The 272,443-nt window shown below is 57.4% G+C and overlaps 9 protein-coding genes across 9 annotated transcripts; 5 read left to right on the forward strand and 4 right to left on the reverse strand.

Annotated features, from left to right (window-relative positions):
* Positions 1-10,897: 10,897 nt before the first annotated feature.
* On the forward strand, positions 10,898-96,812 carry CAMKK1 (calcium/calmodulin dependent protein kinase kinase 1). The gene is made up of 17 exons (XM_054166967.1): positions 10,898-10,942; positions 48,308-48,832; positions 57,688-57,735; positions 59,713-59,766; positions 69,983-70,034; positions 70,510-70,643; positions 71,534-71,570; positions 73,293-73,314; positions 75,703-75,791; positions 79,439-79,638; positions 81,443-81,496; positions 84,147-84,220; positions 89,920-90,007; positions 90,581-90,709; positions 91,970-92,073; positions 94,957-95,004; positions 96,610-96,812. The coding sequence occupies exons 1-17, from the start codon at positions 10,898-10,900 to the stop codon at positions 96,680-96,682; spliced, it is 1,776 nt and encodes a 591-aa protein (XP_054022942.1). The 3' UTR covers positions 96,683-96,812.
* A 13,208-nt stretch (positions 96,813-110,020) lies between these two features.
* MIS12 (MIS12 kinetochore complex component) lies at positions 110,021-110,676 on the reverse strand. The gene has a single exon (XM_009896618.2). It carries the CDS (start codon positions 110,651-110,653, stop codon positions 110,021-110,023), a length of 633 nt encoding a protein of 210 aa, XP_009894920.1. The 5' UTR covers positions 110,654-110,676.
* Positions 110,677-111,028: 352 nt separating this feature from the next.
* Positions 111,029-118,806, forward strand: DERL2 (derlin 2). Its single transcript, XM_054166927.1, has 7 exons — positions 111,029-111,147; positions 111,692-111,757; positions 112,019-112,092; positions 112,505-112,598; positions 114,128-114,323; positions 114,826-114,916; positions 117,916-118,806. The coding sequence occupies exons 1-7, from the start codon at positions 111,055-111,057 to the stop codon at positions 118,019-118,021; spliced, it is 720 nt and encodes a 239-aa protein (XP_054022902.1). The 5' UTR covers positions 111,029-111,054; the 3' UTR covers positions 118,022-118,806.
* Positions 118,807-120,311: 1,505 nt separating this feature from the next.
* Positions 120,312-135,074, forward strand: DHX33 (DEAH-box helicase 33). Its single transcript, XM_054166421.1, has 12 exons — positions 120,312-120,456; positions 121,708-121,868; positions 123,126-123,353; positions 124,461-124,631; positions 126,248-126,433; positions 128,175-128,286; positions 129,207-129,366; positions 130,307-130,395; positions 130,940-131,067; positions 132,435-132,638; positions 133,216-133,302; positions 134,584-135,074. The coding sequence occupies exons 1-12, from the start codon at positions 120,327-120,329 to the stop codon at positions 134,890-134,892; spliced, it is 1,965 nt and encodes a 654-aa protein (XP_054022396.1). The 5' UTR covers positions 120,312-120,326; the 3' UTR covers positions 134,893-135,074.
* An 11,823-nt stretch (positions 135,075-146,897) lies between these two features.
* C1QBP (complement C1q binding protein) lies at positions 146,898-151,524 on the forward strand. Its single transcript, XM_054166420.1, has 6 exons — positions 146,898-147,144; positions 147,303-147,453; positions 148,153-148,240; positions 148,861-148,956; positions 150,079-150,201; positions 151,122-151,524. Exons 1-6 carry the CDS (start codon positions 146,898-146,900, stop codon positions 151,269-151,271), a joined length of 855 nt encoding a protein of 284 aa, XP_054022395.1. The 3' UTR covers positions 151,272-151,524.
* A 507-nt stretch (positions 151,525-152,031) lies between these two features.
* On the reverse strand, positions 152,032-155,572 carry RPAIN (RPA interacting protein). Its single transcript, XM_054166578.1, has 7 exons — positions 155,463-155,572; positions 155,030-155,218; positions 154,071-154,134; positions 153,496-153,610; positions 153,222-153,285; positions 153,007-153,138; positions 152,032-152,223 (listed from the first exon to the last, which is right to left on the reverse strand). The coding sequence occupies exons 1-7, from the start codon at positions 155,538-155,540 to the stop codon at positions 152,194-152,196; spliced, it is 672 nt and encodes a 223-aa protein (XP_054022553.1). The 5' UTR covers positions 155,541-155,572; the 3' UTR covers positions 152,032-152,193.
* Positions 155,573-155,719: 147 nt separating this feature from the next.
* Positions 155,720-169,272, forward strand: NUP88 (nucleoporin 88). The gene is made up of 17 exons (XM_009896621.2): positions 155,720-155,968; positions 156,932-157,101; positions 157,527-157,652; positions 157,836-157,922; positions 158,730-158,906; positions 160,704-160,887; positions 161,834-161,984; positions 162,531-162,629; positions 162,758-162,848; positions 164,352-164,453; positions 165,105-165,263; positions 165,821-165,946; positions 166,858-166,923; positions 167,069-167,149; positions 168,184-168,310; positions 168,661-168,779; positions 169,064-169,272. The coding sequence occupies exons 1-17, from the start codon at positions 155,729-155,731 to the stop codon at positions 169,125-169,127; spliced, it is 2,169 nt and encodes a 722-aa protein (XP_009894923.2). The 5' UTR covers positions 155,720-155,728; the 3' UTR covers positions 169,128-169,272.
* A 2,067-nt stretch (positions 169,273-171,339) lies between these two features.
* On the reverse strand, positions 171,340-233,042 carry RABEP1 (rabaptin, RAB GTPase binding effector protein 1). The gene is made up of 18 exons (XM_054167109.1): positions 232,840-233,042; positions 206,514-206,642; positions 204,927-205,130; positions 203,302-203,462; positions 195,781-195,900; positions 193,361-193,496; positions 191,567-191,745; positions 189,981-190,106; positions 187,127-187,594; positions 181,922-182,026; positions 180,495-180,611; positions 179,280-179,378; positions 177,397-177,537; positions 176,767-176,956; positions 176,369-176,424; positions 175,544-175,642; positions 174,714-174,830; positions 171,340-173,167 (listed from the first exon to the last, which is right to left on the reverse strand). Exons 1-18 carry the CDS (start codon positions 232,871-232,873, stop codon positions 173,066-173,068), a joined length of 2,583 nt encoding a protein of 860 aa, XP_054023084.1. The 5' UTR covers positions 232,874-233,042; the 3' UTR covers positions 171,340-173,065.
* Positions 233,043-256,016: 22,974 nt separating this feature from the next.
* On the reverse strand, positions 256,017-259,611 carry IFT22 (intraflagellar transport 22). The gene is made up of 5 exons (XM_054167111.1): positions 259,549-259,611; positions 259,166-259,245; positions 258,909-258,998; positions 258,130-258,332; positions 256,017-256,316 (listed from the first exon to the last, which is right to left on the reverse strand). Exons 1-5 carry the CDS (start codon positions 259,585-259,587, stop codon positions 256,168-256,170), a joined length of 561 nt encoding a protein of 186 aa, XP_054023086.1. The 5' UTR covers positions 259,588-259,611; the 3' UTR covers positions 256,017-256,167.
* Between the last annotated feature and the right edge of the window lie 12,832 nt (positions 259,612-272,443).

Raw genomic sequence — 272,443 nt, forward strand, 5'->3', positions numbered from 1 at the left:
GCTTGTCCTTCCCCAGGGGCCCCCCTGGACAGCTCCGAATCGAGGAGAGGGGGAGGGAAGGAGGGCTGGCAAGAGCCTTGCCCAGTCCCTCAGCAGGGGAGGAAAGGTTGTTCTGTAAGGATGTATTTTATTACAAAAATAAACCTTTAGTTTTTCTACGCCAGCCCCGGCGGTGCTGTGCCTGCCCCGGGGCGCAGGGCAGGCTGGTTGGCACCCAGGGGTTTGTGTGTGCAAAGGATTCCTGCAAACCAGGCTGCAGCTCAAGGCAGGCTCCCCTGGGCTCTGTCTTCCCATGCAGGGCCCCTGGGCCTCTGGCCACGAGCAGGGTTTCTTATCAGGGTTGTCACTTGGGCTTCCTCCCGGGGCGGGCCGGCTGGCGCAGGGCGCTGGCGCGCTGCCGCCCGGCAGGAAGGGCTGCCACGGGCCAGCTCTGCCTCCAGCTCTCCTCTCTGGCCAGTGTTTGCTGGCCAGGACTGACCCTCTGGGCCACAGCCTCACACACCAGCTGTGTGCACCCAGGAACAAAACCTCACATCCCTGCCTGTGCTGCTGGACGTCACGAGTGACACCCAGGCCCCAGGTCACTGCAGGCAGCCCCTGCGGGGTTCAGCTCTGCAGGACAGGGCAGCAGAGGCTTCCTGCAGAGCTGCTCTCTCTGAGCATCATTTTGCACCTCTCTGAGGAGATTGTGCCTGGGTCTCCTCAAAGCTGGATCTCAGCTGTCATGGGGGAATAAGTAAAGAAGCTGCTGGTGATGGGAGGGAGCAGGAACCAGAAGCCTGCAGCGTGGCCACCATGCTGGGCTTGATAAGACAGAGGGGCACAGGCCACAAAGAGCTGCAGGTGACAGGGCGTCACAAGCTCAGCTAGGATCTCAAACCATACAGTCCTGGGGGCCATGATTTGCTCTCAGAAGGATGCCTCAGATTTCACAGGATTTGTAGGGGCTTTTGGGGAGCTGGAGAACCTTCCCTTTGTGGACAGGCTGGGAGAGCTGGGGCTGTTCAGCCTGGAGAAGGCTCCAGGGAGACCTCAGAGCAGCCTTCCAGTACCTGAAGGGCTCCAGGAGAGCTGGGGAGGGACTTTGGACAAGGGCTGGGAGTGCCAGGACAAGGGACAACGGCTTTGAGCTGAGAGGGGAGAGATGGAGACTGGAGATGAGGAAGAAATTCTTGAGGGTGAGGCTGGGGAGACTCTGCCACAGGTTGCCCAGGGAGGCTGTGGCTGCCTCCTGCCTGGAGGTGTTCAAGGCCAGCCTTTAGCAGCCTGTGCTGGTGGGAGGTGTTCCCTGCCCATGGCAGGGGCTTGAAACTGGATGAGCTTCCAACCCAACCCATGCTGTGACTCTGTGACTTTTAACATTATCCATTTGTCTTAACTTTTTTGCCCCTTCTCATAGAGTTGTAGAATGGTTTGGGTGGGAAGGGACCTTCCAAGCTCATCCAGCCCAACCCCCTGCAGCCAGCAGGGACATCCCCAACCACAGCAGGTTGCTCACAGCCCCAAACAACCTGAGCTGCACTGCTGCCAGCCATGGGGCAGCTCTCTGGGCAGCCTGGGCCAGGCTCTCCCCAGCCTCAGGGTCAACCATTTCTCCTTCTCTCCACTCTCAATCTCCCTCTCTCAGTTCAAACCATCCCCCCCTGGCCTGGCACCACAGGCCCTGAGAAAAACTCTGTCCCCAGCTTTCTGATCTCCCCTTGAGGCACTGCAAGGCCACCAGAAGCTCTCCCTGGAGCCGCCTTCTCTCCAGGCTGCCCAAGGCCAACTCTCTCAGCCTGGCCTCACAGCAGAGGGCTTCCAGCACTGCTGTGGCCTCCTCCCCACTGGCCCTGCTCCCCCAGGTCCCTGTCTGTGCTGAGGGCTCCAGAGCTGCCCCAGCACTGCAGGGAGGTCTCAGCAGGCACAGCAGAGGGGCAGGATCCCCTCCCTGCCCCTGCTGCCCATGCTGCTGGGGATCAGCCCAGGCCAGGCTGGGGGTGGGCTGGCAGCACTTGGTGCTGGCTCCTGTCCAGCTTTGCACCCCCAGCACCCCCAAGCCCTTCTCCTCAGGGCTGCTCTCTAGCCCTTCATCCTCTGCCTGGATGGATACCAGGGCTTGCCTCCACCCAGGTACAGGACCTGGCACACAGTTGCTGTCCTGCCTAGGAGAGGTGCCAGGTGCGTCTATTGAAGGTCCATGGAGGAGAGTAGGAAAAAGCTCCCTGGTCTCTGGAGGAGATTGTCCCTTTGCTACAGGAGCTGAGACACAGGCTGGGTGGCCTACCTGTGCAGCATGTGCCCTCCTCCAGCCCTCATCATCCAGTGCAAGGCAGCAGCTCTGCAGCAAGCTGCAACCAGCAGAGGGGACTGGAAGACCATTTCACACGGCATTTCCCCATGACTGGAGGCAGTGAAGCTGAGCATCCAGGTAACCTTTTGCACCCACTTATACCCGGCCAAGCTACAGTCACAACTTAAAATAACCAGGGGGATGCTGCAGGGGGAGCAGGAGCTTGGTGCTGCCTGCTGAAGTGTTCAAGCTGATGGGCATGCAAAGCTCCTGCTCTGGTCTGTGAAGCATTAGAAGGCAGCACAGGCAAGCAGGAAATAAGCTGTTTGCAAATGAGCCCCCGGGAGCTGCTGTGCCAAGCCTCAGAGCTGGGATCCCCAGAACTCCCAAGACTGCTTTCACAATCCTGGGTTGTTGTCACTCCCTTGCTTGTTAGGGTTGGGGTTTTGTTGTTTTGGGGCTTTTCATGTGCAGACCTTGGTGATCCTTTGCTTCGCTTCTCATCCAGCAGCTGCTTCTGCAAGCAGCAGAATGAGACTCTGCCATTCCTTCACCAAACAAGCTCAGGCCCCCAGCCAGGGCCCCTGGCTTTCAGGGGGTGCCATGCAGAGTACAGATGTGGGAGGGAAAATGCAGCAAGGGTCAGAGCCCCTCTGTGGCATTAAAGGCTGGGAAAGCTCCTGGGGCTGCTGCCTCCTTTTGCCAGAGGGGCTGGAGCTGGTGCTCAGAGACCACAGAGTCACAGAATGGGTTGGGTTGGAAGGGACACAAAGCTCATCCAGCCCCTGCCATGGGCAGGGACACCTCCCACCAGCACAGTCTGCTCAGGGCCTCATCCAGCCTGGCCTGGAGCACCTCCAGGCAGGAGGCAGCCACAGCCTCCCTGGGCAACCTGTGCCAGAGTCTTCCCAGCCTCACCCTCAAGAATCTCTTCCTCATCTCCAGTCCCAGTCTCCTCTCTCCCAGCTCAAAGCCATTGCTCAAAGCAGAACACAAGCTCTCTTTGCTTGTTTGAGACAAGCACTGTCAGAGGAGAAAGTACCTTCACTGGGAAAATTGCTCAGCCATTTCTGAGTGCTGTTTATGCAAAGGACCTGATCCTGAGCTGATATACAGAGGGAGCAGGACCAAACTTGGAACATTTCTGCCTCCCTTACTGAGCATCTCTGTAGTGCATTGTCACAGCAGAATATCCAGCGTGAAACATACCTTGGGTACAAAGGCATGATGTGCATCTCCTTGTGCAGAATACAGCATCTTTCTAGCTCTGCAGAGAGCCAGAGAGGTGGAAAATCTGGGACTCCTAGTGACAGGTTGGACTTGATCTTTGAGGTCTTTTCCAACCTTATTGATTCTATGATTCTATGATTCCTCATCCTGGCACTCCCAGCCCTTGTCACAAGTTCCTCCCCAGCTCTCCTGGAGCCCCTTCAGGTACTGGAGGGCTGCTCTGAGGTCTCCCTGGAGCCTTCTCTTCTCCAGGCTGAACAGCCCCAACTCTCTCAGCCTATCCCCATAGGGGAGGTTCTCCAGCCCTCTGATCATCTTGGTGGCCTCCTCTGGACCCACTCCAGCAGCTCCACATCCTTGTGCTGAGCCTGCAAAGCTGGACACAGTACCCCAGGGGAGGTCTCCCAAGAGTGGAGTAGTGAGGGGGAATCCCCTGCCTTGCTGGGCTGCTTTGTGCTTCTTTTGATGCAGCTCAAGACTTGGTTCACTTTCTGAACATGGAAGCAAATGTGGGGAGCAGATTCTGCCCCTGACCAGTTCCTGTTATCTCTGAAGGTTACCAGGCTGGGCCTGGTACAAATGTATCTTCCCAGCCCCCAGCTGTGGGTACTCAGAAATCCTTTGGCACAGATATTCTGGAAGAGCAATTGAAGAGATGTATTTGGCAGCAGTGCTGCTGGTAAGCAGTGCTGCAGGGCTGAGGGATTCTGGACCAGCCTCTGCAGGGCTGGCAACATTTCATCATCCTGCCCAGCACACTGCCCAGCACAGGGAGGCCCCAGTCTGCACCCAGCACTGCCAGACACTCCCAGCATGCAAACTGGCAATGAATAACACCAAAGGTAGAGGCAGCTCCTTCCCTCTGCCATCTCTATCTGGGAGCTCTCTCATTCTCTCTCTGCCACAGCAGACTCCCTTTTAGTTCTAACCCAACTGTCCACTCCCCAAATCTTTGGATTTTTCCCTAAGAAAGCAGCTGGCTGCCTGCACTGATTCTGCTTCCTGTGGAGCGTGTTTGCAGCTGGATGCATCCTCTGGCTGCCACAGAGTGAAGGACTGCCAGGAATTTTTGTGTCCTTCCAGCTGCAAAGGCAGTGATGCCTTCTGTCCTGCGCAGCCAAAGGACCCTCTGCCACCCAAGCACAGGGCACCTGCAGTGAAGCCTGCAGTGCAGCTCTGGTGACAGGTTGGTGCAGCACCTCTGCACCGCTGCCCAGGGTGGTGGCAGCTCCTCTGCATCACTGCCCAGGGTGGTGCAGCTCCTCTGCATCACTGCCCAGGGTGGTACAGCTCCTCTGCATCTCTGCCCAGGGTGGTGCAGCTCCTCTGCACCGCTGCCCATGGTGGTGCAGCTCCTCTGCATTGCTGCCCAGGGTGGTGCAGCTCCTCTGCATTGCTGCCCAGGGTGGTGCAGCTCCTCTGCACTGCTGCCCAGGGTGGTGCAGCTCCACTGCATTGCGGCCCAGGGTGGTGCAGCTCCTCTACACTGCTGCCCAGGGTGGTGCAGCTCCTCTGCACTGCTGCCCAGGGTGGTGCAGCTCCTCTGCACTGCTGCCCAGGGTGGTGCAGCTCCTCTGCATTGCTGCCCAGTGTAGTGCAGCTCCTCTGCACTGCTGCCCAGGGTGGTGCAGCTCCTCTGCATTGCTGCCCAGTGTAGTGCAGCTCCTCTGCATTGCTGCCCAGGTTGGTATAGCTCCTCTGCATTGCTGCCCAGGGTGGTGCAGCTCCTCTGCACTGCTGCCCAGGGTGGTGCAGCTCCTCTGCATTGCTGCCAGCTCAGAATGCTGTCCACAGGCAGCTGGACAGGCTGCAGAGATGTCCTGACCCACCCTCATGAAGTTCATCAAGGCTAAGTTCAAAGTCCTACAGCTTGGTCTGGGCAATCCCAAGCACAAATCCAGGCTGGATGAGAGAGTAGAATTGAATAGCACAGAATAGCATAGAATAGCATAGCATAGCATAGGATGGAATAGAATGGAATAGAATAGGATAGGATAGAATAGAATAGAATAGAATAGGAATTAACCAGGTTAGAAGAGATCGTTGAGATCACCAAGTCCAACCTCTCACCCAACACCGTCTGATCAACTAAACCATGGCACCAAGTGCCTCATCCAGGCTCTTCCTAAACACCTCCAGTGATGTTACTCTACCACCTCCCTGGGCAGCACATCCCAGTGGCCAATCTCTCTTGCTGGGATGAACTTCTTCCTAAAATCCAGTTTAAACCTCCCTGGCACAGCTTGAGACTCTTGTTCTGGTGCTGGGTGCCTGGGAGAAGAGACCAACCCCCACCTGGCTACAACCTCCCTTCAGGGAGTTGTGGACAGCAAGAAGGTCTCCCCTGAGCCTCCTCTTCTCCAGGCTAAGCAACCCCAGCTCCCTCAGCCTCTCCTTACAGGGCTGTGCTCCAGACCTCTCCCCAGCTTTGTTGCCCTTCTCTGACACCTTCCAGCAAGTGACTGGAGAGCAGCCTGCAGGAGAAGGCCTTGGGGGTGTCAGTTGGTGACAAACTCCCTGGGAGCCAGCAATGGTCCCCTGGCAGCCCATAGGCAGCTGAGTGCTGGGCTGCATCCAAAGCAGGGAGAGCAGCAGCACAGAGAGGGGATTCTGCCCCTCTGCTCTGTTATAGATTCATCTTGGTTGGAAGAGACCTTGAAGACCTTGAACCCCCTCTGTTCACTTTGCACTGCCCAGTCACCACTAAACCTCAGCACCAGATCTCCATGGTTTTCAGTCCCTCCAGGGATGGGGGCCCCACCCGTGCCCTGGGCAGCCTGGGCCAGGACTTGACAGCTTTTGGGGGTAAGAAATTTTTCCTCATGTCCAACCTAACCCTCCCCTGGTGAAGCCTGAGGCCATTTCCTCTTCTCCTGTTGCTTGTTCCTAGGGAGCAGAGCCCAACCCCCCCCCCAGCTCCAGCCTCCTCTCAGGGAGCTGCTGAGAGCAAGGAGGTCTCCCTCAGCCTCCTCTTCTCCAGGCTCACCACCCCCAGCTCCCTCAGCTGCTCCTCCCCAGCCCTGTTCTCCAGACCCTTCCCCAGCTCTGTTGCCCTTCTCTGGATAACCAAAGGAACCAGGGAACTTCTAGAGAAAGAGCAGCCAAATCCCTGCTCATAAGTGTCCTGGGGTCTAGACAAATGAAGCTTCACTGCCTTGACCATGGGCTGGAAGGGAGAGGTCCCAGGAAACCTGGGCAATGTGAGATGCTGGAAAGCTTTCAGGTGCTGCAATGACAACCCAGCATTTTTTTGCTGTCAGCTTTCTGTCAGAAAGGTTTCTGCATGGAAAGAGAAATGAGAAGGTGTTTCCAGCTGCTGGTGGAGAAATGCTGTCCCAGCTGTCCTCCTTCAGATACCAGGGGCCCTGGGTGCATCATTTCCATTTCTGTTCTGGTTTCTTTGCTCTGGCTGCTGCAGGAAGGAATTGTGTACCTGAGGGGTAAAACTGGACCAAATACCAGTTAAAGACAGGAAACCATGGAAACACTGCCAGGACTATGGGTAAAACATATCCAAGGAGATGACAAACTGCCGGGAGTGAAGACTGGAACATCCTGGTCACCCTCAACTCTGGGAGGCTCTGCCTCCTGCCCCCTGCTTCTCATCACACTGCTGTTGACCAGCTCCAAGAGCTCTCCTCTGCTCCAGTATTTCCTGCTCATGGAGGATCTTCTCTTCTGGACTTCCTCTGTGAAGAGCTGACAGAACAATTCCTTCCAGCTTTCTAACAGGGACCGTTTCACTGAATGCAGCAACAACTAACAGCCAAGTTTAGAGCCATAGAATCACAGAATGGGTTGGGTTGGAAGGGACCTCAAAGCTCATCCAGTTCCAACCCCCTGCCATGGGCAGGGACACCTCCCACCAGCCCAGGCTGCTCAAGGCCTCATCCAGCCTGGCCTGGAACACCTCCAGGCAGGAGGCAGCCACAGCCTCCCTGGGCAGCCTGTGCCAGAGTCTCCCCAGCCTCACCCTCAAGAATTTCTTCCTCATCTCCAGTCTCAATCTCCCCTCTCTGTGGCCTCCTCTGGAACCTCTCCAGCAGTTCCATGGCCTTCTTGTGCTGGGGGCCACAGAATTGGACACGGTGCTGCAGGTGGGCTCTGCTCTGTCCTGCTGCTCTCCCCGCTTTGGATGCAGTCCAGCACTCAGCTGCCTTCTGGGCTGCCAGTGACCACTGCTGGCTCATGGGGAGATTTTCTTCCTTGCAAAATCAGGGGACAGAGGACACTGTGGTTGTGCAACTGGATCCATTAGCAAATATTAACAGTAGGCAAATGAGGTCTCAAAGCATTCAGGCATAAGTCAAACCATTTCAGTTCAAGGTTATTTTTGACTGAAATTTGTCTGGATGGACCAACATTTTAGGTGGAAGTGACAAGGCATTAGCTCTGGATAAACCTGTTCATCTGCAGGGAACTGCTCAGCTGCCTGTGACCAACCAGGGTGACAAAGCACATTTCTGCAGCAACCAGAACTGGCTGCACACAGTGAATTGCAGCAAGGTTTGCCTCTAGGAGAGGTACCAAAGAATGAGTAAGTGTCAGAGCTGGTGGTCCCCACCAGGCTCACAACACAGCTTCACTCTTTGCATCAGTAGTGTCCCTTCATTGCCTTTCAGTACTCCTCTAAACAGTGACAGCCCAAGCAGGCTCTTGGGATGGGAACCAAAGCTGGTAGCAAACCTCAAGTGGCTTTTTTAATCTGGACTTGTTCTGTGCTGTGAAAGCCATGGTAAGAATTCATTTGTTTGCAAAGCAGGGGATTGTTTGGGATCCTCTGGAAGTAGGCAACAAGCATTTCTGCCTGCCTGCCTGCTGTCACAGCGGGAAGGAGCAGCAGCCAGCGCTGGGGTGAGTCAGGAATGTGGATTTAATCCAACTCTTGCTCTCCAGCCACAGCTGAGATCCCCTGGTGGGGATCCTGGCAGCCAGTGGGGTCACAGCAGGGCCCAGCTCGCCTGGCTGCCAGTCACCGGTCACAAACCCAACATCCTCACTGCTCCCACAGCAAACACACTTGACAGCTGGGTGTGGAGCTGCAGTGGGAACCAGGGCATGGGCAACCCTCAGCCAGGTAGGTAAAAGAGAGAGGGTAAAACTGAAAGGCAAAACACAAGTCATGAAACACAGAGGGCATTGGCTTGCAAGAATCCCTTGGCTGATGGCAGTGGAATTAATGTGCAGCATTTCTCCCCAGTGCTGTAAGGCTTCGCAAAATGCTTGAGTGTCAGCAGTCTGGAGGTGGAGCCTGGGTGAGAGGACACTGGCCTCATGCCAGCGAGCAGGCTGGAGAACAAGGAGGTGCTGCCCTGGAGCTGCTGCTCACACCAGTGCTCCCATGGTGCCAGGGAGCTGCAGCTCAGGGAAAACCCCCCACTGACAGCCCAACCACCTATGCCCCAGGGAGCAACCTGAGCCTGTGTCCCCCACACCACATCGTGTCCCTCACACTCCATTCCTCTGCCTGCAACAGTGTCCTGGGCCCAGCAGACCTGCTGCTGCCTGCCCTGGCACCGTCATTGTGCTAGTCTGCATTGACAAAACCCCCCCTGTTTTCACCCAAGAGACTGCCCCCAGCCTGTGTGTTCTTCTGGTTACACAGAAAACCAGTACAGTGGCCTTGGAAGGGACCTCTGGAGCTCCCCCAGTCCAAGCCCCTGCTCAAGCAGGGCACCCACAGCAGCTTGCCCAGGAGCACAATGAGAAGATGTTGAGCTGTCAGGAGGACAGCAGTCAGGGGGGAATCACGGAACCACAGAGCAGTCAGGGTGGGAAGAGACCTCTGGAGATCATCCACTCCAGCCCCCTGCTCCAGCAGCTTGCCCAGGATCAGTGTCCAGGTGGCTTTGGAAGCTCTCTGGGAGACTCCACAACCTCTCTGGGCAGCCTGCTCCAGGCCTCCAGCACCCTCACAACAAACAACTTTCTCCTCCTCTTCACATCCAACTTCCTGGCTTCCACTCTGTGCCCCTTGCTGCCCCTTGGCCTGGCCCTGGGCACCACTGAGCAGAGTCTGGCCCCAGCCTCTTGCCCCCCACAGCTCCTTTAGCTCTTGCTGAGCATTGCTCAGCTGCCCTCTGGGGCTGCTCTTCTGCAGGCTCTCAGCCCCAGGGCTCTCAGCCTTTGCTGCTCCCAGAGCTGCTCCAGGCCCCTCAGCAGCTCTGCAGCCTGCCCTGGACTCTCTCCAGCAGTTCTCTGTCTCTTGAACTGGACCCAGGGCTCCAGATGTGGCCTCCCTAGGGCAGAGTAGTGGTGAAGGAGACCCTCCCCCACCTGCTGGCCACCCTTCTTCACGCCTGAAGCCGCTACCGCCGCACACCCCGGGGCAGCGCGGGCAGCACCGGGCCGGGGCCGCTCCTCCCGTCACGGTCAAGGGCCGGGCGGGGACCAGTGGGCGCCGCGCGGGCCCGGGAGGTGCGGCCGCAGCCAGCCAATGGGAGGCGACGGGGCGGCGGCGGCGCGGGGGCGGAGCGCGCTGATAGGGCGCGGGCCGGGGAGTTTGGCCGGGCGCTGCAAACAGAGGCACGTTGGAGCCGAGCGGTGCCGAGCGCGGCCGACAGCAGCCGAGCGCAGGTGAGCGCGGGGCGGCGGCGCCGTTGCCGCCGCGACGGGGCGCGCGCCCGAGGCGGGCCGCTCGCCCGAGGCGGGCCGCTCGCCGCAGCCGCGGGGCTGCCTCGCGCCGTCGCCTCGCCGCGTCCTGCCCGCGGGGCTGCGTCCCGCGCGCGCCGCCCGCGGGGCCGCCTAGGCCGCGCTGCCCGCGCGGGTCCCCTGGCTGCAGCCGGCTCTGCCCCGGCCTGGGGCAGGTGCGGCGCGGAGCGGCGGCACGCGCACGCGGCTGGGATCCGAGCTGCGGCTCGGCAGCGGCTCGGCAGCGGCTCGGCAGCGGCTCGGCAGCGGGTGCGCTCTCCCAGGCTGCTGCGGGGGGGAAGCTGCTTCTTCCCCCCCCGCCCGGGCTGCGGGAGCCGAGCGCCGCCGCAGCGGGGCTGGGGATGCGCCGTGGGGGCGGCAGCCCCCGCCGCACGGCTTCGGCAAGCGCGGATATTCCTGGCAAAGCAATGATCCTCCTGGAAGCTGGGATCCGGGGCAGCTTGTCCGTCACGGCGGGCATCCCTCGCCCTTTTCCTGAGGGAGAGAGGGGCAGAGCAGACGGTATGAAGCGCGGTGAGCTCCGCGCAGGCTTGTCCCCGCGTCCTTGCGGATCAGCCTGAGCTCCGCCGCTTGGCTTCCCCAGGGTCAGTGCTTTGTGCCGAGCTGCCCTGCCCCGGCCCCGCCTCGCACGCCTCTCGCAGCAGGCTGTGCGGAGGGCTCCGTCCCCCTGCCTGGCTCTGGGGGAGGCTCAGCCGCAGCTCCCGAGGCCTGACGCCGTGAGCAAGAGGTGCTGCTCCTGCGGGGATGCCGCGGCCGCCCCTCCGCGCAGGCTACCCTTACCCGTCTGTGGTAGCTGTGGCTTAATGGCAACGGGAACTGTTGCTTTTCTGTGCGCAGCACCCTGTGGCTCCGAGGGAAGCTCACAAGGCCACTTCCCATCAGGTGTTAATTTCCGCCCTGTGAGGCATCTCTGGCAGCTTCAATTTGTTCTGGTGTTTGACATGGGATGGCTTTTAAGTGTTGCTTTTGAAACTAGATAAGGCAAGAGGAGAGTCCTTATCTCGGCTGCTTGAAGAGAAAAAGCGAAGCAGCACGCTGGAGCCGTGCTCCGGCATGCCCCTGCACAAGGCAGAGTTGCTGTGCTGCATGCAACCCGGGCTGGGGTGTGTGCTGTGAGCAGGACTCCTCTCTAGGCAGAGCAATACTTTGCATTTCCTGAGCTTGCTCCCTTGGCTTTTGCCTGGAGAGGGCCAGATCTTAGCAACCAGGAGCGTAAGCAGCAGCCTCTTACCACCCCAGCGAGGAGTTCAGGCATGTTAGTGCCTCGTACGTTAGGAAGGCTGGGCTTAGGTCCCTGCAGCTGCTGCACCACTGGGTCCTGGTAGTTCCAGACTGAAGCCACTTGATGCCAGTGAATGCAGCCTGCCTTCAAAAACTCTCCAGGTATTTATTCTTGCTGACTGGGACATGTCTTGTGGGTTGGAGTGGACAAGCTTGGGGTGGGACATGTGTGGGTGGTCGTGCTCCCAGGACAGCTCCAGGCCCAGAGAGGGTGGGCAGAGCTGCTTTCATCCAGCTGCTTCTGGAGCTGAGCTGCAAGAGGATCTCACCTCCCAGCACTGCCCCAGAAAGCACTGAGGTGCCCCCGTTGCTGTCTGTGCTTTACTACTGGCACTTTCAAAGCCTGTGCTGCTGGGCATCTGTGCCTCCTAATCGAGGTGTTCATTAAGCCCTAAATGTATTTGCTTCGTATAATTAATTGTCCTTACACTAATCAGACTTTCAAGGCCCAGCTTTCTTTGGCTGGGGAGGCACTGTGGGTGTTTCCTTCCCTTTTGGGCTCTTGTGGGGTGGCTACAGTGGGGCTGTCCCCAGGCTGCAGCAGAGGAGGTGTCTGGTGGGACAGTGCAGCGCTGCTCAGGCAGTGGTCACCACGAGCACCACTGTGCTTTGGACCTCGGCTGGGTTTGAAGAGGTGGCACTGTGCTGAGCGCATCCCCTGTGCTTCAGCCAGGGCTCTGCTTGCCCAGCTCCAGTGTCCCTTAATGCTGGTGTTTGTTCCCTGGAGGTCCTGAGGAGTGCTTCACTGGAACTGGGGAGAGAACAGTGCTGGCTGCAAGCCCCTCTTCTGCTCAGAGCCTTTATGTGGCTGTCACGACCCCGTAAAGTCCCACGGGGCCAGTGCTGCCTGGAAGTGGGGGAAGGGTAAACTCCTTCTGTAAGAGGCTTCAGGGAAAGGCTGGTGGTGCTGGATGCTGCTGTGGACCATTTACAGGGTGGTTTGGGTCTCCAGAAGAGATACCTGGCCGAGGGGCAGAGAGGATACAGATGATGTATCAAAGCATGCCAGGCTAGTGGAGGGCAAGGGCTGGGTGCTGGTGGGAGCTCAGTGTGAGGATGGCTGTGCTGGGGCTGTGGGGGGAGTTTGGCAGCCTCTGAAGTCCCTTTGTGTGGTTCACTGTGCCTTGGGAAGCTGCCTGGAGAGAACATCCCTGTTACTGCCTGGCACTGCAGGTGGGGTGTGGATGGGTCTGTGCAGCACTGGCTGGAGCAAGAGGCAGGCTCTGCTTTTGTGGCCGGGAGGTCCCTGCTGGCTCCCTGGGTGCTGAGCACTCGCTGCTGCCAATGTAAACTGGTGGAAGATGGGAGGGGAAAGTGGTTTGTGTGAGGTCAGCAGCAGAGCCCTGGTCTGGGCAGCATCAGTAGGAGCTCTGTGATGCTGAGGTGTGAAGGAGAGTGGGCAAACAAAAGCTTCTGGGTGGGCTTGTAGCTTAGGATAGGGGGAGACCTTCCTGCACAGCCTCTGACAGATGCTTTCTGCTGCTCAGCCCTGGCACTGCCACTGAGGTTTGGCAGCTGGAGAAGGCAGGACCTGAGCCTGTCCCTCTGCTGAGAGCCAGTGCAGAAGCAAGTTAGAATCATGGAATCCTCAAGGCTGGGAAAGACCTCTAAGATCATCAGGTCCAACCTTCTATCCAAGACCACTAGACCATGTTCTGAAGTGTCCCTAAACTACCCCTTCCTCTTTAGATGAAGGCAAAGCCTGAGCCGGCAGTGTAAGAGCCAAGGGTGGCATCAGAGAAATTGTTACTGGCTTGTGCCTCAAAAGGTAAGGAAGCAGGCCCTGGGGGAGAGCTGGGTGTGCAGTGACCCTCCTAGGGCTTTATCTTCATGGTCTCTTCTCTCTGACCTTCACTCCTTTATTTTGTGGCACAGGATGTCACTTGCCTTGAGAAGCAAGCATCCAGCAGGGAGGGGAGCCAGTCATTAGAAAACCTGTGGCTGAAGAACTGAGTGTGGGGAGCTGGCTTTGAGAGGGGTGGGGATGGCTGAGGTGTACAGGGGCAGCTGCTGGCATGGCACAGTGTGGCAGCTCACAGGATCATGGAATCATAGAAGGGGTTGGGTTGGAAGGGACCACAAAGATCTTCCAGCTCCAAGCCCAGCCATGGGCAGGGACACCTCCCACCAGCCCAGGCTGCTCAGGGCCTCATCCAGCCTGGCCCTGAACACCTCCAGATGGAGGCAGCCACAGCCTTCCTGGGCAACCTGTGCCAGTGTCTCCCCAGCCTCACTCTCAACAATTTCTTCCTCATCTCCAGTCTCAATCTCCTCTCTCCCAGCTCAAAGCCATTGTCTCTCATCCTGGCACTCCCAGCCCTTGTCAGAAGTCCCTCCCCAGCTCTCCTGGAGCCCTTCAGGTACTGGAAGGCTGCTCTGAGGTCTCCCTGGAGCCTTCTCCAGGCTGAACAGCTCCAGCTCTCCCAGCCTGTCCCCATCTGCATGTCAGTGATGTCTGTGATGGGATAAAGCATCAAGGACTGGGTGCAGGATGTGAATGAGTGATAGCAAATTGTGTTGTGTAGTCAGACACCTTGTTTGAATTCTAACAGGGGCTGAGCTTAGCCTGGTTGGGGAAAAATGTTTGACATTTTCTAAAAAGAAGAAATCCTGGGAACTGGAGAGCAGGAGTAAAGCCATGGAGGTGTGGAATGGTTTGGGTGGGAAGGGACCTTCCAAGCTCATCCAGCCCAACCCCCTGCAGCCAGCAGGGACATCCCCAACCACAGCAGGTTGCTCACAGCCCCAAACAACCTGAGCTGCACTGCTGCCAGCCATGGGGCAGCTCTCTGGGCAGCCTGGGCCAGGCTCTCCCCAGCCTCAGGGTCAACCATTTCTCCTCTCCACTCTCATCTCCCTCTCTCAGTTCAAACCATCCCCCCCTGGCCTGGCACCACAGGCCCTGAGAAAAACTCTGTCCCCAGCTTTCTGATCTCCCCTTGAGGCACTGCAAGGCCACCAGAAGCTCTCCCTGGAGCTTTCTCTTCTCCAGGCTGCCCAAGGCCAACTCCCTCAGCCTGGCCTCACAGCAGAGGGCTTCCAGCCCTGCCAGCACTGCTGTGGCCTCCTCCCCCCTGGCCCTGCTCCCCCAGGTCCCTGTCTGTGCTGAGGGCTCCAGAGCTGCCCCAGCACTGCAGGGAGGTCTCAGCAGGCACAGCAGAGGGGCAGAATCCCCTCCCTGCCCCTGCTGCCCATGCTGCTGGGGATCAGCCCAGGCCAGGCTGGGGGTGGGCTGGCAGCACTTGGTGCTGGCTCCTGTCCAGCTTTGCACCCCCAGCACCCCCAAGCCCTTCTCCTCAGGGCTGAAGGATACTGCTCTGACAGATAGTGGTGGGATGAAGCTGCAGTAGTGACTTCATGGCTGTGTGGGAGGGTGGCTGTGGATGGGTGGTGCTGGGTGAGGTGTAAGTGGAGGGGCAGGGCTGCAGCTCTGCAGCAATGGAGATGTCTCCCAGCTTTATTTGTCCACAGGTGTTGGCCCTAGTCACAGCCACACATGTCAGTCAGGGCTCCTTTCTCTGGGGCATGTTGCAGAACTCTCCAGAAGTGGCAGTGCTCAGGCCCTGGGTGGCAGCCCTGCAGCTCTGTGTGGTGTCCCTCAGGCCCACAGCTCCTGCCCTGCACGTGGGGCCCTTGGCCTTGGTCTGGGGGAGCAGTGGCACAGGGCAGAAGGAGTGAGACCAGAGTGAAGCAAGGAGGTCTCCTGTGGGCTCCTGGGGAAGGCTTGTGCCTGCCTTCAGAGGCTGCTGTGAAGTAGCAAGTGCAGCTTTCTATTTGTTTGTTTTTGCTAGAATCAAACATCAGGACTGTCAAAAACATTCCATCTGGAAGCCTGGCTCCAGCTTTCCTGTTTCCCTGGTTTCCAGCTACTGCATTTCTCTCCAGTCTGTTTCCCCTGTACCCTGTAGGTGCAGCCACTTCATCACCAGACATGGGGTGCAGGCTGGCACTGTCCCACTGGCAGTTCTGACTTGCTCAGGAATGTACAGCCTGGATTTGTTGGTCAGCCCTGGGTGAGGACTTCAGGAACACTTTCCTGTTCCATTGCAGCCTTCAGGTTTATTTTTGGCATAAGTGATATGGACAGAACCAGAGGGAGAAGCATAAATATTTGTTCTGAGTGTCAAGTCTCTGACACTGCAGAATCTTCTCTTCTATTCCTTTCCTGGGCTGGTGTCCCTGGATGGGGAGGTTCTCCAGTTTGACAGACTCTTGTCAGTGGTACCCAGGGACAGGATGTGGGGCACAGACTGGAACTCAGGTGCCTCCATCTGACCTGTTTGGTGTGAGGGTGCTGGAGGCCTGGAGCAGGCTGCCCAGAGAGGTTGTGGAGTCTCCTTGTGTGCAGAGCTTCCCTGGATGGAGAGGTCCCTGAGGATGCAGCTTCTCAGGGGGCAGGTTCTCCTGAAAGATGCAAACCTGTGGCTCAGCTTCTCAGGGGGCCAAGGCTGGCAGCTGAAAGGGAAGGTTGTCCTGTGGCAGGTGGCAGCTTCTCAGCTCAGACTCCTGCTGGTGCAGGGAGTCAGCCTGGCTGAACAGGAGCCCTTGGGTCTCATTCCTTGGTGGCTGAGTCATGCCTGGGGGATGAAGGTGTGGTTTGCTGAGGACCTGCTTCTCCGGGGCTGCTGCCCCGGGCAGGCCTTGTTTTAAGGCCAGGACCTCTGACACAGTTGCAGTTCCTTCTGGCCGGAGCCCTGTGGGATCCCTTTCGCCTTGTGGTCTCTGGGGTGGCTTTGGTCCTTTTGCAGCTGATGGCTGCAGTCAGGGCAGGCTGGGAAATGCTGTGCTGAGCTCCTCAGTCCTGTTCAGAGAGTCTGTGGGGAAGCTGTTAGTTCGTTAACGGTCCCAGTGCTAATTATTGTGTGTGAGGGCAAGCAGTGAGGCTGTGATGTGCCAAGATGCAGAGCTCCTTCCCCTTGTCCCTCTCCCACACCGTGCTGTCTGCAGAGCAGCCATGGCTGTGAGGGAAGCTGTGGAAGTCAATTTGCTTTGTGCTGCCACGGAATGGCAGCTGCTCTCCAGGGGCTGCTGGAGCCAAATTCAGTGGGGGAGGGTATTCATTCATTTACTTGGCTACCTATTGCCCTTTCTCCAGTACTCTTCACAAGTATAAGAGAGGAGGGCTGGGCCTTATCTTCTTGGCTGGCATGTGCTTGTCAGTGGTACCCAGGGACAGGACAAGGGGCAATGGGCACAAACTGGAACCCAGGAGGCTCCACCTGACCAGGAGGAGAAACTTTTTTCGGTGTGAGGATGCTGGAGGCCTGGAGCAGGCTGCCCAGAGAGGTTGTGGAGTCTCCTTCTCTTGAGAGCTTCCAAACCCCCCTGGCCACTGTGCTCCTGGGCAAGCTGCTGTGGGTGCCCTGCTGTAGGAGAGGGTTGGACTGGGTGGTCTCTGGAGGTCCCTTCCAACCTGCACCATGCTGGGGTTGTGTAGGGTTTTGGTGGGAGCCCTTGCTGAGAGCAGAGGTGGGGCAGAAGAGTCTGTGTTGAGCCAAGAGGAGCACAGAGCTGTGTGCCAGGGTGGAGGAAGTGGGCAGCTCCCTGTAACCTGCAGTGCCTGCCCAGTGTCCCATCAGTGCTTGGTTTGCTCAGCCAAGTGGCTCCATCACTCTGTGACCTTGTGAGGGCTAAGCAGTGGAGTCGTGTGCTGGCCGGAGGTTAGATGCCAGACCCCGTGGGGGGGTAGTGCCTGTCAAGGTCTGCAGTGCTCTGAGGGAACATCTTCTGCAAAGAACAAGTATTTTTTCCTTCTCTGGTGTTCTCCCTTCCATGGATTCCTGCTGTGGCTGTTGGACACTAGGCATGCTGTGCAGAATTAGTCTTACAGACCCACAAGGCTTTCAGCTGAGAAGATGATTTGGGCTGTAGGATGTTAAATTAACACCAAGAAGACTCATTTAGTTGTTTCCTCTGGCTGCAGATTTCCTTGGAAACCTGGAGCTCCAGGTCACAGCTGGACCCAAACACTGAGTGCTCAGCATGGGTCTTACACCAGGAACAGGCTGGGGGGCTCAGCTGGGGTGGGAGAAGGACTCATAGAATCACAGAATGGTTTGGGTTGGAAGGGACCTCCAGAGGTCATCTGCACCCCCCTGCAGTCAGTGGACATCCTCCCCTAGAGCAGCTTGCCCAGGGCCCCGTGGAGCTGAGTGCCCAGGCTGAACACCTCCTGGGGCTGTGGCAGTGCTGGAAGCTGCTGGTGACCTCAGGGCATGAAGTGGTCACACCAAGGGGGGTGAGATCCTCCTCCCCCAGTGACCAGGCCTTCAGTGCCTCCACTGCACAGCCTGGTCCTGTGCCAGCAGGGTCTGCACTCAGGTGCTGCTGTCCTCCTCCTGATGCCTTGTGTTTCTCAGCTGTCCCTATTCACACTGTTAACTTGTGGTCCTGGGAATGCAGCAAACCTTGGTTTAGCCACCTCACAGGTGGCCTTGGCACACAGACTGTTGTGCTGTTGATCCTTTGCAGTCTCGAGAGACTTTCATAGAATCACAGACCTGTTTGGGTTGGAAAAGCCCTCCAAGATCATCCCATCCAGCCATCTACCAGCACCACTAAACCATGGCCCCAAGTTTCCTGAACACCTCCACCACCTCCTGAGCGGCTTTCTCGGGGGTGCCTTCCTCTGCTCCCCCACCACAGGCAGTAATTTCAGTTCTATTGACAAAGTGAGTCCTAAACCCCCAAGCAGCATGGGCACAGCCTTGTGCTGTTTCCTGTGTTAGATACTGTGAGCAGCAGGGCTGGGGCACCGATTGTCCCTTTGCTCCAGGCTGTCAGCTCAACAGCAGATAAAGCTGAAGGAGTTGGGCAGCAGCAGGAAGGAACCTGTGGCAGCACAGCTTTGTGGCCCTGCCTGAGGTGGGTCTCATTACCAGCTCCCATGTGCTGCACCCAGCTCTGGCAAGGTACTCTCCAGCAGCTCCCTGCCTCTGTGCTTCCTCACACTGCTGCTGTCAGCACTCAGACACCCCTGGAGCTTTCCTCCTCATGTGCTGTAGGTGCAGCTGGTGGTCTTGGTCTGATCTGCTGTATTTGGAGAAAAACTGGGATGCTGCAAGGGTCCCCTGCCAGAGGAGGGTCGGTAGCTGTTGCTGCACACTGGGTGTCTGCTCCAGACCCTCTCTTCACCTCGTCCAGCCTCCCTCAGCACGTGAGGCCCGCTCTGTCTGTGGACAAGGAGCTGGCTGGAGGCGGCTGCCTGGGATGGATGGGATTTGGGGATGAATTGCAGCTCCATGAGGGAAGGAGGCTTCCTCTGCAGGATGTGAGAAGTGATCGATGGGAGTGTCAAAGAAAGAGGGTGGATTTGCCCCTTGGGGGAGCTGAGTGCTGCCTTAGAAAGGTTTGTGCTGCTTCTTCAGAGCCTCCCTCCCTGTCTTTTATGGATGGTTACAGATCGGTCTGCAAAAACTGGGAGTGAAGGAGAGACCTTGGTTTGGATACTGGTGGTAGAGAACATGGTAGCCCCATGCCAAAGAACTCCAGGTCCTTGAAAGGCAGCAGGACCTGCAGTGTTCCTGGTGACAAACTGGAATACACATGTGCAGGACAGCCACTGGCACAAGTCTGAATTTTGGCCCTTCCTGACCCCTCCCTCTGGAGCTGCTGTCTGGGCAGGGCTGCTCTTTGAGAGCATTTGTGCTGGAGCCAGGGGTTTGAACCTGCTTGTGCTAATGCCTTGTGCCTCAGGTGGGAGCCTGAGGACAAAAGATTCCTCCACTGACCTCTTACTGCTGGGGTGCTTTGATGCTGAATTCCAGCTGGCCCTTCTATAGCTGTTGGGTATCTTTGCTGGCAGAGGTCAGTGAGATCTGAGGCTGCCAGCTCTGCAAGGCACTGTACAACAGAGCTGAGGGGAGGGTTTTGGCCTTGCTGTGCCAGCACCTGATGCCCAGGCTGCCCGAGTGCAGTTTGTCAGACAGCCCTCCGTGGAGCAGGGACAGAAAGCTGTGGCTGTGCTCAGGGCTGGGCTGTGGGGCTACTGCCTGGGAAAGGGGTGAGGACAACTTCCCTGTGAGGGTGCTGGAGGCCTGGAGCAGGCTGCCTAGAGAGGCTGTGGAGTCTCCTCCTCCTCCTCTGGGCATTTTCAGGACACCTCTGGATGTGTTCCTGGCTGACCCTGCTCAGGCAGCGGTTTGGACTCGGTGATCTCCAGAGGTCCCTTCCAGCCCCTGCCCCTCTGTGTCCTGTGATCTGTTGGCATGGTGAGAACAAGTCCTCAGAGGGAAGGCTGGGGAAGGTGGAAAGCTTTGCCCCTCTGCCCTCTCATAGTGGTGATGAACTTCACCAGTCTCGGTTGGTGAATCAGGGCAGCTTCCTGCTCTGCATTTCCCTGTAGGAGCCAGCAGGCATCTCTTGCTGCACACTGCTTCCACACTGGGCTGAGGCTGCTGCTCTCTCCTGGCTCCTGCAGTATTGATGTGAGCAGTGCTGGATGTGCCTCGCAGCAGCAGTGCAGAGCAGTTGCTGGGAGCCCCTTCCTTAGTGCCTCTGAGGTGAGGCTGCAGGAGGCAGCTGGCTGCTTTGGGTTCCTTTGTTAATTTGCAGGGCTTGCTGTTTACAAGGAGCCAGTAAGTGGCTGTGCTTCACCTGAAGGCACTATGCCTGTCTGCTGGACAGGATGATTGTCACAGATGCAAAAGGGCAGGGCCAGATTATGCCTCAGTTGTGGGAATTGGTTCTGCTGTGGTACGTCCTCACAGCCACCAAGTGAATGGATGGGCAGAACCAGTCTGCCCTTCCCCATGCTCTTCACACATCTCCCTACTTGCCTCACTGCTTCCCATGTTAAATACTGTGGCCAGAGGACCAGGACAGGGATCATCCCTGAGCTCAGCCCTGGTGAGGCCACATCTCAAATCCTGGGGTCAGTTCTGGGCTCTCAATCCCTGAAGGATACTGAGGAGCTGGAGCAGGTCCAGAGAAGGGCAACAAAGCTGGGGAAGGGTCTGGAGAACAGGGCTGGGGAGGAGCAGCTGAGGGACTTGGGGGTGTTCAGCCTGGAGAAGAGGAGGCTGAGGGAGACCTCATTGCTCTCTGCAGCTCCCTGAGAGGGGGCTGGAGCTAGGTGGGGCTTGGGCTCTGCTCCCTTGTAATAGGTGACAGGATGAGAGGAAATGGCCTCCACAGGGGACATGAGGAAAAGTTTCTTCCCCTTAAGGTTGTCAAGGCTTGGCCCAGGCTGCCCAGGGCACTGGTGGAGTCCTCGTCCCTGGAAGGGTTTCAAAGCTGAGGGCCATGTTTTGGTGGTGCCCTGGCAGTGCTGGGCTGATGGCTGGGCTCAGCCTTGGGTCTCTTCCAACCAAACTGATTCTGTGACTCCAAGAGCACAAACCTGGCAGCAGGGACTGATGTTTGCTGTTTACAGCACCAGGCCCAGGTGATCACTGCCTGGAACACCACGGCAATGGCAAACAAGGCTCCAGCTGAGTCAGGGAAGCACAGACGCAAGGCCCAGGGGCTGTTGCTCAAAGTGCTGTCTCTCCTTTGACTCCAATGTGGTACTGCTCTGCCTTGCTTCAGTGCCTGCCTTGAGCAAGCCCTCTCCCCCCTCCCCTCATTCCCAGAGAGACCTCTGGCCCTCACTGCTCTCGGGGGCTGTTGCCCTGACTGGCTGCTGGCAGGGCCACAATGCCAGGGTGTTTCTGAGATGGAGAACAACACCTGGATTCATGGAGAGTCTGCTGTGGTTACTGCAAAGTGTTCAGAGTCTCATTCCACTGAGATGTTGTGGAAGAAAGGAAACCTTCCAGAGTCAGCAATATTCCACTCTTTAGGTATGAACAAAAGTTTCCTTGGCCTGAAGCACCCTCTGCTGTGAAATCCATCCCGGTCTCTAAGACAATCAGTCTCCTTTCTTTCCTCTCCCCTCCCATGCCACAGCTTTTATTAGCTAGAAATATGCTGACACTTCACCATCAGACTGGTTTCTGGCATGTGAGGAGCTCCACTGAGTCTTCACAAGCTGTCAGTGTAGCTGTGTGCAAGAGAGGAGGAAGATGGCTCAGAGCTGATCACCTCCTGGGGATTTTGCTCCTCCTTGCTGCTTCTTTTCTGCAAGAGTGTTTGAAAGCTCTGTCCATGTGTCTCTGTTCCCCTCTGAAGGAAGGGTGTAGGAGTGGGGAGCCAATGCAGAAAGATTCTTGTGGGGCTGTCCAGCTGGAGAAGAGAAGGCTCCAGGGAGACCTCAGAGCAGCCTTCCAGTACCTGAAGGGCTCCAGGAGAGCTGGGGAGGGACTTGTGACAAGGGCTGGGAGTGCCAGGATGAGGAACAATGGCTTTGAGCTGGGAGAGGGGAGACTGAGACTGGAGATGAGGAAGAAATTCTATGGAGTGAGGGTGGGGAGACTCTGGCACAGGTTGCCCAGGGAGGCTGTGGCTGCCTCCATCTGGAGGTGTTCAAGGCCAGGCTGGATGAGGCCTTGAGCAGCCTGTGCTGGTGGGAGGTGTGCCTGCCCATGGCAGGGGGCTGCAGTAGATATCTTTGTGTTCCCTTCCAACCTAAGCCATGCTGTGATTCTCTGATTCAGCTCAACACATGACAGTGGAGATCAGCTGAGCAGCTCCTGGAGGCAGGCAGGAAGCCAAGAGCTAGAGCACAGATTGCTGAGCAGGAGGGGGCATGGAGGAACCTGTCCCAGTAGGACTCCAAAGATGCTCGGGCATGACTGTTAAGTCTGAGGAGCCACAGCAGCACTCAACCTGAACTGCAAAAGCTGGAGCCTTAAAGGATGTGACAGGGAAGGGAGTGAAACACCTCAGTCATGGTGAAGACCTACATGGTCTTGGGAATCCACATCCCCCCTGCCTTGCCCCTGTGCAAAGCTGGGTCTGGAACCCAGCAGAGCTGCTGCAGTGAGACAGCTGCTGCTGGTCAGTGTGACACAAGCACAATCCCAGAAGCCAAGGAGGCTTCTGCTTGCTGGCTCACTGACTCAGACAGAGCTGGGTGCTCAGCTGGCTTTTCCCTGGGCTGTGGCTGACCAAGTGCTGTTCTTCACCCCAGCCCCATTCCCTATACCAAAGCTGTCACAGGCTCTGCTCCTTGTAGAATCACAGATTGGGCTGGCAGGGACCTCAAAGCTCATCCATTTCCAACTCCTGCCATGGGCAGGGACACCTCCCACCAGCACAGGTTGCTCAAGGCCTCATCCAGCCTGGCCTTGAACACCTCCAGGCTGGAGACAGCCACAGCCTCCCTGGGCAACCTGTGCCAGAGTCTCCCCAGCCTCACTGCAAACAATCTCTTCCTCATCTCCAGTCTCCATCTCCCAGCTCAAAGCCATTCCCCTCATCCTGTGTGGTTGGTTGAAAATTCCCCCTCAGCTTCCTTATCCTGTCTCTCCCAGCCCTTGTCTAAAGCCCCTCCCCAGTTCTCAGGTGCTGGAAGGCTCCTGCAAAGTCTCCCCAGAGCCTTCTCTCCAGGCTGAACAGAGAAGAGAAGGGATGCCCAAAGTGTCTGTGGGCTTTGGGTCCCTTCACTCTGGACTCTGCCAGCTGTAGCAAAAACACCTCCTGGGTGGATGTTGGACACCCTGCAGGGGATGCTGGTGAAAGGATGCTCCTCACATAAGAGCCACATGCCCTGCAGCTGCCTCTTCATCTATGAAGCTGGAAGCTGTTGGGCTTGTCACACTCCTGGCAGATGCTGGGGACCAGCTGCTCCTTCCTCTGGTGCCCAGCAGGTCCTGCCCCCAACAGGACATCCAGGCCCTGTTCCCCCAGCTGTGCTGTGCTGCTAAGGGTGGGCAGAGCCTCTCTCCTGGCCCTTCTCTAGCTTCTCCATCCCCCTCCCAGAGAGCATGGGAACTGTAAGTATTCAGGCATATAATAAGAATGATGTAATTAAAATCCTTAATTTTATTTTGCTTGGTTAGGGTTGGTTCTTTCATTCCTCTTTGATTCCAAGGGTGGTGGAAGCTAATTGGATTCTGGGCCAGCCTTGCCCAGGCAGCTGCAGGGGGAAGGGGACTGCAAATGAGCCCAGCCAGGAAACTGCACATGTAAATATAGCTCCTGGTAGGGTCAGTAGAGCACCCCAGGGACAAATTAGGAAGAAGATTTTTGCTGTAATGTGTTCATTTAGCTGCAGACATCTTTGAGGGAAGGAAAAAAGGAAGCTTGGGAGGGAGGGAAGCAAATGGCAGGGTTGGTGTGCCTCCTGCGGTGCCTGTGTACAGTTGCAGGGCTCTCCCAGGCAGCAGCAGCACAGAATGGCTCAGGTTGGAAGGGACCTCAGAGGTATCTCCTCCAACTTCCCTGCCATCAGCAGGGACAACTCTCAACTGTACTTGGCTGCCCAAGGCCTCATCCAACCTGGCCCTGAAACACCTCCAGGGAGGAGGTAGCCACAGCCTCCCTGGGCAGCCTGTGCCAGAGTCTCCCCAGCCTCCTACTGAAGAACTTCTCAGCTCCAGTCTGACCCTGCTCTGCCTCAGCTTCAAACCATTCCTCTTGGATTGTCCCCTTGGATTCCAAGAAGAAGTCACTGAAGGATTTTTGGTGTTGGGAGGCTTCAGTGGAGGCTGAGAATCCATAGTCCAGGTGCTGCTGTGGGGCTGTGCTAGCAGCTTGGGCACAGCCAGCCAGGCCCTGCTGTTTGCCTGGCTGTAGGGCTGGCACCAGCCACCACCTGTGCACTGCTTGGGCTGACCTGGGACAGCTTTCCCTCTGAGGCAACTTCCTTCTCCCCAGATGGGTGGGATGGGGCTTCCCACTCCCATGGGTGCTGACCAGTTTCCCAGGTGTGCTGGAACATCTCTGATGAGGAGAGACTGAGAGAACTGGGGCTCTTTAGTCTGGGAAAGAGCAGCCTGAGTGGGACCTCTTCAATGCTGATCAATACTTCTAGGGTGGGTGCCAGGAGGATGGGGCCAGGCTTTGATCAGTGGTGCCCAGGGACAGGACACAAATGAACCCAGGAGGTTCCATGTGAAGAGGAGGAGAAAGTTGTTTGTTGTGAGGGTGCTGGAGGCCTGGAGCAGGCTGCCCAGAGAGGCTGTGGAGTTTCCTGTGGAGAGATTCCAAACCCACCTGGATGTGTTCCTGTGTGACCTTCTCTGGGTGAACCTCCCTTAGCAGGGGGCTGGGACCCCGGGGTCCCTTCCAACCCCTACCATTCTGTCACCTCCAGAGGTCCCTTCCAAGCCCCACCCTTGTGTGTGTTGGGACCTCTCAGCAGAGGGACAATATCATTGTCCCAGCTGTGGGCATGAGTGAGGGAAGTAGTCTGTAAAGCAAAGTCTTGGAGCACATCTGGAGTAGCCCCTGGCTCAAAGCCAGCACTACTCTCCAGACCTCTTTGGCCCTGGGTACCTGCACAGCTGGTACAGCAGAGCTGTACAGCAGAGCTCCCCTGCTCCTGAGGGCATCTGGAGGACAGCCTGAGTTCATCCTTAGCAATCTGGGTGTCTCCTTCAGGCTGGGAGGAGGAAATGCTGCTGGTGCTGGGAGATGCAGCAGAGCAGCTTGTTTAGTGTTTCCCAGGCCCTCAGACCCTCAGTGCTCTCCCTTTGGCTCTGGCTGTCTCCCCAGGGAGGCAGAGCTGGGCAGGAGTGAGGCCTGACCCTGCATTCCTCCCCTCGCTGCAGGGCTGCAGAGCTGGCTGCTCAGGCTGCCTGGGGACAGATGTCTCATGAGCTGTGCACCCGTGGAGGGGAGCTGGGCAGCTCCTGACCCCACCTTGCCTGAGCCTTTTCAGAGCTCTCAGTGTCACAGTCACAGAATGGGTTGGGCTGGGAGGGACCTTAAAGCTCATCCAGTTCCAGCCCAGGCTGCTCAGGGCCTCATCCAGCCTGGCCCTGAGCTCCTCCAGGCAGGAGGCAGCCACAGCCTCTCTGGGTGGAGTTTTCTTTGCTGCTGCTCCCAGTGGACTTGTTTGTGCTGGTGCCAGCTGGGGAGCTGACTGTGAAGGGACCCAGCACCCACTCAGCCTAGTCAGCTTGCTTTGATCCCAGGCTCTTGGAGCCCAGCTTGCCCTTGCGTGTGCCTTGAAGTGTGCAGCACAGTGGGGGGGTGAGCTCCATAGCTTGGCAACAGCACCAATTAATGCTGGAAGGTTGTAATAACCTGAGTGCCCTGGGCTCTGTGCCTGGATGGCAGGAAGGGAAGGCTAATTGCAGTGTGAGCCCAGAACAGGCTGGCCTGAAGGAAAGGTCATTAAGGCTCTCAGCAGGCCCTGGGTCAGCCCAAGCCAAATCACAGCTGCAGCAGCCTCTTCTCCTTCAGTTAAATTCCCACCCAGTGGTTCCCTGCAAGTGTAACCCCTGGGATATCAGACTGACCCTGGCTGCTGTCATCTCAGATAACAGGGTCTGGGCTGGGATTGCCCAGGGAGGTGGTGGAAGCCCCATCCTTGGAGATGTTCACGGTCAGGCTTGATGGGGCTGTGAGCAGCCTGCTCTGGTTGGGATGTCCCTGCTGACTGCAGGGGCTGATCTGGATGGCCTTTGAGAGTCCTTTCCAGCACAGTGCATGTTACAGTTCTATGGGGCTGGAGAGTCTGGAGGGAAGAAGGCTGAGAGGAGACCTGATCAATGTCTATCAATATCTGAGGGGTGGGAGTCAGGAGGAAGGGGCCAGGCTGTGTTTGGTGGTGCCCAGGGACAGGACAGGGAACAACAGGGACAGGCTGGAACCCAGGAGGCTCCACCTCAACATGAGGAGAAAGTTCTTTGGTGTGAGGGAGCTGGAGGCTTGGAGCAGGCTGCCCAGAGAGGCTGAGGAGGCTCCTCTGGAGACTTTCAAGATCCACCTGGCTGTGTTCCTGTGTGCCCTGCCCTGGATGACCCTGCTCTGGCAGGAGTTGGACTCAACCTGGAGGTCCCTTCCAACCCCACCACTCTGTGACTGCAGAAGCAAATCCAAGAGGACAGTTTCTTCCCTTGTCCTCCCTTGCTCCGTACCTTTGGCTGGCCCTGTGTTGGGGTCTGCCATGGGACATGTGTGTGGGCTTGGTCCTCTCAGCTCCCATGTGAGGTGGGTGTTGGGGGTGCTGAGCTTCCCTGTGTGGCTGGCAGGTACAAGTGGTGCTGTCTGTGCTTATGCAGAGCTCCACTCCCTCTGGTGTTGTGGAGGCTGAACAAATGAGCAGCTTCAGAGTGGTGCTGGACAAACTGAGATGTTCTCCCAGGGCACCCTGAGTGACTGCTGGAAGCTGGGAGGTGCTGGCAGGACAAACCTTAACCTGCTCTTGGTTATCATTACTGGTTTTAAGCTCTTCACCAGCAGTTCTCCAAGCATCCCTCCTGGGTCCTCTTGGAGTCAGCAGCTGGGGCAGGGTTGATGCATTTCCCAGCATGGCTTCTCCTCTAACCCATCTGCCTTGCTTGCTGGGAGCTTTGGCCTACATCTCAAACCCAGTGCTGATTCAGGGAGGAAGAGCAGTCACAAGTCCAGGATGCACAGGAGTGCAGCCTTCAGTCCTCCCCTGCAGCTTCTCAAGATGAGGGAGGGCTTGGTGTCAGCTGGGGCCTGGGGGTGGGACTGCAGCCATGCAAACCTGAACCTGCTGGACAAAACCCCAACATCATTTAGCCTGGTTTCCTTCTGAGACCCTGTGTGAAAGAGAAGCCAGACATCTGCTGTGTGTCTGTGCCAGTCCTGTCTCCCACCCTGCTGCCCATTAGCTTCTGGAGCCTTTGTCTTCTGGGATGGTGTCTTAGAGAGGTTAAGGCTTCAAAGCTGGGTTACAAGTTTCCATGGAAATTGATGGATAGGTTGGAAGGGACCTTAAAGCTCATCCAGCTCCAATGCCCTGCCATGGGCAGGGACACTTCCCACTAGCCCAGGTTGCTCAAGGCCTCATCCAGCCTGGATGTTATGGTGAGAGGAAGGTGAGGGGCTCCAGCCATTAGTTCTGCTCATACCAGAGCAGTCACTTAGTGCAGCTGCTCTCATCTTCCCTCTCTTGCCATCCATCCTTCCAGGGTCAGTGCTGCCCTTTGCCTGGCCCAGGAGGATGCTTGGCCTGGGACCATTCCTGAGGCTGAGCAGAGAGCTGTGGTTTGGGGCAGTGCTGCTCAAAGCTCAGCTGGGTGTGGAGGAGCAGTGGGGCAAGATGCTGAGAGATATGGAGCCAGAGCCCCAGAGCTGCTGCATGGAGCAGGGAGCTTGGGCAGCTTGGCACGTTGGGGGTGCAGGATGCTTGCATGAGCACAACAGAGTACAGGAACCTCAACCCTAGGCCAACATCTTAGGAGCTCACAGAGCTGCAGCATGGCTGGCTTAGAATCACAGAATGGTTTGGGTTGGAAGAGGCCTTTAAGGTCTTCCAGTCCCACCATGACCCCAGCACAGCTTTGAAACCTCTCCAGGCGTGGGGACTCCACTGCTGCCCTGGGCAGCCTGGGCCAGGGCTGGACAGCCCTTTTGGGGAAGAAGTTGTTCTCCTGTCCAGCCTAAAGCTGCCTGTGGTTCCACACAGTCATGCTGGTGCTGCACCAGGGCAGCTGGTGTTCATTTTCACTCTCTAGAATGGTCCACCTCAGACTGTGCTCTGGAGCCTCCCTGAGACTATGTGGAGCTCATATGGAGAGTAAACACAGAACCATAGAGGCCCCACAGGCCCCTGGTAAGGCAATCAGCACCCAGCACCCTCCTGAGATCAGCCAGGCCAGCCAGCAACCCAGCCCCACGGGACATGGCCACAGGTTTCTTCAACACCTCCAGGGCTGGGGACTCCACCACCTGCCTGGGAAAACATGGAACAGACATCCCTGAAAGAAACTCCTTCATTGCCCAGCTGGATGCAGCTGCCCAGGGTGAAGAGCTGATGCTGCTCCCTGCAACACTTCATCATCCTCTGGCAGCCCCTGGGCAAGGACAGGGAGAGGGAGATGCTGTGTGCTGAGGTTGGGGTGCAGGGATGGTGTCAGGGAGATGCTGTGTGCTGAGGTTGGGGTGCAGGGATGGTGTCAGGGAGATGCTGTGTGCTGAGGTTGGGGTGCAGGGATGGTGTCAGGGAGATGCTGTGTGCTGAGGTTGGGGTGCAGGGATGGTGTCAGGGAGATGCTGTGTGCTGAGATTGGGGTGCAGGGGTGGTGTCAGGGAGATGCTGTGCTGAGGTTGGGGTGCAGAGATGGTGTCAGGGAGATGCTGTGTGCTGAGGTTGGGGTGCAGGGATGGTGTCAGGGAGATGCTGTGTGCTGAGGTTGGGGTGCAGGGATGGTGTCAGGGAGATGCTGTGTGCTGAGATTGGGGTGCAGGGGTGGTGTCAGGGAGATGCTGTGCTGAGGTTGGGGTGCAGGGATGGTGTCAGGGAGATGCTGTGTGCTGAGGTTGGGGTGCAGAGATGGTATCAGGGAGATGCTGTGCTGAGGTTGGGGTGCAGAGATGGTGTCAGGGAGATGCTGTATGCTGAGGTTGGGGTGCAGGGATGGTGTCAGAGAGATGCTGTGTGCTGAGGTTGGGGTGCAGGGATGGTGTCAGATGCTGTGTGCTGAGGTGGGGGTGCAGGGATGGTGTCAGGGAGATGCTGTGCTGAGGTTGGGGTGCAGGGATGGTGTCAGGGAGATGCTGTGTGCTGAGGTTGGGGTGCAGGGATGGTGTCAGGGAGATGCTGTGTGCTGAGGTTGGGGTGCAGGGATGGTGTCAGATGCTGTGTGCTGAGGTTGGGGTGCAGAGATGGTATCAGGGAGATGCTGTGCTGAGGTTGGGGTGCAGGGGTGGTGTCAGGGAGATGCTGTGTGCTGAGGTTGGGGTGCAGGGATGGTGTCAGGGAGATGCTGTGTGCTGAGGTTGGGGTGCAGGGATGGTGTCAGATGCTGTGTGCTGAGGTTGGGGTGCAGAGATGGTATCAGGGAGATGCTGTGCTGAGGTTGGGGTGCAGGGATAGTGTCGGGGAGATTCTGTGTGCTGAGGTTGGGGTGCAGGGATGGTGTCAGGGAGATGCTGTGTGCTGAGGTGGGGGTGCAGGGATGGTGTCAGGGAGATGCTGTGTGCTGAGGTGGGGGTGCAGGGATGGTGTCAGGGAGATGCTGTGCTGAGGTTGGGGTGCAGGGATGGTGTCAGGGAGATGCTGTGTGCTGAGGTTGGGGTGCAGGGATGGTGTCAGGGAGATGCTGTGTGCTGAGGTTGGGGTGCAGGGATGGTGTCAGGGAGATGCTGTGTGCTGAGGTGGGGGTGCAGGGATGGTGTCAGGGAGATGCTGTGCTGAGGCTGGGGTGCAGGGATGGTGTCAGATGCTGTGTGCTGAGGTTGGGGTGCTGGGATGGTGTCAGAGAGATGCTGTGTGCTGAGGTTGGGGTGCAGGGATGGTGTCAGGGAGATGCTGTGTGCTGAGGTTGGGGTGCAGGGATGGTGTCAGGGAGATGCTGTGTGCTGAGGTTGGGGTGCAGGGATGGTGTCAGGGAGATGCTGTGTGCTGAGGTTGGGGTGCAGGGATGGTGTCAGGGAGATGCTGTGTGCTGAGGTTGGGGTGCAGGGATGGTGTCAGATGCTGTGTGCTGAGGTTGGGGTGCAGGGATGGTGTCAGGGAGATGCTGTGCTGAGGTTGGGGTGCAGGGATGGTGTCAGGGAGATGCTGTGCTGAGGTTGGGGTGCAGGGATGGTGTCAGGGAGATGCTGTGTGCTGAGGTTGAGGTGCAGGGATGGTGTCAGGGAGATGCTGTGTGCTGAGGTTGGGGTGCAGGGATAGTGTCAGGGAGATGCTGTGTGCTGAGGTTGGGGTGCAGGGATGGTGTCAGATGCTGTGCTGAGGTTGGGGTGCAGGGATGGTGTCAGATGCTGTGTGCTGAGGTTGGGGTGCAGGGATGGTGTCAGGGAGATGCTGTGTGCTGAGGTTGGGGTGCAGGGATGGTGTCAGAGAGATGCTGTGTGCTGAGGTTGGGGTGCAGGGATGGTGTCAGGGAGATGCTGTGTGCTGAGGCTGGGGTGCAGGGATGGTGTCAGGGAGATGCTGTGTGCTGAGGTTGGGGTGCAGGGATGGTGTCAGAGAGATGCTGTGTGCTGAGGTTGGGTGCAGGGATGGTGTCAGGGAGATGCTGTGTGCTGAGGTTGGGGTGCAGGGATGGTGTCAGATGCTGTGTGCTGAGGTTGGGGTGCAGGGATGGTGTCAGGGAGATGCTGTGCTGAGGTTGGGGTGCAGGGATGGTGTCAGAGAGATGCTGTGTGCTGAGGTTGGGGTGCAGGGATGGTGTTAGGGAGATGCTGTGTGCTGAGGTTGGGGTGCAGGGATGGTGTCAGGGAGATGCTGTGTGCTGAGGTTGGGGTGCAGGGTTGGTGTCAGAGCCAGGCAGGGGTCTCTGCCCCCCCAGCTGTGTAGGAGCTGCTGGGGGGTGTCTGTGTGGTGTGGGTTGGGTTGGGCTCTGGCTGGCAGGGAGTGGAGCGTGGGAAATCAGCTCCTCAGAGGAGGGTTAATAACTGGGGAGAATAATTGTGCAGTACTTGAGGACATTCTCCAATGCTGCATGTGTCTAATTAGTGTAATGAAGCTGGGTGCTTGGGCTCTGCCTTTAATCAAACAGATGGGCACAACATCCTGCACCACAGAAAAAGGGATCTGAATACAATGAACTCAGTTCATGAGCAAGTGGAGAGGGTTTCAACTGCAGAAGTGAGAGCTGCTGCCCTGCTGAGCTCAGGCAGAGCCCTGAGTCCGTGTCCCTGCTGCTGGGCAGCCCTGGAGCCTCACAGTCCTGGTGTGTGATGGGTGGATGGCTGGGGAGGTGGAGGCAGCTTGGGGCAGCAGTGCAGGCCCAGCAGTGCTGCCATGGCACAGGGCAAGCAGAATCACAGATGGCATTGGCCTGGAAGGGACCCTCCAAGGCCACCCTGCCCAAGCCCCCTGCAGTCACAGGGACACCTCCACGCTGATCAGGCTGCCCAGGGCCACATCAGGTCTGACCTTGAATGTCTGCAGGGATGTGGCCTCCACCACCTCCATGGGCAGCCTGCTCCAGTGTCTGCCCAACCTCACTGCAGAGCTTCCTCCTGGTGTCCAACCTAACTCTGCCCTGCTCCAGTTTCAAACCACTGCCTCTTGTCCTGTCCCCACAGCCCCTTGGGAACAGTCCCTGCCCAGCCTGCCTGAGGTCTTCCTGGAGCCTTCTTTTCTCCAGGCTGACCCCAACTCTCCCAGCCTGTCCCCATGGCAGAGGTTCTGCAGCCCTCTGTTCATCTTTGTGGCCTGGCCTGGACCCTCTCTCTCTGGAGAGCTTCCAAGCCCCCCTGGCCATTGTGCTCCTGGGCAAGCTGCCATGGGTGCCCTGCTTTGGCTGGGGGTTGGACTGGATGCTCTCAAAGGTCTTTTCCAGCCTGGTTAATTCTGTGATCTCCAGAGGTCCCTTCTGCCGCACACTCTGCTGGGATTCATTCTGAAGGTGAGCAGAGCTGTGGCCCATCCAGGTGGCAGCTCAACTAACAAGCCTGGCATGGCAGCTGAGATCTGAGCTCCTGAGTTCTCCCTGCTGCTGCTCAGGAGCACTGTGAGTGTGCTGGATCCCCTGTCAACAACTGGAGGGAGAAAAGGGAAGGCTTCCATTTGCAGACTCCTTCTGTGTGCCTCAGGAGGGATCTGTGAGCAGGTGGTGATGGGGTCTGGGTTTGCTTACTGCTGCAGATTATTTGCCAGATAATTTTTCTGACTAATCCTTTGGGCTGCAGACTGAAAGCCTGGGGCCAGGCTGCTGGTGAAACCACTTGTGTCTGCCAGTGGAGCAGTCTACTCCTGTGCCTGCTCACTCATGGCACTGCCAGCAGGAGACCTCTCCCTGGGTGGAAGATGCCCTCTGCTCCACAGGAGAGGGGCAGCTCCTGAAGCAGGACCTTGGTGGGGCAGGAGGGGAAGTGACATCTCCAGGCCTGGCTGGGGGTTTACTTTGTTGTACAGCATGGTAGAGAATCAGAGAATGGCTGGAGCTGGAAGGTACCCTGAAGATCATCCAGCTCCCACCCCCTGCCACGGGCAGGGACACCTCCCACCAGCACAGGCTGCTCAAGGCCTCGTCCAGCCTGGCCTTCAACACCTCCAGGGATGAGGCATCCACAGATTCCCTGGACAGCCCTCCCCACCCTCACAGTTAAGGAGTCACCATCTCTGGGGGTGTTTAGGAAGAGCCTGGATGAGGCACTTGGTGCCATGGTTTAGTTGATTAGATGGTGCTGGGTGAGAGGTTGGACTTGATGATCTCAAAGGCCTTTTCCAATCTGGGCTATGCTATGCTGTGCTATGCTATGCTATTCTATTCTTCCTAAAGCCAGCCTAAATCTGCCCTGCTTTTGTATGGCTACAGAATCAGAACTGACCTTCCACCATCCTGGGCTCACTTGAGGTTCTGTTGCTGTTCCCTGTGGCATGGGAAGAGGCAGTGCCCACCCCGAGGCTGTGGGCTGTGCCTGCCGGTGATGCTGCGTGGCTGGCCCGGTGCAGAGCAGCAGGCAGGTGGTTTGCTCTGTGTAGCTGGGCAGGACAGTGGCAGCAGTGCTGTCAAGGGGACCCTGCAGCCACCTGCACAGCTCTCCCTCCACTGGATCATAGAATGGTGAGGTTGGAAGGGACCTCCAGGGATCACCCAGCCCAACCCCTGCTCCAGCAGGGCACCCACAGCAGCTTGCCCAGGAGCACAACGGCCAGGGCAGGTTGGAAGCTCTCCACACAAGGACACTCCACAACCTCTCTGGGCAGCCTGCTCCAGGCCTCCAGCACCCTCACACCAAACAACTTTCTCCTTGTGTCTAGGTGGAACCTGCTGGGTTCCAGTCTGTGCCCTCTGCCCCTTGTGCTGTCCCTGGGCACCACTGAGCAGAACCTGGCCCCAGCCTCTTGCCCCCCCCCCCCCCCCCCCCGAGGCTGCTGTGATTCTTGTCTCCCCATCTTCTGTCACCCCTCCTTTGGAAACAGCAGTGTTGCCTGGCTGTCTCTGGGGAGCTGTCTCTGCTAACTGCTTGCCTGCTTTATTCTGGTAGTCCAACATTACTGCATTTCCATCCCAGCCAAACAATCTGCTGCAGGAGTTTAATATAAACCCAGCCCTGGTGACTCACATCCACGGCTGCCAGCAGCACCAAGGCAGGCAGCTGGAGGAGTGAGGAGGGGACCCTTGCTGGCTTTCTTTTTGGGACTATCTGTCTGCCTGAAATCTCCCTGACACCTCAGAGCTGAGGGATCTGCCAGGGCCCTGCCATCAGGGGTTTGTTGTGGGACTCTCACAGGGCATGGGTGCTGCCATCACTGCTCTTGGCACGGCTTGGTGGCCTCCTGGTGTGTTAACTGCTGCTGTGTGTGGGGCTGGAGAGGGAAGGTGGCAGTGAGCTGCAGCCTGTGGTGAACTTAATTTTGGATTCAAATATGGTTATTGCATTCAAACTACTCCACAGCTAGTGTTCATAAGGTTAAGTTCACCGAGCGAGTTGTTCGTCATTGGGATGTGCTGCCCAGGGAGGTGGTGGAGTCCCCATCCCTGGAGGTGTTCAGGAGGGGATTGGTGCCATGGTCTAGTCGTGAGGTCTGTGGAGACAGGTTGGACTTGATGATCCTCGAGGTCTCTCCCAACCTTAGTTGTACTGTGATACTGTGATACTGTGATCTGCTGCTTGCTGAAAGCCCCAGAGCCCTGCCTGGTGCCAGAGCTGCCTGGTGCAGGTGAGCAGTGCAGCTCAGCCCAGGGGATGCTGCTGTGTGCCCGAGCACAGCTGAGAGCCCATTCCTGGAGGGCTTTTAAAGGCACAGAGACGTGGTGCTGAGAGCCAAGGTTTAGCAGCAGCCTTGGCAGAGTCAGAGAAGGGTTGGACTCCATGATCCTGAAGGGCTGTCCCAGCCAAAATGATTCTGTGGTCCTCCTGGGATCTGGTGAGCTGTGTGGGGGCCTTTGGGCCAGAAGAAGCCTGAGCCCAGCCAGGGGAGCGCTGGCCCTGTGCAGTCACAGCAAGGCCTCCCTGCCCAGGCTGGCTGAGCAGGGCCTGTCCCTTGGGCACAGCAGCAGGGAGGTCTGTCAGGCCAGCTGACAGCAGGGGGGTCCCGAGGGCTGATGTGGAACCTGCTGCTTCAGGTCCTGGCCTTTTGGGATCCCCACAGCTGTAAGAGTGCAGCAAAGCTCCAGAGCAGCTCTGCCATGGGCAGCCTGGACCTGCCTGCTCGGGAGGCTCTGACTCCTCTGTGGTGGTGGTGAGGCTGCAATGGAGTCAAACAAAATGAGTCTCCGGTTTGACTTGGGACTGGGGGCAGGGCCTTGGGGGCGTCAGGTGGTGACAAACTCCCCAGGAGCCAGCACTGGTCCCTGGCAGCCCAGAGCCAGCTGAGTGCTGAGCTGCATCCAGAGCAGGGAGAGCAGCAGCACAGGGAGGGGATTCTGCCCCTCTGCTCTGCTCAGACCCCACCTGAAGGCTGTGGCTCTCCCCTCCCTGGAGGTGTCCAAGGCCAGGCTGGATGAGACCCTGAGCGACCTGTGCTGGTGGGAGGTGTCCCTGCCCATGGCAGAGGTTGGAACTGGCTGAGCTTTAAGGTCCCTTCCAACCCATTCTGTGCTTCCATGGTTTGTGGTGGTGCTGATGAAGCTCCTGAGCCAGGGACAGCAGGGAGGAGGAGCTGGGTTTGTGCTGCTGTCTGTGGCAGGGGCCCAGCCAGCTCCCTGCTGCAGCTTGCTCCCTTGAGTTCTTGTCTGTAGAGTGCAAAGGAGGTGCTGGCTGCTGAGCCCCAGCACAGCACTCACTTGGGGAGTGCCAAATGCTGGGAAACTGCTCAGCCTTCAGCCTCATTTCTCCTCTCTCCCCTCCCTTTGTGATAGCCAGGGAGGGGCGAGAGCCCAGCACTGTCCTGCTCCTCGGGACCTTCAGGCCTTCTTCCAGCCCTCCTCTCTGATGCTCTTGGTTCAGCTCCTTGGCATTGCTGTTCCAACAGCTTCCTGGGGCCACAGCAGCCGTGTGGACAGGGTGCAGGCAGCGGGCACTTGGCCAGCTGGTGCCAGGAGCCAGCAGAGCCTCCTGTGCTGGAGCAGAGCAGGCAGCGCAGGGCAGGAGTCACTTCCCCGTGGGGGCCCAGGGCTGTGCAAAGCTTTCCAGCCCCACCCCAGCCTGCTGTCTCCATGAGCAAGAGGGAGGATAGGAATTTCCTTCTGCTCTGCAGAAGAGTTTGGGAAGCAGTCCCACACTTCAGTGTTTGTCCTTGGCAGTAATGAAGAGCCCAGGATGGAGCAGGCAGGGAGTGAGGAATCAAACCTCAGAGCCTGAGGGAACAGCAGAGCACAAGATCCAGATTTGAAAAGGTGATTCCTTCCCCTCCCTGGGAAGCTCAGACTGCCCTGAGAGACTGGATGCTCAGCTGGGGCCTGTCTCCTTTGAAACCTTCAGGGTGGCTGCTCCCAGAGCTTCCTTCAGCACTGCCCAGGGCTTGCAGTGCTTACCAGAGTCTGACTCAGCTCTGGGCTGGAGCTGGGAGCAGAGGTCCAGCGGTTGCCCTGTGCAGTTCTCAGCAGCTCTCTGCAGCCCCTGTTTGGCCTTGGCAGCCAGGTGTCCCTGGGGGCAGCTGCTGTGCCCATCAGCAGGCACAGTCATGGATTCACAGAAGGGCTCAGTTTGGAAGGGACCTTAAAGACCACCAAGCCCCTGCTAGGGGCAGGGACCCCTCCCACCAGCACAGGTTGCTCAAGGCCTCATCCAGCCTGGCCCTGAACACCTCCAGGGAGGGCACAATCCACAGCCTCCCTGGGTAAAGACTTGCTGCCAGCCTTTGAGAATCTTCCTGCTCCCTTCTGTGGTCTGGAGCCTGAGCTGCTGGTGGCTTGTGGTGCTCCTCAAGCAGAGCTGCCTGCCCCAGCCACCACCAGCCCCTGCCGGCTGCACCCCGCGCCCCGTGCCTGCTGGAGGTGGCCCCGGAGGGAATCCTGCAGGCAGTGTCTCCCTTCTCAGCCCCTGTGGTGAGATAAAGCCTTTAGTGAACTAAATGTGGCAGCAGTTAATCCCTTGGGAGCAGTCACCTGGGCCCTGCACGGCCAGGGGAGGCTTTGCTGCTCCGACCAGCAGCAGGACATTAAGTCGCTTTGCCCTGGAAATGGAAGTTCCTCTCCAGGAGAGCTTAGGGGACTGGGTCCCAGCTGGAATGCTGAGGTAGGTTCGATGTGCACCTTCCTTTTAAACAGGCAGCTGGAAGCCCTCTTCAGCCCTGGAGGGGTGGGTGTGTGGCTGTGTCCTGTGCCGTGGCAGGGAGGGCACTCGGTGTGGGAGCAGAGGCTGCCGCAGGAGCAGGGTGACCCAGGGACTGTCCCTGGGGGGGCAGCAATGCTGAGCAGCTTCTGGCCACAGAGCCTGTGCTGGGGGGTCCTGCCGGGGGGCAGGGCTCAGTGTTGGAAGTTAACCCCTCCCAGGCTGGCCAGCTCCCAGCTGAAGGGCTGAGGCTCGTTTAAGCCTTGCCAAGAGCCAGCTGACACTGACCCCTTCCAGCCCCACCTTGAGCAAATGCTGCAGGCTGCAGAACCTTCCAGCTGCTGTGACACCTCCACCTTGCTGCCTGGGGGACATCCACACTGGCTCCTTAGCAGTTTTTTAACACACTTGGTTTCAGAAGCCTGAACTAGAAATTCCACCTTAAAGGCAAAGCTCTCCTGCTGCAGCCAGGGCTGCTCTGGGCTGTGGTTTGGGGCCAGGCTGTTACCTTGGTGCTGATTTCCATCAGGCTCTGTGCCCAAGCTCTGCCCTGGCAGGAGGGCAGCCTAACCAGCATGTGATGCTTGCTGATGAAGGCTGTGGAGCAGCAGCCAGGCAGAGATGCAATCAAGTGTATAGAACCACAGAATGGGTTGGGTTGGAAGGGACCTCAAAGCTCATCCAGTTCTGAGCCCCTGCCACCAGCCCAGGTTGCTCAAGGCCTCATCCAGCCTGGATTTGAACACTTCCAGGGGTGAGCTGTCCACAGCCTCCTGGGCAACCTGTGCCAGAGTCTCCCTAGCCTCACTGCCATGAAATTCTTCCTCATCTCCAGTCTCCATCTCTCCCTTCCCAGCTCAAAGCCATTGTCCCTTGGCCTGGCACCCCCAGCCCTTGTCCAAAGTCCCTCCCCAGCTTTCTTGTAGAATTGGTCTACCAAATAATCTAAGATTGAGAAAGGATTAAACCCTTGTACTGAGTATTTAATGTTCAGAGCAGGTTTGAGTGCTCAGATGCTCCCCAGTCCTGTGGCCTTTCAGCTGTCTCTCTCCTGCTGAACTGTGTTCAGGAGCTGGCACAGGGCTGGCTCTGGAGGGGACAGGCACAGCTGGCAGTGCTCAAAGTGCTTTGCTGGGTAGGTGTTTATGGGAGACATGCAGGAAATGAGCAGGCACTTGCAAGTCTATCTATTATTTATTGCTATAGCTGATTAATTGCCACTGAAGCTTTTTGCCTGGTGCTGTGGCTCTGCCTGCTCCTCACCAAGGGATGCTGCAGCCATGCAGGTGCTGGCAGTGGCCACAGCTGCACGCTGCAGGAGGTGGAAGTTCCACAGCTGACCTCTGGAAGCTGGGAGCCTGAGCAGTGGAAGGTGAGAGTGTGGCAGCTGCTGCAGGCACTGGTGGAAGGGAGAGGACTGGTGAGACACAGGGTGAAGGCTCAGCCATGGAATCACAGAGCTGCTTGGAGACCACCAAGTCCAAGCACTCCCCCAGAGCTCACAGTGCCAGCACTGCCATGAGCCACAGCCCTCAGCACCACATCCAGGCAGCTTTTGCACTTCTCCAGGGATGGGGACTCCAGCACCTGCCTGGGCAGCCTGGGCCAGTGCCTGAGAAACCTTTCTGGGAAGGAGTTTTTCCTAACAGCCAACCTGAACCCCCCCTGGCACAGCTTGAGGCCACTGCCTCTCCTGCCACTTGTTGCCAGCCCTCCCAGCATCAGGATGAGGAGCTGCTGGCCCCGTCCTGGGGAGAAGCAGCAGGCTGGGGTTAGTGTCTGACTGTGGTGAAGGGGTGGCAGTCAGCACTGGGATACCAGCAGGGACTTGGCCTTCCTTCCTCCAGGGCTGGGGGTGCTGCTCTGGCTGGCTGGAGAGCAGGGCACAAGAGAGGAGCTGGCTCCTGCCTGTCCCAGCTCTGCAGCTGCTTCTGAATCCGTGGCTCACAGTGCAGGCTGTGCAGCACCTCACTGGCTCCACCTCCTCCCTGGAGCCACGGTTAGGTGTTGCTAGGTGCAAGCCCATGCCCCACCTGCCCAGGAGGAAGAGCTCTGTACCCATGTGAAGCCCTCTGAAGCACTGGGGGGCAAGCAGGGATCCCATCCAGCAGGGCTTCCCTGAGCCACAGGAGCTCTTAAGCATCTGCTGAGCTTTGAGGAGATCCCAGCCAACAAGGTACTGCTGAGGTAGTTGTGTAGCTTTGATCTGCACATCTGGAAGAATGAGAGGATCCAGTCCAGTGGAAGGGGGGGTGGGACTGCCCCAGCTGATGCTCAGCTGCAGTGGGAAGAATGTCCTTCCCTTGCTGTGGGTGGTGGCAATGGAGGTGACTGCTGGGCTCTGGGGAGGCCTCACCTGGGCTGCTTGTCCAGCTCTGAGGCCCCCAGCACAATAAGGACATGAACTTGATGGGGAGAGTCCAGAGGAGGGCCACAGAGGTGCTGGAGCACCTCCATGGGGGCAGGCTGGCAGAGCTGGGGCTGTTCAGCCTGCAGAAGAGAAGGCTCCAGGGAGACCTCAGAGCAGCCTCCCAGTACCTGAATGGGGTCTACAGGAAGGCTGAGGAGGGACTGTTCCCAAGGGGCTGTGGGGATAGGATGAGGGACAGTGGTTTGGAACTGGAGTCCCAACTCCATTAGGAGGAAGCTCTGCACAGGGAGGCTGGGGAGACACTGGAGCAGGCTGTCCAGGGAGGTGGTGGAGGCCCCATCCCTGCAGACATTCGAGGTCAGAGCTGCTGTGGCCCTGGGCAGTTGGAGGTGTCCCTGCTGCCTGCAGGGGGCTGCCAAGCCTGCCCTGCAGGGTCCCTCCCAAGGCAGTGCAGGCTGTGAAGGTGTGGGGAGGCAGCAGCTCAGCACTGCCCAGCGCAGCAGAAGGAGTCTGCAGAGTGCTGCTGCATCAAATGTCTGCTGTGGGGGCTGAGCAGGAGGGGGCCTGGGGAGGAGTGGAGGAGTGATGAGAGAGGTGTAGGAAATGCTTTTTGTGGCAGCTGCCTCAGGGGGGGCAGTGCTGGCTGTGCCTCTGACTCAGGCAGCGTTGGGCACTGCGTGACTGATGCCCACGAGGGGGGCAGGCTGCTGCTGCCTGGCAGCTCTGCTGCCTGCTCTCCTTTTACCTCTCAGCACTCCCATGGAGAATGCTCTCTCTGGATGCCATCAGCCCATGGCAGCCCAAAAAGGCCAGTGGTGTCCTGGGGTGCCAGCAGGTCGTGGAAGGTTCTCCACCCTCTGCTCTGTCCTAGTCAGGTCACATCTGGAGTCCTGGGTCCAGTTCTGGGCTCCCCAGTAAAAGAGAGACACTGATGAAGATGTTGAAGAGGACTGGACCCAGTCCTGACCCCTGGGGCACACCATGAGCTCCAGGCCTCCAGCTGGACCCTGCTCTGCAGACCAGAGCCCTCGGAGCTCTATCCTCCAGCCAGTTCTCAGCCCAGCTCTCTGTCCCCTTGTCTAGCTCATGGGTGCTGAGCTGTTGCTATGGGAGAGTGTCCAAAGCCTTGCTGCAGTCAAGGCAGAGCCCCTGCCATGCTCTCCCCTCCTCCATCCAGCCAGGCACAGCAGCACAGGTGGCTGTCAGGTTGGTCAGGCACGGTTTGCCCTCTCTTAATCCATGCTCACTGCTCCTAATGAGAGATGACCTCCAGAAGGAGCTGCTCCAGCACCCTGCCAGGGATGGAGGTGAGGCAGACCTGGCTGAGGGTCCCTGGCCTTGCTTATGGTTCAGAGTGTGGGGATGGAGATGTTGTCAGACAGGGTCAGAGACAGATCCTGACTCAAAGCTTGGTGTCTAAAGGTCAGGAGAGGAGGGTGTGGAAGCAGACCACCAAAGCTCTCGTGGGCTCTGGCTGCAGAGGACAGCAGCAGCCCTGGGGAGCAAGGTGTTGCAGGTGAAGATGCAGCAGGGTTTAAAGGCTGCATGGCACAAAGAGCTGGAGCCACCAGGGCACACAACATGTGCTGGGAGAAACCTTCCTCTCTGCATTCCTGCTCCCCTTGAGCCTGCTCCCCAGGCTGAGTGCTTGGAGTGAAAATGGCAGTGGGGAGTGTTTGCAGGAGGGAGGGACTGCAGGCAGCTCAGGCTGTGTGGGACCAGGCTGGCAGTGAGGCTGCCTTGGCCACAGCTGGCCCTGCTCCATGCTCTGGTGGCCACACACAGCTCTGTCCCTGGGGAGCTCACTTGTTACTGACTGACTGGTGGGGGGTGGGAAGGAGGCTCCTGAGGGTGAGACATCCATGTGAGCTCTGTCACCCACCTGGTTGTGCTCTGGTGGAGCAGAGGGTGGATGAGGTCTCCAGCTGGAGCAGGGGGACCTCCTCAGCCTGAAAGCAGGGCCTTGGCATGGGAGGGTCTTTGTGAAGTGTTTTCTTCTGGGTGTTTTCCTGCTGCCTCCTTGCTCCCCACAGCCCCCTTGGAATTCAGCTGCCAGGAGGGGAGCTGCACTGCCACGCTGCTGCTTACCCTGGGGCCAGGCCTGCCTTGCTCATGAGGGTGAGACCATCCTCAGGCCTCTGCAGTGGGCTCCCAGAGACAGGGATGCAGGTCAGCAGTCAGCTCCTTGCTGCCTGCCTCTCTCTCCCCAAGGACCAGCTCCTTGTCTGGTGGAAGGATCTGCAGCCACTGGGTTTGCTTTGCACCAGGGCCTGAGCAGTGAGCTCCAAGTGCCATGGGGACAGTGCTCTGTAAGCCTCAGAGCCAGTCCATGCCCTGTGTGTGCCAGCAGAGCTGGAGGGGGGTGGTGAGAGCTTGCTGCCTCATCAGTGCCTGGGAGTGGCTTGGACAGACAGACATGGAGTGGTGGTCCTGGCAGGGAGCAGACAGATCTCATGCTGGGTAATGCAGCAGGAGGGCTGGTGGTGACTACCCTGTCCTGAAGGATGCCTTCAGTGTGGGAGAGCAGCTGTGTTGGCATCAGGGAGAAGTGGATCCATGGTGCACAGCAGCTCCACGCTTTGTGAAGGCTCTTGGGTTGTCCTCCCACCTGCAGATTATATTCATGCATCCAATCCAATCACCATGGGGAGACAGAACTGCTGCTGGTGAGCTGTGCTGCCAGCCCAGAACCAGCCCTGACCTGGGCTGATCCCCAGCAGTGTGGGCAGCAGGGGCAGGGAGGGAATTCTGCTCCTCTGCTGTGCTCTGCTGAGACCTCCCTGCAGTGCTGGGGCAGCTCTGGAGCCCTCAGCACAGACAGGGACCTGGGGGAGCAGGGCCAGAGGAGGCCACAGCAGTGCTGGAAGCCCTCTGCTGTGAGGCCAGGCTGAGAGAGTTGGGGTTGTTCAGCCCTGAGAAGAGAAGGCTCCAGGGAGAGCTTCTGGTGGCCTTGCAGTGCCTCAAGGGGAGATCAGAAAGCTGGGGACAGAGTTTTTCTCAGGGTCTGTGGTGCCAGCCCAGGGGGGGATGGTTTGAACTGAGAGAGGGAGATTGAGAGTGGAGAGAAGGAGAAATGGTTGACCCTGAGACTGGGGAGAGCCTGGCCCAGGCTGCCCAGAGAGCTGCCCCATGGCTGGCAGCAGTGCAGCTCAGGTTGTTTGGGGCTGTGAGCAACCTGCTGTGGTTGGGGATGTCCCTGCTGGCTGCAGGGGGTTGGGCTGGATGGCCTTGGAAGGTCCCTTCCCACCCAGCCCAGGCTGGGATTCCAAAGGCTATCTGCTGGGGTCAGAAGGATTTATGGGAATTCCACCTGCTCCTCACTCTGTTTCCTGCCTCTGGCTCTATCCCAGGGGATGTGTCTGTTGTGGGGTGCCTGTGTTCCTCCACAATGGAGCTGTTGAGCTACCAGAAGTGGTTTCACTTGGTGCTTCAGCAGCTTCCTACAAGAGCTTCTGCTTGAGTAGCAGCAGGAGGCAGCAGGAGTTGGGCTGCAGGCCTGGCACCTGCCCGTGCAGCCCCAGGGGGCACTGCCCAGCCCTGCTGCCAGGGGCTGCTGTGTACTGCAGGGGTGCAGAGCTGCATGAGACTGCTGCCAGCAGCTTGAGCATGCTTGACCTGTAGAATCATAGAACTGTTTGGGCTGGAGGAGCCCTCTGAAATCATCCAGTCTGAACACTGACCCAGCACCACCCCCAGCACCACCCCCAAACCCTGGCCCCAGCTGTCATGGCCACAGGTTTCTTGAACACCTCCAGGCTTGGGGACTCCACCACCTCCCTGGGCAGCCTCTGACAGTCCCTGACCACTCTTGCAGCAAAGAAGTTTTTCCTCATCCCCAACCTAAGCCTCCCCTGGCACCATTTCAGGCCAGTTCCTCTCCTTCTATCACCTGAGCCTAGGGAGCAGAGCCCAGCCCCCACCTGGCTCCAGCCTCCTCTCAGGGAGCTGCAGAGAGCAAGGAGGTCTCCCTCAGCCTCCTCTTCTCCAGGCTGAGCACCCCCAGCTCCCTCAGCTGCTCCTCCCCAGCCCTGTTCTCCAGACCCTTCCCCAGCTCTGTTGCCCTTTTCTGGCCCTGCTTCAGCCCTCAAGTGTCCTTCCTGGAGTGAGGAGCCCAGAACTGAACCCAGGATCTGAGGTATGGCCTCCCCAGTGCTGAGGCCAGGGGGGCAATCCCTTCCTTGCTCCTGTTGCCCTCACCATTGCTGCTCCAGGCCAGGCTGCTGGTGGCCTTCTTGGCCACCTGGGCACCCCCTGGCTCATCTTCAGCTACTGTTGACCCAAATGTCAGCTGCCAGCTCCTTTCTTTCAGCACAGGGCTTCCCAGCAGTGCTCTTTTGCAGCAGGATCAGATCAGCAGCACCTGCCCTGGTGCTGGGAGCCCCTTGCTGCCCTTGGGCTGCTGGTACAGTCACCTCATGGACATACTGTTTGTCCATGAGATGGTTTGGATCTGGTGCTGGCTGGAGTGAGGCTTGCAGAGGCACTGTGCTCACTCATCAGATGAGTCAGGCTTAGTCACCCTGGCAATCAGTGCTGCTCTCCTTGGGTGCTTCCAGCCTGGTAGGGCTGGTGCTGAGCTCAGTATTTCTGCCTCCCCCTTGCATTTAGGTTTTTTTCATTATAGGTTTGGTTTGGGTTTGGTTTTTTCAAGTATCTAAAGCCCAAGAGAAGAGCAAAGCAAGGTCTGTGGAAAGAATGCCTTGGGATCCTCTTCAGACAGAAGAGGGAAGAACTTACCTGGCAGGGATGTGCAGCCCAGGAGCTTAGCCTAAGCTCTACAGCACTGTGAGCTGAATTGCTTAGAGCTTTGTGGTCCCAGAACCCCAGATGTGGTGAGGCTGGAAGGGACCTCTGGAGCTCACCCAGTCCAACCCCTGCTCAGCTCCCCTCTGGGGCTGCTCTTCTGCAGGCTCTCAGCCCCAGGGCTCTCAGCCTTGGCTCCTCCCAGAGCTGCTCCAGGCCCCTCAGCAGCTTTGCAGCCTCCTCTGGACTCTCTCCAGAAGTTCTCTGTCTCTTGAAGTGGGGAGCCCAGAGCTGGACCCAGCAGTGCAGATGTGGCCTCCTTAGGGTCCCAGGATCACTGGGGTACAGCTCAGGTGCCCCAGGGTGACATTTCCCCACTGTGTTTCCAAGTGCAGCTACACCTCAAAGCTTGTCTTACCCCTTCAGTGCTGCCAAGCCTGTGCCATGCTCTGATGCTGAGCTCCTCATCAGCCTGGCACAGTGCTGCAGTGACCCAAGGGCAGAGCCTTCTTCTCCCCAGCAGCCTTTGCCCAGTGGCTCCCCAGATAATCTCCAGTCCTTGACCTTGGAAAGTGCAGCTTGGCTTAGGGAGCTAAAGCTGAAGGCTTCATCAGCCCAGGGCAGGCTGCCAGGCTGGAGAGCTCCAGGCTGCAGTGGGTTGTGTGTGCAGAGCTGGTCTGCCTGGCCCTGACTCCTGCTGCTGACCCCCCTGAGCCTCTTCCCTCTGTACAGAGCCTGCCTGCTGCCTCCTTTGGTGTTGTGCAGGCCAGCCAAGGCTGCTGGAGCTGTGAGGATTATCAGATGGGAGATACCATGTGGAAGCCCTGCAGAGGCTTTCAGTCCTCTTGTCTCTTCATCTTGCATTCACTGCCTCTTGTCTGGCCCTGTGCACTTCTCTGCTTTGCCTCTTGCCCTGGGGTGTGCAGCTTGGCAGAGCTGATGAAGACCTTCAGCCCAGGGACAATTAGGGGTTGGTGCTGGGATCATTTCTCTGCTTCAAATTCTTTGCTTGAGTCCCTGGGAGGAAGGAAGACCTGCTGTGCTCTGTGCCCTCGACTGGACCCCAGCCTCTCACTCCTGGAGCAGCTGGAAATGAAAGGCTTGGAAGTGCTAGGGAGATCTTCAGTGCAGCTGGCTCATAGATCTGAGCAGCTCAAGACAGCCCCTGGAATACCTTCAGAGAGCTCAGAGCCTTTCTGCTTAGTTGAGAGGAAGCTAAACCTCTAAGACTGATGTGTATGGATGGGAGCTGCTGCTGGGGGTCTGTGCTGGATGACCTCAGTGCTGACCTGAGCCTGGCAAAGGTGTCTGAGCTTGGACTGCTTTGCTGTGTCCTGCTCAGAGAGCCAGAGAGTGCTTTGGGTGGGAAGGGACCTCCAAAAGCCATCTAGTCCAACCCCCCTGCAGTCAGCAGGTGTCACTGCTGGGGTCTTGGTTCCCCTTCTCTTACACCTCCTTTTCTTTCTCTCCATGCCACATGAGCTGCTCCTGGCCCTGTCCTGCTCTGCAGCACAGCCACCCAAAGGCGCCGCAGCAATGGCAGTGCTTGGAAGCTGGTTTGATGTGAGGTCTGTTCCCATGGGACTAGAGGGGATTTGGGCATTGGGGAGGGTTAGACCTCACCCTTGCAGGCTGAGAAGCTCTTCATGTCCTCTTGATATCTTCATTTTGGTTTGCTCCTCTCTGCATCATCTCCTGAGGCAGTTTGGAGGTATCAGTGCAGGCTGCAGCAGCAGATGGCTCATCTCAGACTGAAATGGGAACCTGCCACTTGCCTCCCCCTGGTGCAGACATCCAAGGGGTCACTGCTGCAGGGAGCAGCCTAAATGCTACAGATACCTAATCCTGAGGGATTTCTTTTCCTCATGGATCATGAGAGACTTGACAGGAGCCAGCAATGGTCCCTGGCAGCCCAGAGCCAGCTGAGTGCTGAGCTGCAGGCAGAGCAGGGAGAGCAGCAGCACAGGGAGGGGATTCTGCCCCTCTGCTCTGCTCAGATCCCACCTGCAGCACTGCCTCCAGGTCAAACTATTGCCCCTCATCCTGTCACCACTTGATAAAAACTCCCTCCCCAGCTTTCCAGCTCATCCCTGGAAATGTCCAAGGCCAGGCTGGATGAGGCCTTGAGCAGCCTGGGCTGGTGGGAGGTGTCCCTGCCCATGGCAGGGGGCTGGAACTGGATGAGTTTTAAGGTCCCTTCCAAGCCACTCTGGTTCTGGTAAGTCTCTGGCTGCTGCCTTGCTTGTTAACATGTCACAAACACTCTGAACCTTTACACCTTCTGCCCTCTGACCTTCTCAGCTCCCCCTCACAGACTGCCCAAATGTCCCCTGCCCCAAGCTGTGCTCCCTGCCCCCACTGCCTCCTCTCCCAGGGGTCACACTGCCCCTCAGCAAGTGACAGCAGCCATGGCTTTGCTTCCTCTTCCACCACCACCTCCTCCTCAAGCTCAGTCTGTTCCCTGTGCTGCACAGATCCTGCACTGACCCCAGGAGGAGCCTCTGTGAGCTGGTGCTGTGCCAGTTCCAGCTGTACCAGGCTGCAGTGCTGCAGCTGGGGGCCAGGAGCTGCTGGTTCAGCTTCCCCTCAGCATGCTGCAAGCTGCACTTGGCCTTTTCAGAGCATCATTGAACCATCTTGGTTGGAAGAGACCTTTAAGATCATTGAGTCCAGCCATGAACCCAGCACTGCCAGGGCACCACTGGACCATGGCCTCAGCACCACAGCTCCACAGCACTGCAATCCCTGCAGGGCTGAGGACTCCAGCACTGCCCTGGGCAGCCTGGGCCAGGCCTGGACATCCCTCAAGGGGAAGAAAAATTTCCTAATTCCAGATCATCAGATGGAACCTCCTGGGGTCCAGGCTGTGCCCACTGCCCCTTGTGCTGTCCCTGGGCACCACTGAGCAGAGCCTGGCCCCAGCCTCTTGCCCCCCATAGCTCCTTTAGCTCTTGCTGAGCATTGCTCAGCTGCCCTCTGGGGCTGTTCTTCTGCAGGCTCTCAGCCCCAGGGCTCTCAGCCTTTGCTCCTCCCAGAGCTGCTCCAGGCCCCTCAGCAGCTTTCCTCATATTCCCAGCAGGTCCCCCCTCAGCTGTGCTGCTGCAGGAGGTTGTTCCTCCCCAGGGCCAGGACCCTGCCCTTGCCCTTGGTGAGCTCCATGAGGTTCCCTGTGCCCAGCTCTGCAGCCTGGCCAGGCCTGGCTGGATGGCAGCACAGCCTGAGGGCTGTCAGCCACTGCTCCCAGCCTGGGACCATCAGCAGCTGGCTGAGGCTGCACTCCAAGCCTTCACCCTGGTGTTGAACAGGACTGGACTCTGTGCTGTGTGCTTTCCCCACCACAGGCCTGGGTAAAATGTGCCCAGAGCTGCCCCCAGCCAGGTGCTGCTGTGCCAGGCTCCTGGCCCTCCAGCCCTGCCTGGGAGCTCTGCTGCTGTCTCTCTGCCTTGGGAGGATTTTGCACTCCTCAAAGTTTTCTGCTTAGAGGAATTTTCTTAAGCAGGAGCCTTTTCTTCACAGTGATTTTGGGTTGGTTATTGCTTATGTGTGCAGTTAATGTAATTGCCTCTGATTATGCAAATGGCTTTAATTGTGCCATTAGCACATGGAGGGTGGAAGAGGATGGAGCTGGGGAAGCTCCTGTGGGGATTCCTGAGCTCTGTGCACAGGGTCACAGCCTGCTCTGGCTGCAAGGGACCTTCAAAGGTCACCTGGTCCTTCCCTGCCACAGAAAGCTGTGGGCTGGTAGCCTGGAGATGAGTTCAGAGGTATTAGGGGCTGCTAATTGCTCTTAAAATTGCCTGCAAGGCCTTCATGGGGGAAGGGCTGGTACCTGCTTTGTACATGGTGGTACCAGGTACTGCCATGGCCCTGGACTCAGCACTGCTGAGCCACAACTTGAGTCCTAGGGTCAGTTCTGGGCCCCTCACTCCAAGAAGGACACTGAGGAGCTGGAGCAGGTCCAGAGAAGGGCAACAATGCTGGGGAAGGGTCTGGAGAACAGGGCTGGGGAGGAGCAGCTGAGGGAGCTGGGGGTGGTGAGCCTGGAGGAGGCTGGAGCTTGAGCCTAGGGAGCAGAGCCCAGCCCCCACCTGGCTCCAGCCTCCTCTCAGGGAGCTGCAGAGAGCAAGGAGGTCTCCCTCAGCCTCCTCTTCTCCAGGCTCAACACCCCCAGCTCCCTCAGCTGCTCCTCCCCAGCCCTGCTCTCCAGACCCTTCCCCAGATCTGTTGCCCTTCTCTGGCCCTGCTCCAGCTCCTCAGTGTCCTTCTGGGAGTGAGGGCCAATACCCAACCCCAGCAGCGCTGAGTGCAGGGGAGGTGTGCAGGGTCCGTGGCTCTGCTGTGATGTTGAGCGTGGCTGCACAGCAGAAGCTCTTGCACCTCATGAGCAGGAATTCCAGAGGTGGAGGCCTGACTGCAGCCTGGGCTGTGCCTCTCCCTGCTCTGCCAGCTCTGGCTGCCTGCTGGGCTGCTGGGAGGGAAGCTCTCCCTGGCCGTGGCACTTGTTGCTGATCTCTGTCCCCGGCACGCAGCTCCTTTCCTGTCGCAGCGTTTGTGACCCGCTCCCGGCCTGCCGCCGCTGCTCCTTCCCTCTGCTGTGCAGCAGGAAGCCAGAGCTGGGTCTCGTGGTTGTGTTTGTGTTGCCTGAGCCTTCAGCCCAGCTCTGTTTGTGTCTCCTGTAGGTATCTCCCGGAGCGGCTCCCCCGTGCCGTGCGCGCTCTGTGAGCCCTGCCCGCAGCTCTCTGCCGTCCCACCGGAGAGCGGCGCAGCTGGATGTGGCCATGGGGGACTCTGCAGCAGATGGCATGGCCGGAGCCGCAGAGCCCTGCTGCCAGGACACACGGAGGCAGCTGGCAGAGCGGGTGGCAGCCCTGCGGCTGGCCGCCGGCCCGGGCAGGGCCGAGGACAGCGCCGGGAGCGACGCAGCCTCCGGACAGAGCATCGCAGCCGCGCAGCGCAACGGAGCCGGCGGCGCCCGGCCGCCCGCCCGGCCCTCCGGGGAGGCTGCCTGCAGCCCTGCCCCCGGCACACCGCTCTCCAGGCCTGTCCTGTCCAGCAGGAAGCTGTCCCTTCAGGAGAGATCCTCGGGAGGTTCTGCGGCCTCCAGCGGCAGCCCAGGCTGCGGCCCCTACGCCACGGGGCCGTCCCCGCGCGTCCTCCGCAGGCCGACCGTCGAGTCCCACCGCGTCTCCATCTCGGACGCTGAGGTAGGGCTGCTGCTGCTGGGGGGCTCCTGCAGCACGGGGCTGAGAGCCCTGGGGTTGCTAAGGGAAATAGTCCCTGCAGACAAGCTTGGGACGGTTGAACATCCCTGCAGCCGCCCTAGACCGCTGCTGGCTGCAGCCCTGCTCCTCACCTTGGCTCCCTCAGCCCTCGTGTGCCTGCCACAGAGCTGTGTGGGAGCCAGGAGCCTGCTGAGGAGCAGCGGCAGGCAGGGGAAGGGCTGTGACCGAGGGGCTCTGCTCTTGTGTCCCTGCTGGATGTGTCCCTCGGGGGTTTATCAGTCACAGCAGCTCTGCTGATGGTGTTTGGTGGCTTTGAGCTGCTGGAGATGACCTGGCTGCTGTCATCCTGCCCCTGCTGAAGGCATGCTTTCATCTTACAGAGCTTGAGGGCTACTGGTGCCTCCTGCTCCTTTGTGCTCAGAGTGTAACAGCAGTGATGACCTTCCTCTGCTCCAGCTCAAGAGGTTCTCCTTCCACTCTGCTCTGCCCTACTCAGGCCATGTCTGCAGTGCTGGGTCCAGGTCTGGACTCCCCAGTTCAGGAGAGACAGAGAACTGCTGGAGAGAGTCCAGGGGAGGCTGCAAAGGTGCTGAGGGGCCTGGAGCAGCTCTGGGAGCAGCAAAGGCTGAGAGCCCTGGGGCTGAGAGCCTGCAGAAGAGCAGCCCCAGAGGGGAGCTGAGCAATGCTCAGCAAGAGCTCAAGGAGCTGTAGGGGGCAAGAGGCTGGGGCCAGACTCTGCTCAGTGGTGCCCAGGGACAGGACAAAAAGCAAAGGGCACAAACTGGACCCCAGGAGGTTGGATGTGAAGAGGAGGAGAAAGTTGTTTGTTGTGAGGGTGCTGGAGGCCTGGAGCAGGCTGCCCAGGGAGGTTGTGGAGTGTCCTTGTGTGGAGAGCTTCCAACCCACCCTGGGCACTGTGCTCCTGGACATTGTGCTGTGGGTGCCCTGCTGGGGCAGGGGTTGGGCTGGGTGATTCCCAGAGGTCCCTTCCAGCCTCACCCTGCTGGGATTCTGGGGTTCAGAGAGTGTCTCTGGGTGCCTGCATCTGTCCCTGCTGTCTGTTTTGTGGCTGCTCTCCTGGCCTCAGCCCCATCCCAGGCTGTCACACACTGGTGGTGCCCAAGGGTCTTGGTGCAAGTGGCTGCTGGTTGCAGCTCCTCATGTTGTGGCTGCTCCTTGCCCTCCCCCTGGCAGCACAAGAGGGAGGCTGTTCCCTGTCCCCTGCCATGCTCTCAGCAGTGCTCATGAAGAAGGGACCTGCAGCAGGGCTCTCTCTGGGTGCCAGCCAGTGCAGGTGGTGTGAAGTTGGTGTTTCTTGAAGCCAAAAGGAGTTCCCCTGGCTGGGGCAGGGGTTCAGTGTGCAGGGTCAGGAGTGCTGCAAGGGACCACAGTGTGAGCAGTGCTGGCAGCTGCTTTGGGTCTCACTCCTGAGTCATCCCCAGGCCTGGTCCTGTGGTTTTTACCTGCAATTTCTGGAACAGACCCAACTTTCCAGGCCTTGCCTTTGTGCCCAGGCTGAGCTGGGTTCCCATTCCTGTGTAGGAGTGGGGCAGGGCAGAGAGAGGGCTGGGGGCTGCCTGGGGGTGCCACAGCCCCACGGGCTCAGCAGTGCCAGAGCAGAGAGGAGGCAGCGTGCTGGGCAGGGACCTGCTGGGCAGGGACCTGCTGGCCTGGCCCTGCAGGGAGGGCTGCAGCTGTGCCCTGCTGCCACAGGAGGCCAGCTCAGGAGAGGCCTCTGCTTCCTCTTGTGCCTGCTGAGGGATGGGTGCTCTGCAGGGGCTGTCAACCTGCTGTGCCTCTGGAGCTGGCAGTGCTGAGCTGTGAGCTCCCCTCCGTGCTGTGCCTGGCCCCTGTGCCGGGGCAGCCAGGGCTCAGGAGCAGCCCCAGGCTGAGCCTTCCTCCCCTGGGTGGTGCACAGCATGCTGCTGAGTGTGGCTGTGCCAGGTGCTGCCCTTGGCACCCTGCTGCTCCAGACACCCTGGCCCTGCCCTGTACCATACTCACTGCAGCTGACTCTGCCCAGTGTGGAACCAGGGGGCCTGGAGATCAGCACCTGTGAGGCTGGGGGGTGGCCTCCTGAGCAGGGGAGGGAACCCTGGCACCTCTGGGGGGTGGCAGGGGTGGATCTGGCAGGGTGGATCTGGCAGAGTGGGTCTGGCAGGAGTGGGTGGCAGGGTGGATCTGGCATGGGTGGGTCTGGCAGGGGTGGGTGGCAGGGTGGGTGTGGCAGCGTGGATCTGGCAGGGGTGGGTGGCAGGGTGGGTCTGGCAGCGTGGATCTGGCAGGGGTGGGTGGCAGGGTGGGTCTGGCAGCGTGGATCTGGCAGGGGTGGGTCTGGCAGCGTGGATCTGGCAGGGGTGGGTGGCAGGGTGGGTCTGGCAGTGTGGATCTGGCAGGGGTGGGTGGCAGGGTGGGTCTGGCAGGGGTGGGTCTGGCAGGGGTGTGGATCTGGCAGAGGTGGATCTGGCAGGGGGTGAATGGCAGGGGTGGATCTGGCAGGGGTGGATCTGGCAGGGGCAGAGCTGCCATGGTCCTGGGGTCTGGTGGCAGGTCACAGCAGATGTGTGATGGGCTGTGGCCCCCAGCCTGCAGGGCCTCACTTGCAGAGCCTGCAGCTCCTCTGCCAGCAGCCCTGTGCTCTGGGGAGGGAGAAGGGGAGGGAGAGGCCAGCTGGTGGGGGCAGACGTGACTTGGGTGCCAGCAATCCCATCCTGCAGTGCCTTGCCTGTGCCAGGAGTTGGCTGCACTCCTGCCAGAGTGCTGCAGTGTGCCTGACACCTCCCAGCTGCAGGCTCGCAGGCACTGCAGCCTCTCCCACAGCATCTGCACCCTGCCAGCAGCAGACCCTGCTTGGGCTGGGAAATGCTTCTTTGAGCTGCAGAGCCACAGAGTGCCTGGGGATGGAAGCCAGCCCCCTGCAGGCATCAGGGACACCTCCAGCTGGAGCCTCCAGGGACAGGGCCTCCACCACCTCCCTGGGCAGCCTGCTCCAGTGCCTCCCCAGCCTCACTGTGCAGAGCTTCCTCCTGGTCCAACCTAACTCTGCCCTGCTGCAGGTGCAAACCATTGCCTCTCATCCCATCCCCACAGGCCCTGGGCACAGTCCCTGCCCAGCCCCTCCAGGTACTGCAGTGTAGATGCAGCTCCTGCAGCCACTCTTCAGGCAGTCTTTGGTGGTCTCTCTGAGGTCACCTTGGAGCCCTGCTGTGGGGCAGCACAGATGCTGAACAGAGCTGTGCTGGCTGGAAACCATCGGCCATGGGCACTGGGAGTCACTGGGTTGGGAGGGGGAAGAGAGCCCAGATGAGAGCTGTGCTCAGAGGTGCTGCTCTGGGAGCTGTGCTTCATCATCCAAGCTCAGAGAGACAGCAAAGGTATCCTCCAAGGAATACCAAAAGGGACACAGGCTGGAACCCAGGGGGTTCCACTTCAGCATGAGGAGAGGCTTTGGTGTGAGGCTGCTGGAGCCTGGAGCAGGCTGCCCAGAGAGGCTGAGGCTGCTCCTGCTCTGGAGCAGGCTGCCCAGAGAGGCTGAGGCTGCTCCTGCTCTGGAGCAGGCTGCCCAGAGAGGCTGAGGCTGCTCCTGCTCTGGAGCAGGCTGCCCAGAGAGGCTGAGGCTGCTCCTGCTCTGGAGCAGGCTGCCCAGAGAGGCTGAGGCTGCTCCTGCTCTGGAGCAGGCTGCCCAGAGAGGCTGAGGCTGCTCCTGCTCTGGAGCAGGCTGCCCAGAGAGGCTGAGGCTGCTCCTGCTCTGGAGCAGGCTGCCCAGACAGGCTGAGGCTGCTCCTGCTCTGGAGCAGGCTGCCCAGAGAGGCTGAGGCTGCTCCTGCTCTGGAGCAGGCTGCCCAGAGAGGCTGAGGCTGCTCCTGCTCTGGAGCAGGCTGCCCAGAGAGGCTGAGGCTGCTCCTGCTCTGGAGCAGGCTGCCCAGAGAGGCTGAGGCTGCTCCTGCTCTGGAGCAGGCTGCCCAGAGAGGCTGAGGCTGCTCCTGCTCTGGAGCAGGCTGCCCAGAGAGGCTGAGGCTGCTCCTGCTCTGGAGCAGGCTGCCCAGAGAGGCTGAGGCTGCTCCTGCTCTGGAGCAGGCTGCCCAGAGAGGCTGAGGCTGCTCCTGCTCTGGAGCAGGCTGCCCAGAGAGGCTGAGGCTGCTCCTGCTCTGGAGCAGGCTGCCCAGACAGGCTGAGGCTGCTCCTGCTCTGGAGCAGGCTGCCCAGACAGGCTGAGGCTGCTCCTGCTCTGGAGCAGGCTGCCCAGACAGGCTGAGGCTGCTCCTGCTCTGGAGCAGGCTGCCCAGACAGGCTGAGGCTGCTCCTGCTCTGGAGCAGGCTGCCCAGAGAGGCTGAGGCTGCTCCTGCTCTGGAGCAGGCTGCCCAGAGAGGCTGAGGCTGCTCCTGCTCTGGAGCAGGCTGCCCAGAGAGGCTGAGGCTGCTCCTGCTCTGGAGACTTTCCACCCCCCCCCGGCTGGTTCCTGTGTGCCCTGCCCTGATCTGGTGACCCTGCTCTGGCAGGGGGCTCGGGCTCAATGATCTCTGGAGACTTTCCAGCCCCTAGCAGTCTGAGTCTACACTGGCTGAGAGACTGCAGGGAACTCAGATGAGAAGTGGAGAGCAGGCACTGAGTGCTGAGCTGCAGCCAGAGCAGGGAGAGCAGCAGCACAGGGAGGGGATTCTGCCCCTCTGCTCTGCCCAGAGCCCACCTGCAGCACTGCCTCCAGCTCTGGGGCCCCCAGCACAGCAAGGCTGTCTGTGGTCATGTTTGTGCAGACTGCTGGGGCCTTGTCACCATGTTCCAGGGGCCTGTGCCACCTCCAGTGCCCAGGCTTTCACCTGTGATAAGGCAGCAGGCAGCCCAGGGCAGTCCACAGCTTTGAAACCCCTCCAGGGCTGGGTAGAAGTGGTGCTGAGGGCCATGGCTCAGGGATGCCCTGGCTTAAGGGTTGGGCTGGATGACCTCAAAGGTCTCTTCCAGCCAAACTGATTCTGTGGTTCTCTGGGTTTATGGCACAGCAGCCCCCCACAGCAGCCCCCACTCATCTCCTCACCAACCTTCAGGCAGCTGGGCTGGCAGCAGCAGCTCCTCTTCCCTCCCTTTGTCCCCAGGAGCAGACCAGTTGTGTGATTCTGGGGTGAAAGGGCAGAGGTGCTGGGTGCTGGGCAGAGCTGCTGGGTGCTGGGCACTGGCACTGGGAAGGGCATTGCTGGTTTCATTCATTCTGCCACCCCAGGCCAGCCTCCCTAGGTGGCCAAGGGAAGCCTTCCCTGAGGAGGGGCTGGAAGAGCAGAAGTCTCTCTGCAGGCCTGCTCCCCAGGGCTGCCAGCACAGCTCACTGCTTTGTGCCTTCTCTTCTGCAGTCCTTTCTGCCTGAATCTTCCTTTCTCTCTCACACATTCCCTTGCTCTCCCTGCATCCACCCACTCCTGGCCTTCAGGCTCTTCCAGCCCTGCTGGACACCCCTTGGGAACAGCAGGAGGCTGCTGCAGCTCCCCACTGCCTGGGGGTCTGCAGCTGGGTGTGGAGAGGATGAGTCAGGCCAGGGTGCTGCCCCCTCAGTGCTGCTGCTGGCCCCAGCCTGCAGCCGGGGGATGAGCTGCCAAAGGGACTTGCCCTGCCCTTGCTGGCCATGGCTTATCCCAGAGGCACGGAGAATAAAGCACTGCTCTGTCCTTTCCTTCCAGACCTTTGGCTGGGGCTCCTGCTCCTTTGGCCAGCCTGGTGCCAAGAGCAGTGAGAGGCAGTGCTTTGGTGTGGGGCTGATCCAGGTCTCGCTCTCCTCCAGCTGTGGGAGCTGCTCAGTTTCCTTCCTGAGGTCAGAATTTCCTTGTCATGCCCCAGGTAAACCAGGAGCAGGGCAGGGTGGGAACCAAGCTGCTGCACAGCATGGCCTGGAGAGCTTCCCCTTGAGCCTTGAGACCCCCAGACTCACCCTGCCAGAGGTCTGCCTGGGGTGGTCAGACCACAGCTTTCCTGGGAAGATGCTCGGCAGCCACTCTTGAGACAGGAGTTCCCCCAGGCATTGCTAATTACCCTGAGTTAATTAACCTTTAGCCACACTTCCACCCCTCTCAGGGCAAGCTTTGAGAGGAGGCAGCCCAAAGCTGCTGGTGCAGAGAGGCTGGCACGGGGCTGCCTCCAGCCCAGCCCCTTGCACTCTGCCAGCCACTGCCAGGAGGTGCCCAGGCTCCTGCCCTGGGGGGCTGCAGAGGGTGAGGACAGCAAAGCTGAGCCTGTGCTGCCCAGCTCTGGCCAGTGGCTTGGTAGAGCACCCAAGCTCAGCAGGTTTCTCCCAGCAGGCCTCTCTCAGCAGCTGCATCTCTTGCAGCAGGTTCAGGAGGCACCCAGGGACCGGGCTGTGCAGTGAGGCTGCAGCCAGCACTGTGCCTGCTGACCTGGTGCTCCTGCAGCCTGTGTGGTGCTGGGCTGCCATTCTGTCCTGGGCTGTGGATGTTGAGTCAAAGTCTGTCTCTGCCTTGCCTGCAGGAGCTCTGGGCTGCCTGGCTGGCCTCTGCCATGCCTCACAACTTCCTCACTTGCAGCCGTGGCTGCCCCTGAGGCCTCTTCCCTGGCTTTTGCTTTCAGAGTGTCTGGTTTTGGAAGTGCTGCTGCATGAAGCATGAGGTGAAGCCAGCACTCTCTTCACTTCTGGCTTTTAGTTCCCAGTCTTCTCTCCCCTGCTTCTCTTTAAAGGCTGTCTCAGAGCTGCTGAGAGCTGTGGCTGCTCTCAGGCAGGGGAACCTGCTGCTTCCAGAGGACACAATCTCCATTTCAGCCTGGGCCAGGCAGCAGCCTGCTTGCTTCCAGGAATGTCTCCCTGTGGAAACAGCTCTGGCTCCTCATGGAAGTCCTTCAAGCTCATCCAGGCCAACCACTCTCTGACTCTGCCAAGGCTGCTGCTAACCCATGGTCCTCAGCACCACATCTCTGCCTCTTTGAAACACCTCCAGGGCTGGGGACTCCACCACTGCCCTGGGCAGCCTGGGCCAGAGCACAGGGCAGCGGAACAGCTCTGGTCCTTCCACACACAGCCAGGGTGTGGGGGTTTGTCCTCTTCCACTGTTGTTCAACCAGAACCCCCTGGAGATAGAATCTTCTGCTGTTATGCAGCTGATACGTGACAGGGTGTGCCCAGGGGCAGAGACTGCCCCCCTGCCCAGCCCTGCTGAGGCCTCCCCTTGGCTGCTGGGGTCAGTTCTGGGCCCTCGCTCCCAGAAGGACACTGAGGAGCTGGAGCAGGGCAGAAAGGGCAACAGAGCTGGGGAAGGGTCTGGAGAACAGGGCTGGGGAGGAGCAGCTGAGGGAGCTGGGGGTGTTCAGCCTGGAGGAGAGGAGGCTGAGGGAGACCTCCTTGCTCTCTGCAGCTCCCTGAGAGGAGGCTGGAGCCAGGTGGGGGTTGGGCTCTGCTCCCAAGGAACAAGGACCAGCACAAGAGGGAATAGCCTCAGGCTGCCCCAGGGCAGGTTCAGGTTGGACATCAGAAGAAACTTTTGCACTGAGAGGGTTCTCCAAGCCTGGCCCAGGCTGCCCAGGGAGGGGGCTGAGTCCCCAGCCCTGGAGGCAGAGCTGTGGTGCTGAGGGCCATGGTTCAGCACCAGCCTTGGCAGAGCTGGAGTTGGTTGGACTGGAGCTCAAAGAGCTTTTGCCAAGCCAGAGCATCCTGTGGCTCTGTCAGGTGGGGATGTGGCCATGGTGAGAGCAGAGCCCTGGCTGCTCCCAGCCTTCAGCCCTCCCTGCCAACCCCCTCCCCCCCGGGGCCATCCTGCCCCTGCTCACTGCCTCCATCTGGCTGCAGGGGAGGTCAGGAGCTGCTCCTGGAGATGGGGAGGGGTGGGGGAGGGTGGGGGAGGTCCCTTGTAGGCAGGGGTAAGAGGGTGCTGGTGGAGGGTGCTGGTCAGAGGGTGGTGTCTGGACACAGGGCCAGGGCTTAGCCCCTGCTCCTTGCACTCAGGCCAGGGGGCGCCTGGGTGGGCTGTGTCCCTCAGAGAGGCTGCAGGGCTGCCTCAGCAGTGCTGGCCAGGGGCAGCAGCACAGTGCTGCCCACAGGCTGCCTTGGTGCAGTGCAGAGCAGGAGGTTGTGCTGCAGGCAGGGGCTGCCCTCACTGCTGAGGGGAGCTGGAGGCCTGCAGCAGGAGCTGCTCCCTGCAGGGCTGCTGTGAAGGGCAGGCAGAGCTGAGGGGCTTGGAGGCTTCCACAGTGCTGGCTGCTTCTCTGAGCTGCTCTGCAGGGCACTTCCCCATCCTGCCCTGCTGCCCAGGACAAAGCAAGGGCTGGGGAGCTGAGCAGGGGCAAAGCCAGGGCAGGAGGCCTCAGCAGCAGGGCAGGAGGCCTCAGCACCAACCTGTCCCTGCTTCCTTTGTGAAAGTCTCCATGGTGCCAAGCAGAGCCTTGCCCTGGGGAGTGAGTCTGCTCACACAGTCCCAGCAGGGAGGGCTGGAGGGGAGCTTTGGAGCTCACTCAGGCCAAGCCCTGCTCCAGCAGGGCACCCACAGCACAATGCCCAGCAGCACAATGCCCGGGGAGGGTTAGAAGCTCTCCACACAAGGACACTCCACAACCTCTCTGGGCAGCCTGCTCAGGGCTCCAGCAATCAACCCCCTGCCCCATAACCATTCCAGCAGCTGGAATGCTCCTGGGCTGAGCCTGGAGCTGTGCTGGGAGCTGGCTGGAGGGGTGCTTGGTGTTTCACCAGCACAGCCTGTGTCAGCATTCAGCCCAGGGCTGCTTTGTCCTGGGCTGCAGCCTCTGGAGTGGAACACAGGGCACTGGAGCTGAGGTTTGGGCCTTCAGCACTGCCCCTGCTGGGTGCTGATCCCTGGGCAGGGCTCTCATTGTGTTCTCTTTTGATCTGCAGGACTGTGTGCAACTCAACCAGTACAAGCTGCAGAGTGAAATAGGCAAGGTAGGTACTGTCCTGGGCACCAGCAGCCCTCCTGCACAGCCCTGGAGCTGGCTGCAGAGGCTCTGCCAGCCCAGGACCCCTTGCTGGCCAGGACTCCTTGCAGCTTGCCTGGGGGTTTGGAGCTTGGTTGTAGTCTGAGCAGGTTTTGCTCAAGGTCCCAGTGGAGTTCCTTTCTCTGCAGCTTGAGTTTATTCTCCTGCCTGCTGAAGTGGCTGAGCTGGCTGCCTGCCAGATGGAGCACCCAGAGCTTTGGGCACAGCCTAGCAAGGAAAGAAACCCCACAAAGCCCAAGGGGGAGGGCAGAGGTTAGGGCTAAGGTCAGCTGGAGCTTCCCTGCCCGTGGAGGCAATGTCAGAGGCATTCCAGTGGGTGTTGAACAGCTGCAGAAGGATCCAGAGGAGATTCCTCCCCAGCTGTTGCAGCTGTGGGCTGCTGAGCACTGCAGCCTCCTGCCCAGCACCCTGCAGATGCCCAGGGTGCTCTCTGCAAGCTGCCAGAAGGGATTGTCCCTGAACTGCAGAGGCCTTCACCCAACAGCCAAACCTGCACCTTCAGCCCAACCTCCTCTCCCAGGTGAAAGGCCCCAGGCTGTGGCAGGAGCCCTTGCCCTGTGTGCTTGGCTGCTGGCAGGGTGTGAGGCTGGAGGTGCCACTGCTGCTGGCACAGCTGCTGCCACCTGCAGCAGGGCTCTGGGCAGCCTGGGCTGGTCCTTGCTTACTGCAGAGGGGTTGGACTGGGTGACCCTTAGAGATCCCATCCAACCCAAACCACTCTGAGGTTCTTCAGACCCTCTTAAGAGTGCTGCTTAAGGTTGTGGTTTAGTCAGGGAGCTGCCAGTGCTGAGCTGGGGATGACTCTGTGGTCTTTCCCAAGCCTTGGATGGTTGGACTCAATGGCTTTCAAGGCTTTCAAGGACTTTTCCAACCACAGCAGTTCTGTGACTCTAAGGGCTTCTCTCATTGGGGTCAGGAGGGCTGAAGGAGGGTGTGAGGTCCTCTCTCTGCTGGGTTCTCCCCTGCTGCTTTCTTCCCTGCAGGTCAGTGAGCAGACAGGCACCCTGGGGGTGCTGCTGGTCCTGCTGTGTTCCTGGACCAAGGAGGTGGCTTGTTGGGCTCCTCTGAGACCAGGACCTTCATTCTTGCTCCCAGGGAAGTCAAGAGAAACCTTCCGAAGGTTGTCATGGCACTGCCATCTCCCTGGGAGGGGAGGTGCAGTCTGGACACAGGACTGCAGAGCCCCAGGGCTGGGGATGGAGTCTGGCTGCAGGCTGGCACAGGAGCTGTGGGTACAGCAGCAGCCAGGGCTGCAGCTGGGCAGCAGGCAGCTGGTCCTCACCAAAGTCCATTTGCTCTCAAGAGTGGGAGAAGTTGCAGCAGCAGAGGGAAAGGAGTTCCTGCAGAGCTTCCACCCACAAACACCTGTGTGAAGATTGTCCCAAACACACCTTTGGGGTAGGACAGACAAGGCAGGAGGTGCTCCAGGGAGACCTCAGAACAGCCTTCCAGTCCCTGAAGGAGCTCCAGGAGAGCTGGGGAGGGACTTTGGACAAGGGCTGGGAGTGCCAGGATGAGGAACAATGGCTTTGAGCTGTATAAAGCTTGATTTAGATGAGAGCTTCCCCAGGAGGGTGGAACAGGTTGCCCAGAGAAGTTGTGGAGGCTCCAAGGCAGGAGGTGTTCAGGGCCAGGCTGGATGAGGCCCTGAGCAGCCTGTGCTGGTGGGATGGCAGGGGGCTGGAGCTGGCTGAGCTTTGAGGTCCCTTCCAAGCCTTCTGTGATGGCCAACACTCAGCCCCTCCAGGCACTGCTGCCCAGGGCCCCAGCACAGAGCCCCACTGCAGGGTCACTTCACCCAGCACCTCCTGGGGCCTTGAAGGATGCTTTTTGCATTCTGTGAGACCAGAATCTCCCAAGCCTTGAGCAGTGAGGAGAAGCTGTGAAGCTGCTGCCCTGACTGTGCCTTTGTGTTCCCTTCCAGGGCTCCTATGGAGTGGTGAAGTTGGCCTACAACGAGGACGACGACAAATACTACGTGAGTGTGGGCCCTGCCCCTCCCAGGCCTGGGGCAGGGAATCATGGCCTGGGGGGGTGGGAAGGGGCCTCTGGGGGCACACCTCCGAGGATCTGGCACCAAAGGTCAGGGCATTGTCAGGTGGCAAACACAGGCCCCACTCATGGCTATGGGGAGGTGCCAGCCAGCCCTGTGCCATGGCTGAGGGTTTACAGCTAACCAGGCTTCACAGACCCCCAGCATGGGGGGGTGGGGAGGGACCTCTGGAGCTCACCCAGCCCAGCCCCTGCTCCAGCAGGGCACCCACAGCACAATGCCCAGCACCACAATGCCCAGGGCGGGTTGGAAGCTCTCCACAACCTCTCTGGGCAGCCTGCTCCAGGCCTCCAGCACCCTCACAACAAACAACTTTCTCCTCCTCTTCACATGGAACCTGCTGGGGTCCAGGCTGTGCCCCTTGCTGCCCCTTGTGCTGTCCCTGGGCACCACTCAGCAGAGCCTGGCCCCAGCCTCTTGCCCCCCACAGCTCCTTTAGCTCTTGCTGAGCATTGCTCAGCTGCCCTCTGGGGCTGCTCTTCTGCAGGCTCTCAGCCCCAGGGCTCTCAGCCTTTGCTGCTCCCAGAGCTGCTCCAGGCCCCTCAGCAGCTTTGCAGCCTCCCCTGGACTCTCTTCAGCAGTTCTCTGTCTCTCTTGAACTGGGGAGCCCAGACCTGGACCCAGCACTGCAGACATGGCCTGAGTAGGGCAGAGGAGGAGGAGAACCTCCCTCTGCCTCACTGCTTGCAGCAGTTGTGTTTCTGGTTTCAGGAGCTGGCTGTCCCTGCTGGGCACAGAGCTGCTGCCTGTGTGAGGAGCAGGTGGGTGCCTTGTGCAAGAGGCAAGGAGCTGGAGGCAGCTGCAGCAGCCTGGTGCTGATTTGCTCTGGCATTTTGCAGCTCTGAAGAGGGTCACCTGAGCTGGGAGGTGTGTGGGTGGTGGTGTTCAGAGCCTGCTGAGCATTGCAGGCTGGGCCCAGCAGGAGCAGGCCTGTTGGAAGGACACAGGGCGGGTGGCAGGTGCTGGACACTGAGCTCCAGCTGGGCAGTGCCCAGCCCCCCGTGCCCTTCCCCTTTGCAGGATGCCTCCTCATACCCCACACTGCCTGCTCATGAGGTGTGGGGTGCAAGTTTTGGTCTTTCAATCCTTTGCTGAGCTGCAGCCAGAGTAGGAGAGGTTTGAATTCAAAACAGCTGCTTAGAGAATCATGAACTCACAGAATTGTTTGAAGGAGGCCTCTGAGCTCATCCACTCCAACCTCAACCCAGCACCACCATGGCCACCAAACCCTGGCCCCAGGTGCCATGGCCACAGCTTGCTTGAACACCTCCAGGCATGGGGACTCCACTACCTCCCTGGGCAGCCTCTGCCAATCCCTGGCCACTGCTGCAGCAAAGAAATTTCTCCTGATCTCCAACCTAAGCCTCCCCTGGCACAATTTCAGGACATTTCCTCACCTGATGCTAGGGACCCCCACCTGGCTGCAGCCTCCTCTCAGGGAGCTGCAGAGAGCAAGGAGGTCTCCCTCAGCCTCCTCTTCTCCAGGCTCAACACCCCCAGCTCCCTCAGCTGCTCCTCCCCAACAGGTTCTCCAGACCCTTCCCCAGCTTTGCTGCCCTTCTCCAGGCAGGCTCCTCCTCTGTCCCTCCCCTTTCAGGTGAATCCTGACCATCCCAGCTGGGATTCCTGCCTCAGCTGTGCTGATGTCCCTGCTCTTGTCCCCTGGCATGTTTGGCTCAGGCTGAGAGAAGGAGCTGGGCAGCTGGCAGGAGGAAGCTGCCTGGCTGTGTGTGGCTGTGCCTGAGGGCTGGTGGGAAGAGCTCTCAGCAGCTGCTGAGGATGCCAGGGCAGGAACCTGCTGAGCAGAGCTGGGTGGCTGCAGTGCTGCTGAGCTGCAGCTGCTGCTCCGCTCTCCATGTGCTGAGAGGGGCTCCTGCTTCACTGCCACCACCCAGTGCTCCCCTGGGTGACTCTGTGCCCTGCAAAGCCCCTGGGCAGGCTCCTGTGCTGCTCCCTGGCCCCCTGCTCAGAGCTGTTGGCATTGGCACAAGGAGCAGATGTAAAATGTGCTCATTCCCCAGCTGGATTTTCCTCCCTGACTGATCTGCGAGTAGCAGAGCAGGCTGCAGGGCTCAGGAGGGAAGTGGCTGCCTGTTAGTCTCTGTGAGCCTTTCATGCTTCCAGCAGGCCTGCAGCTGGAGGAGAAATGTCTTGAAATGAAGGATGGAAGAGATGAGGCAAAAATCTGGACAAGGAGCTGGCCAAGAAGAGGATCCACAATTCTTTCCACCTTTGCAAGCTGACTCACCAGCACAGCAGGCTGGCTGCTGACTCCAGTGCTCAGCAGGGAGCTGGGGGTAGGTGAGCAGTGCCTGCTGCCTCCTCTCTGGGGCCAGAGAGCCACAGAATTCTTCCAGCTGGCAAAGCCCTTTGAGCTCATCCAGGCCAGCCATCCTCTGCCTGCCAAGGCTGGGGCTGGCAGAGCCACAGGATGCTCTGGCTTGGCAAAAGCTCTTTGAGCTCCAGTCCAACCAACTCCAGCTCTGCCAAGGCTGGTGCTGAACCATGGCCCTCAGCACCACAGCTCTGCCTCCAGGGCTGGGGACTCAGCCCCCTCCCTGGGCAGCCTGGGCCAGGCTTGGAGAACCCTCTCAGTGCAAAAGTTTCTTCTGATGTCCAACCTGAACCTGCCCTGGGGCAGCCTGAGGCCATTCCCTCTTGTGCTGGTCCTTGTTCCTTGGGAGCAGAGCCCAACCCCCACCTGGCTCCAGCCTCCTCTCAGGGAGCTGCAGAGAGCAAGGAGGTCTCCCTCAGCCTCCTCTGCTCCAGGCTGAACACCCCCAGCTCCCTCAGCTGCTGCTCCCCAGCCCTGCTCTCCAGACCCTTCCCCAGCTCTGTTGCCCTTGCCTGGCCCTGGTCCTGCCCTCAGTGGCCCTGCTGGGGCAGTCTCTGCTGGATGGGCTCCAGCTGTCCGTGGCAGCTGCAGGCTGTGACCAGAGCCTGAGCTGCTCAGCCAAAGGCAGAGTGGAAGCCGTGGGCAGGTTCCCTGCTGTGGCTCAGCTAATTCCTTCAGCTCTGCTGCCTGCTCTGAGCTGCCTAAAGCTGCTGCAGCCCCGGGCTGGCTCCCAGGGCTTCAGCCTGGCTGCCTGCAGCAGCACAGGGTGCACAGCCCCCGGGCTGCCAGCCTTGCAGGGACAAGGCTCTGGTTCCTTCCCACCCTCCTGTTGTGGAGTTTGAGGCAGGGCTGTGGAGCTGCTCCTGGGAGGAGTTTGGAGAGGTGGGGAGATGGGGCTGGGGGGAGCCCTGGCAGTGCCTGGTGCCAGTGCAGCGAGTGCCAGCCTCTGGGGCAGGGCAGATGGCTGCACTGCTGCTGGACTCTGTGCTCCAGGGGCTCACCCCCTGCCTGCTGGGGCACTGGGAGCTCTGCCCCTGCTTGCTTGGTCCAGGAGGGCAGGCAGTGATCTCCACCCTTCCAAGATGCTACAGGAGCCCAGGGGCTGACAGACCTGGGGAAGCCTCAGGGAAGCTAATTGCACAACTGCCTGAGGGTTCTCAGCTGCCCCCCTGCCAGCCTGTCTGGCACACCTGAGGGCCATGCTGCTCCTCCACCTTCCATCCCATCCCCTGCAGCACTGCACCCCAGGCCCCCCAGCAGATACTGGAGGCAGCTGCCTGTTCCCAGCAGCCAGAGGACACAGCTGGGGTTCGGGGAGCCCAGGGGGGCTTCTGCTGTGCACTGATTTCCCCCCAGGTTTAGCTCTGCAGGGTTGGTTTTGTCTCAGTAGTGAGAAAGTGAGAGATGAAATCCTTGTGTTGGGGTCTCCACCTGCAGCACTGTGTCCAGGTCTGGGGCTCCCAGCACAAGAAGGACATAGAACTGCTGGAGAGGGTCCAGAGGAGGCCACAAAGATGGCCACAAAGGCTGCAGAGCCTCCCCTGTGGGGGCAGGCTGGCAGAGTTGGGGCTGTGCAGCCTGGAGAAGAGAAGGCTCCAGGGAGACCTCAGAGCAGCCTCCCAGTACCTGAAGGGCTCCAGGAGAGCTGGGGAGGGACTTTGGACAAGGGCTGGGAGTGACAGGATGAGGACAATGGCTTTGAGCTGGGAGGGGAGAGATGGGGACTGGAGATGAGGAAGAGATTCTTTGCAGTGAGGGTGGGGAGAGCCTGGCACAGGCTGCCCAGGGAGGCTGTGGCTGCCTCCTGCCTGGAGGTGTTCAGGGCCGGGCTGGATGAGGCCCTGAGCAGCCTGGGCTGGGGGGAGGTAGGGGACAGGGGGTTGGAGCTGGGTGATCTCAGGTCTCTTCCCACTCAACCATTCTGTGATTCTCTGCTCTATGGCAAAGCAGCAGACACAGAGCAAAGGCAAATGGGTGCAGGCAGAGGCCTCCCTGGGGCTCATGGTTGGTGCTGGTGGAATTGGTGCTGTGCAGCCCCAGGTGATGTCCCCTTCCCATTTCCAATCCCCAGAGCAGAGCAGTGCTTGTGCTGGACATGTGCAGCAGCACTGAGGGCTGCCAGGGCTCTCCCCTGGGGGTTCTCTTTCCTTTCTGATCTGGTTTCCTAAGAAACAAGCTGGGGCTGGTGGTCTCCTGCCTGTGCCCAACAGTGTTTGCATGGAGGCTGTTTGCTGCCAGCTGTGTGTGGTGGGGAGGAACTCCTGCCACAGACACCCAACCTCCCTACAGCTGGCATCTGCTCTCCCTCTGGCAGCTTCCCAAGGCAGCTGCCCTGTGGCTCCCAGCTGTGAGGTGGCTCAGAGGACAGCAGTGAACATCCCCAGTGGATGCACATCAGAGGAGGGCACCCAGCTCCCACTGCCTCTCACAGGAGACCTCTACCACTCCCTGACAGGAGGCTGCAGCCAGGTGGGGTCCAGCCTCTTGCCCCAGGTACCAAGAGACAGGAGGAGAGGAAGTGGCCTGAGGTTGTCCCAGGGGAGGTTTAGGTTGGACATCTGGCAAAAATTCCTCAGGGAAAGGCTCATCAGGGACTGGCCCAGGCTGCCCAGGGCAGTGCTGAGGGGTAGGAAAGCCATCTGGGTGAGGATCAGGGCTGTGTGCAGGGAGCTGCTGGCTGTGGCTGGGCTGGATGGCCTCCAGGGCTCTCCCAGCCAGGCAGTTGTGTGGTGCTGTGGGGCTGGCAGGCCCCACCTGCAGGAGAGAGAGGCCAGCAGTGCTAAGGCCACGTGTGGAGATCTCCTGCAGGCTCCTCTGAAGCCCTCTGCCTGGCCCTGCCCTGCCCGGCCCTGCCCTGCCCGGCCCTGCCCTGCCTGGCCCTGCCCGGCCCTGCCCTGCCCTGCCCTGCCCTGCCAGGCCCTGCCCTGCCTGGCCCTGCCCTGCCCTGCCCTGCCCTGCCCTGCCCTGCCTGGCCCTGCCCGGCCCTGCCCTGCCCGGCCCTGCCCTGCCCGGCCCTGCCCTGCCAGGCTCTGCCCTGCCTGGCCCTGCCCGGCCCTGCCCTGCCAGGCCCTGCCCTGCCCGGCCCTGCCCTGCCAGGCTCTGCCCTGCCTGGCCCTGCCCGGCCCTGCCCTGCCCGGCCCTGCCCTGCCAGGCCCTGCCCTGCCTGGCCCTGCCCTGCCCGGCCCTGCCCGGCCCTGCCCTGCCAGGCTCTGCCCTGCCTGGCCCTGCCCTGCCCGGCCCTGCCCTGCCCGGCCCTGCCCTGCCAGGCCCGGCCCTGCCCTGCCCGGCCCTGCCCTGCCCGGCCCTGCCCTGCCAGGCCCTGCCCTGCCAGGCTCTGCCCTGCCAAGCCCTGCCCTGCCCTGCCCTGCCAGGCTCTGCCCTGCCTGGCCCTGCCCTGCCAGGCTCTGCCCTGCCAAGCCCTGCCCTGCCAGGCCCTGCCCTGCCTGGCCCTGCACTGCCTGCCAGCAGCAAGGCCCTGTCTGGGCAGTTAGCTCTGCTGGAGAGCTTTGCTGAAGCATCCCTCTGCTGCTGCCCCCAGCCAGGAGGAAGCCAGGGCTGGGACTGCAGTGCATCTCCTGTGCTCCCCTCTGCTCCTCTGTTCGCTGAGTGGCTCTGGCCCCATGCCTGAGCACATCTCCTCCCCAGCCCCCTGCTTGTGCTGGTAGCAGCAGTGGGGCAGGGCCTGTCTCCAGCCCTGCCTGTGCACCACAAGGTGCTGCTGGGGCTGGGAGGTTGGTGTGAGGATGCCCTGGGGCTTCTTCCACAGCAGGAGAGGTGCCTCACAGTCAGCTCACCGGGCTGTTGGATCAGCAGTGCTGTGGGCAGCAGGGCAGGGCCGGGGTTGTCCTCCTGTGCTCAGCACTGGGGAGGCCACAGCTTGAAGTCTGGGTTCATTCCAGGAAGGACACTGAGGGGTGAAGCAGGTCCAGAGAAGGGCAAGAAAGCTGGGGAAGGGTCTGGAGAGCAGGGCTGGGGAGCAGCAGCTGAGGGAGCTGGAGAAGAGGAGGCTGAGGGAGACCTCCTTGCTCTCTGCAGCTCCCTGAAAGGAGGCTGGAGCCAGGGGGGAGTTGGGCTCTGCTCCCAAGGAGCAAGGGATAGGATGAGAGGAAATGTTGTCAGGTTGCCCCAGGGGAGGTTTAAGCTGTTCATGAGGAACAATTTCATCCCCAGAAGGGTTGTCCAGGCCTGGCCCAGGCTGCCCAGGGCAGTGGTGGAGTCCCAGCCCTGGAGGGGTTTGGAAGCCCTGGAGCTGTGGTGCTGAGGACATAGCTGGTGGTGCCCTGGCAGTGCTGGGGTGAGGCTGGGATTTGGGTGATCTGTAAGGTCTCTTCCACCCAGACTAATTCTGTGATTCCATGATTTTGTGAGGCAGTTCCCCCCTCAGCTCCCCATCACCATCACAGGGAGGTAGCTCTGGTTCCCTCCTTGCTGTCCCCAGGAGCAGCTCTTCTCTTTGCTGCTCTCTCTGGACCTTGCTGCTGCTCCCAGCTGCTCTCCAGAGCCTGCCCTGGGGAGGAGCAGCCTGCTGTGGGACCACTGGTGGTAAGGGTTCAGTTCCCCAGGCTGGACTCCCCAAGCACTGATCCAACTTGGAGGCTTTCAGCAGCAAATTTAATCTTCTCTTTCTTCTTTCTCTGGCAGAAGGCAGAGAGCTCTCCAGAAGGGCCTGGCACACAGGCAGCCTCCTGCCCCTGCCTCCTGGCTCTGCTTGACAGAGCAAAGTGCTTGGATTCCTTCAGGAGCCTGCATTGTGGAGAACCCAAAGCCAGGGGAGCAGCATGCCCCCCAGGCCTGGTGCTGGCCCCCAGCGGGGTGCAGAGCACAGGAGCCCTGTGCAGGCTGTGGGCACAGCTCTGTGCTGAGTCAGGGATGAGCTCTGCTGAGACTGTCCCTCAAGAGCAGCCCTGCCAGCAGCTGCCTGGGGAGCTGCCAGGCAGCTGGGGACCAGGCAGTGCCCTTCCCTGGGCAGGGTTGGCTCCAGAGGGCTTCCCTGCAGCAGCAGCACCCCCAGCAGTGCCTGCAGGGAGCTGGGGGCTGGCTGCAGCAGGGGCCCCGAGGGCAGCTGCAGCTCCTGGGGTACACAGTGCCAGGGCAGCAGCCTGGCAGGGAGCTGCCCAGGGTGGCTTTGGTGACTTCACCACCAACCAAGCTGCTGAAGGGCCTTGAACACAGGGTGGTGAGGAGCAGGTGGGGGAGCTGGGGTCAGGTAGTCTGGAGAAAAGAAGGCAGAGAGGAGACTCAGTTGCCTTCTACAACTACCTCAAAGGAGGTTGGAGCCAGGTGGGGGTTTGGGCTCTTCAGGAGAAGAGGAAATGGCCTCAGGTGGTGCCAAGGGAGGTTCAGGTTGGATGTTAGGAGAAACTCCTCATCAAGGGTTCCCAGGCACTGGCCCAGGCTGCCCAGGGAGGTGCTGGAGTTTCCATCCCTGGAGGGGGTTTAAAAGATCATAGGATGGCTCAGGCTGGAAGGCACCTCAGAGATCAGCTCTTCCAAGCTTCTGCCATGGGCAGGGGCACCTCCCACCAGCACAGGCTGCTCAGGGCCTCATCCAGCCTGGCCTTCAACACCTCCAGGCAGGAGGCAGCCACAGCCTCCCTGGGCAACCTGTGCCAGAGTCTCACCACCCTTCTACTGGACAACTTCTTCCTCAGCTCCACTCTAACCCTGCTCTGCCTCTGCTGCAAACCATTCCTCCTTGTCCTGTCTCCAGACACCCTCAGGAAAAGTCTCTTTGCAGCCTTCCTGCAGGATGCCTTCAGGTCCTGGCAGGCAGCTCTGAGGTACCCCTGGAGCCTTCTCCTCTGCAGGCTGCACAGCCCCAGCTCCCTCAGCCTGTGCTCACAGCAGAGCTGCTCCAGCTCTTGGAGCATCTTTGTGGCCTCCTCTGGCCTCTCTCCACAGCTCTGTGTCCTTCTCCTGCTGGGGACACCAGAGCTGGAGGCAGGATTGGAGGTGAGGTCTGAGCAGAGCACAGCCCAGGGGCAGGATCCCCTCTCCTGCCCTGCTGCCCACACTGCTCTGGCTGCAGCCCAGCACACAGCTGCCTGAGGGCTGCAGGAGGCACTGCTGGCTCCTGGGGAGCTGCTCAGCCAGGGGGCAGGGAGGAGTGACCAGCCTGGCTCCTGGGGCACTGACTGATTCCTGAAGCAAATTGTGCCATCAGCTGCTCCCTCATCAAATATTTCTCTGCTGGAGCTCTCAGGGCTGCCTGAGTGGCCCTCAGGAAGGCTGTGAAGGCAGAGGGCAGGTGGAGGAGCAGGGACTGCTGATTACATTCAGTTTGGCTTTTGCTGTTCTGCCAACCCCAGCTGCATGGCAGCACAAATACCTGAGCCCCCCTCAGCTCAGCTGCCCTGGGTCTGCAGTACTGCAGGAGAGGAGGGGCCAGAGGATCACAGAGTCCTTGTGGCTGGAAGATCACCGAGTCCAACCCTTGACCCAGCACTGCCAGGGCACCACCAAAGCTTGGCCCTCAGCACCACATCTCCATGGGTTTGAAACCCCTCCAGGCATGGGGACTCCACCCCTGCCCTGGGCAGCCTGGGCCAGGCCTGGACAACCCTTTGAGGGATGGAACTGTTCCTCATGTCCAGCCTAAATCTCCCCTGGGGCAACCTGAGGCTGTTTCCTCTTGTCCTACTGCTGCTTCTTCTCCCATTCCCCTCCTTGTCCCTTTGCTGTGCTCCTGCACAGAGCTGGCTCCACAGTTCTGATGGTGAGGAGATGGATGGATGCCCACAAAGTATGTCCCTGGTGGTGTTGGGCATGGTGCTGGATCAGCCTGCAGGTCCTCTGGCAGCATGGGAGAGGTTTGTTTGTGGGTAAAAACAGTATCAGAAATAGGAAAGCCTTCCCCAGCTGGTGGAAGGGCTCTGAGCTCCTCCTGTGCTAGGTCTGTGATGTAGGCTGACAGGGTGGAAGTGGTCTGGATGCCATCCTGCAGCTCTTTTCCTTCCTCAGTCTGCTGGGAAGATAAAGGAGGAGCAGCCTGGGAGTGGCTCTGACCCACAGCACAGCCACAGCATCATCCACACTCCAAGTACAGAAGGGGCAGCTACAAGAGCCCCCTGGGTTCAGTCCTGGGCCCTCACTCCAGGAAGGACACTGAGGAGCTGGAGCAGGGCCAGAGAAGGGGAACAGAGCTGGGGAAGGGTCTGGAGAGCAGGGCTGGGGGGGAGCAGCTGAGGGAGCTGGGGGTGTTGAGCCTGGAGGAGAGGAGGCTGAGGGAGACCTCCTTGCTCTCTGCAGCTCCCTGAGAGGAGGCTGGAGCCAGGTGGGGGCTGGGCTCTGCTCCCGAGGGACAAGGGACAGCACAAGAGGAAAAGGCCTCAAGTTGCCCCAGGGGAGGTTTAGGTTGGCCATGAGGAAAAATTTCATCCCCTAAAGGGTTGTCCAGGCCTGGCCCAGGCTGCCCATGGCAGGGGTGGGGTCCCCGTCCCTGGAGGGGTTTAAAGCCCTGGAGCTGTGGTGCTGAGGCCATGGTTCAGTTGAACTCAAATGCTGTTAAAGCAAAAGGGTTCTGTGACTCTCCCCTCACAGGCTCCTGCTCCAAACCCAGACCTGTGTCTCCTTTTCTTTGTCCAAACCTCTCCTGTTTTCACGAGAGGAAGCTGGATGCAGGCAGTGGTTGGCAGTGCCTCTGGAGAGCCTGGGGCAGTGCTGTGTCTCTGTTGTGGCCACGCTAAGCAGAGGACTTCTGTAGGTCAAGGAACAGGCCTGAGCCATTCCCTGGTGTCCAGCACGCTCCTGGGCCACAGGAGGAGCTTTTGGCTCCTCTTCTAACTCTGCTTTTCCTTCTTCCTGCAGGCTATGAAGGTCCTCTCCAAGAAGAAGCTGCTGAAGCAGTATGGGTTTCCACGTGGGTATCTGCTCCCTGGCCTCGGCCAGGCAGGGCTGCTGCAGAGACCTCAGCTGCAGGGGCTGCACAGCCTGGCTCCGTTTGAGAGCTGGGGGCTGGGGAAGCTGTGTGGGCAGGGAGAGGGCAGGAACAGCCCCAGGGAAATCCAGCACACTTGGGAATTAGGTTCCCAAGCCTCTCTGAGGTGCTGGCTCTCCATGTTCCCCAGCTGTGAGGCCTAAGGAAGTGCTGGAGGTGAAGCTGGGCAGAGCTCTCCTCCCAGCAGCTCTTCTGCCCTCTCAGCTGGAAGCCTGGCTGCTGGGCAGGGCTGTGGGCAGCAGCCCGGGCTGGGGGGAGCTGAGCTGAGTGGGGCTTGGCAGTGTCACTCTGGGTGGAGATGGTGGTGCTCTGGGGTGATGGCAAGGTGGTGCTGAGCTGGAGGTGCTGGGCACTGCTGGGCAGGGACTCTGTGCTCACCATGCTGTCACACCTGCAGGTCGGCCTCCTCCCAGGGGCTCAAAAGCATCCTCTGGAGAGCAGCCCAAGCCCCTGGCCCCCCTGGACAGAGTCTATCAGGAAATAGCCATCCTGAAGAAGCTGGACCACATCAACATTGTCAAGCTGATAGAGGTGAGCTGTGCTGCACCCTCAGCTCTGCTGGGCACAGTTCTGCTCTGTACTGCAGCTGCTCCTCCCTGAGCCAGAGAGCTGCAGAAACTGAGGCTGCTGCTCCCCAGCAAGATCATCCCAACAGGGCAGGCTGCAAAGATGGGCTTGGGCTGGATGGCCTCCAAAGGGCCCTTCCCATCCAAACCACGCCAAGGGGGTGTGGATCACACTGACAAACTGAGATCCTTCCCTGGGCTTGGAGGTGTCAGTCATGGAGCCCCAGAATGGGCCTTAAAGATCATCCAGACTCAGACTCGTGGAATGCTTGGGGGTGGAAGGACCTCAGAGCTCATCTCCTCCAACCTGCCCACCATGGGCAGGGACACCTCTCAGAGAGACTCAGCTGCTCAGGGCCTCATCCAGCCTGGCCTCGAACAGCTCCAGGCAGGGACAGCCCCAGCCTGCCTGGGCAGCCTGTGCCAGAGGCTCCCCAGCCTCACCGTGCAGAACTCTATCCTGGGAGCCAGGCTGGCAGTGCTGGGAGGGCCTGCAGCAGCCTTTGGCCAGGGGCAGGGTGTGCAGAGCAGCCTGGCAGGGGGCCAGGAGCAAGGCCTTGGGGCCAGTGTCTGCATTGGCTGAGGGCAGGGCTCCCCAGCAGGGCTCCCATGCAGGGCTTCCATGCAGAGCTCCCAGCAGGGCTTATCTTGGGTTGGTTCTCCAGGTACAAGCAGCAGCCCAGGGTTTAATGTGTCCTTCACAGCTCCTCTCTGCAGGACCCTCTGAAGGACCCTGAGTGGTTCTCATTGCTCTGCAGCTCAGCACAGCCTACAGGCAGCAGGAAATTGTTGCTTGATTTTAAAGTTCTTCTTTTTCCTTCCTGCTTTCTCCTTTCTGTCTGTTGCCAACTCCAGGTGCTGGATGACCCTGCAGAGGACAACCTCTACATGGGTGAGTCAGGAGGGCTGGCAGGATCTGCTGGGCTCAGCCCTGGGGCTGCAGGTGGCATGGTTCTGGGGCTGGGGGTCACTGGTCCCAACTCCAGCAGACATCTCCTCTGAAGAGCTGAAGCCCTCCAAGGGCAGGGCAGCCTTGTGCCCTGGTGCAGCTCTGCACAGCTCCTTGCCATGGGGACACCAACACTGTGCCAGTGCTCTGCCTGCCCCTGGCTATGTCAGTGCCAGTCCTAGAGCCAGGAGAGAAGGGAAGGGTGTCCTCCTGCTGGGGGGTTGGTGTCTCCAGAGCCCTGCTGCAGGCTGTGGGCAGTGGTAGTGGCTCTGGAAGCAGCCGTGGCTCAGGGTATTCCTTCTGAGCCCTGCAGACACTGCCCACCCTGCTGAGCCCTGGCACCTCCTGGCAGCAGCACTCTCCCTGCTGTCCTCTGAGCCCTGGGGGCTCAGATGGGAGGTCACAGCTGAGGAATTCCCACCCCTTTTGTCTCCCTCTGCCCCAAACCTTGGAGGTGCCACCCACAGCCAACCCCCATCTGTGCCAAGCCTGCAGGGACAGGCCTGGAGGCACCGAGGTGGCCTCAGAGCTGTGCCAGAGGAGGGCAATGCCTGACCCTGTGGCATCTCTGCTTCCCTGGGGGGCTTCTGATGGCTGCTTCTCAGTAAATGATTGTGGGATGCTTCTGAAGCTGTCTGGGAAAGTGAAGCAAGGGGAGCTCTGTGCCTTTGCAAGGCCAATCCTCCCTGCTGGCTGCAGCCCCAGCAGCACTCTGGCTGCAGCAGATGCACTGTGGTGGGAGGGCAGCTGAGGTCACTGCTTTAAGCTCTGAACTCCTGGGATGGAGAGGAAGGGAGAGAGGAGATACCAAGGTCTTGGTGAGTGAAAATAAATGTCTGAGGGAAAAACAGGAGGAGAGAAGGAGATGAGAAGGAGAACAGAAGGAAGAGACAGAGAAGGAGAATGAGAATGAAGAGAAGAAAACAAAGAGAAGAGCAGCAAGCCAACCTCTCCCTGAGGAGCAAGACAGCAGTCCCAGAAATGGTAGCAGTGGCAGCAGGACAGGTGGGAAATCCTGTCCCTGGGCACCACTGAGCAGAGCCTGGCCCCAGCCTCTTGCCCCCCACAGCTCCTTGAGCTCTTGCTGAGCATTGCTCAGCTCCCCTCTGGGGCTGCTCTTCTGCAGGCTCTCAGCCCCAGGGCTCTCAGCCTTTGCTCCTCACAGAGCTGCTCCAGGCCCCTCAGCAGCTCTGCAGCCTGCCCTGGACTCTCTCCAGCAGTTCTCTCTCCTGAACTGGGGAGCCCAGAACTGGACCCAGCACTCCAGCTGTGGCCTCCCTAGGGCAGAGCAGATGGGGAGGAGAACCTCCCTTGTGTGCCCTTACAGCATCTCCTTCCCCAGCAGCAGTCTGGCAGAAACATCCCCCCCAGCAGCCTCCCTGAGGGTCCTGAGGCAGGAGGTCCCAGGGCAGCCAGGCACAGGCAGCAGAAACCAGGCTGATAAATGCCCAGCCACTGCCTGCCTGGAGCTGGCAGGAGGGGGAGATGTTTGTGCTGGGGAGATGAAGCTTTTCACTCTGCTTCCTCTGGTGCCTGGGCAGGGAGGGAAGAGCAATAAAGGCTTCAGCAGGTGTGGGAAGGGAAGTGGCTGTGTAGGTGCTGAAAAGCTACTGAACCCAGTGCTCTCCTGACACTCACTCATGCTCTGATTTCCTTTCCTTGCAGTGTTTGACCTCCTGAGGAAAGGGTAAGTAACCCTCCTGGGACATTTGTGTTGTGGAGCTCCCCAGCTGAGGTGAAGCTTTGATCTGCCCCCAGGGGCAAGCTGCAGCCTGCAGGCAGGCACAGAGGGACAGAATCCAGCTGCAGATGGCTTGGCACTGCTGGGGCCTGGGACCACCTGGGCACTGCAATGGGCTGGGAGGATGTGGCCACAGCACAGCAGAGAGTGGCTTGGGTTGGAAGGGACACAAAGCTCCTCCAGCTCCAGCCCCCTGCCATGGGCAGGGACACCTCCCACCAGCACAGGCTGCTCAAGGCCTCATCCAGCCTGGCCCTGAACACCTCCAGGCAGGAGGCAGCCACAGCCTCCCTGGGCAACCTGTGCCAGAGTCTCCCCAGCCTCACTGCCAAGGCTCCTCACTTCCTCCTCTCCAGTCTCAGTCTCCCCTTTCCCAGCCCAAAGCCATTGTGCCTTGTCCTCCCAGGGCACTCCCAGCCTTTGCCCAAAGTCCCTCCCCACCTGATGTGGCTTCAGGTGCTAGAAGGCCACAGGTGCTGGGTGTCCTGGTGTCAGTCTGTGACCTGGGGAACAGTTGAATCAACCTTTACTTGCTCCTTGCTGCCTTACTGGCCCTTAGCACCAGCCCCTGGTTGGGGCTGCTTGCTTGGCACACTTTACACAGCAGAAGTGATGAGGTGGTGGGAACCTCCTTGGTGCTTTTTGCCCTGCAGGGTCCCCAGGAGGTCAGGAGAGCTGAGCCCAGGGTGGGGGAGATTTCCACAGGGCTTGTTTTTCTCCCTGGCTCCATGAACCAGCCTCTTGCAGGCTGCCAGCTCCAGCAGGTTGCTGGGAGAGGTCCCCAGTCTCCCTGGTGACCAAGCTGCTGAGTGTCCTGTAAGAGCTCCTGCAGGCAGCTGTGGCCAGGGAGCCTGCAGCCTGGCTGCTGCCAGCAGAAGGCAATTGGAGCCCATGAGGGGCTCTGCCGGCCCTGCTGCTCAGGTTGCTTCAGCAGCAGGGGAATGTGTGTGGAGAGGCAGGGCAGGCAGGGGCAGGAGAGTGCCAGGGGAAGCTGAAGGTGATGCAGCAAGTGGGCAGCAAAGGAGAGCAGGGGATGATGCAGGAGGGGTTGGCTGCTGCTGCCTGCTGAGGGCAAGTGCAGAGCCTGGCTGTGGGGATGGCCTTGTGTGAAGCACTCAGATCCAGCTGCAGGCACTGGGAGTGTGTCCAAGGGCAAGGGCAAGCTGCTGAGCACCTGCAGGATTAACCCCCAGTGAGTCCTTAGCCTCTCATCTGCTGGGAGCAGAAGATGCTGAGCAGCTCCTGCAGCAGGCAGAGGGATTGCAGAGGCCTCTCTGAGTCCCTCAGCAGTGCTGGCAAAGGAGAGGAGGAGCTGGCCAGGGAACCTTGGCCATTTGGGGCTGAGCAGGCTGCACAGGGCACTGGGATGCTCCCAGGTAAGCCTGGAGCCAGTGGTTCCTGTCTAGATTCTGCCTTGGGTTAGGCCAGCTGCATGCTGGTCAGGACTGAGAGCCCCAGCAGGCACAGCATCCAATGCCCAGCAAGGGCCACTCTGGCCCCACTGCTGCCTGGTGCCTCCTGCTGCTGCTCACAGCGTGAGCCAGGCCCAGTTCTGTTCCTGCACTGCCCTCCCAGCAGCAGCCCCACACTGCAGCAGCCAGCCCTGCTCTGAGCCTCAGGGACTGCTGTGTCCAGCAGGTCTAGGGAGGTTCTGCTCCCTCTCTACTCTGCTGACACCACACCAGGAATGCCAGGTCCAGTTCTAGAGAGACAGAGACCTGCTGGAGAGAGTCCAACAGAGAGCTATGAGGATGATGAAGGGGCTGCAACATCTCTGCAATGAAAGACTGAGAGCCCTGGGGCTGCTTAGTCTGGAGAGGAGAAGGCTGAGAGGACACCTGATCAATGTCTATCAGTATCTGAGGGGTGGGGGTCAGGAGGAAGGGGCCAGGCTGTGTTTGGTGGTGCCCAGGGACAGGCCAAGGAACAACAGGGACAGGCTGGAACCCAGGAGGCTCCACCTCAACATGAGGAGAAACTTCTTTGGAGTGAGACTGCTGGAGACTTGGAGCAGGCTGCCCAGAGAGGCTGAGGAGTCTCCTCTGGAGACTTTCCAAACCCACCTGGATGTGTTCCTGTGTGCCCTGCCCTGGGTGCCCCTGCTCTGGCAGGGCTTCGACTGGGTGATCTCTGGGGGTCCCTTCCATCCCCTACCACTCTGGTTCTGAGCTCGGTGACCAGGAGCAAGGGCTGCACCCCCAGCCTGTGGCACAGCAGCCAGAGCCTCTTGAGAGCTTGGCTTCCAGAGGCAGGGCTGTGGTGATGGAGGAGCTGCTCCAGCAGGGAGCATGGCTGCTCTCTGCAGTGTCCTCAGCCCTGTCCCTCTCCCCCCAGGCCTGTGATGGAGGTGCCCAGCGAGCAGCCCTTCAGCGAGGAGCAGGCTCGGCTCTACTTCCGAGACATGGTGCTGGGCATCGAGTACTGTGAGTACTGCTGCAGGGCACAGCTCTGCAGGGCACAGCTCTGCAGGCACAGCTCTGCAGGCCAAAGTTCTGCAGGGCTCAGCTCTGCAGGCACAGCTCTGCAGGGCTCAGCTCTGCTGGGCACAGCTCTGCTGGGCACAGCTCTGCTGGCACAGCTCTGCAGGGCACAGCTCTGCAGGCACAGCTCTGCAGGCCAAAGTTCTGCAGGGCACAGCTCTGCAGGGCACAGCTCTGCAGGGCACAGCACTGCTGGGCTCAGCTCTGCAGGGCGCAGCTCTGCAGGGCTCAGCTCTGCAGGGCACAGCTCTGCAGGGCACAACTATGCAGGGCTCACTCTGCAGGCCAAAGCTCTGCTGGCACAGCTCTGCAGGGCACAGCTCTGCTGGGCACAACTATGCAGGGCTCACTCTGCAGGGCACAGCTCTGCAGGGCACAGCTCTGCAGGGCTCAGCTCTGCTGGCACAGCTCTGCAGGGCACAGCTCTGCAGGGCACAACTCTGCAGGGCTCACTCTGCAGGCCAAAGCTCTGCTGGGCACAGCTCTGCTGGCACAGCTCTGCAGGGCACAGCTCTGCAGGGCTCACTCTGCAGGCAAAAGTTATGCTGGCACAGCTCCGCAGGCCACAGCTCTGCAGGCCACAGCTCTGCCTCCTGCCTCTGCCCTGGGCTGGGGTTTGCTGCTGGAGCTGGCCTTGCCCACCTCACTTGCACCCAGGCAATGTCACACAGGCCAGGAGAAGTTGTTCCATAGAGGCCACCAGGAAAGTTGTGGCTTCCTCTCCTCTTCCTTTCATCTCTTTGGAGAGCATCTTTGAAGGCAACATTAGAGGATGAGGAGGGCAGTAACAGGGCCACAGTCAGCTGGCTTCAGCTGCAGCACATTCCTGCCACCAGCTCAGCAGGGCAAGTGCTGGCCATGGGCAGAGCTGGTGAGAGGCATGGGGAAGGTCTCTGTCCCTGTGTGCTCCCTCCACAGCATCGGCCTGAGCCAGTCCTCATCACTCAGGGGTGTCAGAGGAGCAGCAGTGCTGTGCCCTGGCAGGCAGGTGGTGACAAGTGTGTTCCCAGCTTCTATCTGCAGACCCCACAGCAGGCTGTCTCTGCAGCCTATCTGGCATCCCCTGGTCTTGGCAAGGGTCTTGGTCTGAGCCTGAGTCCTGAAGAGTGCAAGAAGACCACAACAGGTCTGCAAGGTCCTGCACCAGGGCTGGGGCAAGCCCTGTTATCACATAGGCTGGGGGTGAAGGGCTGGAGAGCAGCCCTGAGGAGAAGGGCTTGGGGGTGCTGGGGGTGCAAAGCTGGACAGGAGCTGGCACTGAGAGCTGCCAGCCCACCCCCAGTCTGGCCTGGGCTGATCCCCAGCAGTGTGGGCAGCAGGGGCAGGGAGGGGATTCTACCTCTCTGCTGTGCCTGCTGAGACCTCCCTGCAGTGCTGGGGCAGCTCTGGATCCCTCAGCACAGACAGGGACCTGGGGGAGAGGGGTCAGAGGAGGCCACAGCAGTGCTGGCAGGGCTGGAAGCCCTCTGCTGTGAGGCCAGCACAAGACAACTGCTCTGCAGGTCCTGCTGCTGGGCCAAGTGGGCACAGTGCCTGCTGCTGAACTGCAGCTATCTCTGTGCCTGTTCAGTCCTGCTGCCCTCCCTGCAGACAGCCTGCACAGAGCTCAGTGACCTCAGCATGGTGGCTTGCTCTGCACTGAAGCACTGACTGGTTGGATGGCTGAGGAGGCAGAGTCAGTGCAGCCTTGGAGAGGCCATTCCAGCCTCACAGATCTGGTGGTTTTCCAGAGGAGCCAGCAAACACCTGGCTGACCTGATCCTGTCACCAGGCTGTGCTGCATTGCCAAACACTTTGAGGAGAGAGGTTGTGGAGTCTCCTTCTGTGCAGAGCTTCCAACCCCACTGTGAGCCTGGCCAGCTGCTGTGGGTGCCCTGCTTGAGCACTTGGACTGGGTGATCCTGGAGGCTGCCAGCCTGGAGGTCCCTTCCAGCCCCAGCAGCCTGTGGTGTGTGTGAGGCAGTGACAGTAGGTCCTGAAGGAGCTGCTTGGTCTCTCGATGGATTAATGAGAGAGAAGAGCAGGACTGCAGTGAAACAGCTGAAGAGGGTTTGGGAGCCGTGCCCCTGCATGACCAGGAAAGGAGACACTGTGCTGAGCCTCAGGCCAGCTGGCAGTGTGAGTGGAGGCTGGCAGGAAGGTGCCACAAGGGCAGGTGGAGGCTTGCTGAAGTGGCAGAGAAACTCCTGCTGCTGCCTGCAGGGTGAGAGGAGGGCAGGAACAGCACTGAAAATCCATCTGCCTGACGGGCTCTAAGGAGCTCTGAGGAGCTGCTCTCACTCAGGCTTCCTGCTGGAGACTTCTAGGGGAGGTGGCAGCCCGTGGCTGAGGGACACCCAACAGAGGTCACAGGAGCTGGAGAGCTGCTGGGGGTGAAATAGAGAAGAAAATAGAAAATGTTGCTGTGCTCCAGGGGCAGGTGGGGAGCAGCTGCAGCTTGGCTCAGCCTGCCTTACAAATACCTCTCCAGACCTTCTCAGCTGAGAAGGGTGATGAGGAGGGAAGATCTTCTGCACAGAGATAAGACCAAAGCTCTCAAGGTTTGAAAATTACCATCTGCTGCAAGCAGTGAGGCAGAAGGGAGGTTCCCCTTCTCCTCTGCTCTGCCCTGGGGAGGCCACAGCTGGAGTCCAAGGTCAAGTTCTGTGCTCCCCAGTTCAAGAGAGACAGAGAACTGCTGGAGAGAGTCCAGGGGAGGCTGCAGAGCTGCTGAGGGGCCTGGAGCAGCTCTGGCAGCAGCAAAGGCTGAGAGCCCTGGGGCTGAGAGCCTGCAGAAGAGCAGCCCCAGAGGGGAGCTGAGCAATGCTCAGCAAGAGCTAAAGGAGCTGTGGGGGGCAAGAGGCTGGGGCTAGGCTCTGCTCAGTGGTGCCCAGGGACAGCACAAGGGGCAGCAAGGGGCACAGAGTGGAAGCCAGGAGGTTGGATGTGAAGAGGAGGAGGAAGTTGTTTGTTGTGAGGGTGCTGGAGGGCTGGAGCAGGCTGCCTAGAGAGGCTGAGGAGTCTCCTCTGGAGGCTTTCCAAACCTGCCTGGATGTGTTCTGGGTGCCCTGCCCTGGGTGCCCTGCTCTGGCAGGGGTTGGACTGGATGATCTCCAGAGGTCCCTTCCAACAGCTGGGCTCACAGGACCAGCGCAGAGCTGCAGTCCGCCACAGCCTCAGGCAGCGAAGGACCAGAGGCAGCAGCAGCCTGACTCTGCAGGGCAGCGTGGCAGAGGTGTGAGCACGGCTCTGGGTGCAGCAGTGGCTGCAGCTGTGTGCAGGGCTGGCACTGGGGGGGCTGCAGAGCCAGCCCAGGCTGGCTGTGGGCTCCAGCCAGAAGCACAGCGGGAGAGCGCTCCCCAGTGCCTGTGCGCAGGTGGTTGGGTGGTTCGGGGCTGTCCTTGGCAGCATTCCTGGGCACAGAGGTGTAGCTCTGCCCGGGGGGGTACTGGGGAGGCACGGCTCAAGGAGCTGGAGCTCTGCCACCCCCGGTGCCAGCCGGCGGCGGCGCCCAGCCAGCTCCGAGCTGCCGCCCCCCGGGCGGGCTCCCTGCCCCTGGCCGCGCCGGCTGCGTGGCAGCCAGGCAGCCTGCTGTGTGTGCTCTTCCCTAGTGCACTGCCAGAAGATCATCCACAGGGACATCAAGCCTTCCAACCTGCTGCTGGGGGACGACGGCCACGTCAAGATCGCCGACTTCGGCGTCAGCAACCAGTTTGAGGGCAGCGACGCGCGGCTGCGCGGCACGGCGGGCACGCCGGCCTTCACGGCGCCGGAGGCCCTCTCGCACGCCGGCCAGAGCTTCAGCGGCAAGGTGGGGCCCTGGCACGGCCCCGGGCAGGGCACGCAGGGCGGCGCCCTGCACCCTCGGGTGCTGCCCGCCCGGCGCCCCTGGGGCACAGGAAGCGAGACTGAAGCTCTGCAGGCTGCGCTCGGCCTGCCTGCCGCCTGCTGCTGGGCATCTGCCCGGGCAGGAGCCAGCTCCGAGCCTGCTCCCTGCCCAGAAGCGGAGGGAGAGCTCTTGACTCCCTTCCAGAGCAGTCAAGAGCCACAGGGGGTGCTGGGCACCAAGGTCATGTCAGGATGCCCTGGAAACGAGGGGCAGTGGGCAGGGGCAGTGCTGCTGTGATGGCAGCACAGAGCCCTCTGGGTTGGAGGACACCTAAGCTCATCCAGTCCAGCCATGACCCCAGCACTGCCAGGGCACCACTGAACCATGGCCTCAGCTCCACAGCCCCACAGCTCTGGAACCCCTCCAGGGATGGGGACTCCACTACTGCCCTGGGCAGCCTGGGCCAGGCCTGGACAACCCTCAAGGGGAAGAAAATGTTCCCTCATCTCCAACCTAAGCCTCCCCTGGTGACATTTCCTCTCATCCTGCCCCTTCTTCCTTGGGAGCAGAGCCCAACCCCCACCTGGCTCCAGCCTCCTCTCAGGGAGCTGCAGAGAGCAAGGAGGTCTCCCTCAGCCTCCTCTCCTCCAGGCTCAACACCCCCAGCTCCCTCAGCTGCTCCTCCCCAGCCCTGCTCTCCAGACCCTTCCCAGCTCTGTTGCCCTTCTCTGCACCTGCTCCAGCCCTCAGTGTCCTTGGGGTGAGGAGCCCAGAACTGAACCCAGCACTCAAGCTGTGGCCTGCCCAGGGGCACAATCCCTGCCCTGCTGCTGCTGCCCACACCACTGCTGCTCCAGGCCAGGCTGCTGGTGGCCTTCTTGCCCACCTGGGCACCCCCTGGCTCATCTCGGTCCCCCAGGCCCTTTTCCCCTGGGCATCCTTCCAGCCCCTCTGCCCCAAGCCAGGAGTGTTGCTGGGGTGGATGTGATGCAGCTGTGGGGACAGAGTTTGGGTTTGGGTTTTATTCTGGAAGATGACTTCTGAGGCTCAGCTCCTCTCGGGGGTCCAGCCCTGAGTGCTGTCAGCTGTAAGGAGCTGGTTGCTGACCACTGTGCTCCACAGCAAGGACAAGGTGGGGCAGGCCCTGGAGCAGCACAGTCTTCATTCCCTGGCATGCTGCAGTGCCTTCAGGAGCCAAGCATCAGGAGGGCTGCACTGTGAGGGAGAAAGTGTGGAATGAGCACAAGTGATGTGCCAGGGGAGGTGGGAAGATGAAGCTCCTGCAGACCAGCCAGGGGCTGGAATATATCCAGAGAAGGGCAACAAAGCTGGGGAAGGGGCTGGGGAGGAGCAGCTGAGGGAGCTGGGGGTGTTCAGCCTGGAGCTGAGGGAGACCTCCTTGCTCTCTGCAGCTCCCTGAGAGGAGGCTGCAGCCAGGTGGGGGTTGGGCTCTGCTCCCTAGGATCAGGTGATAGAAGGAGAGGAAATGGCCTGGAGCTGTGCCAGGGGAGGCTGAGGTTGGGGATGAGGAACAATTTCTTTGCTGCAAGAGTGGTCAGGGACTGGCAGAGGCTGCCCAGGGAGGTGGTGGAGTCCCCATGCCTGGAGGGGTTCCAGACCCTGTGGCCATGGCACCTGGGGCCAGGGTTTGGTGGCCATGGTGGTGCTGGGCTGATGTTGGACTGGATGCTCTGGGAGACCTTTTCCAGCCCAAACCATTCTGTGATCCTGTGGTTGTCTCCCCCCTGTGCAGCATCCCCTTCACTCCTGCCATGCTCTCTTTCAGGCGCTGGACGTGTGGGCCATGGGCATCACCCTGTACTGCTTTGTTTATGGCAAGGTAAGGAGGGCTCCACTCTGGCCCTGCCCTGTGGCTCTCCCATGGCTCTCCCATGGCTCTCCCATGGCTTTTGCCTCATTCCTGTCCAAAGCAAGGCAAATCTTGGCAGCATCTCCTGCCTGCTGCAAGCTGCTGTGTGCCCAAACAGAAGGGCCTGGCACTGGCAGCTGTGGTTTCCTGTGGCTTCCAGAGCTGCTCCCTGCCCTCAGAGCAGCTGTTTGTGCTGCACAGCCAGAGCAGCACTGCCAGCAGCAGCAGCAGCCTGGAAACCCAACCCCCCCAGCTGCCCTGGCCCCAGGGAGCAGAGCTGCCAGAAACTGGAGACTCTTCCTGAGACTCTGGCACAGGTTGCCCAGGGAGGCTGTGGCTGCCTCCTGCCTGGAGGTGTTCAGGGCCAGGCTGGATGAGGCCCTGAGCAGCCTGGGCTGGTGGGAGGTGTCCCTGCCCATGGCAGGGGGTTGGGACTGGCTGAGCTTTAAGGTCCCTTCCAACCCAAGCCAACCTACTCAGTGAGTCTGGGACCCAGCTGACCAGCCCCTGGCCCCACAGGGCTTGCTCAGCACCCCCTGGCTGGTGGTTCACACCAAGGGCTGCCTCTCACACTTGCCAAAGCAGTGTGGCAAAGCTCACAGCTCAGGGCAGCTCCTGGAGAAGTTCTTGGGTGGCTCTGGGGTTGGGGTCCATGCCTACAGCCCCAGCATTGGCAGCCACACATCCACAGCCTGTGCACACATCCACATCAGTCCTGTGGGGAGGAGCTGCCTTTGCTCCCAGGAGGGTTCCCTGGGCATGGGCACAGGTCCCTCCTGTCCACTTGTTGAGAAGCAAGGCAGGGCATGGAGAGAGGCACAGGGCTGAGCCAGGCTGCAGCACTGCAGCTTGCAGAGTTGTCTGCCAGAGCTGAGCTGGGCCAGATGGAGGCCACTCTGGCAGAGGCAGCTCTGCCACAGAGCTGTGTGGGTTGGAAAGACCTCCAAGGGCATCAATCCAGCTGCTGACCCAACACCAGTCACCATCAAACTACAGTTGGTTGCCCAAGGCAACCTGGCCTTGAGCACCTGCAGGGGGAAGGCAGCCAGCACCTCCCTGGGCAGCCTGTGCCAATCCCTGGCCACCCTTTCACCTTACTGCCTTCTGCAAACTCCATCTCTTGCCAGGGCTGCTGCCCCACCTTGGCCACAAGCTCCTTGCTCCAGGCCATGCTCAGCAGGGCACAGCACAGCAGGCAGCTGCAGTCTGTGTGACCTGAGCCTGCTCTCCAGGCATGGAGCTCTCAGGCAGGAGGCATCCAGCCCAGGGGCAAGCAGAGACTGGGGGAGATGGCAGAGGCAAAACCAACTCCATTGCTGGAGGCAGGGTGGAAGGCAGTCCCTGGCCTGTGTCTGTAGGGATGGCTTCTCTGGGCCAAACCCCCAGGTGAAGGCTGGAACCCTGAGTTTTATATTCTGCTGCAACCTCCTGGTGCTCTCTCCCCTCTGTGGCAAGCACTGGAGGAAAAGAGGGGGAAGGACATCCCCAGCAGAAGGATGTTTGCCTGCTCCACTGATCCTGCAGTCAGTGCTGTACCTTGCTACCTGCTCTGGCTTTGGTGATTTCATCTGGCCAGGCAGGCTGAGACAGGCTCCACCAGCAGCCCCCAGCCCATGCCTGCTCTGCAGTGTTGGAGCCAAGCTGCTGCTGCTGCATCCCCACTGCATTCAGCACAGCTCAGCTGCCCACCCCCAGTGCTGCCTGCCCAGCTGGGGAGAGCCAGGCTGCAGCTGGACATGAACCCAGTGTGAAAACAGCAAACACTCTGTGTGTGCAGCAGTCTGGATGGAGCAGTGCTGAGTCCAGCTCTGGGGCCCCCCAGCACAAGAAGGACCTGGACCTGCTAGAGAGGGTCCAGAGGAGGCCACCAAGATGATGAGAGGCTGCAGAACCTCTGCCATGGGGACAGGATAAGGGAGTTGGGGCTGTTCAGCCTGGAGAAGAGAAGGCTCCAGGGAGACCTCAGAGCAGCCTTCAGTACCTGAAGGGCTCCAGGAGAGCTGGGGAGGGACTTTGGACAAGGGCTGGGAGTGCCAGGATGAGGAACAATGGCTTTGAGCTGGGAGAGAGGAGATTGAGGCTGGAGATGAGGAAGAAATTGTTGAGAGTGAGGCTGGGGAGACTCTGGCACAGGCTGCCCAGGGAGGTGGTGGAGATGTTCCCATCCCTGCAGACATTCAAGATCAGACTTGCTGTGGCCCTGGGCAGCCTGCTCCAGCTGGAGGTGTCCCTGCTGCCTGCAGGGGTTGGACAGGATGGCCTTGGGGGGTCCCTTCCAGCCCAGTGCAGTCTGTGTACACCTGGCCCCAAGTGCTGCAGGTCAGCACAAGCTGGTGTCAGGGGCTGCACTGGGCAGGTGGAGGTGGAGGTGGAGCAGAAGAAAGGACAACGAGTAGCTGATGGTCACTGAGGGGAGGGAGGTATCCTGAGCCAGAGCCCTCCACTCTCCTCCTGCATTTATCTTGAACTGAGCAACAAATCAGTTGGTTGTGTTTGGAGCTGGTCTTTGTTGGCAGCTCTGTGTGCAGAGAGTGCAAGCAGTCAGTGTCTGCTCTGGGAGAGCTGGAGCCCCAGTGCTGCCAGCACCTCTGACAGCTGGAAACTTCTGTTTGCTTTGCAGTGCCCTTTTATAGATGAATATATTCTGGGGCTGCATAACAGGATCAAGAACAAGCCTGTGGAATTCCCAGAAGAGTAAGTAAACTTTGCTCACCTACTGGAAACTAAAGCTCAGCTGTCAGTGTCGTTGCTGAGAGCTGGGAGGGTCAGCAGGGAGGGACAGGCAGGGGCAGCTGAGGTGTTCTGTGTTCTCCTGGGTTCTGCACATGAGCTTTGGCCAGGTCACAGAATGCCAGGTTGGAAGAGAACATCAGGAACAGTGTGGCCAGCAGGAGCAGGGAGGTCATTCTGCCCCTGCACACTGCACTGCTTAGGCCACACCTTTAGTCCTGTGTCCAGTTCTGGGCCCCCCAGTTTAGGAAGGAGGTTGACTTGCTGGAACGTGTCCAGAGAAGAGCAACAAAGTTGGTGAGGGGTTTGGAACACAGCCCTGGGAGGAGAGGCTGAGGGAGCTGGGGTTGCTTAGCCTGGAGAAGAGGAGGCTCAGGGGTGACCTTATTGCTCTCTACAACTACCTGAAGGGAGGTTGTAGACAGGCAGAGGTTGGTCTCTTCTCCCAGGCAGCCAGCACCAGAACAAGAGGACACAGTCTCAGGCTGCGCCAGGGGAGGTTTAGGTTGGATGTTAGGGAGAAGTTCTACACAGAGTGATTGCCCATTGGAATGGGCTGCTTGGGGAGGTGGTGGAGTCACCATCACTGGAGGTGTTCAGGAGGAGACTTGATGGGGTGCTTGGTGCCGTGGGTTAGTTGTTTAGGTGGTGTTGGATTGGTTGAGGGGTTGGACGCGATGATCTTGAAGGTCTCTTCCAACCTGGTCTGGTCTATTCTATTCTATTCTATTCTACCCCAAGGACCATCTGGTCCAACCTCTCTGGGTCCCAGTGGTGTTGGGATGAGCTGGCCCAGCACCCTGGCAAGCTCAGTCCTAAAGCTTCCAATGTAGGGCAAAAGTGCTGATGTCAGAGAGCTGAGCTGGTGGAGCAGGTCCAGAGGAGGGCACAAAGATGGTCAGGGGGCTGGGGAACCTCTGCTATGGGCACAGGCTGGCAGAGCTGGGGCTGTTCAACCTGCAGAAGAGAAGGCTCCAGGGAGACCTCAGAGCAGCCTTCCAGGACCTGAAGGGGAGCTAGAGGCAGGCTGGGCAGGGACTGTTCCCAGGGGGCTGTGGGGACAGGACAAGAGGCAGTGGTTTGAAACCAGAGCAGGGCAGAGTTAGGTTGGACACCAGGAGGAAGCTCTGCACAGTGAGGCTGGGGAGACACTGGCACAGGTGGAGGCCCTGTGTCTGCAGACACTCAAGGTCAGACCTGATGTGGCCCTGGGCAGCCTGCTCCAGCTGGAGCTGTCCCTGCAGGGTGACCTCTGAGGGTCCCTTCCAGCCCAGTGCAATCTGTGAAGCTGTGACTGGGACTAACTGTAGAGAGGAGATAAAAGCCAAAGGGAGGCTTTGCAGCTCTGCCAAGGTGTTAGCTGGGGTTGGACACTGACCTTGGGGCTGATCAGGAGCTCCTCAGGGACAGGAAATCAAAGCAACTTTCCTTCTTCTGAGCAGCTGCTAAAGCCTCTGGCTCCAGGCAGGGACCTGCCCTGGGGTCAGCTTGGGGAGTTGGTGGCACTCACCCAGCCCAGCCCCTGCTCCAGCAGGGCACCCACAGCACAATGCTCAGCACCACAATGCCCAGGGTGGGTTGGAAGCTCTCCACACAAGGACACTCCACAACCTCTCTGGGCAGCCTGCTCCAGGCCTCCAGCACCCTCACAACAAACAACTTTCTCCTCCTCTTCACATGCAGCCTCCTGGGCTCCACTCTGTGCCCCTTGCTGCCCCTTGGCCTGGCCCTGGGCACCACTGAGCAGAGTCTGGCCCCAGCCTCTTGCCCCCCACAGCTCCTTTAGCTCTTGCTGAGCATTGCTCAGCTGCCCTCTGGGGCTGCTCTTCTGCAGGCTCTCAGCCCCAGGGCTCTCAGCCTTTGCTGCTGCCAGAGCTGCTCCAGACCCTTCAGAAGCTTTGCAGCCTGCCCTGGACTCTCTCCAGCAGTTCTCTGTCTCTCTCCTGAACTGGGGAGCCCAGACTGGACCCTAGGGCAGAGCAGAGGGGGAAAAGAACCTCCCTTGCCCTGCTGGCCACACTCTTCTCCATGTACCCCAGGACCCCATTGGCCTCCTTGGCCCCCAGGGCACATTGCTGCCTCATGGGGACCTTGTTGTCCTCCAGCACTCCCAGCTCCTTCTCCTTGGAGCTGCTTCCCAGCAGGTCCCCCCTCAGCTGTGCTGCTGCAGGAGGTTGTTCCTCCCCAGGGCCAGGACCCTGCCCTTGCCCTTGGTGAGCTCCATGAGGCTTCCTTCAGGCATTAGAGCACAAAGTCTGTCCCTGCCACACTGCTCTGCTCCCAGCAGCTGCTGTGGTCAGGGCAGGCCTTTCCCTTGCAGCACTGCAGCCAACCCACCTTGGTTTGTGTTTCCCTGGCAGCCTTCTCACCACTTGCTGTGCTCCTGGCATGTTGCATATCCTCCCCCAGCCATCCCCCCTGGGTCAGCAGGCAGCCAGCAGTGGCTGCTCCCAGCTGGGGCTGCAGTCAGATGTTCACATTTCATGGGCTGGGGGCTGAGAGCTCTTCATTCAGATATTGCCTCCAGTGGCAGTTCTGCTGCCTGATTCCTTTGGGTTTCTCAGTGCCCTGCTCTGAGATCAGAGGGTCAGAGAATTGGTTGGGCTGGAAAAGGTCTCTGAGATCATCCAGACCAACCTTCAACCCAGCACCACCATGGCCACCAAACCCTGGCCCCAGGTGCCATGGCCACAGGAACCCCTCCAGGGATGGGGACTCCACCACCTCCCAGGGCAGCCTCTGCCAGTCCCTGACCCCTGCTGCACCAAAGACATTTTCCTGACCTCCAAGCTCAGCCTCCCCTGGCACAATTCCAGGCCATTTCCTCTTGTTCTGTCCCTTGTTACTTGGTTAAACAGCCCAGCCTCCCCTGGCTCCAGCCTCCTCTCAGAGAGCTGCAGAGAGCAAGGAGGTCTCCCTCAGCCTCCTCTCCAGACCAAACACCCCCAGCTCCCTCAGCTGCTCCCCAGCCCTGCTCTCCAGAGCCTTCCCCAGCTGCTGTTAGGTTGCTGGAGGAGCAGAGGGGACTGGGTGTGGAGGGCTGGCTGAAGGACCTCTCCTTCAGAGGGGCACATAAAGCTGCAGGGCACTGGACCAGGTCCCCCCTGGCCTCCCACATGGTTTGCAGCTCGCTGCAGCTGGCAGTGTTTTGGTCTCAGCTGATTTCCCCATGGCTACCACAGCCACATCCTGTCTGCAGCCAGCCCTGGCAACTCCCTGCCTGTTTCCTGACAACCTTCAGGACAGAGGTGGAGCTGCCTCCTCTGGGGTCCTGTCCCTTCCCTTCCCTTAGAGACACTGGGATAAATATTTATCCCTCTGGAGCTCTCATTCATGTCAGAGAGTCCTTGGCAGGGCAGAAGGTAAATGAGGTTGGCTCAGAGCCTGCCTGTCCTGACACCACTCAAAAGCAAGCTGCAGAAGTCACTCTCCAGACATTTCTGAAGGGAGCCAGAAGCTCTTCCAGCCTCTCCTGCTGAGGAGCTGCAGTCCAGGCTAATGTTCTGTGACCTGCAGGCCCCCTGTAAAATGCCCCCTGGTGCTGGGTGCTGAGCTCTGTGGTGGTGGTGCTGCCCTGTGGTAGGTTGAGAGAGGGCTTAGCTCTCCCTCCTCCACAGAGTAAGAAACCACAACTAGCCCAGTCGAAAGAGCAAGCTATATATTTACAAGCATATATGGAAAGCAGGTTATATATGACACAATATATACAGGTATTTACAATAGATACACAGAAACACACAGCAAAGAGAAATAACACAACAAAAATCCCTCCCCGAGGGAGGGATCCCCTCCTTGGAACCCCCTCTCTCCCCCCCTACCTCCCTTTTTCCCCAAAAAGGGGTTAGAGAGAAAGGCAAGTTACTAAGGAGAAGAGTTGTTAGCAAGCTTCAAAAGCCCATGCAGGATTAGTGTTTGCTTATCTGAAGGCCAGCTCCAGCAGCTTGCAGAGAGAGCAGGCAGGGAGAACAGGCTGAAACCCACACTCCCCCAACTCCCAAACCACACTGAACTGAGGGGAAAAAAAATTCCAACTGCTTCACACTGTCTACCAACCAATGAAATTTGTTTAGAATATCAGAATGTTTTGGTTCTAGTACCGAAAACATTCAGCCAGTGCCCCAGCACTGCTTGTCCTTAAAGGCACGGTGTCAAACGGGCACATGCCCTGAGAGCTGCTGCAGGACTGTGACTGGGAGAAGCTCCAGACAGGAGCTTCAGCTGGCAAACAGCACAGCAGGAGTCCTGCTGGGGGAGAAGCAGCAAGAGTCAGGGTGGGGGTCACCTGGCCATAACCCCCCAGACACTTTGTGATCCTCTTCACAGGGTGCTGGGGCACTGGCACAGGGTGCCCAGAGGGGTGGGAGCTGCCCATGCCTGGCACCAGTGCAGGTCCTTGGGGCAGTGAGCTCTGCCTGGGGCTGTCCCTGCTGGCTGCAGGGCTCGGGCTGGATGGCCTCAGGAGGTCCCTCCCCACCCACAGCAGTCTCTGGCTCTGTGCTGCAGCTTCACCAGATCAAGTTGTCCCCTTTTGTACCAGAGAGCCCAGCTCCAGTTCTGCTCCCAGAACACTTTGGTGTCCCTCTGTAATCCCCCTCTAATGTCCTGTCTGTGAGAAGGTCCTTGGAGGCCTTCACCTGCATCTGTGAGCTCCCAGCTAGGGGCAGGAGTGGATAATGAAGCAGGGACCATGGCCCCTGAGGAGGAACCAAGCCAGAGAGGTCTTCTCAGGGGAGCAGATGACACTGAACTGGGTGGCAGTGTTGGTCTGCTGGAGGGGAGGAAGGCTCTGCAGAGGGATCTGGCCAGGCTGGATCTGTTGGCCAAGGTCATTGTGTGAGAGTAAACCAGGCCAAGGGCTGGGTCCTGCACCTGCATCCCAACACCCCCAGGAGTGCTCCTGGCTTGGGGCAGAGGGGCTGGAAACTGCCTGGTGGAGAAGGTGCTGGGGGGGTTTGGTTGCTGGGGGCTGGAGATGAGCCAGGGGGTGCCCAGGTGGGCAAGAAGGCCACCAGCAGCCTGGCCTGGAGCAGCAGTGGTGTGGGCAGCAGCAGCAGGGCAGGGATTGTGCCCCTGGGCTCAGCACTGGGGAGGCCACAGCTTGAGTGCTGGGTTCTGTTCTGGGCTCTTCACCCCAAGAAGGACACTGAGGGCTGGAGCAGGTCCAGAGAAGGGCAACAGAGCTGGGGAAGGGTCTGGAGAGCAGGGCTGGGGAGGAGCAGCTGAGGGAGCTGGGGATGTTCAGCCTGGAGGAGAAGAGGCTGAGGGAGACCTCCTTGCTCTCTGCAGCTCCCTGAGAGGAGGCTGGAGCCAGGTGGGGGCTGGGCTCTGCTCCCAAGGAAGAAGGGGCAGGATGAGAGGAAATGTCACCAGGGGATGCTTAGGTTGGAGATGAGGGAACATTTTCTTCCCCTTGAGGGTTGTCCAGGCCTGGCTCAGGCTGCTCAGGGCAGTGGTGGAGTCCCCATCCCTGGAGGGGTTCCAGAACCCTGTGGCCATGGCACTTGGGGCCAGGGTTTGGTGGCCATGGTGGTGCTGGGTTGAGGTTGGACTGGAGGCTCTCAGAGGCCTTTTCCAACCCAACCAATTCTGTGATTCTCTGCCAGGTGAGCACACTGCAGCTCCTCCAGTTCCCTCATTAGCTCTCTGGCATTTTCTCTTCCCAGAGCACAGCTCAGTGAGGAGCTCAAGGACCTGATCCTGCGCATGCTGGACAAGAACCCGGAGTCCAGGATCACAGTCCCTGAGATCAAGGTGAGCTGGTGCCTGCTGCTGGGGCAGAGCTCTTCCCTGGGGGTGTCCTGGGAGCTCTCTCTGGCACAGCCCTCAGAATGGACCAGTGCTGAGTGCAGCAGCTCTGACTGCTGCTGCTTGGGGTAGGGCTTGGAAGGGGACCTTGCCAGAGCTGGGCACCAGGATCAGTGCCCAGGTGGCTTTGGAATCCCTCCAGGGAAGGGGACTCCACAACCTCCTGGGCAGCCTGCTCCAGGCCTCACACCAAACAACTTTCACCTCATGTTGAGGTGGAATCTCATGGGTTCCACTTTGTGCCCATTGCCCCTTGTCCTGTCCCTGGGCACCGCTGTGCTTCCAAGCAGCAGCAGATTGCTCACAGCCACCTCCAGCCTGGCTGCAAACACCTCCAGGCAGGAGGCTTCCACCACCTCCCTGGGCAACCTGTGCCAGGCTCTCACCACCCTCCTGGGGAACAACTTCTTCCTTCACATCAGTCTGAGTCTCCCCACTGCTGGTGTTGCTCCCTCCCTGTCTGAGCTGGCAGCCTGCTGCTGTGCTGGAGGGGAGCTGAGCTGGCTCTGTGCCCCACAGGTGCACCCCTGGCTCACCAGGGCCGGGGCCGAGCCGCTGCCGCTGGAGGAGGAGCACTGCAGCGTGGTGGAGGTGACAGAGGAGGAGGTGCAGAACTCGGTGAAGACCATCCCCAGCTTGCCAGCTGTGGTAGGTGTACACCACCCCCATCCTCTGCATGGCTCCAGAGCTGGGGACTCTGCTGAAGCTGCCGGGGCAGGAGCTTTGCGGGGGGCACGGTGCTGCTCCTGCTGCCTTTCAGCCTGGGGTCAGCTTCCTGTGCCTCAGGGCACTGCTGCAGCCTGGCCCTGCAGCACCTGAGCAGGTGAGGAGTCCTCTGGCTGCGGGGTCACAGCCTGAGGGGCTGCCATCAGACATCCCAGCCCCCCAGAGCCTGAGGGGCTGCCATCAAACATCCCAGTCCCCCAGAGCCTGAGGGGCTGCCATCAAACATCCCAGCCCCCCACAGCCTGAGGGGCTGCCATCAAACATCCCAGCACCCCACAGCCTGAGGGGCTGCCATCAAACATCCCAGCACCCCACAGCCTGAGGGGCTGCCATCAAACATCCCAGCCCCCCAGAGCCTGAAGGGCTGCCATCAAACATCCCAGCACCCCACAGCCTGAGGGGCTGCCATCAAACATCCCAGCACCCCACAGCCTGAGGGGCTGCCATCAAACATCCCAGCCCCCCAGAGCCTGAGGGGCTGCCATCAGACATCCCAGCACCCCACAGCCTGAGGGGCTGCCATCAAACATCCCAGCACCCCACAGCCTGAGGGGCTGCCATCAAACATCCCAGCCCCCCAGAGCCTGAGGGGCTGCCATCAGACATCCCAGCCCCCCAGAGCCTGAGGGGCTGCCATCAGACATCCCAGCCCCCCAGAGCCTGAGGGGCTGCCATCAGACATCCCAGCCCCCCAGAGCCTGAGGGGCTGCCATCAAACATCCCAGCACCCCAGAGCCTGAGGGGCTGCCATCAGACATCCCAGCACCCCAGAGCCTGAAGGGCTGCCATCAGACATCCCAGCACCCCACAGCCTGAGGGGCTGCCATCAGACATCCCAGCACCCCAGAGCCTGAAGGGCTGCCATCAGACATCCCAGCACCCCACAGCCTGAAGGGCTGCCATCAAACATCCCAGCCCCCCAGAGCCTGAGGGGCTGCCATCAAACATCCCAGCACCCCAGAAGCATCCCAGGGGGGGTTGTTTCTTTAGCTGGAGGGTGCCAGGCGCCTCGCCTGGATCCTCAAAGCAGAGGTTCCAAACCTGGCTGCAGGAGCAGGGAGGGGACATCTGCCAGAGACCCCAGCTGGTGCTGAGTGCTGCTCAGTGTCTGCTGGGTCACTGCAGCAGCTGCCAGGGGGGTGGCAGCCCTGCTGTCCTCACTGCTTGCTGTCCTGCTGACAGATCCTGGTGAAGGCCATGCTCCGGAAGCGCTCCTTCGGCAACCCCTTCGAGGCGCAGAGCAGGAGGGAGGAGAGGTCCATGTCTGCCCCAGGGAACTTGCTGATGTATGTATGGCTCCAGCTGCCTCTGCAGGCAGGGGGGAAGCTGCTTGCAGGTCTTTTCTGTAGCAGTTAAGGACAAAACTCCCTTCTGAACCAAACCCTGAGGCTAAAGGCTGCCCCCAAGCTCAGACACTCAGCAGTGAAGCTGCCTGAGCACTGCTGCAGCTGCAGCTCTCTGAGGTGGCTTCACCCTCACAACAACTTTCTCCTCTTCTTCACATGGAACCTCCTGGGGTCCAGGCTGTACCCACTGCCCCTTGTGCTGTCCCTGGGCACCACTGAGCAGAGTCTGGCCCCAGCCTCTTCCCCCCCACAGCTCCTTTAGCTCTTGCTGAGCATTGCTCAGCTGCCCTCTGGGGCTGCTCTTCTGCAGGCTCTCAGCCCCAGGGCTCTCAGCCTTTGCTCCTCCCAGAGCTGCTCCAGGCCCCTCAGCAGCTCTGCAGCCTGCCCTGGACTCTCTCAAGCAGTTCCCAGCCCAGAACTGCTGAGTCAGCTGCTCTTCTTTTGCAGCCCTTCCATCTGCAGGCAGAATCACCTGGTGCTGTGTTTATTGAAGCAGAGCAATTAGCACACTCCAGGTTCCTGTTCCACTGACTTAATTGTGCTGCCTGTGGAGCTGCCAGAGCCCCACTCACTGCTGCTTCCAGCATCCATGCCCAGGCTGAGGAGACACTGCAGGACATCCTCTGGCAGCTTGCTGCTGCTGGATGCCTACTGGAAGGTTCTCAGAGCAGAGCTGTGCTCTTAGGCTCACTGCTTGGCTGGAGGAGAGCAGGAACCTGAACTGTGCTTGAATCTGGTTTGGATTCTCCCTCTGTCACCCACACAGACGCTGCCTTTGCAGGAGCTCTTGAGAGAGGTCTTTCATGGTCCTCTGAAGGACACCATTCAGACAGCAGCAGTGTGAAGCAGTGGCTGTGTTAGCCCTGGGGCACAGCAGGTTTGCAGCCCTCCTTGCAGCTGGAGGCAGCAAATCCTCTCCTGGGGGTTCTTCATGGCTCTGTTTAGCAGCACTGAGCAGAGGCAGCTTTGTTCTGCCAGGGCTACCTCTCCCCAGAGAGCTCCTCCAGGCACCATGCAGCCAGGTCTGAGTGCTACCAGCTGCCACCTTGCTCTGTGAGCTGTGAAGTAGCAGGGACCAGGTGGCAGCAGGCTCTGCCTTAGAACCACAGAAGTGGTTTGGTTGGAAGAGACTTCTAAGGTTGACTCCAACCCTCAGCCCAGCACCACCATGGGCACCAAACCAAGTGCCATGGCCACAGGTTTCTGGAACACCTCCAGGGATGGAGACCACCTGGGCAGCCTCTGCCAGTCCCTGACCACCAGCAGAGAAAATTTTCCTCATCTCCAACCTACCCTTCCCCTGGCACAATTCCAGGGAATTTCATTTCCTCTCCTTCTATCACCTGAGAGTAGGGAGAAGAGCCCAGCCCCCCAAACCCCACCCCCCACTGCAGCCTCCTCTCAGAGGGCAAGGAGGGCTCCCTCAGCCTCCTCTTCTCCAGGCTGAACACCCCCAGCTCCCTCAGCTGCTCCTCCCCAGCCCTGTTCTCCAGACCCTTCCCCAGCTCTGTTGCCTTCTCTGGACCTGCTCCAGCTCCTCAGTGTCCTTCTTGGAGTGAGGGCCCAGAACTGAACCCAGTACCCAAGGTGCAGCCTCCCCAGGGCAGGGCACAATCCCTTCCTCCCCTGCAGGATCTCCCAGCAGTGCCATCAGACTCATCCAGCCTTGCTCCTGCAGGCCCTGGCCATGCTCAGGGCTGCAGAAGGACCTGGCTGCTGCTCCTGTCTGCAGCTGCAGAGCATTCTCCAGCCCAGCTCTTCAGCCTCACAGCTCCACCCTGGGTTTCTGTTCACAGTGCTTGCTCCAGATTCCTCTTGATTCAGCTCTGGCTTCACCACCTTTTATTGCTCTCATTTATTGCCACTGCTCCTTCCCAGATTAATTGCTGTGTTTTGACAGCCCCAATTTGCTTCCCCATTATGGCTGCTGTTGCTATGGATGAAATGTGGTTGGCAGCTCCTGCCTGAGGCCTCACTCTGCAGCTGGAGAGCCTGCCCTGCTCCCAGCCTTCCCAGAAAGAGAGCAGCAGAGCCATCACTGCCAGCAGGGACACTGGCCATGGTGGCTAGGCACAAGGAAGCCAGGGAGCTCCCAGCGTGGCTGGCCCAGGGCTCCAAGCACAAAGAACTCCTCCCAGAGCAGCCCAGGGGGGTCTGCCTCAGGGGGGGCTGCCTCAGGGGGGGCTTTCTGCTCAGCAAGTCCCAGGGCTTGGTGCCCCAGGGTTGTCAGAAGCAGGCTGCAGAGATCCCCCAAGGGCAGCCAGGCCTGCAGGTTGTGCTTGCATTTGCCAGGTCTCTGGTGGTGCTCAGTGTCTGCCTCTCCAGTGCCAGGAAGCCACCTAGGAGCTTTCAGAGCAGAGTCAGACCCTGAGCCACAGCAGTTCTCACTGCAGCCAGAAGTGGTTTCCCCTCCCCACAGACGAGCCCTGCCCTGTGGTGCAAACAGGTACCCCCCAGGCACCAAGGCAGCAGCTCTGACACAGCCCTGGCCCCATGCTGCTGGGGCTCTGCCCAGCCACTGCACCCCTACTGCACCCCCACTGCAGCTGGTGGTGCTGCCCTGGCCGGGCACAGCCCCCAGAGATGCTGAGCTGCATGGCCCAGGGATGCACAGCAGCATAGCAGCAGCCTGCTGGAAGCCTTCTGGAGCTTGTGGGCTTGCACCAGAGCCCCCAGGGCCTGCCCTCATCTGCCCTCTGTGCTGCTGGTGAGGGTGCCTCATGCTCCAGCCCTCTGCCTCCCCCAGGGCAGCTGGGGGAAGCTCTTTGCTGCTGCCATCACCCTCATGAACCTTTCTGCTTTGTCTCCTTGTTGTGCTCCCAGGGACAGGTCTCTCTTAAACAGCTCTGCACACTTGCATCCATCCCTAAGGTAACTCAGTGTCTGTGTGTCCCCTGGGGGCTGCAGGAGCAGCTGGCCCCTGCTCAGCCTCTGTCACCTGTGTGCTGCTGACAGCAGCCAGTGCAGCCCCTCTCCCACAGCAGCAGCTCCAGTGCAGTGCTCCCTCTGTCACCCTCCTGTAGCAGCAGCTCCAGTGCAGTGGTTCCTGTGTGTCACACTCCTGTAGCAGCAGCTCCAGTGCAGTGGTTCCTGTGTGTCACACTCCTGCAGCAGCAGCTCCAGTGCAGTGGTTCCTGTGTGTCACACTCCTGCAGCAGCAGCTCCAGTGCAGTGGTTCCTGTGTGTCACACTCCTGCAGCAGCAGCTCCAGTGCAGTGGTTCCTGTGTGTCACACTCCTGTAGCAGCAGCTCCAGTGCAGTGGTTCCTGTGTGTCACACTCCTGCAGCAGCAGCTCCAGTGCAGTGGTTCCTGTGTGTCACACTCCTGTAGCAGCAGCTCCAGTGCAGTGGTTCCTGTGTGTCACACTCCTGCAGCAGCAGCTCCAGTGCAGTGGTTCCTGTGTGTCACACTCCTGCAGCAGCAGCTCCAGTGCAGTGGTTCCTGTGTGTCACACTCCTGTAGCAGCAGCTCCAGTGCAGTGGTTCCTGTGTGTCACACTCCTGTAGCAGCAGCTCCAGTGCAGTGGTTCCTGTGTGTCACACTCCTGCAGCAGCAGCTCCAGTGCAGTGGTTCCTGTGTGTCACACTCCTGCAGCAGCAGCTCCAGTGCAGTGGTTCCTGTGTGTCACACTCCTGCAGCAGCAGCTCCAGTGCAGTGGTTCCTGTGTGTCACACTCCTGCAGCAGCAGCTCCAGTGCAGTGGTTCCTGTGTGTCACACTCCTGCAGCAGCAGCTCCAGTGCAGTGGTTCCTGTGTGTCACACTCCTGTAGCAGCAGCTCCAGTGCAGTGGTTCCTGTGTGTCACACTCCTGCAGCAGCAGCTCCAGTGCAGTGGTTCCTGTGTGTCACACTCCTGCAGCAGCAGCTCCAGTGCAGTGGTTCCTGTGTGTCACACTCCTGCAGCAGCAGCTCCAGTGCAGTGGTTCCTGTGTGTCACACTCCTGCAGCAGCAGCTCCAGTGCAGTGGTTCCTGTGTGTCACACTCCTGCAGCAGCAGCTCCAGTGCAGTGGTTCCTGTGTGTCACACTCCTGCAGCAGCAGCTCCAGTGCAGTGGTTCCTGTGTGTCACACTCCTGCAGCAGCAGCTCCAGTGCAGTGGTTCCTGTGTGTCACACTCCTGTAGCAGCAGCTCCAGTGCAGTGGTTCCTGTGTGTCACCCTCCTGCAGCAGCAGCTCCAGTGCAGTGGTGCCAGTGTGTCACACTCCTGCAGCAGCAGCTCCAGTGCAGGGACACCTGCCCCCAGCCCAGGGTGCTCAAGGCCTCACGCAGCCTGGCCTTGAGCAGCTGCCGGCAGGGCACATCCTCAGCCCCCTCGGGCAGCCCGTGTCAGAGTCTCTCTACCCTCACTACAGAATTTCTCTCTTCCTTTTCCCCTTCCCAGTGATGTGCTGCAGGGTTTGCTGCTGCCCCCCCAGCTCTCTCCCTGCCCTTGCTGGGTGCTCTCTAACCTCTCCATTTCCTTGCTCTTGCTGCAGAAAGGAGGGGAGCAGAGAAGGCGGCCGGGAGCCGGAGCTGCCTGACCTGTCCGAAGATGAAGCCACCTCCTGAGGCTGCCCCTCGCCGGCTGCTGCCCTGCCCAGCGTGGCCCTGCCTGGCACACCTCTGCCCTCCTCACCACATCCAGGGCCTGCAAAGCAAAGGAACAGAGGGAGAGAGAGCAGAAAGGAGCAGCCCAGGATAGCAGGCCAGAGGAGCAGAGAGGCAGGAAGGAGAGGAGCGAGGCCTCCCCTGGCCCAGCCCTGGCTGCTGCCTCTCTGCCAGCCCTCGGTGTGCTCCTCTGTGCCTTGCTCTCCACTCGTGCTTCACCCCTGGGCTCCCTGGGGGGGCCGTGCCCACCAGCTGGCTTGATCTGGAAGGCAGCAAACCAAGCCTGCTCTCCTGGGTCATTCCTCTGGAGGTGGTTTTGTTTTCCTTGCTTGTTGCATTCTGGTTTGGGCATCAGGAGGCCCAGGTGGCATCGGAGCCAGGACCGGGGCACGTCTGGCACGTGGGTAGAGCTCTCCTGCACATCAGGACAGCACTGCTCCTGGAGGAGCTGGTGGCAGTGTCTGCCAGTGGGGTGAGGAGGAGACCTTGCTGCTGGAGTGGACACTGCACCCCTCTTTCCTCCTCTTGCTTTTCCCCTCTGCCCTTTCTCTTTCCTTCTCCCCTCCTCCTGGCTGCTGCCTTGAGCAGCTGAGGCCAGCTGGGAGGTATCCCTTGCCATGGCAGGGGGTTGGAGTAGATGTTCTCTGAGGTCCCTTCCAACCTGAGCCCTTCTAGGTTCTGTGACATGCCTCACCACGGGTCTGAGGAGCAGATCTTGCTGCTGGAGTGGATGCTGGCACCCTCTTTCCTCCTTTTTTCCCTCCTCCTCTTGTCCTCCAGCTGTGCCCAGGGTTGGTGCTGCCACTGCTGCCTGCAGCCAGGGCAGTGTGGTGACAGTTCCCACAGTGTGCCCTGCCACCTGCACTCAGCCTCTGAAGCTCAGGGAGCTCTGGAGCACTGGGGTGTGCTGCTGCATGGCAAAGCTCAGAGCACCCAGCTGGGGCTGTCCCCAGAGAGCTGGGCCTGGGCTCCCCCCGCTGCAGCCAGCCCTGCACAGGGGGCTGGGGCTCCAAGCTGAGAGGGGGCAGGTTTGGGGTTATTTTCTTGAGGGGTCCTTTCCTTCCCCTCACTCATCTCCTAGCTCCTTTACAGTTCTGTCCCTGATGCTTTTAGACCTTTAATTTCCTGATCATCTAAACAGGAGGAGGAAATTCTTGATGTGGAGGGTGCTGGAGGCCTGGAGCAGGCTGCCCAGAGAGGTTGTGGAGTCTCCTTGTGTGGAGAGCTTCCAACCCCCCCTGGGCATTGTGGTGCTGGGCATTGTGCTGTGGGTGCCCTGCTGGAGCAGGGTGAGCTCCAGAGCTTTGTTCCAGCCCCCACCGTGCTGGGAGTCTGGGATAAATGACCCAGACTGGGAGGGCTCCCTAGGATGGAGAGTGTTGGTGAGGATTTTTAGCCCGAGGGAGGCTACAGGACACAGTGAGATCAGCTCTTGATCTTTTGCTGGCTTGAAGGCTTTCATCTTGCCCTTTCTGTCCAGCCTGTGACCTCCATGCACATGCTGATGCTGCTCTTCCATCCATAGGCTGCTTCTGAACTCAGGGTTGGAAGCTTCATCTCTTGACAGCAGGCAGGAGGTGGCACACACAAGGGCCAAGGTGCCTGCAGGGCTGTAGGGCTTCACTGCTGCACTCAGCAGCACTGCACAGTGAGGCTGGGGAGGCACTGGCACAGGCTGCCCAGGGATCTGCCTGAGGCCCCATCCCTGCAGACATTCAGGATCAGGCTGGATGTGGCCCTGGGCAGCCTGCTTTAGCAGGAGGTGTCCCTGCAGCTGCAGGGGGTTGGATGCATGGCCTGGGAGGGTCCCTTCCAGCCCAGTGCAGTCTGTGAAGCTGTCAGCCCAGTGACCCCAACCCAGCAAAGCACAGCAGAGCTTCCCCTGCAGCTTGGGGTGCCCTGAGCCTGCCCCTGGGGAGCCTGGGCCTGGATTCTCAGTCTGCAGAACTGGGATCAAGGACACCATCACCTCTGGTTCCTACATCATCAGCTTGTTGTTTCTGAGGCTGATCCTGAGGGCCTGGGACTCTCTCCCCTCATTGTTTGTGCACGGGGACAGCTGCCTGAGGGCTGTGCTGGTGTTCCCCCTCTGCTGCCTGCAGGCTGGCTTGCTGGTTCCCAACAGTTCCAGAGCTGGGCTTTGCTGCTGGTGCCTTCTGCTGCCCACCTCTGCCCTGAGACCTCCCCTTGCTGTCTTCAGCACCTTGAGTGCTGAAGTGCCCAGGCATGGTCCCCAGCCCCACAGCTCACCTGCACACAGTGGCAGGTTGGGCAGTGACATTGTCAGTAATTGATGTTGTTAAGGAGACCTGTAATTATCATCAGCCCCTGGTGACTGCTCTGGGCTTGTGCTCTGCACTGCCCTTATCCAGGAGGTAAATCCTGCTGTGTCTGTGTCTCACCAGCTCTGTGCTCAGCACTTCCTGAGGGCATGGGCCCCACAGCCTGACCCATGCCCCAAGCCTGTGCCTGGACTCTGCTGCCCTGAAGTGGAGATTGAAGCACTCAGTGAAGGAGGGGGAAATGGAGATGGGGACCCCAGGGAGGCTCTGGACACTGTCCCATGACACACACGTGGGTTAGATGAGTGGGCAGAGCGGGGTGGAACTGACTGGAGGATTGAGCCCAGTCCTGCCCCCTGGGGCACAGCACAAGCTGCAGGCCTCCAGCTGCACTGCTGATCAGTACTGCTGAGCTCTGTCTCCTTCAGCATCTCCATCAATGGCCTGGACAAAGGCTTGGAGTGCAGCCTCAGCCAGCTGCTGATGGTCCCAGGCTGGGAGCAGTGGCTGACAGCCCTCAGGCTGTGCTGCCATCCAGCCAGGCCTGGCCAGGCTGCAGAGCTGGGCACAGGGAACCTCATGGAGCTCAGCAAGGGCAAGGGCAGGGTCCTGGCCCTGGGGAGGAACAACCTCCTGCAGCAGCACAGCTGAGGGGGGACCTGCTGGGAAGCAGCTCCAAGGAGGAGAGCAGGAGCAGCTGCAGGGGGGGTGTGGAAAAGGAAGCCTGGTGAGGGCAGGAGGTGGCTGCAGCTCAGTGAAGGGGCTCCCAGGATGAGATTTGATTCCTTAGTGACTGCAGGGGGGAGCTGGTGGCAGGGAGTTTGTGTTCCTTCGGCACAGCTCCACAGCCTGAAGCCAACAGCAGCTCTGTGGCAGGGGCTGAAGGAGGCTTTTCTCCACCTCTGAGGTGTGAGGCCAGAGCTCATTTTGCTCTCTCCAGCTCGGTGCTTTCTCTCTCACATCTCCCTCTCCCAGGAGGTGTTCCAGGCCAGGCTGGATGAGGCCTTGAGCAGCCTGGGCTGGTGGGAAGTGCTCCTGCCCATGGCAGGGGGTTGGCACTGGGTGGTCCTTAACCAACCCATTCTGTGATTCTCTGATTCAATGATCTTGGCCATGGAGCTTTGCCTGCCAGCCCAGGGGCTTCATCCCAACCCTGCAGAGCTTCAGGCTCGCTCTGAGGGTCCCAGCTGCCCTCACTTGTGCTCAGAGCCCCACACCAGCTGCAGTAACCAACATCCCATAGCACAGGCAGGTATGTGAGAAGCTGTTGCATGGTGGAGGTCATCCTTTGGTGGTGCAGCTGGTGCAAGAGCTTCAGAAACCAGCACAGCAAGGATTGTGGTCTCCCCAGTGCTGCTGTGTGAGTTCAGAAGGATCATTGATGGTCCTGGACACCTTCATCAGTGATGTTCATGGTTGGACTCAATGACCTTAAAAGCCTTTTCCAACCTGAATGCTTCTAGGCCTAGAGCCCACATTCTGTGTGCTCATGGCTGCTCAGTGTTGCTGCTCTGCTGCAACCACAGATGGTCCTTCCTGTGGCCAGGTAGCCTCCCCTCTGTGCTGGGTGCTGACAGCAGGAGGGGCAGGGTCCTGCCAGCTCCCAGGGGCTGGGGAGCTCCCCAGAGTCAAACCAGTTCCAAAGGCAGGGCTGTGCTGCAGTGCTGGGGGGTCCTGCTGAAAGCCTGAGCACGCTGTGGGTGCAGCAGGAATGCTGAGGCCAGGAAGCAGGGAGAGGGCTTCTGGACCTCAAACTTCTCCACTTTACCAGGGAGGTGCTGGAGTCACCTTCCCTGGAGGTGTTCAAGAAAGGTGTGGCCATGGCTCTTGGGGACAGGGATGGATGGCCACGGTGGGGTTGGGTTGGTGGCTGGACTGGGTGACCTCAGAGGGCTTCTCCAAGCCAAACGCTGCTGTGATTCTGTGCTCACATTTGCAGTGTTGTTTGCTGAGGCTTCCTTCCCTGGCCCACAGCCTCCTACAGAAGGCCATGCTCTGATCAGGTCCCCCCCAGCCCGAGTGAGCCTGGACTGTCCTCTGGCCCTGTTGCTCTGAACACAGCCTGCCATGGGAGCAGGGCAGGGAAGGAGCTCAGGAGCTCCTTTCCCCTGGCCTGCCCCGCAGCCAGCTGTGCTCAGAGTGGCTGCTGGCAGCCCAGGCCCTCAGCCAGTGCCCACAGGAGCATCCCAGCCCCCGAGTGAGCTCCAGAGGAGATGAGCTGTGGGCCGTGGGGATGGGGCTGCTGCCCTGTGCTGTCCTGCTGCTGCTCTTTGTGACTCCCCTGCCTGCCCCTGCTGTGCTTGGGTCTCTCGCTGCCTCGGTGTGCCCCTGCCCTGTGCCCCAGCATGGTGACCTGCACTCAGTACTGTAATGGCAGGGCTGTTACTCTGTACATACTGTACCATGAAGAGAGAGGATATTTTTTGCATGCTTTTGTACTCCAGACCTGAAGATGACAATAAAGGCCCCGAGACCACGCCGGCTGCGAGCGGTTCCTGGCGCCGCGGGGCCGCTCCGGCCTGCCCACAGCTGCCCAGCAGGGCCCAGCCCGGGGCACAGGGCTGCCCCTGCCCAGCAGGAAAGCACCTGGGGAGTGCTGACTGACAGTGCCTGAGGATGAGCCAGGCTGGGCTCAGCAGTGTGCCCTGCAGGATGCATCCAGGCCGGCAGCGGCAGTGCTGTGGGCAGCAGGAGCAGGGCAGGGACTGTGCCCCTGGGCTGGGACTGGGGAGGCTGCACCTTGGGTACGGGGTTCAGTTCTGGGCCCTCACTCCAAGGAGGACACTGAGGGCTGGAGCAGGTCCAGAGAAGGGCAACAGAGCTGGGGAAGGGTCTGGAGAACAGGGCTGGGGAGCAGCAGCTGAGGGAGCTGGGGGTGCTCAGCCTGGAGCAGAGGAGGCTGAGGGAGACCTCATTGCTCTCTGCAGCTCCCTGAGAGGAGGCTGGAGCCGGGTGGGGGTTGGGCTCTGCTCCCTGCTCTCAGATGATAGAAGGAAAGGAAATGTCCTCAGACTGTGCCAGGGGAGGCTTAGGTTGGGGATGAGGGAAAATGTCTTTGCTGCAAGAGTGGTCAGGGACTGGCAGAGGCTGCCCAGGGAGGTGGTGGAGTCCCCATGCCTGGAGGTGTTCCAGAAAGCTGTGGCCATGGCACCTGAGGACAGGGTTTGATGGCCAGGGTGGGGTTGGGTTGAGGGTTGGACTCAATGATCTTAGAGGCCTTTTCCAGCCCTCTTTGTGCTTTTAGCCACAGCAAAGAGGCTTAGAGGGCTACTTCCAGGTGTTTCATCCCTCCCTGTCCCTGCTGGGCTTTCCCCTGGGCAGAGGCTGATGGATGTGTCCTGCTTTGGTACCACCCCAGGAGCTGTCACAGCCCCATGCTGCAGTGGGACCTGTGAGGCTGCCTTCCCTTCATTGCATTTGCTTCCAGAGAAACCTTTTAGCCTCCTCCTTTTCCCCACTGGGTTTTCAGTCCTGTTTCTGGCACACCAAGGGCAAGTTAGTGCCTGAAGAGAAAAAACCCACCCCAGGGCCAGGCCATTCAGTGCTGCAGGATCCTGAGTGGCCAAGCTGTAGCAGGTAAGGAAGGTGATGTGCTGCTTGGTGCTGGGGGAGAACAGATTTGTGTGATAAGGTCAGAAAAACATGGCCAGATGTGCCCCAGTGCCATGGCAACAGGGCTGAACCTGCACCAGTGCAGAAAGAAAACTGCTGGGGAAGAGGGCCTGGCTCAGGGTGCAGATGGGGACATGGAGGACTTGTTAAGAGAGAAAACCTTCTGCTGGCTTAACTCCAGACCCCCAGCATGGAGGGGCTGGAAGGGACCTCTGGGGATCACTCAGCCCAACCCCTGCTCCAGCAGGGCACCCACAGCACAATGCCCAGGAGCACAATGCCCAGGGGGGTTGGAAGCTCTCCACACAAGGACACTCCACAACCTCTCTGGGCAGCCTGCTCCAGGCCTCCAGCACCCTCACAACAAACAACTTTCTCCTCCTCTTCACATCCAACCTCCTGGCTTCCACTCTGTGCCCCTTGCTGCCCCTTGTGCTGTCCCTGGGCACCACTGAGCAGAGTCTGGCCCCAGCCTCTTGCCCCCCACAGCTCCTTGAGCTCTTGCTGAGCATTGCTCAGCTGCCCTCTGGGGCTGCTCTTCTGCAGGCTCTCAGCCCCAGGGCTCTCAGCCTTTGCTGCTCCCAGAGCTGCTCCAGGCCCCTCAGCAGCTTTGCAGCCTGCCCTGGACTCTCTCCAGCAGTTCTCTGTCTCTCTTCAACTGGGGAGCCCAGACATAGACCCAGGACTCCAGATGTGGCCTCCCAAGGGCAGCAGAGGTGGAGGAAGAATTCCCTTGACCTGCTGACCACTCTTCCTAATGCACCCCCAGGACACCTTTGGCTTTCTTGGCCACAAGGACACATTGCTGCCCCATGTGCAACTTGTCACCCCCAGTACTCCCAGGCCTCCTTACCAGGAGCACCTCCTCTCATGCCAGCTGGGTCAATCCCCAAGCTCTGTGCCAGGGAGCAAATGAAATACTGAATATCACATAGCTGCTGTCCCATGGGGATGTGGTGTCTGGTCCCATCTCAGTGGGTCACATCACTGCCACCATCCTTTATCTAGCCTCAGGACATGGTTGCTGCTGTGTCCCAGGACAGGAGATGCCCCCAGCTGCCCCCATCCTGTCTGGAAAGGGTTTTCCCTGTGCATTTCTGCTTGTTTGAGGATCTGGCTGGGAACTCAACTTGGGGGCTGAGACAGGTGATGCTGGGTCCAGTTCTGGGCTCCCCAGTTCAGGAAGGACAGAGACTTGCTGGAGAGGGTCCAGCAAAGGGCTAGCAGGATGCTGAAGGGGCTGGAAGAGCTCTGATGGGGAGAGACTGAGAGGGTTGAGTCTGGAAAAGAGCAGCCTGGGGGGGATCTCATCAATGCTGCTCAGTCCTTCCAGGGTGGGTGCCAGGAGGATGGGGCCAGGCTTTGTTCAGTGGGGCCCAGGGACAGGACACAAATGAACCCAGGAGGAGAAAGTTGTTTGGTGTGAGGGTGCTGGAGGCCTGGAGCAGGCTGCCCAGAGAGGTTGTGGAGTCTCCTTCTCTGGAGAGCTTCCAGACCTGCCTGGACATGTTCCTGTGTGCCCTGCCCTAGGTGCCTCTGCCTTGGCAGAGGGCCTGGACTCAGTGACCTGCACAGGTCCCTGCCAGCCCCTCCCGTTCTGTGGTGCTGTGAATGGCTCAGAAGCTGCTGCCCCTCCTTTCCTCACCGGTTCAGAATGGAGTCCCTGAGCAGTAAATGAGCACTTTGGTGCTTATTGCAGTATCCATTCAGGGCTGGCTTCTGCTGCTGCCTTCCACCAAACAGTAATTATTAGCAATTAAGGTGCCAGGAGGCAATAGTGCTGTGAGCTGTGTAAGCAGCACTAATAACAGCCCAGGAGGGACAACTGAGGCAAAGCAGCAGGAGAGTTTCCTTCTCCAGGGAAATGAGAGAAGAGAAACTCCCCAGGAGCTGGTGTGCAGGAGCTGTGGCTGCCTGGGCAGTGAGGATGTTGGGCAGGGAAGCTGCTGAGGGGAAGGCAACACAAATAATCAGAGCTGCTGGTGGGTGCAGAGGCACCAAGCAAAGGGTGAGGGTGAGGGATGGTTGGGTCCAAAGGGGAGCAGCAGCACGTGGCAGCATCCGAGCAGGGAAGTGAGCTCCAGCAGCTCAGTTTGCCTGCACATTATTGCTCTTGGTTTGCTTGCTGAAATGAAGTTTTCTCTGATGATTTCCATCAGCAGAGGGGAAGATGTTCCTGCTGGGTCTGATGTGTGTCCTTGCAAGCAGCAGGTTTGGGTCTTGGTAAGCTGTTGCTGCCCAGGCTTTGGGCACAGAGCAGCTCTAAATGGGTGGTGGGTTTAAGGCAGAAGCCTAAGGCCTTAGCTGCAGCCAAGGGGGACTTAAACCAACCTGAGTCACCTCTTGGCATGGGAAGGTTGGCCTTGAGAGCCACGACTGCCACCTGTGGTTAGAAGGATGGATGTGGGGCCAGGATGAGCAGCCAGGGCAGCACCCAGAGCTGAGCTGTGTGGGGGGATGAGGTTACTCCTGCCCCTGGTGATAGGCATCAACCCCCAGATGCCCTGGGGAGGAACAACCTCCTGCAGCAGCACAGCTGAGGGGGGAACCTGCTGGGAAGCAGCTCCAAGGAGAAGGAGCTGGGAGTGCTGGGGGACAACAAGGTCCCCATGAGGCAGCAGTGTGCCCTGGGGGCCAAGAAGGCCAAAGGGGTCCTGGGGTGCACGGAGAAGAGTGTGGGCAGCAGGGCAAGGGAGGCAGAGTCTTATTCATAGTGCAACAGACACAAAGTGGAGCCCAGGAGGTTGGATGTGAAGAGGAGGAGAAAGTTGTTTGTTGTGAGGGTGCTGGAGGCCTGGAGCAGGCTGCCCAGGGAGGTTGTGGAGTGTCCTGGTGTGGAGAGCTTCCAACCCCCCCTGGGCATTGTGGTGCTGGGCATTGTGCTGTGGGTGCCCTGCTGGAGCAGGGGTTGGGCTGGGTGATCCCCAGAGGTCCCTCCCAGCCCCTCCATGCTGGGGTTCTGGGTTTCTGAGCAGACACAGCCCCAGGAGGTGTAACCCCTTTATAAACTTCATCTTTGATTGCTGTCCACATTGCTCCTCACCAAGCTGCACCACAAGCTCCAAGGCTTCCCTCCACAAGGGCTGTCTGGTCACACTCCCTCTCTCCCCTGGTTTCATTCTGGGGCAGATCTGATCTGTGAGAGTGATCCCTTTGGTGCCAAATGTCTTCACCACCTCCTCCTCCAGCAGAAAGAAACCATCTCCTCTGCTCTGTCCTAAAGCAGTTTCCAGGGAGGTTGACCAAGCAGAGCCAGGAGCCATCAGCACTCAGGCCCTGGCTGAGTTTCTTCACTCAGGTAAATCAATGCCACGCCTCTGATGCCAGCTGAATGCCCCTCTGGTGCCACATTTGTCCCCATTTGGGGGCTGGGGTGCAGGGGGAGTCAGCAGCAGGGCAGCTCCATAGCCCCCATGGAGGCATTCAGCCTGTGATGTGCAAACAGCAGTGAGGAGCTGCTGTGCACAGCCAGCAGGGCAGCTGGCACCACTGTTTGCCTCACTGTGCCCAGCTGTGCCCAGCTGTGCCCAGCCTGTCCAGAAACCACAGAATGGGTTGGAAGGAACCACAAAGCTCATCCTGTTACAGCCCCCTGCCATGGGCAGGGACACCTCCCACCAGCACAGCTTGCTCAAGGCCTCATCCAGCCTGGCCTTGACCACCTCCAGGCAGGAGGCAGCCACAGCCTCCCTGAGCAGCCTGTGCCAGAGTCTCCCCAGCCTCACTGCAAAGAATCTCTTCATAATCTCCAACCTAAATCTGCCCTGATCTACTTTCAGACCATTGCCTCTCATGCTGTCACCACAGATCCTGGTACAAAGTCCCTCCCCAGCTCTCCTGGAGCCCTTCAGGTACTGGGAGGTTGCTCTGAGGTCTCCTTGGAACCTTCTCTTCTCCAGGCTGAACAGCCCCGGCTCTCAGCCTGTCCTGGTAGGAGAGGTTCTCCAGCTCTGATCATCCCCTTGGCATCTCTGTTTCTTTGGGCAGGGCAGGGTTTCAGGGCTCTGCTGGGAACTGCTTGGCCTGGAGCAGCCAAAGCCCAATGGAAGAAATGTTGTGGTGTAACAGAGGGTTTCATTATTGTGGTGGTGCCTGAGCAGCTCCTCCCTGCCCTGTTGGTAACCTCAGCCCTGCTGTGGGTGAGGATGGAGAGGTCCCTGGAGGTGTTTCAGAAACCTGTGGCCATGGCCCTTGGGGCCATGGTTTAGTGGCCATGGTGGTGCTGGGTTGATGCTGGACTGGATGATCTCAGAGGCCTTTTCCAACCCAAACAGTTCTGATTCAATGGGTTGGGTGAGGACTATGAACAAGTTTAAGGCATAGATTTTGCTGCCTTTTGCCCCAAAGCCTGTGCTGAGATGTCCAGGCCTGGGTCAGGTCTCAGTGGGCACAGCCCCTGCCCCCTCAGGCACACCTCTGAAGGTTATCTCATGACTTGGAGCACCAGGGTGGAGAACTGGTCTGGAGTCAGAGCTGCTCAAGGGTCTCAGCCAATAAAATGTCAGTTGGAGCCTTTCTGGTGAGTCCTTTGCGTGAGCCTCTGGGCTGCAGGCAGCTGGGGCAAGGCAGAGGTGGGGAAAGCAATCCCTGAGGAGACAGCACTAAGGCAAGCTGCTGCCAGCAGTGTGTCTGAGCTGCTGGGGAGCAGAGTGTGAGGTCAGGGTGTGCTCAGGGGCCCAGACAGGAAACTTGTGAAGGCTCTGGAGAACAGGGCTGGGGAGAGCAGCTGAGGGAGCTGGGGGTGTTGAGGCTGGAGAAGAGGAGGCTGAGGGAGACCTCCTTGCTCTCTGCAGCTCCCTGAGAGGAGGCTGGAGCCAGGTGGGGGCTGGGCTCTGCTCCCAAGGAACAAGTGAAGGATGAGAAGTGACCTCAAGGGGAGGTTTGGGTTGGGGATGAGAAGAAACTTCTTCACTGGAAGGGTTCTCAAAGAGTGGAGCAGGCTCCCCAGGGAGGTGGTGGAGTCCCCCTGCCTGGAGACCATGGTTTAACAGCAGATTGGTAGAGAATGGTCGGACTGGATGAGCTTGAAGGGCTTCACCAAGCCCAGCCATTCTGTGGCTCTGTACACTGCTGTGGTAGTTTGGGCTGGGTGCCCTCTGCTACAGGGGTGTTTCCTGTGTCCAGCAGTCCATCCCAGTGGGTGGACACAGGAAATTGGGCATTTCTACCATAATCCCTTGCACCACTATGAATGTTGCAGTGGGGTCTGGCACTTCCTCTTCCCTTCCCTCTCCGACACTTGGTAACTGGGGGAGAGATCTCCTGGCCATGGGCCTGGTTGGGCCCAAGGCCACTGGGGGATGGGCAGGCTCAGGTCTGGCCAGCTGAGACCAGCCTAATAGTAGGGGGGGGGGGGTAGGGGGGGGCGCTGGGGGTTTTGGATGCACCCTCAGGTGGGGTTTGGGGTCTTTGTGGGTTTACTTTGGTTCCTTTCTTGTCACTGTTTCCTTTTGTGCACACTCACTGTTCTCTGCTTAAACTCTCCACTCTTTTGCAATCAGTTTGTCTGAGTCGTTACTTCTGCGTGTGGTGGGGAGGGGGTCTGCCCCAACCCATTACAGCTGCAGAAGCCCTTGGTGCTGTGGGAGCCTCCTGGTAGGTATCTGAGGCTAAAGGAGTGAAAATGAGAGCAGTTGCTCTGCCAAGGCCAGGCCTAGCGTGTACAGATGTGGTACAGTGACCCAGCTTCCATCAGGCAGAGGTGTGGGCTCCTGGCACACCCCAGCAATGTGTCAGCTACACGAGGGGTAAGACACCCAGCTGCTCTGAGGGGCCCCTTGCTTGTGGTGCTGGGAGAGGGGAGTAAGTGGGACAACCCTCCCCCCACTGTCAGCAAAGCCTTGAGCCAGACTCCTGCTGCCCTCTGCTGCCAGCAGTGTCTTCTGGTCAGCTCAAGGTGAGGTCAGTGCTGGGGCTCAATAATTTGACTTCCCTGGTGCTGTCTCTGTGCTGGGGCACTGTAACTACAACCTCTCTCTGCACCTTTCCTGCAGCCAAGCCAAAGGGATCAAATGCAGACACAGCTCCCCAGAGGATTCTCTGCAGAGGATGTGGTATTCACCATGGCTTTCTTCAGACCTCAAGGTGGAAGATGCTGGGTAAGGTTCCAGTCACTAAGCTGCTTTCTAACCAAGCCACTTCATTTTTACCCAGGTCCCTGCTTTGTTCTCCCCTCCTCTGAGCTCTCCCCTCCACAGAAGCCAACCTTCCCTACAGAGGGCTAGAGCTCCACAGCTGAAATTGATTCCCTCTGTGAGGAGCTCCAGAGCAGACACTGAGCCTTGCAGCTCTCCAGCCACACATCAAGGCAAAGTATTTCTGAAGGGGCTGAATTTGCCAAGCCAGTTCTGAAGGCTTCAGAAGGCATAGAATTAGGGAATGGGTTGGGTTGGAAGGGACCTTAAAGCTCATCCAGTTCCAACCCCCTGCCATGGGCAGGGACACCTCCCACCAGCCCAGGCTGCTCAAGGCCTCACCCAGCCTGGCCTTGAACACCTCCAGGGTTGGAGCCTGGAAGCTGTGGAGGAAAGAACTGCAAACTCCATTTGATGCTTTTCATAGTTTATTATTAACAGTGCAGGAACTTCTAAAGTATTCCCAAAATGAATGTCCTTCCCACTTCTGTGCTAGGAAAGCAGACACTAGGATTGCTGTGGGTTTGCAGAGGGGATTCCAGACCTGCTGAGGCAAAGATGCACAGAGGCTGCAGTGAACCTTGAATCAAGCACAGAAAGAGTGAGGTGAAGTGATTTCAAACAGCTCCATCAGCCAGTCTGCACAACATCCCCACAGGAAAGTCTGATTGAAGATCAGCAAGATCAACTTTCTGGCAGGTAAAAGGGCAGTGAACAACAGAAATAAAACCGAGCAAACAACAAAATGTATATAAACCAACATACATTGAAGCAGGACATGGACTGAGTTGCTCCTTCCCTCCAGTGGCTTCCATGCCACTCAGGGCAGCATCTTGGCTTTGAAACCACAGTGAGCAGAGCCCAGCACCACTGAGAGCTGGTACCAAACAGGTACAAAGCCCCCAGGCCCCATCCACCCCATGCCTGGGATCAGGCTGGAGATGCACTCACACCTCCAGTCCTACTTGGGCTTTCTTTCTCTTTTACTATTCCTTAAACAAATGCTGTGTTTGCTCACAGTTAACATCCAGCAGGGCAGGAAGATCCCTCCCCAGCCAGGTGACCTAAGCCCAAATTCCCTCCCAGTCACCAGTTTCACAACTGCATGTCACAGTTCCCTTCTCCCCCTGCTCTCCTGAGGGAGGTGCTGCCCAAGATGCAGACAGTTCAACAGCTTTTTTTAATCTAGAGTAAGGGTAATGGATTGGAGAGATGCTGCTGGAAAGAGAAGCAAGCTGTCTAACTGATGTTGTTGCCTCTGAGGATCTCCATCACAATAATTGATCGTGCTTCTTTACCCTCCTGCTCTTCTTTTCAACATCTTTCAGCACATCTTGCAGTTTCTTAGAGTTCTGTGTCAAAAAAGTGACGCTTTCCTTGACGTTGCTGGTCCCATGCTCCCTACAGATGCTCTCCAGCCCAGCAAACCACTGCAGGATCTTCTCCAGCTCAGCCTGGACAACCTTCTGCTCCTCCAGCTCTGCTCTAAGCGCCTGCCCCGCCGAGGCCTCGGCCCTGCACTGCCGCTGCAGCTGCTGCACCTCATCCTGCAGCGCCTGGAACTGCTCCTTGCTGTAGGGGTACTGCTCGTGGACCTTGTCCTCGGGCAGCAGCACGTTCGGAGGGATGTTTAAGACCAGCTGCAGGAGCACCTTTTCCAGGTTAGCGAAGAGCTTGTCGAAGTGCTCCTTCATGAAGACAAAGAACTTCTCCGTGCACTTCCGGATCTGCAGGGGGCTGGGCCTGGCGCCGGGGGCCGCCTCCAGCTTCTTCAGGATCACGCTCTCCACCACCAGCATCATGTCAAAGAGGTAGTCCTGGAAGGCGATGTAGACACGCAGCACGCACGTCTGCGGGCTGAAGCCGAAGAACTGCGCCTCGTAGGCCATGGGACTGACCGACATGGTGCTCGGTGAGCGCCGGGAAGCGAAGCGGAGAGGAACGCGGGCGCCGGCAGGCCTGGCTGCAGCTGAGGGGAACCCGAGAGAGCGGAATCGGTGCTGCGGAGCGAGGCCGGCAACAGCGAGCAGCTACCCCGAGGGCACCGACGGAGCCAAACCCGCCCCCGCCCGCCTCGTTTGAACTCCCTCAGCGCGGCGCCCCCGCCGGCAGCCAATCAGTGGCCGCAAGGGTAAACGCCCGCCCAATCACCAAGCCCTTCAGCCCTCGTGAGCGGGGAAAGTGAGGCAAGTGAGCCAATGAGAGAGCGAGGCGGCGGGGCGCTGCCGGGGCCGATTGGTTGCGGCGGGGGCCGGGGGGCGGTGCAGAGGCGCGGCGGAAGCGGAAGTGGCGGCGAGGCGCTAAGATGGCGTACCAGACCTTCCGGCAGGAGTACCTGCAGGTGCCGCCCGTTACGCGGGCCTACACCACGGCCTGCGTCCTCACCACCGCCGCCGTGGTGAGTGGAGCCGGCCTTGGGCCAGCCGATGCTGCCGGCCGCGCTCCCTCCGGCCCGCGCCATCTCACACCCACCTGAGGAGCCGGCCCGGGGGTGGGGGCCGTGGGGCTGGTTCCACGGGGCCTGACAGAGTAGGCGGGATGTGGGGAAGAGGAGGAGGGTGCCCTGGTCGGGGAGAGAGAGGCTTGTTGGTGGGGAGGGGAGAGGAGTATGCTTGGGAGCCATGGAAGGGATTCCCTCAGACGCTTCCCCGCCCCAGGGTCGGGACTCTTCCTCTGGGAGGTTCCTGAGCGGAGGGGATCCCCTGAGGGCAGCGCTTCCAGCGCCTCCACTGCCTCCCGCCCTGGAACCGGGAGGTGAGCAAAGCACAAGTAGTGCTGAGGGCTGAAGGGGGGCAGGCGGTTATCAGGACTGGCTTTTGCTAGGAAGCTCTGTGCTGACTGCGTGCTTGGGCTCTTCCAGGCCCGGGGAACGGAGCTTGCCTGGGCGTCTGTAGCGTTTTTCCTGGGTTGTTGATTCCTTCACGTGTTCTTTTCTCTTGCAGCAATTAGAGCTAATCACTCCCTTCCAGCTGTATTTCAACCCTGAATTGATATTTAAACACTTTCAAGTAAGTGTTAGGTGCAGTGTGGGAGGGGGTTAAGTGCACTGCTGCGTTTGCAGGTGCTTGTTGTCTGGAAATTGTGGGTTGCAGTTTGTTGGTGTCACATCGAAGCTGTAGTTTAACAGCTGAAGTGCTGATCGCTGTGTCCTGGCACAGGCCTTGAGTTCATTGTCTGTCAGAGAGACTTCAGTTGCATTGTGGTTGGCTCTTGCACTGAGGCCCTAAGAAGGAGCTGGGAGGTGTAAGCCTGTGCTTGTCTCGTTGCAGGTGTGGCGTCTGATCACAAACTACTTATTCTTTGGACCAGTTGGCTTTAACTTTTTATTTAACATGATCTTTTTGTATCCTTCACCGAGTTTGTGTCCTTCCCTGGGAGGGCAGAGCTCCAGGCTCTGGCTGTGTCGCTGTATGTGGTCACAGGCAAGAGTTCTGCTCTGCTCCACCACGAAGCCCTGGAGAGGTTAGCGGTGCTGAGTGGACATCAACAGGAGTTTCTTCCTAAACTGTGCAAGAACTGTGCTGTTTGTTCTTGTGGGGGCAAGGCTGTGGAACAAGCCTGACCCTTCAGTTGGCTCTGACACAGAGGAGGAAACTCTGCTGGGCTCCCCCTCCCCGCTGAGGCGGAGCGGAGCCGGCAGGTGATGGACACGGATGCAGGGGTCCTGTCTGAGCTGCTGTGTAGTTGGATCCTGTTCCCCTGGGCTCTGTAGTCCCAGTCCCTTGCAGTGCAGTTTTCCTGAGCCCTGGCTGCAGGTACCGCTACTGCCGGATGCTGGAGGAGGGCTCCTTCCGGGGCCGCACCGCAGACTTCGTCTTCATGTTCCTCTTTGGAGGCCTTCTAATGACCGTATCCTTTGGGGGCCTTGAGAGCCCAGGCTGCTGGGGGGAGCTCAGGAGAAGGGACTGGGAGCTGCAGTTGTGGTGTTGCAGTTCTCTTCTTTCTTCCTCTGTTTGTAGTAGGAGGGCTGTGCCTGGAATCCTGCATCCGGCTCTGGGCTCCCCAGCTCAGGAAGGGACAGGGATGTGCAGGAGAGAGTCTGAGGGAGGGCTACAGGGATGGTGAAGGGCCAGGAGCACTGCCTGGGGAGGAGAGGCTGAGAGCCCTGGGGCTGTGCAGTCTGGAGAGGAGAAGGCTGAGAGGGATCTGATCAATGTCTATCAATAGCTGAGGGCTGGGGGTCAGGAAGGAAGGGACAGGGACAGGCTCTGCTCACTGTGCCCTGTGACAGGACAAGGAGCAGTGGATGGAAACTGCAGCACAGGGGGCTCCACCTCAACATGAGAAAGAAGTTCTTCCCTGTGAGTCTCCCAGAGCCCTGGAGCAGGCTGCCCAGAGAGGTTGTGGAGTCTCCTTCTCTGGAGACTTTCCAGCCCCATCTGGATGTGTTCCTGTGTGACCTGTGCTGGATTCTCTGCTCCTGCTCTGGCAGGGGAGGTGGACTCAAAAGATCTCTGGAGGCTCCTTCTGACCCTTAGCACCCTCTGATCCTGTGTGACTGGCAGTGTTTGTTCAGGTTTGGATGCTCTGTGACTGTTGCTGTTAAATGCTGGGTTGGCCTTTCAGGATTTTCACTGCTTGAGAGGATTATGGAAATGAGATTATCAAGAGAAAGGGACTGCTCAGGTGTCTAATCCTGCTCAGGCTAAGGGAATGCTGTCTATTCAGTGGTTTCATGCTAAACTGTGCTGTGAAGGGATTAGTCATGCTGCAGGCACCTAGCATCCTGCTGTAGCTGTTGAATTGGTTTGGCAGCATCATAGAATCACAGAATGGTTTGAGTTGGAAGGAACCTTCAAGATCATCCAGTTCCAACCCCCTGCCATGGGCAGGGACACCTCCCACCAGCACAGCTTGCTCAGGGCCTCATCCAGCCTGGCCTTGAGCACCTCCAGGGAGGAGGCAGCCACAGCCTCCCTGGGCAGCCTGTGCCAGAGTCTGCCCAGCCTCACTGTGCAGAACTTGCTCCTGATGTCTAACCTAAATCTCCCCTGCTCCAGATTCAAACCATTGGCCTCATCCTGGCACTCCCAGCCCTTGTCCAAAGTCCCTCCCCAGCTCTCCTGGAGCCCTTTAGGTACTGGAATGCTGCTCTGAGGTCTCCCTGCAGCCAGCTCTCCCAGCCTGTCCCCACAGGGGAGGTTCTCCAGCCCCTTGATAATCTTGGTGGCCTCCTCTGGACCCACTTCAACAGTTCAGTGCCCTCCTGTGTTGGGGGTCCCAAAACTGGACCCAAAGAGGTTTGGTTTGCTGGAACCTGGGAAAGCAGGGATGGGAATTGTGGGGAAGATGCAGCATTGCAGGGCAGGCTGGAGAATTCTTGTGTTTGACCTCCCAGCAGTACTTTGTGCCCTGTTTCCTTTAAGCAGCCCTGGCAGCTCTTTGGCCTGTTTGTGAACCTGGTGTTCCTGGGCCAGGCCTTCACCATCATGCTGGTGTACGTCTGGAGCCGCCGGAACCCCTACGTCCGCATGAACTTCTTTGGCCTTCTCATCTTCCAAGCCCCATTCCTACCCTGGGTACTGATGGGCTTCTCACTGCTCTTGGGGAACTCCATCATTGTGGATCTCCTGGGTAAGCAACTGCCAGAGCCATCAGCGTTCGTTCCTGTAGTGTTGTACATGAAACCAAGAGCAGGGAGCAGAGAGAGCCTCTGAGTGACTCTGGTGTAGTGGTGCTGGATTTGCCCCTGGCTTCTCTTGCTCTCTGAGCACTGCAGCGTATTTGGGGCTGTAACAAGGGTGGAAAGAGAGGATGCTTTGTCTTTTTATTGCTTGGGGTCAGCCCAGGTTTATCATTTGCTTCTGGGCATCAGACAATTGAGGTTGGCTCTGTTGCAGAGCCATGCCATCAGTGTGCTCAGTCATGACCAGCAGCTGCCTTTGTATCCTGCAGCCTGAGTGAGGCTTTTCTTGCCAGTGTGCATCACTGTTGTTTATATTTCTCTCTCTCCTCATGTTTTTTTCTGAATGGATCCATGTGTGGGGTTGGTGTTTGTTTTGGCCTAGGGAAGCATTTGGGAAGCTGTAAAGCAGCAGCACTGAGGGTCACCCTGTGGCTTTTCTCTGTCTCCCAGGTATTGCTGTTGGGCACATATATTTTTTCTTAGAGGATGTCTTTCCCAATCAGCCTGGTGGTGGAAGGCTCCTGAGAACACCATCTGTCCTGTAAGCATTGGGGTCTGGTTTGGAGTGGGTGTAGGAAAAGTGCTTGTGTGGAAACCTGTTCAGAACTCAGTTGTGTCAGCTGCTGCTGAATGAGAATCAAGGCAGAGCTGTGGTGTCTGTACCTGCTCTGTGCTTTAACTCATGTTGCCAGACAAGGTGGGGGAGTCTCACAGGTGTGTAAGTGGGGACTTGACTTGTGGGGAAGGGCTAAAAGGGGTTTGTAACCCTTGAGTTCTTTGGCAACAGTTTTTCATTTGCTGGCTGAGTTTTGCCTGTTGGTGGCACCAGAAGTGCCTCTTCCTGAGGTGTGAGGAGTCCTGACTGAGCTATTAAACAGACCAAAGATCACTGATACTTTTTGCCTGCAAAAGCCCCTCATGGCCATCCAGTCCAACCATCAACCCAACCCCACCATGGCCACCAAACCACAGGAGCAGTGACTCCTCCACCTCCCTGGGCAGCCTGTTCAGTGCCTGTCCAACCCAGACCTCCCCTGGTGCAATCTGGGGCCATCCTTTGCTGTCCTATCACTGGATGCCAGGGAGCTGTATTGTCAGACTGGCACATGAGAGAGCTGCCCATATGAAGAGGCTAAACTCCACCTTTCTTGGCCCTGAAGGTTTGTCTTGGCTGCACATTTTCTTTGGCAGTGGAGGCAACATAAGATGTTCCCCAACCTGCTCCTCCCAGCTTGTTTCTGTTCCAGGTGTAGCTGCTTGAGGACTTTTGAAAGGCTTGGGACATTCTTGGCTGTTTTGGGTGGGGGTTTTACCACAGAAATTGTTAGGAGTCTGGTTCCTGGAGACTCAGCCTGCTGTCCCATGGCTTTAGGGGGCAGTTGAGTGGAGAGGTGAGCTGAACAGCCACTGTCAGGGAAGGAGAGAGCTCAGCTGAATGGCTTCAATGTGTGGTTAGCATCAGGAGTTTGTGAACCCTTTTATGGCTTCCAGTGCTTGGCCCTGAGGTTGCCATCAGAGTAAGTCAGTGCCAGCATGGCACAGCCACCCTGGGGGCAGCATTCTGTGACAGGGCTGTGCAGGGGAGAAGCCTTGCTTCTGTTTTCATCTGAGACATTCTGTGTCTCACAGCTGTGGCAAAAGGCTTCAGTGTTTGTGTTGCAGGCTTGGGCTACTCCCACTCAGTTCCCTTGTGTGTGGAGGCTGTGATCACCTGCAGTGCTGCACAGCAGCCTGCCTGAGAGCAGCCTGCTGAAACCACAGGGCAGTGAAGACTTCAGAAGTTGAGCTCTCTGTGACTCCTAGAATCAGAGATTGGTAGAGGTTGGAAGGGACCTCCAGAGTCCAACCCCTCTGCCAGAGCAGGGTCCCCCAGGGCAGGTCACACAGGAACACATCCAGATGGGTCTTGAAAGTCTCCAGAGAAGACTTCACAACCTCTCTGGGCAGCCTGCTCCAAGCCTCCAGCACCCTCACACCAAAGAATTTCTTCATGTTGAGGTGGAACCTCCTGGGTTCCAGTTTGTATGCATTGTTCCTCATCCTGTCACAGGGCAGCCCTGAGAAGTGCCTGGCCCCTTCTCCACACCCAGCCTGCAGGTACTTGCAGGCATCAGTAAGATCCTCTCTCAGGCTTCTCCAGGCTAACCAGCCCCAGGGCTCTCAATCTTTTCTCACCAGACATTCTCCAGTCCCTTTATCATCCTCACAGGCTCCACTGGGCACTCTCCAGCAGTTCCCTGTCCCACTTGAACTGGGGAGCCCAGAACTGGATCCAGTGCTCCAGATGTCTCACCAGAGTAGAGGGGGAGGAAGACATCCCTCAACCCCCTGGCCACACTCTTCTTCATGTACCCCAGGATACCATTGGCCACCTTGGCCCCAAGGACATTAGGAGTGTCTAGAGCTGAACTGACTCTCTCTGTGTGACCTAACCTCCAGAACCCTGAGGGATTAAATTGTCAAGTTCAGGCTTCAGCTTAGTTTAACTGCTCATAGAATCAGACTGCTTTGGGTTGAAGGGACCTGTTAAAGCTCATCCAGCCCAACCCCCTGCAGTCAGCAGGGACATCCCCAGCTAAGGTCCATTCTATGAATCCATTAATCTGAGTCTTGCCTGTGAGACTGAGATCATGACTCTTACTTTGTCCCCTTCTCAAGACATGAAGAGCTCTTTAATATCCAACTCACAGTTTGCTCCTTAGCCTGTTCTGGAACATGCCCATCTGGGGCAATTCTGCCTTAGACTGGAGGAGGAGTTTTAAACACTGAATGTTAGCATTTGGAAGCTGAATCTTGTAGGTCTCTGTTGATTTAGGCAGTGATTGTAGACCTGCTCCCAGGTGGGGCCTCACTGGGAGAGCAGGTGAGACCTGAGTGTAAATCACAGGATGGTTTGAGGTGGGAGGGACCTCAAAGCTCATCCATTTTCAACCCCCTGATCCTTTGGTGATCCTTTGGTGAGCCTTTGATTCACTTCTCATCCAGCAGCTGCTTCTGCAAGCAGCAGAACGAGACTCTGCCATTCCTTCACCAAACAAGCTCAGGCCCCCAGCCAGGGCCCCTGGCTTTCAGGGGGTGCCATGCAGAGTACAGATGTGGGAGGGAAAATGCAGCAAGGGTCAGAGCCCCTCTGTGGCATTAAAGGCTGGGAAAGCTCCTGGGGCTGCTGCCTCCTTTTGCCAGAGGGGCTGGAGCTGGTGCTCAGAGACCACAGAGTCACAGAATGGGTTGGGTTGGAAGGGACACAAAGCTCATCCAGCCCCTGCCATGGGCAGGGACACCTCCCACCAGCACAGGCTGCTCAGGGCCTCATCCAGCCTGGCCTGGAACACCTCCAGACAGGAGGCAGCCTCCCTGGGCAACCTGTGCCAGAGTCTTCCCAGCCTCACTGCCAAGAATTTCTTTATGGAGCAGAGCTCTGGCAGGCTGCTTGGGAGGGAGGATGCTGCTCCATGTGCAGGATTTGAGCAGTCTTGGTCTTGCTGTGAAATGCATCATCTGAAGGCTAAAAACTTCCCCAAACCCTCTTGTGTTTTCCAGCAAAGCAATATTTGACACCCCAGCTGATGACCCCAACTACAATCCCTTGCCAGAGGAGCGACCAGGAGGGTTTCCATGGGGAGAAGGTCAGCGCCTGGGGGGCTAACCACTGCCTGTGCCAACCCCCAGCCTCAGCTGGCAGGGACTGACCTGAGGGGAGCTCCATCCTGGGAGCCCTCTGGCTCCCCACCGCAGCAAGGACACTTTTGACAGCTCTCTGGTTTTGAATCCAAGCACTTTATGGAGCAGCAGTCAATCCAAGATGCTTCCAAGATGCTCCCAGTGGCTTTCCCACTCAGGGAATTCTTTGAGCTGGCAATGAAAATACAAATCCAGTGGAGCCAGAACCCTGAAACTGGAAAGCATCTGCTGGCCCCTGCAGTTAGCAAGACCATGAGCACTTGGGTCAAGTGATTTCTAAAGCAATGGTTTTCAAGTTATTTGCTACAGGCAAACAGCTGAGAAACTGTGCAGGGAGAAGCCCAACTGTGGGGTTTCAACTCCTTGTTTTTTATTCTTGGATAAAACAACTACAAGATGGTTGGAAGTCTCCATTTCAATGGCAGAGGAGTTTTTTAACCTTGAGATGCTCTTGTCTCCAGTCTTCTGTGAGTGATGAGAAATACAACCTGCAGCACACTGCAGGTTTGCACTTTGCCAGGTCAGTGTCTGGGATGTGCCTCTGTGTGAGTGTGCTGCAGGCTGAGAATAGATTTTGCTGCCTTTTGCCCCAAAGCCTGTGCTGAGGTGTCCAGGCCTGGGTCAGGTCAGCCCCTGCCCCCTCAGGCACACCTCTAAAGGTTATTTCATGACTCGGAGCACCAGGGAGGAGAACTGGTCTGGAGTCAGAGCTGCTCAAGGGTCTCAGCCAATAAAATGTCAGTTGGAGCCTTTCTGGTGAGTCCTTTGCATGAGCCTCTGGGCTGCAGGCAGCTGGGGCAAGGCAGAGGTGGGGAAAGCAATCCCTGAGGAGACAGCACTAAGGCAAGCTGCTGCCAGCAGTGTGTCTGAGCTGCTGGGGAGCAGACAGGAAACTTGTGAAGGCTCTGGAGAACAGGGCTGGGGAGAGCAGCTGAGGGAGCTGGGGGTGTTGAGGCTGGAGAAGAGGAGGCTGAGGGAGACCTCTTTGCTCTCTGCAGCTCCCTGAGAGGAGGCTGGAGCCAGGTGGGGGCTGTGCTCTGCTCCCAAGGAACAAGTGAAGGATGAGAAGTGACCTCAAGGGGAGGTTTGGGTTGGGGATGAGAAGAAACTTCTTCACTGGAAGGGTTCTCAAAGAGTGGAGCAGGCTCCCCAGGGAGGTGGTGGAGTCCCCCTGCCTGGAGGTGTTTCAAAGAGGCAGAGATGTGGTGCTGAGGGCCATGGCTTAGCACCAGAGCAGTAGAGTCAGAAAAGGGTTGGACTGGATGAGCTCAAAGGGCTTTGCCAACCAAACCAGTTCTCATGGTGTAATTGTTGTGGCAGGACTCTGTCCAGCAGAGATCAGACACTGAGTGGGACTCGGCCTGAATCTCTGCTGATGATAAATATGTGCTTGAGGAGCCCCAGGAGGAGTCAGCACAGTCACACTCCTGGCACTGTCACCTTCACCGGGTCACCCTGCATGGGTCACATCATGATAGATAAACCCAGATGCTGGTGGCACTGTACCTCCCTCCCCAGTTCTGGAGGAGAGATTTACCCTTGACACACCTCTGATCCTTAGCCTCAGATGATGCTCTTCTTAGCTGCCTCCAGTTTTCAACTGCTTTGTGGTCCAGAAGGTGCACTTGTTGGACTCTCCTGGGGAACTACTTTGTCCACAAGCAGCAAATCAGAGCCTGGTAACAGAAGTGCTGAGTCTAGGCCTGAAATCCTACTCTCCAGAGCTGGTGGAAGTGTTTGGGGCAGTGCTGCCTTAGGGTAGCTCAAGACAGACATTGGATCAAAACGGGTTCAGTGCTTCAGAGGCTCTCTGCTGTGGGGATGCAGCTGAAAGCACTGTGGTTGGCATCAAAGCTGGAAGGGCAGAGCTCTCTGGGGTGGTGATGTGCCCCTTCCTGAGCAGCCTTCTTCCCAAGTCAGGGAATGTTCTGGGGGGGGGGGGGGGGAGGGGACCTCAAAGGCCACCAGTCAGCAAGGACCGTGCAACCCCAGCGGCTTGCTGACCTACGCTGCTGCCAGGGATGGGCAGCCAGCGCCCCCCCTGCGCACCTCCACGCTCTGGGGGCGCGGCGGCGGGAGGGGGCGCGGCGGCGGGAGGGGGCGCGGCGGCGGGAGGGCTCCCCTGGCCCGGCGGGCACAGGGCACAGCTCCCAGAGTGCCCTGCGGGGGTCACGTGCTCGTGACGCGGCGGGCGGGGCGGGGCGATGCGGCCGGGCGGGCGGCCGCCCGCGGCCCAGCGGCGGAAGGCGGCGGTGCCCGCGCGCGCTGCCATGCTGCCCGCCTCCCCGCCGCGCCGCCACGCGCCCGCCGCGCCCTGCCCGCGCCGCGCGCTGCCCATCTTCCAGGCGCGGGGGCGGCTGCTGGGGCAGCTCCGCGGCCTGGACTGCGCCATCCTGATCGGTGAGTGCCGGGCCCGGGCGGCCGGCTTGCGCTGAACGGGGGAGCCGGAGGCTGCCGGCGAGCTGGGAGCTGCCCCGTCCCTGACACCGCTCCGGGTGGTTTGTGCCTCTTACCATCCTGCTCTGGCTGGGGATGGCCCTGCTGGCTGCAGAGGTGCTCACTGGTGAGCTTTGGGAGATCCCTTTTCCGCCCTAAGGATGCTGTTACCCGTGGCCAGCAGCGTCCCCAGCAGCAGCCTGGCGCCGGCCCTGCTGTGTGTCGGGGAATGGTGCAGCCTGCGGGAGGCTGCACTGAAATGCTTTGGGTGTAAAGCTGAAGGGTGGTAGGTTAGTCCTGATTCTGGGCTTGAGACTTGGCCGGTTAAGGCAGGTGGTGATTTGATTTTTATGGAGAAAGCCACAGTATTTCTCCTCTCTGTTTCAGCATCCACCTGGAGTTCAGCCAGCTTAAAGCCCAGTGCAGAAACATCTCGGCTCCATTTTCATGGACATTCACTCGTTCCATTATCGTTCTCTCAGGCCAAACTACTAAAGATTTCTGTCTTGCTTTCAGGAGCTGCAGACGTGCAGCATCCTGTGTGGAAGTGTAAAGACTCAGTACTTATTAGAATTAAATGAAAAGTACTTTGTCTTTCAGGCCTATAGGTGAAAAAAAAAACCTCAGAGGAACAAACCTTCCATCCAGTCACGCTGATGGAGGTGCCTGCACTGATCTCCTTTCCCCTCTGTAGTGCTGAGCTTGTCGTTCTTGCTTGCTGGATGTGCACTGGAACACAGCACTTAACAGTTTGCTGCTGTGGAGTCAGCTAAAAGCCTTACTACTGCTTTACAGGCTGCAGCTGCTCTGCTGGGGTTTGGCTTTCTCAATCCTCTCTTCTTCAGAGAATCACAGATTTGCTTGAGTTGGAAGGGACCTTAAAGCTCAGCCAGTTCCAGCCCCCTGCCACGGGCAGGGACACCTCCCACCAGCACAGGCTGCTCAAGGCCTCATCCAGCCTGGCCCTGAACACCTCCAGGCAGGAGGCAGCCACAGCCTCCCTGGGCAACCTGTGTCAGCGTCTCCCCAGCCTCTAACTTGCTCCTTCCTGCAGTGGCAAAGGCTTTGCTGCTGATTTATGCTGTAACTCTGGGCAAGGTGTTGAAACTGTCCCTGTCTTTAGTCTCCTCGTGGTGAAAAACATCAAAAATGAGTTGAAACTTTTGACTTGAAGCTGCTACAAAAAGGGAAAACTTCTCTCTTGTTGTTCCTTAGGAGAAACAGGCTCAGGGAAGACCACTCAGGTCCCTCAGTACCTCTACGAAGCAGGCATCGGCCGCCAAGGCATCATTGCTGTGACCCAGCCCCGCAGGGTAGCAGCTATAGCCTTAGCCACCAGAGTCTCCAGTGAGAGGACAACAGAGCTGGGGAGACTGGTAGGTGGCTTTGCAGAGTCTCTAGGGAGTTGGCTTAGTGTCATGGTAAGATAACAAACAGCCACAGGGGTGGGAGGTGCACCTGGAGGGGAAAAATGGCTGCAGGCTTGCTGCTGTGGCTGGGAGGGGGACATGTCTGGCTTGGTCTCTGTGGTGTTCCACTTCCTGATTATCTGTGAGCCTCACATGAGAAAATACAGGTTAGTGAATAAACCAAAAACCACTGCACCCTCTGCCATTGCCCCCTGTGCCAAAGGTCACTGTCACAGAGGGAATCCATGGGGCTCTGTGCAGGAAAAGTGGAGAAAGACTTCCCTTGGGTAGAATCTTTGGAACAGTTTCTAGCTGGGGAGGAAGGAAAGGTGGAGCATTTGTGATGGAAAGCCAACTGGGATGCAGTGTCATGGAATCATAGAAGCACAGAACTGTTTCAGTTGGAAGAGACCTCTAAGATCATCCATTCCAACCTCCAACCCAGCCCCACCATGGCCACTAAACCATGGCCCCAAGTGCCATGGCCACAGCTTTCTGGAACACCTCCAGGGCTGGGGACTCCACCACCTCCCTGGGCAGCCTGTGCCTGTCCCTGACCACTCTTGCAGCAAAGCAGTTTTTCCTCATCTCCATCCTAACCCTCCCCTGGCACAATTTCAGGCCATTTCCTCTCCTTGTATCACCTGATCCTAGGGAGCAAAGCCCAACCCCCACCTGGCTCCAGCCTCCTCTCAGGGAGCTGCAGAGAGCAAGGAGGTCTCCCTCAGCCTCCTCTTCCCCAGGCTGAACACCCCCAGCTCCCTCAGCTGCTCTCCCCAGCCCTGTTCTCCAGACCCTTCCCCAGCTCTGTTGCCCTTCTCTGGACCTGCTCCAGCCCTCAATGTCCTTGGGAGTTAGGGGCACAAAACCGAACCCAGTATGTTAGGTGTAGCTTCATCAGTGCCAAATACAGAGGGACAATCACTTCCCTCCTGCTGCTGGCCACAGCATTGCTGATCCAAGCAAGGATGCTGGTGGCCTTGGCCACCTGGGCTCATGCTGGCTCATGTTATCCAGCCCCCCCGGGTGCTGTTCTGCTGGGCAGCTTCCCAGCCAGGCCAGCACAGGCATGCTCTGGGAGGGCTCTCGGGTGTGCAGGACGCGGTGCCGGGGGTGGTGCGGTGCCGGGAGGGTGCCGGGGCGCTGCCGGGAGGCTGCCGGGGCGCTGCCGGGGCACCGCCGTGGCGGCGCCAGGGGCAGCGGGGCAGCGCGGCGTCCCCGCAGGTGGGCTACTCGGTGCGCTTCGAGGAGCTGAGCTGCGAGCAGACGCGCATCAAGTTCCTGACGGACGGGATGCTGCTGCGCGAGGCCATCGCCGACCCCACGCTGCGCTGCTACAGCGTGGTGATCCTGGACGAGGCCCACGAGAGGACCATCCACACCGACGTGCTGCTGGGGGTGGTGAAGGCTGCGCAGAAGGCGCGGAGGCAGCAGGGCAGAGCGCCGCTGAAGGTGTGTGGGGGAAGGGCGGGGCCGGGGCTCTGAGGGCTTTCCGAAGGGTGGAGACCTCAGCCGCCGCTGGTGGCGGCTCCGTGCTGCCTTCTGCTGCAGGAGCCCCTGGGGTGTGAGCAGCAGGCCGGGCGCAGGGCTGGAGGAAGCTGGGTACTGCTGCTGAGGGCACCCAGGCTGCAGGAGCTCTGGGGTGATGGCTGTGATGTGCTGTTCCTGGGGAAGGAGCTCGTCTCCTCTGCTGGGTGGCTGTGGGAGGAATTGATGTGAGCAGGTGATGGAGGGTGTGAGAGCACCTTGGGAGTGATGGGGAAGGAGTAGAGGGGCTGCCAGCTCCTGGCACAGCCTCACTGAAGAGGCTGTTCTGCAGCCCAGCTTGGTGGGTGCTCTGCTCTCTGCGATGCCAGCAAAGGACTTTAACAGATCTCCACTCTATGAGGCCTACACTGAAGCTGCAGAGGGACTGTTTGCAGAGGCCTGAACGGACAGGGACAGGGGCAGTAGTTTGGAATGAGAGCAGAGCAGATTTAGATTGGATGTGAGGAACAAGTTCTGCACCAGGAGGCTGCTGGGACACTGCAGCAGGTTGCACAAGAAGGGAGTTGAGGCTCCAGCCCTGGAGCTATTCAAGGTGAGGACTGACAGTGCTCTGGGCAGCCTGATCCAGTGGAGGATGTCCCTGCTGCATGCAGGGGCTTGGACTGGATGAGCTTTGGAGCTCCCTTCCAGCCCAAACCATTCTGTGATTCTCCACTTGTGTGCTGCTGAAGCCGTTGGCTGTGACAAGGAGAGATGGCTCTCTTCTGTCCCTGGCTGCACTGCTGAAGCTGTTGGCTGTGACAAGGAGAGATGGCTCTCTTCTGTCCCTGGCTGCACTGCTGAAGCCGTTGGCTGTGACAAGGAGAGATGGCTCTCTTCTGTCCCTGGCTGCACTGCTGAAGCTGTTGGCTGTGACAAGGAGAGATGGCTCTCTTGTGTCCCTAGCTGACTGCTTTCTGCTGTTCTGAGCACCTACCCAGTCTCAGGCAGCTGCCTTGTGGCTCCTGCTGACTCATACATGCCTGCTGGATCAGGACTGCAGTGCAAAGCCAGGTGCTGCTCCTGCTGCAGGTGATCATCATGTCAGCCACGATGGATGTGGACCAGTTCTCCCAGTACTTCAATGGAGCTCCTGTGCTCTACTTGGAAGGCAGGCAGCATCCCATTCAGATCTTCAACACCAAACAGCCTCAGAGTGACTACCTCCAGGCAGCACTGGTGTCAGTCTTCCAGATCCACCAGGTATGGCTGCCCCGTCAGGCTTGGGCCTCTCTGAGACCAGCAGTGGTTGATCAAGGTGGGGGGGCTCACAGGTTGCTGTGGCAGAAGAGGTGGCTGGAGCTTGCTGTTGCCAAGCCATGGATGTCCCTGGGAGCTCAAGGGAGGGGTTGACAAATGCCAGTGTCGTTCCAAATGGGAAAAAGAAACTGGAAGTGGTCAGCCTTGGCTTGTGGGGAGGGGGGAATTGAATTGTAGGCCTTAGCTAGCAGTAGGGGGAGATGATTCTGATTTACTGCCAAAGTGAACTGCAGAGCAAGCAGAGATGTGTTACAGTGAGAGCTTAGAGGCATTTTGTGACTGACTGAATGCAGCTGCCAGATGTTCTGTCATTTAATTAAACTGCAGTTAGTGCTTTGAAGATGCTGCTGGAGGCGAAAGGAGACAGCTAAGCAAAGCCTCTCATGTCAACTCATAGCTAGTACCCAAATGTTCCTCTCACCCCAGTTCTCTGTTGCCTGGGTGCTTGCTGGCTTCCCTCTGCATGCCCTGGAGTTATTGTATGAAACAGACTCTAAGTGCTTCCTCCATCCTGTTAAGACTATCCTGCAAAATGTGGTTTACTCTTTACCTCTGCTGGCCTCTGGTTAATCCAGGCTGGTGCTAAGCCATGGGCCTCAGCACCATGTCTCTGTGGCTTTTACACAACTCCACTTCCATGGGCCCCCTGTTCCAGTCTCTGAGAACCCTTAAGTGAAGAAGTTTCTTCTCATATCCAATCTAAACCTCCCCTGGGGTACCTTGGGACCACTTTCTCTTGTCCTGTCACTTGTTACAGGGGAAAGAGGCCAAACCTCACCTGGCTCCAGCCTCCTTTTGGGGAGTTGTAGAGAGCCAGGAGGTCTCTCCTCACCACCTTGTCTCCAGAATAAACAACCCCAGGTCCCTCAGCCACTCCTCAGAAGCTCTGTTCTCCAGGTCTTGTGTGTGTCCCCTGTGTGTCTTCTTTCCTCCCAACCTGCTTTGCCTGCTTACTGTCAGGACATCTCATCCAGGTCTCAGTTCTCCCTTTCCAAACCACATGTGGCAGTTCAGGCTGGCTGCCTCCTGTTGCTGCCACACAAGCTGCACCTCTGGTGTCCTGAGAGTCCAGCCCAATGGGTGGACACAGGAAGCTGTGTATTTCATACCCATAATATCCTGTGCCCTATAAATCCAGCTGCACAGACTCCCTCTTCCTCTTCCTTCCCTCTCTGCTCCTGGGAGGTGCTCCTGCTGGGTAGCACTGGGGAGTTATCTCAAGGCCTCTTAGGCCTAATGCCAGGAGGAGAAGTGGGGAGGGGCAGTCTCAGACCTGGCCAGCTGAGACCAGCCTAGCAGTGGGGGGGGGGGGAAGAAAGAGCCCTGGGGGTTTTGGGTGTACCCTCAGGTGTGGAGATGGGAAGTGCTGGGGACCTTTGGCTGTGCTTTGGGGTATCTCTGTGCTTGTGGTTTGTGTGAAGCACTAAGTGCTTTGCCATTCGACCTCTCCGTCACTTCTGCCATCCGTTGGTCTGAGCAGTGGCTTTGTCCCTCTCAGGGCCTGGCCTCAAACCAGGACACCGCCTTAACTTTCCACCTGCCTTTTCCTCTGTCTCCAGGAAGCTCCCTCTTCTCAGGACATCCTGGTGTTCCTGACTGGTCAGGAAGAAATCGAAGCAATGACCAAAACGTGCCGGGACATCGGCAGGCAGCTGCCGGCGGGCTGCCCGCGGGTGCTGGTGATGCCTCTCTATGCCTCCCTGCCCTACTCCCAGCAGCTCCGTGTCTTCCAGCCTGCCCCCAAGGTGAGCCAGCGTGGGGAGCTTGCCTCTGTCTCACCACACCTGGAGAATTGCCTCCAGGGCTGAGCTTCCCAGTTCAAGAGGGACAGGGATACACTGGAGAGTGTCCGGTGGAGGCTGTGAGGGTGATGAAGGGACTGGGACACTGTGTGGTGGGGAAAGGCTGAGAGCCCTGGGGCTGGCCCTAGAGGGGACCTTAGCCATGTCTATAAATATCTGCAGGGTGGGTGTCAAGAAAAAGGTCCTTTTCAGTGGTGCCCAGTGACAGGACAAGGGGCTGTGGATAGAAACTGGAACCCAGGAAGTTCACCTCAGCACCAGGAGAAACTTCTTTACTTTGGTAAATATGCTGGAGCCCAGGAGCTGGCTGCCCAGAGAGGCTGTGGAGCCTCCTCCAGCCCTAGAATTATAGGGCTCTGTGATTCTGCAATTCCATGACTGTTTGGAACAAAAATGTGGAACTGAAGGGGTTCAGAGGGGTCTGTACTGACAGGAGCATTCTCCCCTGCCCACTGACCTGGGGCTGAGTGATTCCAGTGTGACAGAAAACAATGCAGCAGTGATGGAATTCATAGGTGCACACCATAGCTCATCTGGGACCATAGGAGGAAGGACTTGGGGACTGAGAAGGGCAGAGGGAGTGAAATCTGCCCCATTCCACAGGAGCTCTGTTTCCATAGCAGTTAATGGGCCAAGCACTAAGAAAGCTGAAACTTGGGAGTTGTTTCCCTGGGAAAAGGGAATTGTGCTGCCCCAGGCCCTTTTGTTCAGCAGGTGAAGAGAGTTCAGACCTTGTGCCAGAAGTTAAAGCAGGCTGGGTTAGAGATCACAGCAGGGCTGGGGGCTGTGCTTTGCTACAAGTAAGAGCACAGGGCTTAGAAACTGCCTAGGAACCAGAGGTGACCTTAATTTCCAGAGCTGGCACAGCCAGCTGTAGGCCTGGCCCATGCTGGCCAGAGGCAGCAGTGTTTCTTTGCTGCAGCTAACCCCAGGTGGCTTTCCACAGACTCATAGAATGCTTTGGTTGGCCAAGCCCTTGAAGCTCCTCCAGTGCAACCATTCTCTAACTCTGCCAAGGCTGCTCCTAACCCATGGCCCTCAGCACCACACCTCTGTGTCTTTTAGACAGCTCCAGGGATGGGGTTTAGCCTGTTCCAGTACTTGAGAAGCCCTTCAGTGGAGAAGTTTCTTCTAATGTCTAACCTAAACCTCCCCTGGTGCAACCTGAGGCCATTTCCTCTCATCCTGTCAGTTGTTACTAGGGAGAGGAGCCCAACCCCTTCCTGGCCAGGCTGTTTGTGGCCCTTTTGGCCACCTGGGCACCTCCTGGCTCATCTTAACTGCTGTCAACCAGCACCCCAAGGTCTTTCTCTGCTGGGCAGCCTCCAGCCACACTGCCACAAGCCTGAGGTATTCCTGGGGTAGCTGTTACCCAAGTGCAGGACCCAGTACTTGGCTTTGAGCCTCAGCCTGCTGGCCTCAGCCCATGGATCCAGCCTGTCCAGGTCCCTCTGTAGGGCCTCCCTCCGTCCCTCCAGCAGATCAACACTGCCAGCCAGCTCGGTGTCATCTGCACACCTGCTGAAGGTGCCTCCATCCCCTTGTCCAGATCATTGATGAAGGTGTCAAAGGGAGCTGGCCCCAGTGCTGAGCCCTGGGGAGCACCACTGCTGCCTGAGCACCAGCTGGAGCCAGCTCCATTGCCAGCCTTCTGCTGCCTGGCTTTGGTCTGCTCTTCCTGCAGGGCTGTCGCAAGGTGATCCTCTCCACCAACATCGCAGAGACCTCCATCACCATTCCAGGCATCAAGTTTGTGGTGGACACAGGCATGGTCAAAGCCAAGAAGTACAGCCCTGGTGAGGCACCTCCCAGGCACGTTGCAGAGGCTGGGGCCCCTTCCCTGGCAGCCCCACTGAGGGCTGCTTTAAAACACTGCACTGGCTGAATGAGTGTCCCAGCTTCCAGCTGTGGGTGTCAGTGGGGTGCTCCACTGGGTGTGTGTCTGGGGGGTGCCACTGGGTGTGTGTCTGGGGGGTGCTCCACTGGGTGTGTGTCTGGGGGGTGCCACACTGGGTGTGTGTCTGGGGGGTGCTCCACTGGGTGTGTGTCTGGGGGGTGCTCCACTGGGTGTGTGTCTGGGGGGTGCTCCACTGGGTGTGTGTCTGGGGGGTGCTCCACTGGGTGTGTGTCTGGGGGGTGCTCCACTGGGTGTGTGTCTGGGGGGTGTTCCACTGGGTGTGTGTCTGGGGGGTGCTCCACTGGGTGTGTGTCTGGGGGGTGCCACTGGGTGTGTGTCTGGGGGGTGCTCCACTGGGTGTGTGTCTGGGGGGTGTTCCACTGGGTGTGTGTCTGGGGGGTGCCACTGGGTGTGTGTCTGGGGGGTGCTCCACTGGGTGTGTGTCTGGGGGGTGCCACTGGGTGTGTGTCTGGGGGGTGCCACTGGGTGTGTGTCTGGGGGGTGCCACGGGGTGTGTGTCTGGGGGGTGCTCCACTGGGTGTGTGTCTGGGGGGGTGCTCCACTGGGTGTGTGTCTGGGGGGTGCTCCACTGGGTGTGTGTCTGGGGGGGTGCTCCACTGGGTGTATGTCTGAGGGGTGTGCCCTCCCCTGGCACACCTTCAGCCTCATCCTCTCACTCCTGGTAGCTGTGCCTCAGGGTGTTAAACCAAGTCAAGTCTGAGCAGCACTTGGGTGGCAGAGCCTGGGGTGGTTGCTGGAGCTGCCTGTGCCTGGCCCTCTGCAGTGCACAGGCAGTGAGGCAGTGCCCTCTCTGCACAGACACAGGCCTGGAGGTGCTGGCGCTGCAGCGCGTGTCCCAGGCGCAGGCCTGGCAGCGCGCGGGGCGGGCAGGGCGCGAGGCCAGCGGCGTCTGCTACCGCCTCTACACCCAGGAGGAGTTTGACAAGTTGGACAGGATGACAGTGCCTGAGATACAGAGGTGAGGCCAGCACCCTGCTCCCCTCCAACTGCTCACCGCGGTGCTCCTGGTTACTGTTGGCTGTGTGAGGAACCTGGGGTGGAGCTGGGGCTGGGGTGTGGCTGTTGGCCCTTTATTAGGCATCAGCCTTTAGAGACTGAAGGGTCACAGAGTGGCAGGGGCTGGAAGGGGCCTCTGGAGAGCAAGTCCAGCCCTCCTGCCAGAGCAGGGTCACCCAGGGCTGGTCACACAGGAACACATCCAGATGGGTCTAATTAGAATCTACTGGGGGGAGACTCCACAGCCTCTCTGGGCAGCCTGCTCCAGGGCTCCAGCACCCTCACCCCAAACAAGTTCCTCCTCGTGTGGAGGTGGAACTTCCTGTGTTGTATTCTGCCCACTGCCCCTTGTCCTACCACAGGGACCTGCTGAAAAGAGCTCAGGGCCCCTTCTTGTTGACACCCACCCTGCAGATGTTTAGACATTGATCAGATCCCCTCTCAGGCTGCTCTCCTCCAGACTCACCAGCTCCAGGTCTCTCAGTGTTTCCTCATCAGAGGCTTTCCTCATCCATACCCTTCAGCATCCTCATACCCTCTGCTGGACTCTCTCCAGTATTTCCCTGTCCTCCCTGAACTGGAGAGCCCAGAACTGGACACAGTGCTCCAGATGTGGTATCACTAGGGCAGAGTAGAGATAAACTAGGAAGCATTTGCTCAGGGTGGGCTGTTGGGTTTCAGTCTCACAGTCAATAGTTCTCTTGACTTGCCTCAAAATCGTGGTCTCACCTCTTTCCCTTCCTGGTTCAGACAGTAAGGCTTCCCCAGCCAGCATTGCTCTGGTCTCAAGTTGCAGCACAGATCTGAGGACTCCTACCTCAGCTTATAGACAAAAACCAGATTCTAAGACTTTAAAGAACAAAAGGAGAGAACCATCTCAGTTGCTTTTCCTTCCTGTGCAGGTGTAACCTGGCCAGTGTGGTGCTGCATCTCCTGGCCCTGAGAGTGCCCAATGTGCTCACTTTTGACTTCATGTCCAAACCATCTCCTGGTAAGTGGTTACAAAGGCAGTCGTGGAACAACCATGGCAAATGAGTCCCTGAGGAACTGCTCACAGAGAATGTCTTCAGGCCAGCCAGAGAAGATGGAGTGGAAGGTCAGGGCTGTGAAAGAGGAGCAGTCTCTCTCTGCTGAATCTTCTGATGGTCCAGAAGCCTCAGACTTGTTCACTGCTCATTCCTTTTGCTCAGTTTTATCAGAGCAGCCAGGGGTTATAGCAGAGAGCTGGAGAGTCCAGCCTCTGAACAGAGCAGGGCCCCATGGGGAGCATGAAGGTGTGCCCTGACTGCTGGAGAAAGCTTTGGGGAGTCTCACACAGCCTCTGCTGCAAGCTAGAGGCAACAGCTTTAGTTTTGCCCCTGGCTTTGCTGCTTCAGTGGGAAGGGTGATTGTTCTGCTGGAGAGAGGGCTGTGACCCACCCTTTGGGGCACTAATTTCTCTGATCAAAGTGTTTGTCCAGGGCAAAGAGGTAGTGATGGTACCAGCTGGCCCTTCACAGCCCTGTTGCCCTCACAGCCTGGCCTTGTTTTGACAGAGGCAATTCAAGCAGCGATTGAGCAGCTGGACCTGCTGGGAGCTGTGGAGCGGAAGGAAGATCAGATTGTGCTGACCCCCCTGGGGAGGAGGATGGCAGCCTTCCCTCTGGAGCCAAAGTTCTCAAAAGTAAAAAACTGCACAATAATCAGCTTCTATCTCCTGGGCTTTTCTCATCAGCTTTGCTCTTTCAAACTCTCAAGCAGGGCCTGTGGCTTGGGGTGGCTGCAGCTGCCGGCTTGGGGTGGCTGCAGCTGCCCTGAGGTGGCTGCCAGCTGCTCATGAAGCCCAGCTCTCCTTACAGCAGCTCTGCTGGCTCTGAAGCTGAAACAAGACTACTGCTGGCATTGCTGGCCCTGTTTAGCAGCTTCATGAAGGGTCTGATTTACAGAATCTCAGCATGGTGGTGTTGGAAGAGACCTCTGGAGATCACCCAGACCAACCCCCTGCTCAAGCACCCACAGCAGCTTGCCCAGGAGCACAATGCCCAGGGGGGGTTGGAAGCTCTCCACACCAGGACACTCCACAACCTCTCTGGGCAGCCTGCTCCAGGCCTCCAGCACCCTCACAACAAACAACTTTCTCCTCCTCTTCACATCCAACCTCCTGGGGTCCAGTCTGTGCCCATTGCTGGCCCTTGTGCTGTCCCTGGGCACCACTGAGCAGAGCCTGGCCCCAGCCTCTTGCCCCACACAGCTCCTTTAGCTCTTGCTGAGCATTGCTCAGCTGCCCTCTGGGGCTGCTCTTCTGCAGGCTCTCAGCCCCAGGGCTCTCAGCCTTTGCTCCTCCCAGAGCTGCTCCAGGCCCCTCAGCAGCTTTGCAGCCTGCCCTGGACTCTCTCCAGCAGTTCTTTGTCCCTCTTGAACTGGGGAGCCCAGAACTGGACCCAGGACTCCAGATGTGGCCTCCCTAGGGCAGAGTGGAGGTGGAGCAGAACCTTCCTTCACCTGCTGGTCACACGTTTCTTAATGTACCCCAGGAGACCAGTCCTGACCTCTGGGGAACACCACAAGCTACAGGCCTCCAGATAGGCTCTGTGCCACTGGTCATAACCCTTTGAGCTCTGTCCTTCAGCCAGTTCTCAGCCTACCTCACTGTCCACTCATCCAGCACACACATCTTAAGCTTCCCTGTGAGGGTATAGGAGAGTGTCCAAAGCCTTGCTGCAGTCAAGACCCTGCCCTGCTCTCCCCTCCTCCACCCAGCCAGTCACAGCAGCACAGGTGGCTGTCAGGTTGGTCAGGCATGGCTTGCCCTTTGTGAATCCATCCTGACTGCTCCTGATAACTTCCTTCCCCTGCACACATGCTGTGGTTGCTTTTGCAGTGGGTATGAAGGTGCCAGCGTGTGCTGGGCCCACAGGAGAGAGCTTTGTGCTTGTGTCTAGGCCCAAATGTTTATGAAATTGTCCTAAACGATGCTTGGTAAAGTTCCTGGGCTCCCAGTGAGCAGAAAGCTGCCCATCTATGGTGGATTTGTTGTTCTGTGGTTTGCAGACAATCCTCCTGTCCCCCAAGTTTCACTGCACAGAGGAGATCCTGACCATCGTGTCGCTGCTGTCGGTGGACAGTGTCCTCTACAGCCCCCCTGCCCGCCGGGAGGAGGTGCAGGCCATCAGGAGGAAGTTCATCTCCAGTGAGGGAGACCACCTGACCCTGCTCAGCATCTACAGGGCCTTCAAGAACGTCAGTGGCAACAAGGTAGGATGCTCTGAGCCTGCCAGTGCTGTCTGGGCTCTGGGGAGTGAGCTTGGCATACAGCAGAGGGATGTCTGCATCCTTCATGGTGGGTGCAGTGGAAGGGAGCTCAAGAGCCATCTGCTCCAACCTTTCTGGGGGAAATCCTTCCAAAGCAGTCACAGCATGGGTTGGGTTGGAAGAGACCTCAAAGCTCATCCAGTTCCAGCCTCCTGCCATGGGCAGGGACACCTCCCACCAGCCCAGTTTGCTCAGGGCCTCATCTAGCCTGGCCTGGAACACCTCCAGGGAGGGGGCAGCCACAGCCTCCCTGGGCAACCTGTGCCAGTCTCCCACCAGCCTCACTCTCAAGAATTTCTTTCTCATCTCCAGTCTCAGTCTCTCCTCCTCAAGCTTCAACCCATTGCCCCTCATTCTGTCACTCCCAGCCCTTGTCAAAAGTCCCTCCCCAGCTCTCCTGGAGCCCCTTCAGGTGCTGGTATAATCTCCAACCTTTCAGGCCATTTCAGGCCATTTCCTCTTGTTGTAAAATGCAAGAAGATGAAGTGGTCCTTTCTAACTCCTGGTGTCTGTGCTGCAGGACTGGTGCAAAGAGAACTTTGTCAACAGCAGGAACATGATGCTCGTGTCAGACATCAGAGCTCAGCTCAGGGACATCTGTGTGAAGGTAATTTGTTGCCATGCTGTGTTTCCTTCTGGCACTTCTTGGTATTTTTGCTTGTCCCCAAGCTGGTTTTGTTGTGCATTGAGTCCCAGGGAATGAGAAAATGTGACTTTGTTTGCAGTAGTCAAGTGAAATTCCTGACTCTCTAGCTGCATCCCACAAGCTCAGAGCTGCAGGGCTCTGTGGGTGAAGACAGAAAGGAGCTCTGGGGAAGCTTCTTGGGCAGAGGACAATTTTTCCTAAGGGATTTCACTGCTCTAATGTAAATGGAACTGCTGTGAGTGATCACTGAGTGATACCAGCTGGCTGGCTGGCTTCATGGAGTCAGGCATTCCATCTCCCAGCAGCTTTCACACCAGCCCTGTTCCTGCCACTCGCAGTGCTGGCAGTCTGTGTGTGTGACATGGAGCCACCCCTGAGCAGCTGTCCTGCTGCCAGTGCTGGGGGTCTTCCAACTCACTTATCCAGAGAATCACAGCATGGGTTGGGTTGGAAGGGACCTCAAAGATCATTCAGCTCCAACCCCCTGCCATGGGCAGGGACACCTCCCACCAGCCCAGGTTGCTCAAGGCCTCATCCAGCCTGGCCTTGAACACCTCCAGGAAGGGGGCAACCACAGCCTCCTTGGGCAACTTCACTCCAGAAGAATCTTGATCCATGTTGTCACTCATCTTATGTTTTGCATTAGCCTGGATTAGCCTTAACAGCTCCCTGAGCCGAGTTCCTAGAGGTCCTTTTCCACTGTCCATGTTTAGCCTGTATCTGGGGCTCAGCTCCAGCAGTTGCTCTGTCATCTTGATGATTCCTCCCCAGCAGAGAAGCGGGGTCAGGAAAAGGAGGGGAGACCTGTGGGCTGAATTGAAACAGTTAATGAAACAGCCAAACTAATTCCAACATCAGTGTGAAGTGTGTACAGTTACACTCAGCAGGGGTAAGGTGGTCACAGTAAATGGGAAGGAGAGGCAAAGGAGAGGGGAGGGGAGGAGAAGGCAGGGTAGAGGGGAGGGGAAGGCAGTGGAGGATGTGAAACAGAGCCCCTCCTGTCCTCACCACCCTTGGTACTGGAGGTGTTTCTGGGCTGGGGGGCAGCCAAGGCCAGCTCAGCTCAGCTGCCCTGGCTGCCTCCACACTGCTCACAGCCTGCAACCCACGGCTGGCCCAGGATTCATCCCCAGCCAAAGCAGGACACCCAGACTAGCAGGATTTCAGCCCAGCACTGCCTGACCTGAGAGGGGATCCACGTTTCCAAGCTCCTGCTCACCCCTGTCTCTCCTCACCACACAGCTGTCGCTGCCCATCGAGTCCTCGCGCTCGGACAGCACCAACATCCGCCGCTGCCTGGCCCACAGCCTCTTCATGAATGCCGCTGAGCTGCAGCCCGACGGCACCTACAGCACCCTGGACTCTCACCAGCTGGTGGCCATCCACCCCTCCTCTGTGCTCTTCCAGTGCAAACCAGCCTGTGTGGTCTACAACACGCTGCTGCACACCACCAAGTGCTACATGCGGGACCTGTGCGTGGTGGACGCCGACTGGCTCTACGAGGCCGCGCCTGACTACTTCCGCAGGAAGCTGCGGACGGCCAGGGACTGACCAAGGACTGAGCAGGGTTTTGGGCTCACCCTGAAGGACTGGGCTGTGTTTTGTGGTGAACGCACAGGAGCAGCAGAGCTTTGCCTTGCCAGTGAGAAGCACAGAGGGAAATGGCTTCTCCATGAGAGCCACACCTGGGAAGCCTGCCTGGCTGAGGACAGGGATGGTTCTTAACAGTTAGTGTGTGGTACCTGCTGTGCACACCTCTGTGTGTGTGCCACATTTGTACTGGGGGAAGGGGCAGCTTTTGGTACCAGAGTCCAGTTTGTCACTCTGCAAACACAAGTTTAACAGGGGACATGAAACCCCAAGAGCTCCTCTGAGCAGACTGGGGATGGTTGATGATTGTGCTTGAATCCTGAGCAGGTTTCTTTAGGAGAAAACAAAAGAAGGAGAAAAATATTTTCAATGTCTATATCTGGGGAGAAAAAGCCTTTTTCTACTGTTTCTAGAAGGGAGGTGCTGCTGCCTTTTACCTCAGCAAACATCTCTCTGCCTCTTAGGAATCAGTAGTATTTGATCAGGTGGAAATACAAAAATGCATTCATTAATCCCAACCTTTCCAGCCAAACCTATTGACAGCTTCATTGTGCAGATTTGGACCTTGGGTTGTGGTTAAATATGTTCACCAAATGCACATTTATACAAAATAACAATGTAAGGAAAACCAGGACTCCAGCTGGGAAGGGGATAGGCAGCACGCCAGCGTGCCACGCGGGGATCTCGGGCTGTGTCAAGGGAGCAGCTGGTGCAGAACCTTCGGAGGGACGTTGCAGACAGCTGGCTCACTGCTCACCAGCAGAGCTTTCCAGAGCCTCTCCAGGGCTGCAGAATTGCAATCCCCAATAACAGAGTGGTTGCAGGAGACAGCGCAGGAATGGCGTCCGCCAGATGCAGGCTTTGCTGGAGGAAAGGGTTTGCAGTGCTTTGGCGGAGGAAACTTACCAGAGAGCTTTGCAGCTTGGCTTCCTGGAGCCTTGCTGTGCTGACCAGGGCTTTGTAGAACACGCTGAGGTGGCTTGTCCAAGCCCATGGGGTGAGTGGCTTGTCCCAGCTCATGAGGCGAGTGCTCTTACCAGCTCAGGGGGCAAGTGGCTCTTCCTGGCTGGGGGCAAGAGCAGCTCTTCCCAGCTCTCGGGGCCAGCGGCTTGCCCTGGCTCTCCGGGCCAGCAGCATTTCCTGGCGCTCGGGCCCAGCGGCATTTCCCCACCCTTGGGGCCAGCGGCATTTCCCCGCTCTCGGGGCCAGCGGCGTTTCCCTGCTCTCGGGGCCAGCGGCGTTTCCCTGCTCTCGGGGCCAGCGGCGTTTCCCTGCTCTCGGGGCCAGCGGCGTTTCCCTGCTCTCGGGGCCAGCGGCGTTTCCCTGCTCTCGGGGCCAGCGGCGTTTCCCTGCTCTCGGGGCCAGCGGCGTTTCCCTGCTCTCGGGGCCAGCATTGTTTCCCTGCTCTCGGGGCCAGCGTTGTTTCCCTGCTCTCAGGCCCAGCGGCGTTTCCCTGCTCTCAGGCCCAGCGGCGTTTCCCTGCTCTCGGGGCCAGCGGCGTTTCCCTGCTCTCAGGCCCAGCGTTGTTTCCCTGCTCTCGGGGCCAGCGTTGTTTCCCTGCTCTCGGGGCCAGCGTTGTTTCCCTGCTCTCGGGGCCAGCGTTGTTTCCCTGCTCTCAGGCCCAGCGTTGTTTCCCTGCTCTCGGGCCCAGCGGCGTTTCCCTGCTCTCAGGCCCAGCGGCGTTTCCCTGCTCTCGGGGCCAGCGTTGTTTCCCTGCTCTCAGGCCCAGCGTTGTTTCCCTGCTCTCAGGCCCAGCGGCGTTTCCCTGCTCTCGGGCCCAGCGTTGTTTCCCTGCTCTCGGGGCCAGCGTTGTTTCCCTGCTCTCGGGCCCAGCGGCGTTTCCCTGCTCTCAGGCCCAGCGTTGTTTCCCTGCTCTCAGGCCCAGCGGCGTTTCCCTGCCCTCGGGCCCAGCGGCGTTTCCCTGCTCTCGGGGCCAGCGTTGTTTCCCTGCTCTCAGGCCCAGCGGCGTTTCCCTGCTCTCAGGGCCAGCGGCGTTTCCCTGCTCTCAGGCCCAGCGTTGTTTCCCTGCTCTCGGGGCCAGCGTTGTTTCCCTGCTCTCAGGCCCAGCAGCGTTTCCCTGCTCTCAGGCCCAGCGTTGTTTCCCTGCTCTCGGGGCCAGCGTTGTTTCCCTGCTCTCAGGCCCAGCAGCGTTTCCCTGCTCTCAGGCCCAGCGGCGTTTCCCTGCTCTCGGGCCCAGCGGCGTTTCCCTGCCCTCGGGCCCAGCGGCGTTTCCCTGCCCTCGGGCCCAGCGGCGTTTCCCTGCTCTCGGGCCCAGCGTTGTTTCCCTGCTCTCGGGCCCAGCGTTGTTTCCCTGCTCTCGGGCCCAGCGTTGTTTCCCTGCTCTCGGGCCCAGCGTTGTTTCCCTGCCCTCGGGCCCAGCGTTGTTTCCCTGCTCTCAGGCCCAGCAGCGTTTCCCTGCTCTCAGGCCCAGCAGCGTTTCCCTGCCCTCGGGCCCAGCGTTGTTTCCCTGCTCTCGGGCCCAGCGTTGTTTCCCTGCTCTCAGGCCCAGCGGCATTTCCCTGCTCTCAGGCCCAGCGTTGTTTCCCTGCCCTCGGGCCCAGCGGCGTTTCCCTGCTCTCGGGCCCAGCGGCGTTTCCCTGCTCTCGGGCCCAGCGGCGTTTCCCTGCTCTCGGGCCCAGCGGCGTTTCCCTGCTCTCAGGCCCAGCGGCGTTTCCCTGCCCTCGGGCCCAGCGTTGTTTCCCTGCTCTCAGGCCCAGCAGCGTTTCCCTGCCCTCGGGCCCAGCGTTGTTTCCCTGCTCTCGGGCCCAGCGGCGTTTCCCCACCCTTGGGGCCAGCGGCATTTCCCCGCTCTCAGGGCCAGTGGCTTGCCCTGGCTCTTGGGATGGAGTTGGGGACAGGGATGGAGATGAAAATAAGGAAGAACTGCCGTGGCATGAGCTGTGCCATCCCTTCCAGCCAGGCACCCCATTTCCTCACAATAGCCTTCTGGGCAATGCCCTGCAGTGGAGGAGTTCCTCTGAGCAGAGAGAAAGCCTTGCACAATATCCTGTAAAACTTCTCTGCCTCTTTGACAGCTCGGGTTAGGGACAGGAGTCCCTTCTCCCATTCAGAGCACCTCCTTCCAGCATCTGTGAATGCTGTTGAAGGGAGTGAAAGGCTCTGTTCTGGCCTTTGTGTCCCCTTTGGAAAATGCCACAGAAAGAGGCATGCGCAGAAAAGCCTCATTCTGCCCTTAAGGGATCTTGTGGGTGCAAAGGGCCCAGTTTCTGATAAGCCTTTAATTCATCTTTCAAGACTACTTTTAGGCTTTCAGTGTGCCTTGGGGTCAAGTCCCAGACTCTGTGCTCTCTAAGCAGGTCATGGAGGGGATGAGCAATCACTGAGAAACCTGGAATGTGTTTTCTCCACTAACCCCAGGTGCCCAAGAACTGTTGAAGCTCCCTTTTGTTGTTGGGAATTTGGTCCTTCTCAATAGCTTCCAGAGCATCCTCTGGCACTGATACTGCCCCTGCTACCCACCAGCACCCAAGAAATTTGATCTCTTGGCTCAGGCCTTGACCTTTGGCTTGTGGAACTTGCAACCCATTATCAGTTAGCAGTTCCCAGATGGCTCCAGTTACTGAGCCCACCTGGTCTTTGCTATTTCCTCCTACAAAAATGTCCTCTATGTACTGATAAACACTGACATCTGTTGGGACCTTGACAGTGTCTAACAATGCTGCTAAAGAGTTGTAGGCTATAGTAGCTGAGTGTTTGTAACCTTGTGGAAGGCAGCTGAAGGAGAATTGTATTCCTTGCCACGTGAGTGCAGACTGAGGCTTATCCTCCTCACACAAAGGAATCATAAAGAATATATCTTTGACATTGAAGCCATCCAGGTGTGTGATGCAGCTTGGGTTGCTGTTTGGGTTGATGTCAGGCTTGGAACTGCAGCTGTGTTGTCATTGATGGTGAGTCTCCACCCAACATCAGGTTTGTGCACTGCCCAAGCTGGTGAGCTGTATGCTGAGTGTGTCCTGGTGATGATTTGCAATCACTTCGGTAATGCCTTGCCTGGCTGCTGCTGGCCATGGGTATTGTGCAACACATGTGATGCTTGACTGGGGGAAGGCTGGAGCAGTTTGTAGGGTGCCCACCCAAGCAGTTTTGGTCCCTTTTGCTCCTATCCCATAGGAGCCAAAGCACCACTGTGTACCATTAGGGCGATGCCATCCCTTAACCAGAGCATCAAATCTGAGGATGCTTTCTGGGTAAGGACTTAGGACAAGTTCCACCAAGGTGCTCTGCTTGTCGCCAGGGAGCCACAGGCTTGTTTGGGTGAGATGACTCTTTCCTGGGAAGGTAGGGTCCTCAAGCACTTAGCTTGTTGCACTAATTTGTGCTCCCATGTTGGTAAGAAAGTTCACAGCAGTCTGAGTGGGTCCAGTGGGAATCAGAACAAAAGGTTCTGGATTGGCAGAGCATTGACAGGCGATGAGGGAGGCCTGGAGCATCACTGCTGGGTCAGGGCTCTGGTGGTGAGGTGTGAAGGGGTCAATGTCCTTGCTAGATGAAGCTGCTTTGGGACTGTTGCTGCAGGCTTTATTTTTCCTCTTTCCATGGCTGCTCCTGCAGTGTTTGTCCTTTTTCCAACTGCTGTAAGGTCAGCACCAATGCTTTCATTTGCCACTTTGGCAACAGCCTTAAGCTATTCTCAAAGAGAGCCCCAACTGAAACCATTTTTCAGCTGGTGAGATGCAGTGGTTAAATGCCTGTGGCATCTCTCTCCATCGTTCAGAGTGTCTCCCTCAGGCTTCTGGAGTGACTGCAGTTTGGCTCCAGACCGCTGCAGGGACTTGGAGAAGTTGCAGCAGGGCAAGCTTTGGCACGGTGTAGTTCCTGCTTCTTCCCATGTGGTGTCACCGCGTGGTTGCCTTCAGCGTGGTGTTTCTTGCTGTGAGGCTTTGCTGTGGCTGTGGTCAGAGCAGCCCCTGGCTTGGCCCTGCTGGGATCACGCCATTAAGAGCTCTTCCCAAGGTGAGTGGTGTCTCGAGAATCACCAGAGCTAAGATTCCCCTCGGCTGCCCATTCTGCTTGCTCTTTCTTGGCACATGCACACACATTCCTAAGGCCTGCTGGCAGACCATGGATCAGAAGTTTAAGTCATTAGCAGGGCTGTTGAAGCATCCAGTGGGGAAGAATATACTCCATGATCATACATGGCTTGAACATGTGCTTGCTCTTTAACCACAGCAGTGAGCTCAGCTGAGCTGCTAACCAAACTCTCAGTTGGTTTGCCTCTATCTATAGCGTCTGAACTTCCAGCCCAGGGAGCAATTCAGGACGTTAATGAGAGGTCTCCTTCCAGACCCTTACCCAAACATCTCCGTGGCCCCATGAGCAGCGGGGATGGCTGCCAGGTGGATGAAGTGCTGTCCCCGCTCAGGGGGCTGTGGCAGCCCGGGGGGAGGGGTGCACACAGGCTGCCACAGTTCCCTTGCTCGGCCATGAGTTAGGCAGCGGCTGGCTCCGTTCGCAGGACACCGTCCGTGGAGCCTGCACCCAGCATGGTGTCATAGTGTCATAGTATCAATCGGGGTTGGAAGGGACCACAAGGATCAGCTAGTTCCAACCCCCCTGCCATGGGCTGGGACACCCCACACTAGATCAGGCTGGCCAGAGCCTCATCCAGCCTGGGCTTAAACACCTCCAGGGCTGGTGCCCCAACCACCTCCCTGCACAACCCATTCCAGGGCTTCACCACTCTCATGGGGAAGAACTTCCTCCTCACCTCCAGCCTGAATCTCCCCACCTCCAGCTTCATTCCATTCCCCCTAGTCCTAGCACTACCTGAGATCCTGAGCAGTCCCTCCCCAGCCTTGTAGCCCCCTTCAGATCCTGAAAGGCCACAATGAGGTCACCTCAGAGCCTTCTCTTCTCCAGACTGAACAGCCCCAACTCCTTCAGTCTGTCCTCATAGGAGAGGTGCTCCAGCCCTCTGCTCATCCTCCTGGCCCTTCTCTGGACACCTTCCAGCACCTCCAGATCCCTCTTGTCCTAGGGGCTCCAGAACTGGAGGCAGTACTCCAGGTGGGGTCTCAGCGGAGCTATGTCGCCCGTACGGCAGTGCCCCCAGGCAAGCGGCTGCGGTCTGAAGTGAAGCGCTGGAGACGCCGGTTCGAATCCCGGGCAAAGCAGACTTGGTGATGCGGAGCGTGAGGTAAACACCAGCACGAGCTCGTTGTTTACCAAACAACCCCCACTGAACGTTGGCCACAACGAGTGCTGGACCAGCACCAAGCTTTGTACAGGGAATAATTAAGGGTTCCCTTTGTACAGGGAATAATTAAGCACTGCTGTGGTGGTTCCCAAACACAGTATATGCATACACAGTGCCAAGGCAAGCACGGGTGAATTGCCTGAACTCTTTGCCACAAAGATGGGAAACACACCAGGCAGGTTGTGTACTGCACTCACTCACACCTCCTTCCTTTGTTAATTTGGCACCCAACACCCCCCCTCCCCCGAAGAGAGGGGGAAGAGGGGGTTTGAGCAGAACATGTAGGGGCATGTGCTGGCAATATTTGGGGCATAATTTGAGCATAAGCATCCTTCACCATGCTTGGCCAGGTGGCAAACATTGGGTGTTCCTGGCACACTGTTGCTCCTCCCGGGGTGGTTGGTTCCCAGGGGTTTTCTTGGTGTGCATTTAAAACACTGATTTGTGCACCCCTAGCGATAAGGAATTTTACAGCAGTTCCTGTCGGTCCTGTGGGGATCACACCACTGCAGTCATGCATGAAGCAAGGAGGGAGGCCTGGGGCATTTAGTTTTGTGAATTGTCCTTGGAGCTCTGTCAGTGAGGTGTGAAAGGGAGAAGTTGAAGCTGCTTGGGGGGGGCTGCCATTGCTGTTCTCGTTTCTACCGTGGCGGCCGTGCCACGGCTGCCACTTCGGTTTCTGCTCCATTCACTGCTTTTGGTTTGTAATGGCAGCAGCAGGGATTTAATCTTCCATTTTGCAAACTCCCTGGGACGTGTTCAGACATTGCCAGAGAGTGCTTGCAGCTTCCCTGGGGCCAATAGGGCCGTTTGGAATTGCGTGGCGAATCTTGTCTTTGGGAGCAGTTGTGCCCTCTGGTTCTGCTGGAGTAACTCCCATTCTGTCCTGGCCTGGAATGTGGACCGGGAGAAGCGGTGGCAGGGAAGGTCTTTATGTGATGCACTTCGTGCTTCTTGCCGCGTGGTGTCGCCGTGTGGTTACCTTGTGCCGATTCGGTGTCTCAGTCGGCAGCTTTGCTGTGAGTACACGATCCAAGTAACCAAGGTCTTGGCCAGTATGAGACAAGTCCATCAAAAGCTCTTCCCAGGTCCTGGTATGTCCCTGGGAATGTCTCAAGGCGTTGTTTTGATTGCTCATTTGATTTCCCTTTTATTACATTTGCACGTCCCTTCAGAGCTGCCGGAGATTGTCTCTAACTTAGAGCTCATGGCTGTTTTACGTGCTTTGTCCCTCCATTTGCAGGAGGCAGGTGGGCTGGATTTGTGCAGTGAGATGGGGCTGGGTTGGCAGGGCGATATGGGGCTGAACTGGCACAGTGAGATGGGGCTGGGTTGGCAGGGTGATATGGGGCTGAACTGGCACGGTGAGATGGGGCTGGATTGGCAGGGTGATATGGGGCTGAACTGGCACGGTGAGATGGGGCTGGGTTGGCAGGGCGATATGGGGCCGAATTGGCATGGTGAGATGGGGCTGGGTTGGCAGGGCGATATGGGGCTGGATTGGCACGGTGAGATGGGGCTGGATTGGCACGGTGAGATGGGGCTGGATTGGCACGGTGAGATGGGGCTGGATTGGCACGGTGAGATGGGGCTGGATTGGCAGGGCGATATGGGGCCGAATTGGCAGGGCGATATGGGGCTGGGTTGGCAGGGCGATATGGGGCTAGATTGGCACGGTGAGATGGGGCTGGATTGGCACGGTGAGATGGGGCTGGATTGGCAGGGCGATATGGGGCTGGATTGGCACGGTGAGATGGGGCTGGATTGGCACGGTGAGATGGGGCTGGATTGGCAGGGCGATATGGGGCTGGATTGGCAGGGCGATATGGGGCTGGATTGGCACGGTGAGATGGGGCTGGATTGGCAGGGCGATATGGGGCTGGATTGGCACGGTGAGATGGGGCTGGATTGGCAGGGCGAGATGGGGCTGGATTGGCATGGTGAGATGGGGCTCAACTGGTGCAGTTCAATGGTGCTGGATTGGTGCAGCACAATGGGGCTTGACTGGCACCGTGCAATGGGGCAGGATTGGTGTGGTGTGGTGGGGCTGGATTGGTGTCGGGTGATCAGATTGCCGAAGGAGCTTCAGGCAAAGTCAGTTTGCAGGCTGCTGCTGTGCTCAGCAGAGCAGCTGAACCAAAATCCACTTTTCATGGGGTGGAAGAGCTCAGTGGCTCCGTGCCCGGAGCAGTCACCAGAACCGGCTCAGAGTCTTTCAAGGCACAATGCTCTGGGTTAAAGTCTGTCACTTGCAGCTGCTCTGTCACGACAGGCACAGTCTCCCAGACGGTGGGAGAGGATCTGGCAGCAAATGCCAGGTCATCGTTGTTACCGGGACTGCAGGTCCAGGACCATGCTCAGGTTTCAGTTCCATTTGCACTCTGTAGTAGTTTAATTTGTGTAGCTACCAGACCCCACAATCTCTGGTTCTGTGCCTCCACATCTTCCATTCTCTTTCAGAGCAACGAATCCTTCCCTCCAAAAGCTGAATCCTTTCCTCCTACTTCTTGAGTTATTCTTGTTGCTGTGTGATGCAAGGCCTCAGCCTGGCTATGTATTTCTCAGCTGTCAGGTCAGTGACCAGTTCAGTACTGCTCTCAGCCAGTTTTGCAATAACTGCCAGCAGCTTTTTGCCCTTTCCCTGCACCCGTTCCGAATCAGAGCTGCTGGTTACCTCTCCCGGGTCGTGCACACCCTGCTCGCTGCACCATTCATTGTTCTTTGTGATATTTCCGCCTGTGTAAATAGTAATAGTTCATAGCACTGCCTGCACATCATCTTCACTGACTTGGGAACACAGAGAGGCCAGCAATGGGAATGTCTGCTTGGATGAAGCTCCCAATGCTGGTGGCCAAGCCTGAGAGCCTGGCAGTGGTTTCTTGGAGAGGCTGCCCAACTGCCTGCGTGATGGTGCCATCTTTGTTCAGCCTGCAGCACACTTGTTCCTCAGCAGACACTTGTGGCTATGGAGCTGGCACATCGGCCACGGTCAGGCCAGCTTCAGGAAGACTGATGAGACAAGGCTTGAGAAGACAAATGAGAATGAAAATGTGCTTTAAAGACTGGAATTCCTTTAAAGGTCCTTGAGTCACCAAACATTTGTGTCTTCTGCCCTGACACCACTGCTTCTTCCCCCTTCTACCCCAAGCCCATCCCAGTTACAGTTTGGTTTGCCATTAGAACTTTGGAGCTTGACATTGTCGACCACAGAGATCCATTAGGGTCTGTTATTTGGGTTTGGGCTTTTTCTTCCATATTCCCGTGGCATCCACCTATCTTTTTTCTTCCTGTAGGGGAAAAGTGCCAATACCAAACTGAGTAAGACTGGAATTAAGTAGTGCCACTCCAAAGGGAAAACTGTGGTGTTTAGTGTGAAGGAAAGTGGATTTCTTCCATTGCCAGTGTTGGAGGAAAGGGAAATGAAAGTTGCTTTTAAATGATATCCTGAATCCTTCTCAAATAACCTCTCTGGGAGAGGTAACTTCCAGTTCCAGCAGCGTCTGTTGGCACTGTGTGGTGATTTGTAGAGCTTTGGGGCTGACCTGAAGCAGGGAGGAAGTGTGAAAGAGTGGGGAGAAGAAACTGTCCTGCACACACGCTGTGTGGTGGAGTGGGGTTTGTTTCTGTGGGCTGGGGTTCTGGGGCTTCTTGTGGCCTTCACATAGTAACTTCAAACAAAAGCTTGTAACAAACCAGAACAGCTTCATAAGCTCCTAAAGAGCAGCTTTGCTGTCATTATGCTGCTCAGGGATGCAGGCAGGGGCTGTTGGCAGGACCTGATGCCTCCATTTGCTTTTGCAAAGCTGCTGGTGTTGCTTTGTCACCTGTGGGGACAGGCTGTGTTTGCCAGGTCATCACCATAGAATCCTTTAGGTTGGCAAAGACCTTCAGGATCATCAAGCCCAACCATTAACCCTACTCTACCAAGCTCAGCACCAAGCCATAGCCACAAGCACTGCATCTGCACAGCTTTTAAACCCCTCCAGGGATGGGGACTGCCCTAGGCTGCCTGGGCCAGAGTCTGACAAACCTTTCAGTGAAAAAATTGTTCCTGCTGTCCAGCCTAACCCTCCCCTGGTGCAAGTGGAGCCCAATCCTTCTTGTTCTGTCACTAGGTACTTGGGAGGATAGACCAGTCTGCTCAGATCTTCCCTCTGTGCTTCCTGGGCACCCAAGGCAGCTTTTCTTTGGCTCTAGCATCGGCTCACCTGGGTTTCCTCTTTGCCAGATGGGCAAATGCTTTTCTCTTTGTAACTGGAATGTGCTGACCTGCCCAGTGCTGTCCCCCAGGGGGTGAGGAGGTACCTGGAAGGGTCTGGTTACTCAGCCTGTGCTGAATGCCTGCAGGGGTGTAGCGGAAATGGGATCACAGAATTGTTTGCGTTGGAAAAGGCCTCTGAGGTCATCCAGTCCAACTCTCAACCCAGCACCACCATGGTCACTAAACCATGGTCCCAAGTGCCACGGCCACGGGTTTCCTGAACTCCTCCAGGGATGAGGACTCCACCACCTCCCTGGCAGCACAGAAATTTTCCCTAATCTCCACCTTAAGCCTCTCCTGGCACAATTTCAGGCCATTTGCTCTCGTTGGAGCACACAGCCCTTGGTTGTGTTGTTCTTTGGTGGTGATTGGGACACAGGGAAAACTTCTGCAGGTGAGCAGCCATGGGTTTGGGTTGGCGTTTCCAGAGTGTGCAGCTGTGGCAGTTGTCCTCTCTCCCAGGAGCTGCAGGGGTCTGCGCAGCACTGTCCCTGCTGTTAGGTTTTACAGACTCTGTGCTTGTAGGAAAAGAGTCCAGACACATTGTGCTGGGGCAGGCTGGCTGAACAAGGGGAGGGTGGCTCTTTATAGTGGAACTAAGCCCTGCATTTTCCCCAAAAGAAAGAAGCGATGGCAAACATTCAAGGCCTGGCTGTTGCTTTGTGAGACACAAAAGCTGTGTGGGTGGAAGAAGCGATTACAGGACTTTTGGATACAAGTGCTGGCTTCAGTTCCTCTGGGATTGCCTTCAGCAGCCTGGGCAGGTGTTGCAGAGGTTCAGGTGGGTCTGTGCTTGGGGTCCTGGGGATCTGTGCTTCCCAAGGACCCTGCCCTTGGGTGTGCAGGGCTCCTGTGGAGCTGGAGTGGAAATCCTGCCCCCTCCCTGTGGTGTGGTGAGAGCCAAGCCATGGGGTCCTGCTACAGCCTCGCGGGGAGCAGCCTCCTGTGCCTCCCTGCTCCATCAGAGGCACCTGTGCCAGCTTCTAGACGAAGGGAATGGTTTGTGCCAGGAGCCGGGTTGCCTGGCTCAGTCCTTCCCTCTAATACGTTTATGCTAAAAGTGAAAAAGAAAAGATTACTTTTGGTTTTATTTTTGTGAGTACGCTGCTGCGGTTGTGCCAGAACAGGAGCGTTCTGCTAAGGAGAGGCTGCTGCATGGGACGAGCGCGGGGGAACCAGCCCCGGCCTCTCCTTCACCAGCCTGCAGCTGCCTCTGCAGCTGCCCCAGGGCCCCGGCCGAGAGGCGGCCAGGCCGGGTGCTGTCTCCCCGCTACACGCGGGGGCCCCTGCCCCGCTCTCCCGGCCTTGCTTTTCGGCTGTGATCAGTTAACAAAGTCCTCGGCGTTCCCCAGCGCTTCTAGCGCCCGCGGGCCTCGAACCCCTGGCACCGGCTCCCCGCCGCGGGGGCCGCCGGGGCCGGAAGCGGTGCGGCGCAGTTCCGGGGCCGGCGGTGTCCTCTGCCCGCCCCGCCGCCCTCTCTGCACCATGCTGCTCGCCCGGGCCCTGCGCTCCGCCGCCGCCGCCTCCCTGCGCCCGGCGCTCCGCCAGCCGCCCCGCCGCTCCCTCCTCTCCTCCTCCGCTCCCCGCGGGCTCCTGCCGCCGCCCGGCGCCGCGCCGCCCCTGGCGCGCTCGCTCTGGCAGCTGGGCGGCGGCTGGCGGACGGCGCTGCTGCGCCCGCGGCGGGGCTCGGCCGGCGGCGTGTCCTGCGGCTGCGGCGGGCTCCACACCGAGGGTGAGCCGGGGGGAGGGTGTGGGGGGGGTGGTCCTGCCGGGGGGGGTCCTGCCCGGCGGGGCGCGCGGGGCCCTCGCGCCGAGCCGCGCTGCACGTGGCGGGGGGGCACCGTCCCCAGCGCGGGAAGCGGCGCTGACCCCAACCCCCCTGCCCCGCAGGGGACAAAGCCTTCGCCCAGTTCCTGACCGACGAGATCAAGGAGGAGAGGAAGATCCAGAAACACAAATCCCTGCCCAAGGTGTCCGGCGGGTGGGAGCTGGAGGTGCACGGCACCGAGGCCAAGCTGGTGCGGAAGATCGCCGGCGAGAAGTGAGTGCGGCCCTGCGGGGAGCCTCTGTGCCCCCAGGGGCTGCGAGGGAGCGACTGGGGAGTGACCCTGCAGAGGGGCCTGGAGCATGGCCGTGGGGAGCAAGGGCTGAGAGCCCTGGGGCTGAGCGCCTGGATCAGAGCAGCCCCAGCGGGGAGCTGAGCAGTGCTCAGCAGGAGCTGAAGGAGCTGTGGGGGGACACTTTTTTACATAGCTTTGTTCTTGCCCGGTGCTACAAAGCTTCCTGCAGTGTTCCTGGAAGCTGGAAAAGGGCAGATTGAGACTGGAGATGAGGAAGAAATTCTTACCAGTGAGGGTTGGGAGACTCTGGCACAGGTTGCCCAGGGAGGCTGTGGCTGCCTCCCGCCTGGAGGTGTTCAAGGCCAGGCTGGATGAGGCTGGTGGGAGGTGTCCCTGCCCATGGCAGGGGTGGAACTGGACAATCTTTAAGGTCTCTTCCAGCCCATGCTGTGATTCCTGCATGAAAGGAGCCAGTTCAGCCCAGCAAGGCTTGTTCAAGAGAGCAGCTGCAGGAAGGCAGCAGCTCTGGGGTGTCTTTACCTGCAGTACCTGGGTCGGTTCTGGCTGTGTGAGTTCCACACCACGAGGCTGTCCCCGCAGCAGGAGCTTCGCAGAGCAGGGATTTGGGTGGGTGTGTGCTGAGTGCACTCCGAGCTGAGCTGTTTGTGTTTCTCCTGAAGGATAACAGTCACCTTCAACATCAACAACAGCATTCCACCCTCAGCTGAGGATGAGCCACAAGAAGGGCAGAAGCCTGATGAGCAGGAGGTAACTGCCTGGATGTGGCTTCAGGGATGGGAACACAGAGGGAAGTTAGAACCTTGCCCTTCAGGGGTTTTGCCTCTCGGTATTTGGGAGCTGGAAGTCACGAAGTGCTGCTGGTTCTGGGTTGGCCACCACTGGGCTGTGACCCTCCTGACTGCAGCAGAAAGGCAGAGCGGGGTGGGAGGGCCTCAGAGGGCAAATGACAGCACTGGGGACACTTTCTCCATCGCCTTCCCTCCTGGGCATGCTGTACCCACTGGGAAGGAGTAGTGCACTTGGTCTGTGAGCAGGCTGTGCCCTGCCAGGTGTCCTCCATGAGGAGGGCAGGGACAGGCAGCTCCTGGTCAGAACAGGAAGCTGTGGCCAGCTCCTGGCACTGTGGAGGGACCCATCCAGGTGAGCTGTGGGTTGTTAGGGAGGGACAGATGCTGTCAGCTGCCATTTTACCTGTGAGCAAAGCAGAGAGGGGGCTGAGGGCCATTGGTGAGACTGAGGAAAGGTTGGGTTGTCCTTGGCCAGGTTGGAGGCTCCAGGGAGAAGGTGAAGGGCCAAGCTGTGCTGTGCTGCCAGCACCTTGGCTCCTGTTCAGCCTCCAGTGCTGATGCAACTTTTCTCTTTTCCAGCCTGAGCTTACATCAACTCCCAACTTTGTTGTGGAGGTGATAAAGGATGACACAAAGCAGACCCTGGTTCTGGACTGCCATTACCCTGAGGATGAGGTGGGTGTCAGCCTGCAGCCAGCCCTGGGCTGGGCCCTGCTGTGTGCAGAGAGCACAGGCTGCTTATCTCTGCTTTTCCAAACATGATAGCAAGTGGTGCTGTTTGCAAGGACACTCTCTGGGGAGGTAGTTCCCCTCCTGCCTCACCTGCTGACCAGCTGCTGATTGAACTCTTTTTGGAGAAGGGAGGCTGAACTTGGCACAGCAGCTTGAGAGGGGTGAGAATGGCCACAACAGGACAGATCTGATAGAGGGCCTTAGCAGCTCACAAATCTTGGTGCCACAAAGAGAAGCAGGGATGAAAAACAGAGGAGAGAGAAAACAAAACTGAAGAGCTTTGGTTCACCCTGACCTTTGTGGTTTATTCTGTTACCAGCTGCTTTGTGCAGCCAGCCCTGCCCAGCAAGGGTTGTGCCACTGTGGGAGCAGCTCTGTGAGGGGAAAAGGCTGAGAGCCCTGGGGCTGAGAGCCTGGAGAGGAGCAGCCCCAGAGGGGAGCTGAGCAATGGTTACAAATATCTGAAGGGTGGGGGGCAAGAAGGGGCCAGGCTCTGCAGTGGTGTCCTGTGGCAGGACAAGGGGCAAGGGACACAGACTGGAACCCAGGTGCTGGAGGCCTGGAGCAGGCTGCCCAGAGAGGTTGTGGAGTCTCCCTCCCTGGAGAGACCCTACCTGGATGTGCTCCTGGGTGACCCTGCTCTGACAGGGGGGTTGGACTGGATGGTCTCCCTTCCAACCCCTGCACACCTCTGTGATCTAGGGAGAGTTAGACAGAGCTGTGCAGGGGTTTAGAGCTACACAGGAAAGGGTTTTGATATTGTTGTAAAGCTCAAGCTGCTGCTGGCCATCAGGGCACAGCTAGCAGCAGCAGCTCAGGAGCTGGGCACTGCTGGCAGCAGGAGCTGGGCACTGCTGGCAGCAGGAGCTGGGCACTGCTGGCAGCAGGAGCTGGGCACTGCTCAGGAGCTGCTGTGTCCTGTGTGTTTGTGCACGCCTGGAGAGGGGACAGGCACAGCTGTAGCTGTAGGTGCTGGCTGTGGTGTGAGCCCTGGCTTTGGGGTGAGAGTGCTGGAGGTGCCCAGCAGTTGGAGCTGACTGCTGTGCATCTGCCCTCCCCTTTCAGCTCGGGCACGAGGGGGAGGAGGAGAGTGACATCTTCACCATCCGGGAGGTCAGCTTCCAGCCCACGGGAGAGGCAGACTGGAAGGACACCAACTACACCCTCAACACAGACTCCCTGGACTGGGTGAGTGCTGCTCATACACAGGCCCTGGGCTGCAGGGGACCTCAGGGTCTCGTCCAGACATCTGCCTGCTCCTGCCTGTGAGTCCTGTCACGGATGCCAGAGAGCATTGCCCTGCTCCACCCCAGGGTGCCACAGGGTTGTGGTTCTGCTGCCAGCTGAGCAGTGTTAGGTGGTCCCAGCAGTTGTGCAGTGCTGGTGGCGTGATTGGCAGTCACAGAGTCCCAGCACGGTGGGGTTGGACCTCTGGGGATCGCCCAGCCCAGCCCCTGCTCCAGCAGGGCACCCACAGCACAATGCCCAGGGGGGGTTGGAAGCTCTCCACACAAGGACACTCCACAACCTCTCTGGGCAGCCTGCTCCAGGCCTCCAGCACCCTCACAACAAACAACTTTCTCCTCCTCTTCACATCCAACCTCCTGGGCTCCACTCTGTGCCCCTTGCTGCCCCTTGTGCTGTCCCTGGGCACCACTGAGCAGAGTCTGGCCCCAGCCTCTTGCCCCCCACAGCTCCTTTAGCTCTTGCTGAGCATTGCTCAGCTGCCCTCTGGGGCTGCTCTTCTGCAGGCTCTCAGCCCCAGGGCTCTCAGCCTTGGCTCCTGCCAGAGCTGCTCCAGGCCCCTCAGCAGCTCTGCAGCCTCCCCTGGACTCTCTCCAGCAGTTCCCTCTCCTGAACTGGCTACAAAGTTCAATTATGGCTACAAAGGAATCCCCCTGCTGGGATCCTGTGCCCTGTTCCATCCTGCCATACCCCCCACCGTCCCCCTGCCCTCCAACCATCCCAGCCAAGGTCAGGCCTGCTGAGCAGGGGGGGAGCAGCTCCCTGGTCCCCTGGGGGAGGCAGGGCCCAGCTGCCAGGAGCTGTTTCAGAAGCAGCCCTGGCCAGGTGCTTTGCTAAGGCAGCCTCCTCTGGCTTGCTTGCAGGCTCTGTATGATCACCTGATGGATTTCCTGGCTGACAGAGGCGTGGACAACACCTTTGCTGACGAGTTAATAGAGCTCAGCACTGCCCTGGAGCACCAGGAGTACATCAAGTTCCTTGAAGACCTCAAAAGCTTTGTCAAATGCCAGTAGGTTGGGCTGGGAACCTCCTCATCACGTGTGGGCATCCCACAGCACTGCTCCAGCCAGCAGCCCCCAGGTGCATCCTCACAGCAGGGAGGGAGAGTAAGCAGCCTTGGCCTGGGAGGGCCAGGAGCCTCTCCTGCACTTGGGGATTGGTATTTATCTTGCAGCCCAGATCATGGTCTCTGCCATCATGGCTCACAATTGCCTCACCCTTCCTGGTGGCTTTTGTACAAATGATGAATGTGAAGAATAAAACCTGTTCAGTATCTCACTGAGAGCTGCTGCTGCCTCCCCTGCTTGCTCTGTCAGACCTGGGGCTGGGCCCAAGGCAGGGCTGCAGCAGCTGCTCACAGCTGGTGCTCAGCACTGCTGTGTCCTGCTCTGCAGTGTGCTCCAAGGAAAGCCACTCCAGCCAGCAGCATGCCCTCTGTCAGCACTGCTGGCCAAGGTGATGAATGTGTCAGGGAACAGACCTCAGGGTTACAGACTGGAGGAGTCCTTTGAATCAGGGATGTGCTGCCAGAAGCTGCTGTGGCAGCACTCCTGCAGAGAAACACCTGAGAGAGGGTGGAGCCCTTCAGCTGCAGCACAACTGAAACTGCTGCTCAGAGGCACCGCTGCAGGGCACCAGCTGCTGGCTGCTCCTCAAACCACCATCTCCATCATGACCTGCAGGCCACAAGTGAGGTTGAAACAAGACTCCAGGCTTCAGTGTGAGCTGTGAGCTGGCTGAAGCACACCACTGAGGCTGAACTACACTAAAGAAGTTTATTTCCCAACAGACACTGTGCCATTGAAAGTGCAGGGCAAGGCAGGGCTGCCTCTTCAAGTAGCTTCTTGACACAGCAGGTAAAAACAGTCCTGTAGCAGCTCTGGGTTAGTCCTGAAGTCCTTCCAGTAAAAAAGAAACAGCAGCAGCTGGAGCAGCTTAGAGGAGAATTGTCCAGGAGTCACAGACCTTTATAAATGGGAGAGAAGGAATCATTGGTGTGCAGTGCAGAGCCTTCAGCTCTGCCCCTCACAGTCCTCACAAGGATGTTAGGGAAGCAGCAAAGCTAACAGCTTGCTGGCTCCAGCTTGAGCCCAGGGCTGGGAGGTGTCTGCCCAGAGGCTGCAGCTCAAGTGAGTGGCAAAGCCTTCCCTGAAGCACCTGAGCAGCTGCTTCACATAAAGCTTGGAAGGTAAAGTGAGAGGGCTAAGGCACTGTGACAGAGCACCTTCCCTATGGGGACAGGCTGAGAGCTGGGACTGTTCAGCCTGGAGAAGAGAAGGCTCCAGGCAGACCTCAGAGCAGCCTTCCAGTACCTGAAGGGGCTCCAAGAAGAGCTGGGGAGGGACTTGTGACAAGGGCTGGGAGTGCCAGGCCAAGGGACAATGGCTTTGAGCTGGGAGGGGGGAGATTGAGACCTCCCTGGAGGTGTTGAAGGCCAGGCTGGCTGAAGCTTTGAGCAACCTGTGCTGGTGGGAGGTGTCCCTGCCCATGGCAGGGGGGTGGCACTGGGTAATCATGCAAGTCCCTTCCAAGCCAACCCATTCTGTGGCTCCAGGATCCTGTGGAGGATTCCCTAACCCAGCAGTGACTCTTGTCACGTGACTCTTCCTTTCACAGCTACTGCACAGCTGCAGGAGGAAGCCTTCCCCAGGAGGTCTGTGGGGAGAGCAGTGAGCCCCTGCCCTGGCACCACCCTGCTGTTTGTTTGCTGCCCAGCTCAGTGCAGTGCTGCAGGCCTCCCGCACTCACCGCACAGCTCATCAGCAGATTGGTCTCCTCCAGGCCCCTGGTGGCAGTGAACTCCGGGTTGTGGGAGCACCTCTGGCTGTGCTCCGTGACAGTGCTCTCCAGGAGACTCCTGAGCCTCCCTTCAGTCATGTCCTGGGAAGCAGGGGGGCACAGGACATCTGAAGTTGCCGTCTGCAGCTACAGCTGCCAGCTGGCACATGTAACACCCAGCTTACCTGTGTGCTGATGTGCAGCCCACACGGGCAGAGCACCAAGTGGTTCCTCACAGTCAGGCTGTTCCTGGACACAACATGCAAGGAGCATCATCAGCACCACAGCCTGAGCCTGGGGAGGCCTTGGCAGAGACCCTCGGGGCTGGAGATGATCGCTCCAGGGGGCTTAGCCGTGTTACTAACAGCAGCCTTCCCCCACTGCCTTTGCCCATCCCCAAGCCCAGGCTGCTGTAAGGGGAGTGGAGGAGCTGGGTGCCACCCCCAAGGACTTGCTTACTTCCTGCAGACAGGGCAGATGAGCTGCTGAGGGGCGTCCCAGCCCTCCAGCACGGCGTTGAGGCAGTCCTGGTCGAAGCGCAGGCTGCGTTCGTACTCCTCCAGCACCGACTGCTCTGCACACAGCAAAGCAACCCTCAGGCAGCTGCTGCCAGCACAGCTCTGGTGCTGGGCAAGGGAGGCTGAGGCAGCTACTCCTTGCTGCATTCTTGCTTGGGATCAGATTTCCACCCTTGATGGAATCATTCCTGCTGGGGTCTCCCTTTCTCCTGCAAGGCAGCCTGCAGCCGCTCTCCCGTGGGTGACGGTTTCCAACCAACACCTCTGAACCGACTGGTGCAGGTTCCCACAGCTCCCAAACACCTCAGTCCTCTTCCTCTCCCCTCATTAGCTTCCCACAAACCTTCAAACATCCCTTAAAACTGTCCAAAAAGGTCTCAGTGCACCAGAGGTTTCTAAGGAGGCTCTCCCCCTACATCACGTGGCGCAGAGGAACCATGGAGTGAAGCCTCAGCAAGTCTGAATCCCCAGAGCGACCCCAGACCAAACGTGGCAGCAAGCGTGCAGGGAACATACCTTGCAAGATCAGTTCTTGTTGGATCTCCTCCAGTACTGCCAGCTCATCAGGGTCCTCCAGCATCTGAGAGGTGCATCAGTTAGTGACTGTTCCTCCTGGCCACTGCCTCACTTGGCTTTCAGCACCTGGCTGAGCTGCCACTGCAGTGTGCATTCCCCCTGCTGCTGCTGCTGTCTGCTCAGAATCTGCATTGGCAAAGCCCTGCACTGTGTGAAGCCCTCTGCTGGGAGGCCAGGCTGAGAGAGTTGGCCTTGGGCAGCCTGGAGAGGAGAAGGCTCCAGGGAGAGCTTCTGGTGGCCTTGCAGTGCCTCAAGGGGAGATCAGAAAGCTGGGGACAGAGTTTTTCTCAGGGCCTGTGGTGCCAGGCCAAGGGGGGATGGTTTGAACTGAGAGAGGGAGATTGAGAGTGGAGAGAAGGAGAAATGGTTGACCCTGAGGCTGGGGAGAGCCTGGCCCAGGCTGCCCAGAGAGCTGCCCCATGGCTGGCAGCAGTGCAGCTCAGGTTGTTTGGGACTGTGAGCAACCTGCTGTGGTTGGGGATGTCCCTGCTGGCTGCAGGGGGTTGGGCTGGATGAGCTTGGCAGGTCCCTTCCCACCCAAACCACAATTCTATGATAATCATCTCTGCAAGGCCACCCTCAACAGACCCCAGAGCAGAGCCTGCCCAAGGGTTTGTTTATCAGAAGACTGCAGTTTCAGTCCTGTTCTGAGGAGTGGTCAGACACAGGCCAACGCTGGAAACTGCAGGTGATTCACACACAGTCTCTGAAGGAAATGAGGACGTTCCCCACTCGTGGCCTAAAGGCAGCACTCCTACAGCACAGCAGCCAGCTGCAGGAGGAAGCCCAACACAGAGCCTTGCCCACTCCAACCACGACAGACTCGAGCTGCAGAGATGTCTCTGGCACACCTGCATAGGACACACAGCAGCAGCAGCAGCCCAAGCGTTTGTACTGACCTGGTCCAGGGCCATCACTGCCCCGAGGGCTGGCAGGCTCTGCTGCCCGGCCTGCAGCGTCTGCCACTCTATCTCCATCACCTCCTGCACCAGCAGCGCGCCGGTGCCCGGGCTGCAGACCCTCTCCCCGGCCTGGCGGTACCGGTCCAGCAGCTTTGATCGGCTGCTCCTCAGCCTCTCCATGCAGCGCTTAGGAGGGAACAAACCAACACGGGGCCCTTAGTGCTGGGGTGAGGAAGGGGCTCCAGCGCAGAAGGCATCCCGGGGGGACCGCCCGGGAGCGGGCTGACAGCTCCCGCCTCGACCGGCCGCGCCAGACCTCGCAGGGAGGGCTCAGGAAGGGCCTGGCTCGGCCTTCTCACACCGCCGGGAGGGACCGAGCCGGGCCAGGGGCAAAGCAGCGGTCAGGGCCCCCCACCCGGGCCCCACTCACCCGGCGGTAGGTCTCTTTCCAGGGCGGCGCAGCCGGGCTCTTGTACCGAGCGCGGCGCCGCCGGAGCGGGGACTCCATGGCCCGCGGAGCGCCAGCGCCGCGAGGCACGCCGGGAAAGGTAGTCCCGCAGCGCAGGGAGCGCCGGCGCCGGAAGTGGCACCGCGGAGCGCCGGAAGTGGTGCCGGGAGCGCCGGAAGTGGCACCGCGGAGCGCCGGAAGTGGTGCCGCGGAGCGCCGGAAGTGGCGCCGGGGGCGAGGCGGCGCTGATGGCGGGCGAGTGGGGCTCGGCCGAGCAGTGGCGAGCGGCCCTGCCGCAGCACGCCGTGCTCAGCCGCCTCCGCGACCGCGTCCCTGCCACCACCACCGCCCGGCCGCCGCTCATCCGCAACCTCCTCTTCGGCCTCGATGGGGATCTGCTCCTCTGGGACGGGGAGTGCAGCGCTCTCCACACCATCGGCCTCCGCCGCCTCGGCGGGCCCGACCCCGCGGCGCTCAGCCGGTACCAGGTGGGGCCTGGCGCCGGGGGAGGCTGCGAGGGGCCGGCGAGAGGGGATGAAGGCAGTGGGAGCTCTGATGGGAGCAGGGCTGAGTGGAGCCGACACCGAAGGCCCCGCGGCGGTGCTCACCCTTCCGCCTGCTCTCGGTGGCTCTTTGCTCAGGGACACCTCCGGCTTTGGCCTTGGCTGTGGTGGGGAGGAAGTTCTTGTCTCATTCTGCATCTTGTAGCTGCTGTATAAATCAGTCAAGATGTACCACTCTTCTGTGAACAATGTCAGTACAGGCTGAGGGGTGAAGGGCTGGAGAAGCACTGGACAGGAGCCAGCACCAAGTGCTGCCAGCCCAGCCCCAGCCTGGCCTGGGCTGATCTCCAGCAGTGTGGGCAGCAGGGGCAGGGAGGGGATTCTGCCCCTCTGCTGTGCTCTGCTGAGACCTCTCTGCAGTGCTGGGGCAGCTCTGGAGCCCTCAGCACAGACAGGGACCTGGGGGAGCAGGGCCAGAGGAGGCCACAGCAGTGCTGGCAGGGCTGGAAGCCCTCTGCTGTGAGGCCAGGCTGAGAGAGTTGGCCTTGGGCAGCCTGGAGAGGAGAAGGCTCCAGGGAGAGCTTCTGGTGGCCTTGCAGTGCCTCAAGGGGAGATCAGAAAGCTGGGGACAGAGTTTTTCTCAGGGCCTGTGGTGCCAGGCCAGGGGGGGATGGTTTGAACTGAGAAAGGGAGATTGAGAGTGGAGAGAAGGAGAAATGGTTGACCCTGAGGCTGGGGAGAGCCTGGCCCAGGCTGCCCAGAGAGCTGCCCCATGGCTGGCAGCAGTGCAGCTCAGGTTGTTTGGGGCTGTGAGCAACCTGCTGTGGTTGGGGATGTCCCTGCTGGCTGCAGGGGGTTGGGCTGGGTGAGCTTGGAAGGTCCCTTCCCACCCAGGCCAGGCTGTGGTTGTGTGGTGGCTTGTCCTCACTCCATTGTTTGTGTTTGCAGACCCTCCTCTGCATAGACCCTCCCCTGTTTGAGGTCTACCAGACGCTGCTGAGCCCTACCCAGCATCATGTGGCTCTGGTGGGCACCAAGGGGCTCATGGTGCTGCAGCTGCCCAAGCGCTGGGGCAGGAACTCGGAGTTTGAAGGTGGGAGATCCACAGTCAACTGTAGGTGGGTGAGACCTCAGGGGGCTAACTCCACCCTGGTCCTGCTGTGCTTCCTCCACAGCCTCTCCTCTCTGGGGCTGCAGACATGGCAGGCTTTGGCTGTGGGGACAGTCAGCAGTGATGCTGTTTTGGCTGGTTGCTAGGGACCCCAGTGCGTGACCTGAACGTGCTGCCACTGCTGAGGAGCAAGCTGCTCCCCTCTGCTATTCTCCAGCCTTTCTGGGCTTTTTCAGCTGTGGTGGCCAAAAGCAAACATCCAGCTGGAGGTAACAAAGTGCCTCCAGGCACAGCTGTGCCTCCAGCTTTGAGAGGAATACAGCTGATGGCTTTGGCACTCTTTACCTGGGTTCCTAGCTCCTCTTCCCCCGCTTGCCTTCAGAAGCCAGCTCTGGGTCTCTTGTCACTGTGCATTTCTGCTCTGTGTTTCAGCACAATTCCCATTGCAGAAAGGTTTTTCACCAGCTCAACCTCTCTGACCCTGAAGCACGCTGCCTGGTATCCCTGTGAGACTCTGGAGCCCCACATCGTGCTCCTGACTTCAGATAACACTATCAGGTAAAACCTCCTTGCCCTCCAGGAGCCAGGTGTTGTGTGTTTGCCATGGCCAGCTGGGTTCTCACTGCCCTGCCACTCCTGTGAGAGAGAGGGGGGGAGCAATTTTAGGCTGATCCCCACTGGTGCAGGGACTCCTGCAGCACTGCCAGCTGAATGACCTCCACTGCTCTTCCTTCTCTCTAGGTTTTACAATCTGAAGGTTCCTCAGAGCCCTGTCAAAGTGATTGCCCTTTCAGACACTGAGGAGGAGACCCTTAAAATCAACAGAGGGTAGGTGTGCTGCCTTCCTTTGCAAGTGCTTTGCACAGCACAGGCTCAGGATTCAGCTCTGCTTTTGATGAGTGACAAATCTACCTGGGAGTCCAATGGGATTCTGTTCATGGGATTCTTCCTAGCACGGGAATGGCACTTGTGTGGTGCTGCTTTTTGCCATCCTAAAGGAAAGCAGCAACCAAGTGCAGAGCTGGGTGAGTGTCAGAGCAGTCCCTGGGGCAGTGCAGCCTTCACAGTGGGCTTCAGAGGGGCTTTTGGAGGGGGGATGCAGAGATGATCTTTGCATTTCCCTCTTGGCCTCCTTGGAAAGGGAGAGCTTGAGGCTCTCTGCTAGTCACAGCCTGATGCACTGCACAGGGATGGAATCCCAGACCAGTGCTGGTTGGCAAAGCCCTTTGAGCTCCCCCAGGCCAACCATTCTCTGGCTCTGCCCAGGCTGGGGCTGAGCCACGGCCCTCAGCACCACAGCTCTGCCTCTGTGAAACCCCTCCAGGGCTGGGCATTCAACCACATCCCTGGGCAGCCTGTACCAGGCTTTGAGAACCCTATCAGTGAAGAAGTTTTCTCTCCTGTCCAAGCTAAACCTCCCCCTGGTGCAGCCTGAGGCCATTTCCTGCTGTCCTCAGGACCTCTGCCCCTTGCCTCCTGTGAGCTGTGCTGGAGGCGGAGGGGCAGGAGGAAGGTGTCAGCTGTGTGCTCTGGCTGGGGTTCAGCAGTAAGAAACAGCAGGTCAGAAGAGTGCTGGGGAGGTGCTGAGCAGGCATTTGCAGCTGATGCTCTGCCCTGGTCCTGCCTTGTCCCCAGGAGAGCCTACACAGCCTCGCTGGGGGAGACCGCGGTGGCCTTTGACTTCGGGCCCCTGGTGCCGGTGCCGAGGAGCGTCCTGGGGCAGCGAGGGGCTGAGGAGGTGCTGGCATACCCCCTCTACATCCTCTATGAGAATGGAGAGACCTTCCTCACCTACATCAGCCTGCTTCAGAGGTGGGGCCACGTCATCCTCAGCATTCCTGGGCTGCTGCTGTCTCTGTGCAGCGCTGGGGCTGCAGGGCCTTCGCTCTCTGCAGCTGGGGCTCTGGCCTGGGTGGGGGCTGGGCTGAGCTGCAGTGCTCTGCAGCTTGGTTTCTCTCTGTGCAGTGCTGGTGGGCTGAAACCCAGCAATTCTGTGGATTTAATCCAGTTTTGTGGCAATAGACATTTCAGCTTTATTCACCTAGAGGTTCAGGTTTGCCCTGCTGAGAACCCACTGGCCACTGCCATCAGCAAGCTGAGCTGCAGCTGCTGCACTGATAAACCACCACAGAATCATAGAACCATCAGGGTTGGAAAAGATCTCCAATGTCATCCAGTCCAGCTTTCAACCCAGCACCACCATGGCCCCAGGTGCCATGGCCACAGCTTTCTGGAACACCTCCAGGGATGGGGACTCCACCTCCTCCCTGGGCAGCCTGTGCCAATCCCTGACCACTCTTGCACCAAAGCAACAGCTTCTCATCTCCAACCTAACCTCAGTGTCTGAGGCTGTTCAGCTGTGTTGTGGGGCCCTTGGTTCACAGCATGGACACCCTGAGCTGTGGCAGTGGCATTTGAGGAGATGGAATGTTTGAAGATCTTAGGGGGTTGGCAGCTGTGTTCCATAAGGAAAGGTCAAGGATTTAATGCAAGAAAAGCTTGAGCAAACTGAGAAGGAGCTGGAAAGCTTGTCAGCTCCCAGGGTGAGTGGATGTTCAGATGTGGTATCTAGGTTACAGACTGCTCTGTCTGCCTCAGCACAGAGCAGATCCTGTCTCGGGCTGTAGCCCTTCAGAAGCTCTACCTAGAGAACTGCCACCCCACAAAGTGCTGCTTGTGAAGTGCCTCATTAAGCAAGAAGCCAATTAAGTAGTTAGGATAATTAACCTGAGCTTATCCTGGGTGCTTTGTGTCCTGTGACAATATTTCCTCTTGCATTTATTGCTGTCTGGTTTGGTTGCTTTGAAAGCAGAAACCATGAAGTGCTGAGCTCCAGCCTCTCCTGAGATCTCACTGGGTCAGACTCCTGAAGGGCTCCCCTTGGATGGAACTGGACACAGCTCCAAACCTTGGCCTCTTACATCATTGTGCTTCCTTAGTCATTTATTGGAGTCCCAGTGGACAGCAAGTTCTCCATGGGACAGCAATGTGCCCTTGTGCCAAGTGGGCCACTGGCACCCTGGGGGGCAGCAAGAAAAGTGTGGCCAGCAGCTCTAGGGAGGTGCTCTGCTCTGCTCTGCTGAGAACCCCCCTGGAATACTGGGTCCAGTTCTGGGCTCCCCAGTGAAAGACAGAGACTTGCTGGAGAGAGTCCAGCAGAGATCTCTGAGGGTGATGAAGGGACTTGGAACATCTCTGCTATGAAGAAAGACTGAGGGCCCTGGGGGTGTTTAGTCTGGAGAGGAGGCTCAGAGGGATCTGATCAATGTCTCTCAATGCCTGAGGGGTGGGGGTCAGGAGGAAGGGGCCAGGCTCTGTTTGGTGCTGCCCAGGGACAGGACAGGGAACAACAGGGACAGGCTGGAAGCCAGGAATAAATTTGTTTGGTGTGAGGGTGCTGGAGGCCTGGAGCAGGCTGCCCAGAGAGGTTGTGGATTGTTTCAGGCCCCACCTGGATGTGGCCCTGGGTGCCCTGCCCTGGCGAGGGCTTGGACCGGATGAGCTCTGGAGGCCCCTTCCAGCCCCAAACCCGCTGTGATTCTGTAGCTGCTGTGCAGCAGGCAGCAGTGAGGAGCCCCCCCTGTTGTGAGCACCCCTTCTCCCTTGCAGCAGCAGGAGCCTGGGCAGGCTGCTGGGCCCCCTGCCCATGCACCCCGCGGCGGAGGACAACTACGGCTACGACGCCTGCGCGGTGCTGTGCCTGCCCTGCGTGCCCAACATCCTGGTGATCGCCACCGAGGCTGGGCTGCTCTACCACTGCGTGGTGCTGGATGGGGAGGAGGAGGAGGAGCAGGTACCTGCCCTGGGCTCTGCTCTGCCCTGCACCATTCTCTCTCTGTAGTCACAGCTCCTGGCTGCCAGCTGGCACGGGGCCTGGCAGCCAACCAAGCACCGGCCCCTGAGGTGCAGCCAGGCTGCCTCCTGTGCCAGCCAGGCTCTGGGATGTGGGTGACTCCCAGGGCCAGCTGTGTGTATCCTTGGTGGCCAAGAAGGCCAAAGGTGTCCTGGGTGTGGCCAGCAGGGGAAGGAAGGTTCTCCTCTCTCTCTGCTCCGCCCTAGTCAGGCCACATCTGGGGTCCTGGGTCCAGGTCTGTGCTTCCCAGTTCAAGAGAGACAGAGAGCTGCTGGACAGAGTCCAGGGGAGGCTGCAGAGCTGCTGAGGGGCCTGGAGCAGCTCTGGGAGCAGCAAAGGCTGAGAGCCCTGGGGCTGAGAGCCTGCAGAAGAGCAGCCCCAGAGGGGAGCTGAGCAATGCTCAGCAAGAGCTAAAGGAGCTGTGGGGGGCAAGAGGCTGGGGCCAGACTCTGTTCAGTGGTGCCCAGGGACAGCACAGCCTGGACCCCAGGAGGTTGGATGTGAAGAGGAGGAGCAAATTGTTTGTTGTGAGGGTGCTGGAGGCCTGGAGCAGGCTGCCCAGAGAGGTTGTGGAGTGTCCCTGTGTGGAGAGCTTCCAACCCCCCCCAGGCATTGTGCTGCTGGGCATTGTGCTGTGGGTGCTATGCTTTAGGGGGGGTTGGAGTGGATGATCCCCAGAGGTCCTTTCCAGCCCCTCCATGCTGGGGTTCTGGCATTCCAAACAGAAACTGTTTCTGAGATTTGTTCTGAGTAAGAAAGGGACTTGAAGGACTTTCCCTGCCCACAAGTCAGGACCCTGGCCTAGGTCATGTCCCTTTCTTGCTGCAGCTGCTGTTGCCATGTCTGTCACCATGATGCCTCACAGGAGAATTCCATTTGTTCACAGTCAGAAAAGTCTTGGGACCCAAGATGTGATCTTATCCCTTCCCTGTATGTGTTTGAATGTGTTGAGCTGGAGCTTGCCCTGAAGCTGGCCTCAGGAGATGAAGAAGAGCCTTTGGAGTCTGACTTCTCTTGCCCCATCAAACTGCACCGAGGTAGGGCTGCTGCTGGGCTTTCCCCTGCTTCATTCCAGGTCTTCAGGGTCAAGGTGTCCACAGGGTCCACTGGTGGCAGAGCAAGGATTTGCCTCATGCCTTCGAGTGCCATGGGAAGAGCAAGCCTGGGGGGTGGCTGGGTGCTTGCTCCAGGGCAGGTTCAGCTGCTCCTAACACTCAGTTCCTGCTGCTGTGGCTGACAGAGCAGGAGTTGTTCATCTGTGTTGACCCCACCCTGAAGGAGCTTCTGTGGGGGTGTTGATGCTGGGGGAGGAACTGGAGTCTGCTGATGGGACTGTGGTGTCATGGTGGGGCAGCACACAGGGCTTGAGTCTTCCTGGTCAGAGCAGTGCCCTGCTGGCTTCCTCCCTTTGCTCCTGACCGAGGGAGATGTGGGACGGGAGGAGATCCAAGCAGGGCAGCAGCAGAGCTCATCCTCCAGCTCAGTTCCTGGGCAGAAGATGTTGATGCTGCCTGCACAGCAGATTGGTGCAGGCTGGGAGGATGAGCTCTACAGCTTGGTGCCACTTGCTGTTGGGGTTTCAGACCCCAAGTGTCCCTCCAGATACCACTGCACACACGAGGCAGGTGTGCACAGCGTGGGGCTCACCTGGATCGAGAAGCTGCACAAGTTCCTGGCCTCAGGTGAGTCTGAGAGCCTCCCACGTGTGGAGGCACCTGAGCAGCTGCCTACCAGGCTGGTGGATGTGGGGGCACTGAGAGCCCCTCCCCCTGCAGAGGGCTCTGCTGCATCCTGACAAATCTCTCTGCAGATGAAGAAGACAAAGACAGTTTGCAGGAGCTGGGAGCAGAGCAGAAGTGCTTTGTTGAGCACATCCTGTGTACCAAACCACTGCCCTGCAGGTAAAAGCCAAAACCTTTCTGTTGCTTCCAACTCAGTGAGCAGCTATGGGAAATAGTTCTGCTTGGCTCTGGGGATGAAGGGCTGGAGAGCAGCCCTGAGGAGAAGGGCTTGGGGGTGCTGGGGGTGCAAAGCTGGACAGGAGCCAGCACCAAGTGCTGCCAGCCCACCCCCAGTCTGGCCTGGGCTGAGCCCCAGCAGTGTGGGCAGCAGGGGCAGGGAGGGGATCCTGCCCCTCTGCTGTGCTCTGCTGAGACCTCCCTGCAGTGCTGGGGCAGCTCTGGAGCCCTCAGCACAGACGGACCTGGGGGAGCAGGGCCAGAGGAGGCCACAGCAGTGCTGGCAGGGCTGGAAGCCCTCTGCTGCGAGGCCAGGCTGAGAGAGTTGGCCTTGGGCAGCCTGGAGAGGAGAAGGCTCCAGGGAGAGCTTCTGGTGGCCTTGCAGTGCCTCAAGGGGAGATCAGAAAGCTGGGGACAGTTTTTCTCAGGGCCTGTGGTGCCAGGCCAGGGGGGGATGGTTTGAACTGAGAGAGGGAGATTGAGAGTGGTGAGAAGGAGAAATGGTTGACCCTGAGGCTGGGGAGAGCCTGGCCCAGGCTGCCCAGAGAGCTGCCCCATGGCTGGCAGCAGTGCAGCTCAGGTTGTTTGGGGCTCTGGTTGGGGATGTCCCTGCTGAGTGCAGGATGGACTAAATGACCTTCAAAGGTCTCTTCCAACCCAAATGACTCTGGGATTCTCTGGCTCTCTCTTGCTGCATTCTTGCCATTAAAATAACAAAGTCAGGTCAAGAGAACTCAAGTAACAGAACTTTCTGCAGCAGGATTCTTCATGCCAGGTGGGCAAACAGCTCCTGAGTCCCCCTCTGCAGCCCCCTGTGAAAGCAGCAGCAGCAGCAATGTTCACTTCCATGGTCCTTTGAGGCACTTGTTGAGGATCTAATCCTGCCCATGATGTGCTGAGCTTAGTCAGGCCTTAGAGGCATCCTTTGCTGGGCTCAGAGCTGCTTCCCAGCCTCAGTGGTTCTACCATGTGGATCTTTAGGTGCTGCTCTTCTCACTTTCATAAGTCCTAACCATGTCTGTAGGCTGCTGTGCCCCAAGCACTGCAGGAGCAGGCAGTGGTTGTCAGGAGGAGTGGAGTTTGGCTGAGGTCACCTGCAGGGCTCCCTGAGCACAGCTGAGGCCTCTCCAGGGACGAGGACATTTGGCCCAAGAGGTGGTGCAGGAGCTCTGCTCTCTCCTGAGCCTTACACCAGGAGTGGGTCCTGAGTCCTGGGGCACAGCAGGTTTCAGTGCTGCTCACAGGGCTGCTGGCCCTGTTCTGCCTCCAGCTGGAGGAGCCTGTCCTGGGGCAGGGGCTGTGGTGACAGAGGGACTCACCCAGGCTTGCTGAAGGGGGTCTGGTGTAGGTTGATGGCTCCAGCCAGAGCTGTTCTGGAGAGTCAACCTGCACAACTCCAGGCACAGAGCATTTCTGCCCAGCTCATTGTTGTTTCCTTCCCCTCAGGCAGCCTGCTCCCATCAGAGGCTTCTGGATTGTCTCTGACATCCTGGGGCCCACCATGATCTGCATCACCAACACCTATGAGTGCATCACCAGGCCGCTCCTGTACGTGGCTCCTGCTGCTCAGTCTGCCCCTGCTGCATGGCAGGGATCACAGGATGCTCTGGATTAGCCTCCTGACCCTGCCAGCCCAGCCCTGCTCCTTGCAGGCCACACGGAGAAGTTTCCAGAGCAGCTGTGCTTTGTCTGGGGGGCTGGGAAGCTGCAGTGGTGGAAGTGCCTGGGTGACACAGGGGGGCAGGCAGGGCACTGCTTTCAGTTTGTTGCCCAGAGCAGTGGTGAGTGTGGCAGGACCCCTCAGCAGAGCCAGGGGCAGGGGCCCTCATGGGCCTGAAGCTCTCTCTGCAGTGTTCTCAAACACAGTTCCTGTGAGCCCCACTCTGAAGTGACAGAGGTGGGCAGGGGCTGGGCAGGCTGCTTGGAGCATCAGGGTCCTGCTGCTGTCCAGGTGCTTGCCTCCTTAGGGAGCTGTTCTCAAGGGCAAGGACATTTGTGATTGTTAGTTTTGGCTGTGGGGATCTGAGCTCCCCCAGGCCTGCCTGCAGCTGGCTCTGCCACCTCCCTGGAATGCTTCCTCTTAACGCTTGGGACCGACTGCTGCAGGACATCTCCCTGCACAGGGGGAGCTCCCCCCTTCAAATAGCTCTTGGACTGCCCTGGCTGCAGTCCTGGCCTAAGCTGTGTTCTCCCTGGCAGGAGCACAGTCCACCCTGCCTCCCCCCCCCTGCTCTGCACCAGGGAGGAGGAGGATGTGGATGCTTCCCCGCTCCGCATCCTGGCGCAGTCGCAGCACTCCTTCGAGAGGCACATCCGAGGCATCCTGCAGCGCGGCTCTGCCAACCCCCTGCTGCTCAAGTAAGTCCAGAGGGCTTCTCGGGGAGCTGCACAGGGAGGGCTCTCTGGAATACTCTGTGGCTGTCAGCTCCTGCTTAAACTGCTGGCACAGGCTGCCCAGGGCTGTGGTTGAGGCCTCATCCCTGCAGACATTCGAGCTCAGGCCTGCCGTGGCTCTGGGCAGCCCGATCCAGCTGGAGGTGTCCCTGCTGCCTGCAGGGGGGCTGAAGATGATCCTTGCTGTCCCTTCCAGCCCAGTGCCATCTGTGAAGCTGTGAACAGTGCCTTGGCCATGGCAGGAGTGGGGCACAGGGATGGTGTCTCAGCAAGTGACAGGAGGCTGGGGATCATCATGCTCCAGGCAGGGCTGAGCTCAGCTGCTGAGGCTGCTCACCACTTGTCCCATTGGGCTTTGAGTAGCTTTAAGATACTTTGGGATTTCCTCATGGGAAAAGTGCCTTACAGGACAAGGATTTCATGGCAGCCTCTCACTTCCCTAACTCAGACCCCAGTAAATGCTGTGAGCTGTTCAGCCTGTCAGGGCAAGACTGCCAGACCCTGCCTCTGCTCTCCTCAAGGTCTGCTGATCCAGATGCTGCTCCTCCTCCTGAGGAATGCCTGCAGCTTCTCAGCAGGGCCACACAGGTGTTCAGAGAGGAATACATCCTGAAACAGGACCTGGCCAAGGAGGAAATCCAGCAAAGGTAACACAGCTCCCTCCAAAGTCTCTGCTCTGCCCTGAGTGGAACAGCAGCGCCAAGCGCTGAGCCTCCTCTGCTGTGCTAACCCTTGGCAAAGAGAATGAGCTCCTGTGGGAATAACCCCTGAGCTGTTTGGGTTGGAAGAGACCTCTCAGATCAAGTCCAGCCCTCAACCAAACACCACCATGGCTGAGGAGAGGCTGAGGGAGCTGGGGCTGTTAGCCTGGAGGAGAGAAGGCTGCAGGGAGACCTCAGAGCAGCCTTCCAGTACCTGAAGGGGCTCCAGGAGAGCTGGGGAGGGACTTTGTACCAGGACCAGGGGCAGTGGTTTGAAATGAGAGCAGAGCAGATTGAGATTGGATGTGAGGAACAAGTTCTGCACCAGGAGGCTGCTGGAACACTGCAGCAGGTTGCCCAGGAGGTGGTTGAGGCTCCAGCCCTGGAGACATTCAAGGTGAGACTCAACAGGGCTCTGGGCAACCTGACCCAGTGGAGGATGTCCCTGCTGCCTGCAGAGGGTTTGGACTGGATGAGCCTTGGAGGTCCCTTCCCATGCTAACATTCTGTGATCCTGAGGCCATTAAACCATGGCCCCAGGTGCTGTGTCCATGTTTCTTGAACACCTCCAGGAGAACTTGACCTGAAAACTGAGAAGGGAAGGCAGCAGGGAGTGTGACATACAGTAATGCTGCTGTCAGGCTGCCTGGGGGTGGCAGGACACCCTCTGGCCTCAGCAATCCGCAGTCAGTCTCCCTTCAAACTGCAGTGTGAAGCTGGGAGAGAAGGGAAGAGCTGCTTCCCACCACTGCTTGGTGCCCTTGGTTCTTTCTGCTCCCAGGAGCGTGAATCACTGCTGCTGTACCTGGTGTGGATTGCTGTGCTGGGTGGTTTGAGCTGCTCTGGGTTTGTTTCAGAGTGAAGCTGCTGTGGGGACAGAAGAAGAAGCAGCTGGAAGACCTCAGCTACTGCCAAGAGGAGAGGTGAGCGTGGGCTGCTGCCCCTGCAGGCACTGTGTGTGACCCCAGGGAGGGGTGAGCACATCTGCAGCTGTGATCCCCTTGCTCCCAGCCCCAGCTGTCCCTGCTCCTAACCCCTAAGCCAACAACCGTTTCCCCTGGCCTCCAGGAAGAGCCTGCGGGAAATGGCCGAGCGCTTGGCCGACAAGTACGAGGAGGCCAAGGAGAAGCAGGAGGACATCATGAACAGGTGAGGGAGCTGGCTGATGGGGGAGGGCTGCCTGAAGGCTTTTGATCAATCAGTGTATTTTCTGGGCATGTCTGAACCTGTTTGATGTCCACAGTGGCTGATTGCAAGCAAACTCCCACAGCACTGACCCCTTGGAAGGCTCTGATGTGAAAAACCACCTGGGAGCAGTTGCTGGTGGGGCTTGGCCTCTGCTCCCAAGGAACTAGAGGAGAACAAGAGGGAAAGGCCTCCAGCTGCAGCAGGGGAGGCTTAGGCTGGGCAGCAGGAAAAGGGTTGTGAGGCTCTGGCCCAGGCTGCCCAGGGAAGTGGTGGAGTCCCCATCCCCAGAGGGGTTTAAGAGCTGTGCAGATGCTGTGGCTATGGCTTGATGCTGGGCTTGGTGGAGTAGGGTTAATGGTTGGACTCAATGATCCTGGAGGTCTTTTCCAACCTCAATGATTCCATGAGTCTAAGTTGTGAGGGTGGCAGAACAGAGCAGGCAGGAGGTGGCAGCAGGGTTTGGTAGCAGACTGGGAGCCAGGCACCCTCAGGCACTTTGCAGCTGGCACTGAGCAGGCAGGGAGGGTTGAGCTGCTGCAGAGGCTCTGCAGAGGAAGAAGTTTGTCAGTAGGAGGCTGGGGAGAGCCTGGCACAGGCTGCCCAGGGAGGCTGTGGATGTCCCCTCCTTGGAGGTGTTCAGGGCCAGGCTGGATGAGGCCTTGAGCAAGCTGTGCTGGTGGGAGGTGTCCCTGCCCATGGCAGGGGGCCAGAACTGGATGATCTCTGGGGGTCCCTCCCAACCTGAGCCATTGGATTCTATGATCTCAGCTTTGTCTTTTCAAACCAAAATGGTTCCATGATGCAGAACTGCTCTCTGCTGGGGTCAGTGGTGGTTTGTCAGGGCCAGTTCAGGTGAGCCCTTGCCAGTCAGAAATGAGAGAGCTGGAAGAGCAAAGTCAGGTCTGAAGGCTGGGAGTGCAGAGGAGCCTGCAGGGCCTGTGGGGGCTCAGCAGGAGCTCAGTTCATGCAGCAGTGATTCCTGCTCTGCACACCAGGATGAAGAAGGTGCTTCGGAGCTTGCACTCCCAGCTCCCTGTCCTGTCAGACACTGAGAAGGACATGAAGAAGGAGCTGCAGACCATCCATGAGCAGCTGCAGCACCTGAGCAATGCTCTCAGACAGGTGAGAGGAGGAAGGGAAGGGGATGGCTGCGGTTGGTCCCTGCCAGCACCTGCGCAGTGTGCTGACAGGATTCAGTCCTTCAGTGGAGCAACAGGAGCCAAACTGGCACCAGCTCACCACAGCAGCCTCTGAGCCCTGTGAGTGATCCAGGCAGCCTGCTGTGAGCCCTAAGAGAAGGTCTCCAGCCAGACCAAGCAGTAACCTCCTGTTCTCTGCGTGGCAGGGAGAGTGCAAAGGCCAGGGGCTTCTGCCCCAGAGGGGATCTCTTTGTTTGCTGCAGGGTTTGGAAGTGGGCAGCTGTCAGCCTGGCAGGCGGGGCCAGCACTGACAGGGCTCTTCTGCATGTCCAGGTGAAAATGAAGAAGGAATACCAGCAGAAGAAGATGGAGAAGGGGACTGGCTCCCGGAAACCCAGCATCACCCTCAGTGCCTACCAGAGCAAGTGCATCCAGACCGTGCTGAGGGAAGAGTGAGTTGATACTGAGCTCCTGTGCAGTGCCAGCCTGGCTCTGGCACTGCCTCCACTTCCCAGGCTGTGATTCAAGCTCTGCTGCAGCAGAAAACGGTTCAGCTCCTGCCAGCAGCTCCAGCCCTCTCCTGCCGTTGCTAAACTCAACCTGCCTGAGGGTCTGTGGCAGTCTGTGTCCAGCCTGGCACTGACACGGGGCTGGTCCCAGGGCTCCCCTTCTCGGCTGCTACCCTGGGCAGTGGCCTCCCTCCTGCTGGCTTCTGATTGCATTTCTTTGTCTTTAGGGGAGAACACATCAGGGAGATGGTGAAGCAGATCAACGATGTCAGAAGCCACATCAGCTTCTAGGCTGTCCCCCAGGAGGAGCCTGCACCGGAAGGCTTGGAGGAGCTTTCATTTTCCCTGGTGCTTCCCCTTGTCCCTTTAGCAGTTGTGTGCTGAGCACCACAGCTTTCACCTCCTGCCTTGTGAGGAGGAACTGTTCAATAAAATACTTTTGTTATGACTGCTCAGGGGCTGGGGGAGGTTTAGCTTTCCACAAGGGCAGGAGGCAGCAGCAGCTCTTTAACCCTTAGCACGGGTGGGCAGTGTGGGGATCGCTTCCTTCAGCTCCCTGGGGGTCCTTGGGGAAGGCTTCTCCTCCCCTGGGCCCAGGGCAGGGCTGTGTGGGGCCTGTGGCAGGAGGAGAAAGCACTGAAGCAGAGACTGCAGCAGGTTTTGTTTGTTTAATTTGGAACACTCTCCAAAGGACACCTTCAAGACAGTTAACAAAGGGTTACACTTGAATCCTGCCCACAGCAGAATCCCACAGCCACAGTTGCACAGGACACCAAGGGCTTGGGTCACCGGAATGCAGCATCCACTTCCCAAGGCTCTGCCTGCCCCGGAGCTGGCCCTGCAGTCCCCTCCCCTCCCCTCTCAGGCCAGGGCTGCTTGCTGGGGACAGTAGGGAGGTGCTGTCGCCCCACCCCCCACCCCCGGGAAGAGGCCAGGTGGCCAAGCTCAGCTTTGCAAAGTAGAGCTGCACTGCTACAGAGGTGAGGGGAGGGAGGGCTGTTAGTACCTGCTGGGTTACTGGGCATGCTGCAGGGGGGGCAGGGGTTGCACACTTGGGGCTCTACAGGGATAGGAATGGGTACAAAACTTGATCTTGTCCCTCTGGCACTCTACAGCAACAGAAGCCAACTTCCTGACCCACTCACCCCTGCAGCCTGCCAGCTGAGACCTATTGCCTGCCAAGGCTCCTACCAAGGGAGGAGAGCCTCCTACCCTGCTCCAGTCACAGCCCAAGCACCTCCCCCTGGAGGGACCAGCATTGGCTTTCTGATGGCTTAGGAGCAAAACCACCATCATCAATCCACTGAGCAGCTCCACCAAGAGCTTTGGCTGCCCTTCACTTGCAGGCCCTTCACTGCACGTCTGGCATGCACTGGTCTGGTTTTTAAGGGTCCCTTCAAGTCTGAGCTCAGCAGAAGCTCCAGGTCCTGCTTCTGCAGTTGTGCTTTCCTTGCCCCAGGGGACAGCCCCTGTGGGGCAGCAGGAGAGCCGACTGCAGTGGGCACAAGGCCACCATGCCTCTGAGGTTTGCAATCAGAAGTGAATGGTTAGCCAGGGATGGGCAGCAGCAGGTGACAAGCAGCAGCAGGTGACAAGGGTCACTCCTGCTGCAGCTCTCAGGCACAGCCTGTGCTCCAGCAGGAGTCAAGATGCTGAGGGTGCAAGATGGAGCAAGGTGGTGACAAGGAACACAAGCAGAGGGTGGCTGCACCCTTCTTCTCCAGCTCCCTCACTGCCCCACGGTGCCTGCTGCAGAGCAAGGAAGCCATCTCTGGTGAGCTCTCAGGGTGCCTCCAGCCTCAGTGCCAGGCTGTGCCCTGAGACACAGGAGCAGGCAGAGGGGCACACAGACAGCTCCAGCCAGCAGCTGCTGCCCCCAGGACCCATCACAAACCTGCAGCCTGGCACTGCCATGCTACTGGCTTGTGACAGGCCAAGGAGAGGCCACCCCAGCCCTGTGCTACTGCAGACAATCCCTAGTGGTCAGCCTTGACCATGGCTGTGCAGAGCAGACAGGCCCTGAGCAGAGGGCCACTGAAGGGCCAGCAGAGCTCCTTCCCTCCCCTCCTGCACTAGGACAGTCCAGAACCTCAACCAAAAATGCCTTTCCTGCCTTTCAGGTGCAGCTCCTCAGGTGCTCAGCTTGCTGCAGAGCTGGGGCAGGGCTCTGGGCTGCTTCTGCATACTCCAACAGGCTGCCTAAGCACTGCTGCAGAGGTGAGCCAGCAGCAAGCAGTTAGTCTGGGGAAGGGAGAGACCGCAGGCGAAAGCTTTTCCTTCCACAGCTCCTACCAACAGCCTCTGCTCCTCTTCCCCCAAGCCTGCCCCACAGAGCAGCAGCCTAACCGTTGGAGAAGTGACTGCAGAGCAGCTGGGAGTGCAGTGATGCATCAGGAGGCAGCTGCTGCCCCCTCACAGACCAGCAACAGTGAGAAAGGTTCAAACCCCCACACCTGGTAGTGGCCAACTGCTGCAGAGCCCTTTCAGCCAAGTGCTACCTCCCCAGGCTGCTCTTGGCTGAGGCAGGGAGGGGTGGCAGGAGGAGCTGAATTGCTGGGGGGAATAAACTGCTTTAGGTCTTGCAGTGAGCCACAGGACTGAGCCTGCAGGCTGCTTCTGGGCTGGTTTTAAGGCCTTCCTCCTCAAAGCCACAGTTGCAACCTCAGGACTGAAGCACTTAGAGTCACCTGCAGCTTGGAGCATCTGCTGCCACTTCTGGGCTTTCATCACCTCAATAACCATGGCCAAGCAGGTAGAGAAAAAACAAGCAGTGGAGGGAAGTCCAAGTGATCAGGTCTGGACAGAAGCCATCTGCTCCTTCACCTCCTTCCTTGGAGCTGGGTGGTAAGCAGGGGCCAGCTGAACAACTCAGTCTACACCCCCAGTGCCATCACCACCTGCACCCACAGGGGGAACCAAGCACCCAGCTGCGTACCTGGAACTCCAACAGAAGGAGGGAAGGAGGAGGAATGGTCCCAGCACCGCCACAGGCTTACAAGCCAAGAAGCCCCAAGCTAGCAGCTGCTGGCTCCCCAGAGCCCTGGGCCCCTGCTGCCACCTGACACGGCAGTGTCCCAAGCAGCATGGTGCCAGCAGGGGGGCAGAGGTACTCTGCAGCCCTCACACCTGAGCCAGCAGAAGAGCACAGCCCTGCTTCCTGCCACTGCTCTGAGACTCCTGCAGACTGGGAAGCTGCCCCAGGAGTGGTTGGGTTGAGGCAACTGCTTCCTTCAGCACCTCCCCAGGACACCTCCCAGTGACAGCTGGCAGCCTTCCACCCGGTGCCAGCCCCTGGAGCAGGGCAGCCCTGCACAAAGCCCATGCCAGGGCCCAGCCACCACACAGGGTTTGTACAGCTGCTCCTGGAGCCTGCTTTTGTCACAGCCAGAAGGGACTGCAGGTAGTGCTCAGCTGTGGGGCTGCAGCTCCATCTCCTAAATCCCAGTGCTGGGGGGTTCCAAACCAGTGCATTTCTTGTGCTTTTTCACCGACTATCAGAATTCAACAGAAAGGTTTCAAGGAGTTAAATTCATTTGCTTGGGACCAGCATTCATCTGTGCAGGAGCTCACCCAGGGCCACCTGGACTTCCCCAGCACGAAGGCAGTGGGGCAGAAGGAGAGGACAGCACTGGGTGAGGAAAGAAGCTCAGTCTCCAGGGTCCTGCTAATAAAGTCATATTTTAATATAAAATATCCATACAGCATACTCTACTCCTCCTCCTCCTCCTCCTCCTCCTCTCTGCTAGCTGAATACTGGGACTGACTAGGGCAAACAGGGACACTTCAACCACTTTGCTCTTCAATGCTTGGAGGGACAAGATGGTTTCCAGCAGCTACTCTGATCACAGTAGTGGGGGTGGGGGCAAGGCCAGAGGGGAACAGACTGGGGGGGAACGTTCCAGGAGCCTCGAATAGGTTAGGGAGTCGGCTGAAAGAGGGAAGTGTTTCAGGGTGTAAGGACTGATCCCACTCAGTGGCACAGGGAACACCACACATTAGTGTTGCCATCACAACCTCCTCCTCCCCACCCTGCCAGCCAGCCTGGGGCAGCCGGCCTGGTGCTCTCTTCCCGCCCAGTACGAAACCTCCTTCCCCCTCTAGAAAGAAAAGGCTAAGCCAGCGCTCCCCTCCTGTCTTCTGCTCCTCCTGTTAGAGTTAAATAATAATTAATGTTGCTCTAAAGATGAGTTAAAAAGCCCCAGGCAGCCTGGGGGCAGCGGGGCAGGCTGTCATGTCTCGGGCAGCTGGTTAATGTCCGTCAGCTTTGTGTCGTTGAGGATGGCTCTGATGCGCTCCAGGGACTCCGCCTGCCGGATGCGCTCCAGCTGCACCTGCGGGGCACCAACACAGCAGCTGGGGACCCTGCCTGCCGCACCACGGCCACGGCTCGGCCCACGGGCACGGCTCGGCCCACGGGCATGGCTCGGCCCTCGGGCACGGCTCGGCCCACGGGCACGGCTCGGCCCTCGGGCACGGCTCGGCCCACGGGCACGGCTCGGCCCTCGGGCACGGCTCGGCCCTCGGGCACGGCTCGGCCCTCGGGCACGGCTCGGCCCACGGGCACGGCTCGGCCCTCAGGCACGGCTCGGCCCTCGGGCACGGCTCGGCCCTCGGGCACGGCTCGGCCCACAGGCACGGCTCGGCCCTCGGGCACGGCTCGGCCGGCCCAGAGGCACAGCTCAGCCGGCCCAGGGGCACGGCTCGGCCCAGGGGCACGGCTCGGCCCAGGGGCACAGATTGAGAGTGGAGAGAAGGAGAAATGGTTGACACTGAGGCTGGGGAGAGCCTGGCCCAGGCTGCCAGAGAGCTGCCCCATGGCTGGCAGCAGTGCAGCTCAGGTTGTTTGGGGCTGTGAGCAACCTGCTGTGGTTGGGGATGTCCCTGCTGGCTGCAGGGGGTTGGGCTGGATGGCCTTGGAAGCTCCCTTCCCACCCAGCCCAGGCTGGGATCTCCAGCGTGGTGCCTCTGTCTGCTGTGTGAACTGCCTGCAAGCAGTACTTCAAAAGACAAGTAAGAAGAGCTTCACTTGCCAGGGCAGTTCAGTAGTGTCCTTTGTCCTGCCAACAACAGCCAGAACAGAAGAGGATGGATCCTTCTGTCAGCCAGCTCAGCTCTGTCTGCTGAACAACCTCCTGCATTCCTGCTGTAGTTTCCCAAGACTTGTCTCAAATAATCTCTGCTCTGAACTCTGCTGCACTCCACTGAGCTCCCTGGGCAAAGTGCTGGGATTCAGCCTTACCTCTGTGAGTGCTATTTGCAGTCAAATGGAAGGTGAGGGACACTGCAGGAGACCAGTCTGGCCTCCTGAGGAGCAAACAGAACCTGCAGGCCCCTCTGTGCTCTCCTGCCTAACAGGAACTGGCCTCAGTGAACAGCCCTGCCAAAGCTCCTCCCTGCAGCCATCTCCTCACCCACCACTTATGGGAGCAAATCCAAAGGCAGTGCCAGTGAGGGCAGCACAGATGAAGCCCTCCAGAGTGTGTACACAGAACATGAAGAACCACTCAGTGTATTCAGACCAAACTGCCCAAGCCCTCAAATACCTGCAGCCTAGTGGTGTGCTAGAAGAGAACCCACTGGAAAACCCTCAGGAGATGGAGAGTGAAACAGCAGGGACCACAGGGCCATCAGGGTTGGCTCTTTCCAGTCCCCTGAAGTACAGAATTGGTATCTCTGCTGCTCAGAAGCAAGCCCCCAGAATAAAATCCCTACCACTACAGCAGGGACCCCTGAGCAGGTCAGCACACTGCTGACTGTCCAAACAGATGTTAAATGCCAACAGAAGAACTGTTACAACAGCTCCTCCTGATCTGGCACAGCCCTGGAGAAAGGAGGAAGCAAAAGCAGCAGCTCCCAGGTGGATGTCACTGCCCTTACCTGAAGGGTCTGAGAAAGCTTTACAAAATCCCTCTGCACTTGCTCACTGACATCCAGCTCCGTCTGCAGCCGCTGAGCTTTGTTCTTCTCCTCAAACACCAGCTGCTCCAGGTTGGCCTGGGGAGAAAAACATTCCTTAAGCCAGGCTTAAACTGGAGAAACAAAAAGGAGAAGATGGCATAAACCGAGTCAAGCAGGAGAGCAGAGCAGAGAAATGTGGGGACTGGCAGAGTCCTGGCAAGCAATTAAACCAAGCCCTCCTTCTGCACCTCAATCCCAGGCTCACAAAGATGATCAAAGGGCTGCAGCACTTCCCCTGTGGGCACAGGCTGAGAGACCTGGGGCTGTTCAGTCTGGAGAAGAGAAGGCTGCAGGAGACCTTAGAGAAGCCTCCCAGTACTTGAAGGGGCTCCAGGAGAGCTGGGGAGGGCCTTTGGACGAGGGCTGGGAGTGCCAGGACAAGAGGGAATGGATTGAAGCTTAAGGATAGGAGATTGAGACTGGAGATGAGGAAGAAATTCTTTGCAGTGAGGCTGGGGAGACTCTGGCACAGGTTGGCCAGGGAGGCTGTGGCTGCCTCCTGCATGGAGGTGTTCCAGGCGAGGCTGGGCTGGTGGGAGGTGTCTCTGCCCATGGCAGGGGCTTGGAACTGGCTGAGCTTTAAGGCCCCTTCCAACCCAACCCATTTGATGATGATGACTTGAACTGCATCCAGTGGTCACTATGTCACTGCCAGCATCCTATCAGCACTCCAAAGCTTCCTTTGTCACTCTCTGACCACTGTGCTCATCACAAAGGACACACACTTCACACCCAGCCATCACAGCTACCTTGGCTGCTGTTTCCTTCTTCAGCTGCTCCTCCAGAGTGGTTTTGGTTTCCTGCAGACTCTCCAGCTGCTGCAGGTTTTCCTGGGAAGAACTTTCCAGCTGCATTATAATCATAAAAGAATCCATTAGCCAAAGCTGCTCCTGGCATTTCAGAGGAGGAAGTGCAGCCTGGGAGTCTGTCCCAGCACCCAGAAATGCACCCAAATAACCTCCCCTAGGGACACAGAAAGCACCTCACACCTTTCCACCCATTTCTCTCTAATTAGGAATTAGTTAACCCAATATTTAGGGTTAATAAACAGACAAAACCCCTTTCAAGGAACAGAACTACAAATGGGTCCCAGCCTGCCACTGGTCCTTCAAAGTCCCAGACATGACCTCCTGTGTTTCCCTGGGGATGGTGACAGAAGCATTGACTCTCTCAGTGGATACCAAGAGCTGCATGGACTGAGAGTGCCCAGTGGCTGCAGCCAGGGAATGCAGAGCCTGCTGTGGTGCTCCTCCCTGCAGACAGGACAGGTCACCAGCCAGCCCTACAGCAGTACTCAGGCAGCCTGAGATGAAGGAGCAGCAGTGCTGGGGGTTCAGAATTTTCCCTTCAGCTCTCCTTCCCTCCCAGTGCAGGGCACAATGAACATCATACAAAAACATATCTGAAGTGAGACTGAAACCTCAGAGGCAGCTGGGGGGAAAAAGAAGTTCATTTTCTCTGACCTGAAGAGATTGAGATCAAAGAAATCAACACAATGGCACTGACAGAACAAAGAATCTTCTGGTTACAAAACCCAAATGAATCCAAAGTGCCCTGGGGCAAGGGCTCCTCACCTGCTCCTTTTCCACTTTTATTCTTTCCAGCTCAGCTTTCAAACTGGAAATGGAAGCTGAAAAACAAGAACAACAGAGCCTGAATGCAAGAGAGCCACAAGAAACTGGGCATCCCCTACTGACTTCTGGTAAGATTTCAAGGCTCATTAAGCAGGTGCTGCACCAAAGGGCAACAAAGGACTGGGCTTGTGTTTCCAGCTGCACAGCTTAGGTGTAAATCAATAACTGGACTTTTGCTTTCAGCTGCACAGCTTTGGTGTTTCTGCCATCAAAAATGGGCAGCAGTGACCATTCAGGAACTTCAAATACACAGAGCTCTACTCACCACAACATCAGCTCCTCACTGCTCTCACTGCTCTCAAACAGCCCTCTTTTGAGCCTGGGCTACCCCCACTCACCTATTTCCTCTTTGCAATTCTCTATCTCCAGCTGTAGAGTCTCTTCTATATTTTCTTTCAAATACTGCTCAGCTTGAATCTGCTCTTTCAAGAACAAAATCTCAGCCTTCAGCTTCTCCTCCAGGTGATCTGCTGCTGTCCGCACGCTGATGATGTCCTCCCGGTACTTCAGAATCAGCTCACGGAGCTCCTGCATCAAAGGCCAGCAGAGGCAGCTGAGCAATGCTCAGCAAGAGCTAAAGGAGCTGGGGGGGCAAGAGGCTGGGGCCAGACTCTGCTCAGTGGTGCCCAGGGACAGCACAAGGGGCAGCAAGGGGCACAGGGTAGAGCCCAGGAGGTTGGATGTGGAGAGGAGGAGAAAGTTGTTTGTTGTGAGGGTGCTGGAGGCCTGGAGCAGGCTGCCCAGAGAGGCTGTGGAGTGTCCTGGTGTGGAGAGCTTCCAACCCCCCCTGGGCATTGTGCTGCTGGGCATTGTGCTGTGGGTGCCCTGCTGGAGCAGGGGGCTGGAGTGGATGACCCACAGGGGTCCCTTCCAACCCTCCATGCTGGGACTCTGCTATTTCATAGTGATTCCTCCACCAAGAGCTGCTCCCTTGTCTGACTTGTGGCAATGATTTCAGAATGCTTTACCTCTACTGCTTCTGGCAGAATGAAATCCTCAGCTTGCTGCAAGGACACGTGCAGGCTGTGCTTTCCTTGGAGACTTTCATTGTCTTTCTGCAGCCTCACCAACTCTTCTGAAACCTGCTCCCTTGACTGGGTCAGGACAGCCTCCAATGCAAAGAGAAGCAGAAATCCTCACTCAGGGCCATGCCCAGTTTCTATCACTGCTTTCAAAAGCCTCCTGAACTGATACTCTTTGCCAGGAAAGACTGTGTGGATCTACATGGTCAGCTCTGTCTTGCCTGGCCTAAGCTCCAGAAGTGAAGGCAGGATCAGTGCTAACTGTAGAAGCAGACAGGAAGCAAGTGATCAGCACAGCACCCTTCAGCCTCCCAGTCTTGTTCCACATCTATCCATTAGCTGGATGCTCATGGAGAATGCACAGGAGGGGCATGAGCTGTGATTTGTTACAGGCTGAGGACAAAGTGTCCTGCCACAGAGATAAAAAGACCTCCAGGGGCAGGCACAGGATGTCATAATTTGTGTTATTCCATCCCACAATCCTGCACACCCTCCATAAAGAGAGTGCACAGCCAAGGAGCTGGCTCTTTCTCCCTCCTCTCTGCTGCTGCTCTCTGCTTTGGGGGCAGTGCAGCTTTCCTGTGGCCCTCACCACAAGCTCATTTCTTACTATGCCACTGGGCCTGCTGAGGGCCTGGCAGGCCTGGCTGGGGGGAGCAGCTCAGCCTACTCAGGGCCTGCTGAGGCTGGGGCCTTTATGTCTTTAGTACTTTTGGTCACTTCTGTGCGTTTTTGTGTCACTACAGTGTTTTCTGTTTCACTTCCAATTCTCTGCCAGTGTTTTTATTTACTCCTTTGGGGTAAAACACTTTCTGTCCTTTGGCCCTGGGCAGCTGGTGGCTCAAACCAGGCCAGTGTTGGGAACTGGCACTGAGAATCACCTAACAACTCAGCTGGAGGAGCAGCTTCCTCCTGAAGCTTCCAGGGGTGTCTGCATCACTCTGCCTCTGGAGGAAAACCTCAAGACAGCTAATCCCTTGTGAAGATAAAGGAGTAAGAAGAGCCAGATTTGCTTGCAACAGAGAGAGAACAAACTCCAGTGAACTTTTCTGAGAGGGCTGATTGCTCTGGGACAAGGAAACAGGGACCTCAACTCTGCCAGAAGCTGAGGCAGCTGGACAGCATGAGAAGCAGCAGATAATACATTTCTCAGGCTCCTGCATCTCCACCAGGCTCTGCTGCAGAACACCAAACACAACACTCCTGCAAGCAGTGTCCTGGTGCCTCCCACAGCCCTGTTTATCCAGGCCTTAGTGCTTGGATGCTCTTAGTGCCTGCACTGCTGCGCAGGGGAGGAAAGGAGAATAAACTCCATTCTGATATGGAAGGGGGGAATGGAAGTCAGATTATGTTTTGCCCTAGAAACCCAGGTCCCCTTCCTATGCCTTCTGAAAATAAGTTCCCATGCACATGGGAAGGGTTGAGGGCTGGCATTTTAAGTCTGACCTGTAACACCAGTGAGAATTCAGCTCTAACCCTTAAGCAAATACTCACTGATGATGAGCGGTACCCGTGGTGAAGCCTGAAAACTGACCTTGGTAACATCTCTTCTGTCTTCAGATCCCAGGTGAAATCAGATACTGAATGGGCAGGGAATGTACACAATGACTAAGGGGGGAAATTGTTGCCCAGGGACCCCTCCATTAATCACTCCACACACAGGAAGCAGGACCCCAGCAGCTGGCCCAGCTCCACGCCTGCTGTCAGAGCTCACTCTGCTGCTGTCACTGGAGGTGAAGGTGCACAGCTCTCTAGCTGGGCAGCAAGACACTGAGCTGCCAGGGTCAAAGAGGGCTGCTCAGATGACCTGTGGGTTGAAGCTCTCTTACCATCTGCTCCTGGACACTCCTCTTGGCCTGTGAGAAGGCCTGCTGCAGCTCACCCAGGAGGTTCTCGGACTTCTGACACTTAGCCATCAGCAGAGAGATCTTCAGCACAGCAAAGCCATACAGAGAGAGACAGAAAGCATGAGGTGGCTTCTGCAGAACAAACCACCACTGAAGTTCTCTGGCCTGTTACCAAAGCCACACTTTGACCTGCTGAATCCACTGCAGCTTCTTCTGCTAACTCCTCACCCAGGAGGGCAGCAGTGCAGCTGGAGGCAGCTTGAGGAGCGAGCTGCTGTGTTTCTGTGCCATGGAGATACTCTGTTTATCAAATCTGTTTGTATTCAGCATCCTGTTCTATTTATCAAACTCTAACCAACAAATAACCTCCCAATTCTAACCAAAGGTCACTGTGAGCCAGGCCAGACCCTGCAGGGAAACTGCAGAGCTAGTATCTAAGCTTTCAGCTAACTTTTGGGGTTTTCACTGAGAGCAGAGATCTTCAAAACCTTTCCAGCTAAGTTACTCTCCAACAACACAAGCTTGACACTAAGATGAAGCATTGCTTCATTAACAGCACCCTGCTACAGCCCAAAGAATGAAGGTATAAACATGCTCCTGTCACCTGAGACTGCTTCCTTACTCAGACAGGTGGGATGGAAGGGATAAAGTTCTCCAGCTCAAGAAGCAAATTCACTGTCCTGCACACTCAGCTAATATTGCAGCCTTTAACAGGTCCAAGAGCTCTGTACCCAGCTCAGACTGAAGAAATCTTCTCAGTGGGCTGTGCTTGTCTAGGAGTCTGGGGCAGACATTGAACCAGCTCCTGCTGTGCCTGCTCAGCTGCTCCCTAACTGCATGTCTGCACCCCGAGTCCATAACTGCCTCTGCCAAGGGCAGTGACCAGGAGCAGGGGCTGCTGCTGCCTGCCTGGGTGAGCCCACACCCAGCTCACCCCCAAACTCAAGTGTGCTCAAATCCAGTGAGCACACTGCAATGGATTTCAAGACTAGAGAGGAATCTTTGGGGTGCAAATCAGCTAATGTATGATTAGGGACATGCCACACCTGCCCAGAAGCTGTGAGCAGGCTCAGGTGGAGCACAGCTAACCCTGGACATCCCCATTCTGGCTACAGCAGGCAGCCCAGCCCTGGCTGACAGCAGGTGAGCTCTTGCTCCATACTTTTGCACATGTCCTTGCTCACAGGAGCTCTGTACCTGATTGGAGGAGTCTTCAGCACTTTGTTTCATGTAATCCTCCAGCTCCTGTTTATCTTTCATTGTCTTCTCCAGCTGGTCATTAGCCTGCCTCAGCATCACCTGTAGCTTTTTCACCTGGGTTGGTACAACAGAAGAATTTCATTTTCCATTCTTTGGGGGAGCACTGAAGACAGCCTGGCCCAGCACAAGGCCAAACCACAAACCAAAGCCCCCCAAGCTCTGCAGAGCTCAGAAGTTCCTTTGCTGGTGTCCTGCAACACCTTGCACCACAGACTAGACTCTAAGGAAACATGGGGTATCAAACTGCACTGCAGCAGCAGCATGGAACAACACATGGCCAACTTCCAACCCTTCCTTTCCAACCCTTCCTTTCCAATTTCCAATCCCTTACTTCCAACTTTCAAACTTAACTTCCAATCTCTCATTTCTAACCCTTAATTTCCAATTTTGAATTCACCATTCCCAATCCCTCATTTCCAATTCCCAACCTATTTCCAATCCCTCATTTCCAACCCCTCATTTCCAGTTCCCAACCCCTCACTTCCAGTTCCCAACCCCTCATTTCCAAACCCTCATTTCCAGTTCCCAATCCCTCATTTCCAGTTCCCAATCCCTCATTTCCAATCCCTCATTTCCAATTCCCAACCCCTCACTTCCAGTTCCCAATCCCTCATTTCCAAACCCTCATTTCCAGTTCCCAATCCCTCATTTCCAATCCCTCATTTCCAGTTCCCAACCCCTCACTTCCAGTTCCCAACCTCTCATTTCCAAACCCTCATTTCCAGTTCCCAATCCCTCATTTCCAGTTCCCAATCCCTCATTCCCAATCCCTCATTTCCAATTCCCAACCCCTCATTTCCAAACCCTCATTTCCAGTTCCCAATCCCTCATTTCCAGTTCCCAATCCCTCATTCCCAACCCCTCATTTCCAATCCCTCATTTCCAGTTCCCAATCTCTCATTTCCAATGTGCTGTTTCAAATTCCTAATCCCTATTTCCAGCCCCCTGCTTCCCAGCAGACTGACTCCTGCCCCCCACACCCATCCAGCCATGGGTCTGCACTGTGTGGCAGGGAAGCACCTCCAGCATTTCAGTCACTTCACACAGGCTGGGTGAGGTGCTGCAGCTGTCCCTTTGCTGCTGCCAGTCCTGGCAGTACCCAAGGGAACAGCTGCAATGCATGACCAGCATCCTGGAGTGTAACTGCCTTTACTGCATGGCCTTAACCACTGGAAAGTGGCTGCCCAAAGGGGATCCTCCAGAACCTTGTTCACAGGGAGCTGATGAGCACAGGACAGTCAGAAATGATCCAGATCTGAAGTATGCTGAAGACTGCTCAGCTCACTCTAATGCACAGACCAGCAGATGGTTCACTGCTGCATCCTTGGGGGCTCAGGTAGCTACAGCTAGGAGAGAAATCCCACCTGGTCTCTTGTCTCAGCCTCCTGAATCTGGATGCCTTGCAACTGCTTCTCGTAATTGGAGCACATATCACAGCGTCTGCCCAGCTTGTTCCCTGCGTTCTGCACCTGCACAACACACAGTCAGCAGCTGCCACACAGCCACACAGGCCCCCAAGGAGGGCAGGAGTGCTGCTGCATGCCCCCAGCTGTGCTGTGTGGTCACAACATTGCACAGCTAAAGGACAGTGGCAGAACCACAGAAGGGCAAGGAAGGGTGAGAGGGAATGAGGCTGAGCTGGGCCAAGGGAGGCTTAGGTTGGATCTCTGGAAAAGAGAAGGCTGAGGGAGACCTCATGGCTCTCTACAAATCCATGAAAGGAGGTTGGAGCCAGGAGGAGCTTGGTCTCTTTTCCTAGTATGGGGTGACAGGACAAGAGGAAATGGCCTCAAATTGTGTCAGAGGAGGTCTAGGTTGGAGATGAGGAAAGATTTCTCTGCTGCAAGAGTGGTCAGGGGCTGGCACAGGCTGCCCAGGGAGGTGGTGGAGCCCCCATCCCTGGAGGGGTTCAAGAAGCTGTAGCTGTGGTGCTTCAGGAGAAGGTTTAGTGGTGCTGGCACTTGGGTTATGGCTGGGCTGGGTGATCTCAAAGGTCTTTTCCAGCCTTCATGATTCTGTGATTCTAAAAGCAAAGCCTAATGTAAGCCAGCTGCAGGCCATGCCCCTGCCTGGCAGGAGTGCTGCCCTCACAACACAAGCAGTAAGCCATGGCATGCAAGAGCTCCTCAGGGTGCTCCCTCAAAGTGATTCACTTGATGAGCTGTGCAGAAGCAGACATCTCAGAGAAGGGCTTTCAACAGGCCACAGCCTTTCACAGAGTCACAGGATGGGTTGGGCTGGAAGGGACCTTCAACATCAGCCAGTCCCAGCCCCCTGCCCTGGGCAGGGACACCTCCCACCAGCACAGGCTGCTCAGGGCCTCCCAGCCTGGCCTTCAACACCTCCAGGCAGGAGGCAGCCACAGCCTCCCTGGGCAACCTGCTCCAGTGCCTCACCACCCCCACTGCAAAGAATTTCTTCCTGATCTCCAGCCTCAATCTGCTCTCTTCCAGCTTAGCTCACACAAGGCTTTGGTACTGCAAATCAAATCCTGCACTCTCCACTGTGAGCCTGGTTGGGTTCTTTGGTTTGGTTTGGGGTCTCCTCTGTGTGTGTGATTTGGGTTTTGGTTGGGTTTGAGGTTTTGGTTGGTTTGGGCCATTTGTTGTTGTGGGATTTTTTGTCTGCTGTGGTTTTAATCAGCACAAAGCAATTTAAAGCCAAGTCAGCTCCTCAGAGCAGGACTGCTTGTGCCTGCCTGGAAGTGAGCTCTGACTGAGTCCCAATGGCACAGACAAATTCTGCTCTGGAACATTCACCAAGCTTCATTTTCCTCTTCATACTCCCCTCAGCACTGCTCAGGATCCCAGAGTGGATAACCAGCTAAAAGGGCAGCTGGGAAAGGATGAAGCAGAAGGCAGCAGATTGAAAACACAACCACACAAACCACCATGGGGAGGAAACATCCAAGTGCTGGGCTGTGCAGCAGGGACAGCCCAGGGGCTCTCTGCACTGCTGTAACTACCTCAGTGGATGAGGGAATACCTTCAGTACAGCCTTTGACTCAGTCCCCACAGCATCTCTGAGCTGGAGAGATGTGGATTGGATGGGTGGACTGCCCAGTGGGTAAGGAATTGGTTGGATGATGGCAGCCAAAGGGTAGTGGTCAACATTTCAGTGTCCAGATGGAGCTGGGTGACAGTGGTGTCCCTCAGGGGTCTGTACTGGGACCTGAGCTGTCAGAACCTGCATCAGTGACAGACTGTGAGACTGAGGCTCCCTCAGCCAGCTTGCAGATGACACCAAGCTGTGAGGTGCTCTTGATGAGACTGAAGGACAGGTTGGAACCATCCAGGGGGACCTGGACAGGCTGGAGAGGTGGCAGAGGAGAATCTCCTGAGGTTCAATAAGGCAAAGTGCAAGGTCCTGTGCCTAGGTCAGGGTGACCCTCAATACCAATCCAGGCTGGGGGTGATGAGATTGAGAGCAGCCCTGCAGAGGAGGACTTGGGGGTGCTGGTGGGGGAGAAGCTGGACTGGAGCCAGCAATGGACACTGGCAGCATAGAAGGCCAAGGGCAGCCTGGGCTGCATCCAAAGTAGTGTGGCCAGAGCTGGAGAGAGGATCCTGCCCCTCTGCTCTGCTCTGGGGAGACCTCACCTGCAGGGCTGGGGCCAGCTCTGGAGCCCTCAGCACAGGAAGGACTTGGACCTGCTGGAGCAGGTCCAGAGGAGGCCATGAAGAGGATCAGAGAGATGGAGAAACTCTGCTGTGGGGACAGGATGGGAGAGTTGGGGCTGTCCATTTGGGGCTGTTGGGGTTCCTGTCCTCATGGAGAGGAAAAGGCTCCAGGCAAACCTGCAGGGGACCTACAGGCAGGCTGGGGAGGGACTGTTCAGAAGGGCCTGTGGGGATAGGACTAGAGGCAATGGTTTGAAACTGGAGCAGGGCAGATTTAGGTTGGACATCAGGAGGGAGTTCTGCACAAAGCGAGTGGTGAGACACTGGAACAGGCTGCCCAGGGATGGGGCCTCCATCCCTGGAGACATTAAGAACCAGACTGGATGTGGCCCTGGGCAGCCTGCTCCAGCTGGAGGTGTCCCTGCTGCCTGCAGGAGGTTGGACAGGGTGACCTTGGAGGGTCCCTTCCAGCCCAGTGCAGTCTGTGACTCTGTGAAGCAGTAAGCCAGATGCCCTTTGGAAACTGGAATGGTTTTGGCCAAGGGGAAGTTTGAACAAAGCCTCAGCTGTGAGATCTGAGCTGCCACTGGGTTTGGATTTGCTGTTCCATGACTGCCCCACACAGAGGGACACTCCTACACCCTGCCTGTACTCCTGCCTCCAGGAACATGTGGGCAGCAGTGCAGCTCCCTTCTGAACTCTGAGAAAGGCTTAGGGTAAAATGCCACCAAAATGTCCCCAGGGCAGGGAAATACTCCAGGGTGGAGGAGTTGGCTCTGCTCTGAGCTCACAGGGCTGGAATTTCTCCAGGTATTACAAACCAGCAGCAACACAAAACCCAAGCCACTTGAAAGTGGGTTTGGAGAGACCTCCTGGGTACTGATTTGCAGATCAGCTGAATTCCAACCAGCTGAGGAAATAAAATATCCCCAGATCCTCATTTGAGCTGGGCTCTGCCTGGCTTCTCCTCTGCCACTGCATTCTTCTGTCTGGAGCACTGTGCACAGCTCTGGGCTGCCCAGTCAGAGAGGGACAGGGAACTGCTGCAGACAGTCTATGGAGGCTATGAGGATGAGGCTGGATGAGGAAGGACAGAGACCTGGGGCTGGTTGGCCTGGAGAACGCTGAGAGGGGACCCTGTGAATGTCTGCAGGGTGGCTGTCAGGGGGATGCAGCCAGGCTCTCTCCAGGGACAGCCAGTGCCAGCAGGAGGGGCAGGGATGGGAACCCAGTCACAGGAAATTCCACCTCAACATGAGGAGAAACTTGTTTGGGGTGAGGCTGCTGGAGGCCTGGAGCAGGCTGCCCAGGGAGGCTGTGGAACCTCCTTCTCTGGAGAGCTCCCAAACCCCCCTGGATGTGTTCTGTGTGGCCTGCCCTGGGTGCTGTGCTTTACCGAGGGGTTGGACTGGATGATCTCCAGAGGTCCCTTCCAACCCTGACCATTCTGGGACTCTATTCCATTTTTTACCCCCATTTTGCCTTCCTTTCCCCTCATGGATTGTCATCTCCCTCCTTTTGCCTTTTCTTCCCCAGGAAGTGTTGAACCTTGGCCTCTCTTCCTTTGACAGAGTAACCACAGGAGCCCCACAGCACTTCCCTTTCCTGCAAGAAACCCACAGCAGGCTTTGAGCTGCCATACCCCTGAGCTGCTGCAAACCTGAGAGGCAGCACAGCCAGGAGCAGCCCTTCCCTTGCTCCCCCAGCACACTGCTAGGGCTGAGCTGCCCTCAGAAATTGTTTTCTGATGACACAAGCCCCCAGAAACTCCCCAGAGCTTTCTCTGTGGTAGCTGTGTGCGTGCCATGCATGCTTGGGCTGCTCACTGCACTCCATGCACACAGCATCACAGGATGCCAGGGGCTGGAAGGGACCAATTGCCCTGCCAGAGCAGGATCACCCAGGGCAGGCCACACAGAACACATCCAGGTGGGTTTGGGAGCTCTCCAGAGAAGGAGGCTCCACAACCTCCCTGGGCAGCCTGCTCCAGGCCTCCAGCAGCCTCACACCAAACAAGTTTCTCCTCATGTTGAGATGGAATTTCCTGTGACTGGGTTCCCATCCCTTCCCTCCTGCTGGCACTGGGAGAGAGCCTGGCTGCATCCCCCTGACAGCCACCCTGCAGACATTCACAGGGTCTCCTCTCAGCGTTCTCCAGGCCAACCAGCCCCAGGTCTCCATCTTTCCTCATCATAGAGATGCTCCAGCCCCTTCATCATCCTCACACAAACATTCCTCAGGCCAACTCTTTGGCAGACAAAGCAGCACTGTTAGCTTGGCACCCTTTGTTCATGGCTGCACTTCCCTAGTCAGCCCCAGCTGCACCACAACATCCTTTCCTTAGCTTCCCATCTTCTCCTGCCCTTGGAGCTCTCTCCTCTTTTTTCCCCTCCCCACAGATTTCCAAGTTCCACAGCTAGCCCTGCCCTAAGTGCCAAATCCCGCTGTGGTCAGCTCTGCTGACCTCCCCATGGACAGAGTCAGCCACTATGGTGTACATCAGCTGTGCTTCACCTGCAGGAGCATTCCAAGAGTGCAGGGGGAACAGCTGGGTGTGCTGTCACGGGGACAGTGACCTTTGGGGGTCTTTTGACAAGGCCTGGGAGTACCAGGATGAGAGACAATGGCTTTGAGCTGGGAGAGGGGAGATTGAGACTGGAGATGAGGAAGAAATTCTTTGCAGTGAGGCTGGGTAGAGCCTGGCACAGGTTGCCCAGGGAGGCTGTGGATGTCCCCTGCCTGGAGGTGCTCAAGGCCAAGCTGGATGAGGCCTGGAGCAGCCTGGGCTGGTGGGAGGTGTCCCTGCCCATGGTAGGGGGGTGGAACTGGCTGAGCTTTGAGGTCCCTTCCAACCCAACCCACTCTGTGATGACTCTGTGAGAGGTATTTCCTTCCAGGCCTGGCTGTGCAGAGCAGCCTCAGCAGGGCTGCCCCAGCAGTGCTGCTCACCTCCTTCTGCAGCAGGTTCCACTCAGTCTCGCTGACCAGGCGGTAGCCGCTGGGCGACACGTAAGCACTCTCCAGCCCCTGAGTCACGCTGGAGAGCAGGGAAGCCGTCTCCTCTTGCTCTGGGGTCATTGCTTTGATTGCTTTTTCCTGGTCTTTGGTTAACATGAACCCACTTGGCATCTGCAGAGACCCAAGGGAGGCTGTATCAAAGTTCTCAGAGGCTGAATCTGCTCCAACCAGCGGTCCGAAATCCGACTCGTCCAGGTTCCCGGCGGACTTGGCTTTGTTGTTGTAGCCTAAAGCTTTGGACTGCAGGGAGCCAGAGGTGCCCAGGCTGTCTGTGGACTGTGCCCTCCTTAGCCCATCCTTGAACAGGTCATTGTCTGCCTTGTTGTAAGATTCACCAGAAGAAAGCAGTAGGTCTGCATCCAGCGAGTGCACCGAGCCGTGGGTGCTGTTGACTTGCACCTGGGATGGAGGAGCAAGGGAGAAGACATCAAACACTGCAGGCTGGAGGCAGGGCACAGGAGCAATGCACCAAGGGAAAGGCAAGCTGAAAGTGGCTTTGACCACAACATCTGGTCACTAAGCTTAACCTGGCAGAGGAAAGGCAGGAGAGCTGAAATGTATCAGCTGGAATTAAACCCCAAAGCAAACACCAAGGGAAAAAGGAATCCTCTGTAAAGAGGCTTCGGGAGGGATCTGTCCCCCTGCCAGACCAGCAAGGACACAGGCACCTGGCAGCTGCCAGGGTCTGAGACAAGGAGCCTCCTCCACTGCAGGGAGCACTTCTAGAAGCAGAGGCATGGAATCAAGGAATCTTGAGGTTGGCCTCCCTGCAGCCTCCTTTCAGGCACTTGGAGAGGGCAGTGAGGTCTCTCCTCAGCCTCCTCTGCTCCAGACTCAACACCCCCAGCTCCCTCAGCTGCTCCTCTTATCATGCCCTCCAAACCCCTTTCCAGCCTCCTTGCTCTTCTCTGGACACCCTCCAGCCCCTCAAGGTCTTTCCTATCCTGTGGCACCAAAACTGAACCCAGTGCTCCAGCTGTGGCCTCAAGGAGGGCACAGTCCCTGCCCTGCTCCTGCTGCCCACACCATTGCTGCTCCAGGCCAGGCTGCTGGTGGCCTTCTTGGCCAGCTGGGCACACTGCTGGCTCATCTTCAGCTGCTCTCACCCAGCACTCCCAGTTCCTTTTCCACCAGGCAGTTTCCAGCCACTCTGCCCCCAGCCTGTAGTGTTCTTGGGGTTGTTGTGGCCCAAGGTCAGGAGCCAGCCCTTGGCCTTGTTGAACCTCAGCCCACTGGCCTCAGCCCATAGATCCAGCCTGGCCAGATCCCTCTGCAGCTCCAACTCAACCTGTTGCCCTCTGCAAACTTGCTGAGGGTGCCCTGATCTCCTCATCACTGATGAAGATGTTAAATACAACTGGCCCCAGTGCTGAGCCCTGGGGACACTGCCTGTGACTAGCCACCAACTGGATTTGACTCTGTTTATCACAGCTCCTTTGGCCTGGCCAGCCAGCCAGCAATCCACCCAGCAAGGTAATCACTTCACTGCCACAGGTAAACCCAGAGGCCTGGTGTAAAGGTTTCACACCAGTACTAAACTAACAGGAGAAGGAAGCAGATAGAATCTGCTCTAGACTGCCAGGGGAATAAACTTCTGTTTCTTCTGCTTGGAGTTTGACAGAACATAGGGACAAAAAGGAATCTCTTCTTTAAAAGGTTATTTGTACACAAAACAAAAAGGCAGAGGCTGGGCTGGAGCAGAGAGGGGAATGCCAGTACCAAAGCCACACTAACTGCCCTGGGATGTAGCTAAGGCACACTGAGGCTCTTGATCTATTTTTGGTTATTGATAGCACTGCAAAGAGAGCAGAAATTGCTTCCCTGGCACAGCCTGGCCCTGTTGGCAGCACATCTGCCATTAGATCAACCACTTGTGCTGTCTCATTGGCCATGCCCAGGGAGGAACCCTGCAAACAGACCCCTGGAGAGAGAGAGAAGCATTTCTGCACTACAGTCACAGAATGGGCTGGGTTGGAAGGGGCCTCCTAAGCTCATCCACTTCAACCCCCTGCAGGCAGCAGGGACATCCTCCACCAGAGCAGCCTTGTTCAGCCTGACCTGGAGTATCTCCAGGGATGGAGCCTCAACCACTTCTCTGGGCAGTTCTCTGGGCACTTCTCTGTTCCAGTGCTCCACCATGCTCATGGTGCACAACCTGTTCCTCACATCTAATCTCAATCTGCTCTGCTCTCATTTCAAACCATTGCCTCTCATCTGTCCCTGCAGACCTTTGGGATCAGTCCCTCTGCAGCCTTCTTGTAGCCTCTTCAGGTACTGGAAGGCTGCTCCAAGGTGTCCCTGAAGCCTTCTCTTCTCCAAGCTGAACAGCCCCAGCTCTCTCAGCCTGTTCTCACAGCAGACCTGCTCCAGCCTCTGATCATCTTTATGGCATCCTCTGGCCCCTCTCCATCAGGTCCAAGTCCTTCCTGTGTGGAGTGCTCCAGAGCTGGACACAGCCCTGCAGGTGAGATCTCCCCAGAGCAGAGCAGAGAGGCAGGATCCCTCTCTCCATCTCTGGCCACACTGCTTTGGATGCAGCCCAGGCCTTCTGGAGCTCCTGTCCAGCTTCTCACCTACCAGAACTCCCAAATCCTTTTCCACAGGGCTCCTTTTTATCACCCCAACAGGTCCAGCACCTTCCAGCCTTTACTACAATTTACACACTGGGGTGGCTCTCAGGAGTTACAAGGCACAGAGGGCAAAGGCCACTAGGTTTGCATCTCCATTTGGAACCAACAGCCCGAGGCATGCATGGGAGCTCAAAGCTGCTACCCTGCTGGTTTACCTCTTCATTGGAGAGCTGGGGCAGGGTTTCCTCAGTGGCTAGAGAACATGAAGCTTTTGTTTCATCATCTGAATCCTTCTGCTTCTGCTCCTTTCTCTTGCTAAGCCTTTGCTGATCATCTTCTTCCTAGAAATCAGGATCAAGAGAACAGACATAAGCAGCAATTTCTCTGCAGTAAGCTGTAAGGGTGGCACTAGAAAGAGTCTTTTGGTTAAAGCCCCAGAAGTTATCACCTAAGGACTCCTGGGGTTAACAGTCTAGAGTCCATTCCACCAGGCAGCCCCTGAGATGTAAAGCAGAACTTACTTTTCAAGTTTGGTGACCAGTTCAAGCTCCAGACTCATTTTATTCACAGCTCATAGCAGCCGGACACAGTTCTTAACACAGAGGTGCCAAATAAACAATCAAAGCAGCTGTGACATTGCTCAGTGGGTGCAGTCTGAAACATGGATCTGCAGCACTAACAGCCCCTGTGCCCAGAAGGCCACCAGCAGCCTGGCCTGGATCAGCAGTGGTGTGGGCAGCAGGAGCAGGGCAGGGACTGTGCCCCACAGACTCAGCACGGGGGAGGCCACACCTTGAATCCTGGGTTCAGCTTCGGGTCCCTCACTCCAAGAAGGACACTGAGGGCTGGAGCAGGTCCAGAGAAGGGCAGAAAAGATGGGGAAGGGTCTGGAGAGCAGGGCTGGGGAGGAGCAGCTGAGGGAGCTGGGGGTGTTCAGCCTGGAGGAGAGGAGGCTGAGGGAAACCTCATTGCTCTCTACAGCTCCCTGAGAGGAGGTGCAGTGAGGTGGGGGTTGGGCTCTTCTCCCAAGGAACAAAGGACAGGACAAGAGAAAACAGCCTCAAGTTGCCCCAGGGGAGGTTTAGGTTGGCCATGAGGAACAATTTCTTCCCCTTGAGGGTTGTCCAGGCCTGGCCCAGGCTGCCCAGGGCAGTGGTGGAATCCCCATCCCTGGAGGGGTTTCAAAGCTGTGGAGCTGTGGTGCTGAGGCCATGGTTCAGTGGTGGCCTGGCAGTGCTGGGGTAAGGGTTGGACTGAATAATCTCAAAGGTCTCTCCCAACTAAACTGACTCTCTGATTCCCTGTAATTAGACAAGATCAACATTGGCAGGGGGAAGCAAACCAAAGCTGTGAGACTTGGTCACTCTGAGCAATGAACACAGTGGATGGAAAAGGACAGCAGAGCAGCAGCTCATGAAGCCTGCTCACCTGCCCTTGGATCAGCTAACTTCAAATGAAGCTCTTCATTCATGCCTGAGCTAGGGAGGTCCCTTCCAACCCTACCACTCTGTGTTTCTGTGATACTTTACTCTGAGCTGAGCTTCTGGCTGTCAGTTATCAGCTCTTCATTTAACAATACAGGCCCCAGCCCCTGTCAAGTTGACTGTGCACTAACAGTGGAACTTGGCCCAAGTGCTGGAGCTGTCAGCTGGCACCTGAGCAGAGAACGCCGGGCACCGCCTGCCAGCACCCGCTGAGACAACAATCTCCACCAGCTCCTCTCCAGCCTGTGACCTCCAGCCCTGCTACCCCCCATGCAACCAGGCTCACTCCACAAGAGGAGGGGAAGGCAGCAAGCAACCTGATCCTTCTTCTTGAGCTCCTCGACCTGGCGCAGCTGCTCGGAGGTGAGGACGACCTCCATGCGCTGCATGTCCCTCATCAGCAGGCGCTGCGACTCCAGGAACTGGTCGTTGGCCTTCTGCCAGGTGTGCTTCAGCTGGTTGTGCTGCTGCCTCTCCTGCTCCAAGAGATGGCAGACTGTTCAAAAAGAAAGGGGTGTTCAGCACATGCTGGTTCAGAACCTCAGAGAGCAGCACTTTGATGAGCTCAAGGCACTGCTGTTCCCTCATGGGCAGCCGGGCTCTGGGCAGCGCTTTAGGATCATTGGACTCGATGATCTTTGAGGTCTCTTCCAACCTTGGTGATACTGGGATACTGGGATACTGGAATTGTTTGGGTGGGAAAAGGCCTCTCAGATCATCCACTCCAACCAGCAACCCAGCACCACCATGGCCCCAGCTGCCATGGCCACCTCCAGGGATGGGGACTCCACCACCTCCCTGGGCAGCCTGTGCCAGTCCCTGACCACTCTTGAAGGAAAGAAATTGTTCCTCATCTCCAACCTAGCCCTCCCCTGGTGCAGTTTCAGGGCTGCCTCACACATGGGGAAAGGCTGAGAATGCTGGGGCTGGTTAGCTTGGAGGAGGCTGAGGCGGGGGGATCTCATCAGTGCTTACAGATATCTAAGGGCTGGGGGGTCAGGAAGATGGGGCCAGACTCTTCCCAGTGGTCCCCAGTGACAGGACAAGAGGTACTGGGCATAAACTTGAACATAGGAAGTTCCATCTAAACATGAGAAGGAACTGTGAGGGTGCTGGAGGCCTGGAGCAGGCTGCCCAGAGAGGTGGTGGAGTCTCCTCTGGAGATTTTCAATGCCAACCTGGATGTGTTCCTGTGTGACCTGCCCTAGGGGACCCTGCTCTGGCAGGGGGGTTAGACTCCATGGTCTGTGGAGGTCTCCTCTAGCCCCTACCTTCCTGTGCTTTCCTCTCATTGCAAGTAAGACAGCTGGATTCCCAGACTCAGCTTGTCCTGAGGGCTGTGTCACTGACATGTGCCACAGAGGCCTGAGGCACTCATGAAGTCTGAGAGTTTATTTTGCAGTGCTGGTTTCAAAAGTTTGTCTTTAGACTCTGCTTTGTTTCAGCTGAAGGTTCCCTTTTCACTTCTTCACAGAGATTCTGCTCTCTGCTGGCATGCATTTAACAGCATCAGAGGAAACAGCCTCAAGTTGCACCAGGGGAGGTTGAGGTTGGACATAAGAAGAAACTTCTTCACTGAGAGAGTTCTCAAGCACTGGCACAGGCTGCCCTTGGAGGTGGTTGAATCCCCATCCCTGGAGGGGTTTAAAAGCCACAGAGATGTGGTGCTGAGGGCTGTGGTAGAGTTAGAGAATGGTTGGACTCCAGGATCTTCAAGCTCTTTTCCAGCAGAAAGAATTCAATGACTCCATGCACACTCACACATTCACCCCACCACCAGGCACTCAGAGCTGAGATACCTCAGGGAGATGAATTAAAATGCCCAGAGCTGCACACAACTGCAGGGCACCAGCAGAAGCCCTTCAGTAAGAGGCAAGCAAGCAACACTCAAAGCACTCAGCAGGAATGCAATGCCATCCCTCACAATGAGTGGCTCTGTTTTCTTCTCCATCACACAGAGCTCCACATCCCACCCTGCTTTTACCTCACCCTGCTGCTTCTCCCCACCACCTTTTGAATCCCATGGCTAAGCCATGGGAAAATATGAACAGCCCTGTTTGGTTTACACCCTCCATGGAAGAGAGCCAAAAGGACTGTCATTAGATAGGTACCTTCATGCAGCTCTTTCCTCAGCTTCTCTGCATCTTCTTGCAGGACTGATTTCTGGGTGTTGAGAACAGCCACATACATCTCCAAGTCTGTCCTGCAGGATTTCTCAGCTTCCAGGTAATGGTTCAGTTCTTTAACCTGAATAAGAGAGAAGGACATCTCAGTCCTACCATCTCAGTGGGGAACACTCTCAGGCATTTCCTTTTGGGTGGAAGCCACAGTGTGAGCTGCTGGGGTAAGGTGCAGGTGCAGCAGGACAAGTTTCTCTCCAGAAATCACAAGTATCTGTCTTCCAGTACCTGTATTTATGCCTGAAATGGTTCCTCAGTAACCTTCTGCTAAGCCAAAGCTATCAGTGTACCACAGCTGGCTTCCAACAAGATGGTCAAGAGGCAAACACATAAGAAGAGCAGAGAGTGGTGGACTCTTTAACCAACACTGACAAGCACACAGCTAAGAGGCTGTGGATTCAGTTCAAAACAGAGCAGTGACAGCATTCAGGAGACATGACTGTGGGCAAGCTCATCACAGAATGGCTCAGGTTGGAAGGGACCTCAGAGATCATCTTCTCCAACCTCTCTGCCATGGGCAGGGAAAACTCTCAACTAGCTCAGCTTGCTCAAGGCTTCATCCAGCCTGGCCTTGGACACCTCCAGAGAGGAGGCAGCCACAGCCTCCCTGGGCAACCTATTCCAGAGTCTCACCATCCCCCTACTGAAGAACTTCTTCCTCAGCTCTGCCTCAGCTTCAAACCATTCCCCCTTGGCCTGTCTCCAGACACCCTCAGGAAAAGTCTCTTTGCAGCCTTCCTGAAGGATCCCTTCAGGCAGCTCTAAGGCCTCCCTGGAATCTTCTCTTCTCCAGGCTGAACACCCCCAGCTCCCTCAGCCTGAACACACAGCTCCAGCTCTTGGAGACAGAGAAGACAGAACAATATTCAAAGTCCTTGGAGACCTCAGCAAAAGAAAGGAAGATCTGTCAGTGAAAGGAGGACCTCAGGAAAGACTAAATAAACACTCCAGGAGTTTTCTGTTTGTCTAAATGACAACTCTAACAAAGGCTTGGACTGAAGATCCTGCAGCCACTGCAGAGCTCTGCTGAGAGCCTTTCAGACAGTTTTACCCAAGCAGCTGTCCTGTAGCCATGGCTCCTGTCTTGGAGCAAGGAATGGGTTGCCAAGGCACCACCCAGCTTTATGGTTTGCTGAGGCAGCAATCCCAGAGTTTTTATTCCAAAGGAAACAAAAACCTTCAGGCAATTCCCAACAGGCTGCAGAAGGCTGCTGGAGGGCACCACAGACACCAGAGTGTCTGGACCCAGAGTGCAGCTCAAGCCTGCCCTTGCTGCTGGGGATACCTTACCCTGCTGCACAACACCAACTCTCCTGCCTGCCAGCCCTCCAGCCTTTGAAATGGGGAAAATTGACTCCCAGAGAACAGCCCTGGGGAAGCAGGGAAGGGGAGGGGTGAGGGGGTAAAGAGAAAAAGGCAATGCCTTGTTTCACTCCTCCAGCTAAACACACTGTAAGCCAGGACAGGACTGCAGCAGAGCCAAAGGACTTCACTTTGACAGCGCTGCAGATTGAAGGACTGAACTGCCAAAGCTTGTGCTTCAGACCTCAGAGCAGCCTGCAGCACCTGCAGGGCTCCAGGAGAGCTGGGGAGGGATTTGTGACAAGGGCTGGGAGTGCCAGGACAAGGGACAATGGCTTTGAACTGGGAGAGAGGAGATTGAGACAGGAGATGAGGAAGAAATTCTTGAGAGTGAGGCTGGGGAGACTCTGGCACAGGTTGCCCAGGGAGGCTGTGGCTGCCTCCTGCCTGGAGGTGTTCCAGGCCAGGCTGGATGAGGCCTTGAGCAAGCTGTGCTGGTGGGAGGTGTCCCTGCCCATGGCAGGGGCTTGGAACTGGCTGAGCTTTAAGGCCCCTTCCAACCCAACCCATTCTGTGATTCCCTACCTTGATTTCTTGCAGCAAGTGCCCAGCAACCCTTGCCATGAATCTGAGGGTGACTTAAATGTTAAGATACAGAGATCCTGGTGAAGTTCCCCAGATTGTAGCCAGGATTAGAAAGTGAGATTAGGGAGTCTGGGTGGAAATACATGAAAAGGCTTCCAGCACATGCAAACCCTTCTGTGGCTGCAAGTGTGACAACCTAAAGGCCAGGCTGCTGGAGAGGAGCACAGCAGCTCAAGCCTGCTGTGTTGCTGCCAGCAGAGCTGAAGCCATGCAACTGCAGCTAAGCACAGGTGACACAAATACAGAGAGATGGAGAAACACACACAGGCCAAATGGACTCCTTGAGCTCCAGCAGGTGCAGGGCAGGTGCAGTTTCATACCTCTTTCCCTCTTTGCCTTTAGTGATCTGCATCAAACCAGCCTGATGGAAGACAGAAATCAGGCAAGTTACAGCCCCACCTCACCTTTGATGCCTCTAACTCTTTAATCTTTTCTTCAGCTGCTGTCAGTTTCTCCTTCAGTGCTGCAATCTCCTTCTCCATTGGCATCACCACCGACCGCAGCTTCTCGGCGTCCTCCTGGGCCTGGGGTCAAGACAAGACACAGCTCAGCCACAGCAGGGAGCTCAGGCAGGGCCCCCATGGACACAGCAGGACAAAATCTCCCTGCCAAGGGAATTAGCTGCTTGAACTCCCATGTCCCAGACTTGCCAGCATGGAGAAGAAATGCCACCAGAGAGACCTCAGAGCAGCCTGCCAGGGCCTGAAGGGCTCCAGGAGAGCTGGGAAGGGACCTGTGACAAGGGCTGGGAGTGCCAGGATGAGAGACAATGGCTTTGAGCTGGGAGAGGAGAAATTGAGACTGGAGATGAAGAATAAATCCTTGAGAGTGAGGCTGGGGAGACTCTGGCACAGGTTGCCCAGGGAGGCTGTGGCTGCCTCCTGCCTGGAGGTGTTCAAAGCCAGGCTGGATGAGGCCCTGAGCAGCCTGTGCTGGTGGGAGGTGTCCCTGCCCATGGCAGGGGCTGGAACTGGACAATCTTGAAGGTCCCTTCCAACCCAACCCATTCTGTGATTAAGTTTTCTAAACTTAGAATGGAAAGGCAAAACTAAATCACCACAGTGACCTTCAGTTCCACAAACAGCAGCAGGCCCTGGGCTCTGCAGGCTTCAGAGACCTCTGCAGATGGAACAGAGTGAAACTTCTTCATTGTCCAAGAACTACATTTCTTCATTTTGTTCAGTTCTGCTGCATTTTGGCTCTGCTCTTTTGCTTGTCCAGAGCACAAAGCGAGGCTGTGAGCAGAGGCAGTGGCACAGCCAACAGTGGCAGGGCCATGTGCTGGTGTCACACAGCCATGGGTGAGTGCTGGCACTGGCTCTGTTTCAAAGGTCCAGTGTGATCACTGAGACCCCTGAACTGAGGTTAAATTTGCTACTGGATGAAATGAGAGTGTCTGTCCCACTGCAAACTGCTCCATGAGCAGTGCCATGGCCAAGGGGTGCCACAGTATCACATTTCCTGTGTTAAACTGTTACTCAAGAACACTCCCAGGGTGTGACCCTGCAAACCTTTATTTCCTTCCTTCTGCCAGCTTAATTTACCTGCTCACAAGCAAGGTTCTGCACCTTGCCAGCTTCCATGTGCTCATCACCTCATCACTACCCAAAGGGCTTCTGCAGGAGCCAACCCTGCTTCCCCCAGCCCAGCAGCTGCAGAACATGCTGCAGGGGCTCTCCAGAGCACAGGGAACGTGCTGAGAATGAGTCCAGGCCAGCCCACACACCATGGCCCTGCCTGCTGGCAGCTGGCTATGGCAACCCTCAACAACCTTTGCTGCTCCTCCAACCAACATCTACAGAAGGTGTCTGTGGCTGCCCCCTCCCTGGAGGTGTTCAGGGCCAGGCTGGATGAGGCCTTGAGCAGCCTGTGCTGGTGGGAGGTGTCCCTGCCCATGGCAGGGGCTTGGAGCTGGCTGAGCTTTGTGTCCCATCCAGCCCAACCCCTTCTGTGATTCTCTGAAGAACAAAAGTCTGACTGGAGAAGCCTCAGGCAACACCTGGGTTTGCTCCTCACAAACAAGCAGCAGAAGCTGCACAGCCAGCATCTGACAACCTCTCCTCACAGCAGGAGTAAACCATTTCAGGTTCCTCTGAGTCCCCTCCACTGCTCTTGAGCATCACCAGCGACAGCAGCCTGCTGTGCTATCAGATTCTGTGGCCTGCTCTGGCACAGCACTCAGAGGTCTCTCCCCTCCCAGCTTCCCCTCTTCTGACTAATGAGCACCCTTCCCAGCAGGAGGATTGTCCTTTTTGCTCTCTCCATATGCAAAGTACCTGCTCTGCAGGATTCTGCTGCTCAGAGCTTGACACAACTGTGCTAAGCAGTGGCTTTATATTCATCACAGCTCCCACTGCAAGCCAGATCCTCTCCAGCATGGAAAATGAGGGCTGGATACCATCACACAATGGGTTGGGTTGGAAGGGACCTTAAAGCTCATCCAGTTCCAACCCCCTGCCATGGGCAGGGACACCTAGCAGGAGCTAGACCCCATCCAACTCATTACTTTGCTTCCCCATCCTTTGCTCCCCCAGTTCACTCCTTTGCCAGCCAAACACAACTCCTTATGGGCTTGGGATCCACTCCTTGGTTTGTAGGTAAAACTAAATGGCCTTTTCCCCACTTTCCATCTCATTCTTAGTCTCCTTGAGGACAAACCTCACAGGCTGAATGAGAGAGCAGATCAGAAGAGCCAAGCACAGCAGCTGAGGCAATTCTTTCAAGCTGTACTCTGGAGACCAGGTTTGCCTCTCCCTCTCCTGTTACACAGAGCTCACCCTCCTCTGCTTTACAGGCCTGGAAAGCTTGCCAAGAGACTACTGCACCAACCACTTTCTCCTTTAAGCTCACCAGGGATCCTTATTTCATTTTAAAGGGGTATGGTTAAAAAGGTTATTTACCTGCTCTTCTGCTTGCTAACTGGCACACAGCTACACCAGTGCTGGATGAGGGCAGCCTCACTCAGGCTGCAGACAACAGTGCACTGAGCAGCAGTGTTGATCTGCTGGAGGGTAGGAAGGCCCTGCAGAGGGATCTGGCCAGGCTGGAGCCATGGGCTGAGGCCAGTGGGATGAGGTTCAACAAGGCTAAGGGCTGGCTCCTGACCTTGGGCCACAACAACCCCAAGAACACTACAGGCTGGGGGCAGAGTGGCTGGAAACTGCCTGGTGGAAAAGGAACTGGGAGTGCTGGGTGAGAGCAGCTGAAGATGAGCCAGCAGTGTGCCCAGCTGGCCAAGAAGGCCACCAGCAGCCTGGCCTGGAGCAGCAATGGTGTGGGCAGCAGGAGCAGGCCAGGGACTGTGCCCTCCTTGAGGCCACAGCTGGAGCACTGGGTTCAGTTTTGGTGCCACAGGATAGGAAAGACCTTGAGGGGCTGGAGGGTGTCCAGAGAAGAGCAAGGAGGCTGGAGAGGGGTTTGGAGGGCATGATAAGAGGAGCAGCTGAGGGAGCTGGGGGTGTTGAGTCTGGAGCAGAGGAGCTGCCCTCTCCAAGTGCCTGAAAGGAGGCTGCAGTGAGGCTGGTGCTGGTCTCTCTGCCAAGCAAGCAGCAACAGGGTGAGAGGCAATGGCCTGAAGTTGTGCCAGGGGAGGGCTAGGTTGGAGATGAGGAAAATTCCTTTGCTGCAGGAGTGGTCAGGGACTGGCAGAGGCTGCCCAGGGAGGTGGTGGAGTCTCCATGGCTGGAGGTGTTCAAGAAGCTGTAGCTGTGGTGCTTCAGGATAAGGTTTAGTGGTGCTGGCAGTTGGGTTATGGCTGGGCTGGGGCATCTTAAAGGTTTTATCAACCTTAATGATTCTGTGATTCCTGATGTCAGTTACTGGACAGAGCTCTTAGTCAAGGCAGCTTGCCTTCTGAGCTGGGATTTTGCTGGGACTTTTAAACTATGAACTCTACATCTTCAGAGTTGTTTCTCCAGGACTCCCCACCAGGCAGAACTTTGAACCTTCCTTCCAGCTTCAACCAAAGTCTTTTTGCTCTGAGCCAAACCCAGCTATAAACCAGGTTTTGTCTTAAAATTGGCAGTGATTTTCTTGTCATAACAACCCCCTGCCAGAGCAGGCTCACCCAGGGCAGGGCACCCAGGAACACCTTCAGGTGGGTCTTGAAAGTCTCCAGAGGAGACTCCACAGCCTCTCTAGGCAGCCTGCTCCAGGCCTCCAGCTCCCTCACACCAAAGAGGATTTCCCTCATGTTGAAGTGGAATTTCCTGGGTTCCAGTTTGTGTTCCTTGCCTCCTGTCCCATCACAGACACCATGGAAATGGCCTTGCCCTTTCCTGACCCCACCCTGCAGATATTTATGAACATCAATGAGATCCCCTCTGGGGCTGCTCTTCTCCAGGTTCAACCCTTCCTCCTCACAGAGGTGCTCCAGGCCCTTCATCATCCTCATCACAGGCTTTACTCTGACTCCTACCTTTGTAAATCAAGAGCCTGTTGAAGTGGCCTCAGTGAAGGCCAAACTACAGCCAGCAATGCTCAAGAATCTCTTTAGAAGCCTTTAGAATTCCATTTTGCAACTCAGGCTGCTTATGCCAGCACTAGGAAAGAGGAAAAATACTGATGGGGCATGGTCTCAGCACTGCACTGCTGCTGACAGTGAACAGACAAGAGACTCAGAGAACCAGAGAATCACAGAATCCTTTGGTTGCAAAAGCTCTTTAGGATCACCCAGGCCAACCACTCTACCCATGGCCCTCAGCACCACCTCTCTGCCTCTTTGAAACTGCTCCAGGGATGGGGATTCCACCTGCCTGTGCCAGGCTTTGAAAACCCTTTCAGTGAAGAAGTTTCTTCTGATGCCCAACCTAAACCTCCCCTGGTGCAACCTGAGGCCATTTCCTCTTGTCCTGTCTCTTGTTACTAAGGAGAAGAGACAAACTCCTGCCTGGCTCCAGCCTCCTTTCAGAGGCAGTAGAGGGCAGCTGGGGACAGCCACTTCCCTGCTCCTGCTAGGAACAGGGCACTATTCCTGACCCACACCAGGATGCTGTTTGCCTTCCCAGCCTCCTGAGCACACCGCTGGCTGCTGTCCAGCCTGCTGTCACCAACTGCTGTGCTGTGGCAGCCTGGCAGCTGTTCCTCCACTCCTGGATTGAATATAGTCATTTACTGCATTCAAACTGGCTCAGGATACCTTGAAGACTACTGGAAGCCAGCTGAGAAGACAAAAGCACCTAAATGCCAGTTTGAATGAGATGAGAAACAAAGATTTCCAAACACTGATCTATTCTGACAGGTTCCATTTCCTTCCTGCCTGCAAGAGAAGCAGACCAAACCTTCACACTCCAGAGCGACAAATCAGCCCCAGCTCAATCCCAGGCACCTCAGTCCCCTTCCAGGAGCTCTTCAGTCACAAATTTTTGAAGAACAAGAAGGCAATGTGGAGCTTTCCAAACTCCAGGGCAGCTACCTTTCACCAGCTGTATTTAGAATACATGGAATAAACCAGGTTGGAAGAGACCTTCAAGATCATCATGTCCAACCCATCAACCAATCCAACACCACCTAAACAACTAACCCATGGCACCAAGCACCCCATCAAGTCTCCTCCTGAACACCTCCAGTGATGGTGACTCCACCACCTCCCCAGGCAGCCCATTCCAATGGGCAATCACTCCTTCTGTATAGAACTTTTTCCTAACATCCAACCTGAACCTCCCCTGGTGCAGCCTGAGACTGTGTCCTCTTGTTCTGGTACTGGCTGCCTGGGAGAAGAGACCAACATCTGCCTGTCTACAACCTCCCTTCAGGTAGTTGTAGAGAGCAATAATGTCACCCCTGAGTCTCCTCTTCTCCAGGCTAAGCAACCCCAGCTCCCTCAGCCTCTCCTCGTAGGGCTTATGTTCCAAACCCCTCACCAACTTTGTTGCTCTTCTCTGGACTCGTTCCAGCAAGTCAACCTCCTTCCTAAACTGAGGGGCCCAGAACTGGACACAGGACTCAAGGTGTGGCCTAACCAGTGCAGTGTACAGGGGCAGAATGACCTCCCTGCTCCTGCTGGCCACACTGTTCCTGATGCAGGCCAGGATGCCATTGGCCCTCTTGGCTGCCTGGGCACACTGCAGGCTCATGTTCAGCTGCTGTCAACCAGCACCCCCAGGTCCCTCTCCACCTGGCTGCTCTCAGCCACTCTGACCCCAGCCTGTAGCTCTGCATGGGGTTGATGTGGCCAATGTGCAGAACCCGGCACTTGGATGTGTTCAATCTCATGCCCTTGGCCTCTGCCCATCTGCCCAGCCTGTCGAGGTCCCTCTGCAGAGCCTCTCTACCCTCCAGCAGATCAACTCCTGCCCCCAGCTTGGTGTCGTCAGCAAATTTACTGCTGATGGACTCGATGCCCTCGTCCAGATCATCAATAAAGATGTTAAAGAGCATGGGGCCCAGCACTGATCCCTGGGGCACACCACTGGTGCCTGGCTGCCAGCTGGCTGTGGCACCATTCACCACCACTCTCTGGGCTCAGCCTCCAGCCAGTTCCTAACCCATCGCAGTGTGCTCCCATCCAAGCCAGGGGCTGACAGCTTGGCCAGGAGTTTGCTATGGGGGATGGTGTCAAAGGCTTTGCTGAGGTCCAGGTAGACTACATCCACAGCCTGCCCCACATCCACCAGGCAGTCACCTGGGCATGGAAGGAGATCAGGTTGGTCAGGCAGGACCTGACCAACCTGTGTGGCAGCAGGGCTGTAGGTATTCATTTCCTAGGTGTCTCTTCCCAGGTACTCTCCAGGAGCCCAGCAGCACTGTGCTGCACAGAGATGACTTCTCTTACAGAAAGATAAAAGCCATTTCAGACCTAATGCCCATTCAAAACCTCAACACACACTGAGAAGGTGTGAGGAAAGGAATACAGGTGCAGAAGTGTACAGGAAATGTTATAAAATTGCCTACAGGGGACTTCACCTGAGCTCAGCTGATCTCACCACAGCCTTGGCAAGGCCTCCTGCTCTGAGACAAGCTGAAGGCCAAACTTTAGCACATCCTCAGGTGCAAGCCCCTTACTGAACCCACATGAGGAGCTACAATACAGAATCACAGAATGCATCAGGCTGGAAAGGATCCTCCAAGGTCATCCTGTCCAACCCCTTGCAGGCAGCAGGGACACCTCCAGCTGGAGCAGGCTGCCCAGGGCCACATCCAGTCTGATCTTGAATGTCTCCAGGAATGTGGCCTCCACCACCTCCCTGGGCAGCCTGTGCCAGTGTCTCCCCAGCCTCACTGTGCAGAGCTTCCTCCTGATGTCCAACCTAACTCTGCCCTGCTCCAGTTTCAAACCACTGCCTCTTGTCCTGTTCTCACAGGCCCTTCTAAATAGTTCCTACCCAGCCCTCCTGCAGGTCCACATCAGGTACTGGAAGGCTGCTCTGAGCTCTCCCTGGAGCCTTCTATTCTCCAGGCTGAACAGCCCCAACTCTCCCAGCCTGTGCCCATAGCAGAGGTGCTCCAGCCTCTGATCATCTTTGTGGCCTCCTCCAGACCCACTCCACCAGTTCCATGTCCTTCTTGTGTGGGGGATCTCAAGCTGGCCCCAGCCCTGCAGGTGAGGTCTCCCCAGAGCAGAGCAGAGGGGCAGGATCCTCTCTCCAGCTCTGGCCAAGCTGCTTTGGATGCAGCCCAGGCTACCCTTGGCCTTCTGTGCTGCCAGTACCCATTGCTGGCTCCAGTCCAGCTTCTCCCCCACCAGCACCCCCAAGTCCTTCTCTGCAGGGCTGCTCTCACTCTCATCACCCCCAGCCTGGGCTGACAGGGAGGACTGTCCCAACCAGCACCTTCATGGCTTCAGACAGGAGATGAGCTCATGACGACTTTCACGGAACTGAACCTTGGCAGAAGGCTCTGTGTACTTCTGAGGAATTACAGCAGGCCACAGAAAGGAACTCAGGCACAGCAACAGGTCTTGAAGTGAGCAGCAGGTCCCAGCCTACCTTTTTCATCTCATTCTCCAGGTTCTCCTCCTCCTGGCCCTCGGAGAGGCGGCGCCGCAGCTCGGCGATCTCCCGCTCGGCGTTGTCGCGGTACTGGCTCCACTGCGCCCGCTCCTGCTCCAGCCGGTGGTGGTACTGCAGCTCGTAGTCACGGAGGGTCTCTGCAACAGCAGGGGCAAGGCTCAGCCTCCAGCACCACCCCAGCTGCACCACCTGCACCTCCAGCCAGGCAGGGATCTGGCACACCTCAGCAGTAGCGACCTGACCCTTCCGCTCTCTTCCCTTTCGCCTCTTCAAACCCCAGCTGCACAAAGACCCAGAGGAGCTGCAGCTCACTCTGCACCCAGCTGCACAAGGATCCAGAGGAGCTGCAGCTCACTCTGTACCCAGCTGCACAAGGATCCAGAGGAGCTGCAGCTCACTCTGTACCCAGCTGCACAAGCAGAGGATCCAGAGGAGCTGCAGCTTACTCTGTACCCAGCTGCACAAGCAGAGGATCCAGAGGAGCTGCAGCTCACTCTGTACCCAGCTGCACAAAGATCCAGAGGAGCTGCAGCTCACTCTGTACCCAGCTGCACAAGCAGGGGATCCAGAGGAGCTGCATCTCAATCCCATCAGTAGAGCACAAAGGAGCACCCCCTCTCACCAAACTGTGTAACTGCTAATTTCAGAACAGCTTCACACATCTACCTCCCTGTTTAGCAGCACTCTCTGTACCTCCAAGCACATCAACCAAAGCAGCTACCCAAACCCTGCTTCATGAGCCCAAAATGCAGAAGGAAACAGGACTTGCCACACTTCCCTGGTATTAGAGGTGCCTCTGGAGTGAAGGAGCTGCCTTTGGCTACACAGGGACAGCAGCTGGCACAACTGAGCCTTGATCCTGGTTCAGGTATCAATGTAGATCATAAACAAACTGAACTCTGTGTACTCAGTATACAGAAGGATTTGTTTTCTCAGGGGGAAAAGGATAATCAGGCATGGAGCAAACTGCCCAGGGCCAGTTGGCTCAGGATGCTGTGATCCTCTTTGTGAACCCTGAAGCAAACCAGGCAGTAATGGCAACAGCCTGTCCCCAGCTCACAGCCTGCACTGTGCCCTGCACAGAGCTGGGCTCAGAAATGTCAGCAGCTGTGCAACATGCAAGGATGGTAAAGGATGGCTCAGAGCAGCCGGAAGACAACAAAAGGCCCAGGCCTGACATGGATCAGCAGGTTGAGGCTCCAGCCTGGGTAGAAGGCCATGTGATAGCACTGGGGGACACCTGATTGCCTGCCAGCAGAGCTGTGCTCACACAGGAGAGCTCTTCCCAGGCTCAGCAGATCACATGCACCATCCTTACCTTCATGGAGAGATGGAGCACCACATCCAGAGTCCCTCAGAAATGCTTTGTACTATGTGGGAGCTCCCATTGCCATGATTCCTTCTACAATCCAATCCTCCTCTTAACAGAAAAGAGCCACCAAGCTCCTCCCACACACTCCAACCACAGCTCCCCAGCACAGCCCAGCCTTGCCAAGCCAAGGGAGGCAGCTGCCCATGCTCTGTGCAAGAGCAGGCACGAACCGCTAAGCACCTCCTGAAGAGGTGTCTGCCCCAGCAGCAGCAGCTTGCCTGCCTCTTACCTTTCATAATAGCTTGTAGGGAAGCTACTTCTTCTTGCCACTGCCTCTTCACCTCATCAATAGCTTCCTGCTTTGTGGTCTCAGACACTGTAGCTATAGCCTTGATGTTCTCCATCTCAGCGTGAGCTTCCATCAGCTGCGTCCGCAGCTGCCCCAGGTCATCCTGGGCTGCTTGCAGCACTGCATTCTGTCTCTTGAGGTCCTCTGAAAAGCAGCATTGTTTACACTCAGTGGGATTAATCAATTCAGAAATGGCACAGCCAGCAGGAGTAAGGAAGTGATGGTGCTCCTGCACTCAGCACTGGGGAGGCTGCACTTGAGTCCTGTGTCCAATTTGGGGCACCGCAGTACATGGAAGACATTGAGGGGCTGGAAAGTTGCCTCAGCAGAAAAGGGCCTGGGGGTGTTGGTCAACAGCAGCTGAAGATGAGCCAGGGGGTGCCCAGGTGACCAAGGAGACCACCAGCATCCTGGCCTGGATCAGCAATGGTGTGGCCAGCAGGAGCAGGGCAGGGATTGTCCTCCTGGACTCAGCACCGTGAGGCTGCACCTCACATACTGGGTTCAGCTTTGGGGCCCTCACTCCAAGAAGGACAGTGAGGGGCTGGAGAAGGCCAAGAAAGGGGCAACAAAGCTGGGGAAGGGTTTGGAGAACAGGGCTGGGGAGAAGCAGCTGAGGGAACTGAGGTTTGTTTAGTCCAAAGAAGAGAGAAGACCTCATTGCTCTCTCTGGCTACCTGAAAGGAGGTTGGAGTCAGGTGGGTTTTGGTCTCTTCTCCCAAGTAATTAGAAACAAGACAAGAGGAAATGGTCTCAAGCTCTGCCAGGGGAGGTTCAGGTTGGGTATTAGGAAGTATTTCTTTCCTGAAGAGTGGGGGGCTACTGGAACAGGCTGCCCAGGGAGGTGGTGGAGTCACTGTGCCTGGAGGTGTTCAAGAAATGAGTGGATGTGGCACTTCAGGCCATGGTCTAGTGGCCATGGAGATGTTGGGCAGAGGGATGGACCTTGATGATCTTAGAGGCCTTTTCAAACCTTCCTGATTCTATGCTTCAATCTGAAGAGCAGCCATGGTGACTATGGCAAAGAGTGCTGTGAGAAAGGGCTGGGGGAGCACTGACAGTGCAGCATCTACCCACAGCAGCTGAACCAAGGAGCACCTTTAGGGAACTGGACTTCACTTTGCTTGCCCTTGCACACAGGAACACATCCAGGCAGGTTCAGAATGTCTCCAGAGATGAAGACTCCATCACCTCTCTGGGCAGGTGACTCCATCACCTCTCTGCCCCAGGGCTCTGTCACCCTGAGATAAAAGAAGCTCCTCCTCGTGTTTAGATGCAGCTTCTCATGCTCAAGTTTGTGCCCACTGCCCCCTGTCCTGTCCCTGGGCACCTCTGAACAAAGCCTGGCCCCATCCTCCTGACAGCCACCCTTGAAGCACTGAGCAGCACTGATGAGATCCTCTCAGGCTGCTCTTCACCAGACTAAAAGCCTCTCAGTCTCTCCTCACCAGCAGTATTTGGGGTTCCAAAGGTTATTCTTCACACAGGAATTAAACTTCAGGATAGTTGAGAGGACTGAGAGCTCACCTTCCTTAGCCAAGTACAGCTCCTTGAATTTTGCTCTCTTCTGGTTGAACTCCTGCTCCAGCTGCTGCTTGGTGCGCAGGAACTCTGCATTGACCTTCTCCAGCTCTGCCACTCGCTGCAGAAGAGCAACTGCAAAGAAAGCAGCAGGTCAGGCAGGGTGTCCCAGTCTGCAGGCTCTGGGGATCAGCCTTTCTGAAACACCTTTGCTCATGAGCTCAGCTCTTGCCCCACCACACCACAGCAAGCAGCTGGAGCCCCTCAAGCACCAAAGGAAGTCTCCTTAGCCTGCAGCACCCAACTGCACAGCACAGGGAGTGCAGAACTCTGCAGCAAGCAAGCAGCCTCAGAGGAAGCAACAATCCTCTACAGAGAACCAGAGAAGGGTAGGGGTTGGAAGGGACCTCTGGAGCCCATCCAGTCCAACCCCTGCTCCAGCAGGGCACCCACAGCACAATGCCCAGCAGCACAATGCCCAGGGGGAGTTGGAAGCTCTCCACACAAGGACACTCCACAACCTCTCTGGGCAGCCTGCTCCAGGCCTCCAGCACCCTCACAACAAACAACTTTCTCCTCATCTTCAGATGGAACCTGCTGGGTTCCAGCCTGTCCCTGTTGTTCCTTGGCCTGTCCCTGGGCACCACCAAGCAGAGCCTGGCCCCTTCCTCCTGACCCCCACCCCTCAGCTAGTTACAGACATTGGTATGGTCCCCTCCCAGCCTTCTCCCTCCACCCCAGACCCCCCCAGGTGTCACACAGCACAGACACACACAAATGCTGACCCAGCAGAAGTCTCTGCACACCCAACATGCTTCACACAAAGAGCCAGGAGTGACAATAGAGCCCAAAGGCTGCAGCACTTCAGCATCAACCATTTAGAATGACAGAGAGCCAGAGGCAGAGCTGGCAGGGGCAGAACACTGGCTGGTCACTGCCACTGGGGCAGTTGTAGTTATTCATAGCACCAGAGGACTTCAAAGCAGACAGAAACCACAGCATCTCTTAAAAGCTGAGCTGTGGTTTAGTGCTTGCTGGGCATGAGGCCTTCTGCTCTGCTGATCTGGTCAAGCCTGTACCAGTTCACAGCAGAGAGGGAAGGCCAGTCTCGCTTTCTGAACTGAAATCCTCCCTTTGTTTATTTGTCAAGCACCTTAAATACCAACAGATTTGTTTTTCTGGCCAGCACCCCCTCCAGTGCAAAGCCAACTGCACACAAGTGTTCTGGGGGCAACTTCACTATTGCAGCTCTGGTGCCCCCAGCACAGGAAGGACCTGGAACTGCTGGAGAGGGTCCAGAGGAGGCCATGAAGATGATCAGAGGGTTTGAGAACCTCTCCTGTGGGGACAGGCTGAGAGAGCTGGGGCTGTTCAGCCTGGGGAGAGAAGGCTCCAGGGAGACCTTCCAGTACCTGAAGGGGCTTCAGGAGAGCTGGGGAAGGACCTGTAACAAGGGCTGGGAGTGCCAAGATGAGGACAATGGCTTTGAGCTGGGAGAGGGGAGAGTGAGACTGGAGATGAGGAAGAAATTCTTTCCAGTGAGGGAGGGGAGAGCCTGGCACAGGTTGCCCAGGGAGCCTGTGGCTGCCTCCTGCCTGGAGGTGTTCAGGACCAGGCTGGATGAGGCCTTGAGAAGCCTGTGCTGGTGGGAGGTGTCCCTGCCCATGTCAGGGGGCTGGAACTGGCTGAGCTTTGTGGTCCCTACGACTCTGTGATTCTCCAGCAACTGCAAGGAGCCTGCAGCAGACACAACACACTGAGAGCAAAGCTCCAAGTCAGAAAAGCAGCTGGATCAAAACCAGGAAAGAAACAGCAGACAGGGAGTGTCAGGCCCAGGTAGCAAAAACGCTTCCCAAAGCTAAAAAGTTGCCTTTGGTCTCCTGCTAAGTTTTCCAAGGGAAAGGCTTGCCTGCCTCCATAGAATCATAGAATCAATAAGGTTGGGAAAGACCTCAAAGATCATCAACCTGTCACCTAACACCTCATGACTACTAAACCATGGCACCAAGTGCCACATCCAATCCCCTCTTGAACACCTCCAGGGATGGTGACTCCACCACCTCCCTGGGCAGCACATTCCAATGGCTAACAACTCTCTCTGGGAAGAACTGTCTCACCCAGCTGACTTCTGGCAGAGGACAATGCTGCTTCCTGCAGCCAGGGCAGAGCAGCTGCCAGCCTGGCCAGAGCCCCCCTCACACCTCTGAGGAGTGCAAAGCCCTGCTTGGCTCTGATGAGGTGGCTTTGATCTCGCAGTTCAGCTCCTGGAAGGGCACTGTCAGAGGCTCTGAAGCCTCTGTGAGCTGTGTGTGGTGCTCAGGGTGTTGTGAAAGCACAGTGGTCCAGCCAAGGCAGCTCAGTGTCTGCAGTCAGGAGGCCAAAAGCCACATTCAGAGCAAAGCCAAGAGGAATGTGGACACTGCCCACCTCACCAACACTGCCTGAGGACCACAGAGAAGTGTTTCACTCCTGCCTACAGGAGGGCTGGGCAGGGACTTGACTGACACCGGATCTGCTGCTGCACGGAGAGCAGGGCAGGCACCGGCCGGGCCGGGCTGCGCTGGGCCGGGCTGCGCCTCCCAGCAGCAGCAGAGGGGGAGACCCAATTCCCTAATTAGGGCCCTGAGCCAAACAGAACCAAATGCTACAGACCCACTCCTGAAATAACACTGCAGGAATTCAAATCAAACAAGGAATTTAAATGAAAGTTGAAATTGCCACCCTGAAAAGCCAACAAGTCCCAGGACCCAGCATGGAGGGGCTGGAAGGGACCTCTGGAGCTCACCCAGCCCAAGCCCTGCTCCAGCAGGGCACCCACAGCACAATGCCCAGAGGGGGTTGGAAGCTCTCCACACAAGGACACTCCACAACCTCTCTGGGCAGCCTGCTCCAGGCCTCCAGCACCCTCACAACAAACAACTTTCTCCTCCTCTTCACATCCAACCTCCTGGGCTCCACTCTGTGCCCCTTGCTGCCCCTTGGCCTGGCCCTGGGCACCACTCAGCAGAGTCTGGCCCCAGCCTCTTGCCCCCCACAGCTCCTTTAGCTCTTGCTGAGCATTGCTCAGCTGCCCTCTGGGGCTGCTCTTCTGCAGGCTCTCAGCCCCAGGGCTCTCAGCCTTTGCTCCTCCCAGAGCTGCTCCAGGCCCCTCAGCAGCTCTGCAGCCTCCCCTGGACTCTCTCCAGCAGTTCTCTGTCTCTCTTGAGCTAGGGAGCCCAGACCTGGACCTAGGACTCCAGATATGACCTCCCTAGGACTGAGGGGAAGGAGAACCTCCCCTGCCCTGCAGGCTACACTCCTCCTCTTGCTCCCCAGGAGAGCACTGCGCTGCTTGGCCACAATCCCTCTGCCAAACTGTCCACAGCCTCTTTTTTCCAGGGTGTTACAGCACACAGCCACAGTCAGACACAGGAATTCAGGGACTTGGTTTGTTTCTAACCAAGGCCACAGACTTTGCAGAGCCCCTTGAGGTCAGAGACCAGCTGCCCCTGTCCCCAGCTGCCCAGCACACAGGGAGGTGGTTTAACCAGCTGCAGAACCAAACAGAAGGGCAGCAAAGTTGGTGTCGGACAGGAGTCATCAGCCCACAGGAGAAGCATGGAGCTACTGGAGCAGGCAAAGAGAAAGCAGTGAGAGAGATTCAACCTTCTCTTAACCCTTTACACACCAAGAGCTCAACCCAAGGACAGCACAGGAGCAACCACACTTTTGTGATGTGCACAGTACCTGAAGGGGCTACAGGAGAGCTGGGAAGGGACTTTCAACAAGGGCTTTCAGCTGGGAGAGCAGAGATTGAGACTGGAGAGGAGGAAGAAATTCTTTCCAGTGAGGGAGGGGAGACTCTGGAGGTGTTCCAGGCCAGGCTGGATGAGGCCCTGAGCAGCCTGTGCTGGCAGGAGGTGTCCCTGGGCATGGCAGGGGGTTGGAGCTGGCTGAGCTTTGTGTCCCTTCCAACCCAACCCACTCTGTGACTTTCTTATGGATTTGCTCCCCCAATGCTGGTCACAGCTCAGCTCCCAGAAGGGTTCAGTGTTCTGTCTGATCCTTTCCAGCCACACACACTGGCAGTGGCCATCCCAGAGCTGAGGCACATAAAGCTGATTATCAATAAGGCTATTCTGGAGTGCTGCCTCTACTTAAAAAAGCAATGCCAGGAAGGTTTGTGCTTGGCATGGGAAGTGTCAAGTGTGGCACCAAGAGCAGGGCCCCACAGAGCTGGAACACAGAGCAGGTAAATGAATGCCCAGAAAATCACTGGGGGAGAAAAAATAAAATCAGGAGAAAGAAATCACTTTCTCATTCCACTCTCATCTTCCATCCCTGCCTTCTCCTGCCAGGATTGCTTGAGACAGGAGCCTGGGGATGTGCAGGGCCCTGCTGTGGGGAGGAATCACAGCAGGCACCAGGACGGGTCAGAGGCTGCCCTGCTGCAAAGCAGCTCCACAGAGACAGACCTTGGAGTGCTGGGGGGCAGCAAGTTCTGCATGGGACAGCAATGTGCCCTGGGGGCCAAGAGAACCCAGGGGATCCTGGGGTACAGCAAGAGAAGTGTGGCCAGCAGGGCTGGGGAGGTTCTGCTCCCCCCCTCTGCTCTGCCCTGCTGAGACCACAGCTGCAATCCTACGTCCAGCTCTGGGCCCCCAGTGCAAGAGAGACAGAGACCTGCTGGAGAGAGTCCAAGGGAGAGCCAGGAGGATGCTTAGGGGACTTGAGCATCTCCCCTGGGAAGAGAGACTGAGAGCCCTGAGGCTGTTTAGTCTGGAGAAGGCTGAGAGGCATCTGATCAATGTCTATCAATAGCTGAGGGGTGGGGGGCAAGAGGAGGGGGCCAAGCTCTTTGGGGGGTGCACAGTAATCAGACAAGGAACAACAGGTTCAAACTAGAAGATTTCAGCTCAACATGAGGAGAAACTTCTTTACAGTGAGGCTGCTGGAGGCCTGCAGCAGGCTGCCCAGAGAGGTTGTGGAGTCTCCTCCTGTGGAGAGCTTCCAACCCCACCTGGATGCATTCCTGTGTGGACTCCCCTGGGTGCCCCTGCTCTGGCAGGGGGTTGGCCTGGATGACCTCTGGAGGTCCCTTCCGACCTCTACTATACTGTGACACTGTGATACTGTGCTCTTCACATTTACTTCTTAGGAGCTTAATTTTCCTCTGCCATGACCTGGCTCAGGCTTCCCAGGGAGGTGCTGAGGTCCCCATCCCTGGAGGTGTCCAAGACACCTGTGGCCATGGCACTTGGGAAGATGGTCTGGTGGCCATGGTGGGGTTGGGTTGAGGGTGGACTGGAAACTCTGAGAATGCTTTTCCATCCCAGACAGTTCTGTGATGCTGTGCTCACCCTCCAGCCACAGCTATGCTCCTACTGAAATGTTTCCAGAATCACAGAATGCTCTGGGTTGGGAGGCACATCCACAGCTCAGCCAGTCCAACCCTCCTGCTGGCAGCAGGGACATCCTCCACCACATCAGGTTGCTCAGAGCCCTGTCCAGCCTGCCCCTGAATATCTCCAGAGGTGAGGCCTCAACCACACCCCTGGGCAACCTGTTGCAGTGTTCTGCACCATGAGGGTGCTGGAACCTGTTCCTCACATTCAATCTCAATCTGCTCTGCTCTCATTTCAAACCATTGCCTCTCATCCTGTCCCTGCAGGCCTTCACAAACAGTCCCTCTGCAGCCTTCTTGTAGCTCCTTCAGGGACTGGAAGGCTGCTCCAAGGTCTCCCTGGAGTCTTCTCTTCTTCAGGCTGACCTAAGAGTCTCCCACCAGGAGTTACAATGAGACTGCAAAAATCTTCAAGTAGAATCTCCCTCACTCAAAATGACCCCCGGGGCAGATCCTGGGCAACAGCAAAGGCCCAGGTGATGGTCATCTGATATGCAGGTTGGACACGGAGCAGAGGAGGCTCCTTGCTCTCTGCAGCTCCCTGAGAGGAGGCTGGAGCCAGGTGGGGGTTGGGCTCTGCTCCCTAGGATCAGGTGATAGAAGGAGAGGAAATGGCCTGGAATTGTGCCAGGGGAGGCTTAGGTTGGAGATGAGGAACAATTTCTTTGCTGCAAGAGTGGTCAGGGACTGGCAGAGGCTGCCCAGGGAGGTGGTGGAGTCCCCATGCCTGGAGGGGTTCAAGCAAGCTGTGGCCATGGCAGCTGGGGCCAGGGTTTGGTGGCCATGGTGGTGCTGGGCTGGATGATCTGAGGCCTTTTCCAACCCAGACATTCTGTGACTCTGTGACTCCTGACTCAAGAAATGGAGGCTGCTTTCTTTGCAAGGAACAAACTCTGCCCCTGTGCACAGATACTCAGCCAAGGTGAAGAGGGAAAAACAAACAAAAGGCAGACAGGAATCATTTGCTCCTCCCCAGCCTGCATTTGGAAGCATCATGGATTCTATTTCCCTGGGCTGCTGGGTGAGGCTCAGTGGCCAGCACACAACTGTGCTTTTACACAGTTCTACTGGAATCACAAGTCCAACCTTCTACCTAACACCTCAGAGACCACCAGAGCATGTCCCAAGGTGCCACATCTCCTTGTGTTTTGAACACCTCCAGAGACAGAGGTGTTCCACCACCTCCTGGAGACAGACACCAGGCTTCTCACCTGCCCCTTTCTTTCCTGAGTGCCAACAAGTCCCTGTGGATTGTCACTCCTCTTCTTTCCCAAGGGCTTCCCTGAATGCAGTGATGATAACTAAGCTACAGCAAGCAAGAAAGAAAACCAAGCACAAGCCCAAGGCCCCTGCCCTGCAGCCGTGCAGGGGCTGACATGCTGCTGCTTGCCAGCACTGCCACCAGGCTCTGAACCTGCAGGAGTCACTTCTGTGCAGTGTGGCTCTCAGAGCTGTTCTTGCATTCAGCCAACAGTCCCCAGCCTGTGGCACGGCCGAGGGCTCTGCAGCCAGCAGAGAGAGCTGGGTGTCTCTTTCATCGGGAAGAATGAAGTGACTCCACACTTCGGAGGGACTTGCTTTCAAGTACCCTAGGAGGGGAAGCGGTGGCTCAGCTGGAGGTCCTGTCACAGGCTGAAGGAGCCTCCTCTGTGGCTGCTTAAAGCACCCTCCGGTGAGTGTTTGGCTCAGCAGCTAATGAGGCAGGACAGCCCCAGGCCACGGCTTGGCAGGTGCATTGTCTGAGCTGGGGTGGATGAAAGGCTCAGGCGGCTTTGCCCAGGGGATGAAGGGAAGCTGTGGCTGCAGGGGATGGACGTCTGCCTAGCCCAGCCTTGAGCTGCCGGTGGGGTAGCCTCAGCAGCAGTGACCCTGGGCTCAAGCTCGGAGCCCTTTCAGACACACCTGACCAACACTTGGATGCTTCACCTGTCTGTGCTGCCATCACCCTGCTCTTGTTTGCTCAAGCAGTGACTGCCTTGGGTAAATGCAGGCAGCCTGCAGAGTAAATAAACCTTTCATCAGCCCAAGAAGTGGGGGAGCTGCTTTCCTGCAGGCTTTTAAAGCTGATCCTCTTGGACAGAGCAGCTCTAAATGACAAACTGATGAAGTGAGGGGAAGAAAAGAGAAGCACTGAGGGAGCAGGGGGAACACTGCTGCTGGTGATGGGATTGGGAGCTCAGCTCTCTCCATTCTGTGTCACAGAACCACACAACCATAGGGGTTGGAATGGGCCTCCAAAGACCATCCAAGCCCAACCCCCATGCCAGAGCAGGATCATCTAGGGCAGGTCACACAGGAGCACCTCCAGCTGGACCTTGGAAAGTCTCCACAGGAGGAGACTCCACAGCCTCTCTGGGCAGCCTGCTCCAGGGCTCCAGCAGCCTCACAGTTCCTTCTCATGTTTAGATGGAATTCCTATGTTCAAGTTTATGCCCAGTACCTCTTGTCCTGTCACTGGGGACCACTGAGAAGAGCCTGGCCCCATCTTCCTGACCCCAGCCCTTAGATATTTGTAAGCATTCATCAGATTCCCCCTCAGCCTCCTGGCCCCAGTGCTCTCAGCCTTTCCCCATATGAGAGATGCTCCAGGTCCCTCAGCATCTCAGTGGCCCTGTGCTGGCCTCTCTCCAGTGGTTCTTTGTCCTTCTTGAACTGGGGTGCCCAGAACTGGACCCAGCACCCCAGGTGTGGCCACACCAGGTCAGAGGAGAGGAGATGAACCTCTCCTGAACTGCTGGGTGCTCTTAATGCACCCCAGGATGCCATCAGCCTTCTTGGCCCGGGGGGCACTGCTGCCTCACAGCTATCCTGGTGTCCACCAGGACTCCCAGGTCCTTTTCCTCAGAGCTCTCTCCAACAGGTCAGCCCCCAGCTGCACTGACCCCTGGGGTTGTTCTTCCCCAGCTGCAGGACACCCCCTTGCCCCTGTTGAATTCCATTGGATTTCCCTCCCTTGCCCAGCTCTCCAGCCTGGCCAGGCCACGCTGGATGGCAGCACAGCCTCCTGCCCTGTCAGCCACTCCTCCCAGCTGGGTATCAGCAGCAGTCCTGCCCAGCTTTGCCACAGCTCATCATTCTGGATGGCACAAGCACCAAACCCAGAGAAGGATTAGAGCCCTGCACAGGGCAGCTCCACTGGACAGCGAGGTCTGCAAGCAAAGCACAGCTCCAGAGGCCGCTGTGTGCCTGAGGAAACCTGCAGCAGTCTGCTCCTCGGAGCAAAGCAGAGCATTTCAGCTGGACAGACACTTAGGGAGAGAGCCTGAGAGGAGCCTGACCACACAGGGGACCACTGAGGCAATTCCTCTGAACACAGCAGCAGCAGCAATGTTGTCTTCAATCATAAACGTTTGCCCAAGGCAGCCAAGGAGCTCAGGACTGCTTTGCCTTCCCGATAGTTTAATTGCTGAGTCACTTGCTGTGGGAGGGGAACACACCACCAGCCCCTCTGCCTCTTTACAATGTGTTTACCTCTTTGCCTACAGATTTATTAAAGGCTGTCCTCTTTGGGGGAAGAGAGAGAATAAAGAATGACTCAGCTCCTGGGGAAAAACACCAACACCAAAGCCAGGCTCCTGTGCTGCTCTCTTGGATGAAGTCCTTTCACAATGCCATTCCATTAATTCCCCAGCTCCCCCAGGTACCACTAGCCTGAGCTCTCCTGGTGTTTTGCTGTTTATCCCAGGGAGAGCTGAGGTGGGGCTTGGAGAGCATTCGGCTCCAGAGCATCCCCAGTGCTCTGCTTCACAGAGCCACAGACTGCACTGGCTTGGAAGAGACCCTCAGAGGTCATCTTGTGCAAACCCCCTGCACTCAGCAGAGACACCTCCAACCACAGCAGGCTGCCCAGGGCCACAGGATGTCTGACCTTGAACACCTCCATGAATGGGGCCTCAACCACCTCCCTGGGCAAGCTGGGAGGTTGTGGCTGCCACTCCCTGGAGGTGTTCAAGGTCTGGGTGGATGAGGCCTTGGGCAGCCTGGGCTGGTGGGAGGGATTCCTCACCCGTGGCAGGGGGGTTGGAGCAGATGATCTTTGAGGTTCCTCCCAACCTGAGCCATGCTGTGACTCTATGGATTCCAGAAGCTGACACAATCAACAGCAGCAAGAAAACCGAGTGCTGTGTGTGCAGCTGCCTGGCAGCACCGACTGCACTGCGAGTCCCTGGAGTCCTTCAGAACCAGCAGCAATGCTCAGCCACACAGCTGAGCCAGCGCCAGCTCATGTGGCCACAGCCACCAGCACCCTGAGCAGCAACCGTGGCCAGCAGCAGCAGCGCAGGGACTCTGCCCTGCACTCAGCACTGGGGAGGCCAAACCTGGAGGTTGGACTCTGGGCCCCTCACACCAAGAAGGACGCTGAGGGCAACAAAGCTGGGGAAGGGTCTGGAGAACAGGGCTGGGGAGGAGTAGCTGAGGGCCCTGGGGGTGTTTGATGTGGAGGAGGCTGAGGGGAGACCTCCTCACCCTCTGCAACTCCCTGAAAGGAGGCTGGAACCAGCTTAGGATTAGTCTCTTCTCACATGCAACAAGGGACAGCAGAGGAGGCAATGGCCTCAAGCTGTGCCAGGGGGGGGTTCAGGTTGGCTATTAGGAAAAATTTCCTCCTCAAAAGGGCTCTCAGGCACTGGCCCAGGCTGCCCAGGCAGGTGCTGGAGTCCTCATCCCCAGAGGGGCTGAAGAGCTGCCTGGATATGGTGCTGAGGGCTGTGGTGCAGGGGCAGTGGCTCAGCAGCAGTGGTGGCACTGTGAGCTCTGGGGGAGTGCTTGGCCTTGGTGGTCTCAGAGGTCTCTTCCAACCTCAGCAGCTCTGTGGCTCTGTGATTCTCTAAGAGCTGTTGGCAGCTCCCAGTGCCATGCCTGGCCTGGCAGGCAAAGGGGTTTGCATTTTCCCCCTGCAAGACTCCTTCACATTTGCCCAGCTCTGGCTCACACTTCTGCTGTCGTACCTCAGCTCCCAGCTCTGAGAGCCACTCTCCTGCTGACTGGGGGCCAGGACTGGGAAGTGGAGACAGCAGCCTTGTGAGCACTCCCTGCAGAGCAGCAGAGTCCTGGCTCCACAGCCAGCTTAGAGCCCCCAGGGCAGCTGATCCTTTCCCCTACCAGTCCCCCCGTGGCTCCCCAGGCTTGCACACCAGCACTCAAACTGCTTGCCCACCAGAGAGGGGCACCTGCACATCCCCTCCTCCTTCCCTAACCCACCTCTGCCCTGGAAGTTCAGTGCTGCCAGGATGTGCCATTCACAGCATTGGTTGCCTGTTGTTCCCCTTCTGGCTTCCCCTCCCAGCAGGTCCCTGCCCCCGGGCAGCTCTCCAGCAGCAGGAGGCTCACAGCGCCGCAGCTGGGCCAGGGACTGCAGACCACAATGTGCACACTGCTGCCAGCAGCCTGCCCTGAGAACCTGCAGCCACAGCCAGAGGGCTGCAAGGCCAGAGAGGGGATGGCTGCTCCCCAGGGCCACCAGCCCAGCAGCTCTCCCTGCAGACACTGCTCCTGCTCCAGCTGAGGGAGCTGGGGGTGTTTAGTGTGGAGGAGGCTGAGGGAGACCTCATTGCTCTCTACAGCTCCCTGAAAAGAGACTGGAGTGAGCTGGGGGTTGGGCTCTGCTCCCAGGGAGCAAGTGATAGCAGAGGAGTTAAATGCCTCAGGCTGCCCCAGGGCAGGTTCAGGTTAGACATCAGAAGAACCTTTTTCCACTGGAAGGGTTCTCAATCAGTGGCCCAGGCTGCCCAGGGAGGGGGCTGAATCCCCAGCCCTGAAGGGGTTCCAAAGAGGCAGAGCTGTGGTGCTGAGGCCATGGTTTAGCACCAGCCTTGGCAGAGAGAGAGAAAGCTTGGACCTGAAGAACTTGAAGGTCTTTTCCAAGTGCAACAATTCTGTGATTCTTGTGTTCTGAGGGGACTGTGAACATGCACCCCAAAAGGGAGTGAGCAGCAGAGTGCTTTCCACTATGCCTTCCTCAATAATTTGCTGGCACTGGTAAGAGAGAAGAACCTGAGCAAGGGACCAGGAGGACCTTCAAGGAACAGTAACAGAAAAGTGTTGTCAGGAAAGCAGGTTGCAGGCAGCAAAACCCTGGTGCCTGAGAGCAGCCACTTAGAGGACATAAATCTTACTAAATGGCCTGGAAAATGTTGTTGCCAGATGTATTTATAGGGCTGCTGTGATGATAACTCCAGTAAGAGGAGTAATAAAAGAGGATTAAGATCTTTATGTGATAAGGAAAAGGATACAGCTCCTATCAGCTGGAGGAAGGTTTCTGCAGCAATTCCCTGGTTTCCCTGACACCAGACTAGTCCTCCCCCAGGCCTCTCCAGCCTATTTCCTGACACAAAACACTGCCATCCTTCTGCAGAGTGATGTTTTGTGCTACCACTTGTCAACCAAATGAGCTCCTGAACAGTTAACAAGGAAGAAAATCCTCCTAGAGCATGAAATTATCAATACATGTTTTATATGCCTGGAGTAAAAGCACTATAGAACATGATGGCTTCACCAAGCCTGCAGTTAGCAGCATTTTAAGTCAACTTAGGTCCTGGCACTCTGGGTCTGGCAGGGTAACTCAGCACTCCCCCCTCACCCTCACCACACCTCTCCTTTGTATCTGAAGGGTGGTGTCAAGAAGGAGCCAGAGGTGTCAAGGAGTAAGGGCAATGGACACAAACTGGAACGCAGGAAGTTCCACCTCAACATGAGGAGAAAGTTGTTTGGTGTGAGGGTGCTGAGCCCTGGAGCAGGCTGCCCAGAGGGGCTGTGGAGTCTCCTTCTCCAGAGACCTTCAAGATGAATCTGGCTGTGCTCCTGTGTGACCTGCCCCAGGTGACCCTGCTCTGGCAGGGGGGGGTGGACTGGATGATCTTTTGAGGTCCCTTCTAGCCCCTACCATTCCATGATGCCCAGCATGCTACAAGAGCCTCTGAGGCTCTACAGGGATGGGATCAGAGAAGCAATGCAGCAAGAAGTGAGGGCTGGGGGGAGCGAGTCAAACCAGTTTCCAGTCAAATGAGGTCCCCAGTCACACTTACCACTCGGCTGAACACAGACTAGAGCTGGCAGGGAGGTGACAAAGAGGATGTAGGCTGCTTTAAACTGTGAAAAAACCACTCTGAACCATCCCCTCGGACACCACATCGCTACCGTGTGGCCTCCACCTCTTCCTTCACAGCGGCTCTCTCACTACATCTCTCACGCTCCAGCAGCCAGCAGCTCTCAGCTGGGTGACTGAGCTGCACTGCCTCGGTGCCGGCTGCCCTGTGCAGAGCTGGCAGCCAGGGAAGGACGGGAACGCGACGGCGGGAGCGGGAAGGAGACAGCAGGATCCCCGCTTCCAACGGCAGCCTCCCAGCCTGGCTTAGCCGCACCGTGAAAGCACAGCCCCGGGGCGCAGCTCGGCGATCAGCCTCACCCCAAGGGCAAACTGCCTGCCAACAGAAGCAGCCTGCCCGTCCCCCCCTGCGCTGGGGCAGCCCACAGCCCTGCGGGCATGCAGCACAACGCAATCTTTAAGACTCGATGACTGTCATTTGTAAGTGCTAAATGACCTTCCTCGAAGTTCCCTTTCCATTCAGACTTTCCAGGGCAGCCTGCAGGCTCCAGCAGTTCCCAAAGCTCAGATTGCCACCGGTGTTCAGCTACACAGGGGCCCGGGGCAAAGCCAGCTGCAAGGGGGTCTCCGGTGTGGATGCACTGAGAACTGGTACACACTTAGTGCTGTAGATAAAAATACATCACAACACATTGGTACTGCAGACTACAGCCAGGCTCATGTTTATCCTCACTTAAAAACAAACCCTCTAGCATGAAACTGCAGTCAGGTGAGACCTCACAGCCTGCCACTGCAACCCTCCCTGACGCACCAGCTAACCCTCAGCCTCCCCGCCTCAGATCCTAGGAGGGGGTGGGCTGGGAGGGACCTTAAATGTCATAGGATGGTCCAGGATGGAAGAGAGCTCCAAAGCTCATCCACTCCAAGCCCCTGCACTCAGCAGGGACATCCCCAGCTAGAGCAGGTTGCTCATGGTCTCGTCCAGCCTCATCTCCAGGGCTGGGGCCTCAACCACCTCCCTGGGCAACCTGTTCCAGCAGCCTCATAGTGAAGAACTTCTTCCTGATATCCAATCTAAATCTGCCCTTCTCTAGTGTGAAGCCATTGCCCCTGGGGCTGTCCCTGCAGGCCCTTGCAAACAGTCTCTCTGCAGCCTTCCTGTAGCCCCCTCAGGTACTGGAATGCTACTATTAGGTCTCCCCAGAGCCTTCTCTTCTCCAGGCTGAACACCCCCAGCTCCCTCAGCCTGGCCTCATAGCAGAGCTGCTCCAACCGCAAATCGGTTCCAAGCCCCCTGCCATGGGCAGGGACACCTCCCACCAGCACAGGCTGCTCAAAGCCTCATCCAGCCTGGCACTGAACACCTTCAGGCAGGAGGCAGCCCCAGCCTCCCTGGGCAGCCTGTGCCAGAGTCTCCCTACCCTCACTCTCAAGAATTTCTTCCTCATCTCCAGTCTCAATCTTGCAGCTCGAAGCCATTGTCCTCACCCTGTTACTACAGTGCCTGTAATGAACATAACCTTTGTACCACCAGCAGTTCTACTCCAGTCAGAGTTGGAGCATCTTACTGCTCTCTATGGCTACCTGAAAGGAGGCTGCAGTGAGGCTGATGCTGGTCTCTTCCCCCAACCAGTGATGAGAGGAAATGACCTTAAGTTGTGCCAAGGGAGGGTTAGGTTGGAGATGAAGGAAAATGTCTTTGCTGCAAGAGTGGTCAGGGATTGGAAGAGGCTGTCCAGGGAGGTGGTGGAGTCCCCATCCCTGGAGGGGGTCAAGAAGCTGCAGTTGTGGTGCTTCAGGATACAGTTCAGTAGTCATGGGAGGTGGGTTACAGTTGGACATGATGATCTTAGAGGTCTTTTCTAACCTTTGTGATTCTATGATCTTCACCTCCAGTTCCATCTACACCTCCAAGAGAAGCTGTGCAGAGCAGACAGCTGCAGCCAGAAGCATCAGTCAAGCACAGAAGCCAGAGTTGGGCTAATTGCTTTCTCATTAATTCCTGCACACATCTCTAGGTGCAGCACAAGGAAGAGACACTGGGAGCTGACAATTAAGAAAGCCTTGAAACCAGTCTCTGAAAGACACAGCACATGAGAGAAGGATGCCAGCTTGTCAGAGGACTTGAACTGGCAGAGCCACATCGATGCTCCACCTTTCACCACACCAAACCAAGCAGCACCACAGCTGAGGCATCTCAGAGGCATTCTGGCACTGGCTGCTGCTCATGGAAGATGAATGTTCCTGTGGCTGAAGTCAAGAGGAGGCTAACATGAACTTCAGAAGGCCTTAGGAAAGGCAATTTCCTTACAGGGTACCACTCACAACAAAACAGTCATTGCTTGAGCAGTACCTCCAGGCACTGACCTGTGCTGCTTCCTATCTGAAGGCAATGACAGACAGCAGAGATCAAGGTTGGTTTTATACTCTGTGGCTGTATCCAAGTGACTGCTGTTTAAGCACTCAACCATGGTGCCAGTCTGACCATTCTGCACAGAGAGGTGGAAATGTCACATTAAAACCTCTCCTGTTGGGCAGTATTCTAGTGGTGGCCACTCACCAAACACAAAACATCCCCTACCATGGCCTGAGTAGGGGGGGTGGGCAGCTAAGAGATGGCTGTAGGAGAGCTTGACCTTCTAATGGGGTGGGTCTGAAGGGACCTACAAGATCCTCTAGTTCCAAACCCCTGCCATGGGGACACCTTGCACTACACCAGGTTGATCAAAGTATTATCCTGAACACCTCCAACCCTGGAGCATCCACAGCCTCTCTTAGCAACCTGTTCCAGTGCTTCACCACCCTCAGGGGGGAGTTTCTTCCTCAGGTCTCATCTAAATCCAGCTTTGTACAGCTTGAAGCCTTTCCCCCTTGCCCTGTCCCTCCATGCCACTGTACAAACTCCCTCTCCAGCTCTCCTCTAGCCCCCTTCAAATCCTGGAAGGCCACTTTAAGGTGTCCCTGGAGTCTTATCTTCTCCAGGATGAACAGCCCCAACTCTGCCTGCCTGACTGCAGAGCAGAGGCACATTCTCTGTTGCCATGAAATAGCATTTCGAGTCTTGAACAGCATTTCAAGTTGTGCTGCAGTTACTGTGAGTTACAAACAAGTATTGATAAAAGATGCAAGAGAGCCCATCCAGATCCTGGGGACTTTCCTAAAGGCTGAGAACACTGCTGGAGCCAACCCTGCTGGAGCCAACCCTGCTGGAGCCAACCCCGCTGGAGCCAACCCCGCTGGAGCCAACCCCGCTGGAGCCTCAGGGAATCCTCTTCTCTCACCTCCAGGCTACTCCCTCTGGAGCACCACTTGGTTAATGCTTCTGTTGCCTTTCCATGATTGATCCCAATTCACTTTGCCCTGTCTGCCTCCTCTCTTACTGCATTTTTGCTCTGAAATTTTACTACAAAACATTTGTAGAAACCACAAATATTAACATTCCTCTCCCCGTTAGAAACACCCCACCTGGATCCAGAGTCCTCTCTCTGTGACTCACCACAGCAAGGCAAGGCTCCTGTGCTGGTTAACCAAGTGAATCAGGCTGCTTTTAGAGACCTTAGCTATCTTTTACTTCTTAACACTGCCAGGCACACAAGACAGGACTGCAGCTAGGAGCTCTCGCAGAACAAGAGCAGCAGTGCAGGCTTCCTGCGCTGCTCCCTGCTGATGCAGAGCCTCAGAACTGCTCTGAAAGCCAAGAGATGGAACTCTGCTGCTCTCCCACCACTCCAAGTTAATTTCCAGTGATTAATTTTCAAGCTCTGTGAGGCACTTACCTGCTTTAGTTTACAAGTATCAGAAACATATCAAGGCAATAAAGAATTCAGTGTCAGCCAACCTCATGATAAACAGGTGAGCCACTGAAGTTCAGCAGCAGCAAAATACTACAACCTGATCTGAGAACACAGAGCAATTGTGGCTTGTATCAGAAACCAGGACCTGGGGGTGATGGCTGACTGAGGATAAAGATGCCCAGGTTGGCAAGAAGGCCACCAGCATCCTGGCCTGGATCAGCAATACTGTGGCCAGCAGCAGCAGGACAGGGATTGCGCCCCTGGACTCAGCACAGTGAGGCCACACCTTGAGGGCTGTGATCAGTTTTGGGGCCCTCACTCCAAGAAGGACACTGAGGGGTTGGAGCAGGTCCAGAAAGGGCAACGAAGCTGGGGAAGGGTCTGGAGGATCAACAGGGCTGAGGGAGCTGGGGGTGTTTAGTGTGGAGCAGAGGAGGCTGAGGAAGATCTCAATGCTCTCTGCAGCACCCTGAGAGGAGGCTGGAAGGAGGCGGGGGTTGGGCTCTTCTGCAAAGGAGCAAGTCATAGGATGAGAGGGCCTCAAGTTGCACCAGGGGAGGTTTAGAATGGACATTAGAAACAACTACTTCCCCAGAAGGGCTGAGAAGTGGTGCTGAGGCCATGGTTTAATGGTGACCTGGCAGTGCTGGGGTAAAGGTTGGAATGGATGATCTGAAAGGCCTCTTCCAACCCAAACAATTCTGTGATCCTGCAATGCTTAGAGCCTGACCATGTACAAGGCAGGGTTCAAAGGCAGCTGAGTTCTTGCTCTGTGCAACGAGATTCCCTTTTCTTGGCAAAAGGTACTGGAGAGCTCTTCAATAAAACTACAGTTACAAACCAGCCAAGAGCTAAGATCCACAGGGCCAGGGAGCAGGGCACGGAGCAAACTGGGAGGGCTGCCAGGGGCTGAGCAGAGCAAGTGAGGAGCAGAAGAGCCGAAACAAGGGCAGGGTTCATGGGACACCCACAGACTGGAGGTTGCCCAAGGCCTGTGAGAAGCAAGAGCAGTGTTTGAAGCTGAGGGGATGGCTGGGAAGGAGGGCTGAGGAAACTGGGGGATCGGCTGAAGAGCAGCAGCAGCTCCCCAGACAAGGTCAAATGACTTGCTGAGCAGGGAGGAAAGGTCTGTGAGCAAAGGTCAAGCAAGGCCACATCTCTGCCACTGGACCGTGTGGCAGCAGGAATTGCCAGGGCAGATGGAAACAGATGTGAAGATCATTTGAAAGCTTTTGGTTTTCCTCTGTTGTATCTGGAGGCCTCAGGCCAGGGAAGAGAAGCATAGGATGGGGACAGTAAGGTGGGAAGAAGCACCACAGGTCATCCAAATGCCAACAAGAGTCAGGGCTGAGAGCAGAAGTGAATGCAATAAATCTTCACCAACACAGAACAGCTTAGATTGGAAGGCACCCTGGAGATCATCTACTCCAAGCTGCCTGCCATAGTTGCTCAAGGCCTCATCCAGCCTGGCCTTGAACACCTCCAGGCAGGAGGCAGCCACAGCCTCCCTGGGCAACCTGTGCCAGAGTCTCCCCAGCCTTGTGCTGAAGACCCTTCCTCCTCAGATCCAGTCCAACCCTCCTCTCTCTCAGCTTCAAACCATCTCCCCTTGTCCTGTCACTAGATTCCTCATCACCTGAGCAGCCATGAGGCAGTTCTGCATTCTTTAGGCACTGCTGGCACCACTACCAAAGCCACAGGGCCAGCCAGAAGTGTTCTCCAGCAGCAGGTGTCCCACAGTGTAGAGGGAACCAGCAATGCTCTTCTTGCTGGGAGACACCCAAAGGTTCACTGTGGGTGCCCCTGAGGTGTTCCTCCAGTGCCCATGGCTAGAAAGGCAGCCAGTGACTGCTGTTTTTTCCAGGGGGAACTCATCATCAGGCTCAAGTGACTCTGCCATGACTAAAGGTGCACAATGCTGACACTATTTATAGAGCAACTCACAGGCCAGCCCCATTAACCTGGACACCTCTAACCAGAGACCCATTCTGTGAGCCACACAGAAGCACCAAACCTCTGGAGTGCAAGATGCCTCACAGTTGGTCATCTTGTCTTACAAGGTTGCTGTCAGCCTGCTTAGAATCCTGCTCAGTGAGTGCTGCTTATCAGTGTATCAGCTCTTACCTCAGAAGACTTCAGTCATAAGCTCATGCTTCAGCTTTCTCCTTCTTTCACCCAATCATTAAGGTGGAAAACACCTCCAAAGATCATCAAATCCAACTGTTAACCCAAGTCCACCACTACAGCATGGCCCTCAGCACCACATCTCCACAGCCTGGAAACCCCTCCAGGGATGGGGACTCTACCACTGCCCAGGGCAGCCTGGGCCAGGGGCTTGACAACTCCTTTGGGGAAGAAATTGTTCCTCATCTCCAACCTAAACCTCCCCTGATGCAGCTTGAAGTAATTTCCTCTTGTCCTATCACTTGTTCCTTGGGAGCAGTACCCAACCCCATCTGTCTCCAGCCTCCTTTCAGGGAGCTGTAGAGAGCAGCCCCTCCGCCTCCTTTCCCCCAGACTGAATAACTCAGGTTCCTCAGCTGCTCCTCACAAGACTTGTGCTCTAGATCCTTCACCAGCTTCATTGCTCCTTCTTTGGACACACTCCAGCACCTCAAAGTCCCTCCTGGAGAGAAGGACCCAGTACTACATATATCAAACAGAATAAAATCCCCAGATGCAAGACAGGGAAGTTCCCATCTCAGCAGCAGTTGTTCATCAAGTGCCCCAAGTGAGAGCCACTCAAGCCTGCCATTCAGCCACCACCCATCATGAAGCCTGTGGGATTTGTCCACTCCCACCCAAAAGAGATTGTTTGGGTTAGCGTTTTCAATGCATTAAACCAGAACTCCCTCCTCAATCCTTCTCGAGGGAGCACACGCAAACCAGTTCCACTGTAGGAATCTGCTCCACCCACAAAGGCCTAGGGGACAGCAGTGAAGCATCTCAAGGCATCAGGCCAGAGGGGAAGAAACTGTTTACTAAGGGCATCTCTGTGAGGATGGGGAATGAGAGAATGGCTCAGGCTGGAAGGGACCTCAGAGGTCATTCAATCCAATCCCCCTGCCATGGGCAGGGACACCTCTCAACTAGACTTGGCTGCCCAAGGCCTCATCCAACCTGGCCCTGAACACCCCCAGGGAGAAGACAGCCACAACCACCCTGGCCAACCTATTCCAGAGTCTCACCATCCCCCTACTGAAGAATTTCTTCCTCAGCTCCACTCTAACCCTGCTCTCCCTCAGCTTCAAATCATTCCCCTTTGCCCTGTCTCCAGACACCTTCAGGAGAAGTCCCTTCCTGTAGGTTCCCTTCAGGCACTGGAAGGAGCTATCAGAGCCTCTCTGAAGCAGCCAAGAACAGAAATGATTAAAAAATTTCTCTCTTCCAGTGTTGAAATGCAGGAGAGTCAGCCCAGGAGGTAAGGTCCATTCAGTGTGCCTTGGGGGCACAACAGGGGCATGGTGCTTGCCAAAATTAAAGAGAGATGTGGCTGCCACATGGAACAGACCATCTGAATGTGCACATTCCCACTGCAGAGCAAACTGACCTGCTGAGCAGATCCAAACTTCCCCAGCAATCCTACAGGGGGAACATGCAGGTACAAGGGCTCTGCTGTGGTTTCAAAGCCCAATCTCTGACCTGCCCACTGAACTGACAGGAAAAAACCCAACCACACAGCTTAAACCAAGTGTGAATCCTCTGAGCTCTCATGAAAAATGCATTCTTAACAACACCAGCAATCATGATATGATAAGAAAGCACAGACTGAGCAAAATCAAAGCAAAGGAAGCTGCTCCTGGAAAGCACCAGCAATTCTGAATCTACTCCCCAAGAGTTCCATCAAGAAGAGAAGAGAGAGCTGCAGGGCTCAAAAGTGATCCCCTACCAACCACCCCTAGCTCTGGGGATGAGCAATGCCAGTTTTAGATACTTCAGTGTCAGTTAAAAATGACAGGGGTCAGGAAAAGAGCTGGACATGGACCTGCATCTAAGGTGTAAGGCCACAGAGTCACAGAATGAGTTGGGCTGGAAGGGACCTCAAAGCTCATCCAGTTCCAACCCCCTGCCACGGGCAGGGACACCTCCCACCAACCCAGCTTGCTCAAGGCCTCATCCAGTTTTGTGTGTGACACCTCAGACCCCTCCACTAGCAAAGCTCAGCCTCTGGGGTGTGAAAAGTGCAGAGACACCAACTCTCAGCTCTGGTCAGGCTCCTGTACTATGGCCACAGGGAAATCACCCAGCTTGTGGTGCTGCTGGTGGGACTAAGACCAACATGGCAGCATCCTCCAGGCTTCTCTATCCAGCTGAGCAAGACCCCACCTCCAGTACTGCCTCCAGTTCTGGTGTCCCCAGCAGAAGGACACAGAACAGCTGGAGAGAGTCCAGAGGAGGCCACAAGGATGATCCAAGGACTGGTGGAGCAGCTCTGCTGTGAGCACAGGCTGAGGGAGCTGGGGGTGTTCAGCCTGGAGAAGAGAAGACTCCAGGGGGACCTCAGGGCTGCCTGCCAGGACCTGAAGGAATCCTGCAGGAAGGCTGCAGAGAGACTTTTCCTGAGAGTGTCTGGAAACAGGACAAGGAGGAATGGTTTGGAGCAGAGGGAGAGCAGGGTTAGAGTGGAGCTGAGGAGGAAGTTCTTCAGTACAAGGGTGGTGAGACTATGGAATAGGTTGGCCAGGGTGGTTGTGGCTGCCTCCTCCCTGGAGGTGTTCAAGGCCAGGCTGGATGAGGCCCTGAGCAACCAAGTGTAGTTGAGAGGTGTCCCTGCCCACGACAGGGAGGCTGGAGATGATCTCTGAGGCTCCTTCCAAACTAAGCCATGCTATGGTTCACTTTCACTGGCCTAAGCACGGGGGTAAGAACAAGTTACTGCAATGTTGAAGATTCTCTTTCTGCTGGCAAATGCTTACTAAAATGTGTGACAGAACCAACAGTTTGTCAGGCAATGACATCAGCAGATGTGCTGCCATTGGCCTGACTGTACTTGGCCTCTTCTCACCTGCAACAAGTGACAGGAGAAGAGGAAACAGCTTCAGGTTGTGCCAGGGGAGGTTCAGGCTGGCTATCAAGAAAAATTTCTTCCCAGAAGGGTTTCCCAGGCACTGGCCCAGGCAGGTGGTGGAGTCCCCATCCCTGTGGTGCTGAGGGCTGTGGCAGTGGCTCAGCAGTGGCTGTGGCACTGTGAGCTCTGGGTGAGGGCTCTTGGTGATCCCAAAGGTCTCTTCCAACCTCACCAGCTCCATGGCTCTATGATTCAAGCAGTTTCAGCTTACTAGCACAGCAAGAAGAGTTGAATAATTTGCATAGCATTGTAACTAACTTTGGTCTCCCAGAAGTGGTGCTGGATGTGAGTGCAGCTTCTGCAGGGAAGCATTTTGCAGCCAGGGGAAGGGGAATGGTACCAAAGCCTGAGCATCCTGACAGGGAAAAACTCTGCCAAAATACACTGTTTGGTAACCTTCTGTTCAGAGATGGCAACCATCCAGATCTGAATGCAGCCCAGGGAGGCTGAAAGCACATCACCCCCAAACAGAACAGTGCTTGGAAAATGTGGCATTACTGCCCCACTCCTGCGGCCCAGACACAGTATCACAGTACCACAGTAACTAAGGTTGGAAGAGACCCCAAGGATCATCAAGTCCAACCTGTTCCAACAGACCTCACAACTAGACCATGGCACCAAGTGCCACGTCCAATCTCCCCTTGAACACCTCCAGGGATGGCGACTCCACCACCTCCCTGGGCAGCCCATTCCAATGACAAATGACTCGCTCAGTGAAGAACTTTCTCCTCACCTCGAGTCTAAACCTCCCCTGGCACAGCTTGAGACTGTGTCCCCTTGTTCTGGTGCTGGTTGCCTGGGAGAAGAGACCAACCCCCTCCTGTCTACAACCACCTTTCAGGTAGTTGTAGAGGGCAATGAGGTCACCCCTGATCCTTCTCTTCTCCAGGCTAAACAACCCCAGCTCCCTCAGCCTCTCCTCACAGGGCTGTGCTCCAGACCCCTCCCCAGCCTTGTTGCCCTTCTCTGGACACCTTCAAGTGTCTCGATGTCCTTCCTAAACTGAGGGGCCAGAACTGGACACAGTACTCAAGGTGTGGCCTAACCAATGCAGAGTCCAGGGGCACAATGACCTCCCTGCTCCTGCTGGCCACACTATTCCTAATACAGGTCAGGATGCCATTGGCCCTCTTGGCCACCTGGGCACACTGCTGGCTCACACCCCCCCCCCAATGACAAGCTCCACACAAAGCCCCTTGACCAGGATCAATAAGCAGCACACACCTACTAGCAGCAGAGTTTGACATCATTAGCTAACAGCTCACAGCACCAAGGACTCTGCTCTCAGCCTTTCAGCAATTGTTATCATACAGAAACTCTTATTACCCCCCACAAAGAATCAGAGAGTTATTAACATCCGCAGCAAGCCAAAGTACAACCACGGGGCAGGACCTGACACCCTGACATCCATTCTTCTCCTGTTTGATTGTGCTGTGCCTTCCCCTCATCTCAGGCCTGTTCTCATTTCAGTATGGGCACTGGAATGGAAGATCCAGGTGAGATCACAGTCCTCTCATCTTCTTCCAGAAATCTTATCTCCACTCCAGCAGAAATAGCTCTTTTGGAGCTGCTTTCAGCAAGAAAGTCACAGCTGATGTGTCCTGCCCAAATGAAGGATACCTGAGGTATTTACAATCAATACAAGTCACCACAAAAAGCCATTCTTCCTCCTGAGGGGAACTCACTCACCCAGTTCTGCTCTGTCCCACAGGCTCTCCAAGCAGAGGCTACTTTGCTCCTTTAAGCAAGAAATCCAGTGCAGAGAACTAAAAACATTAGTAAATCCTTCCTGCAACATTCCCTCCTCATTAACACAGAACAGAGGAGTTTCAAAGCACACTTCTGGCAAGGTACTGAAAAAGAAAACCCACACAGGTGAGAACAATAGCCCAGCAGTGGCTAAAAAACCCTAGCTGGGGAGGGGAGCCATTTCAGAAGCTCCCATTCATAGATCCATAGAATGGTTTGGGTTGGAAGAAACCTTAAAGACCATCTCTTTCCAACCCCCTGCCATGGGCAGGGACACCTCCCACCAGCACAGGCTGCTCAAGGCCTCATCCAGCCTGGCCTTCAACACCTCCAGGGAGGAGGCAGCCACAGCCTCCCTGGGCAACCTGTGCCAGAGTTTCCCCAGCCTCACTGCAAAGAATTTCTTCCTCATCTCCAGTCTCAATCTCCTCTCTCCCAGTTCAAAGCCATTGTGCCTTGTCCTGGTACTCCCAGCCCTTGTCACAAGTCCCTCCCCAGCTCTCCTGGAGTCCCTTCAGGTACTGGAAGGCTGCTCTGAGGTCTCCCTGGTACCTTTTCTTCTCCAGGATGAGCAGCCTCAACTCTCCCAGCCTGTCCTCACAGGGGAGGTTCTCCTGCCCTTGCAATTCCTCACTGCAAGAACTTAACCACTTTCAGAATCCATCCAACCTGCAACCAGTTCCCCCTTGCCATATGCCTGCCTTACAGCTTCCTTCTCCTGCAGCTAGAAAGCATGAGGAAGACACAGCAATCTGCACCTTACATGTGGGATTTAAACTTGGATTAACTAGCATGACACAGAATCATGGAACAGTTTGGGTTGGAAGGGTTCACCCAATTCCAGCCCCCTGCCATGGCCAGGGACACCTCCCACTAGGCTGGGTGGCTCAAGGCCTCATCCAGCCTGGCTTTCACCACCACCACCATCAGCCTTCTTTTTAAACAATAACCCAAACCAGATCCAACTTGGGATGTCTAACAGACTGCAAACAGAGCCACCACTCCTGGTCAAGGGACAATGCACAGCTCCACAGCACACCTGCAGTCAAGCTGCAAGAGCCAAATCTGTTGGAAGTTGTTCTGCAGCTCAGAAGGAAAAGCTGAAGAACAATAAACAATGGTTATTCACCAGAGAGGACAGAGAGCAACCCAGAGCACACAACCATACAAGCATGGCAGCAAGCACATTCACCTTCCCCTCAGTGCTCTGGGACAAGCACCTAGAGTCAGAGTGTTGTGGTGGTTGGAAAAGGCCTCTGAGCTCATCCAGTCCAACCTCAACCCAGCACCACCATGGCCACTAAACCACAGCCACAGGTTTCTTGAACACCTCCAGGGATGGGGACTCCACCACTTCCCTGGGCAGCCTGTGCCAGTCCCTGACCACTCTTGCAGCAGAGAAATTTTTCCTCATCCCCAACCTAAGCCTCCCCTGGCACAATATCAGGCCAGTTCCTCTCTTTCTATCATGTGAAACTAGGTAGAAGAGCCCAACCCCCACCTGGCTCCAGCCTCCTCTCAGGGAGCTGCAGAGAGCAAGGAGGTCTCCCTCAGCCTCCTCTTCTCCAGGCTCAACACCCCCAGCTCCCTCAGCTGCTCCTCCCCAGCCCTGTTCTCCAGACCCTTCCCCAGCTTTGTTGCCCTTCTCTGGACCTGCTCCAGACCTTCAGTGTCCTTCTTGGACCCCAGGATCGAAGGGGCAGCCTCAGCAGTCCATTATATTTCAGCTGATGACCTTAATGTAGTTCAACCCCCCCAATCTAAGCACCTTCGTCATCAAAACTTTGAAAAGCTTGACTGAAGTACTGAAAGCCCTGAGGAGGAGCACTTCCTCCTGGAGCTCCACACAAGGAAAGCCCACACAATTCCCTAGATATGCATAATTAGCAATGCATCACTGCCCTTTCCCAGCAGAGTGCTTTCCCAGGGAAAGTCATCTGCTCTGTGCACACCGAGCTCTGGCCCAGTCCCATGGCTGGGGCTACCCTTGAAGCTTCTGTACATTTCTCTAATCCTCCTACATTATGACCAGCCTCAAATTTCTTGCTCCCTCACCCCTCCCCATACATCTCCTACACCACACACGGTCCCTTTGGTGACATCTTCCAAGGAAATGGCCTCAAGTTGCGCCAGGGGAGGTTCAACTTGGAGATGGGGAAAAAAGTCTTCACTGTAAGAGTGGTCAGGGACTGGCTCAGGCTGCCCAGGGAGGTGGTGGAGTCCCCATGCCTGGAGGTGTCCAGGAAACCTGTGGCCATGGCACGTGGGGGCAGGGTTTGGTGGCCATGGTGGTGCTGGGCTGGTGTTGGACTGGGTGATCTTGGAGGCCTTTTCCAACCTACAACAGCTCTGTGACTCCATGTAAGGAGCCCCACGGATGTGCTGCTGGCCCGGGGCAGGGCTTTGCTGCAGCCCTTCAGACCAGTGGGGCCTGCAGGGCACATGGTTTGATGGGCATGGTGGTGCTGGTTGAAGGTTGGACTCAAGGACCTGAGAGGCCTCTCCCAACTGAAACCATTCTATTGTAGGGTTTATTTTTTGCTATGCACAAGGTTCCACAACCTATTCCAAGGGGAAGAAAAACCCACTTCCTTGTCTGCAATTCCTCCTCAAGCCAGAAACAAATAACCCTGCCACAATGGGAAGCTGCAGGGAAAGCTCAGCTCCTGCACAGGTAAACACCACCTCGAGAGAGGAGCTGTCGTTTCCTTTTGTCTTTTGCAGCCCTGGAACAGCCCGTCCACGCCAAGCAGCCTGACCTCTGGGGCTGCCTTCCTGCCACAGGCGCGGGTGGGCAGGGCCGCACAGGGCCTGCCGCGGCCACCGCAGGGCAGAGCGCTGCCCAGCCCATCGGGAGCTACCCTTCTGCCGTCCCGGGGCGGGGAGGCCCTGCCGGTGCCAGCGCCCGGCGCGGCTGCCGGCCCTGTCCCCGTGCGCGCCGGGGAGCCGCCCTCGCTCCCCACGAACACATCCACGGACCGGCCCCCGCCCGCCGCGGCCCCCTCCTGCGCCCGGGGCCGGCCCCTGCCGGCCCCCCCCGCCCCCACGCCGCGGCTCCCCCGCCCGGCCACAGCCCCCGCCGGCCCCGCAGGCCTCTCCGCGGCTCTGCCCTTCCCTCTTCGCCGCCCCCGCCCCGTGTGCGCCGGTCCCGTCCCGCCGCCGCGGCGCGGCCAGGCCGCCGAGCGCAGGCCGCTGCCCCCCGCCCCCCGGCGGCGGGGCCGGCAGGCGAGCCCGGGGCTGGGCAGGCCGCGGCGCCCGGCTCCGCGCAGCGAGGCCGCCCGCCGCTGCCTTACCGTCGGTCGGGGGGCTCGGCCCGGGCTGCGCCATGGCGCGGGCGGGCGGGCGGCGTCTGCGCGGCCTGGGCCGCGGCGGCGGAGCGGGAACCGCTACACCAGGGGGCCCCGGCGAGAGACGGGAGCTGCCGGCCCGGGCCTCCGCCTCCTCCGCCTCATCCTGACAGCGGCCGCCGCCGGCGGGAGGAGGAGAGGAGGGAGGAGAGGGAGGAGGAGGAGGGGCGCCGCGCAGGCGCCCAGGCTGACACCGCGCGGCCGGCAGCACGGGCGGCGAGGCAGGGGCCGGGCGGCTGCCCCCGGGCCGGCCCGGAGCTGCTTCGTCACACAGCGGCCCCGAGGGGAGCGAGAGCCGGGCCGCTGGGGCTCCTGTCGGGCAGCGCCGCGGCCGACGCAGGAGCCGTGGGGCCGGACGCGCCCCGCGGGGCCCCGGGCTCCCCTGAGCCGCCCTGAGGCTGCCGCGGGGACCGGTCCTGGGCTGAGCCACCGCCTGTCCCCGTGCCCGGCCGGTCCCCATCGCCTTGCCGCTCCTCTCGGCTTCCCCTGCAGGTCCCGCTGCTCTTCAGCACCACCATGGCTATCGTACCCTGTTCCCGAGTGCCATGGCCACAGGTTTCTTGGACACCTCCAGGGATGGGGACTCCGCCTCCTCGCTGGGCAGCCTGTGCCAGTCCCTGACCACTCTTGCAGCAGAGACATTTTTCCTCATCTCCAACCTGAACCTCCCCTGGTGCAACTTGAGACTGTTTGCTCTTGTTCTATCGCTTGTTATGAGAGAGAAGTGACCAACGCCTACCTCACTCCAACCTCCTTCCTGGTCGTTCTAGAGAACAATAAGCGAATAGAATAGAATAGAATAGAATAGAATAGACCAGACCAGGTTGGAAGAGACCTTCAAGATCATCGCATCCAACCCATCAACCAATCCAACACCACCTAAACAACTAACCCATGGCACCAAGCACTCCATCAAGTCTCCTCCTGAACACCTCCAATGACGGTGACTCCACCACCTCCCCAGGCAGCCCATTCCAATGGACAATCACTCTCTCTGTATAGAACGTCTTCCTAACATCCAACCTAAACCTCCCTTGGCATAGCCTGAGACTGCGTCCTCTTGTTCTGGTACTGGCTGCCTGGGAGAAGAGACCAACATCCATCTGTCTAAAACTTCCCTTCAGGTAGTTGTAGAGAGCAATAAGGTCACCCCTGAGTCTCCTCTTCTCCAGGCTAAGCAACCCCAGCTCCCTCAGTCTCTCTCACAATTAGGCCAGCTTAAAAGTATTATTAGTGGTTATTATATAGGAAATTGGTAAAATGGCACTAACAAAATACTGCTCTGCTGCCTGTCTAATGCAGGGAGGGAAGCTGGTGTGGCCAGGATGGGAGGTGGCAGCAGCCTTCCCAGCCAGGACACCATGGTGCCTTGGTGTGTATTGATGGGAGGACAGCATCAACCCTTCCACTTAACTGGGAGAGCATGTCTAAATGAAGCATTTTACCCAGAAAAAGGTAGATTTATGTGCTTTGCCTGTAAAATGACACAGTTGGGGTAGAGAGTAAGATACCACAGCTAACTCTGGGCAGGGTCTCATGGTTACATAGAATTGCATAGAATTACATAGAATAAACCTGGTTGGAAGAGACCTTCAAGATCATCGCATCCAACCCATCAACCAATCCAACCTACCTAAACAACTAACCCATGGCACCAAGCACCCCATCAAGTCTCCTCCTGAACACCTTCAATGGTGGTGACTCCATCCATCTGTCTACAACCTCCCTTCAGGTAGTTGTAGAGAGTAATGAGGTCACCCCTGAGTCTCCTCCAGGCTAAGCAACCCTAAGAATCCAAGCTGTTGCTGCAGCTGCTCAGGCCTTGCTCTCAAGGCATGGGATTCTGCACTTGCTGGGAAATCTGTGCTCAGTTAAACCAGACACAGGCTTGAAACAGGGAGTCCTTGAGAATTGTTCCTTTACATTCTGCTCAGCTGGGTGAATCTTCTTTTTGTGTTGTAAGAAGCTGGCACAGAGACTTAACTCTTCAGCGCTCCAAACTTGAGATGCGTAGGGCTTGCTCCCCAGGGGTGTTTGGAGCACCCAGAGCTGCTGCTGGCTCACAGAATTGCTGGCTTAGTGACAAAATGATCAAAGAACTGCAGAATCCCATTGTGGTGGGGGCTGGAAGATCTGGAATTCAAGTCCAACCCCCCTGCCAGGTCAGATTCAGCTAGGGCAGGCAACACAGGATCAGGATGTCCAGGTGGATCTTGAAAGTCTCTTGAGGAGACTCCACAGCCTCTGGGCAGCCTGCTGCAGGGCTCCAGCACCCTCACACCAAAGAAGTTTCTCCTCCTCTTGAGGCAGAACTTCCTTGTGTTCCACTTCATGTTCTTTGCTCTTCGTGCTATCCCTGGGCACCACCAAAAAGCATCTGGCCCCTTCTTGACACCCACTTGATGCAGGGAATTAGGAATTAAGGAAGGATCACACTCTTAAGGTATTTGTAAACATCATTCAGATCTCTTCAATGTCTTCTGCAGGCTCTCAGCCCCAGGGCTCTCAGCCTTTGCACCTCACAGAGGTGCTCCAGGCACCTCAGCATTTTTGTGGCATCTGCCAGTAGTTGTCTCTTGAACTGGGGAGCCCAGAACTGGACCCAGTCCTCCAGGTGAGGCTTCACTAGGGCAGAGTGGAACAGAGGGCTAAGTATCCATCACTTGCTGTACATTTACAACTTCCTTAGCTCCTTCTTAGGCTCTTTTAGAAGGAACTTTACAGGAGTTCAACATAAACCCCTTTTGACAACCTTGTCCTAACCATGGGCCCTGTGCTCCTGAAGCTCTGTCCCTGTGTATGTTCACAGGGGTACCCCAGCCCAGCTGTACTCTCAGCTGCTTGTTAAGCTTGGTGCTGTCAAGGCAGAACTCCCACAGGTTTTGTTTGGCCTGGGGTCAAACTCTTACACATCCTTCCTGCTGCAAGCAGAGGGTAAGCTAATACCAAGCTTGATACCTGTTGTACCTGCAAGTGCTTATTAAGGGATGAGTATCATATCCCTTCCCTCAGCACCATGAGCTCCTGAGCTTACACAGCAAATGGAATTCATTCAGTAGTGTGAAGAGTGGGAAAACTCTCACAAGCCTCAGACTTGGTTCTTATTCTCCAGTCTAAATCTGAGCTAGCTTTCTAGGTGTGCTTCCTAATCTTTCTTCTTCTGGACAATGACTGCACCTGACAGAGGCAGAGGTTTCAGTTGTACCTAGTCACAGAGTCTTGTAACCCAGACACTTGGGTAACTTCCTCTGTGCCTCCCAAAATGTCCCATTTGGTTCTAATCACATGCAGCTCTTGGAGCCTTGATCTCAAAGGCTTTGCCAACATGACTCAGCTAAACCTAACAAGAAGTAAGCAAGGTTCCACCAGCAGTTTGCAGCTGGAGATGGGAATAGTGCAGTGGCAGAACCAGCAGAGACCCAAAGTCCTGGATTCCAGCCCTCACACTCTGGATGTTGGACAAGCACAGAGTTAATGAAGCAGTGAGGCATGGGGCAGCTGACAGCTGCTGGAGGGCAGAGATTGTTTCTGGAATAAGGAACTTGAGGAATAACAGCTCTGCTACAATCCTCTCTGTTTGTATTGGACATGTCTGGCCTGAAAGGTTTGCTGGAGATTTGGGTGGAGGAAACCTCATGAAGTTCAACAAGAACAGCCTGGGGATGAACAACCTCTACACCAGTACAGGTGAGGGGGGACCTGCTAAGAAGCAGCCCCTAGGAGAAGGACCTGGGGGGTGCTGGTAGACAAATTCCCCATGAGCCAGCAATGTGCCCTCTTGGCCAAGAGAGCAAATGGTGTCCTGGGATGTGTGAAGAAGAGTGTGGCCAGCAGGGCAAGGGAGGTTCTCCTGCCTCTCTACTCTGCCTTAGGCCACATCTGCAGTGCTGGGTCCAGGTCTGGGTTCTCCCCAGTTGAGAAGAGAGAGAGAACTGCTGGAGAGAGTCCAGGGGAGGCTGCAGAGCTGCTGAGGGGCCTGGAACAGCTCTGGGAGCAGCAAAGGCTGAGAGCCCTGGGGCTGAGAGCCTGCAGAAGAGCAGCCCCAGAGGGCAGCTGAGCAATGCTCAGCAAGAGCTAAAGGAGCTGTGGGGGGCAAGAGGCTGGGGCCAGACTCTGCTGAGTGGTGCCCAGGGACAGCACAAGGGGCAGCAAGGGGCACAGAGTGGAGCCCAGGAGGTTGGATGTGAAGAGGAGGAGAAAGTTGTTTGTTGTGAGGGTGCTGGAGGCCTGGAGCAGGCTGCCCAGAGTGGTTGTGGAGTGTCCTTGTGTGGAGAGCTTCCAACCCCCCCTGGGCACTGTGCTGCTGGGCAAGCTGCTGTGGGTGCCCTGCTGGAGCAGGGGTTGGACTGGATGACCTCCAGAGATCTCTCCCAACCCCTCCATGCTGGGGTTCTAGGAGTCTCTCAAAGCCTACCATGTGTGTTTGCAGCACCAGTGCCACAAGCAGCAGACACAAGCTAATGGAAGATGCAGCTTCTGGAGAGTGCCTGCTGGGCTGGTCCAGGCTGGAGCAGCAGCTGGCACTGTGCCCTCTGCCTGAGCTCTAATCTTGCAGGTTGGTGCAGGGCTGAGGTGGCTGACATGCAGGGGGAAGCAGTGAGTGTGTGCACTGTCTGGAGACCAGGGGGACCGTGGTTGCAAAGAGCATTGTGAAGTAATGGAGGTGACAGTTCCAGGAGAGGAGAAGTGCTTTCTTTTTGCCTGAGCAAAGCAATCAAGTAGCCCAGGAGCTAATTCAGTCTTGTTCTCCTAACTGATCTGTCTTGATGCTGACTGACTTCAGTGCTTATCAATGCCCAAGTGCCAATGAAATGTTTCCTACTTTCTTTTTGAGAGAGACAGAGACCTGCTGGAGAGAGTCCAGTGGAGGCTACAAGGGTGATGAAGGGACTTGGAACACCCCTGCTGTTAAAAAAACCTGAGAGCCCTGGGGCTGCTTAGTCTGGAGAGGAGAAGGCTGAGAGGGAATCTGGTCACTGTCTCTCAATATCTGAGGGGTGGGGGTCAGGAGGAAGGGGCCAGGCTCTGTTTGGTGGTGCCCAGGGACAGGCTGGAACCCAGGAGGCTCCACCTCAACATGAGGAGAAACTTCTTCGGAGTGAGGCTGCTGGAGGCCTGGAGCAGGCTGCCCAGAGAGGCTGAGGAGTCTTTCAAAACCTGCCCGTGTGGCCTGCCCTGGGTGCCCCTGCTCTGGCAGGGGGTTGGACTCAATGAACTCTGGAGGTCCCTTCCAACCCCTACCTGTGATCCTGTGATGCTTTGTCTGGCTCTTTGCTTTACCTTTCCCCCCCCTTTAATTGGGGCACTTTAAGCTCAGCTGAAGCCATTTTCATGAGGCTCTGAAGAATGTAGCAGTCACTGTCCTTACCTGTGAAACTAGTCCCAGATCCTAGGACTGCTTGAGTAACCCTGGCTGTGTCCCAACCCCATCTCAGGACAAGAGTTACATGCATTGTGCTGCCACTTGCCACAGGCTGCCCAGCTCTGGGGACATCCCTGACTCCAGGAAGTGCCTTGGGGTGGATGACCAGAGGACCAGGGCCAGAATCACTCTCCTGAGCTGTAGGAGCACAGGAGCTTTGTATTCCTAGGAAGAGAGGCTAATGACACCCAGAGCTCATTCTTTAGTTTAGAGCAGAGGTTTAGATGACAGCCAAGCCAACTCTACAAGTCTTTAACATATAAACTAAAGTTCTGGCTTTGCAAGGCCAAGTCTACATCTGGTGTGAGCTCAGTGGGAAGAGGCTGATGTGTGCCTGTAGCACACAATCAGGATGCAGCTCAGGCAGTCCCTCTGAAGTGTGCTGTGCCCCATTTGTCGTGCTTTACTGGCTCACTGCCCACAGTGTTTGAGTCCCTGATGGCTGGATGGTAGGAGCAGGCAGTGAGTTGCAGGCTGTGGTGGCTGGATGGCAGGAGCAGGCAGTGAGTTGCAGGCTGTGGTGGCTGGATGGTAGGAGCAGGCAGTGAGTTGCAGGCTGTGGTGGCTCGATGGTAGGAGCAGGCAGTGAGTTGCAGGCTGTGGTGGCTGGATGGCAGGAGCAGGCAGTGAGCTGCAGGCTGTGGTGGCTGGATGGCAGGAGCAGGCAGTGAGTTGCAGGCTGTGGTGGCTGGATGGCAGGAGCAGGCAGTGAGTTGCAGGCTCTGGTGGCTGGATGGCAGGAGCAGGCAGTGAGCTGCAGGCTGTGGTGGCTGGATGGCAGGAGCAGGCAGTGAGTTGCAGACCCTGGTGGCTGGATGGTAGGAGCAGGCAGTGAGCTGCAGGCTGTGGTGGCTGGATGGCAGGAGCAGGCAGTGAGCTGCAGGCTCTGGTGGCTGGATGGCAGGAGCAGGCAGTGAGTTGCAGGCCCTGCACCCTGGTGTCACTCATCCCACCAAGCACTCACTGTTAACTCAGCCCCTTGGGGAAGCTGAGGAGCAGGGCAGGGTTGGGAGCAGCTCCAGTGCACTTGCAGAGGGGGACAGCTGCAGAACTGAGGACCCTCTTCCTGAGCAGGAGAATTAAGTTCAAGAGCCAGAGGTGACCTCTGTGCCACATGGCTCTGCCTGGAGGAGTTACGCAGTGGAGATTTGGGTGGTGGTCTCCTTCCCTGGGCAAACTACCAAACGACCTTGTCTGTGGAGGAGTGCAGCAGGGCCCCCAGCAGGGCCCCAAGGCTGGAGTGGGTCCAGAGGAGGCCACAAAGCTGTCAGAGAGCTGGAGCACCTCTGCTATGGGGGCAGGATGGGAGAGCTGGGGCTGTTCAGTCTGAAGAGAAGGCTCTGGGCAGAGCTTATAGCTGCATTGCAATGTCTGAAGGGGAGCTACAGGAAGGCTGAGGAGGGACTGCTCCCAAGGGCCTGTAGTGATGGGATGAGAGGCAGTGGTTTGAAAATGGAGCAGGGCAGATTTAGGTTGGACATCAGGAGGGAGCTCTGCACAGTCAGGGTGGTGAAACACTGGCACAGGTTGCCCAGGATGTCTCCTGTCCCTGCAGACATTGAAGATCAGACTTGATGTGGCCCTGGGCAGCCTGCTCTGGTGGGAGGTGTCCCTGCCGAGTGCAGGGGGTTGGAGAAGATGACCTTGGAGGATCCCTTCCAGTCCAATGCACTCAGTGAAACTCTGAACACGACTGGTTTGAAGGTGGAGGGGCAAGATGTGACCTGGAAGCGTTGTGTGCTCGTCACTGCAGGGGAAGCCCTGCAGGGGGGGAGGAGCAGCCCTCTGTAAGCAGGGACTCAGCTGCTCAGGACTGCAAGCCTTGGTTCAGTCAGAGGCAGGTGAGGCTCCTCCTAGCTTTGCAGGGTTTGTCTGCTCTTTGCCTCACCTTTTTCTTTGCTTGCAATCAAAAATGTTGAGAGTTTTCTTATGTCTCAAGGTTCCTTTCCCTCCTGTTGTGACGGATGAGCTGCTAGCCTGAGCCCTGCAGCTCCCAGTCTTTGCAGGCTTTGGCCCTTTCCTTTTGAATGCTTTTGAAGAGAATCTGCATTCCTCCGAGTGTGACCATGAAGTGCTTGGTGAGAAACCCCAAAGCAGCGGTGCTCCCTGCTGGAGGGACTCTGGAATGCCAGGAATTCAGTCGGGAACAATGAGCTCTTGGCAGTGGTAGCCTCTGAGCAACCCCCTACAAGAGTTTCTGTGGTGAAAAACCTTCTCGAGAGCAAATGAAAACCTCTGCCGTCCCACCTATTGTTTGAAGGATTCCATGTGGTTACAGGGGAGAGAATGAAGCCAGAAATGGAGATCTGGCAGGCAGACACTGAAGTGCTTGCCTTGGCCCCAGCTCTAGCTCCTTGCACACCAATGACCTCATTTGGAAGATGCCTGCATCAAGAGCTGAAAGCTCTGCGGGCTCCCCAGGGCAAGCTCATTGAGTGTTGTGATCCAGCATGAAGCTAAACAATTGCTCTCGCTGCAAAATAGGCAAAGAATCAACCTCCTTCCTTGTGCACAACAAAGGACAGCTCAGAGCAGAGCCTTTCGGGTACCCTTGCTCAGCAGTGCTTCAGCAGAGCTCTCCTTGCAGGCTCTGCTCTGCTCACACGCTTTGTGCTGACATATTTTTACATCTTCTTCACTGGAAGAGCTAAAAATAGGCCACAGCCCATCCAGACCCCTCCACCTGTGCTGATAAGGTACCTGTGCTGATAAGGTACCTGTGCCTGTCTGCACAGAGGAGGCCAAGGGCTTCAGCAGATACTCTGCAAACCTTCCCACAGAGGTTTAGGCTGCCGGTGCTCTGCTGCCTGCTCTGCCCTTGTGTTAGAGGATCAGAGAACCATAGAGGGCAGATTGAGACTGGAGATTAGGAGGAAATACTTGAGAGTGAGGGTGGTGAAGCTCTGGAACAGGTTGCCCGTGGAGGTCATGGATGTCCCCTCCCTGGAGGTATCACAGTATCACAGTATAACTAAGGTTGGAAGAGACCTCGAGGATCATCGAGTCCAACCTGTCTCCACACACCTCATGACTAGACCATGGCACCAAATGCCACATCCAATCCCCTCTTGAACACCTCCAGGGATGGGGACTCCACCACCTCCCTGGGCAGCACATCCCAATGACGAACGACTCGCTCGGTGAAGAACTTTCTCCTCACCTAGAGTCTAAACCTCCCCTGGCACAGCTTGAGGTGCTCAAGGCCAGGCTGGATGAGGCCTTGAGCAACCTGTGCTGGTGGGAAGTGTCCCTGCCCATGGCAGGGGGTTAGGACTAGAATCACAGAATATCTTTGGTTGGAAGAGACCTTCAAGCTCATCCAGTCCAAACCTTGACCCAGCACTGCAGGGTCAACACTAAACCATGTTCCTAAGCTCCAGGGCCACTGCTTGAACCTCCCCAGGGATGGTGACTGCAGCACTGCCCTGGGCAGATCATTCCAATGTCTGAGAGCCCTTCCAGTGCAGAAATATTTCCTGAGCTCCAGCCTGAGCCTCTCCTGGTGCAGCTTGGAGCCATTTCCTCTGCTCCTGTCCCTTGCCACCAGGGAGAAGAGGCTGCCCCCTCCTCACTGTAACCTCCCTTCAGGGGAGAAATGGGGTCTCCCTCAGCCTCCTCTTCTCCAGCCTGAACACCCCCAGCTCACTCAGCTCAGCCCTCCTCTAGCCCAGGGGCTCCAGGCCCTTCTCCAGCATCCTTGCCCTGCTCTGGATGGGCTCCAGCCCCTCAATGTCCTTCCTGCAGTGAGGGCCCAGAGCTGAGCACAGCACTCCAGGTGTGGCCTCAGCAGTGCCAGGATGATCTCTGAAGCCCCTTCCAACCCAACCCATTCCATGGTTGTTCATAGGATCTCAGCCTGATTCTCTCAGAAACCTTTGCTGCTGTGCTGTGCTCTGCTGCCTCCCTGTCACCATCCCTGCAGCAGGAAGGAGCTCCCTTGGCGGGGACCAGGGAGGTGGTTTCACATTACGCTGCTGACCTCCTGCAGCCCCCTGCACGCACAGCCCGGCTCAGGTTAACCGGCAGCCCTCTGGGTGCCACTCAGCAGCTCTCTTGTTGCTATGGGGAGCATCCACACGGAGCCAGTCAGCAAATCAGCTCTGTGAGGAGGGAGGTGGCAGGCAGGGCTGGCAGGGTTGCTGTCTGACGGGCAGTGACAATTTGCTTGGCATTGTCCCTGCCCACCGGAGATCCTTCCCTGCAGCGGCAGCTCTGGGTGGTGCAGTCACAATCTGCCCTGCCCTGCCCCATCCTGCCCCACCCTGCCCCACCCCACCCTGCTCTGCCCTGCCCCCGCAGCTGGGCGCTCGCAGATGGAACGGGAGCTGCCCCCGAGAGCCGCCGGAGCTGTCCTGAGCAGAGAGCTGCCCTGGAGTGCTGCTGCCGGCATGGCAGTGCCAGAGCCCCATCCAGTGTCCAGCTGCAGCAAGACGCAGAGGGGCTGCAGCCAGCCCCCCCGGCTGCGCATGCCTCAGCTCGGGAGGGACATGGAGCTGCTGGGGTGGGGCCAGGGGAAGCCAGGAGGATGATCAGAGCTGGAGAGCCTGCCCTGTGGGAACAGGCTGGCAGAGCTGGGGCTGTTCAGCCTGGGGAAGAGAAGGCTGCAGGGAGACCTCAGAGCAGCCTGAAGGGGTTCCAGGCAGGCAGGGCAGGGACTGTTCCCAAGGGGCTGCGGGGACAGGACAAGAGACAGCGGTTTGAAACTGCTGCAGCGCAGTTAGGTTGGACACCAGGAGGAAGCTCTGCACAGTGAGGCTGGGGAGACACTGGAGCAGGCTGCCCAGGGAGATGGTTGAGGCCCTGTCCCTGAAGACACTCAAGGTCAAACTTGGTGTGGCCCTGAGCAGCCTCCTCCAGCTGGAGGTGTCCCTGCTGACTGCAGGGGGAGTGGACAAGATGACCTTCAAGGGTCCCTTCCAACCTTCTCTGGTCTGCACACCTCAGAGCCAAGCTGCATCTGGGGGGTGCATGATGATCAAACTAAAGAGAGGCTACAGGTAGGTACAGAAGGAGCTAAGGGACTCTGGCCCAGTGGCAGCCTTCCAGAAGGACAGGAGGCACTCTGGAAGGTCACATCCCTCGGGAAGAGCTGCAGCCTGAGCTGGAGCTGTGGATGACTGAGGAGTGAGGGACACAAGGGAGGTGGCAGCAGGGAGGTCTGCACACTGAGTCCAAGAAGGGAGGGAGGTGTGGCAGAGAGCTGGGCCCAGCCCTTAGCCTGGAATCCTTCCCCTTAGCAGAATGGAGTCAGCAAAGAGGGGCAGGAGCAGGCACGGCTCTGCACTGCAGGGAGCAGTGGCTTGAGCTGGCTCTTCCCACCAGTGTTCTGTGGCTTGCAGCTGCAGGCAGTGCTGGGTGTCAAGCAGGAGCTGTTGGGAAGTCTGCACTAAGTAATAATCTTTCATGCCCTGCCTGGCTGCAGGCTTGTGGGGAGAAGGAACTCCTTTTTGGTGTCCCCAACCGGCTTAGGTGAGCAGACAGATCCAGCCTGGGCCCAGGTCTGCAGCCTGGGCTTGCCAAAACCTTCACCTCCCACACCAGGCCTGAACTCTGCAGTCAAGATCAGCCAGGGCTGCTCAAGGCTGAAAGCCTCCCTGGAGTACCAGAGAGAGAACAGCTGAGCATGTGCTGGGAGCAGAGAGGGAGGAAAGGGGACAACAAACTGTGACCCCTTCATGCAGCAGGATGGGAATGAGAGAACAAAGATGACATTGCTCCAGCGTCCACCCCCTGGATTTTCCAATCCTTATGGAGAACCTTAAGAGCCTCTATGGTTCTCAAACCCATAACACTGACACAAGAAGGACATTGAACTGCTGGAGCAGGTCCAGAGGAGGCCATGAAGAGGATCAGAAGGGCTGCAGAACCTCCCCTGTGGGGCCAGGCTGGGAGAGCTGGGGCTGTTCAGCCTGGAGAAGAGAAGGCTGCAGGGAGACCTCAGAGCAGCCTTCCAGTACCTGAAAGGGGCTACAGGAAGGCTGCAGAGGGACTGTTTGCAAAGGACTGCAGGGACAGGATGAGAGGCAATGGTTTGAAATGAGAGCAGAGCAGAGCAGATTGAGATTGGATGTGAGGAACAAGTTGTGCACCAGGAGGCTGCTGGGACACTGCAACAGGAAGGTAGGTGAGGCCCTATCCCTGGAGGTATTCCAGGTCAGGCTGGACAAGGCCTTGAGCAACCTGATCTAGTGAAGGATGTCCCTGCTGAATGCAGGGGGTTGGACTGGACCCAGCCCATTCTGTGACTGATGTTTGGTGTGCTAGGAGCAGGATTTGTGCAGCAAAGCTGCAGAGTGCTCGGCTCAGCACAGTGTTTGCAGTCCCCTGCCACTGATCTGCCCTCCCTGCAATCAGCCTCTGGGCTGGCATCATTCAGAGCTGCTGTAACCCAAGGCAGATCCTCCACGGTGTTTCCAGGAACAACTGAGCCTGTGTCTGCTCCCTTCCCATGGAGCCCCCAGAGCAGAACTCCCTTCTTTGATGCACAGGAAGCAGGGTTAAAGAGCCCCCCAGGAGTGGTTGCAGAACTGAGGGCATGAGAAGCATTTCATGTTGTGTGGAGCTCTGTGAAAGCTGAGCAGAACCTGTGCTGTCAAATCTTGGCAGAAATCAGTTTGTGCAAGTCTCTGGACCTGCTGTGGGCCTGTGCTTTGTTCCAGCTTTTCATTCCCACTCTTCCTCCCCTGTTTCTAGAGCCAGCAGGTAGTGGTTTGCTGCCTGGTGCCACCCGTTAAAGTGCCTTTGTTGGGGCTTGGCACTTAGCTGAGCAGCAAAGAGGCTACAAATCACCTTGGCATCTGTGGGGTTGAAAGGGCAACGCTGATTTAAGATGTCCCCGGAAGGCTTTTGTTCTGCCCTCCAGGTGATGAAGAAGGAAGCAAGGTCCTGCAGAGCCTTGGGGAGGTGCTGCCTGCTGTCTGCAGGGTGTAACCCTGCTGCAGAGCTCTTGTCTGGGCAAGACACCTCTGCTCCCCGCGGGGACATCCATGCGAGACCCCCTGCCAGGGCAGGTGAGCGATACCCCTGTGCCCAGCACTGCCAGGCCTGCTTGGTGTGCAGGCAAAGCTGCTGCAGAGCTGAGGAGTGAGGAGGGGAGGAGGCAGCTGCTGTGGCACTGGAGGAAGTGCTGCAGAGCTGCACAGCCCCAGGCTGAGCACCGCTGGGCAGGCTCCAGTTGGTCACTTCAATGACTGAGACAGCAGAGGAGGACTGAAGGCTGATGCCTGTGGACCTCCTGGGGTAGAGGAGTCTGAGGTTCACTCCTTTACCCTTAGGAAGTGTTTCAGCTAAGAAAGGCTGAGGACACAGAGCTCCATCACCCTCCCTGGAACACTTAGCTCCACTCCTGGGCTGATTTGCAGCTGAGTGCTGCTGTGATCTGCACAGACTTACCTGTGCAGAGCCTCTGACACCTGAGCTGTGACCAGAACTATGGAAGAGCATCAAAGAGGACTTCCTAAGCTGTACTCAGTTCTTGTGAAGCAGCTATTGCATGTGGAATAACCATGAAAGGGGGCTCACAGTGGAACATCTGACAGAACCCTGGAACTGTGTGGCTTGGAAGAGACCTTTCAGATCATCCAGTCCAACTCTTACCCCAGCACTGCCAGGGCTCCACCAAACCATGGCCCCCAGCACCACATCTCCACAGCTTTGAAACCCCTCCGGGGATGGGGACTCCACCACTGCCCTGGGCAGCCTGGGCCAGGCCTTGACAACAATTTCAGGGAAGAAATTGTTCCTCATCTCCAACCTAAACCTCCCCTGGTGCAACTTGAGGCTGTGTCCTCTTGTCCTATCTCTTGTTCTTTGGGAGAAGAGACCAAGCCCCACTTGGGTCCAGCCTCCTCTCAGGGAGCTGCAGAGAGTGAGCAGCTCTCCCCTGAGCTGGATTTTTCTGTTGACACAAGGTCCTTTGGGTTCTGTTCCTTTTGCTGCTCTGCTGTGTTTTAAGGGCTCATTTCCTTCTCTTTTGTCTCATTTTCAGGCTTGCTGCATCAAGCAGATTTCAGCAGAGTTCTTGTGGCCTCACACCAAGAGCAGGAGGAAAGAGAGGCAAATCCTTCATCTTGACTGTGATTTGGGGCCCGAGGTGTTGCTGGTAGGACTCCATAGCTCCACAGCACCAATTCCTTTTGGGATCTGCAGTGTCTGTCCCAGTTTCTTTCTCCAGTCTGTGAAGGGAACTGCTGAATGTTGCAATATTGAACACTGGTGCTGGGAAGTTAGAAGCAAAAAGCAAACAGTGAGAGATGGAGTCTCTAATAAGCTTCCTGTCACATGAGGCTCTGCTCCTGGTGCAGCAGCAGTGGCTGCTGGCTGCTCTGCAGAGCGCTTGCTGAGGGCTGATCAGATAACATCTGTCACACTGCTGCTCTCTCTCTGCCAGCTCACTCTAAGCAAGCACTTCCTCAGACAGGGAGCTCTTCTTTCTCTCCTGGATGGGGTCTCAGCATGGATTCTCTGCTCTTCCATGGGGATTGAGTTCATTTCAGACTGAGCCTTCAACGAGAGATGAAGAATTCTGTTCCTCACTTGGCCATCCGCTTTCACAAGACTTGCAGGAGTTGAGCATCTCAAGGATGTCAGGTTTGAGTGAAGGGAACCTGAAGGGATCCTGCAGGAAGGCTGCAGAAGGACTTTTCCTGAGGGTGTCTAGAGACAGGCCAAGGGGGAATGGTTTGAAGCTGAGGCAGGGCAGGGTTAGACTGGAGCCGAGGAAGAAGTTCTTCAGGATGAGGCTGGGGAGACTCTGGCACAGGTTACCCAGGGAGGCTGTGGCTGCCCCCTGCCTGGAGGTGTTGAAGGCCAGGCTGGATGAGGCCTTGAGCAAGCTGGGCTGGTGGGTTGCACCCCCATGGCAGGGGGTTGGAGTAGATGATCTCTGAGGTCCCTTCCAGCCTGAGCCATTCTAGGATTCCATGGATGATTTCCTGAACCTGTTCTCAAGTTGTTTGGGGCCAACTCAAGTAAAGAAACAGGACCCCCAGGATCCCAGCAAGGAAGGGAGCTCTGGAGGGCAGCTGCACTCCAGAGCAGGCTGCACAGGTCTCATTTTCTTCCTCAAGCCACAGGTAAGAATTGTTTTATGACCATTCCACCCTTGTACACTGAGCTGCTCGACTCCCTTCTCTCTTTGTGTGCTGGATGGGCTGTGGGGTTGGGTTGGCCACACTGAGTGCCTATTAAAACATCATTAATTTATCCCTGTTGTGGGCCACACAAGAGCTTCCACCCTGATTCCTCATCCTTGCTGGAGCAGGGGAAGGGTTAGGGGTTGTGAGTTTTAACTTGAGCAGGCAAGTGGAGAGAGAGGATCCCTGGGCTTCACTTCACAATTAGACCTCACCAGATCTGGTTTGGAAAGGAAGAGAGGAATGAAATGACCTCCTGGGTTGCTGAGTCCAGTCTTCTGCTTCCTCAGTGAGCCGAGTTCCCAATCTGCTCTTTCCTCCTTGTTGTCCCTCCTGCCCTCATGGTATCCTAATTGATTTGTGTGTTTGCTCCAGAACCTCCTTCCTTGGCTAGGAAGAAAGCTTCTCCTTTCCATGGTCAGTCTGTGCAGTTTGTCCTCACACCAGGAATGTCTCTTAGCTTGCTTAGCTCCTTCCTACACCTTGCAGCTGAACTGAGGCTCTGCAGGGGCTCTGCTGTGCCAGGCCTAGGTAGGGGTTAGTCTTCATAGCCAGACCTTCACTTCTCTCATAGAATCACAGAATGGTTTGGGTTGGAAGGGACCTTAAAGCTCATTCAGTTCCAGCCCTGTGCCAAGGGCAGGGACAGCTCCCACCACCCCAGGTTGTTCCAGGTCCAGCCAAACTGGCTTTGAACACTTCCAGGTTTGGAGCCCCCACAGCTGCTCTGGGCAAACTGTTCCAGTGCCTCACCACCCTCATGGGGAAGAATGTCTCCTTAATGTCTTCCCTTCCTACTTCCCTCACAGTTTGGCTGGTGAGAACAGATTCTTCCTGCCTTCTTCAGGATATGTCACAGTAAGCAAAGAAAAAGCTCCTGTGGACCTTTGAGGTACTTTGAGGATCTGGTCAGGTGGGAAAGGTAGCAGGAGGGTTGGCAGCAGTCTCTGACTAGGATGATCTCTTGTTGGTGCCCAGTGATAGGACAAGGAGCACCAGCTACATGCTGGACCCCGGGAGGTTCCTTCTGAAGAGGAGGAGAAAGTTGTTTGGTGTGAGGGTGTGGGAACACCAGCAACGAGCAGTGTGAGCAACCTGGCAGTGCAGGCCTAGAGCCTGACGTGGTGGTAGGCCATGCCCAGCACAAGGGCAGAGCCAGCTAGCAGTATGCCAAAACAGTGCTGTGCCTGCAGCACTGTAACTAAAACAAGATGCTGGTAGCTAGAAACATAGTGAGTTATCTCGGGACAGCAGGACATGCACCTGCATCAACAAACCTCGCGTGTCATCCATAGCTGGACCAATAATCTACGATACTGTGATGTGTGGTCACTCATAGGGACCAATGAGTCCATGCCAACAAGGCACACCAAGGTTATATCAATTGTAGCAGTTTCCTTGCTATGCACTTCTTTTCCTGCCTGTCCTATCTCCTTTCCTTCCATGCTTCACTGTGCCATGCTTTCACCATAGGCCTGAGCCATAGGCCTGCAATACTGGAACAATAAAGGATCAATACCCGATCATATTGGTCAGCCGTATTGATTCCAAGAACCTCCGTCGTCGCCATATCTGCCTAAATGAGGGTGCTGGAGGCCTGGAGCAGGCTGCCCAGAGAGGTTGTGGAGTGTCCTGGTGTGGAGAGCTTCCAACCCCCACTGGGCATTGTGCTCCTGGGCATTGTGCTGTGGGTGCCCTGCTGGAGCAGGGGTTGGGCTGGGTGAGCTCCAGAGGTCCCTTCCAACCCCTCCATGCTGGGATGCTGTGAAGGGGACAGAAGAGCTGCACTTGGGTAGATCCTTAAGACAAAGAGCTGCTGGGATCGGGGCTCCAGCAGCACTCAGCACACATTGGTTGCTCATCTGATCCTGTTGGGCTCTTCTGGGGACCAGCAAATGAATTATTCAGTAATGGAAACTCCATGTGTAGCTGCTTGGCTTCTGTGGGCTCATGTTATTGAAGACTGAATGTCTGTAGGGATCGCCACTGCCCTGCTTTTGTGTCCTGAGCAGGCCACAGCAATTCCCAGCTGCTGAGCAGAGCAGGAGTGGCAAATGTTAGCTGTTCTGCAGGCTCAGACCTGGGCAGGTCTCTGCGCCCTCAGACGTGTGCCAGAGCTGTGCAGCTTTCTCTGGAGCCTGGACATGAAAGAAATTAAAGGCCTGAAAGTTCAGCTTTATGTGAAGAGATCCAGGCACAGCCAAGGTCTCACTGCTTGGACAAAGGAGGTGCAGCAAGGCTTGGCCTGGCCTGCAGGCCATGGGGTGTCAGCAGCCTGTGCTGCAAGGCTTCATGCAACATTAGGGGGAAAAAAAGCCAAAAAAGCCAAGTCTGTGCTGAATGGGAAGCAGATGGAGATTTCATTAGACATTCCTTCTAATGAGCTGCTTTAAAACTGAAGAGACCCCACTCTGAGCAGCAGCAGGGCCTCCTGCTAGCTGTGTGCAGGTCCCAGGCTCATTACCTCAGCCACAGCTAAACATGACTGAAGCTCTCGGTGCCATTAGGGGATCCAGGGCAGCTTCCCTGCCACGACTGAAATCCCAAGCACAGCAAAACCATTCTGCGGCCTTTGCAATATTCTTCCCCCCAAGATGGATCTTTATTCAATGATTCAGTTATGGCTGTGGGCCTGGCAGTTGCTTGCTCAGTTCCTGGAGTCAGGAGGACAATCCTGGAACACTCACTGCAGGGCAGAACTTTTGCTTCTCCGAGGGCCTGCTCTTCACAGGCAGCCTTGCTGTGGCTCCTCCAGGTGGTGCTGCTGGCTGTGAGAGGTGACCCCAGCAGCCCAGACAGCCTGAAGGTACTTCCTGGGCTGGTGATTCCTGCACCCTGTGCCTGTGGGCACTAAATCACATTTTGACAAGCAGAGAACAATGCAGTCCCAGGGTTTGGGGGAGAGATGGTTGCTGCCAAACCACAATAAATGCTTTTGTCTGGGACTGCTGGAGCAGGGACAAAGCAGTGCAGGGTGCACCCTGCTCTCTCTCCCTCTGAACAAAGTCTGAGACCTTCCCCCAACTCAGACAGACTGCAGAGAAACTGCCTTTCATTTCCTTCCAGAGGGAGGGAGGGACAATGGAGCTCAGCACAGCAGATGGCATTTCGTTTGGTGCCTGTCTGAGAGTTATGCAAGCAACAGCCAGCCCCAGCCTCAGACAAGACACCCCAAAGGCAACCTCACATGAGGAGATTTGCCTTCCCTGCCTGCTGCTGCAAGCTGCCATTGCAGAGGTACAGACACAGCCTCTGCCTTCAGCTGAGCTCCAGCTGCAGAGTATCCACCAGAAAGACACTGGGCTGGGTGGCACTGGTCATCTGCTGGAGGGTAGGAAGGAGTGCAGAGGCATCTGCACAGGCTGGACCCCTGGGCTGCAGAGAGCAATGAGGTCACCCCTCAGCCTCCTCTTCTCCAGGCTGAACACCCTCAGCTCCCTCAGCTGCTCCTCCCCAGCTTTGTTGCCCTTCTCTGGACCTGCTCCAGCCCTCAATGTCCTTGGAGGGAGAGGCCCAAAACTGACCACAGGACACAAGGTGTGGCCTCCCCAGTGCTGAGTACAGAGGCACAATCCCTGCCCTGCTCCTGCTGGCCACACCATTGCTGATCCAGGCCTGGATGCTGGCCCCCTGGGCACTGCTGGCTCACCTTCAGCTGGTTGTTGACTAACACCCCCAGGTCTTTCTCTCTGGGTAGTTTCCAGCCACTCTGCCCCAAGTCAGGTTGTTGTGACTTGGCCTGGGATCTGTAAGCCTCAGGAGGGCATCTTGCCCTACAGAGGTATCATGAGATGGGTCAGTACAGAAATGTCCACCTGAGCTGAGAGGGGGCCTGCTTCCTGCAGGTGAGTGAAGGCCCTGAGCTGCTTGGAGCAGCAGCAGGAGCTGCCTGTTGTGTGTGACAGTGTCTGTGTGCATGAGGAGCACTGCCCACAGCTTCCTGGGATTGGCACTCAGCAAAGGCAGCTTCTCACCAGGGTGAAGTGGTCCCTTGGGGAATCTTTGCTACATCACACCAGGGAGGACTTCTGGAGAAGTGCTAAGAGGTCCCAAGTGCCCCCACAGCAAGGTACTCTACTGCAGAGTTGAGTCACTCCAGATCTGATTCCTGCAGTGCTGCACATCAGCCCCCAGCAGCAGCAGAGGATGGGCACTCCTGCAGCTGGGGCCCTGCCTGACTGCCTGGCAGTGCCTGGGCAGGAACAGAGGAGGCCTTGTGTCTGTGCTGGCCTTTAGAACAATGCTGCTGAGAGAACAGAGACCAAAGGCCTGGCCCTGCAAACACAGGACTTGAAAGGAGCTGCATCTCTTTGGTGAGGGCCAAATGGATTTCACTCAGCTCTGCTGCTGCTCCCCAAGCCTGCTTGTAAACAAGGCTGAGCCTGGCCCTGGAAGCCACACATCTGGCTCACAGAGCCTGTGACTGCTCCCAGCACCACCACAGTCACTGGCTCCAGAAAGCAGCCTGCCAGGGGAACCCGAGGGACCTCTGCTGTGTAATGGGAGTGTGAACATCTCCAGCCACCAGGCTGCATGGTGGCCTCAGCCAGTAACTGTCTGCAGGTGGTCCTGGAGCCTTACCCCTGCATTTCCAGCTCTGCAGAGTGCTTGGCCCGGCCACACTGCCATGCTGCCTCTCCACCCACACAGCTCAGCTGCCCAGAGCTGCTCCCATGGGAGATGTGAGCTGGAGCACAGCTCACCCAACCCCTTTGTCACTGGGTGTCGATGGTTGGGCTTCCAGGCCTCAAACCCATGGGGCAGGAAATAGGTTACCCTCTTCTTCCCCTTCCCACTCCCCCCACAGGGCAAAGGCAGGCAGGGGAAGTGAGAAGGGAAACAAAAGACTTGAACAGAAATTGGAAGAAAGCACTTGTTACAAAGAGTAGAATCACAGAATGGTCCAGGCCAGAAGGCAGCTCCAAAGCTCATCCACTCCAAGCCCCTGCACTCAGCAGGGACATCCCCAGCTAGAGCAGGTTGCCCAGGGCCTCGTCCAGCCTCACCCTGAACATCTCCAGGGCTGGGGCCTCAACCACCTCCCTGGGCAACCTGTTCCAGCAGCCTCATAGTGAAGAACTTCTTCCTGATATCCAATCTAAATCTGCCCTTCTCTAGTGTGAAGCCATTGCCCCTGGGGCTGTCCCTGCAGGCCCTTGCAAACAGTCTCTCTGCAGCCTTCCTGTAGCCCCTGCAGGTACTGCAAGGCTGCTCTGAGGTCTCTCCAGAGCCTTCTCTTCTCCCGGCTGAACACCCCCAGCTCCCTCAGCCTGGCCTCAAGGCAGAGCTGCTCCAACCCCCTGATCATTTTCCTGGCCTCCTCTGGATCCTCTCCATCAGGTCCATGTCCTTCCTAGGTATTAGGGGAAAAGGGCTACAGGGGAAGGGGATAAACACAGATCTGTACAGCACCAGATCAGGGTGGCACTGGATTCTGTAGACCCCACATGTGGGGGTAGGTCAGGACCACATGGCAGGCCTGACCTTGTGGTCAGCAGCTCCCAGGCAGGGAGCCAAAGGCAAGAGAGTGAACTGGAAATTCCTCTCCCTTATATAGAGGCAGGAAAGGGGAAGGGAATAATCTGATCTGGTGACATCCCTGGGGTCAAGTTCCCACCCCCAAGAGTGACTCCCCCTGGGGGCCAGGTTCCTGCCCACCTAGAGGGTTTGGGTTTCCACCCAGCCCCTGGTAGCTCTTAAACCACAACACTCTGCAGCAATAAACCCTTGCAAACAATGACTGTGCACCATAAATGCAGGGATGGAAGCAGCCAGGACAGACAATACCAATGCCAGGTGACAGCACCCTGCCAGGAGTTACCTCAGTAACTCCTGTCTGAGTCACAGGTGGTTTGCATGGAATTCTTTGGGTTGGAAGTGACCTCTAAGGTCATCCAGTCCAAACAGCAGCTCAGCACCACCATGGAGACCAGACTATGTCCCCAGGTGCCATGGCCACAGCTTTCTGGAACACCTCCAAGCATGGGGACTCCACCACCTCCCTGGGCAGCCTCTGCCAGTCCCTGACCGCTCTTGAAGCAGAGAAATTTTCCTCATCTCCAACCTAAGCCTCCCCTGGCACAATTCCAGGCCAGTTCCTCTGCTTCTATCCTTTGTTACCTGGTTAAACAGACCAACCCCCACCTGGCTGCAGCCTCCTCTCAGGGAGCTGCAGAGAGCAATGAGGTCTCCCTCAGCCTCCCCCTCTCCAGGCTGAACACCCCCAGCTCCCTCAGCTGCTCCTCCCCAGCCCTGCTCTCCAGACCCTTCCCCAGCTCTGTCGCCCTTCTGGACCTGCTCCAGCCCTCAGTGTCCTTCTTGGAGCGAGAGGCCTGCAGTGAGGCATTATCTGTGTGTGCACGCAACCTCACCTGCCAGGCACCTGGTACAGCCCTGAGCAAACCAGCACCACCCCAGCAGTGACCCTCAGAAGAATGAGCCCAGCTCAGTGCCTTCTGTTGTTTGTAGCCACAAGGCTGAAAACTTATAACTGTTCTAAGATCATAGAAGCATGGAAGGGTTTGACTGGGAAGGGACCTTCCAAGCTCATCCAGCCCAACCCCCTGCAGCCAGCAGGGACATGCCCAACCACAGCAGGTTGCTCACAGCCCCAAACAACCTGAGCTGCACTGCTGCCAGCCATGGGGCAGCTCTCTGGGCAGCCTGGGCCAGGCTCTCCCCAGCCTCAGGGTCAACCATTTCTCCTTCTCTCCACTCTCAATCTCCCTCTCTCAGTTCAAACCATCCCCCCCTGGCCTGTCCCAACAGGCCCTGAGAAAAACTCTGTCCCCAGCTTTCTGATCTCCCCTTGAGGCACTGCAAGGCCACCAGAAGCTCTCCCTGGAGCCTTCTCCTCTCCAGGCTGCCCAAGGCCAACTCTCTCAGCCTGGTCTCACAGCAGAGGGCTTCCAGCCCTGCCAGCACTGCTGTGGCACTCAAAGATCCTTTTCATGTTTCACCTCCTGTACCTTTAGTTTACTCAGGGCTTAATAATCAGAGGAAACCTCAACTACATCCAGCATTTCCTGCTCTGGGGGATACTTTCAAGCCATTTACTAGAAGACAATGTTGTGTGAGGCTGCTTTAGCAAGAGTGCCCACCTGCAGCTCAGATACAGTGAACCATCTGCACACATAGTGCTGGGGCTCAGCCCCAGAGCTCATCTCACCTTCACACAGTGCAAGGTGAAATGGGTGCTGCTCATGGCTCTCTCTGCAGTTCCTCCTCCCAGTTCCTCTCCTTAAAATTGCCTCTGAAAGCAAAGGGTTGTGCCAGCAGGGACACAGGCTGCTGCTTGATTTGTCACTTCTTTGGCTCTTTGGGTCTGTGACAAGCCTTTGCACTGGTCTCTTCTTGGAGCTACTGAGCTGTGCTACAGGCTGAGCACTGCTCTCCTTCCTAGACTGAGGCAAGATGATAAGAGCTCCACAACAGCAGCCTGAACTTGCCCTTTGAGAACAACCCCAGGGCATTTAAAATACCTTTAACCCCCTTAGCATGGCATGTTAGTTTGCTTTCCACAGCAAGACTCAACTCAGGAGAGGGAAGAGTGCAAACAAACAAATCAGAGAGGAAATGATCTGTGAAACCACTTGTTCACTGCAGCAGGGAACAGTAACACAAGCTGTGAACAGCTGCTCCTCCTCTGCAGAACACAGAGCTTTTTATCCTCTCCTGCAGCTCCCAACACAGGGCAAATATTGCACTGCACCAAGATCCCTTGGAATGGGTTGGGTTGGAAAGGACCTCAAAGCTCAGCCAGTTCCAACCCCCTGCCATGGGCAGGGACACCTCCCACCAGCACAGGCTGCTCAAGGCCTCATCCAGCCTGGCCTTCAACACCTCCAGGGAGGAGGCAGCCACAGCCTCCCTGGGCAACCTGTGCCAGAGTCTCCCCAGCCTCACCCTCAAGAATCTCTTCCTCATCTCCAGTCTCAGTCTCTCCTCTCCCAGCTCAGCCATTGTTCCTCACCCTGGCACTCCCAGCCCTTGTCCAAAGCCCCTCCCCAGCTCTCCTGGAGCCCCTTCAGGTACTGGAAGGCTGCTCTGAGGTCTCCATGGAGCCTTGTCTTTTCCAGGCTGAACAGTCCCAACAAGCCCACCAAAAGAGTTTCCATTCCCAGACGGACCTAAACACTGTCCCTGCAACATGTTTATTTTATTGGAAGACTGAGGAAGACTGCAACCTACTCTGCCTGCCAAGGCAATGGCTGTGCAATGTGCTTTCAGGTGCTGGAGAGAGAGCAGGAGAGCCTGGAACTTCACACCATGACTGCTGCTCAGATCTCTATTCCAATTGGTTTGTTCTGTCTCCCAAAAGCATAACTTCTCCAGAGCTCACCTCAGCAGCTCACTCAGCTGCTCCAACACAACTCCCCAAGTTCCAGGTTCTGTCAGAATTTCTTCACCTAGGAGCTCTGCAGAAGGGCAGCAGCAGTGAGGAGCTGAGTCATGCCTTTACCTTTTGCTCCACACCAACACACTCACCAAAACCTTCCTGTGGTTCTGATGCCAAATCAAAGCAAAGTGCAGCTTGAGCTCCCCACAGTGCTGGCTGTGCATCCTTGGCACCACAGTCCACCTGCTGTCAGCACTGGTTTGTAAGCTCAGGGGGTTACAGCCTGGCAGGTTCTGCTTGTGAGGAGCTGATCACAGCCTGGAATAGCTGACAAAGGGAAAGCCCTCCTGCTCCTTCCCTCTTCTGGACTTCTTTTCATGTCAGGAGATAATGGACATCTCCTCCCTCTCCCTGCTCTCATTCACCAGGCTGATGATGCTCCTGAAGTATTTCAGGAACTCCATCCGGACGTCCTCAGGATCTTCCTCCAGGTTGGAATGGATCAGCCTCAGCTTGTCCAGGGGGTGGGCTTGGGGGCAAGGAGAACAGAGTTAGGTCTGTGCTTGTTGCAAAAGAAATGTTCACAGCCCAGGGCATGCTGCAGGCAGCTGGACTCAGCAGTGCCCAGTGTTTGGCTGCCTAGAAGTGCACCACAGCTTCTCAGCACCAGACACGGATGGAAGATTATTCAAGCTTAAGGTACTGGGGTTGGGCTCAGCTCCACTGAACCAGAATCAAACCAGCACTGACCTGCAGTTTGACTGCTGAAGTGGTAAGACAGGCTTTAATGTGGAGAAGGCTCCAGACAGACCTTGGAGCCCTCCACTATTCCAGGAGGAGCTACAAGACAGCTGGGGAGGGAGTTTTGACAAAGGCAGGAGGTGACAGGAGAAGGGCTAATGACTGCAGCCTGGAAGAAGCTGGATTTGGATCAGACAGTAGGAAGAAATTCTTCCCCATGAAGGTGGAGGGACTGGAACAGGGTGCCCAGAGAGCTGTGGAGGCTCCAAGCCCGGAAGCGTTCAAGGCCAGGTTGGATGAGGCCTTGAGCAATATGGACTAGGGGGAGCTGTCCCTGCCCATGGCAGGGGCTTGGAACTGGATGAGCTTTGAGGTCCCTTCCGACCCAAACCACTCTGATCATGGAATGCTATTGCTCCATCAAACACACATCAACACTGGTAATTAACATGGGCTTGATGGAACACTTGAACAGGCTGCCCACAGGAAGTGTGTGAGGAGTTCCTGTTTGTATGAACAGCCACAAATGATTCTGCAGCACACAGTGACACATCCATCCACAGGTACACACACACAGACTCACAGCATGCTGGGGGTGCAAAGGGACCTCTGGAGCTCACCCAGCCCAACCCCTGCTCCAGCAGGGCACCCACAGCACAATGCCCAGCAGCACAATGCCCAGGGGGGGCTGGAAGCTCTCCACACAAAGACACTCCACAACCTCTCTGGGCAGCCTGCTCCAGGCCTCCAGCACCCTCACACCAAACAACTTTCTCCTCCTCTTCACATCCAACCTCCTGGGCTCCACTCTGTGCCCCTTGCTGCCCCTTGGCCTGGCCCTGGGCACCACTGAGCAGAGTCTGGCCCCAGCCTCTTGCCCCCCACAGCTCCTTTAGCTCTTGCTGAGCATTGCTCAGCTGCCCTCTGGGGCTGCTCTTCTGCAGGCTCTCAGCCCCAGGGCTCTCAGCCTTTGCTCCTGCCAGAGCTGCTCCAGGCCCCTCAGCAGCTTTGCAGCCTCCCCTGGACTCTCTCCAGCAGTTCTCTGTCTCTCTTAAACTGGGGAGCCCAGACCTGGACCCAGGACTCCAGATGTGGCCTCCCTAGGGCAGAGTAGAGGGGGAAGAAAACCTCCTTTGACCTGCTGGTCACAAGACACCCATTACTAATTTTAAGAGGGAGACTGTTAGCCTTTTATTTCAAAGGACTCTCATTCTATTGATGGATAAACCACAGGCTTCAGTGGCCTCCAAAGTGTCAGTTAGCAAAACATGAACCTCAATGTAAGAAACAACCTACTGCTGGCTTACAGAGCCACAGAATGTGAGGTGTTGGAAGGGACCTCTGGAGATCACCAAGTCCAACCCTCTTGCCAAGGCTCAGCTGCATATTCCCAGTGTGACTTTTCCTTCCTGTGCTTTCCTTTTTGTGCAGCATGAATGTACTCAGCTTCCAGCTGGCCTCTGAAATTCAGTGGGTTTGTGGGTTTGCAAAGCACTCTCATACTGTTTGGTAGATTTAAATCCAAAATGCACACTGAAAGGTCTGAAGAGTTTTAAGGCTACACAGATCACTAAAAACCTCTGAGTTTTCCATCTCCTTACCCAAGGGCAGGTTTTCTGTGTCCCCTGCAGTGCCTGGCTTGTGATGTGCAACCAGGAGGCACTGACTGTCCAGCAGTGGCTGCTGCTGCACGAAGCAGGAGTACCACATCTCCAGCTCCTTCAGGTGGCTGGGCAGCTCAGGGTTGAAGACTATTACTACACCATGAGAGTCCTTCATCAGAGCTGGCCAGCAGGTTTCAAACCTTGAAAAACAGAGCAACAAAAAATGTTAAGAGAACAGCAGGATGAACTCAAAGCTCTGCAGGTTTTCTTCTTCCCTCCTCAAGAACACATCTAAATACCTTTTATTATGGACCCTTACCAGTGATCCCTCCTATTACAAATCACCCTTTATCTTAGCTGGGCCCAGAGTTTGCTGACAACTTGGGGGAAAGCTTTCAGGTTTTCCCTAAAATCTGGAAATTAAGGCCTCAGTCACATATATATTTTTATATATAGTCTCAAGTCTATGAACATGGTAACTTCAAGGAGATAAAGGCAATTTCAGAGTGGGCCTCTGTCTCCTGGAGCTGTAACTTCAGTCTAAGAGCTATGGGCTGTTGCTCAGTCCTTAGCCAAAGCAACTTCAGTGGCAGCTGGGATCATGTCACAGAGGACCTTTCCAGCAGGAAGCTACAAAGTCTAATGAGCTAAAGAGTCAGAAGTATTCCTCATCTCAAAGAGATCAAGGGGTTTAGGCCCTAAGGATGAGTGTTTTGTGCATACAGAACTATGCTGAATTAAGTACCCCGGAGGGAGCAACAACAAAGCTGCCTCACTTCTGATCGCCGCTGCAGTCCCACAGCTCAAGCCGACACGTAGGTCCCTTGCCGCCGCCGATCAGGTTTGGCTTCTCGTACTCCAGGATCCTGTGAAGAGGAGCGGAGACAGCAGAGCGTACAACGGAGACAGCGCCGCAGCCAGCGCAGGCGGCGAGAGCGACTGTCTGAGGGGCTGGCGGCGGGCCGCCGGCGGGCGGCGGGCCGGGGGCAGCCCGGCGGCGGGCCGGGGGCCGGTCCCGCGGGGCTCCACTCACCTCACACCACGCGTGGGGCTGTAGCTGCCGATCCCCTCCGTGCTTTCCGAAACGAAGTTGGCCAGCACCGACTTCCCGCACTGCCGAAAAGCAGAAGGCACACCCGTAGGCTTTTCATGTGCTAATGCCACAAGCACAAGGCGGTGCTCGGCCAAGCCCTGCGCTCTGCCTCCCGCCAGGGCCCCTGTGCAGTGCGCGCAGCCCCGGCCCCTTCCCCCCGCTCGCCGCCCTCTCAGACCCCCTCAGCTCACACGGCCGCGCAAGCGAGGCCCGGGTTAAGGCACCCGCGGCGACTGCAGCCCGCAGACGGGCGACGCGAGGCTTGGGGAAGGGACCGGGGCAGAAGTAAACACGGCTCGGAGAGAAGCGGCGGCGACCCTCACCTCCCGGGGCCCCACCAGCAGCACCTTGGCCTTCAGCATGGCGCCGGGGGCACAGCGGCGCGCGCGTTGCCAGGCAACGCGGGGAGGCGGGGACAGGGGGGAGGCGCGCTGTGATTGGCTGAGCCGCTGTCACGTGGGGTGGGGCATGCGCGGCTGTGTTTGTGCCGTGCGGCGGGAAGCAGGGAGGGCTTTCCCCCTCCCCCCTTCCCCCCCCTCCTTCTCCCCTTCCCCCCCCCTCCTTCTCCCCTTCCCCCCCCCTCCTTCTCCCCTTCCCCCCCCTCCTTCTCCCCTTCCCCCCCTCCTTCTCCCCTTCCCCCCCCTCCTTCTCCCCTTCCCCCCCCTCCTTCTCCCCTTCCCCCCCCTCCTTCTCCCCTTCCCCCCCCTCCTCTTCCCCCCTCCTCTTCCCCCCTCCTCTTCCCCCCCCTTCCCCCCCTCTCCTCTTCCCCCCCCTCTCCTCTTCCCCCCCTTCTCCCCCTTCCCCCCTTTCCCCTCTTCCCCCACTCTCCTTCCCCCCTTCCCCCCTTCCCCCCTTCCCCCTTCCCTTCTTCCCCCTCTTTCCCTTCCCCCCCTTCCCCCTTCCCCTTCCTTCCCTTCCTCCCCTTCCTCCCCTTCCTCCCTTCCCCCTTCCCCCCTTCCCCCCTTCCCCCTTCCCCCCTTCCCCCCTTCCCCCCTTCCCCCCTTCCCCCCTTCCCCTCTTCCCCTCTTCCCCCTCTTCCCCTTCCCCCCTTCCCCCCCTTCCCCCCTCCCCTTCCTCCCCTTCCCCCCTTCCCCCCCTTCCCCCCTCCCCTTCCTACCCTTCCCCCCTTCTCCCCTCTCCCCTCTCCCCGTCCCCCCTCCCCTTCCCCTCTCCCTTGCTCCCCCCTTCCCCTCCCCCCTTCCCCTCCCCCCTTCCCCTCTCCCCTTCCCCTCTCCCCTTCCCCCCCTTCCCCCTTCTCTCCCTCTTTCCTTCCTCTCTTCTTCCTCTCCTCCCTTTTCCTCCCTCTCTTCCCTCCTCTCCTCCCTTTTCCTCCCTCCCCCCTCCCTCCCCTCCCTCCCCTCCCTCCCTCCCTCCCCTCCCTCCCCTCCCTCCCCTCCCTCCCCTCCCTCTCCCCTCCCTCTCCCCTCCCTCTCCCCTCCCCTCTCCCCTCTCCCCCTCCCCTCTCCCTTTTCCCCTCTCCCCTCTCCCTCTTCTGCCCTCCCTCTCTCCCTTCTCTCCTCCCTTTCCTCCCTTCTTCCCCTCTCCTCCTTCCCCGCCCCCCTCTCCCCTCCCTCTCCCCCTTCTCTCCTCCCTCCTTCCCCTCTCCCTTCTCCCCCTTCCCCTCTCCCTTCTCCCCCCTCTCCCCCTTCCCCTCTCCCCCTTCCCCTCTCCCCCTCTCCTTCTCCCCTCTCCCCCTCTCCCCCTTCCCCTCTCCCCCTTCCCCTCTCCCCCTTCCCCTCTCCCCCTTCCCCTCTCCCCCTTCCCCTCTCTCCTCTGCAAAGCAAGGGTCTAGAATCCTGGACTGGTTTGGGTGGGAAGGGACCTTCCAAGCTCATCCAGCCCAACCCCCTGCAGCCAGCAGGGACATCCCCAACCACAGCAGGTTGCTCACAGCCCCAAACAACCTGAGCTGCACTGCTGCCAGCCATGGGGCAGCTCTCTGGGCAGCCTGGGCCAGGCTCTCCCCAGCCTCAGGGTCAACCATTTCTCCTTCTCTCCACTCTCAATCTCCCTCTCTCAGTTCAAACCATCCCCCCCTGGCCTGGCACCACAGGCCCTGCTCCAAAGCCTGTCCCCAGCTTTCTGGTCTCCCCTTGAGGCACTGCAAGGCCACCAGAAGCTCTCCCTGGAGTCAAGCTGGCAGATTCTAAGCACACAAAAGTCTCAGGGTGCTCCTGCACCACCCCAGGTGCTCAGCAGCTTTTCATTCCATTGCCATTTTCACTGCAGGCTCTCCTTGGGTGGACCATGCAGCCAGCTCTTGCAGCCTCTTCACAAGGCTTGTTCAGCAGAGGGAGAGGCTTTGGGGAATTGCAGCTTCCCAGAACAAAACATCTGGCAGACAGCTGTGCTGCTTCCGAGCTGCTGGGTGCCCAGGTAGAGCAGCAGCTGCAGGCAAGCCTTCAAAGAGGGCCTGGAAGTGCTTGTTACCAGCACTCATAAATGCAAAGCAGAGCTGCTCAGCTCTCTCTGCGGGGGGAGAGGAGTTGCTGCTCCTTACACAGGGATCGTTTGGGATGGTTCCACGTGGCAGTGGCTTCGCAGCATCCACACAGGGTTGTGAACTGCAGAGACCTTTTGGTGCAGGGTGGAGGGACTGAGACAATGGAAAAACCAAAAGCCCAGCAGCTGCACCTACCACTGAGCTACAGTCTGTTGCAGCAGGCTGGCGCTGTGTTTTCTCTTTGTGAAGAGCCAGCTGGGATTTGGGACCATGGTAAGAGGATGACCATGAGCCAGCAATGTGCCCTTCTGGTCAACAAGGCCAATGGCATCCTGGGGTGCATCAGCAGGTCAAGGGAGGCTCTCCTGCCCCTCTGCTCTGCTCTAGGGAGGCCACATCTGAGTCCAGTTCTGGGCCCCCCAGTTCAAGAGGGGCAGAGAACTCCCAAAGAGAGTCCAGGGGAGGCTACAAAGATGCTCAGGGAGCAGCTCTGTGAGGAGGAAAGGCTGAAAGAATTGGGATATTTTAGTCTGGAAATGAGAAGACTGAGGGGGGGAGGGTGTCTTATAAATGCTCAGAGATGTGCCAAGGGTGGGTGTCAGGGGGATAGGGCCAGGCTTGTTCAGTGGTGCCCAGTGGCAGGACAAGGGGCAATGGGCACAAACTTGAGCATGAGAAGTTCCAACTGAACATGAGGACAAACTTCTTTAACTGAAGGCTGACAGCACTGGGGCAGGCTGCACATGGAGGTGGTGGAGTTGCCATCTCTGGGGGTATCCAAAACCTACCTGGGGATGTTCCTGTGTGACCTTGTCTGGGGGACCCTTGGTGACCACAGTTCCCTTCCAAGCCCTACCACTCTGTGATTCTGTGGCCACAGTCACAAGGAGCTGGGACACCTTGCAGTTCTTTCTGCAGCTGCCTTCTTTTCTGCATCTCAGACCTACTCACTTCCAAAGAGAAGGTGGCCCAGAGAGAAGCAATTAGGGCAGCCTCTGATTAGCTGCCTCATGAAGAGAAATCTGCTGTGAAGGCTCTGCTGTGGACAGCAGCACGGAGCAGGGAGGCAGAACAAGAACTGGAGGTAACTGAAACTGGGTAAAAGTGGCTGCCTGTGTGGCTGCCCTGAAAACAATCAGCATTGATTGTTAGGTGAAGAGTCAGATAGGGTCTGTGTGTGTTTTTATTAACCACTGAAGAGGAAGGAGAGCCCAGCTGACTAAGGCCACAAATCTGGGACATATCCATGTGATTTAGGGTTTGGAGTCACTGTAGAGATGGGAAATAAGCTTCTGAGCCACTTTGGGTGATGTCATGAGGTCTGTGGTGACAGGTTGGACCTGATGACCTTTGAGGTCTCTTCCAACCTTGGTGATTCTGTGATTCCAAAGGCATCTAAGTCATAGAACCATAGCATTGTTTCGGTTGGAAAAGGCCTCTGAGCTCATCCAGTCCAGCACCAACCCAGCACCACCATGGGCACCAAACCATGGCCCCAGGTGCCATGGCCACAGGTTTCTGGAACACCTCCAGGGATGGGGACTCCACCACCTCCCTGGGCAGCCTGGGCCAACCCCTGAGCACTCTTGCAGCAAAGTCAAACACATTTGATGTTCTCAGCATCTGCCTCAGGCATGTGAGGTGCATCATAGGATCATTCAGGCTGGAAAAGGCTCTGGAGCTCATCAGCTGTGCTGTTTCTGATGCATGGTGTGCTGAGGGGACCCACTCAAGGCAACAAGGCCATTTTGTTTCACTTATCCAAACCTCTCTGTTACACTAGAACAGAGAGAGAACTCCAGCAGGCAGTGAACTGCTTCCAGGTAACACCAGTAAAGGACTCTGAGCCTTGCATTTATTAGCTGGTTTTCCACCATGTTTTAGTAGCAAACAAAAATGATGGTCTCCAGATGACACTCTGTGGGTAGCTCCTCTTGCTTCCTTCAGAAGCCAGAAGCAAGTGCAGGCTACCATTTGGATTTCAGTAAATCTGTTCTTCAGCCTAGAAATCTCTGTGAGGGCTCAAGCTGTGGACACACTGACCTCTGACACATGGACTTTGCTTCCAACCCACAGGTTGAGCTGGAAACAGCAGGGAAATGCAGTGCCAGTTACCTTCCAGGTAACTCCTCAGTGCTTGCAAATCCATCAGGTGTTTGGAGAACAGGATTTGCAGTTTGCATTGTGGAGAGCTGGGCACAGGGAACCTCATGGAGCTCACCAAGGGCAAGGGCAGGGTCCTGGCCCTGGGGAGGAACAACCTCCTGCAGCAGCACAGCTGAGGGGGGACCTGCTGGGAAGCAGCTCCAAGGAGAAGGAGCTGGGAGTGCTGGGGGACAACAAGGTCCCCATGAGGCAGCAATGTGCCCTGGGGGCCAAGAAGGCCAATGGGGCCCTGGGGGGCATGGAGAAGAGTGTGGCCAGCAGGGCAAGGGAGGTTCTCCTCTCTCTCTGCTCTGACCTAGTCAGGCCATATCTGGAGTGCTGGGTCCAGGTCTGTGCTCCCCAGTTCAGGAGACAGAGAACTGCTGGAGAGAGTCCAGGGGAGGCTGCAGAGCTGCTCAGGGGCCTGGAGCAGCTCTGGCAGGAGCCAAGGCTGAGAGCCCTGGGGCTGAGAGCCTGCAGAAGAGCAGCCCCAGAGGGGAGCTGAGCAATGCTCAGCAAGGGCTAAAGGAGCTGTGGGGGGCAAGAGGCTGGGGCCAGGCTCTGCTGAGTGGTGCCCAGGGACAGCACAAGGGGCAGTGGGCACAGACTGGAACCCAGCAGGTTCCACCTGGAGATGAGGAGAAAGTTCTTTGTTGTGAGGGTGCTGGAGGCCTGGAGCAGGCTGCCCAGAGAGGTTGTGGAGTGTCCTTGTGTGGAGAGCTTCCAACCCCCCCTGGGCATTGTGCTGCTGGGCATTGTGCTGTGGGTGCCCTGCTGGAGCAGGGGTTGGGCTGGGTGAGCTCCAGAGGTCCATTCCCACCCCTCCCTGCTGGGTTCTGTGTGATCCTGGGACTCTATTCCATTTATTGTGCCATACAAAACTTCCCTGTGTAAACAACTGCAAGCCAGCTCTCAGAAGGTTTTGTGGCTCTGGACTGGTGCTTTGTTCAGGGCTCTGTAAACAGTGCTTCCAAATGTTGGGGAACAGGCCCTGGAGCACTCCCATCAAGCTGTGTGTGAAAATGCTGCCTTGGGTCGAGGTCCAGCCCCATGGCAGGGAACAGACACTGCCTGGCTGCTGTGTGCTGCGTGACATGGATCCTGTGTCTGCAGGAGGGGCTTTTTACTGGGCACAGGCAGAGTGCTACATCCTTGGTCTGTTTGCTCTGGTTTGTCTGGGGGCAAGCACACAAGAACTGAGAGAAGCAAACTCCTGTGCACTCAAGCCAGTTATTGAAAACTGAGGAGAAAATGGTGTTGTAAGCTCAAAGCTTGTGGCTGAAGCTCACATGGCTCTGAGGTTCCAAGTCTAGTGGATTAAGTAAAATGATGAACTCAGAGTTCAGAGGTTTGGGTTGGAAGGGACCTTAATGAACATCTGCTTCCAACACCCCTGCCATGGGCAGGGACTCCTCTCAGCCCAGGTTGCTGCAGGCTCTGAAGGTTTGGCTGAAGCGTGGCTGTCCTCTGGGTGAGGGTTTGGTTGAGCTGTGGAAGAGGCCCACAGGGTACCATGGCACTGACAGGGGTGCAGTGGGGAGCTGCTCTTCAGGAGCACAGCCGCAGGTGGTGTCTGCGGTGCTGGTTTGCTGGCTCTGCTCACGTTCCGTGGAGCAACACTAACACCTAGTGGCTAAACCTCCCAGCCCTGGCCTCCTTTCTCCCCTTCAAGCAGCAGAGCTGGGAGGCACAGTGCTGTGATTGACAGCAGTGACTTGCAGGGCCAACACTGGGACCCCCAGGGGTTTGCCATTTCCCTTCCACCCCCCCTGCACGTTCTGTTTTCTATTACAAGCGGCAGATGAAACAGGAACCTCTCCTCCCCCCTCCCGGCCCCCTCCCCTGCTCTGCCTCTCGGGGCAGGCTGTGCCAGTGCAGCTTGCTCTGTAGGTGGGAGGGCTGTGGGTGGCTGAGCCTCCTGCCTCCAGCTCAGAACACTCAGATCTCTGCAAGGACTCCAAGCTGTTTTCTTTCCCTCTTTATTTTTCTTTGCATTTGTCTGAGGAGGATCCAGCAGATCCTCTGCTGGGGGCTGGTGACCTCGGGGCATGTGGTAAGGTGGTGCTAACTCGCCTGCCTTGAGGCAGCCCAAACCAGGCTGATCCAAGAAGCATCATTTCCTAAGATGTGGTCTGCAAGGTTGTTTGCCACCAGCACCTGGGGCTGTTCATTCAGCAGAGAGAGACCCCCTGGGCAAACAGCAGTTGGGAGGAGAGCCCCCACAGATGTTTGTGGTGTTAGCAGGAGAGCCCTTCGGGGGTCCTCCTTCCCCCTCTCAGGGGAAGGTTTCCATTTTTCCATCCAGCAAATGGATTTCTGCTGAAGCCCTGAGCATTGCCTTGTCAGCAGAGCCCCAGCTCTGAGGGGTTACAGGACTGAGGCATTGTGGTCTCCTCATCCTCATGCTGCCTAACTCTGGCCTTCTGCTTTGGGTACCCTGCGTCAGTCACCCTTGGAAGCAGCTATCTAGGAGAGTTTGCAGCTCGTTGACTCTTTCTTTATGCTGGGGATGAAAAGCACAAACTCGTGCCACAGAATCATTGTGGTTGAAAGAGACCTTTAAGGTCAAGTCCAACCCTTAACCCAGCACTGCCAAGACCACCACTAAGCCATGTCCCTCAGCACCACACCTCTTGTTCTTTCAACGCTTCCAGGACTCCACCAGCTGCTCCCTGGGCAGCTTCTTCCAGGTTTTAACTACTCTTCCAGGAAAGACATTTTTCCTCCTGTCCAAGCTAAGCCTCCTTTGTCTCAGCTTGAGGCCATTGCCTCTCATCCTATCTCCTGTTCCTTGGGAGCAGAGCCCAACCCCCACCTGGCTGCAGCCTCCTCTCAGGGAGCTGTAGAGAGCAATGAGGTCTCCCTCAGCCTCCTCTTCTCCAGGCTGAGCACCCCCAGCTCCCTTAGCTGCTCCTCCCCAGCCCTGCTCTCCAGACCCTTCCCCATCTCTGTTGCCCTTCTCTGGTCCTGCAGAGAAGTGGTGCTGAGGGCCATGGTTTAGCTCCAGCCTTGGCAGAGTCAGGGAATGGTTGGCCTGGATGATCTGAAAGGGCTTTTCTAACCAAGCCATTCTGTGATTCAGTGCAGTGTGAAGTGATTCCTTGGTTTATTGTTCTTCAATAATAGGAAAACTTAAATCTTCTCCTGTTGGCTCAGCTGGTGGTGTCCTGGGCTGGGCTATCCAAGCCCTGGGCTTCACCTAAGCACAGATTGTTGCAGCTCTCTTAATTAGCAAGCCCCAGACCTAGCTGCATTAATGCTCCATCGATGCAGTCACTCATTCCTGCTTTCCCAGGGCAGGCTCAGCAGTATAATCTGTCACTGGTGAGCACATAAAGAGCTGGACCTGGAAGCTCTCCAAACTCTTTACTGTAAGTGTTCAAAGATTTAATGGAGTCCTCAGTCATAAACTCTTTAATTTGAGCTAGACCTCTAGATTCCCCATTCTCAAAGCCTCACTCTTTACATCCAGGGGATTTCCTGCTGTCCCAGAGCGCAGGGAGGCCCTTGCCTTTCTTTCCCTCTCTGGGTGTTTTAGAATTCAAATCAATGGTAAATGTCAATGGCTGATTGCACTTCACCTCCTCAGCTTCATATTTCTCATTTAATTGCACTACACTGCAAGGTCTAAGGCTTTCCTCACTGCTGGTAATGGCCTGCTAAGCTTTAATGAAGCTGTTATCTTCTGCAAGCACAGAGCGAGCAGTGGGGATTGATGGTGCACAGCCCTCCTAAGGAACTCTGTCTGAAAGCCACTGGAACCCAATAAACAAAGTGGAGAGCTTCAGTTCATGCAGTTCCTTACCTAACACAGCTCCAAAGCTAAGGAAATGAATCACAGAGTTGCTTGGGTTGGAAAAAGCCTCTAAGGTCAACCAGCCCAACTCAACCCAACACAGCCATGGCCACCAAACCCTGGCCCCAGGTGCCATGGCCACAGCTTGCTTGAACACCTCCAGGCATGGGGACACCACCACCTCCCTGGGCAGCCTCTGCCAGTCCCTGACCACTCTTGCAGCAAAGAATTGTTCCTCATCTCCAACCTAAGCCTCCCCTGGCACAATTCCAGGCCAGTTCCTCGTGTTCTATCCCTTGTTACTTGGTTAAACAGACCAACCCCCACCTGGCTCCAGCCTCCTCTCAGGGAGCTGCAGAGAGCAATGAGGTCTCCCTCAGCCTCCTCTTCTCCAGGCTGAACACCCCCAGCTCCCTCAGCTGCTCCTCCCCAGCCCTGTTCTCCAGACCCTTCCCCAGCTTTGTAGCCCTTCCCTGTCCTTGCTCCAGCCCTCAGCATCCTTCTTGGAGTGAGCAGCTCAAACCTGATCCCTGGTGAGGTGTGGCCTCCCCAGTGCCACTGCAGCACAGCCTTTTCCAAAGCCCACTTCAGCTCCTCTCTCAGCTAGCCAGGCTCCCTCCCTGCCTGTCCTCCAGCTCCACACTCTAAATCTGTTGTCAGTCAGGCCAGGGAAGGCTCAGAACATGGGAAATAATTCTCTCATCTGCTTGAAGCATCTGAAAAGGGAAAAAAACCTCGAGAAGAAAAGTATTACCTAGAGATCATGTACAGAAAATCTGGGACAAATCTCCTGTGCTTGCTGCAAGGCAGCCAGCTGGGCTGCTGCTTTCCCTGCAAACCTCTGCAGCCTCCTGCAGCTGGGGCACTGCACCAGGCTCTGCCACCTGAGACTGAAGTGGTCAATGACCGACTGGACAGATGGGCAGAGGCCAACAGGATGGCATTCAACAAGTCCAAGTGCCAGGGGCTGCACTTTGGCCACAGCAACCCCAGGCAGAGCTACAGGCTGGAGTCAGAGGGGCTGAGAGCTGCCAAACAGAGAGGGACCTGGGGGTGCTGATTGACAGCTGCCTAAACATGAGCCAGCAGTGTGCCCAGGGAGCCAAGAAGGCCAATGGCATCCTGGCCTGCATCAGGAACAGTGTGGCCAGCAGGAGCAGGGAGGTCATTGTGCCCTGTGCTCAGCACTGGTTAGGCCACACCTTGAGTCCTGTGTCCAGTTCTGGGCTCCTCAGTTCAAGAAGGACATTGAGAGACTTGAAGGTGTCCAGAGAAGGGCAACAAAGCTGGGGAGGGGTCTGGAGCACAGCCCGGGGAGGAGAGGCTGAGGGAGCTGGGGTTGCTTAGCCTGGAGAAGAGGAGGCTCAGGGGAGACCTCATTGCTCTCTCCAACTCCCTGAAGGGAGGTTGTAGCCAGGTGGGGGTTGGTCTCTTCTCCCAGGCAAGCAGCGCCAGAACAAGAGGACACAGTCTCAAGCTGTGCCAGGGGAGGTTTAGGCTGGAGGTGAGGAGAAAGTTCTTCACCGAGCGAGTCGTTTGTCATTGGGATGTGCTGCCCAGGGAGGTGGTGGAGTCACCGTCCCTGGAGGTGTTCAAGAGGGGATTGGATGTGGCACTTGGTGCCATGGTCTAGCCATGAGGTCTGTGGTGAGAGGTTGGACTCGATGATCCTCGAGATCTTTTCCAACCTTGGTGATACTGTGGGACTGTGAGACTGTGAGGATGTGGATTGAGCCCCAAAAAGCTTCTCTGTGAGCCACTGCTTTCCAGGCACAGACAGTTGTGTCCTGCTCTTCCACCCCAGACCAACAACCTTCTTACTCTGCTCAAAAGCTTTGATTTTTTATTATTTTTTTGGGGGGGAGAATCAGCTGAGAGATTTCACAGCCCCTTGCAGACTTTATCATTTCTTTCTGCCAGAAAAAACCCAACAATTGCTCTCTCTCTCTCTTAGATCTCACCTTGCTTCTTTTAGTTTTACTCTCAGTACCATTCTCATTCCATCATCCTTACAAGAGCCACCCCTCATAACAAAGCACTAACCCCTGTGCCAGAAAGGGAGGCACTGAGAGGTTGCCTGATGGCTCTGGAAGCTCAGGGAGTTCAACCAGACTCCTTCTGGGTGTAGACTGGCAGCCCATGAATCCTGCCTGCCTGAAGGTTCCCAGCCAGTATAACCCCAGGGCTTTGTTTGGGGATTGGTTTTGCAGCTAGAGAGAGACCTCCCTCAGGCAGAACAGAAAACAGAGAGAGGTGAAGAAGGTGGTGAAGGGGAGGTTTAGGTTGGCCATGAGGAACAACTTTTTCCCCAAAAGAGTTGTCAAGGCCTGGCCCAGGCTGCCCAGGGCAGTGGTGGAGTCCCCAGCCCTGGAGGAGTTTCAAAGCTGTGGAGATGTGGTGCTGAGGGCCATGGTGGTGGCCTGGCAGTGCTGGGGTGATGGTTGGACTGAATATCTTCAGGGTCTCTTCCAAGCCAAAGCACTCTGTGAGTCTGTGGCAGGGAGGTCTGTGTTCTGTGCTCTCAGCCAGCAGCTGGATCCTGCACAGCATGACTGAGTAGTCCCAGCTTGGGTCATTCAGAGATGGAAGTGAGGAGGGGAGGCAAATCTGCATGCAACCAGATCAGGAAGGTGCTCAGACTAGACTTGTCTGACAAAACCACCCAGAGGTCCTGGAAGAGGGTTGGATTCTGGATACTAACCCTTTAGGTGTGGTAGCTATTGGTGACTGGAACAGAGTGGGCTGTGAACACCTCAGCTAGCATTAGGGTGGAGGTGCAGAGCCAAGAAATACTTGGAGCCACTTTAGCCTTTAATGCCTACCCTGATTCTTCCATATTAGCACCTTAGCTGCCTTTTTATTGCTTCCATGGGGGCATCTGTGAGATTCAAGAGAGGAGATTAGGTAGAGAGCCAGCTAAGGAACAAGACAGGCTCACTGAACAGTGCTGGGCTTTGCTGGGTGATTGTTCCCCTTAGAATGACCAGAGACATTTTATGCCTGAAGTACATAAACAGCAAGATTTGTATGGAAATAGGACTGGGAGGGGAGGGCAGAGAACCTCAGTTTTCAAATATGGATTTTCAACATCTTTGAAACTTGGCCACATGCAGTTAGTTAGTGGCTGGTTCAGGACAGAGGCAGCTACATAGAACAAAAATCAACGGTGTTCCTGTAAGACACTATTCCTGTACACAAAAGCTGAGGTTTTTCTGTATGACAAGGCTAAAAGTGGAACTCTATCCTAATGAGTAGGTAGTTTGACATCACCTTATCTGTAAGACACCTGTAGCAGCACAAGAGAGGCACAAACCACTCCATCAGTAATAAAAATTTCTTCAGAGCTTACTTTGAGGCACTTCATATGCAGTATGCACCAGACTACCTCATTTCTGTCTTCTCACACATGCGCCTACCACCATGTGAATACAAGGTAGAACATTACACTGCAGATCTTGTGATAAAAGTTAAATCCTGAAGATACCACTATTGAAGATTTTCAAGTTAGTCAAGAGCTCAAACATGAGCTTCCCTGCAGCATCTGTAGCCTAAAAGTTATTGTGGGAAGAATACAAACTTCAGTAGCTTATACTGAAATATAAGTAAAACCAATCAGTTCAGTTTCACTTTAGTCCAAAGTGCAAAAATAAAAATGGTTTTTCCTTTTAAAAGGTGCTATCAGTAGTAATTAACTCTAAGAGAACTGCCCCACCTAAATACACTCATTAAAGAACTAAGAAGTTTTCTACCTAAGGAAGTTCTAAGGATGACACTGGCCTCTGCTATGTTATACAGCCAGGTTCTGACCACCAAATTTAGTTCAAAAAACCGTGTCTATTATAGCAGGTGACAGCACAGCACACATTTTGCTCCCTAAGAGCACAGTACATGAGGATGAGAGTGCATCCAGATATTGCTGGTTACATTTTTGGTTTTGTCTAGTTCCACTTGTATGTAGTTTTTGGTCAGTAAAAATCTAATTTGATCTTGAGCTTTTGATAGCATTTTTTTGTTCATTCTTCAGCTGTCCATTAGGTGCTGCAGCATTTTTATAGTCACTGTCAGGTGCCTTTATCATTAAGAGTTTGAAAGGTTCAGTTGTTTTCTGAACAACAACAGCATTTTTCAGCTTTGCTTCCTCTAGCGTAAACTGATAAAGCTGGGGAAGATTCTCTTGAAATCCCCCCCAGAACTCTCAGCCTAGCCCACAGCTGGGGGCAAGAGCCCAGCAAGTCAGCAGGATGCTGAGCTGCACTGGGGGAAGAGCAGAGCATCTGTCACAGAGGTGTTCCTGTTGTTACCTCAACCACTGAGGATCTCCTGCTCCCAGTGCTCCTTGCAGTGCTGCTTGCTCCACCTAAGGAGATGATTTAGGCAGAGAAAAGGAGAGAAACACTGTGCCCTGCCTTCCAGCTCTGGGTTGCAAAGCAAGAGTGAGGAGCTTTGGTGTTACCTGCCCTGGCTGATTGTCAGCCAGTCAAGAGGATTCCTCACATTGATGCAGGCAGGGGCTGGGAAAGCAAGGAGGCAGTTTGAAGAGTAGGGGCTTGGGAAGAGAATGAAGGCAGAGAAGGGAGAGGCTCATGTGAATGCTTGAATTCAGACTGACTGTTGGTGGGGTCCTGTGAGTGCAGCTGCAGAGTGCTTTGGAGCAGGAGGTGAGGGTAAGGCTCTGGCAGGTGGATTGTGGCTACCTTTTACCAGCAGCACAGAGAGAGGGAAAGCCATGCTGGGGCAAGCAGGAAATGGAGAGCCCTGCAGCTGTGTGGTAAGGTCCAACACAGCAAAAAGCATAGCATCATGGAATTGTTTTGGTTGGAAAAGCCCTTTAAGT

This window comes from Dryobates pubescens, chromosome 13, assembly GCF_014839835.1.
Source record: "Dryobates pubescens isolate bDryPub1 chromosome 13, bDryPub1.pri, whole genome shotgun sequence".
Classification (NCBI taxonomy): domain Eukaryota; kingdom Metazoa; phylum Chordata; class Aves; order Piciformes; family Picidae; genus Dryobates; species Dryobates pubescens.

Bases quoted from the DNA above. Each gene is read 5' to 3' on its own strand.
- IFT22 (XM_054167111.1), bottom strand. From the start codon at position 259,587: ATGCTGAAGGCCAAGGTGCTGCTGGTGGGGCCCCGGGAG. The intron at 259,246-259,548 runs GTGAGGGTCGCC...GCTTTTCGGCAG, and splicing joins TGCTGGTGGGGCCCCGGGAG to TGCGGGAAGTCGGTGCTGGC. The intron at 256,317-258,129 runs GTAAGGAGATGG...CTTGCCCCCAAG, and splicing joins CACAGAAAACCTGCCCTTGG to CCCACCCCCTGGACAAGCTG.
- C1QBP (XM_054166420.1), top strand. From the start codon at position 146,898: ATGCTGCTCGCCCGGGCCCTGCGCTCCGCCGCCGCCGCCTCCCTGCGC. The intron at 148,957-150,078 runs GTGGGTGTCAGC...CTCCCCTTTCAG, and splicing joins GCCATTACCCTGAGGATGAG to CTCGGGCACGAGGGGGAGGA. The intron at 150,202-151,121 runs GTGAGTGCTGCT...GCTTGCTTGCAG, and splicing joins ACACAGACTCCCTGGACTGG to GCTCTGTATGATCACCTGAT.
- NUP88 (XM_009896621.2), top strand. From the start codon at position 155,729: ATGGCGGGCGAGTGGGGCTCGGCCGAGCAGTGGCGAGCGGCCCTGCCG. The intron at 155,969-156,931 runs GTGGGGCCTGGC...TTGTGTTTGCAG, and splicing joins CGGCGCTCAGCCGGTACCAG to ACCCTCCTCTGCATAGACCC. The intron at 165,264-165,820 runs GTAAGTCCAGAG...GCTCTCCTCAAG, and splicing joins GCCAACCCCCTGCTGCTCAA to GTCTGCTGATCCAGATGCTG.
- DERL2 (XM_054166927.1), top strand. From the start codon at position 111,055: ATGGCGTACCAGACCTTCCGGCAGGAGTACCTGCAGGTGCCGCCCGTT. The intron at 111,148-111,691 runs GTGAGTGGAGCC...TTTCTCTTGCAG, and splicing joins TCCTCACCACCGCCGCCGTG to CAATTAGAGCTAATCACTCC. The intron at 114,917-117,915 runs GTAAGCATTGGG...TGTGTTTTCCAG, and splicing joins CTGAGAACACCATCTGTCCT to CAAAGCAATATTTGACACCC.
- CAMKK1 (XM_054166967.1), top strand. From the start codon at position 10,898: ATGCCGCGGCCGCCCCTCCGCGCAGGCTACCCTTACCCGTCTGTG. The intron at 70,035-70,509 runs GTGGGTATCTGC...TCACACCTGCAG, and splicing joins GAAGCAGTATGGGTTTCCAC to GTCGGCCTCCTCCCAGGGGC. The intron at 90,008-90,580 runs GTGAGCTGGTGC...TGTGCCCCACAG, and splicing joins TCACAGTCCCTGAGATCAAG to GTGCACCCCTGGCTCACCAG.
- DHX33 (XM_054166421.1), top strand. From the start codon at position 120,327: ATGCTGCCCGCCTCCCCGCCGCGCCGCCACGCGCCCGCCGCGCCCTGC. The intron at 128,287-129,206 runs GTGAGGCACCTC...CTCTCTGCACAG, and splicing joins AGCCAAGAAGTACAGCCCTG to ACACAGGCCTGGAGGTGCTG. The intron at 132,639-133,215 runs GTAGGATGCTCT...TCTGTGCTGCAG, and splicing joins AGAACGTCAGTGGCAACAAG to GACTGGTGCAAAGAGAACTT.
- RABEP1 (XM_054167109.1), bottom strand. From the start codon at position 232,873: ATGGCGCAGCCCGGGCCGAGCCCCCCGACCGACG. The intron at 174,831-175,543 runs GTAGCTGTGATG...TTTTCTCCCCAG, and splicing joins AGAAGGAAACAGCAGCCAAG to GCCAACCTGGAGCAGCTGGT. The intron at 173,168-174,713 runs GTAAGGGCAGTG...GGTGCCCCGCAG, and splicing joins AGCTTTCTCAGACCCTTCAG to GTGCAGCTGGAGCGCATCCG.
- RPAIN (XM_054166578.1), bottom strand. From the start codon at position 155,540: ATGGAGTCCCCGCTCCGGCGGCGCCGCGCTCGGTACAAGAGCCCGGCT. The intron at 155,219-155,462 runs GTGAGTGGGGCC...TTCCCTCCTAAG, and splicing joins GGAAAGAGACCTACCGCCGG to CGCTGCATGGAGAGGCTGAG. The intron at 153,286-153,495 runs GTAAGCAAGTCC...TGTTGTGTCCAG, and splicing joins ATCTGCCCTGTCTGCAGGAA to GAACAGCCTGACTGTGAGGA.
- MIS12 (XM_009896618.2), bottom strand. From the start codon at position 110,653: ATGTCGGTCAGTCCCATGGCCTACGAGGCGCAGTTCTTCGGCTTCAGC.